The 227,984-nt window shown below is 38.4% G+C and overlaps 1 protein-coding gene across 8 annotated transcripts; it reads right to left on the bottom strand.

Moving 5' to 3' along the window:
* FAM184A (family with sequence similarity 184 member A) lies at window positions 56,358-166,236 on the bottom strand. 8 transcript variants are annotated; one of them, XR_002343141.1, is made up of 20 exons: window positions 165,605-165,869; window positions 124,432-125,286; window positions 122,894-123,029; window positions 121,258-121,439; window positions 117,061-117,258; window positions 111,268-111,390; window positions 101,698-101,859; window positions 99,352-99,473; window positions 98,737-98,887; window positions 86,409-86,450; window positions 77,643-77,855; window positions 76,392-76,545; window positions 72,105-72,232; window positions 70,590-70,774; window positions 69,732-69,878; window positions 63,263-63,380; window positions 61,289-61,393; window positions 58,296-58,498; window positions 57,342-57,436; window positions 56,580-56,711 (listed from the first exon to the last, which is right to left on the bottom strand). XR_002343141.1 is itself a non-coding variant. In XM_021088991.1 (19 exons), exons 1-19 carry the CDS (start codon window positions 165,770-165,772, stop codon window positions 57,427-57,429), a joined length of 3,402 nt encoding a protein of 1,133 aa, XP_020944650.1. In that variant the 5' UTR covers window positions 165,773-165,869; the 3' UTR covers window positions 56,358-57,426. The 8 variants fall into 8 exon arrangements, 7 of the variants coding, with proteins under 7 accessions (XP_020944650.1, XP_020944642.1, XP_020944646.1 ...); XM_021088991.1 differs by having other exon boundaries at window positions 56,358-57,436; XM_021088983.1 differs by lacking the exon at window positions 57,342-57,436 and having other exon boundaries at window positions 56,358-56,711.

Genomic DNA, 227,984 nt, shown 5'->3' with positions numbered 1-227,984 from the left:
ATTGTTTCTTAATGTTGAGTTTTAAGTTTATCAGATGTGTCTTACAAATATTTACAAATATTTCCTCCCTCAAATGTGACTTGTCTTCTCATTCTCTTGACATTTTTCTTTTACAGAGCAGATTTTTAATTTTAACTAGGTCTAGCTTATCAATTGTTTTTCTCATGAATTGTGCTTTCGGTGTTGTATTTCAAAAGTCATCACCTCAGGGCATCTAGATTTTCTCCTATATTCAAGGACTTTTATAGTTCTGTGATTTACATTATTTAGGTCAATTATCCACCTTGAGTTAATTTTTGTGAGGTTTGTAAAACATGTGTCTACACTTGTGTATGTGCAAACACATGTGGATGTCCATTTTTTTCAGTGCTGTAAGAGAGAAGAGAAAAACCTGACTCCATTGAATCTATTCCTTTAGTTCTAGGCTTTGCACTGTGTTTTCCATTTTTAGTCATGTGGGCTCTGCACCTTTTATAAAAGAATATTGTCTTTAGCCTGAAATATACAGGGTAGCCCATTTTCAAACCTCTGACCTTTGAAGGTAAACACTTTCCCTTTCATATATAGATAAAACTTTGCAGAACAGAGAATAACATTTTTTTAAAATTTAAGTTAATTTTTATTTTATATTGGAGTATGCTGGTTTGCAATGTTGTGTTAGTTTCAGGTATTCAGGAATGATTCAGTTATATATATATCCATTCTTTTTCAGATTCTTTTCCCATATAGGTTATCACAGAATATTGAGTAGAATTCCTAGTGCCATATAGCAGGTCTTTTTTATTATCTATTTTACATATAGAAGTGTGTATAGGTTAATCCCAACTCCTCATTTATCTCTTCTCCTACCTTTCCCTTTTGGTAGCCATAAGTTTGTTTTCGAAGTCTGTGAGTCTGTTTCTGTTTTGTAAATAAGTTCATTTATATCATTTTTTTAGATTCCATATATAATTGATATCATATGATATTTGTCTTCCTGTGACTCACTTAGTATGATAATCTCTAGGTTCATCCATGTTGCTGCAAATGGTATTATTTCATTCTTTTTTTATAGCTGAGTAATATTCCATTGTATATATGTACCATGTCTTCTTTATCCATGCCTCTGTCAGTGGACATTTAGGTTGTTTCCATGTCTTGGCTATTGTAAATAGTGCTGCAATGAACACTAGGGTGTATATCTTTTCAAATTATGGTTTTCTCTGTGTATATGCCCAGGATTGGAATTGCTGGATCATGTGGTAGTTCTATACTGTTTTCCATAGTGGTTGTACTAATTTACATTTCCACCATCAGTGTAGGAGGGTTCCCTTTTACCCACACTCTCTTCAGCATTTGTTATTTGTAGTGTTATTAATAGCAGCCATTCTGACCAGTGTGATGTGATACCTCACAGTAGTTTTGATTTGCATTTCTCTAATTTCTCTAGCAGTGTTGAGCATATCTTCATATGTGCTTTGACCATCTGTATGTCTTTACTGGAGAAATGTTTATTTAGATCTTCTGCCCATTTTTTGATTAGATTTTTTTGTCTTTTTTGACATCAAGCTGCATAAGCTGTTTGTATATTTGGGAGATTAATCCTTTGTTGATTACTTCATTTGAAAATATTTTCTCCCACTTTGTGGATTGTCTTTTCATTTTTTATGGCTTCCTTTGCTGTGCAAAGGCTGTTTAATTAGGTCCCATTTGTTTATTTTGTTTTTATTTTCATACTGTAGGAGGTGGATCAAAAAAATCTTGCTGCAATTTTTTCAGAGTGTGTTCTGCCTATGTTTTCATCTAAGAATTTTATAATATCCAGCCTTACATTTAGGTCTTCAATCCATTTTGAATTTATTTTTATGTATGGTTTTACAGAATGTTCTATTTCCATTCTTTTACATGTAGCTGTCCAGTTTTCTCAGGACCACTTATTGAAGAGATTATATATTGTATATTCTTGCCTCCTTTGTCATAGATTAATTTACCATAGGTGTATGGGTTTATTTCTGGGCTTTCTATACTGTTCCATTGATCTATATATCTGTTTTTGTGCCAGTACCATACTATTTTGATTACTGTAGCTTTGTAATGTACTCTGAAGCCAGGGAGACTAATTCCCCCAGTTCCAGTTTTCTTTCTCAGGATTGCTTTGGCTAAGAATAATTCTTGTTTTGTTTGAAGTTGATAGGAATATTGTGGCTGGATAGCTGCAAGAACGAAGTTTGTAACACTAGCAATACCCCCTCTCCTTTTAGTATAAAAGAAGCTTGAATTCTACTCAGGTAATATGGTTCTTTGGGATACTAGTCCAATAATAATTTAGATTCATCTATTTCTCTTTTGAGTTCCATCAATTTCTTTTCTCATTTATTTATTTATTTATTTGGCCTTTTAGGGCCGTGCCTGCAGCATATGCAAGTTTCTAGGCTAGGAGTCGAATTGGAGCCACAGCTGCCAGCCTATGCCACAGCCACAGCAATGTAGGTTCCAAGCTGCATTTGCAACCTATACCACAGCTCACCACAATGTGATATCCTTAACCTACTGAGTAAGGCCAGGAATGGAACCCACATCCTCATGGATACTAGTCAGACTCATTACCCCTGAGCCATGACAGGAACTCCTTGCCTCACGTATTCTGATGCTCACACGTATTAAGAATTTTATGCCTTCTTGGAGTACTGATTCCTTTATCATTGTGTTATGCCCCTCTCTGTCCCTGACAACTATTCTTATTTTGAAGTCTACTTTGTCTGAAATTAATATAGCTGCTGCTTTCTTTTGTTTAATGTTAGTAGAATATATCTTTTTCCCTCTCTTTATTTTTAAGCTGTATGTCTTCTAGAAGTTCCTGGGCCAGGGATTGGACTTATACCACAGCAGCGACCTAAGCCACAGCAGTGACAATGCCAGATTCATAACCACTAGGCCACCAATATGTCTTTATATTTAAAGTAGATTTCTTGGGAGTTACCATCGTGGCTCAGTGGAAACAAGTCTGACTAGTATCCGTGAGGATGCAGGTTCGATCCCTGGCCTTGCCTCAGTGGGTTAAGGATCTGGCACTGCCGTGAGTTGTGGTGTAGGTCGAAGACGCAGCTAGGATCTGGCTTCTCTATGGCTGTGGCATAGGCTGGCGGCTACAACTCTGATTCGACCCCTAGGCTGGGAACCTCCATATGCCATGGGTGTGGCCCTAAAAAAGCAAAAAAATTAAAAAAAAATTAAAAAGATAAAATAAAGTAGATTTCTTATAGAAAATATCTAGTTGGGCCTCTTTTTTTTTAAATCCATGTTGACAATCGCTAACTCTTTTTTTTTTAGGCTTCCTCCCTGCAGCACATGGAGCTCCTGGACCAGGGATCATCTTCGAGCCGCAATTGTGACCTACAATACAGATGGTGGCAATGCCAGATCTGTAATCCACTGTGCCAGGCCAGTGATCAAACCTGTGTCTCGGCGCTCCAGAGACACCACCGATCCTGTTGTACCATAGCAGACACTGCAACAATCTCTAATTTTTAACTGATTCATTAAGACTATTTGATATGCGAAGTATTAATATTGTCAGATTAATATCTCCTATATTTGTTAGTCTTTTCTACTTGTTGCCCTTGTTCTTTGTTCCCGTATTTGTCTTCCATACTTTTTCTGCTTTTTGTGATCTTAATTGAGCATTTTATGATTCCATTTTTGCTCCTTTCTTAGCATTCAGTTATGCTTCTTTTCTTAAACATTTGTATTGGTGGCCTAGAGTTTGCAATGTACATTACAACTATCTAAGTCCGCTTTCAAATAACACTGTACCACTTCAGGGGTAGTGCAAGTATTTTGTATCAGTAGAGTAATCCTGGAGTTTCCTTCATGCTCAGTGGTTAAGGAACCTGACTAGGATCCATGAGGTTATGGGTTTGATTCCTGGCCTTGCCCAGTAGGTTAAGGATCCGTTGTTGCTGTGAGCTGTGGTGTAGGTCACAGACGCAGCTCTTATCTGGCATTGCTGTGACTGTGGTGTAAGCCAGCAGCTGTAGATCAGATTATTATACCCCTAGCCTGGGAACTTCCATATGTCACAGGTGCTGCCCTAAAAAGCAAAAAAAAAAAAAAAAAAAAACCAAAAAACAAACAAACAAACAAAAAAAACAAAAACCAAACCATCCCTGCCATCCCTTGTATCATTGCTTTCATTCATTTTGCTTATATAAGTTTATAAGACTTAGATATACATAATGTGAATACATTGTTGCTATTATTATGTTGTACAAACTCTCATCAGCTCAGTTAAGAATAAGAAAAACAGAGGTTTTCATTTTATTTTCACTTAGTCTTCCTTAATTTATATAGATTTGAGTTTCTAACCTGTATTATCTTCCTCCTCTTCAAAGAACTTTTAACATTTCTTGTAAGGAAATCTGCTGACCAAAAAAAAATTCCCTCAATTTTTGTTTGAGAAAATCTTTATTTCTACTTCACTCTTGAAGGGTAATTTTGTAGAGTACAGAATTTTAGGTTGGTGGGGTTTTTCTCTCAACACTAAATATTTTATTCCACCCTTGTCTTGGTTGCATGGTTTCTGAGGGGAAGTTGAATATAATTTTTTATCTTTGTTCCCATAGAAGTGCTTTTTCCCATCTGACTTCTTTCAGGATTTTTTCCCTTTGATATTATTTGGGGAGAAGTTCTCAGTCATTATTACTTTAAATATTTCTCCTATTCCTTTTGCTTACTCCTTTTGGCATTCCCATTATGTGTATGTTAATCCTTTTGTAATTGTTCCACAGTTCTTTAATATTCTGGTGGGTTGTTTTTTTCTTTTGCTTTTCAGTTTTGGGTGTTTCTACTGACATATCCTCAAGCTCAGGGATTCTTTCCTCAGCTGTGTGTGGTCTACTAATGAGCTCATCAAAGGCATTCTTTATTTCTGTTAAGACTTTTTAATCTAGTGTTTTCTTTTTGATTCTTTCTTAGAATTTCTACCTCTCTGCATACACTACCCATCTGTTTTGATTGCTGTCTATTTTATCCATTAGAACTCTTAGCATATTAATCATATGCTAAGTTGTTTTAAATTTTCAACCTGATAATTTCAACATCCCTGCTATATCAGAGCCTGGTTTAGATGCTTGCTCTTTTTCTTCCAACTGTGGGTTTTTGTTTTTGTTTTTTCCTTTTAGTATATCTTATAATTTTTTGTTGCAAGTTGGACATGATGAACTGGGAGAAAGTGCTATAAATAGGCTTTAGTAATTTTGTAGTAAGTTGTGGAGGGAGACGCCTTCTATAGTCCTGTGATTAGATCTCAATCTTTCAGTGAGTCTTTGCCTCTGGATTGTGAATTTTTTTTTTTTTTTTTTTTTTTTTTGCTATTTCTTGGGCCACCCCTGCGGCATATGGAGGTTCCCAGGCTAGGGGTCGAATCGGAGCCATAGCCACCGGCCTAGGCCAGAGCCACAGCAACGCGGGATCTGAGCCGCGTCTGCAACCTACACCACAGCTCACAGCAACGCTGGATCGTTAACCCACTGAGCAAGGGCAGGGACCGAACCTGCAACCTCATGGTTCCTAGTCGGATTCGTTAACCACTGCGCCACAACGGGAACTCCTGGATTGTGAATTTTGCATGCTTTCTTCCCCTCTTAGGTGGGACAGGATGGTTAGAATGGGCTGGAACTGTATATTTTCCTTTTCTCATGTGGAAGGCAAAAGGAAGCCAGAGTTGTGTATTTCCCTTCCTCCATGTGGAAGGCTAGAGCCAGCTGGGGATGGGTAGTTCCCTTCCCCAAGATCAATTAGGCTCTGATAGATCCCAGCAGGTTAGGCTCTGGTTAAATAGTTTAAGCTGAGGTCAGGGCTTATTAAGAACAGAAAGCTCTGGCAGATTTCAAAATGGTTCCCCTTCCCCAGCCTCTACCAGAAGCATGAGGGGGGTTTTCTCTGATATTTACTCTAGGGACCTCCAAGCTCCTGGAGGTAAAACCCACAACAGTGTGAGTGGGTCCCTCTGGGGTTTTTAATTTTTCAGACTTGCCCACACTGAGCCTTCAGTAGTTTGTCAACTACAGTTCAAGTTTCCCTCCCCAGTTCCTGTGGAGGTTTTCAGCTCATGGGTTTCTGCTCTGGTAAGTTGTGGCTTTCTATATTCTCTGTCCAATTTGGGGGTCAGAGAGGGGACAGTTGTTTACCCTGTGACCTCTCAGGTCTAAGAAGACCCATTGACTTTTCAGTGTTTCGGGGTTTTTTACTTGTTAGAACTTAGTGTCATAGGTCTAAGAAGACCCGTTGATTTTTCAGTGTTTCAGGGTTTTTACTTGTTAGAATTTAGTGTCAATTTGCAGGTTTCTTACATGCTGGACCAGAGACTAGAAATCTCAGTCATGTTTTAAAGAGATTTAAATAACAAGAAAATAATTGTATATATTTACTCATGTGGTTATGATTTCCTGTGCTCTTTTGTTATTCAAGTATTTTTCTGTGCTTGTTCGCTTTGACTCTTTTGCACATTTTCTATTTATCACTAGGTTGAGCTATTTAGGATGTACTTTGATGTATTTTTCTTTATATTTCTTGTTAAAAATAAAAAACTCAGTTTTTTTCTTTCCTAAATTCCTTTCTCTATTGGGGGGCAAAATTTTTTTTGCCTACTATGCTTTTTTTCTCTGCGAGTTTCCTTTACTCCTCACACAAAACACTTCACTTCTGGACACCAAATGTGTGTGGGCTTTCCCCAACAAGCAAGTCTTAAAATGGGGTATTTTACAGTTTAACTCAATTCTGATATTATCTGCCCAGTGATAGTGTCAGATACCATAGGTTAAGGGCTCAGTCTCGCGAGGCTGACACTCCCCACCCTCCCCAACTCCTGACAGACAGACACACAGACACACACACACTTGTCCAGGTTATCACCTCTGCATCTGACCAATCTGCTATAGACCCCCTGTTGGGTTCAATTAATTTGCTAGAGGGTCTTACTAAGCTCAGGGAAATACTTATCTTTACACTTATTAAAGGGTATGATAAAGGGTACAGATGAGCACCAGGTAAAGAAATACATAGGATGAAGTCTGGGAAGATCCCTAAGTAGCTTCATTCCCATGGAGTTGGGGGGTATCATCCTCCCAGGGTGGATATGCTGACCAACCTGGAATCTCTCCAAATCCCATATTATTGGGATTTTATGGAGGCTTCACCACACAGGCATGATCTGTTATTAACTGTTTCCATCCTCTTTCCCTTCTCTGGAGAAGGAGGGGAGATGGACTAAAAATTCCAGGTTTCTAATCATGGCTTGGCTTTTTTGGTGGCCAGCCCTGATTCAGGAGCCCATTCAGAATTGCCTCAGTGGAGCAAAAGATGCTCTTAGTGCTCGTGTCATTTCAGAATTTACAAGGATTTTCAGAGCACTACGTCAGGGACAGGACCAAAGATAAATACTGGAAAAATTCCAAATATTAAGGGGAAAAGTGTTTTTATCACTTAGAAAATTACAAGAATTTCAGGAACAAATTGCAGGGATGCCAGAAACCAGAGGCAGAGACCAATACAGGTGATCCTTGAACAGTGAGGGTTAGGGCCATTGATCCCCACACTGCTGAAAAATTTAAGTGTAATTTTATGATTGGCCTTCCAGTACCTTCAGTCCACATCCAAGGATTCAACCAACCTCAGATCATGTAATACTATAGTATGTTTTTATTGAAAAAAATCCATCTGTAAGTGTACCTTCACTGTTCAGACCTATGTTGTTTAGGGTCAGCTGTACCTATCTTCTATCATCTTACACTTGTGTTTTGGATTTGTTGAGTTTCTTGGATCTGTGAGTTTTTTGGGTTTTTTTCAGGGCTGCACCTGCGGCTTATGGAAGTTCCCAGGTTAGGGGTTTAATCGGAGCTGTTGCTGCCAGCCTACGCCAGACCAACAACAACACAGGATCCGAGCCGAGTCTGTGACCTATACCACAGCTCACAGCAATGCTGGATCCTTAACCCACTGAGCGAGGCCAGGGATCGAACCCACAACCTCATGGTTCCTAGTGGGATTCGTTTCCACCGCACCATGACAGAAACTCCAGATCTGTGAGGTTTTAGTTTTCATCGAATTTGGAAAATATTTTTGGATTTTATTTCTTTTAATATTTTTCTCCTTCCCTCACCATGTCCTTTGGAGATTCCAATTTTACATATATTATGCTGCTTGACATTGTACTACAAAATTCACTGATACACTCTTGAATTTTTGGCACTCCTTTTTCTTTTTGATTTTGGATAGTTTCTATTGCTTTGTCTTTAAATTCACGAATCTTTTCTTCAGCAAAGCCTAATCTACTGTTAACTCTGTTCAATGTATGTTAACATCTTGGCTATTAAAGTTTTCATCTCTAGAAGTTAGATTTGGGTCATTTAAAAAATATTTTCTGTTATGTATCTATTTCTCTACCACTTATCTTTCATGTTGTCAGTTACGTAGTTTCGAATTGTTTATCTTGTTTAATTTCTATAAACTAGCTGTATAGTTAAAATTATACTGTCCTAAAGGAAATCATAATTTCTATTTTTTCCTATTTTTTATTTTCTTTTATTCTGCTTTATCTCACCATTTACATTCAGCTGAAATGAGAGCAGGAATTTTTGTTGGTTTTGAAGCTACTAAAACAGGGCTTTTCATAACATTGTTGAATTTTTGTCATATTACAGAAATGTTTGTTCTTATGACTTCGTTCTAGTCTCTAGGTTTTTAAGTTTTATAATCTTTCATCACTTTATTGCATATCCATTGCTCTCTTCCTTCGCTCACTCCAACACAGCAACAGTGCTGCTGCTCAGACATTCCTGCTTCTCTTAGCGCTTTGCATTTGCTGTTTCTCCTGCCTGGAATGCTCACATCCGTCCCCCACCCCAGTTAACCTACCTGGTTCAATCCCTTCATAGCCGCCTCCACATCCCCACTCCCTGCGTCATGCTCCTTGTCTTCTCTCCTTGGTTTTTCTTCATTGTACTTATCATTACCATCTTACAGGACACAGCAGTGCTGTTTATTGATCTTTTTATCTATTTTATGTATATATGTATACACACACACACACACACACACACACCAGTAAAAGCTCTAGAGCTTTTACTGGTGTGTGCAGAGTTCACAAAGCAGGGATTTTTGCATTTTTCCCCTACTGGTATACCCCTATTCCTAAATCAGTCTTTGGCATATTATAGGTGTGCGATAAATATTGCTGTCTTTACATGACTTTAATTTTTAAAAAATTTACTTCACCTTTTTGACTTTTGTTTTTACAGTTTTTCTGTGAGCCTAGATCCCAAAGTTCCCAGGATGTCCCTTCAATGTTTCCTGCTCTGTGAATTCAAACCATGCTCCCTAATATGTTTCAGCCCCCTCCTTAGAAAAGAATGGTTCTCTTTAAACTCAATTTGAACTCACAGGTTCATTCTGTCAAGATCTGGCTTCCTAACAAGGATGTTTAATACCTGTTTACACCTCTCCTTCCAGAGGGCATGCTTATTGTTTTGTTGCCTGCTCTCAGTTCAACCAACAACATACATACATATGACAAATACGTATTTGTCAACGTGCCTCTATAGATGATGATGTCGCTGAATCCTTCTTAGAATATAGATTGGAAGACTCTTTTCCCATGGATCACTCATCAGTGAATCAAAAGAGAAAATTTCAGGCTCCAGTAATTTATAATGTATTCTTTAGAAGAGCAAGGTATAGGAGAAAGTTTAGGTAGAGAAATTTTATCTGTGCTCTTAGGGAGCAGTGTTCAACCTCAGAGGTATGCAGGATGAAGCACTGTGATGAAGAGATAATTACTGGAATTTAGATTTTTTTCTACTTATTTTCAAATCTAAAAATAAGGTATGTAAGTATTTATTGTAAAAACTTGCCACAGGATCCTTATTCTATGTCAGATGCTTTTCAGGTAAAGTTTTTGAGTTCTTCTGAGGGGAGGAGGGAGGTCTATAATTGCAGGGTTGGATAGTAACCCTGTAACTCCAGTTCTTTGTTTTCTGTTGTGACTCTTTTGCAGTTTGTATATGTAGATTATATATTGTTCAGATATCTTATATTTAATATAATGACATTGATATATTACATGAATATATAGCAATGATTACTATATAACAATCTATAACAATGATATATTATTTAGGTTTATTGTCACCCTGCAGATTTATGTCTCTAAATTTACCTAATTAACATAGAAAAAACCTCAGATTGCATTATCCACTATCATTAGCCATGAACTATACATAAAGGGGCTTTGAAGTATAAATGCTATCACTATAGTGATCTTTCTTCTTTTATATAACGTGTATAACAGTAAAATAATATATGCATCTACATAAATTAGTTACTTCTTTGGGGCTGTGTGCTAACAAACATTTTACCACGAAAGCGTGATGAAAAAGCATTGCTCTAGGAACCAGGGTGAAGGTTTATGAAAAAGTTATCCTTACCTTTTTTTTTTTTTTTTTTTTTTACCATCTCTGTAGCTGACCATGTGACTCAGACTCCTTAATAAATGATGGTTCATTGACTCACCTGAGATTCATAGAATAAGAATTTCTGGAAGTGGGGCTCTGAAGTTGGTATTTTAAACAAGTAACTGAGGTGACTCATGCACACCAAAATGTAAGAACCACTGTGTTAGATGGTGATTAATTATTTCTCCTCAATCTTAATTTTCAAAATAACAACTCCTGAACCCATTGGTAAATATATTTGAAATAAGAGTATTTTAAAGAACTAAAATGAGGTCAGCTATCTAAAGATCTTTTTGAACATTCCCAATTTCCCATGAAAAAGTTTTCCTCATCTTCTACTAAAAAAATAGTGACAGAAAGAGAACAGTGGATTTGTCACCTGTGTGTGCAAAGAGAATATCACATTTTGTTTTAGCTTATGGTTTACCTAAGACTACGGGGAAGTACAGAGAGATTAGCTAAGGAGTTCTCTTGAGGGTTAAGGTTCTGGAGTTCACTGCAGCAGCTTGGGTCACCGCTGTGGCATGTGTAAGATCCCTGGCCTAGGAACTTCCACATGATGCAGAGATGGCAAAAAAAAAAAACCCAACCAAACAAACAGAAAACACCTGGGTAAGTCAGCAAGACAATATGTAAAACTGCCTTGATAGAGACAGTTCAGGAAGGTAAATTTAAATCTTAATGCAAACCTCTTAACTTCAAAATAACAAGTGAAATAATGTCATTAAGAGGGCACAGATTTGACAAGGTTAATAAATTTATAGATATTATTTCTCAGTGTATGTGTTTTTAAGGAGTTCTTGGCTGCAAGTAGCAGAAACTAACTCAAAATAGTTTAAGCCAAATTCCTGCAAAGATGCTAAGTACCTTATGTAGCCAAAGAGAAGGAATGCAGCTACATTTCAGGGAAGATAAGGACTAAGCCAAGAAGGGAATGCCCTCAGGAATCTCTGCATCTTCAGTCTCATTCATAATTATTTGCCCCATGGTTTTTCTTCTGTGGGTTGCTCCTCCCTATTTCTCAGTTTAATTGAACTTGGTTGCCTTGAAGCTCCAAGACTTACATGCTGCAGGTGCAGCTATATGATAAAACTAACTCAACTTCCTTTTTTGCTGAGTTTGAGATTCTTGGTGAGAGAATCGGGTTTGCCTAGTTAGAGCTTCAGTGAGCTACAGTAATTCTGGTCAGGTCATATAGATACCTGCTGGGGGGCCAGACCTCTGGATCAAGGAGTCATTTTAGGAATTCTTAGAGAAAACAGATGTTGATTCATTAACAGGGTGTATATCCCCAATAATTCTCAGAAGCCCTCAAATGCCTATAATTTTGTGGGGCCCAAATAACTACCCAACTAACCAATGCTGGGATTCAGAACCCCTCTTGCCATAAATAACTTTATTAAATATCTAAATTGAATAAATTACAGAGTGATGATCTTTCATTACTAGAACACTTTAAAGCTTAATCTGATTGCTAGATTATTTGGGGAGTTGGGTATCACCCTGAAGCATGTCTAGCTGTTACAGTCAAAAGGACAAATTTCCCCAACATAAGACTTTTTAAGAAACATGAATTGTGGTCCTATCTTTAACTTATGAGAAAAAAGTGGCTGAATATTAACTACAAATGTGTCTTGAACACTAACTAGCATGTAATGTTTATGCAACAAAGTTATTAAGTGAAAAATAAAATTAGCGGCTTTTCCACAGTATGTTATTTGTTTATAACATTGTCACACAGAAAATTGAAACTTTGTTTTCCGGAAGGACTTTTTTTTTTCCTTTCAGTTTTATGGCAATATAATTGATGTACAGCACAGTATAAGTTTAAGGTTTATAGCATAGGGATTTGACTTATATCATGAAACGGATACCACAATAAGTACAGTGAGCATCCGTTATCTAATATAGATAAAAATAAGAAGATGAGAACTCTTAGGATTTACTGTCTTAACAACATTCATATGTAATATACAGCAGTTAATCATGTTGCACATGGCATCCTGAGTACTTTTCTTATACTTGAATGTTGATACCATTCAACCACCTTCATCCAATTCTCCCTCCCCCTGGCCCCACCTCTGGTAACCATAAATCTTATCTAAGTTTATTTGTTTTTGAAGTGTGATTGAGCAACAACACTATGTTCCTGGTGCACAATATGGTGATTTGATTTCAAATTTCTATATATTACAAAACAACAATGAGTTTAGTTAACATCTGTCACCATACAGTGGTAATACATTATTATTAACTATATTCCCTGCTCTGTACCTTTCATACTGATGACTCATTTATTTTATAACTGGAAGTTTGCAGTTATAAAATCTCCCTCACCTATTTGTCTCCTCTGTTCTGGCAACCACCTGCTTATTCTCTATATCTGTGCTTCTATTTATGTTTCCTTATGGTTATTCATTTGTTTCATTTTTTTTTTTTTTTAGATTTCACATTTAAGTGAAATCATACAGTGTATTTAGTGTTCACTTGGCATAATATCCTGAATGTCCATCTATATTATTACAAATGGCAAGACTAAATTCTTTTTGATGGCTGAGTAATATTCATACCATATCTTCACCCATTCATCTATTGATGGACAAGAAGATTGCTTTCATATCCTGGCTATTGTAAATATTGCTGCAGTGAACATAGGAGTGCATATATGTTTTTGAATTAGTATTTTTGCTTTCTTTGGTTAAATACCCAGGAGTGGAATTGTTGGATCATATAGCACTTTTTTTTTTTTCACTTTTTGAGGAAGTTCCATACCGCTTTTCATAGCAGCTGCATTAATTTACATTCCCACCAGCAATGCATGGGGTTTCCGTTTTCTCCACATCCTTAACAACACTATTTGTGGTCTTTTTGATAATACCCATTCTGAAAAATTGCGGTGATAACTCCTGTGTTTTTGATTTGATTTTGCCGGATGATTAGTAATGCTGAACATCTTTTCATGTGCCTTTTGGCCATCTGTATGTCTTCTTTTGAAAAATGTCTATGCAGGTCTTCTCATTTTTGACTGGGTGGTTTGTTTTTTTTCAGTATTGACTTATTACCCATTGTCAGTCATATAATTTGCAAATATTTTCTCACATTTTGTAGGTTTTTTTTTCATTTTATCAGTGGTTTCCTTTGCTGTATAAATGATTTTAAGTTTAATTAGGTCCAATCTATTTTTCTTTTGCCTTAAGAGGCAGATACAAAAAAAAATTGCTATAACTTATATCAAAGACTGTTCTACCTATGTTCTCTTCTAGGAGTTTTATTTAGAGTTTCAAGTCTTTCTTAGGCTTTTAATCCATTTTGAGTTTATTTTTGTATATGGTATGAGGAAATGTTCTAATCTCACTGCTTTACATATACCTGTCAAGGTTTTCCAGTGATGTTTATTAAAGAAAATGTCTTATCTCCCTCATATATGCTTACCTCCTTTGTCATTGATTGATCAGAAGTGTGTGGCTTTATTTCTGTGCTCTCTATTCTGTTCTATTGTGCCAATATCATGCTGTTTTGATTACTGTAGCCTTGTAGTATAATCTGAAGTCTGAGAGGGTAATACCTCCAGATTTATTTTTCTCAAGATTGGGAAATTTGGGGTCACTACTGTTTCCATATTTTAAGATTATTTCATATTCATTCATTTTTTTCAGGACCACACCCACAGCATATAAAAGTTCTCAGGGTAGGGGTCAAATTGGAGCTGCATTTGCTGGCCAATACCACAGCTACAATTAAGCCAGATCTGAGCCATGTCTGCAAACTACACTGCAGCTCATGGTAATGCCAGGTCCTTAACACACTCAGCGAGGCCAGGGAGTGAACCCTTGTCCTCATGGACACTAGTCAGGTTTATTACTGATGAGCCACAAGTGGAACTCCTAGGATTTTTTTTTTTTTTTTTTTTTTTAGTTCTTTGAAAACAGTCATGGATATTTGATAGTGATGGTATTAAATCTGTAGATTATTCTGGGTGGTATGTCCATTTTAACAATATTCTTCCAATCCAAGAGTTCAGGATAGCTTTCCATTTGAATCATCTTTAGTTTTCTTTATCAGTGTTTTATACTTTATAGCTTTCAGGTCTTTCACTTCATTGGTTAAGTTTATTCCTAAGTATTTTATTATTTTTGATGTGATTTTTAAAGTGATTTTTAAAAACTCTATCATAGTTCATTATTAGCACAGATTTCTGGATATTAATCTTGTATCCTGCAAATTTGCTGAATTCATTATTAGTTCTAATAGTTTTTGGGTGAAGACTTTAGGGTTTTTAATATAAAGTATCATGTCATCTGCAAATATTGAGTTTTACTTCTTCCCTTGCAGTTTTTCTTAACTGGTTTCTGTGCCTAGGGCTTCCAATACTATATAAAATAGAAGTATCAACAGTGGGCATCCTTGTCCTATTCCTGAATTTAGAGGAAAGGTTTTCAGCTGTTAACCATTGACTGTGATATTAGCTGTGGGTTTCTCAAAATGGCTTTATTATGTTGAGATACATTCCCTCTACACCCACTTGAGTGAGGGTTTTTATCATGCATGGGTGTTGAAATTTTTCAAGTGTTTTTCTCATATAGTGATATGATCATATGATTTATCCCTCCTTTTAATGTGTATCATGTGCATTTGCAAATATTGAACGTCTTTGTGTCCTTGGAATAAATCTAACTTTAGTATAGTGTTTGATCCTTTTTGGGTACTGTTGGATTTGGTTTGCCAATATTTTGTTGAGGATTTTTGCTTTTGCAAATTTTGATATTAATCAAAGATATTGGCCTGTAATTTCCTTTTCATAGTGTCTTTGGTTTTTGTATGAGAGTAATGGTGGCCTCATACAGTGCAGTGTTCTATCCTCAATTTTGTACAATAGTTTGATAAGGCTATGTGTTACTTCTTCATATATTTGATAGAGTTTCCTTATGAAGCTCTCTGGCCCTGGACCTTTGTTTGCTAGAATTTTTATATTACAAATTCAGTGTCACTACTATTGATTGTTCTGTCCAAATTGTCAATTTCTTCTTGTTTCATTCTTGGCAGGTTGTATGTATGTTTCCAGAAATTAGTCCATTTTTTCAGATTGTTCAATTCATTAACACATAACTGTTCATAGTATTCTTTTATGATTTTCTGTGTCCTCCTGGCATCAGTTGTTACTTCTCCTCTTTCATTTCTTATTTTTTTGGGGTCCTCTCTCTGTCTTGGTGATTCTGGCTAATTGTTTATCAATTAAGTTTACCTTAAAAAAAAAACAGCTCTTGGCTTCATATTTTTATTGTTATCATTTTGTTTCTATTTATTTCCTCTCTGATCATTGTTATTTCCTTCCTTCTGTTGACTTTGGGCTTTGTTTTTTCTTTTTCTAATTCCTATAGGTGGCAGACTAGGTTGTTTAAGATTTTCCTGTTTCTTGAGGAACGACTGTATCACCATAGCTTCCCTTTTAAACTATTTTTTCTACATCTCATAGATTTTGGAATGTTGTGTTTCTGTTTTAATTTGTCTTAAGGTATTTTCTGATTTCCCCTTTTATTTTTTTCATTAAACTATTTTTTTTACTCTCATATTGTTTTTTCTCAGCATGTTCTTTTTTCATTTTTCTTTCTGTAATTGATTTCTGGTTTCATACTATTGAAGTAAAAAAAATGCTTGATATAATTTTTATCCTCTTAAAATTTTGAGACTTGTTTGGTGGCCTAGGATGATCTATCATGGAGAACATTCCATGTGCAATTGAAAACAGTTTGTATTGTGTTGATTTTGGACAGAATGTCCTGTAGATATCTATTTAGTCCAACTAGTCTATTGTGTCATTTAAAATCAAATTGTCTTAATGATTTTCTGTCTGGATGAGCTGTACATTGATATAAGTGGGCCATTAAAGTACCCTACTATTATGGTGTTATTGTCAATTTCTCCTTTTACATCCTGTTAATAATTTGCATTATGTATTTAGGTGCTCCTGTATTGGGTGTTTATATGTTGACAGGTATAATATCCCCTTCTTTTATTGAACTCTTTATCATTATATAATAACTATTTTTTGTCTTTTTTGTTTTCTTTGTCTTTTCTCCCTTTCTGTGGATTGTCTTTTTGTTTTCTTAATGGTTTCCTTTGCTGCATTTTATGTTAAAGAGTGTTCTACCTGTGTTTTCCTTTATTTGATTTATAGTAATCCAGTCTAACATGTAGGTGTTTAATCTTTTTTTTTTTTTTTGTCTTTTAGGTCCGCACCTACAGCATATGGAGGTTCCCAGGCTAGGGATCCAGAGCTGTAGCCACTTGCCTACACCACAGCCACAGCAGTGTAGGATCCGAGCTGTGTCTGTGACCTCCATCACAGCTCATAGCAACTCTGGATACTTAAGCCACTGAGCAAGGCCAGGGATCACACCCATATCCTCATGAATGCTAGTTGGGTTGTTAACTGCTGAGCCATGACAGGAGCTCCCTCTTTAATCCATTTTGAGATTATTTTTGTGTATGGTATTAGAAAGTGTTCTATTTTCATTCTTTTACATGTCCAGTTTTCCCAGTAGCCCTTAATGAAGAGACTGTCTTTTCTCCATTGCATATTCTTACCTCCTTTGTCATACATTAGTTGACCATAGGTGTGTGGGTTTATTTCCAGGTTTCTGTCCTCTTCTACTGATCTATATTTCTGTTTTTGTGCCAGTATCATACTGTTTTGATTACTGTAGCTTTCTAGTATAGTCTGGAGTCAGGGAGCCTGGTTCCTCCAGCTCCATTTTTCTTTCTCAAGATTGCTTAGCTATTTGGGGTCTTTTGAGTTTCCATACAAATTTAAGAATTTTTTTGTTCTAGTTCTGTGAAAAATGCCATTGGTAATTTGATAGAGATTGCATTGAATCTGTAGATTGCCTTGGGTAGTACAGTCATTTTTACAATATTGATTCTTTCAACCCAAGAACATGGTATAACTTTCTATTTGTTTCTTACATTTTCATTTTTCAATGCTGTCTTACAGTTTTCAGAGTATAGGTCTTTTCCCACCTTAGGTAGATTTATTCCTAAGTATTCTTTTTGATGCAATGGTAAATGTGTTTGTTTACTTAATTTCTCTCTATTTATTGATTGATTGATTGATTGATTGTCTTTTTAGGGCTGCACCAGAAGCATATGGAGGTTCCCAGGCTAGGGGTCGAATTGGAGCTACAGTTTCCAGCCTACGCCACTGCTCACAGCAACACCAGATTCCCAACCCACTGAGCAAGGCCAGGGGTTGAACCTGCGTACTCCTGGGTAACAGTTGGGTTTGTTAACTGCTGAGCCATGGCGGGAACGCCTCTCTTTTTTTGAACAGTGGCACTCACAGCATATGGCATTTCCTGGACCTGGGATTAAATCTGAGCCATAGCTGTGACTTACACTTCAGCTGCAGCAATGCCAGATCCTTTTTTTTTTTTTTTTGTCTTTTTGCCATTTCCCACAACATATGGAGGTTCCCAGGCTAGGAATCAGAGCTGTAGCCACCGGCCTACACCAGAGCCACAGCAACGTGGGATCCAAGCTGCATCTGCAACCTACACTTCAGCTCATGGCAATGCCAGATCCTTAACCCACTGAGCAAAGCCAGGGATCGAACCCTCAACCTCATGGTTCCTAGTCGGATTTGTTAACCACTGAGCCATGACGGGAACTCCATCAGATCTTTAACCCATTGCACCAAACCAGGGATCAAACCTGAGCCTCCCCAGCAGCTCAAGCCATTGCAGTCAGATTCTTAAACTACTGTGGCACAGCAAGAGCTCTGTTAATTTCTCTTTACAATCTTTCATTGTTAGTGTATAGGAATGCAAGTGATTTCTGTATATAAATTTTGTATTCTGGAAATTTATCAGACTCATTGATGAGGTCTATTTCTCTTTACAAACTTTCATTGTTAGTGTATAGGAATGCAAGTGATTCCTATATATTAATTTTGTATTCTGGAAATTTATCAAACTCATTAATGAGGTCTAAGGGCTTTATGGTAGCTTCTTTATGGTTTTCTATGTATAGTATCATGTCATCTATAAACAATGACAATCTTACCTCTTCTTTTCTAATTTGGATTTCTTTTATTTCTTTTTCTTCTCTGATTGCCATTGCTAGGACTTTCAAAACTATGTTGAATAAAACTGGTAAGAGTGGACATCCTTGTTTTGTTTCTGATCTTAGCAAAAATGCTTCTGTTTTTCACACTGAGAATGATGTTAGCTCTGGATTTGTCATATATGGCCTTGATTATGTTGAGATAGGTTCCCTGTCTACTTTCTCGAGAGTTTTTATCATAAATGGGTGTTGGATTTTGTCTAAAGATTTTTCACCATCTATTGAGATGATCACATAGTTTTTAATTCTGTTGATGGGTTTTTAATTCTGTTGATAGAGTGTATAACATTGATTTGTGTATAACATCAATTGATTTGTGAATATTGAAAAATATCTGCATTCCTGGGATAAATTTCTCTTGATTTTTGTGTATGTCATGTAATGTATTTTTGGAGTCAGTTTGCTAGTATTTTGTTGAGGATATTTGAATTTGTGTTCATCAATGATACTAGCCTGTAGTTTTCTCTTTTTTTGTGGCATCTCTGTCTGGTTTTGGCATCAGGGTAATGGTGTAATGGTGGCCTCCTGGTTTTTATTTCATATTTGTGTGTGAATGATTTCCCTACCTTTACATGTTTGCGAGCCTTCTCATTTATAGTTTTCTTGTTTGTTATTGTGGCCTTTTCTTTTCTGCTTAGAAGAATTCCTTTACCATTTGTTTAAAGCTGGTTAAACATTTCTTGTAATTTCTCAATCTTTGCCTCCAGGTTTTTTTTTTTTTTTTTTTTCCTGATACCGTGGATCATCCTTACTATCATTACTCTAAAGTCTTTTTCATGTAAATTGCTCATCTCCACTTCACTTAGCTGTTTTTCTGCATTTTGTCTTGTTCCTTCATCTGGATCATTTTTCTGCCTTTTCATTTCTTGTAAATTTCTGCATTTGTGGTCTCGTTTCTGTAGGCTGCAGGGTTGCAGCCTTTCTTGCTTCTGATGCCTGCTCCCTGGTGCTTGACATTGATACATAGGCTTATAGCAGGCTTCCTGATGGGAGGGACTGGTGTCTGCCCAGTGGTGGGTGGAGCTGAGTATTGTCCCTCTGGTGAGTGGGGCTTTGTCTCTGAGTGTCATTATTGACAACAGTGATCCTGGAAGGACTTTAAACAGCCTGTCTATTGATGGGTGGGGCTGTGTTTGTACTTTGTAGTTTGGCCTGGGGCTTCTTAGCCCTGATGCGTGGAGACAGATTTTTCCAAAATGGCAGACTTTAGAGGAGCTCATGCCAGTGGTCATTCCTGGGGACCTCCACCTCCAATGTCCTGCCCCCACAGTGAGCAACAACCTACCCTTCCTTCCTTTCCCAGGAGGCCCTCCAAGATCCCAGGTAGGACTGACCCAGATTCTTATGGCGTTCCTGCTTGCTCTGGGACCTAGTACATGTGAAACCCTGTGTGTGTTTTCCCAGAGTGGAGCCTTTGTTTTCCTCAGTCCTGTGGAGCTCTGGCACTCAAGGCCCACTGGCCTTCAACACTAATGCTCTGGGGGCTCCTATTCCCAATTCCAAACCCCAAGTCTTGGGAACCTGTCATGGGTTTCTGAACTTTCACTCCTTTGTGAGTGCTTCTGTGATACAGCTGTTTTTCATTTTTTGGGTTACTCACCTGACCAGTATGGGATTGCTTAAATCAGGAAAATTCCCCTCCTGCTGTCTCATTGTGTCTTCTTCTTTCTCTCTGGGTATAGGATATCTTTTTTTTTTTTTTTTTTTTTGATAGCTTCCAGTCTATTTTGTTGATGGTTTTTTTAGCAGTTAGCTGTTATTTTGGTGTTTTCATCAGAGTAGGTGAGCTCAACTACCATCTTGTCTCAAATCAAGCCCAAGTTTATATATATGTAAATATATAATATATAGTGTTAGATATATATAAAACTATATATAGATTATATATAGTGTTAGATAATTTTCTAGTTTCATTCTTTTGCATGTAGCTGTTTAGTTTTCATAGCACCACTTATTGAAAATCTTTGTTGTATATTCTTGCTGCTTTTGTAATAGATTCACTGACCAGAGATGCATGGATTTATTTCTGGCCTTTCTGTTCTGTTTTTGTGCCAGTACAATACTGTTTTGATTACTCTAGCTTTGTAGTAAAATTTTAGGCCAGTAGGGGTGATTCTTCTAGCTCTGTTCTTTCTCTTCAAAATTGTTTTGACTATTTGGGATCTTTTATATTTCTATATAAAATTTTCAATCATTCATTCTTAGGAAAATACTCAGTATTTTGATGTGGTTTATAAATCTATAGACAGATCTACTTCTTCCTTTACAATTTGAGTTGTTTTATTTCTTTTTCTTGGGTAACATGGTCATTGTAAGGATATTAATTATTCCAATTCTTGAGCATCATATGTCTTTCCATCTCTTTAGGTTATCTTCAGTTTCTTTCTTCAGTGTCTTAAAGTTTTTCAAATACATAACTTCTACCTCCTTAAGGTAGGTTTATTCCTAAGTATTTTATTCTCTTTGCTATGATTGCAAATGGGATTGTCTCCTTAATTTCTCTGATATTTTGTTGTTAGGGTATAGAAATGGAATAAATTTTTGTACATTTATTTTGTATCCTACAACTTTACTGAGTTCATTAATGTGTGCTGATAGTTGTCTGGAGGAAACTTTAGGATTTTCTATATGTAATAATATGTCATCTCTAAACAATGACAGTTTTTACTTCTTCCTTTCCAACTTGTTATTTCATTTTCTTGTCTGATTGCTGTGGCTAAGGTTTCCAATTCTGTGTTGAATAAGATTGGTGAGAGTGAGTATGCTTGTCCTGTTGCTGATCTTAGGGGAAATACTTGTAGCTGTTCATCATTAAGTATGATGTTAGCTGTGGACTTGTCATAAATGGCCTTTATTATGTTGAACTATGTTTCCTTTATGCCCACTTTCTGGAGGGTTTTTGTCTTTTTTAATCTTTTTTTTTTTTTTTTTTCCCCCTGTACTCATGGTATATGTATGTTCCCAGGCCAGGAACTGAACTCATGCCACCGCAGTGACTCAAGCCATTGTAGTGACAATGCCAGATCCTAATCCTGCTTTGCCACAAGGGAACCCCTGGAGTGTTTTATCTTAAATAAAACGGTTTTTAAATTTTTTCAAAGCCTTTTTCTACATCCTTTGAAATGATCATATTGTTTTTCTTCTTTGATTTGTTGGTGTGGTATATCGCATCAATTGATGTGCAGATCCAGAAAATCCTTGCATTCCTGGGATAAATTTTACTTGATCATGGTATATGATCCTTTCATTGTATTGTTGAATTCTGTTTGCTAATATTTAGTTAGGGGTTTTTGCATCTATGTTCATTAGTGTTATGGATCTTTTCCTGTGATATTTTTATCTGATTTTTGTATCAATGTAATGCTGGACTTGTAGAACTAGCTTGGTAGTCTTCCTTCCCCTGCATTTTTTTTGGAATAGCTTGAGAAGGATAAATGTTAACTCTCTTCTAAGTCTTTGGTGGGAATCACCTGCAAAGTCATCTGGTCCTATACTTATATTGTTAAGGAGGTGTTTTTTTTTTTTTTTTTTTTTTTTTTTTTTTTTTTCCTTCTTTCTAGGGCTGCACCCATGGCATATGGAGGTTCCCAGGCTAGGGGTCCAATTGGAGCTGTAGCCGCCAGCCTACACCACAACCACTGCAATGCCAGATCTGAGCTGCATCTGTGACCTACACCACAGCTCACAGCAACACCAGATCCTTAACCAACTGAGTGATGCCAGGGATCGAACCTGCAACCTTATGGTTCCTAGTCAGATTTGTTTCTGCTGAGCCACAATGGGAATGCCTGGGAGTTTTTTTTTTTAATTATTGATTTAATTTTATTATTGGTAATTGGTCTTATCACATTTTCTATTTCTTGCTGGTTCAGTATTGGGAGGTTTTACATTTCTGAGAATTTGACCATTTTTTCTAGATTGTCCATTATATTGGCACATAGTTGTTCATAGTAGTCTCTTATGAGCCTTTGTATCTCTGTGGTGTCAGCTGTAACTTCTGCTTTTCTTTTCTGATTTTATTTATTGGTCCCTCTCTCTTTTTCTTGATGAGTCTAGCTAAAGATTTATCAATTATGTTTACTTTTTCAATGAAACAACTTTTAGTTTAATCAATCTTTTCAGTTTTCTAAATATCTATTTCATTTATTTTTTCTTTGATGTTTGTGATTTGTTTCCTTCTCCTAACCTTAGATTTTATTTGTTCTTCTTTTTCTAGTTCTTTTAAAGTTTATGATTAGATTGTTTATTTGAGATTTTTCTTATTTCCTGAAACAGGCTTATATCACTATACACTTCTCTCTTAGAACTGCATTTGATTATCCCATTTTGGATTTTGTTTTCCTTTTCTTTTGTCTCTAGGTATTTTTGGACTTCCTCAGTGATCCTTTTCTTGTTGAGTAGTGTACTGCTTAGCCTCCACATGTTTATGTTTTTTGTAGTTTTTTCTTATACTTGATTTCTAATATCACAGCACTGTTGCCAGAAAAGATGCTTTTTATGATTATAGGTTATTCTTAAGTTTACCAAGAATTGTTTTGTGGCCTAGCATATGATCATTCCTAGAGAATGTTCTTTGTGCATTTGAAAGGAAATTGTATTCTGCTTCCTTCAGATGAATTCTTCTATATATATCTATTACTTCTGTCTAGTCTAATGTGTTTTAAGACCAGTGTTTCCTTATTGATTTTTCAGTTTGAATGATTTGTCCATCCATATAAATGGAGTATTAAAATTCCCTACTTGTAGTGCATTACTGTCAATTTCTGTTAATATTTATGTATTTAGGTGAAGTGAGTCTCTTGTAGGCAGCATATGTATAGCCTTTATTTTTTTATTTATTTATTTTTTTATAATAATTTTTTTTATTTTCCCACTGTACAGCAAGGGGGTCAGGTTATCCTTACATGTATACATTACAATTACATTTTTCCCCCACCCTTTCTTCTGTTGCAACATGAGTATCTAGACAAAGTTCTCAATAATATTCAGCAGGATCTCCTTGTAAATCTATTCTAAGTTGTGTCTGATAAGCCCAAGCTCCCAATCCCTCCCACTCCCTCCCTCTCCCATCAGGCAGCCATAAGTCTCTTCTCCAAGTCCATGATTTTTTCTGAGGAGATGTTCATTTGTGTTGGATATTAGATTCCAGTTATAAGTGATATCATATGGTATTTGTCTTTGTCTTTCTGGCTCATTTCACTCAGGATGAGAGTCTCTAGTTCCATCCACGTTGCTGCAAATGGCATTATGTCATTCTTTTTTTATGGCTGAGTAGTATTCCATTGTGTATATATACCACCTCTTCCGAATCCAATCCTCTGTCGATGGACATTTGGGTTGTTTCCATGTCCTGGCTATTGTGAATAGTGCTGCAATGAACATGCGGGTGCACGTGTCTCTTTTAAGTAGAGTTTTGTCCGGATAGATGCCCAAGAGTGGGATTGCGGGGTCATATGGAAGTTCTATGTATAGATTTCTAAGGTATCTCCAAACTGTTCTCCATAGTGGCTGTACCAGTTTACATTCCCACCAGCAGTGCAGGAGGGTTCCCTTTTCTCCACAGCCCCTCCAGCACTTGTTATTTGTGGATTTATTAATGATGGCCATTCTGACTGGTGTGAGGTGGTATCTCATGGTAGTTTTGATTTGCATTTCTCTTATAATCAGCGATGTTGAGCATTTTTTCATGTGTTTGCTGGCCATCTGTATATCTTCTTTGGAGAAATGTCTATTCAGGTCTTTTGCCAATTTTTCCATTGATTGATTGGTTTTTTTGCTGTTGGGTTGTATAAGTTGTTTATATATTCTAGAGATTAAGCACTTGTCAGTTGCATCATTTGAAACTATTTTCTCCCATTCTGTAAGTTGTCTTTTTGCTTTCTTTTGGGTTTCCTTTGCTGTGCAAAAGCTTTTCAGTTTGATGAGGTCCCATGGGTTTATTTTTGCTCTAATTTCTATTGCTTTGGGAGACTGCCCTGAGAAAATATTCATGATGTTTTTTGTTTTTGTTTTTTTTTTTTTTTTGTCTTTTTGCCATTTCTTGGCCGCTCCCGCAGCATATGGAGGTTCCCAGGCTAGGGTCTAATCGAGCTGTAGCTGCCAGCCTACGCCAGAGCCACAGCAACGCAGGATCCGAGCCGTGTCTGCGACCTACACCACAGCTCACGCAACGCCGGAACCTGACCCACTGACAAGGCAGGGATCGAACCCGCAACCTTATGGTTCCTAGTCGGATTCGTTAACCACTGCGCCACGACGGGAACTCCGATATTCATGATGTTGATGTCAGAGAGTGTTTTGCCTATGTTTTCTTCTAGGAGTTTGATGGTGTCCTGTCGTATATTTAAGTCTTTCAGCCATTTTGAGTTTATTTTTGTGCATGGTGTGAGGGTGTGTTCTAGTTTCATTGCTTTGCATGCAGCTGTCCAGGTTTCCCAGCAATGCTTGCTGAATAGACTTTCCTTTTCCCATTTTATGTTCTTGCCTCCCTTGTCAAAGATTAATTGACCATAGGTGTCAGGGTTTATTTCCGGATTCTCTATTCTGTTCCATTGGTCTGTCTGTCTGTTTTGGTACCAGTACCACACTGTTTTGATGACTGTGGCTTTGAAGTATTTCTTGAAGTCTGGGAGAGTGATGCCTCCTGCTTGGTTTTTGTTTCTCAGGATTGCTTTGGCGATTCTGGGTCTTTTGTGGTTCCATATAAATGTTTGGATTGTTTGTTCTAGTTCTGTGAAAAATGTCATGGGTCATTTGATAGGGATTGCATTGAATCTGTAGATTGCTTTGGGTAGTATGGCCATTTTTACAATATTGATTTTCCCAATCCAGGAACATGGAATATCTTTCCATTTCTTTACATCATCTTTGATTTCTTTGATTAAAGTTTTATAGTTCTCGGCATATAGGTCCTTTACCTCCTTGGTCAGGTGTATTCCGAGGTATTTGATTTTGTGAGGTGCAATTTTAAAAGGTATCGTATTTTTGTATTCCTTTTCTAATGTTTCATTGCTGGTATACAGAAATGCAACTGACTTCTGAATGTTGATCTTATATCCTGCTACTTTGCTGAATTTATGAATCAGTTCAAGTAGTTTTGGGGTTGAGTCCTTAGGGTTTTCTAGGTATAGTATCATGTCATCTGCATACAGTGACAGTTTTATCTCTTCTCTTCCTATATGGAGGCCTTTTATTTCTTTGGTTTGTCTAATTGCTGTGGCTAAGACTTCCAAAACGATGTTGAAGAGCAGTGGTGAGAGTGGGCATCCTTGTCTTGTTCCAGATTTGAGTGAGAAGGCTTTCAGTTTTTCCCCATTGAGGATTATATTTGCTGTGGGTTTATCATAAATGGCTTTGATTATATTCAGGAATGTTCCCTCTATACCCACTTTGGCGAGGGTCTTGATCATGAATGGATGTTGGACTTTGTCAAATGCTTTTTCTGCGTCTATTGAGATGATCATATGATTTTTGACTTTTTTTTTGTTAATTTGGTGTATGACATTGATTGATTTGCGTATGTTGAACCATCCTTGTGAACCTGGGATGAACCCAACCTGGTCATGGTGTATAATTCTTTTGATATGTTGTTGGATTCGGTTGGCTAAGATTTTGTTGAGAATTTTTGCATCTATATTCATCAATGATATTGGCCGATAGTTTTCTTTTTTGGTGGTATCTCTGTCTGGTTTTGGAATGAGGGTGATGGTTGGCCTTTATTTTTGTATTGGTTAAACCACTCTGTCTTTTGATTGAAGCATTTAGTGCATTTCCACTTAAGGTAATTATTGATAGTTTATTCTTATTGCAATTTCATGAATTGTTGTGGGGTTGTTTTTCTAGGCCTTTTTTGTTATCTCCTTTTATTCTCTTTTGCTTTGATGAGTAACTTTAGTGTTATATTTGGATTCATTTTTCTTTTTTCTTTGTTTTTCGTTTGTTTGCTTGCTTGCTTCTTAAGGCCACACCTGCAGCACATGGAGGTTCCTGGGCTAGCAGTCCAATCAGAGCTGTAGCTGCCAGCCTATGTCAGAGCCACAGCAATGCAGGATCCGAGCTGCATTGGAGATCTACACCACAGCTCATGGCAATGCTGGATCCTTGACCACTGAGCAAGGCCAGGGATTGAACCTGCAGCATCATGGTTCCTAGTTGGATTTGTTACTGCTGTGCCATGATGGGAGCTCCATATTCATTTTTCTTTTTGTGTGTATCTTGTATAGATTTTTGCTCTGTGGTTACCATGAGGTTTTTGTATAGCAGTCTTTATATATAATTATTGCTTTAAGTTAATGATCCCTTAATTTCAAATGCATTTTAACAACCCATATTTTTTCTCTCCTACCCTCACGATTCCTGTTTTTCTTGTCATATTTTACATCTAATTGTTTTTGTGTATCCCATAGTTTCTTATTATGGATGGAGGTGACTTTACTTTTGTCTTTTAACCAATTTACTGGCTTTGTCTGCAGATTATTTCTTACCTTAGGTGTAAGTTTGCTTTACCAATGATATTTTTCCCTTTTGTAATTTTCATGTCTCTGGTTTTGTCTTCTTCTTCTTCACTTAGAGATGTTCCTTTACTAATTCTTGTAAACCTGGTTTGTTATTTCTCTACACTTTTATCTTTTGCTTGTCTGTAAAGCTTATGATTTCTCCACTGAAATCTGAATGAGAGCCTTGCTAGATAGAGTATTCTTGTTTGTAGATTTTTTTCCTTTTTATCACTTTAAATATATCATGCCACTTCCTTCAGGTTTGCAAAGTTTCTGCTGAAAATTCAGCTGATAGCCTATGGGAGTTCCCTTATATTTTACTTGTTGCTTTTCCCTTTCTACTTTGAATGTTCTTTACCTTTAATTTTGGCTATTTTAATTATAGAATGTCTTGGTGTGTTCCCATTTGGGTTAATTCTGTATCAAGTCTCTCTGTGCTTCTGGGACTTGAATATCTCTTACCTCTTGCCAGTTTAGGGAAGTGTTTAGCTATTATGTCTCCAAATATGTTCCCAGCCCCTTTCTCTCTTATCCTTTTGGGAACCCTATAACAGTAATGTTCGTATACTTGGTGTGGTCTCTGAGGTCTCTTAAACAGTTCTCATTCTTTTTCATTCATTTTTCTGTTCAGTATCAGTGATTTTTCACTACTCTATCCTCTAGGTCACTGACATTCTTCCGTGACATTTATTCTGTTAATTCCTTCTAGTTTATTTTTCATTTCAGTTATTGTATAATTAACCTCTGTTTTGTTCTTTATATTTTCTCTTTGTTTAAAAACTTCTCTAACTTCTGAAGTTCCCATTGTGGCTTAGTGCGTTAAGGACCCAATGTTGTATCTGTGAGGATACAAGTTTGAGTCCTGGCCTTGCTCAGTGGGTTAAGGATCCAGCATTGCCATAAGCTGCAGCACAGGTCACAGATGCAGCTTGGAGCTGGTGTTGTGGCTGTGGTGGAGGCTGCACCTGCAGCTCCAGTTTAAACCCTTGCCTGGGAACTTTCATATGCCTCCTGTGTGGCTATAAAAAGAAAAGAAAAGTCTTCTATCTTCTCACTCTGCACATCCATTCTTCTCCCAAGTTCTTTGATTATCTTTACAATCACACTACTCTGAACTCTTTCTCAGGTAGATTGCCTACCTCCTGTTCACTTAGTTCTTCTGGGGTTTTATCTTGTTTCTTTGTTGGAATATGTCCCTCTGTCACCTCATTTTGCCCCATAATTGCTATTTTTATTTCTCCATATCTGGTAGGTTGATTATGTTTCTTGATTTGGAGAAGTGGCCTTTTTAGGATATGACTTATGCATCTCAGCAGTGCCCTCTCTTCTCATCACCTGAGCTATATACTCTAGGGATTCCCTCTATGAAAGCTGTGTGGATCCTTCTGTTGTAGTGGGCTATGTGGGCAATCTTGTATTGTTGGTTGCCAGGCCCTGCCTTGTGCAGAGACTGCCTGCCACTGGTTGGTGAGACTGTGTCATGAGGCAACTGACTTGGTCCCTAGGGAACCCTAGGACTAATGTTGGCTCACTGGTGGGTGGAATCAGCATCCAGGAGCCTTCATACCCACTATTGGATGAAGCCACCAGGTCCTGGGGCTAGTGCCATCTACTGACAGAGCTGGGTCCTGGAGTCTGGTTTTAGGGCCTAGGCATCCCTAAGCTGGTGTTGGGTTTCTGATGGATGGGGTTGGTTCCTGACATAATTGGCTCTCTCAGGCATCCAGGAGCTTGTGTTGGCCTGTTAGTAGGTGGGGGCTGTACCACAGGCTGAAAGACTGTGGTTTTCTTCTGGTTTCTGTCCCCTAATGGGTGAGATTGGTCCAGAGACTAGAGCAGGCTCCCTGGAGGGTGAGGCTGTGGCATAGGGCCTGGTGCCTGCTAACAGGTGAGTGCCCACTGAGTCCTGAGTCCTCTGGTGTCCAGAAGTAGCTCTGGGTTCAGGGGTCTTAAGGTAGCCTCTCTGTTGCGGGGTATGTCTGTGTCCCTGCCTTGTTGCTTAGCCTGAGGCTTCCCAGCACTGGTGACTACAGGCCTTTGGGCCAGGTCGTGGCTGTGTCCTGGGGCTAATAAGCTAGAGGGAAGATTACACAGTGGTGCTTTCTAGCACCAGTGTCCATGTGGTAGAATGAGCTCCTAAAAATGGCTGTTGCCAGTGTCTATGTCTCCAGGATGAACCACAGTTTTCTCCTATCTCCCTAGGCACTCTCCAAGGTCAGCCCTTAGGTCTGAACCAGGCTCCTAACAGATTAGTGCTTTTTTTGCCCTGGGTCCCCGAATGCGTGAGATGTTGTGTGTTCCCTTTAAGAGTGAAGTCTCTATCTCCTCTAGTCCTCTGGGACTTCTGAAAGTCAGCCTTGCTGGCTTTTCAAAGCCAAATGCTCTGGGGCTTCTCTTCCTGGTGCAGGATCTCAGGCTGGGAAGCCTGACATGGCGTTTGGACTCCCACTCCTTTGGAATAACCATTGCAATTGTAATTATTGTCCCATTTGTGGGTTGCCCACCCAAGGATATCGTGCTTGACTGTATAGTGACTCCGCATCTCATTGTGGTTCATTCGTTCTATCTACCTATCTACCGACCGATCTATCTATCTATCTATCTATCTATCTATCTATCTATCTATCTATCTATCTTAGGGCCGCACCCATGCCATATGGAGGTTCCCAGGCTAGGGGTCAAATGGGAGTTGTACCTGCTGGCCTACACTACAGCCACAGCAATGCTAGATCCAAACCGCATCTGTGACCTACACCTCAGCTCACAGAAATGCCAGATACTTAACCCACTGGGCAAGCCCAGGGATTGAACCTGAGTCCTCAAAGATGTTAGTCAGATTCGTTTCCATTGACCACAACAGGAACTCCAGTTCCTTCTTTTTATATCTTCAGTTGTAGAAGATCTTTCTGGTAGATTCTGGTCTTTTTTTAAATCAATGATTGTTCTGAAAATAGTTGTGGTTTTGGTGTGCCTGTGAAAGGAATTGAGCTTCCGATCTTTCTACTCTGCTATCTGGGCCAGTTTCCCATGATGTGGTCTTTAAGGTGATGAGGAAAAATCATAAATTTTTCTTCGACAGGGCAATCAAACTAAGAAAGAAAAATAGATAATATACTCCCTTTATGATAGGCTTTTCCAAATGTGCAATATCTTCTGCATTATACATGAACCAGACCTCAAATCAGGAGGATGTAATCAACCTTTGAGAAAAATTGTCCTTTTGTTGATGTGATAACAACATAATAAGGTTAATATTTATTTTTCATTCCATACAGGGGGTCATACCAAAAGCTCACTCTGAACATGCATGACTGACCAAAACATCTTTGATGAACTTTAAATACCATCCTAACCTGTCAATATGATACATACATTCTTTTTTACTTTAAAATGTATACAACTGCATTTCTAACTCCTCATCAATGGAACAATTCTCAAATCTTACGTGAGTGTACTTCCCAGGTTATAATCCTCTGTTTGGCTCAAACAAAATTCTCTCTTATTTTTTCTTAGCTTGATTATTCAGTTTTCTGTAGACAAAGGGGTGAACTTAGGTGGGAGTGTCCCTTTACAGACTGTGTGTGCTCAGTGCCCTTAGAGGGAGAGCTGGATTTGATGTGGCTGCAAGTCATGTTTTTCCTCAGGATGTGCTGGCCGCTTTCACCTAGAGAGAGGGTATAAAGGAAGCTGGAGGCGCTAGAGCTGATACTGGGTGTAAGGTGGGACTTCCCCTCTGCTTAGTGGCCATCACCACCCTATGGGGGGCCTGTTATTAGCAAAGTTGCTTGAGCAGAAGCCCTGTGGTTTAGACCTAACCTGGATCTGTTCCCTTTAAGTATGTGTACTTCCTTCTCCCTGCACTGGGACCCTTGCCCCAGAGATGAGGAATAGTGAAGCAAGTAGTGCCCTGTGGGCTGTCAGCTCACATTGGCTACTCCAATGCACTGCCTGTGGGGTTTTTTGCAGCTCTTCCCAAATGCAGCCTCCAGCTCAAGTCCCCTTTATTCTTCACAGATGATCACTGCCTCAATCCTCCGCTGTCCCCACTCGCTTGTGGATCTACTCTCAGTATGTATTGATCTTGAGCTGTGGCAGAGCAGCTGCTATCAGAGTTCTGGGCTGCTTCTGTGGCACTGCTTGAGTAAATGCCAATAACAGGCACTGCCACCCAACCCAGGCTCTGCCCTAGGACTAGGTGGCTTTGGCACTCCTCAGTGATGTCTTTTCCCTGATCTTGGCTACCTCAGATCCAGTGTCACACTGTGTTGGGGAGTGAATGCAGTTGGATTGCTCCTTTGGCTCAGGTTAGGGTGTATGGTGAGGTGGTTGAGGGAGTCACTGGCAGCTGCTAGAACAGACCTTTCTGTGCCCTGCCTCTGGGGCAAGCCTGTGTACTTGCACTCTTCATGGACCCTTCTGTTAGTCCCAGCGGTTCTCTAACCAACCAAGGAGGCAAGTGTCCTCTTCATAGGACCCTATGACTGGTGTGTCCAAACTGTGGCTTGAATTGCTCACTCCCCAGGGTGGGTGGCCACTCATGTAATCCCCCCTTTCCTTTGTGTCCCCTTCTAGGGGCACAGGTCCCCTGGGAGGATTGCCTTTCTTCCCTTGCCTCCCAATTATGTGTGTATCTTTCTTAAAGTCTTATACAGGAATCCTTCTACCAATTAGTTTTTAGTGAAGAATTTTCTATATGTATATGTGTTTGTGGGATTTGATGAATTCCATGTCGCCTTACTCCATCCTCTTGATCTGACTGTCCCTAGGTCAGTCCCTAGGTATTCTTTTCACGCAGTTGAAATGCGATTGTTTTCTTTTTTCTCAGATAGTTGGTTGTTAATGTACAGAAATAGAACACATTTTAGTATATTTATTTTATATCCTGCAATTTTACTGAACTCATTTATTCTATAGTATATTGGTGGAATCTAACAGGTTTTCTATATGTAGTATCTGCAAACAGTGATGGTTTTATGTCTCTCTTTTCAATTGATTCAATTCATTTATGCCTTTGATTTTCTTGTCTGATTTCTATGGCTAGGACTTCACATACTATGTTGAATAAAAATGGCGACAGTGGGCATCCTTGTCTTGTTACAGATCTTAGAGGAAATGCTTTTAGGTTTTCACCATTGAGTTTGATTTTGGCTGTAGGTTTGTCCTATATGGCCTTTATTATGTTGAGCTATGTTCCCTTTATATTTACTTTATTAAAAGTTTTTATCATAAATGGATGTTGAATTTTGTCAAAGGTATTCTTGCATCTTTTGAGTGATCATATGATTTTTTTCTTTTTTAAAAAATGAATTCTGTATTTTATTTATCATTGAAGAAAAAACACAGCAGCAAGTTCTGTGTTGGCTTCAATAAAACCAAATAGTAAATCTTTAACATAGCTACTACACTCCACAATTGAAGTCAACACAATCATTACCACAAATTACTTGCTGAAAGAATCTATCCTGAAGAGAAAGGAAAATTAGGAAAAAGAATTTAAACGATTCCTCCAAACCAGACATTTATAAATATTGCCATATTTAAAATGTTTGAAAGGCATGAATTCTCCATAAATGGAAACAGTTGAATATTGGTAACAGAAAAAAAAAAACAACAACTCAGCAACAGTTTACCAAATGCATTTAAAAGCTGTATCAGTTTTGGATTCACACTTGCGCAATATGGTCATTATAATGCTTTATACTCACCTACTCTTGAGTAAGATATACAGAAAACCCTGCTGTATCCCATGTGTGTAATGTTTACTGCACTTAAAGCCTATAAACTTTCCAAATTAGTAAATAGGAAATACTTCAAAATACCTAGAGATTATGTCTCAACCACTAATGGTGTGAAAATTGTTTCAGCTCCCTCTTTAGTCTTCAAATACATTTTCTATAATAGAACCTTACTTCATTCTAAATTAATATCAGATATTTCAAAATCAAAAGAAAAAAGATAAGTTCTATAACAAAGGCACAGGTGTTACTGAATACCTGAAGAATTCACATTTAAATTTATTTTTTAGTTTTTCTTTTTTGTAAACAAATGATTGATGAAATAATGCAATATCTTAAATCCCCCAAAATGGCATGGTTTCCAATCTTCTGTGGATAACAGTACATGATCAATCTACTATATAGGATTAATATAAGTTCATGCTTTTTGTGTTTTAGTAAGACAACATTAAAGAATCCAATTCAGATTGGTTGAAGCACAGGTATAATAATCCCTGAATGTCGTCAAACCTATGTAAGACATGAATTTGAATCTATTATCTTGAAGGTTAATGCCACACTATGGTCCACCCATCCTCATCAGTCTCATTTTTAGTACGATGGAGAGATTCCCTATCTTTGTCAGCTCTCCAGGAGGTCTTCTCTTTTTCACTGTCTCTTTCTAGGTCTCCATCTCTTTCTTGATCTCTTGAAAGAGCTGGGGGAGGAACTTAATGAGGGGCATCCTGCTCTTCTGCCTGGTCATCCTTTTCTTTTTTCTTTTTGGCTGCCACCACAGCATGTAGAAGTTCCCAGGCTAGGGGTCAAATAAGAACTGCAGCTGCTGGCGTATGCCACAGTCACAGCAACACTGGATCCAATTCACATCTGTGACCTATACCGCAGCTTGTGGGAATGCCAGATCCTTAACCCACTGAGCAAGGCCAGGGATTGAACCTGTGTCCTCATGGACACTATGTCAGATTCTTAATCCACTGAGCCAAAACAGGAACTCCTGATCATATTTTTATTCTTCTATTTGTTTATGTGGTGTATCCCATTGATTTTTGTGTATATTGAACCATTTGTGTGTCCCTGGGGATAAATTCTATTTGATCATGATGTATGATACTTTTCATGTATCGTTGGATTTTGTTGCTAATATTTTGTCAGGGATTTTTGCATTTATGTTCATCAGTGATATTGGCTTATGGTATCTGCCTGATTATGGATTCAGGTTAATGCTGGCCTCATAGAATTAGTTCAGAAGTGTTCTCTGCAATTTTAGGGACTACTTTGAGAAGGATAGATATTAATGCTTTTTTAAATGTTTGATAGAATTCACTTGTGAAGACTGGTCCTGGACTTGCGGATTTGAGGAGTTTAAAGTTACTGATTTAATTTCATTACTAGTAATCAGTCTGTTCATATTTTGCACTTCTTTCTTATTCATTTTGGGCAGATTTTATGTTTCTAGGAATTTCCCCTTTTTTCCTCAGTTGTCCATTTTATTGGTGTGTAGTTTTTCACATTCATCTCTTATGATTCTCTGTATTTCTGTAGTGTAGCCTGTACATTTTCCTTTTTCATTTCTGATTTTATTCATTTGGGTTCTCTTTTTCTCCTGGATGAATATGGCTAAAGATTTATCAGTTTTATCATCTCAAAGAATAAGTTGTTTCATTGATCTTTTCTGTTTTTTTTTTTTGTGTTTCATTTATTTCTGCTCTGATCTTTACAATTTCTTTCTTTCTACTAACTTTGGGCATTGTTTGTTCTTATTTTGTGGTTCCTTTATGTGTAAGACTAGGTTATTACTTGAGATTTTACTTGTTTTCTGAAATAGGATTGTATGTCTATAAACTTCCCTCTAAGAACTGCTTTTGTTGTGTCCTATACACTGTGGGTTGTATTTCCATTTTCATTTATTTCTAGGTATTTTTAAACAATTTTTTATTATAGTTGATTTATAATGTTCTGTCAATTTCTGCTGCACAGTAAAGTAACCCAGTTAAATATATATATATTTATATATAAATCCTTTTGGAGTTCCTGGTGTGGCTCAGCAGAAACAAATCGGACTAGTATCCATGAGGATGTAGGTTCTATGGCTGGCCCTGCTTAGTGGGTTGATGATCCAGCGTTGCTGTGCGCTGCGGTGTAGTTTGCAGACGTGGCTCAATCCTGCATTGCTGTAGCAGTGGCATAAACCAGAAGCTGCAGCTCCAATTCAACCCCTAGCCTGGGAACTTCCATGTGCTGGCCCTAAAAAAAAAAAAAAAGGCAAAAAAATTCTTTTTCTCACATTATTCTCCATCATGTTCTATCACAAGTGATTAGATATAGTTCCCTGTGCTATACAGCAGGATCTCGTTGCTTTTCCACTCCAAATGTTATAGTTTGCATCTACTAATCACAAACTCCTAGTCCATCCCAATCCCTCTCCCTCCTCCCTGGCAACCACAAGTATGTTCTCCATGTCCATGAGTTTTTTTCTTTTCTGTAGATAGGTTCATTTGTGCCATATATTAAATTGCAGATAATAAGTGATATCATATGGTATTTGCCTTTCTTTTTCTGACTGACTTCACTTGGCATGAGAATCTCTAGTTCTATCCATTTTGCTGAAAATGGTATTATTTTGTTCTTTTTATGGCTGAGTAGTATTCCTTTGTGTGTATGTACCATATCTTCTTAATCCATTCCTCTGTAATGGACACTTAGGATGTTTCCATGTCTTGGCTATTGTGAAATGGTGCTGCAATGAACATAGGGGTGCATGTACCTTTTTCAATGAAAATTTTGTCTGTATATATGCCCAGGAGTGGGATTGCTGGATCATACAGTAGTTGTATATCTAGTTTTCTGAGGAAACTTCATACAGTTTTCCATAGTGGTTGTAGCAATTTACATTCCCACCAACAGTGTAGGAGGGTTGCCTATTCTCCACACCTGCTCCAAATTTGTTATTGTAGACTTACTAAAGATGGCCACTCTGACTGGTGTGAAGTGGTACCTCATTGTAGTTTTGCTTTTCATTTCTCTCATAATTAGTGATGTCGAGCATTTTTTTTCATGTGTCTGTTGGCCCTCTGTATGTCTTCTTTGGAGAAATGTCTGTTCAGGTCTTCCACCCATTTTTTAATTGGGTTTTTCATTTTTGTTTTTGTTTTTTTGCTGTTGGGTTTTATGAATTGTATATTTTGGAGATTAAGCCCTTGTTGGTTGCATTGTTTGAAACTATTTTCTCCCACCCCATAGGCTTTTTTAAATTGTTTCCTTTGTTGTGCAAATGCTTGTCAATTTGATTAGGTCCCATTGGTTCATTTTTGTTTTTATTTCTATTGCAGTGGGAGACTGACCTAAGAAAACATTTGTACGGTTCATGTCAGAGAATGTTTTGCCTATATTCTCCTCTAGAAGTTTTGTGGTGTCTTGTCTTATGTTTAGGTCTTTAAGCCATTTTGAGTTTATTTTGGTGCATGGTGTGAGGATGTGTTCTAGTTTCATTCCTTTGCATATAGCTGTCCAGTTTTCCCAGCGCCACTTGCTGAAGATACTGTTTTTTTTCTCATTTATATTCTTGCTTCCTTTGTTGAAGATTAATTGATCATAGGAATCTGGGTTTATATTTAGGTTCTCTATTCTGTTCCATTGGTCTGTATGTCTTTTTTTTGTACCAGTACCACACTGTCTTGATTACTGCAGCTTTGTAATATTGCCTGAACTCTTTGGGAGTTACGCCTCCTGCTTGGTTTTTATTCCTCAGGATTGCTTTGGCAATTCTGAGTCTTTTTTGGTTTCATTTAAGTTTTTGGATGTTTGTTCTAGTTCTGTGAAAAATGTCATGGGTAATTTGATAGGGATTACACTGAATTAGTAGATTGCTTTAGGTAGTATGGCCATTTCAATGATATAAATTCTTCCAATCCAGGAGCATGGAGTAGCTTTCCATTTTTTTTTTTTTTGTATCCTCTTTAATTTCCTTGACTAATGTTTTCTATAGTTGTAAGTGTATATGTATTTTACCTCCTTGCTTAGGTTTGTTCTAGCCTATCACTATCTTTTGATTGGAGTGTTCAGTCCTTTGACATTTAAGATAATTATTGATAAATATGTATTTAACACCATTTTAAACCTTGTTTTCTCATTGATTCTGTTTTTCTTTGTTCCTTTTTTTTTTGGTTGGATGACTTCCTTTTATTTTATTATGTCCTCTTCTTTTTAGATTTTGTGAATGTATTATTTAGTTTTTATGTGTGGTTGCTCTGTTTCTCAGGTATGTTAACCCTCCCTATATCTTTTTTTTTGTAGAAAATAATTTATTTTTTTATTATTTTTTTAAAATTTTATTTTCCCACAGTACAGCAAGGGGATCAAGTTATCCTTACATGTGCACATTTTCCCCCCACCTTTTGTTCTGTTGCAACATGAGTATCTGGACATAGTTCTCAATGCTACTCAGCAGGATCTCCTTGTAAATCTATTCTAAGTTGTGTCTGATAACCCCAAGCTCCCGATCCCTCCCATAGCCCTCTCTATATCTACTTGCTTTAGCCTGATAATCATCATACAGGCTCAAAAACATTCTAAAAAAAAAAAAAAGAGCCTGGAATTTTCTTACTTTGCTCTCCCACATTTTATGATTATGGAGTACTTTTTGTTGTTGTTGTTGTTGTTGTTGTTGTTGCTATTTCTTGGGCCGCTCCCGCGGCATATGGAGGTTCCCAGGCTAGGGGTTGAATCGGAGCTGTAGCCACCGGCCTAGGCCAGAGCCACAGCAACGCAGGATCCGAGCCGTGTCTGCAACCTACACCACAGCTCACGGCAATGCCAGATCGTCAACCCACTGAGCAAGGGCAGGGACCGAACCCGCAACCTCATGGTTCCTAGTCGGATTCATTAACCACTGCGCCACGACGGGAACTCCCTGGGGTACTTTTTTAACATCTTCATGTTTATCCTTTTCCTGTTCCTTGTGTTTATCGTCACTTTTACAATAGTTTTTTTCTTTTTAGATCTATATACTGGCTTACTTAAGTGATTACAATTGTGATTTCCACTATCATATTTCTTCTTTTTTATTTTGAGGATCCCTTTCAATATTCCTTTTAGAATGCATTTAATATTGCTGTCTTCTTTTAGTTTTTGTTTGTCGGAGAAAGTCTTTATTTCTTTTTCTATTTTAAATGACATTCTTGTTGGGTAGAGTAATCTAGGCCTCAAATTTTTCACTTTTAGAACTTTGCATATATCTTGCCACTCTCTCCTGGCCTGTAGTGTTTCTGTAGAGAAATCTGTTGATCACCTTATGGTGGTTCCCTTGGAATTAACTCTTTGTTTTTCTCTTGCTGCCTTTAGCATCCTTTCTTTATCTTTAACTTTTTTTTATCATATATATATATATATATATTTTCCTACTGTACAGCATGGTGACCCAGTTACATGTACATGTATATATTCTTTTTTTCTCACATTACGTGTTCCATCATAAGTGACTACACAGAGTTCCCAGTGCTACACAGCAGGACCCCATTGCTAATCCATTCCAAAGGCAACATTCTGCATCTATTTACCCCAAGCTCCCAGTCCCTCCCACTATCTCCCCTTCCCCCTTGGCAACCACAAGTCTATTCTCTAAGTCCACGATCTTCTATTCTGTGGAAAGTTTCTTTTGTGCCATATGTTAGATTCCAGATATAAGCGGTATCATATGGTATTTGTCTTTATCTTTCTGACTTGCTTCTCTAGTTCCATCCATGTTGCTGCAAATGGCATTATTTTGTTCTTTTTATGACTGAGTAGTATTCCATTGTGTATATATATATCACAACTTCTTAATCCATTCATCTGTCAATGGACATTTAGGGTGTTGCCATGTCTTGGCTATTGTGAATAGTGCTGCAATGAATATGCAGGTGCATGTGTCTTTTTTAAGGAGAGTTTTGTCCAGATATATGCCCAAGAATGGGATTGCTGGGTCATATGGTAGTTGTATGTATAGTTTTCTAAGATACTTCCATACTGTTCTCCATAGTGGTTGTACCAGCTTACATTCCCACCAACAGTGCAGGAGGGTTCCCTTTTCTCCACACCCCCTCCAGCATTTGTTATTTGTGGACTCAATAATGATGGCCATTCTCTCTGCTGTAAGGTGGTATCTCATGGTAGTTTTGATTTGCATTTCTCTAATAATGGGGGATGTTGAGCATTGTTTCAAGTGCTCGTTGGCCATCTGTATATCTTCCTTGGAGAAATGTCTATTGAGGTCCTTTATCCATCTTTCAATTGGGTTGTTGGCTTTTTTGCTATTGAGCTATATAAGTTATTTCTTTATTTTAGAGATTACGCCCTTGTCAGTTGCATCATTTGAAACTATTTTCTCCCAATCTGTAAATTGTCTTTTTGTTTCCTTTGGGTTTCCTTTGCTATGCAAAAGCTTGTCCATTTGATTAGGTCCCATTGGTTTATTTTTGCTCTTATTTCTGTTGCCTTGGGAGATTGACCTGAGAAAACATTTGTAAGGTTGATATCAGAGAATGTTTTGCCTATGTTCTCTTTCAGGAGTTTGATGGTGTCTTGTCTTATATTTAAGTCTTTCAGCCATTTTGAGTTTATTTCGGTACATGGTGTGAGGATGTGTTGTAGTTTCATTGATTTTTCATGCAGCCCAGGTTTCCCAGCAATACTTGCTGAAAAGACTGTCTTTTCTCATTTTATATTCTCACCTCCTTTCTCAAACATTAACTGATCATAGGTGTCAGGGTTTATTTCTGGATTCTCTATTCTATTCCATTGGTCTATCTGTTTTGGTACCAGTGCCACACTGTTTTGATGACTGTGACTTTGTAATATTGCTTGAAGTCTGGAAAAGAGATGCCTCCTGCTTGGTTTTTGTTCTTCAGTATTGCTTTGGCAATTCTGGGTCTTTTGTGGTTCCATATAAATTTTTGGATTGTTTGTTCTAGTTCTGTGAAAAATGTCATGGGTAATTTGATAGGGATTGCATTGAATCTGTAGATTGCTTTGGGTTTCCACTTGCACAGACTATCTTCTTCCATCCTCCCATTTTCAGTGTATATGTGTCCCTAGGACTGAAGAGGGTCTCTGGTAGACAACATATATACAGGTTTTGTTTTTGTATCCATTAAGCCAGTCCATGTCTTTTGGTTGCAGCATTTAGTCCATTTACATTTAAGGTAATTATTATTATTTCTTTTGCTTTATGAAGGGCCACACATGTGGCATATGGAGGTTCCCAGGCTAGGGGTCAAATTGTAGCTACAGCTGCTGGTCTAGGCCACAGCCACAGCAATGCAGGATCCAAGCTGAATCTGTGAACTACACCACAAATCACGGCAAAACCAAATCCCTGACCCACTGTGCAAGGCCAGGGACCAAACCCACATCCTCATGGATGCTAGTCAGATTCATTTCCACTGTGACATAATGGGAACTCCATTTAAGGTAATTATTGATATGTATGTTCTTATTGACATTTTGGTAATTGTTTGTTTTTGTTGGTCTTTTTTCTTCCCTTCTTCTCTTGTGATTTAATGACTATCTTTAGTGTTGTGTTTTGATTCCTTTTTCTTATTTGTGTGTATCTACTGCAGATTTGTTTGTTCAGTTACCACGAGGCTTTGATATAGGAGTCTATATATACACAAGATTATTTTCGGTTGTTAGTCTCTTAACAGGAAATGCATTTCCCATATCCTGCATTTGTACCTTCCTCACAATTGCTGGTTTTGATAACATATTTTTCTGTGAGTCATTCCTACCTTTACTATGTTTGCCTTTACTGATGAGCCTTCTCATTTGTAATTTTCTTTTTTATAGTTGTTGCCTTTACTTTTCTACCTAGAGAAGTGCTTTATTTTATTTATTTTACTGGGCATAGCATGCAGATTTTTAAAAATTTTTTAGCGTGATTGATTTACAATATTCCATCAATTTCTACTGTACAGCAAAGTGACCCAGTTTTACATGTATGTGTATATATGTGTATATATACACACACATTCTTTTTCTCACATTATCCTCCATTGTATTCCATCACAAGTGATTAGATCTATATTTCCCTGTATTATACAGCAGGATCTCATTGCCCATTCACTCCAAATGCAACAGTTTTCATCTACTAACTCCAATCCATCCTACTCCATTTCCCTCACCCTAGCAAACATGAGTCTATCCTACATGTCCATGATCTTTCCTGTTTTGTGCCATATATTAGACTCCACATATAAGTGATGTCATATGGTGTCTTTCTGACATTTCAGTTCCATCCATGTTGCTGCAAATGACATTTTTGTCATTTTTATGGCTGAGTAGTATTCCATTGTATATATGTACCACATAGTCCTAATCCATTCATCTGTTGATGGGCATTTAGGTTTGTTTCCATGTCTTGGCTATTGTAAATGTGCTGTGGTGAACATACTAGTGTGTGTATCTCTTTCAATGAAAGTTTTGTCCAGATATATGCTCAGGAGTGGGATTACTGCATCACATGGTAGTTCTATATTTAGTTTTCTGTTTACCACAGTGGTTGTACCAATTTACATTCCCACCAAGAGCGTAGGAAGTTTCCCTTTTGTCCACATCCCTTGCAGCATTTGTTATTTGTTGACTTGTTAATGATGGCCACTCTGTGAAGTGGTTCCACATTGCAGTTATGATTTTCATTTCTTTAATAATTAGTAATGTTGAGAATTTTTTTCTTGTGTCTGTTGGCCATTTGTATGTCTTCTTTGGAGAAATGTCTATATTTTCTGCCATTTTTCAATTAGGTTGTTTGCTTTTTTGTTGTTGTTGAGTCATACGAGTTGTTTGTATATTTTGGAGATTAAACCTTTGTTGGTTGAGTCATTTGAAAAAATTATCTCCCATTTTATGTGTTGTCTTTTCATTTTTTTAATGGTTTCCTTTGCTCTGCAGAAGCTTTTGAGTTTAATTAGGTCCCATTGCTTTATGTGTGTCTTTATTATCTTTATTCTGGGAGGTGGATCAAAACAAGATATTGCTGTGATTTATGTCAAAGAGCATTCTGCCTGTGTTTTCCTCTAGGAGTTTTAGAGTATCTGGACTTATACTTAGGCCTTTATTCATTTTGAGTTTATTTTTGTGTATTGTATTAGAAAATGTTCTAACTTCATTCTCTTATATGCAGTTGTCCAGTTTTCCCAGCACCGTTTATTAAAGAGACTATCTTTCCTCCACTGTATGTTTTTGCTTCTTTGTCACATATTAATTGACCATTGGTGTTTGGGTTTATTTCTGGGCTTTCTAGCCTGTTCCATTAATGTATATTTCTGCTTTTTTTTTTTTTTTTTGCCAGTACCATACTTTTTAATGACTGTAGCTTTGTAGTAGAGTCTGAAGTCAGGGAACCTGAGTCCTTCAGTTCCATTTTTTCTGTTCCATATTGTTTTGGCTATTCAAGATCTTTTGTGTTTCCATACAAAATTTCTCTTTCTGATTTTTCATTTTTAGTATATAAAAATGCAGTTGAATTTTGTATGTTAACTTTGTATCCTATGACTTTACCAAATTCATTGATTTGTCCTTTTAAGGTTGTTAGCAGTTGCCTTATATACTGTGGTGAACCTATGTTGGGTGTGTAGATATTTAAAATTATTATATCCTCTTCTGAATTGATTCTTTGATCATTATGTGGTGACCTTCCTTGTCTCTTAAAATATTCTTCATTTTAAAATCTATTTTGTCTGATATGAGTATTGCTACTCCAGCTTTCCTTTGATTCCTGTTTGCATGAAATATTATCTTCCATCCTCTCACTTTCAATTTGTATGTGTCCCTCAAAGTGAAGTGAAGACAGAATATATGTGGATGTTGTTTTTGTATCCATTCAGCCAATCTATGTCTTTTGGTTAGGGCATTTAGTCGTTTTACATTTAAAGTAATTATTGATATGTATGTTCTTACCTCCATTTTATTAACTGTCTTGGATTTGTTTTTTGTTGCTCTTTTTTCTTCCCTTCTTCTCTTGTTCTCTCCTCTTGTGGTTTGATGACTATTGTTAGTGTTGTATTTGAGTTGATTTTTCTTGTTTGTGTGTGTATCAATTGTAGATTTTTGTTTTGCAGTTGCCCTGAAGTTTTGATATGAGCCTATATATATATATGAAATTGTTTTAAGTTGTTGGTCCCTTACTTGCATGTGCATCTCCAGTGTCCTGCATTTGTACCTTCCTCATCTCACAATTTCTGATTTTAGTAGCATATTTGTGTATGGATGATTTCCTACCTTTATTGTGTGTATCCCTTCAGTGGTGATCCTTGTCATTGTAGTATTTTCGTTTCTAGTTGTGGCCTTTTCTTTTCTGCCTAGAGAACTTCCTTTAGTATTTGTCATAAACCTGGTTTAGTGGTGCTGAATTCTCTTAGCTTTTGCTTATCTGTGAAGCTTTTGATTTCTCCTTCAAGTCTGAATGAGAGCCTTGCTGGGTAAAGTATCTTGGTTGGAGGTTTTTTCCTTTCATCACGTTAAGTATATCATGCCACTCCCTTCTGCCCTGCAGAGTTTCTGCTGGAAAATCTGCCAATAACCTTATTGGGGTTCCCTTGTATGTTATTTGTTTCTTTTCCTTAGCTGCTTTCAGTATTTTCCCTGTGTCTATAATTTTAGTCAGTTTGATTAATATGTGTCTCAGGGTGTTCCTCCTTAGGTTTATTTTATATGGTACTCATTGTGCTTCCTGGATTTGAGTGAGTGGTTCCCTTCCCATGTTAGGGAAGTTTTTGGCTATTATCTCTTTGAGTATCTTTTCTGTCCCTTTCTCTCTCTCTTCTCCTTCTGGGACCCCTATAATATGGATGTTGGTGCATTTAACATTGTCCCAGAGTTCTCAGAGACTCTCTTCATTTATTTTCAATCTTTTTTCTCTTTTTTGCTCCACATTTGTGATTTTTCACTAATCTGTCCTCCACCTCACTTATTCATTCTTCTGTTTCCTGTATTCTGCTATTGGCTGTTTCTAATGAATTTTTTAGTTCAGTTATTGTATTTTGCATCTTTTCTTGCTTAAGTTTTATATCTTGTATCTCTTTGATCAGTATTTCCTATAAGTTATCCATATTTGCCTCGTTTCTTTGCCATGTCTTGCATCATCTTCAGCATCAACCATCTAAAGTCTTTTTCCTGGAGGCTGAGAATCTTCTGATCACTTAGCTGTTTTTCTGTTTTTTTTTTTTTTTTCTTTATCCCTTATCTGAGTTATAGTTCTCTGTCTTTTCATTTTTATAGGTTTCTGGTGTGGTGACCTTTTTACAGATAATAGAGTTGTAGCCTCTCTTACTTCTGGTGTCTGCCCCCCTGTGGCTGAAGTTGGTTTGGGGGCTTGCTATAGGCTTCCTGATGGGAGGGACTGATGCCTGCCCACTGGTAGGTGGAGCTGATTCCTATCCCTCTGGTGGGTGGGGCTTTATCTCTGGGTGAGATTAGAGGAGGCTGTGTGTGTCGGGGGGTGTCTTTAGGCAGCCTGTTTACTGATGGGTGGGGCTGTGATCCCACCTGGATTGTTGCTTTGGCCTGGGGCTTCTCAGCACTGATAGGTGGGGCCAGATTTTCCCAAAATGTCCATCCCCAGAGAAATGTATGCTGATGAATATTCCCAAGAGCTTTGGTTCCAATGCCTTTCCCCCACAGCAAGCCACATGCATCCCATTTTCCCAGCAGGTTCTCCAAAAACTGCAGTCAAGTCTGACCCAGATTCCTATGGAGACTTTGCTTTGCCCTGGGACCCAGTGCACATGAAAGTCTGTGTGTGCCGTTTAAGAACGGGGTTTCTGTTTCCCCCAGTCCTGTGGACCTCCTGCACACAAGCCCCACTGGCCTTCAGTGCCAGATGATCTGGAGGCTCTTTCTCCCAATGCCAGATCCCCAGGCATTGGGACTTGACTTGGCGGGGGGCTCAGAACTCTCACTCCTGTAGGTGAATCTCTGTGACAGTTACTTTCCAGTCTGTGGGTCTCCCAACCCAGGAGGTATGGGGTTGCTTATATCACATAATTGCCCCCCCACCTCTTAATGTGGCCTCCTCTCTTTGTCTTCTGGAGTAGGATATCTTTTTGTAAGTTTCCGGTCCATTTGGTGTAGATTGCTCAGCATTTGGTTGTTTTTAGGAGAAAAGTTGAGCTCCAGTCCTTCTATTCTGCCATCTTATTAATCTCGTCTCCTCATGAAGCATTTGAGGACATCCTGGTCTTGTTCATGATCTTAGTGGGAATTCTTTCAGCTTTTCACTGTTGAGAATGATGTTAGCTGTGGGTTCGTCATAAATGGTTTTTTATTATATTAAGGTAGTTCCAGTCTATGCCCACTCCCTGGAGAGTTTTTATCAGGAATGGGTGTTGAATTTTGTCAAGTTTTTTTCTGCATCTATCAAGATAATCATATATGTTGATATGGCTTATCACATTGATAGATTTGCAGATATTGAAGAATCCTTGCATCCCTAGAATAAATCCTATTTGATCATGGTGTATGATCTTTTTAATATATATCTGTGTGTGGTTTGCTAATGTTCTTTTGAGCATTTTTGCATCTATGTTCATCAGTGATATTGGCCTGTAATTTTCTTTTTCTTTCTTTTTTTTTTGTGGTATCTTTGTCTGGTTTTGGTATCACGGTATTGGTGGCTTCATAGAATGAGCTTGGGAGTGTTCCTTCCTCTGCAATTTTCTGGAAAATTTTCAGAAGACGTGTTAACCCTTCTCTGAATATTTGGTACAACTCAGCTGTGAAGCCATTAGGTCCTGGACTTTCGATTTTTGGAAGTTTTTAAAGTCACATTTTCAATTTTAGCACTTGTAATTGGTCTATTCACATTTTCTTTTTCTTCCTGGTTCAGTCTTGGTAGGTTGTGCCTTTGTAAGAATCTGTCCATTTCTTCTAGGTTGTCCATTTCATTGACACACAGTTGCTCATAGTGGTCTCTCATGATGCTTTTTGTTTCTGCAGTGTCAGTTGTAACTTCTCCTTTTTCATTTCTAATTTTATTGATTTGAACCCTCTCCCTTTTTTTCTTCATGAGTCTGGCTCAAGGTTTGTCAATTTTGTTGGTCTTTTCAACGAACTAACTTTTGGTTTAATTGATTTCTCAATTTTTTTTGTCTCTATGTTATTAATTCCTGCTCTTAATCTTTATGATTTCTTTCCTTCTACTAATTTTGGGTTTTGTCTGTTCTTCCTTCTCTAGATGTTTAAGGTGTAATGTTAGGTTGTTTATTTGAGTTATTTTCTTTCCTTAGACAAGAGTGTACTGCTATAAACGTCCCTCTCAGAACTGCTTTTGCTGTGTCCCATAGGTTTTGGCTTGTTGTATCTTCATTGTCATTTGTCACATATACATTTTAATTTCCTCTTTGATTTCTTCAACAATCCATTGGTTGTTTAGTCTCATATTGTTTAGCTTCCAAGAGTTTGTTTTTCTTGCTTTTTTCTTGTAGTTGATTTCTAGTCTCATATAGCATTGTAATCAGAGAAAATGCTTGAAATAATTTCTATTTTTAAAAATTTACTATGGCTTGATCTGTGCCCAAGATGTGATCAATACTGGAGAATGTTCCATGTGCACTTGAGAAGAAACTATATTCTGCTGCTTTGGGGTGAAAAGTTCTATAGATAACAGTTAAGTCTGTTTGGTCTAGTGTGACATTTAAGGCCTGTGTTTCCTTTCCTTGTTGATTTTCTGTCTGGATGATCTGTCCTTTTCTGTAAGTGGGGTGTTAACATTCCCCACTATTATTGCATTACTGTCAATTTCCCCATTTAGGGCTGATAGTAGTTGCCTTATATATTGTGCTGCTACTATGTTGGGTGCATATATATTTACAATTGTTATTTCTTCCTCTTGTATTGATCATTTGATCATTATTTAATGTCCTTAATCTCTTGTGACCGTCTTTATTTTAAAATCTATTTTGTCTGATATGAGTATTGCTACTTCTCCTTTTATATAAATTCCATGCATGTAAATTTTCTTCTATCCCCTCACTTTAAGTCTCTGTGTGTCCTTAGATTTGAGGTGGATCTCCTGTAGACAGCATATATATGGGTCTTGCTTTTGAATCCATTCAGCTAGTTGTCTTCTTTTAGTTGGAGCATTTAATATATTTGCATTTAATGTAATTCTTTATAATGATTTTTATTTTTTCCATTGTAGCCAGTTTACAGTGTTCTTATGGATAAGTATGTACTTATTGTCATTTACTTAAAAAATTTTTTTTTTTGGATTGATAATTTGGGTCTTTTTCTTCCCTTCCTTATTTTGTTGTCTTCTCTTGTGATTTGCTAACCATGTTTGGTGTTTGGCCTGGTTTTTCTTTTTTATGTGTTTGACCATTATAGTTATTTGATTAGTGGTTCCCCTTATGTTTTGATATATCCATCTATATGATTATAGAATTGTTTCTGCCTGTTGGTCTCTTAATTTCAAATGCCTTTTCAATGCTCTGCATTTGTCCTCTCCTCTTTTCATGCTTGCTAGTTTAGATATCATATTTATCAATAGGTGGTTTCCTACTTTTAAATTATCTTTGCCTTTACCAGTGAGATTTTTCATTTTTAATATTCTTGTTGCTAATTGTGGTTTTTCCTTTTCTGCTTAGAGAAGTTCCTTTAGTAGTTAATGTAGAGATGGCTTGGAGGTGCGGAAGTCTCTTAGCTTTTGCTTGTCTGTGAAGCTTTTGATCTCTACATCAAATCTGAATGAGAGCTTTGCTGGGAAGAGTATTCTTGGTTCTAGGTTCCTCCTTTTCATCACGTCAAATATATTTTGCCACTCCCTTCTGGCTTGTAGAGGTTCTAATGAAAGATCAGCTGTTATCCTTATGGGAATTCCCTTATGTGTGATGTTGCTTTTCCCTTTTGGCTCTTAATATTTTTTCTTTGAAGTTAGGTATTGTTAATTTGATTAGTATGTGACTTGCTCTATTTCTTCTGGGGTTTATTTTGTATGGAATTCTCTGTGCTTCTTCCACGTGAGTGAGTGTTCCTTTCCCATATTGGTAAAATTTTCAGTTATAATCTCTTCCAATTTTTTCTCTGGCCTTTTTTTTCTCTCTCTCTTCTCCTTCTCAAACGCCTATGATATGAATGTTGGTACGTTTAATGTTGTCCCAGAGGTCTCTTAGACTGTCCTATGTTTGTTTTTATTCTTTTGTGTTTACTCTTTTTGGTAGCAGTGATGTCTACCATTCACTTATTTTTGTTCTTCTGCCTCTGTGACCTTGCTATTGGTTCCTTCTAGATTATTTTCTATTTCAGCTATTGCACCATTCATTTTACTCTTTAAATCCTTTAGCTCTTTGTTATAAACACTTCTTTTAGGTTCTCGATCTGTTTCTCCATTCTTTTTCCAAGATCTTGCATCATCTTTATAATCATCACTCTGAATTCTTTTTCTTGACAGTTTGTATGTAAATGTTGAAGCAGGTGCCCAGTCCTGGTGTTCTCAGGGGTAGGAGTGGTTCACATGTGCCTAGAGCATATGTTGGTAGTAATGGTATCACACCTCTTCTCCTATAGTTGGGTGGCTGCTAAGGATAGGGATAGGGTCTGTAAGGCAGGTGGCAGTATTTCATCATTCACAGGATTGCTTTTGTAGCTTCAGGGGTAGCAGTATCTCTTACAGGCCCTCCTGCTAGCAGGTAGCTTTGAGGGTTTTTTCAGATTTTTTTTTTAGCTTGCAATGCCAGCAGTTTCTCCTACCACCTCTCTCTTTGCTGGGTAGGCTCCAGGGACTGCTCTCTGTAGATATAGGAGCAGATGCTGCTGTTCTGCCAGCACTCCCCTTGCTTGGCCACTCTATGGATCTCTCTCTAAAATCTCAGGGGTGGGGGGGCTTCTCCCTAATTGTTACTCACAGGTTCTCTCTGCAGCTACAGGATGTGTGTTTCTGGTGGTCCCTTCCCCTGCCTTGCTGCTGGTAGGAGTGCTCTCTGTAGGCCTGCAGATCAGAATGTGGATTAATGGGCCTCCCCTTGCTGCCTTGGTGGGGAAAAAGTGCCCCTGATGTGAGCCTTGGCAGGGCCACTCCCTGTATTTTGTGCTTTTCTCCTGTTGGGCACCCCACAGCTCTGTTGGTAGGTGGGCCCTGGTGGCCTTCTGGTGGGAATGGACTCTGCTACCAGCAGCTCTTCTGGTGCTGCCCCACTGGTGTGAACCTCTGCAGATTCTCTAGGTAAAGCTGAGACACATGTGTTTTCCCTGCTCAAGCAGGTCACTGATTTTTCAGGGAGTGGGCACTCCCCCCAGCAGCTTTTCTGGTGCTGCCCCACTGGCATGACCCTCTGAAGATTCTCTGGGCAGAGCCAAGGCTCATGTGTTTTCCCTGATCTCTCTGGGGATGCATGCCACCACCACTGGCAGCTCTTCTGGCACATGCTGGGCTCCACTAGTGCAGCTCCAACAGCAGGAACTGGGAATTTGTATTATCCCCCCAGGCAGTTGCTTCACCTGGTCCAAGAAGTCTGTAGCCCCATGGGTGGGGCTGCTTCCCAGCCACTGATGGACAGCCGCTACAACCAAGTTGTCCCCCCTGCCCACCCTGTGTCCTGCAGTAAGTGTCCTGCTGGTTGAGAAAGCAGGTGTAGGGAAAAAGGCTGTACTGGTGGATCCCACCCTTTCCTTCTGGCACCCCCAAACAATGGTGTCTAGCCTCTAAACCCAACTTGGTTGCCTCTGCTTAGATGCTGTCCATTGTGGTTGCCCTATGCCCTAGTCCCTCCAGGCTGTTTCTGCACAGCCAACCCTGGTTTTTTCCCCCACGTAAAAACCCCAGCTCTCTCTTTGGGTCTGATCTCTGAGGCCAAAGTTTAATTCCCAACACCTGTTGGCACCCACCTACAGTTCCCATTGCCCGTAGCACTGACCATTTGTGGAAGATTGCCTCCTTTTTAACTGCTTCACGCCATTCGTCTAGAGCTCCTCCTCCATTTTTGGCTTATCTCTTCACTGGTGGGGGAAATTCCTGGGGTGCAGGAACTATTCTTTCAGCTCCCTCCTGGAGAGAAGGTCTTGTCTCGTTTCTTTTCACTTCTTTTTCTCTTGTTCTTGTTCTTTCCTCTTTCTTACATCCTATCTGGTTTTGTAATGTTTTTCTTGTTCTATAATAATCTTGAGGTCTTTTGTCAGTTTTCACAAATTTTCTGTGTGAATAGTTCTACATGTAGTTGTATTATTCTCAATGTATTTGTGGGAGGAGGTGAGACTTACATCCTGCTACTTTGCCATATTAGACCTCCATGTTCTAGAGAAGTTCTTTAATATTCTAAAGCTGGTTTGATGGTGCTGAATTCTCTTAGCTTTTGCTTGGCTGTAAAGCTTTTGATATCTCCTTCAAATATGAATGAGAGCCTGCTGGGTAGGGTATTCTTGGCTGGAGGTTTTTTCCTTTCATCACTTTAAGTATATTGTGCCATTCCCTTCTGGACTGCAGAGTTAACTGCTGAAAAATCAGCTCATAACCTTATTGGGGTTCTCTTATATGTTATTTGTTGCTTTTCCCCAGCTTCCTCAGTATTTCCTCTTTGTCTTTATTTTTGGTCAGGTCGATTAATGTGTCTTGGGGTGTTTCTCCTTAGGTTTATTTTATGTGGTATTCGTTGTGCTTCCTAGATTTGAGTGAGTGATTCCTTTCCCATGTCAGGGAAATTTTTGGCTATTATCTTTTCACATATTTTCTCTACCCCTTTCTCTCTCCTCTTTCTGGCATCCCTCTACGAATGTTGGTACATTTAATGTTGTCCCAGAGTTCTCTTAGACTATCATTTTTCTTTTCATTTTTTTCCTTTATTCTGTTCCATGTAAGTGAATTATACCTGTCTTCCACCTCACTTTCTCATTTTTTGCCTCCTCTATTCTATTTGTTCCCTCTAGTGAATTTTTTAATTTGTTATTGTATTTTTCGTCTTTACTTGTTTAATCTTTAAATCTTCTATTTGGTAAATGTTTCTTGTAATTTATCAGTCTTTGCCTCCAGTTTTTTTTCCCCCAAGATTTGGGATCATCCTTATAAAGTCTTTTTCATGTAGGTTGCTTCTGAACACTTCACTTAGCTGTTCTTCTGGAATTTTGTCTTGTTCCTTCATCTGGCTCATATTTCTCTGATATTTCATTTTGTCTAGCTTTTTGTGGGCTACAGGTTTGTAGCCTCTCTTGCTTCTGGTGTCTGCCCCCTTGTCAGGGAAGTTGATACAGATGCTTGTGGCAGGCTTCCTGATGAGAGGAACTAGTGCCTGCCCACTGGTAGGTGGACCTGAGTCTTATCCCTGTGGTGGGTGGGGCTTTGACTCTGGGTGTGATTAGAGGGAACTTTGTGCTTGGGAGGGCTTTAGGAAGCCTGTTTGCTGATGGGTGGTGGTGTGTTCCTACCCTATTTGCTGTTTGGCCTGGGGCTTCTCAGCACTCATGGTGGAGCCAGATTCTTCCACTATGGTGGCCTTTAGGGGAATTTGTGCTATGGTTATTCCCTGATGGTTATTCTATGCCTCCAATGTTCTGCCCCCACAGTGAGACACAGCAGACCCTTGTTTTCCCAGGAGACCTTCCAAGAACCAGAGGTAGGTCTGACTCAGATTCAGATGGAGTCCCTGCTTTGCCCTGGGACCTAGTGCACATTAAACCTAGCATACACCCTCCCAAGAGTGGGATCTCTGTCCCCCCCCCCCCCGCCCCGCATCCTGTGCAGCTCCTGTGCATAAGCTCCACTTTCAATCGGGGCTCCTCCTCCCAAGGCCAGACTCCCCAGGCTGGGGAACATGATGTGGGGTTCAGAACTCACACTCCTGTGGGGGAGCCTCTGCAATATAGTTACTTTCCAGTCCTGGATCATCCTCTCTGTGGGTGTGGGATTTCTTATATCATGAAGTTGCCCCTCCTACCATCTCAATGTGGCTTCTTGTTCTGGAGTGTAGGATATCTTCTTTGGTAGCTTCCAGTCTATTTTGTTGATGGTTGTTCAGATAGTTGTAGTCTTGGTGTTTTCATGAGAGGTGGTGAGCTTGAGTCCCTCTACTCTGCGATCATAAGTTTTGATCATACCTACATATGATTGGTTATGAAGATGACAGAATGAAGTAGGTCGAGATATTTAATTCTTAGTTCTTAACTGTAAAAATCAATTTGAAAACTGCTAAAGAATGATATTGCTGGAGTTCCTGTCATGGCTCAGTGGAAACAATCTGACTAGTATCCATGAGGATGCAGGTTCGATCCCTGGTCTTGCTCAGTGGGTTTAGGATCTGGAGTTGCCTTGAGCCGTGGTGTAGGTTGCAGACACAGCTTGGATCTGGCATTGCTGTAGTATAGGCCAGCGGCTACAGCTCCAATTCGACTCCTAGCCTGGGAACCTCCATATGCCATGGGTGTGGCCCTAAAAGACCAAAAAAAAAAAAAAAAAAAAAAAAGTAGAAGAATGATATTGTGATTATATGGTGTATGTCCTAGTTTCTGGCACAGAGCCCTTAAAATCATTGGCATTTCCTAAGTGATAAGAGCAAAAAAAAGGTGTCTTTTTTTTTTTTTTTTGTCTTTTTGCCATTTCTAGGGCTGCTCCTGTGGCATATGGAGGTTCCCAGGCTAGGGGTCCAATTGGAGCTGTAGCCACCGGCCTACACCAGAGCCACAGCAACATGGGATCCAAGCTGCGTCTGCAACCTACATCACAGCTCATGGCAACACCAGATCCTTAACCCACTGAGTAAGGCCAGGGATCGAACCTGCAACCTTATGGTTCCTAGCTGGATTTGTTAACCACTGAGCCACAATGGGAACTCCCAAAAGGTGTCTTTCTTATGTTAATAGGATGATATCTGGATTCCATCTAAGGATGGCTGCCAAGAGAACAAACCATGTGATTAAAGGGTTATAGCTCCTTTTTCTCTGGGGAGAGGAGCAGAGAGGGGCTGGAGACTGAGTTCAATCACCAATGGTCAATGAATTTAATTAATCTATTTAATGAAGCCTCCATAAAATTCAAAGGATGGGGTTTTGAGAGCTTCCAGGTTTTAGGCCACCCAAACACTTTTTTGTGCCACTATTCTGCATCCCCAAACTCGTAAGGACAGTAGTAGCTCTTTTGAGAATTAAGTCGAATTAGAGAACATCCCACTGGTGTCAGAGAATTGGATGTGTAGGGAAATTCCTGCAACGTAAATTGGAAATTATTGACCAATTTGTCTAAAAATTCTAGCATAAAAATAGTAATAATCCCTTCTCTGCAAACACTCTTGCTCCTTTGACTTCCTTCCTTCTGCTGTACTTACCTAACAAAATCCTAGTCCTGGTTACCTGTAATTACCCATTCATGTAAACCTGCATCCAAGCAGCTCAACATGGTCAAGGAACACAGTCATGCTGATGGGTGTCAATATAAACACATAGCCTCTGAGCTCAGTCAAGGCCTGACCTTTTTGTGCTTCTCTAGTACATGTGCCGTACTTGACAAGACAACTGTTTACTCACCTGTACTAATTTATACCTTTCTCAAACTCTCTCACTGTCTTTTTAGGAAGGTAGGGTAAAAAGTGTCCATTTTGCTACATAGCCCAGGAAACTGACTCACAGAGGTTAATATACTTGTTGGTGTCAGAGCCAGTACTAGGGAGCCTCAGAGGAGATAAACTTCCTATCACTGAAGTAGGACAGTATACCTGGGGATGTTACTTAGGAGATTCAAATATTCCATGGGAGATTAGAAGAGATGGCCTTTAAGCCTCTTCTAACTCCCCAAGATTGTAGGATTCCATGTTGCTTTCTATAATCTATCAAAAATGTCTTGCAGAAACTTTCTCTTCAATCACAGTGTTAACAATGTTACAGTACATCTTTAACCATCTCTTTAAAGTTATTACATTTAACCCAGTGACAGTTTAAGATTGTTACAAAATTATCCCTTTTCTCCTCTTTTTCCTGCTTTCCCTCCCCAGTATCACAATGTGATGAAACAAAACAAATGCCATCTGACTCCATATCACCTTCTCTTTCCCCTTAGCTGTGTAAGCCAAGTTTCTTTTATTCATTTCTTTTTAAAATTAAAAAATTTTTTTGTCTTTTTAGGGCCACACCCTGGCATTTGGAGGTTCCCAGGCTAGGGGTTGAATTGGAGCTGCAGTCACTGGCCTATACCACAGCCACAGAAACATGGGATCCAAGCCTTGTCTGTGACCTAGACCACAGCTCACGGCAACGCCGAATCCTTAACCCACTAAGGCCAGGGATCGAACTTCTGTCCTCATGGATGCTAGTCGGATTCATTTCTATGGAGCCACAATGAGAATTCTGAGCCAAGTTTCTTCAGAGGGGTTTTCACTTACTCTTAAGTTTCACCTCACTTCTCTGGAGTATAGCTTTTGCTGCTGCCATTTACCCTGACCCTGCTTTTGCTAAGACTGATTTCTAATTGTCAAAGCAAATGGACATTTTTCATTATTTCCCTTTTCTCATCTCTACAGCACTTGATCTTGTTGGATGCTGCTCTCTTTGAAATGCTCTTTTTCCACAACATCATGCTTTTTGGGACCTATAACTATAACTCTCATTCTCATTCAAGCCCTGCTTGCCCTTAAGTGTTGGTGTCCTCCAAGTCTGTGCACAACCCTATTCCTTGTTTTTATCTACATAGCCTCGGCTTTATTTTTCTCGTGTGCCATATACCAGACCCTTGTGTTTAATTGCCTTTATTATTCCAGAGAAACTTTAATTTCAGCCTGTCTGAAATCACAGGCATCTTTTGCCCACTCTTCATTTTCTTTCATGTTCCACACATATTTGTCACCAACTCCCACCAGTTCTGCATTTTCACTCTTTATTTCCTCATTTCCATTCCTCATCAGAACCAATTAAATAAGTCTCGAATTGGTCTTGTGGTTAGTCAGGTCTGTATCTTTTCTGAACAAATTGTGGCCAATATGCTGACTTTAAAAATTTGAAAACCTAATCATGCTATTTATTACCTGCTCCAAAGTCTAGAGGATCAAGCTGAATTTCTTATTAAGCATCCCAGGCTGTCTGTAGCATAAAAAGTATGGGTTTCAACATTTCCTGGTTATGTGTGTGTGTGGCTGGGGGAATCACAAAGAGGATACTTCAGGTTCTTCATCTGAGTGGCTGAAATTGGTTAAACATGTTAAAATTATACTACAAGGTAGGTGCACAAGAAATGACTGCTCTCTTATTATGCTCCATGATTCTACAGGATTACACTGAGCTCTCTGGATGCAGCTGATCTGCTCTTTCCTGAATGTTGTTTCAGCTTGTGCCTTACATAGCCTCACCTTGGGTCTGTCTAGTTAATTCCTACTCATCTTTCAATACTATACTTGGGTACCACTTTCATATCCTGCTTAGGTAGCTTGACACCTTGGGTAGGTAGTCACCACTTAGGCAGAAATCACTTCCTCCTCTCTGCTCCCACTGTACACTCCATAAATCTGACTTCTGGCCCTTCTGACATTGCTGTTTTTAAAAAAAGTTCAGTTCTGAACTATTTCTGCAAGTATATGATTAGCTCCTGGGGGACAGGCATTCATCATCTTTGTATGCCCCTTATCTAGGATGTCACCTGCAGGAGGTGTAATCATCAAATCCATGGTAACAAATGTCCAAGTTATGAGATAAGTATAAACTAGGGGCAAAAGTTAGCTTATAGCTATATTAAACATTAATCACTGATATAAACATTAATCACTTTTTGTTGGAAAATTCAGTCACTTAGTTGAAGAAAATATTCAAAGCAAGCACTTTATAAAAGCTTTTTTTTTTTCCCCAGGATAATTTCAAAAACACACTACCAGCTGTGCCTACTCATATGCAATGGTTTATTCCTTGAAGATTTTTGTGAGGATTAAATGAGACAGTCTTTCTACTGGCCCCTTAGCACAGTGCCTAACACACAACAATCATTTTTAAAAGTTGGCCTTTAACATTATTATAATCATTCATAGATCATGTATTTGCATTTTTATTGTTCACCAGGTTCTTCTAAAATTTGCATTACCGAATCAGCTAAATTTGGCACTCTTGGAAATTGATGCACTCTTTCAGGCCAAGGTGGGCTGAAAACTTGAAGGAACAAGGGTCTCGCCAACATAGGATAGTGGTAGGTTGAGTCCTTGTTCATGTATCAATATTAAATTGCCTACTTAGAAAACTAAGAAGCTGGGTTAATAATACTGAGCATAGATGCTGTACTAGAAATTCTAGGTCCTCAACTATCAGAATCATTTTTAAAGACACTATAAATAAGTTGCAGTGTTTTATACACTTGAAAGCCATCATTTCCACAAGTGTTTTCATTCTAGCCTTGTAAAATTAGAGAATGCAGTTCATAGTTATATACAGTAATGAAGCAAATGAATAGGTTATAACATTATTTCCCTATCTTGATTTTGTTATTATTGAAGTAAAATAATTTGATATTTTATGACTGTATGTAGTAAAACTTTTTCTGGCAAGTCTTACCTGGAATTTTAAAGTATTCAAAAATTAAAACTTGCTAGAAAAAAAGAAAAACATTGTTTGTTCTAACAAAATTTATTATGCAGTAATTACAAAGGTTAAAGACTTCCATCTCAAATAAAAATAACTGTTATAATTACACACATTATATAGTACCTTACTGAGTGATTCCAATAAATACCACAGGAAATACAGTGTACTTTCACTTGGAGAGACAAATACTTTCTCACTCACAGTGTGTGACACAGGAAAGCCCGTTCACATAATGATCTGTATAAGGTCATGCTCTCAGTAACAGTCCACACAGAGCTGTGCCAACACATTTCTTTCAGAATGTGAAGTACCGGGCAAACCACTCCTGGCGCTGGGGATCTGGAGAAGCCGCCGGGGAAGCTTCACTCTGAGGAGGACTGAATTCATAAAAAGAGAGACATGTAACCCAGCAATAAGCTGTTTTGCCAAATGAAGGGAAAAGCACATAAAACATCAGGGCAGGTGACCACGACTGGTACCCTACATAGGAAGATGCGTTTTAAAGATTTGCTACTTCCTCTATGCTAGACTGTGTTCTCCACTCCATGAGAGTGCAGCAGCAGCTGGGATGAAGTCCGTTAAGGAGGAGCCACATTACAACCATTACCAAAAAACAAAACAAAAAAAAAAATCAAACAGTTGAGGAAAATAACGTGACCTTCTTTGGATAAAAAAGTTCAGGAGGAACTGTGGGAAATAAGAGAGAACAAGATAACATTCTTCTCGTTCAGCACCTTTTCTTTTTTTAGTTAAAATTTTAGAATCCGACACAAGCATTTCTTACTGAATGTGTCCTTAAATATAACTAAGTTAGGTAACTACAGTATAGTTTTTTCCGTATGTATATTTATATTAAACTTTCATAATTCCGTAAGCAAATACTCTAGGGGAAAGGAGTGTATTAAAAAGCCAATTTCCCCTCCATCTTAATAGTTATATAATTTATATTTATCTTAATTCTAACTAAAGAGTCTTTGGGCTAGTTAAGAAAATAAAAGAATCCCTACCGTCTTTGGGGGAAATTACAAGGCACGCAACAATGTGTAATGGAAACTCCACTGGTCATGTTCCTTGAGCCCATGCACATGCATCTTACTGATACCTGAACATACCCATGCACAGGGGGAAATAAGCAACACAGAATATTTAGCAGGAGACACATTCAAAGGTGTATTTGACTACTTTTCATTCTTGCTATTTTTTTTTCTATTAAAAATAATGTCATTAACTGGTCATTAATCACTTAGCCTAGAAAAATAACCATCTGCTTGTAAGATTATTATTAGTGACACTGAGATTTAGTAAGAATAGTCAAAAAATTCTTAAACGGCACAAAATCAGTTATAGTAAAGTAAGCATAAGATGACAGTACTTCCTGACTTTATTTAATGGATAAACAACTGGATTGTATTCAAATCTTACTTGTTAATACATTTAGTCAAGAACTCTGAGATAACTTAAAATTGGAATGTTAATTATAGAAAATTATTTTTTCTTCTAAATTTCCTACTTACTTTTATCATTAAGTCCCCAGACCTTAAGTATTTTTTATTTTGGCAATAAGCACATATATTTATAAAAAAGGGAAAAATAAGCATATAAGAATAAGAAAGAAAAACAACTTAATAAATAAAAAAAATTCTGAAGTTCTGCAATAAGGATGGATGATTAATGAAAAATTGATAATTCTAAAAATGAAGCAAGTTTATAAATGTTAAAATTTTAAGCATATGAATTACATTAGCACCTCTGAAGCATTTAGAAAATTGACTGACAAGAAAATAGAAAAAATCTTTTTTAACAGTCAAAAAGTTCTCTAGAGAGGTAATAAATATATTTTGCAAATATTTCACAGTAAAATTTCTTTTCCTAGGCTGTTATTAAAGGAGTAGATGTCTGCAATAGAAGGTAAATTTCTCAAGTTAAAAAAGAAAAGAAATCACTGGTGAGACGGGGCTCACCTCAAAAATGTCTTGGGCTCTTTGGGTGGCACTGGCTGTGGAAGTGGTTTGCTGCTGTTGAACTCAATATCGTGGACTGGAGAATTAGGAATGGGATCCAGGCGGTTAGGATGTCCATTGCCCACTCCACCAGATTCCAGAGCACTTAGATTGGGAACACTCACAAACCTGTTTGTTGGTGATTTATCATTCTTCTTCTTTTGCTGCATTAAAAATAATACATGTGAGGATGGTCCCTGCATAAGGACGAATGAGAAAACAGGAACTGTAGCAGATATAAATTTGGCATGGGAAAATTTTGAAAGCTTGATGTTAAATTGGGATGTTAAAATGAAGCAGTGTTACCCAAAGTGTGGTCTGGGGATCTTTGGAGGTGCTCTTTAGCTACATGGAATCCTCAAAGACAGACATGCTGCTAGGACAGAAAGAATGAGGGAGAAAGGTTAAGGGATTGTTCACAGGGAGGGGAGAAGGGGATGGAAAGAAGGTCAAGGGTAGAGATACTGGAAGGGTAAGGGGGAAAGAGGAGATCTTGCGGATATCATGAGGGTAAATGGGTTTAGGCTAAAATTAGGAGAAGGTAAAAAGTTAACAATTTTAAAAGAGAGTTCCGTGAACTTTAGCCATCTGTCAAAGGGAGGCAGTCCTTGCCTGGAAAATAAAAGGAATGAGACAATGCTTGGCAAAGTAGTTTGAAACAAAGCTCACATTCCTACCTAAGACTTAGAGCCGACCTAAAGAAATAATTTGCTTTAAATTCATTGCACCACCTCTCTGAAAAGGGAAAATTAAATCTGCATACTTAAGTCTCATTTACCAGTTAGTTCACTATTGGCTCACAATCTTAAAAATTTTAAAGTTATAAAACAAAAGCAATCAACATTTTTATCTTTTAATTGGTATTTAGCATTAATAGATGAAAAGAGCAATACAAATGCAGAGTATTAAAATCTGTCTGCTTTCAAATCATTAACTTTAGTCTCTATTTTACTCACATCTGTGGAACCAACAAGCATCATCTTGCTACGTGGAACAAAAATGAATATGTATGATAATTTGAATATTCCTTGTACTAATGAAGTGCATGCTAATTTTATGAAATAATTTTTTTGCAAAACGATTCCAGAGTTTGAAAACAATTCTAAATGGAAAAGATGGTGCTTTTCCTCTATTTATAATGATCTATCTAGACATTGTTCTCTATATGATGTTTTCCCTGCATCACAAAGTCTCTGGAAAAAAAAGCCTATTTTGTATAATTGCAAAAAGGAACAATAATACCTTTTTCAAAACTATTTGTGAAAACTGGATCACTATTAAGGGTCAAAATTTACAAAGTTTATCTTTTGCATCTTCTTATTGTAGTCATGAGAGGGCATAATTAAACCTACTTCTGCTTTCTACTTAAGAAATCAAAATGATCACTGGTAAAGTTTACAGTAATAGTTTTGTGGCTAAAAATCTAATTCCAATAAAATAAGTAAAAAGAAAAGATTTCTAACCTTGTTTCAGCAAGTCTTATAATCTAGCTTTTATGACTCTTTTTTTTTTTTTTTTTTTTTTTTTTGCTATTTCTTGGGCCGCTCCCTTGGCACATGGAGGTTCCCAGGCTAGGGGTCTAATTGGAGCTGTACCCACCTGCCTACGCCAGAGCCACAGCAACGCGGGATCCGAGCCGCGTCTGCAACCTACACCACAGCTCACGGCAACGCCGGATCGTTAACCCACTGAGCAAGGGCAGGGACCGAACCTGCAACCTCATGGTTCCTAGTCGGATTCGCTAACCACTGCGCCACGACAGGAACTCCCTAGTTTTTAATTAAAAGCTTATTTCACCCTAAATAATGAACTGAAAAAATGTAATTAACTATACTCATTCATTCACCAATTATTTGGGAGGGTTCTATGTGTCAGGCACTATTTCAGGCTCTGGAGAGACAGCTATAGGCTTCCCTACTTTAGTCATTACATTTTACAAATAATTTAAGTCATTCTATTTAAAAAAAAATTAAGTTTAATGTTTGGAGCACTTTAACTTGTGAAGGAAGTATAGATTCCACCTTTATAACAGAGAGGTTTTGTGAGTGTTAAAAGCAGACATTTTTATGGCTAAGGGCCTAAGAGAAATTAGATGTGATGTTCAAATTAATTAAATTTGAATAAAAAAACCATTTTCACTTAGCACTTTTACTTCTACTACTGATTTCTGCTAAAAGATAGATATATAATCCCTACTAAGCAATATACGTAAACATTTTTTATTACCTTGTTCCCTAGAATAATCTGTAAAAGCTTACAGAAAACATAATTTTGCAAATGAACAAATATTTGTTGAATGCCCACTATACCCATAGCACTACGGTGGGAGCCACAGGAAGCTGGGATACAAAGCTGTATAAGACTGAGCCATGTCCATTTCATTTGTCTACAAGATTCCTCCATCTGTCCTAAGACAGCAACAAAGTGTAAGAATAGGTCATGTTCACTCTTAATCGTTAAGGAAGGTTAGGTAAGACAGAGAAGTAAGGCCTTTGTTTCTCTGAAGTTTAGTAGGCAACAAAATACATGTCCAGCCCAAGACCCATTAAAATGACAGGCCTTAACTCAGGGAGAGCTGTTAGATATACAGGGCTTGGAGCAGATTTTAGGACCCCCATAGGGGATAGTGAACACTAAGGAAATGACAAGAAATTATCTTGAGATTCAGAAGTTAAGTTTTTTGTTTAAGAGATATGAAAAACAAAAATGAAATAATCATGGTTTTATAATATTCATAAATATTGTTTTAAGGAATATGAATTTTCAACAAATGAGTATTATTAGCATCTTATTCTAAAAATGAGTACATAAAGAATTCAATTCATAGATTTTAGTGCTAAATTATTTAGGAAAACATTTTTAAGCTTTATATCCTATGCTGCTCTAAATATTTTATAAAAGTTTTAACCAAGTTTTAAACCATATTCCTATTTTACAATGTTTACAGCACATACCTTAGTCAGTGGATTAATAACACCAACAGTAGGACTTGAGTTAAACACTTTGTTGAAGTTAGTTTCTCGATTGATCAATTCCAGCTGATAAAATTTATTATCCTCCTATTTAAAAGAATTACAAACATTTCTTAAATATTTTCTCCTGGATATTTAAAAACTTAATTGTATAAATGCCATTTCATTCAAAATTTAATATGAAACTCGAGTGAAAATTTATGTACCTTATTCAAAGATTTGTAGATCCAATTGCTAAGGTCTTAAAAGTCTGCGGATGGGTAAATTTGCAACACCTTTCAGACCCTATGTTCCAGGATTCTTCTCTCCCTTTTCATAGCTTCTCCCTCCAAGACTGGATCTAAATGTTTTATTAGGACCATCTCTTTTTCAGAGGGTTGACCGTGTAGTTTGAGCAGGCTTAACTTGCATTCATGGAGCTGTGTGCATGGCTGAGTTGCATCTATATGTGAAGGTGACACTATGATGTATGATTATTCTTGAGTACTGGAAAAGTATTTGATCTTGCCTAATCTCCTCTCTGAGACATCGATGTATTACAGCAGTGGTAACCAGAGAACAGGGAAAAAGTGAACAGCCCATACAGAGATAAGCCCTTTCCTTTGGCTTCACCAACATGTGCTAATTGAACAACCAGACTGTAGGACGTAAACACATAAGTAAACCCCCTTATTCTTCCACCCCCTCCCAGTTACCACTGACTATCATTTGCATCATTAATCTCAGCCCACAGGATCAGGGTGTAGTGAAAAGAATGTCAACCAACCCCGTGTCTAGAACTGGAAAATCAATAGCTATTTCTACCATAGTCGAAACACATTAATATATTTGCTAATTTCACATGTGGAATATAAGGTAATTTTCCATGAATCTACTGCTGTCAGAGCAAGCTCTGAGGCCTGTTCTCATGTTCACAAAGCTGGGAAAACTGGGTGGTCAGTGAGATGAAGCAGTACATAACTCTGTCCTTCCAACACCTGCAACTGGGTTCCAGGTATGAACCTCCATCAACTACCTTTGTTTTTGGCAGGAACTTCTAGTCCCAGAAAACAGGATGACTTTCCTAAATGCTCAAAGAAAGGCTTAGGTAAAAGGACTTCAGAAATAATTCCTCTTAGGCTCTTTTTACATGCCAATGTCCAAAGTTTTTATCAAGAGATCAATGAGCAAACTAGATGTAGATTAGCATTCTATATCTAGTTTTACTATGATTTTTCCTTGTTAGCAGTAATAAAAAGCAGTATTTTAATTGATCAGGTCATATCATTTTTAGAAGACCCTGAAATGTTTTATGAATTTTAAAACACTTGTGTATTTTTTTATTCTTGAGGAATAATGACTTTTAATGAAGATGGTGCATTTATTGTTAATTCTGTATTTTCTTCCCCGATGGACTTCTCAGAGCCCCGAACATTTCAGTGTGGACTGAGACTCTCAAGAGAGAGCCTGTAGATCTTAGGCTGGAACCCTAAAAAAACAGAACCCTTTTTCCATGAAGTATGTCTTTGGATCAGGTTTTAGTGAAACACACGTTAGGAAGTTAGCATGACTAACAGAAGTGTACAATGCAGGCTAGTGTGTGAATGTGTTGACTGTTCTTTGCTATCCAATTCTACATGTACAATACACACACATTTCAATGGTATATTAACTCTGTACTGGCAATGACTTATTAGGCATTCTGTATGTATTAAAAAGACTTTCTTTTTAAAAATTACTAAAAAAAAAAGACACAGTCCACATACACTAATACCAAATTTAAATTATAAAGTTACTTTGTATTTCTTATCCTTATATAAACATTTTAATGTGTTCAATCACAATACATATATTTTTTACTTTCACATTTGTTTAGCATTATTTTAAAATGTTTTTTCATATTTTCCCAAGGAACAGTCTATCGATTAATAACATAGTTATATTACAACCCTCTCCCTCAAAACCAACACAACTTACAATTAGTTTCTTTATGACCTGGTCTCTTTCTGTAAGCATGGCTTTTAATTCTGCAATCATCTGTATATCTTCTGGTTTTGATTCTCTCATTAGATACTTTTCTTCCATTTCTTCTAGTCTAAAAACAAAACATTTAGTTCATTGATATGACTTGGACATACTCTCTTGTAATGTCTACATTTTCCAAATTAGTTCAGTTGACCACACAAAAATTTTAAAGTTTTTCATTAAAACTTGTAAGCATAATGACATGATTGCCTCAAGAGGTAGTGTTATTAAAGGCTTTCCATGGGTAGATGATGTTATTAAAGGCTTTGCAGGTTACATTTGGAAAAATTCACTCATTTTAAATCATTTAAGCATATATGTGAATGAGGTGAGGTATGCTCTGTAGAAGAAATAATATGCTGAATAATACTGACCTAGCAATGCAGATTTGATGCTGGGAATGTAGGCTTACTATTTTATTAGAACTTACCCACATATACATTATTATGTGATAACATAAGGGTTGGTAACATATATAAAAAGGACAGAAGATACAGAGGAAAGGAGAACAAAGGACACACACATAGGACATCATTTTTTCCTGGCATATAGGAAATGCAGTTTACAAATTATATTATCAGCTAATATATATAAAATGAAAAAAAGTTCATCAGATAAAGAGAAGAATTATATTTCCTTCTAGGCCTGTTCTGCCCTGAATGAAATGAGAAGGTGGTAGGACTAAACGCCGCTGAAGACTCAAGAAGCCATTTTTTATGAGCAGAGGTGCTTCGGACCCTGCATAATCTAAGAGTATAGGACAGGGCAGACTAAAGAGGTTGCAAATGGAAACTGCTACCTTTCAATTCTAGAAAATTAAAATAATTAGAACAATTTAAAAACATTGTTTTCAAAATACAAACAAAATTAAGCTCAATAAAAATTAGTGAAGATTCACAGAAAAACTGATTAACGCTACAAATAATTGAGTAATCTACAAATACTGAGTAACTTCTAAATGATCTATCTTCTAGGAATCAGTGATCCACTCCATTCCAGAGGGACACCAGACCTGTGCATTTTAGTACTTTTAGTAAACTCACTAACTCAGCTCAAGCCAAAGACTGAGAGAGAACATTTTTGGCTCCCTACGCACCCACAGGACTACTGTTCTAACCTGGGAGGATCGGAGGCTCGAGAGCAAGGAAGTGTGGGTTTAGGGATCAGTGTGAGGCTAGGTTCCTTATCTTCACTTTTGTTCTCCTGTGACAATTCACTGCGCTCACATAAAGTGACTTGCATTTTATCATGATGTGGCATCACATGGACAAAGGTTTATATATATTTTACAGCCAGCGGTTTTGAGAAGCTTGAGAAACAGTTTAATACTGGAGTAGCCACAAGGTGTCACTGGAGTACTTTCTTTATCAGTAAAAGCGAGGTAAGAGATTTTTGAACAAGATTACTTGGTAGTAAATGTAGCTAAAAAACACAATTAAAAAAAGCCTTATTTAAAATAATTACATCTAATTATTTTAAATAATGAGAAGTTAAACTGAGTCCAAAACAGTCAGTTACAATCCCTGAACTAAGTTCCAGTGTCCATTTTTGTTTAACATTCTTTACCTATAAAATTATCAGTTAATCTCCACAAAATATCTTTACAGCACCAAAAACTCTCTTAAAAGATACCTGGATATCAAAGGGGAAGAAATAATTGATTAAATTGAAGAAACATAATCCATATAAACACAAATAGGAAAGCATTAAAGGAGAGAACAGGTAATATGATATAGATTTAACTTATAAACACATTTGCAGAATTATTAGTCTTTTGAAATCCTGATGGGAAGAACACTTAGAGCTCTTCCAATACCCATTCAAACCAACACCAGTCAACAGTTTTTTTTTTTTTTTTGGTCTTTTCTAGGGCTGCTCCCACCACATATGGAGGTTCCCAGGCTAGGGGTCCAATCCGAGCTGTAGCCACCAGCCTACGCCAGAGCAACACAGGATCCAAGCTGAATCTGCGACCTACATTGCAGCTCACGGCAAAGCCGGATCCTTAACCTGCTGAGAAAGGCCAGGGATCGAACCCGAAACCTCATGGTTCCTAGTCCGGTTCGTTAACCACTACGCCATGACAGGAACGCCATGACAGGAACTCCAACAGTTCCTTTTTTCTTCAGTTGCCCCACGCAGCTCTCTAAGCAGCTGCTTCCCAAAGACTAAGTGTGAATGACTAGTGATGATACAGGGGATGATTTTTAGTTTGTTCTCCTTTAATCTTTCAGATCATGAGGAAGAAAGTCTGTTTGGTTCTGTGTACCTTGACTGGCCCTCATAACATACATGCTGATCACACTGTTTCCAAACATTCAGGCAGACCTTGAGCATCAGTGCTAGCCAGGATCTAATAACACTGGTATTTTCACAGAAGCTACATTTATGTAATTATAGCTTAGCTTTTATTTAGAACAGTGGTGATGATGGTTCTACTGCAGAGATAAAAATTTAATAGGAAAAGTTAAAATGAGTCTATTAAAAATATTGAGAAAATAATATCATGGTTAAGTCAGAAAAGACCAAATTCCCAAAGGCTGTATAGGAAGGATTAATGCCCAGGAAGCACTGCCTTGAGGGACCCACGCAAGTACACATACAGCCTTTAACTCAAGATACAGATTCCCAATAGAAGTAATACAAAGAGAGAACAGACAGAAGTAGAAGATATAAAATTACTAATTAGGGTCACTGTTGGATTCTCCCCAGGTACTCAGGCCCTGCTTTTATTTTTTGGCTCCGAGAATATATAGGTCAATGTCTACGGCTTACGAACAACACAAATCAAAAATATGAATGCCTAAAAGCTGTATGAAAAGTTTCCAAGTTGGCAGTTCTTCCATGCTTTTAAAACAAATAATTGATAAAAAAAAATCACTTAAGTTTGAGATTTAAGAGCCAAAAACAGTATTATTGGGCACATATTTAAAAATATTAATTGTAGAAGATGAAAGGAGTCTAATATTGTCCTTTTTTTCCTGCAGACACAAGGAAAGGACATACAGTAATTCAGGCAGTTTAACAACAAATTTCTCTTTTCAGATAAATTATTAGGCACTAGTGGCAGTAGGACAACTACATCCTCACCTCAAAAAGCTTATGAAAATAACCTGTATGGCAATTTAAAAATCAAACCACAACAACATAAAACCATGAGGGCATTACAGATTAAAAACACTCAACTCTTAAAGAGCAAGTAATTCTGGTGTGGTGGAGAGCTTCTTTTTAATTAGGGATTACTGACCTACTTAAAGTCCAAGTGCAAAAACTCAATGTTTCCCCCACGAAGAAATTATCTCTTGGTTTCAGCACACTATAGTGAAAAGTTCAGGTAAAAACAAACCTAAACAATCAGATTTCTTTCTCTGAACCAAACCACCTTTTTTGTATGATAAAGATCTGCCATGACTCCAAGTTCTGTATATATTTATATTGAGCTTAAACAAAGTTCTTTAAAATAGACCATTCTCTCATTCGTTTCTGAAGCAAAAACTATGCCATTTTTTGGATAGTGTTTTTACTAAGGTACTATACCACTCAAGAAAATAAAAATTTCTATAGAGTATCCGAAAATCTAAGTAGACTCTAACACCTAGCATCAGAAGAGGATTCTAGTAACCATAAGAGATACGGAACTCTTATTACCATTTCTACAATGGCTAGAGGGTATAGTTCCTCCTTTAAGTTTCTTGTCTCCATTTCATTTCCCTGGAGTCCAGCAGGGTCTGGGGCAGGAGGAACAGAAGCAAGCAGTTTCCAGATGCTCCAGAGGCTCCTTGGCTCCAGGCTTCTGTCTGACGGGCTAACCCGTTCCTACAGTCCCTCCACTACATCCACTTCCAAAAATCCACAGTACTTTTCTGATTTTGAAGCTTTAAAGTCAGTATGCAGTTGATTAGGAACTTTAATAGGCTACCGGTAGTCCTTTGAAATGGTCTGAGAACAGTTCAAAAGTTGTTCTCCCCAGTTCCTTAAATTGGAATGGACCTTCCCTGCTCTCGAAGGCTGTCTAAATCCAAACAATTCAGCAGATTCCAGCTGGCTGTGTTTGAGGATGAGGGCCAGAAATATCCAATTGTCTAAAACTGTGCTTTCCAGTATGGAAGCCACTAGCCCGTATGTGAGTATTTACATTTAAATTACTTAAAATTAAATGAAGTGAAAAATTCAGTTCCTTGGTTGCCTGAGCCACTGTTTAACTGCTTAAAAGCCTTTGTGGCTAGTAGTTACTGGACTGAACAGAGCATACATAAGACATTTTTGTTATTACAGAAAAATATATTGGACATTTCTGGTCTAAATATATTTGTGTATGTGTTTATTTTTAACTAAACAAGTAGATACCTAAAGCTCGAGGCTAATTACAAGATGACAGCAGGTGAAGAAAGAAAAATGATTGGTTAGCATAGACCTAGTTGAAATAGAAAACAAATGGTAGATCTAGAAAAGCATATAAATTTTTTGACTTATGAGTAATATTCTTTGATTTATTAAAAATGGATATAAAAATTATTTACTATCTACTGAAAATGTACAATGTGTAAAACTACAAAAAACAGAATAAAAATAAGGATATAATCTTACTCTTTGTAAATTAACATTCCTAAAGAGACAGGACACATGGACAGACAGAGGTGTTATTCTTTCTGTGAGCATGTTTTCTCAGATTATGAAGCAGGGTGGGGTGTCAGGATTTCAGCCTCTGCCTGACAGATAACACTGAGGCCAGGAGAGGGGAAAGTCCAGGCTCTGGGGTTTACTGGAGCTCATTCCTGCAAAAGGCCTGAGGTTATTAGCTCTTATACATGGCAGGTATCTGAGCTCTTACTGTGGCTCAAAAGGATTTAAAAATTACCTCTAATAAGAGCAAACACCAAAAATCACTGACTGGGGAAATAGTCATGAGTCTCCAGACCGTTTCAAGGGTAACTTTATGAAGTGGTAAATGTCAGAGGCCGTCCTCAAAAATTTTATTTGTGAAAAAGTCATTGAGTGCCTACGGATGTGAAAATTCTGTATGTGACCATTAGAAAGAGCACCTCACCTCTGAGGCCACTGAAGTAAATGCCAGGGACAGGGGGTCTGTTTTCTGTTTCAGCCTGAGTGAATGTGGGCCTATGTGTTACATATGCAACAACATTTACTATGAGGCTTAGTGGTATTAAATGGATGGAATGTGAGATGAGTTTTAGACTGGAAGAAGGCAAGAGACATAGGTGGCTATTCTAGACTGTAGAGGACAAGGCAGGGGACGCAAGGAAACCGAGGGGGTCAATGTGGCTGATGCAAAGGTAGCAGACAGGGAATATGGGTGGCTGTGGGGTGAGGCAGGATGAGGCACACTGGAGCTAGAGTCTAAGGTCAACTTTAAGACTGAGGGTAATGGGATCAGTCACTGTTTTGACTTTACTGAAGTATGCAGAAAGATTTATATTTTTTATGAAGCCTTTTTAACTGACTGGAAGAAGAGAGTCCAAGAGTGAATAAACCATTTGCAGGATTTTAAGAGTAGATTATTTCTGAAATAACAAGTTGGACCTTAGTTTAAAGCCACAGAGATGGAGGGAATGCTAGCTGCATTGGCTATGGAAGTTGATAAGTAAGTAGGTAGGAAAGAGTGGGGCTAGTAAATACTTTTTAAAAACATTAAGCAATAATCAGAATTTTGGGTTTTAACAATACTGGGGCTACTATGTATAAACAGTAAGTTTCATTTGTGATGTTTTACCTTTGTTGATTTTTAAAATAAAAAACCAAATGCTTGTTGTAGGAATTCAAACAATGTATGAGTATATAAAATAAAAAGGAAGTTTTTGCTATTCCCCATCTCCAGTACCTCTTAATTCAGTCCTCAGAGGGAATCACTACCACTAAAATTTGTATTTAAGATCTCTTGATATTTTTTTGTAAAATATGTTATTATTATTGTACGTATACAATCACAGTATTCCCACTGGTCACACTATGCTCTTTTTACTTGACATTATATAATGGCTATCTTTTTTTTTGGCCATGCTTGCGGCATGTGAAAGTTCCCAGGTCAGGGATAAAACCCATGCCACAGCAGCAACCCAAGCCACTGCAGTAACAATGTGGGATCCTTAACCCCCCGTGTCACAGGATAACTATAATGGCTCTCTTTTGAGGTTTTACCATGGCATGATAATGCATGATCCTGAAGGACAGTCTTTGGACAAATACTGTCTTAGCAGAATCAGAGCAGTAGCAGCTGATATAACAATCATTCAACTGCCTTCTGCTAATTAAAGAATATATCATATAGCAATAACCATCTATAATTATAGCAACTAAATTTTCTAGGTATCGTTTAACTCAAGACTAGCTAATCTGAGATTAGACACAATGCTGCTCAGTTTATTCTCCACATATGAATTTTCTTTAATATAACATGACTTACGACACTTGTAAAGCTGCATTTATTTCCTTGAGTAGCTCGTTAGTCTTATTAAAATCTGCCCGCATGATATTTTTCTCTCTGAGGTGGTCTGCTGTCATGACATCCAGCTCTTTTTCAAGTCTCTTGTTTAAATCTTGTTCATGCAACCTGTTTAATTTATTTTTAGTTAAGAAAATGTTATTCTGAAGTCAAGCGTTCAAAACTTTCTATAGTCTACCAGATTGGAAATGGTTTTAGGTATAATATACAGAAAATTTATGGAAACAGCCTAAAGTAAGGTACTTACTTTGCTCTAATCTTCTAAGTTGTTATAGTTGTCTCCTTTAATGCTTTTTAAAAATAACATTTTATTTTTGTCTTTTTGCCATTTCTTGGGCCACTCCCGTGGCATATGGAGTTTCCCAGGCTAGGGGTCGAATCGGAGCTGTAGCTGCCAGCCTACACCAGAGCCACAGCAATGCGGGATCCGAGACGCATCTGCAACCTACACCACAGCTCATGGCAACTCCGGATCCTTAACCCACTGAGCAAGGCCAGGGATTGAACCCGCAACCTCACAGTTCCTAGTCGGATTCGTTAACCACTGCGCCATGACGGGAACTCCTTAAATAACATTTTTAAAAGATTTTAGTTATTCATATACAATTTCCAAAGTTAGTGAATGTATGTATGTACATCATTCAAAATATAAAGATTTCTTTTACATTTCAATTATAACATAGTCAACAAATAAAAAGTGGCCTTTAGTATCTTACTAGAACGGAATCTAGTCATAAAATAGGCATGTATTGCTAAAAACCACTGTAACAGTCTTTCAGATAACACTGCAAATTCCTGCTGTGGTAATTAATGGCATACCTCATCTGTTGGTTGGATTCACTTCGTATTCTGAGAATTTCTTTTCCCTTAAATTCCAATTCTTTGGTTAGGGCACTTATATTTTCATGAAGGTGCTGTACCTCCTTATCCAAGTCTGAGATGTGATGCTCTCTGTGCCTTACTTCGTCTTGTAGATCTGTGATTCTACACATGTGCTCCTTACTCTGAAAAATACAAATAGTTCTTAAAAGTTTTCTACATTTTTACTTTCTGTGTTTCAGGGAAAGAAAGATGACATAATGGAATGTTGAATGTAATAAATCTGATATTGCTTCAAAAGCAAACAAACTGCTGAAATAAGGAAAGCTAAAGGCCCCTTCTACTTTCATATGTATAAGAAGTGCTTATATGGATGCAGCTTCAATAATAATTTCAGGGCCACAGGGAGCCCAAGAGACCATATAAGCAAATCTCCCTCTTTTACTGATGAAGAAACCAAGCAGATGATCTGTCCAAGGATGATTTATAATCAATGCAGAGCCAAGATTAGAACACAGGGCTCTTACATACTCAATAAGTTATATGGTCTTACAGTAAAATGCTCGTGCCACTGTCCTTTAATTTAAAAAGCACGCATCTATGGAGGCCATCACAATACACATACATCCCATGGCTTAAAAAGAAGGCTGTCTGCTTCATACTGGCCTAGCAGTTATCCTGTTTGTAGATGAGCTGCCTTCCATTTTTCCTAGAAGTCATTGTTTTCTGCACATTCTGTGGGCCTAGACATTGCCAATTTGACTGTCAGCCTAGCCAAAGAGAACGTAACTTCCCTTCATGGTTAAAAAGTAGCTCACTTAAAACTTCTAGTAATGAAGAAAAATTTGAGCTAAATATTTACATATTTGAGGACTAACCAAGTAAGTCACAAGTAATAAACTAATAAAGAAAAGCCTTTACAGTACTATACCTAGTACATCCAGACATACACTCAAGATCACAAACTATCAAATTAAAGGAAGTACACATGGCTAATAAGCAAAATTTAAAAAGCATGAATAGTAGAAGTGCTAGTGATATGGAAATAAAAACTTTTTTTCTTCTTGCGGACCTGCTACCTCTATAGGTGCGCTATTTAAATTAACTGAAATTAATTATAGATTAACTAAAAATTCAGGCCCTTGGTCACACCAGACATACATGGCTAATGACTTCTGTAGTGGATAGCACAGACATTGAACAGAGTTATCACGGAAAGTTCTACTGGATATTGCTGTTTTACAGTCTTCTGTTTTTACTCTGTGTTATTTATACTTCATTGTTCACTCTCAAGATGCAGGTAAAATTCAAAATATTCAATTAAAAGATCATCAACTGACCATTATGGTACAGAGTTGAATTACTTATTTCCCTTTAAAATAAAACTTAGTATAGATAGTAAATAATTACTAGTGAAAGTACTAGTTACTACAAAATAATTTTCATAAAATTGTGAACATTCATACTTTTTTCCCATTTATTTAAGAAGTCATAACAGAACAGAATGCTCTTTACCTGTCTTCTGCTGATGTCTATGCTTCTCTCTAATTCCATTTTAGCAGCTGCCAATTCTTGATGATGATTATGCCGTAACAAGTCAATTGCAGCTGCGTGTTGATGGTTTAGTTCTGAGCGTAAAGAAGCTGGAATCCAGGGGGAAAAAGAGATTCAGTGTATTTTTAAAATATTGGTATTTTAGATAAAAATTATAAAAGTTAGGAGCTCACACTATGGCTCAGTGGGTTAAGGATGTGGCATTCCTGCAGCTGTGGCTCAGATTCCATCTCTGGCCCAGGAACTTCCATATGCTGTGGATCCAGCCAAAAAAAGAAAAAAGAAAAAAAATTATAAAAGTTAAAGAGTATTATTTTCTAAAATTAAGACACATACATGCCAATTAAAATATCATGGAATTGTATGCTTCTTAAAATATTAGACTTATTGTAGAATATCCTAAGTTAAGAGGTCATCTAGCTTTGATGAGGATAAGAAAATTTTCAGCAGCTCAAATGGATCAAGGTATTTCTATACATGCTTTCAATTTGCAAGTAAGTGCTAATGCAGAATAAAGTTTTAAAACTTTTCCCATTCGCTATTAAAATAATCAATTTTAGGGTTGAATGGCACTATATCATATATTAGGAGGCAACTTCCCATCCAGTTAAGACTTCTTCCACAATATTTTTTTTTATTTTTTATTTTTCTGTTTATATTTTACGTATGTATGTTTTATTTTTCTTAGCTTTTTAGGCAACACCCGAGGCATATGGAGTTTCCCAGACTAGGGGTCCAATCAGAGCTACAGCTGCTGGTCTACGCCACAGCCACAGCAACGCCAGATCCGAGCCACGTCTGCAACCTACACCACAGCTCACGGCAATGCTGAATCCTTAACCCACTGAGCGAGGCCAGGGATCGAACCCTCAACCTCATGGTTCCTAGTCAGATTCATTTCCACTGTGCCATGATGGGAACTCCCACAATATTCTTGAAAGATGTTAAACACCGGCTGGTTAATATTCTCCGTCATCATTTTTACCTAAATTTGAGATTATTTCATACAATCCACACTCACTGAATGCCAGGTACTATAGTAAGGAAGAATAAAATATGACCTTGTTCTTATAACTGCACAGGCAAGAAGGAAAGGCATTACTGTCAAAGAATTAAGGGGGATATCAGAGATGAGCATTAGTTATAATGAAACCTGGGTGGTATAAGAACCCAGATTTCCCAGGAGAGGGAAACTGGGAATGCTATCACAAAGGAATTGTCACTAAAAGACTGAGTTAGGGTTCTCCAAGTGGAGAAACATAAATTAGGAAGAAGGATAATGTATGCAAAAGCAGAAAGAACCTATCCATCAGATAAACAATACTGCAGATACGAGTAAAATTCAAATTACAAATTTCAAAGCTAAAACATGAGACTTTAAAGAAATGCTGGGCTTTGTAGCAAGTCAATTTAGGCTCCTCCTGAGACCTTCATGTAGCGCTTAAGTTCAGTTTCTGCTAATGTTGAAGGCTGCTTCAGTGGGAAAACGTGACAGGTCATGGGGAAGGACATGAGGAATCACTGAAGGATTTAAAGCTGAGAAGTCACATGGTGAGATGTGAGTCTCCCAAATCCAACTGTGGAGTCTGGAGAAGGAACCATGGGAAGGGAGATCAGCGAGAGGGTCACAACAATAATCCAGCTAAGCAGTGATATGACTGTGAATTACACATGGCAGAAAGACTAAAGAAAAAACAGATATAGAGAATATTTAAGAGGAAGAACTAACAGGATGTGGAAGTGAAAGAAAAGTTTAATGCATCTCCCAAATTTGTGGCTTTGGCAACTTGGTAGACAGTGATACCATAAATTCAAGTGGGAGGTATAAGGATGACAACATATTTTGGACCCAAGGGTGATGGTGAGGTAATATTTAAAATGTAGAGTGTGAGCAAGAACATCTAACAGTATGATAGCAGTAAATATATATATATATATATATATATATATATATATATATATATATATATATTTGGTTCTCAAGGAAAGCAGTTTGGTCTGGAAATACATATTTGGAGTTACAAGCACAATAGATGATAGCTGAAGCCAAGGATATGTATAAAAATAGAAACAATCCAATTGGAAAGAAGATATACAAATGGCAAATGAGCACATGAAAAAAATGTTCAACATCATTAACCACTAGGGAAATGCAAAGTAAAATTCACAATGAGATATCACTATACTCCTATCAGAATGGCTATAATACAAAATGGTGACAGTATCAAATGCTGGTGAGGATGTGAAGAAATTGGGTCACTCATACATTGCTGTTGGGATGTAAAATGTTATAACCACTCTGGAAAATATTTTGGCAGTTTCTTAAAAAACTAAAATTTGATTACTATATGACCCAGCTGTTCAACTACTAGGCATTTAACCCAAGTAAATAAAAACTTAAATCTGTACAAAACTGACACTGTCTTGTGGTGCAGTGGGTTAAAGATCCAATGCTATCACTACAGTAGCTCAGGTCACTGCTGTGGTGCAGGTTCGATCCCTGGTCCAGGAACTTCCATATACTGCAGGCATAGCCCCTATTCCCGCCCCCCCCCAAAAAAAAAAACCCAACAAACAAAAACTTGCACAGAACTGAAAACACCCAGATGTCCTTCAGTGAGTGAAGGACAACAAATATGGTAGGTCAATACCATGGAATACTACTTAGCGATAAAATGGACAAACTATTGATACATACAATAATTGATAAGTCTCCACGGAATTACACTGAGTGCAGAAAGCCAATCTCAAAAGGGTTTATCCAATTCCATTATAACATTTTAAAAATGACATAACATTTTTAAAATGACATTATAGAAATGGAGAGGATTAATGGTTGCCAGGAGTTAAAGATGCGGAGGGAGCATCTTTCACGGAGGGAGTGAAGTACATGTGGCTGTAATCAGGCAGCAAGGATCCTCATCTTCTGTGTCTTGACAATATCAATGTCAATATCATGGCTGTGATATACACTTTAGTTTTGAAAATGTTATCAATGGGGAAACATTAAAGGATACAGAGGATCCTTATAGCCTCATATGAATCTACAATTATCTCAAAAAGTTTAAGAAATTACAAAAAGTCCTTTTCTTGACAAAGAGGTATCATGTTTCAGTGGACAAGAATTCCAACAATTGGCCCACTTTTACCTCTCTTCAGAAAGAGGGCAGGGCTCTAACAACTTGGCCTGGACCTCCCAGCAAGAGTAGAGATGATGAACTGGGTCGACTGGCTTTCCCCTTGAGGCCCCAAATATTGACAACACTTTGTTCCCAATTCTTACTTGGAAAGAGTGTGCCATTGAAGTGTGACAACATGTTAAAAACATTAGGAGAATTTGGGAAAAAGCCAAAGAGAAGGAAAATGAGAAGCTAGGAATAAAAAGTTACCAAATGACCAAAACCTAAAACCAAAAACCTTTAAATGCATGTTCAGTTTGTCTCTGAAATTCAACTGATCTCCTGTAAAAAGGGTGGTAATTTTAACAACTCAAAGATAAAAAAAATCCTATATATATATATATTTTTTTGTCTGTTTCTCCATATGCTGCGCACTCGCAGCTTATGGAGGTTCCCAGGCTAGGGGTCTAATTGGAGCTGTAGCCACCGGTCTATGCCGCAGCCACAGCAATGCCAGATCCGAGCTGTGTCTGCGACCTACACCACAGCTCATGGCAACGACGGATGCTTAACCCTCTGAGTGAGGCCAGGGATCGAACATACAACTTCAAGGTTCCTAGTCAGGTTTGTTAACCACTGCGCCACGACAGGAACTCCTAAAAATCCTATTTGATAAAAATCTGAAAAACACCCAAACAGAAATTCAGACCAAACATGACTTTTCACTTTAAAACAAAATCCTTAATTGGGAAGCACCAATATGACAATCTAATCTCAAGACATGTGGTTCCATGCTTATCTACTCCTTTCAGTCACTGGAGAGTGGGAAGCCCCAATGTCCTGACTCCATTTAGTCCCTTAGTGACAGATGGAAGCACCACTGGGTGTTGCTTACACAGCCAGAGCACAGAGAAGGCTGAGGTGCCCTCACTTTACCATTGGTTTTCTATCCATTCTACTTCACCTTACTCGCTCCTTCATCCAGTAACTTCAAATAAAATATGCACAACACTCACATATTCACTTTGCTGTTTCAAAAATTAAGAACAGAACTTTGTGATTTCTTGTTGAATTTTTTAAATTGGGATTTGAAAATAAATATGATAGGATTATAATCTTTTAAAAATACCAAGCATAGCCTTTCCTTCATCTTCTAATTCAAACCGAAGTGTCTGAAGTTCCTGTTCCATTTCTATCCGGAAGCCCTCCATGGACTCTCTGTGTGCATCTTTTAATGACTGAAGCTCTGCAGAATGTTTCTGTTGTAAATGATTTTCAAGAGCCTAAAACAAGAGAAATATAGTCAAGTTATTATGCTAGAATATAAGAAGGAAAATGCAAACAAAATAAATACTGAAAGTCATTATTTAAGGAAAATAAGGCAATTTTCACTCATTTTCAAGAAAATTAGATATGAGATGATCATCAGAAAATAAATTAGGGTCCCTTGAGTAGAATAATCAACATGAAACCAGTTTGAGTCAATATATAGTATTTGAACAGGGATGTGGACCCTTTACCTAAATCAGTGTTCGAACAAAGCTATTTTCTAAAGCTGCTAAGGGATGTAAACCATCTAAAATTAAGGAATAACTCCTCTATGTGCACAGACATAGACTTAGGAAAGAGGTGAAGGAGGCCAGATCAGAAAAGATCTTCTGATTGGGAAAAGAGAGATGAGGGCTCTTAACAATTCCAACCTTATAATTTTTGTAGCTCTTTTCTCCAGTCACTCTTTGTGCCTGCATTTGCGAACAGAAGCAAAAGCTCTGAGAGTAGGTAGCTGAAAGTGTACTAAAGCCTTTCATGTGATTAGTTTCAAAAGACTAGCCAGAGAGAACAGACTACACGTGGCTAAGACAAAGAGAATGTAGTCACAGGAGAAAAAAAAATAGACCTCAGGGTACAAGTTTTGAGACTGAACTGCTTACTATAATCTACAACATGAAAGGTTTCTGAGCAAGACACCACAAAAATAGGGCTGTATTTCTTTAATCATTAAAACGTATCTTTTGTAGATCTAGATGAAGAGAGAAAAATTAAAAATCTGATGAAAGGCTATTATAAGTTCACGATAGTATTAAGTGATTACAGTGGTTAAAACTATATTTAATCATTGCAAACATGACAGTGTATTTGTCCCATGATGAACTTGGCATTATGATGGGAAACAGAAATAAACGTTGTCTGCTATTGTGTACAATTATATGAGTATATGTTTGATCACTGTAACCCCTACCAGAAGTCATAGCCTAAAAACACCTTGAAATAAAGCAATACATAATTTTTTGGAGCAAAAAAATGAATTCTTTAGAATTAGAAGGCTAATAATTATTAGGTGGTTGGATTACATCTGAAAATATGTCACTTTAAAACTTACTCTTTGTTCTTTTTCCTTTTCTTCTTCCATGGTTTGAAATGCAAGGACATGTGCTTCTTTTAAAGATTTATGTCTTTGTTGATGTTGTTCCTCTAATTCTTCAAGCTCTTGGGTAAGTCGTTGCCGTTCTTGTGTAAACTGGGCTTGCAGTTGTTGCAAAGAGGTCTGAGACTGGGAAAGCTGCATCTCCAGATTCTGTTTCAGCAAGGAAATCTGTGCCACAGAACAATACACAAAGAAAAATCAACACAAGGAATAGTTTACGTATTGCCTTCCTAAGGAAAAAAGCATTTCAAAGATATTAACAATAGCAAAAGAACTGCTTTAACAAAGTGTCCACTTAAAATGTTTTACAATTTACCACAGATACCTCATCTTTAGATATTACCAATTTTATTCTGATTTTGGTAATTACCCTAAAAATAGACTTTCGTGGTATTGTTTGTAGACTCTCTAAAGAACACTGCAGCCCACATTTAGAAATATAATAAATACCTATGTTGCACTGCACTAAAAATTCATAATATGAAATAAAAATGGAAGACAACTAGTGTATTTAAGTTACAGTCACTTTATGGTATTGCGCTATCAAGTATGAAAAGTTAAGCTGCTTATTTTTGAGGCAGCAGAGTTGAGTGGTTAAGACTATATGGGCTGAGTGAGCGGGAAAAGGGTTATCACACGGTCCACTCAGAATAGTCCCTGCCGTGCAGTAAGTGCTCACTCAGAGCTAGCTAGGATTGAGGATTTAAAAACTACCTTTAAAAGATTTATCATTTTTTAATTTAGAATCCTTGTGTAAAAAAAAAAGGTATTGTTTTTAAATTTTGAATTACAGGACTTGCAAACCTTAAAGCTTTTAAAAAAATCACAAATCCCCCACATTTCTCTAACCCCAGCCTTATTATAATGACAGGTGCTTTTCTTAACACTATGGAAAACTGATTTTTTCCTCCTTTTGAAAACAGATAAATCACCCTTCCTATTTCTGTGTGACTTCTGTGTGCTTTAAAATACTTAAAATCAAGTCCGCCTTAACAATAAAAGCACAAAATACATACACCTGTATATATACATATATATGTGTGTGTGTGTGTGTGCATTCATATACACATTTGATGAAACCATTTGATTTGATTTCTCACATATAGGAAACTAAACTTGAAACCAGATAACTCAATCATATTCAGTAGAAGTCTGAGGCTAAGAGGAACTTAAAGGAGTTAAGATAAAAAGTTATCAAATGTGTCCCACAAAGTAACCTAAGATGCTGTGTTTAAATACAAGTAAAACAGTTCTGTGGCCAAGAAATCTAGTAGAAAGAGGAAACTTTAAAGTGAGTGTTTTGAAAAGAGTGTCTTTTGAAAGATGGAAGGCAGATATAGGCTGCCTCACATGTTCTACCAAGGAAGGTACCTGGGGGCGGGGAGCAAAAGGGTGGGGAATCATCAGAGATGCAAAATTAGAAGGAAAAATAAGAAAGAAGGATCTGGAAGACAGGAGAGGTCAGAGGTCAGCAGCAGAAAAGAGTTACAGACTGTACAGCGCTTAGGATGGATGACAGGTGACTGGAAGCGTTTTGGACAGTTATACCTCAGGATTAGTTGTAAAGTTTAGCATGTGCCTTTATGCAGAGGGTCAAGCACTGGTGAGAAATGATACAACTGACACATGTTCAGTCTGTTTTCTGTTTCCAAAGAAGTAACTCAACCTATTGAAAGTTATATGAATTCTACATATTAATTTCTATGCAAACCTAAGGTTTCAGAGGTTATTACATATGCTCCAAGTCAAGGTGAACTGCAACACTGACTCCAGGCAATGCAATTCCCTATACCTCTAAAAGGCAGCAGCACTCATGATTTACAGCTCAAATAAAGCCTGCAAGTGTGAAAACTGTAGGAGAAAGTCCACAGCAACAGTTAAGACCTGATTTGTGGAGCAGGAGGCCCAAAAAAGTATGCCATGTGATTTCTCACCATTTTATGCAAAGAAAATCAAGAGTATTTGACAACCCAGGAATAAAAACAAATCACAAAAGGGTAAAAGGCAATAAAAAGATGTGTTAGTGAACCCTGCTGTTTAATGGGGTAGGGCTACTTTCTTTCCAGCTAAGCTGGTTCTTGAAATTAAAAGGGCACCTATCCGCTCTTCCCAAATTCAAGCCTAGACACAGACCCCGCATATGGAACCACATGACTACTTTGTTTCTGGTGATAACTTGTTAGAATATATATGGGAACTTTAGAAAAAGACTATGTTACATGTACAAAAATGACTGATACTGTCAAAGCTATTATTTGCCCCCTAAACAAGTGAGGACCAACATAGTCAGTGAATGAACTGCTGGCCAAACCACCTGCCCTGGTACACATCTGTGTCCACTCCAAGAAAACAGGCATGATTTTCTGATTTGTGCACAAATGATAGGGGCTCGAAGTGGCTGATCCTGTCTTCCAATTAAGTGTGCACTTAGGTTAGTAAGAAGCCAATCAGTTCACAGCGGTGATCTTGTTTTCTGAAATATCTACTTCTAAAGTTTACTGCATCAAAAAGAGCTCCCACATGTTAATTTGACTATAATTTGACTTATACCTGAACCATTTAAGGATGAAATTTATGAAGAAATACAACAGTTAAAAATTAATGAAGTATCACACTAATAGTTATACATTTAAAATCTAAGCACACTTTCAAACCTCTCCAGCTTAAATAAGATACACAAATATTTTATATCATAATATACTTTACCTTGAAAGAACTCCAAAGTAATATTTTTCATTTTAGTATATATGATTAATCTTTGTATCTATACTCAAGAAAATATAAATACAGGCAAAAAGACATTATCACGTAATTTAGTGTTCAAGTATACTTAGTTTAGGTATTTTTTTAATTTTGAAAGCAAATCAAAATAATAATAAGGCTATCTTAAAATCTTTGGATTCATGCTCAAGACAGAATTATATGCAGAAAGCCTTTATCATGCAATGCAGCACCAAAATTTACTTAGTTCTTTTTATAAATTAAAAAATTAGTAGATTGCATTAAATGGACAGCCTTTATTCAGCATGAAAGTTACATGGCACTTTAAAGACAGAAATCAGGAGCAAAGCAATGTAAAATGAACTAATGTTTTATAGCTATAATTAGCAGAGTTTAGTATACTTTATGGAAATAATACCTATTAATATGAACTTAATTAGTAATAAAACAGAACAAAGATTTTGTGTTAAATAGTTTGGGCAACCTTGATCAATACTTTTATCACAGTGTTAAAGGCATTTGTTGAGTAAATGAGAAGCAGTAGTTGTTTCAAGTTATACATTTAAATTATATAGTATATGGTATTAGTTTCTATACATTTGTTACAATTTTAAATTTTAAGCCTTTTTATTTTGCTGATTTTAAGTAAACCAAAGAGAATCCTTACTTTAGAAAAAAAGTTAAAAAACTCTCACCACAGCAGTTTAGATGTGAACTATATAATACATTCTACTGACCAACATGTACCAGATACTTGGCAAACCATTTTAAGGCCAAACTTCGCTGATAGTAATTGCTGCCTTCTGATCTCTAGCACTTAAAAATACTATTGTCTTTTTGGAAATAGTAAGGCAAATTAAAATTAAAAACATATGGATAAGATACATTTTTTCTGAAGAAGGGAAAGCTTTACCTGTTTCCTACAGGGCATTTTCACAAAGATGCTGAACCTCCACCCTGGTGCTTGCAAAACTCCCTCAAAATAGACACTAAAACATCAGATCTTAGGTGCTGGACATGACAGGATGTCAACATGAGCTGTGTCATTAATTATGTACAGCCTATCTATAAATGTCGGTTTTGATGCACTATTTTTTCCCCTAAAAATTAGTCTTATTATAGAAATGAAAGAAAACAAAGTATACAAATAATTTATCCTAGAAACAAAGCACTTCTTGAGATAGCAAATGTAATCTGTGGTTCTCAAGCCTGGCTGTACATCAGAATCATCTCTGTAGAGTTTAATAAATGTACTTGCCTTTGACCTGATCCCTGGATATTCTGATTAAACAGGTCTGGAATTGAGCCCAGGCCACCTAACATATTTTTATTCCTAATTATCAAAGCAATAAGTGTTCACTGTGGGGGAAAAAAAAACTTTTAAGAGTTTATAAAATAAAAGCAGAAATTTCCTCCTTTCCCTTTCCTTGCCAAATCCCTGTCCCTAAGGTAAACAGTTTTAACACTTTGCTGTCTTCGCAGACTTATCTCTCTTGATATAATTTCCTGTTTTTTTTTTTTTTTAACCACATTATGTGTTAATGGCTGGATGATTTTCACCATGTAGAGAGTACATCTGCCGTGATCTAACAAAATGCTGGCTATGTCTTACACACAGAAGTTACTTGGGGACCCAAGGCCACACTTCAAGAGGCTAGTGCTTAATGTTCAGAGTAGCTGAAACAGAGACTTGTGGGCCTGCTGATTGAGACAGACATTCCCTGTGTCTCACACAGAGAAATAAACACTACTTCATTCTTCATTCGTGAAACCATGAGGGTGTCCAGACCTGCAGGCGTTGCTATGTGATGGAGTGCTTTTCACACACGCAACTCTAAGTAGCTCCCTTCAAGATGACTATACTCATGGATTTACTCAATGATGGTCAATGATTTCTCCACTGGGGAAGCCAATGAGTCTGTTTTTAAAGGACAGTTTTCCCTTTCATGCCAAAATTTCTAGGGTGCACAACCCATGACATGTAGGCATGCCCCATTCTTTTCAATGGCTACACCTGTTGGTTCTTGCCTCTCCAAATGCCCATCTCTCCCTGTCCTTTCTTCCCAGTTAGTTTGAACTCGAGTTTGTTTGGGGACGGAATGGAAATTCCTATCTTCAAGAAGGCAGGCCCCTCTCCCCACCCTAAGGAGTGAATTATGACTGGGATAAGAAAGTCACAGTAATCTAAGAGCATATCACCCCATTAACAAGCTAAAAGGAAATATGTGGGGGGGGCAGAGATTTCACTTCCTGATAAAAGCAAAAAGTGCTTCAGGAGGGTTTCCTGCATTAGCACAGTTGTCCAGGAGCATGCTTGCTGGAGCTGGAGCAGCCACATTGCAACTATGAAACGACAAACTTGAGGTCAAAAAAGTTAGCAAACTTTGTAAGGCAAAGCAGAAGAACAGAAAGTGCTTGAGCATGAATTGCCCTGACAGCCTAAGCCACTGTTAACTAGGTGTTCTGCTGCTTAATAGCCAATGTATCCTAATAGACATCATTCCAAAATATAAATATACTATAATTACTTTAATCCTTCAAGATGGAAATTCAGATCTTCTCACCTGGTTTTGCTATTACAAATACTGCACTAAACAACCCACCCACAACAAATAATTTAAACATTCACATGTGAGTCTATCAGAGGCCTCAACTCACTTGCTCTTTTAAGGTTCACAGATGACTTTAATGCACAGTCACAGTTGAGAACCACTGCCTTGGAATTCATAAAGTGAATGGCTTTGGCTGCTTCTTTAATGATAATCTTGAAACAATGTCTAGAGAAGTGTTTGAAGCCCTGGCCTTTTTCCTGACCTCCACTCTCGGTTCATTTTATGAGATAGGGAGGAAAACAAAATATTTTCCCCAAGTAATATTACTGATGGCCTTCTCTCCTGTAGTTTTGATCAATTTATCAATATATTGGTAAACTGTTTATCCTGTGCTTCTGTGTGTTTTTGAAGATGGCTGTTATATAAATCATGATTTTTCAAAAATGATTTGCTTTTTAGGAGTCCCTGTTGTGGCGCAGCAGAAACGAATCCAACTAGGAACCATGAGGTTGTGGGTTTGATCCCTGGCCTCGCTCAGTGGGTTAAGGATCTGGCATCGCCATGAGCTGTGGTGTAGGTCAAAGACACCACTCAGATCTCATGTTGCTGTGGCTGTGGCATTGGCTGGCAGCTGTAGCTCTGATTCAATCCCTAGCTTGGGAACCTCTGTAGGCTATGGGTGTGGCCCTAAAAAGCAAAAAAAAAAAAAAAAAAGAAAAAAAGATCTGCTTTTAGATTAGAGGTTTTGTGTGAGAGGTTCATTCATTTTTGTAAAAGCAGGAAAATTAGCAAGAAAAAACAATTTGAAAACCACGATGTGTCCATGTAATTTCATTTTTCAATAAATTATAGGCATGGAGTTGTGTTGAGTGAGAATACTTACTAATTTTGACAAGAAAGGTCAATATAAGCTATTAGAAAGTCTAAATCACATGCCATTAATATTCAATTCAGTACTTGCAAATACATAAAGCAACATTAAAAACTGCTGCCAAAGGCTTGGTAGAGGACAGTAAGGATAATTTATTGCTATGTCAACAACTTATACAAATGACCATGAATGTTTGAAGGTATTGAATATTTTAACTTTATGGTTTTTCCTTTTTTTTAACCTCTAGTTTGCTACTTTTGAAGAGTTTAGTTGAGAAAAAGTAAACATAAGCTTCTGAAATTATGACCATTATGAAAAATTCTGAATTGTTCACAATTTTTTGGTATTTTCCAAGAAGAGCTATAAACTGAATTTATTGATTAACAACTACAATAATGCCTACTTAATGTCCTTAAGACATTTCTGGAATATGTTTCCAATCATCCTCGTATTCTCACTTGAAAAAAATTAGAAAGCTTTTATAAAGGACAGAGGCGTCACTAATTGCTTGTTTTTTAGAACAAGATAGCATAGAGTGGAAAACTTCTCACATGGAAGGCTGACTACAGACACGGTTTGAAGGGGCGGGTACCTCACCCTCCTGAATGACAGGGTCACATCTCGTTTGGACAATGACAGAGTGAACAGGTCGTCTTGAGTGACTATGATGTTACAGAAGAGCATTAACTAATGCTGATTTCATTGTTACAAACCTGTTTTACTTATTTTGTAGGAGATGAGTTGAGGCATTCTCATTTCAATTACACACAGATTCAACCTCAGTAAGGTTGTTTTTATTTTAATGAATACTTTTTCATTTATAACTATTTTGGAAAAAGGGACTATGTTGTCACAAGGATTCCAAAGTACAATTCAACTAATTTTTGACCATAATCTTATTTGGGCTCAGGAACGTGCCACAGGCATGCCCCCCCGCACCCCCAAAAATCTTAAATAAACTTATCTTAAACCCAAATTATTACTAGGTTCTATGTGACTGTTAGAAAATTTTAAATGTAGCCTTATTTCACCAAAATTGAGACAAATAACTTTACTGCTTATTTCAAATTATATTAAAGAAAATGGCATTAAATGTATTCAGTTACTTTTTATATAGACAGTAAAGTTGAATATAAAGAGTAGATAAAATTTATTTTCTTGCTTAGTAGAAAGAAATTATGGAGGTATGAGAACATAGTTTTGCTCTAGAAGTATCAAAACTTCATAGGACATCTCTAGACCTCAAGATTTGATTCCTCTAGGTCAGGAACTGGCACATTACAGCCTGTTTCTGTAAATAAGGTTGTACTGGTACACACCCACACGGATTCATTCATGTACTGTCTATGGCCACTTTCACAAGAGCAGAGTCTGCTGCTGCCATGAAAACTACATGGCCTATGAAGCCAGAAATATTTACAGTCTGGCCCTTTACAGATTAAGTTTGCTGACCTCTGTCCTCGGATAGCAAGAAAAATATTCAGAGATGTTTAGCTGTCTGTTAAGTTATTTTGAAGAACAAGTTGGGTATGGGTTTGATGTGAAAATAAATCTCATCTTTTACTTTTCGTATGTAAAGAAAAATTTTTAATGAGTTCAAATAGAAAATTATCTTGAAGTTTTATTTCTGCATGTTATATGCACGTACATGAGTAAAAGAATAGCTTTGCCAATTCTTAAGTAAGGGATATACTCCATTTTGCTTCAAAATATTTTAAAAATTATAACATTAAAATGTAAAATATGTTCTGAATCCATGAACCTGCACAACTATCTAATACTTTTTTGGGGGTGCGGGGGGGGGGGCATGCCTGTGGCATGTTCCTGAGCCACGGACCAAACCTGCACTACGGCAGCAGCCCAAACCACTGCAGTGACAGTGCTAGATCCTTAACCCACTGCACCACAAGGGAATGCCTATCTAATACTGTTAATAAGTTAATTGCTACTACTTTTTCAAAAAGTAAACTAGTTTAACAAAACTAGAAAGACATTTACATTTTATTTCCACTTTTATGATGGTCAGTAAGTTAAAAGTTTTTCAAAAATATTACTCTTTCAAGGTAAACATCGAAATACTGAATTTTATATTTGAAAGATAAAATCTTGCCTGAGGAGTTCCCATCATGGCACAGAGGAAACAAATCCGACTAGGAACCATGAAGTTGCCAGTTCAATCCCTGGCCTTGCTCAGTGGGTTAAGGATCCAGCGTTGCCATGAGCTGTGGTATAGGTCGAAGACACGGCTCAGATCTGGTGTTGCTGTGGCTGTGGCGTAGGCCGGCAGGAACCTCCACATGCCATGGGTGTGGCCCTAAAAAAAGACATAAAATAAAAATCTTGCCTAGCTTTAAAATAAAATATGTTTATTAATAAATGTGGTTAGATGTATGCACATACACAAATGAATGGCTACAAGTTAGAAGCTTTGGTTACCCATATACAAAACATAGATTACTGAATGTCAAAGTGTATTTTTTATATCATAAGTTAAAGCTTTCAAGCAGCGATGATGTTTATGCAAAACCAAAAGTGCAACATGCCCTGGTATACAAGCTGTAAGTGCCGCTCACTTACATTGTTGATAGATTTATGCAAAGCTTCACCCAGACAGTGCCGCTAGGAAAAGATCACAGAAATAAAGGGAAATATTCAGAAACCAAATAAGTGAAAGCAAGAAAGAGAGAAACGGAGAGTAAGACACAGAACATTAATTATAATATGCTCAAGAAAGAATAAGTTGAAAACAGTTCTGAGAAAGAAATCAGACAAAAAGAAATTCATAACATACAGTCTAAATTATCTAGTCTCTTAAGAGACAGTGTCTGGTGTTTGTGGGCTGGCAGACTTACCTATGCAAGCTACCAAAGGCTAGTACATGGAAACCAGAGGTCAGTTTAAAAGATAATACTTATTGAAGCACCTAAAAGAAATATTACTATTCTGAATTCTTCCCAGAAGTCCATAATATAATGTTTCAAAGCATTACACTCAGCATTTAGAGTAGATTCTCAAAGGATTTATCTTATGAGAAATGAGCAGATGAGTACTGAAACGCCAACTTCATTGACTATATAATTTGGGGGCCAGAAATATATATGACATAGATTGAAAATGTACAGATGTAATAATAATCTGGTTTTATAGTTGGGGGAAAGGAAAAAGAGTTGCCTTCATATCTTTCCGACCCTATTTTCTAGGGTACATTTGGTAAAATTATGTCTGATCTGGGTTCTTTTTTTATAAATTCATTGAAATGTTGAGTGATAAACTGGAAAAACATACACTTTCCCTACCCTAAAAATGGAGAAAATGTGACTTATTTTCAACTGCTTCATTTTTTTGCCTTCCAAAAATACAAAATAGTATTTTAAATTTATATTACCGATTTAATAGAACAGTTACTCTAAAATGTTTTTTTTAGGAGTTTCCAGTTGTGGCTCAGCAGTAACAAACCCAACTAGGATCCATAAGATGCAGATTCCATCCCTGGCCTCACTCAGTGGGTTAAGGACTCGGCATTGCCGTGAGCTGTAGTGTAGGTCACAGACATGACTCGGATCTGGCATTGCTATGGCTGTGGCACAGGCTGGCAGCTGCAGCTCCGATTCAACCCCTAGCCTGGGAACTTCCATATGCTGCACATCGGGCCCTCAAAAGACAAATACATAAATAAATAAAATGGTAGTTTTACTTTGGACACTAATTAAATTTTCAGACAGTGCATAATTATCTTTTTTTCCCCATAATGTGGTTATCCTTTGGTATGTTATAAACTAGAGCTGGCAATTTGGTAAACAATTTTTTACTAATAACTTAAGACTAATACAGGATATAGTTTATAAAGTTGAAAAAAATAAGTTGAGAAAAAATGATTATTTGATTATTCCATAACTTCTCAGTTTAAACTCTTATGCTTCTATATATATATTAGTTCTATTAATTTTTTACTTCTTTATGTTTTCTCATACTCATAATATTTTTTGTATACCTATGAGACACTTATATAGACTTTATAAAACTTACAAAAATCTGGGGGATTTTTAAGTTATAGTTTTTTTTCAATCTCTTTGTATTTCTCTGAACTGATGTCCTGCTACTAGAAATTAATCCAAAATGTATGGCATTTACTTATGAAGTAGATTTTTTCACTCTTTAAGGTGTTATCAGACAAAAATATATGTTATTTAGGATTCCTGAACAAACTAATAAATTAGACCAATGACAGATCAAGGATTCTTTAGTAGGAATTTAGATTTTATGACAGAAGTATATTTGAATATTTAGAATCTAAACTCATATGGTCATTACCTCTGTCAACATACTGTTGCAGGCCATAGAAACACCTAAACCAAAAAGCATGGCCCCTAAATTGTGACCTAGGGTGACTTACATCACAAACCTGGCAGCAGCAACTGGAAAAGGCAAGCAGTGGTGCTGGATTGCAATACCCTCACTGGTGAATACATAAATAAAGTAAGATTTTTTAAAATTAAAAAACCTTTTTTTTTTTTGGCTCTTTAGGGCCACACATGCAGCCTATGAAAGTTCCCAGGTTGGGGGCCAAATCAGAGCTACAGCTACTGGCCTACACCACAGGTGGCCAGAGCCACACGGTATCCAAGCAGCATCTGTGACCTACACCACAGCTCACGGCAATGCTGGATCCCTGACCCACTGATCAAGGCCAGGGATCAAACCAGCATCCTCATGGATACTGGTTGGATTTGTTTCCGCTGCGTCATGACAGGAACTCCCTTACTAAAAAATCTTTTATTAGAGTTCTACTACAAGTACAGAGTGCCGCAGAGAAATGGATAAGATAGTAAAACATGCGCAAATTAAAAAATAAAAAGTTCATGATGAATGTTATGATAAAAAAGGTTGATGTGATAGGAAATGACTGGAGGTGATACTGGGTTGATGGTAATGAAAGACCTTTTGAAAGAAATGAAATTTAAACTTGGGATCAGTGAAGAAGCAAGCCACGAAATGAGATGGTTTTGGGGAAAGTGTGGACAAGCAAATAGATCAGCCAGCACAAAGACCCTCAGGTGGAAGTGAGCTGGAGTGGCTGGGTGTCGGTGGGTATTATGAAGCTGAAATGAGATGGGAGATATTAAAAACCTTAATTCAGTGGGGTACCTGAAAGAATTTTAAGCAGGAAAATGGCCTAATATGATTTACATCATAAAAGATTACTTCAAATTTGTGGGGAAAAAATAAGTGAAACTGGGGAGGCCAAACAGAAGGCTATTATAATGGTGGTGTGGACTAGCATTTTGTAAGGGCAATGGAAGCAGACTGGAGCTGGGGTATGTTTCAGAGGTGGATTAAACAGGACTGACAGATTACATGAGACCTAAAGGAAAGGCAGAAAGCAAGGTTGACTCTCCAGTTTTTGTTCTGAGCAACAAGCAGCTTCAAGAAGCGAAGATGATGGGATAGAGATTGAAAATCAACACTTCTGGGTCAGAAAAGCTAAGTTTGAGTTACCTATTAGACAACCAAGTGACTGTCAATTTGGGTGAAGACATCAAGGTTGGAGATTTAACTCTGGAAGTCACTGAGATATAGGTGGTATTTAAACCTAAAGCAGAAGACTGGATGAGATCCTCCAAGGAAATTTCTTCTTGAAAGGATAATGGATGAACTAAAAATCTATATGCAAAATTATTTTACAAGCATTCTATATGATACGGGTGAGATCCATGTTATAAAAATTGAGGCCCTATATATAGTCAATTTGTTTGAAAGCATCTTAAGCTACTTGTTAGTTTTTGAGGTCAATGAAAAGAGCCTCAAGAGATCCTCTTTAATGGACTGAGATCACTTGGATATTTCAACATAAAAGGTTCACCAATGTGTTTCAGGATTTCTAGTCTTGAAGGCTGAAGGTAATCAGACTCAGCTAAATGAGGAAGAAAATTGGAAAAAAAAAAAAACCAAAAAATTTGCTGCACTTAATTAGAAATTTATGGCTTTGTACATATGAAACTGTGCTCTTAGGAGTAATCTCATTGTTCTAAACCTTGGTTTATTCATTTAGAAAAATAACACAAGGCTTTTTACATGTTTGCCGTCTGCAAATGTATTGGTATATAAATATTGAAATCTACTGAATCACAAGCTTTTAGAAGACCCTGTTTCATTCATATTTTGTATCCAAAGTGCCAAACTTGGTACCTGGAAAAGAGTAAATAAATGAATAATGTGGGGACTAAATGAATGATACAGATTTTTATTACTGAGTTAGTTCTTGCTACTCTCCTCCTTTCCTCTTCCTCCATAGTAACAGGAGCAGCAATGAGAAAATTCTAGGTAACGAAAAAGAAGTTTACAAAAAATACATACATATCTTGCAGAAATCCTGTTGAAAAAAGCCAACAGAATCTAAGACATAGAAATGTATCCCCTTAAGAAATGAACTGAGTATACTAAATATACTAAATATCTGTTAGAAAATATTACTCTGAACAAAGAAGGCCTGCCAAGAGAGAAGCAGTGTACTCTGAGTGGCATCTATCTTGTCCCACTCTGTTCTCCACACTACAGTCAGAGTTCTGAAATTTTAATATTTGAATGTGTCACTCTCCTGATTAAAACCTTTCAGAAGCTCTTCACTGCACCTTAAGTCTCTACCTGGCAAACAAAGCCTCAGGTGACCCTGCCTCCCTGCTGCCCTCCTAGCTCTCTACTCTCCAGAACAAAGGGGTCCAGGGGCTGCCTGAGGGCCTGTGCACATGCTTTCCACTCCGCACAGAATGCTGTTCTCTTTCTCCTTTTGGCTTGATTTCTGCTTTGCTTCCAGGTCTCAGGTAAAAGTCTCCCACTGTGAGAAGCCTTCCCCACGTTTCCAGACCATGTTAGGTCCCCATGGCACACATGCTTGGGTACCATGGTTATAATGAATTTAAGTGTCACACTGTTACTTCTATTCACCTTCTTTTCTAGATAATAAGCACTGGGCAGGCAGAGATTGTTATGACCCATTACTGGTCTGGCACAGTGCCTGGCATATCAGAAGCACTCAATTTCTGACATATGTCAAAATGTCATCAAATGCCAAGATATAAAATTCTCATTACTGACAAAAGAAATGTCATTTGTTAAATTTCTAAATTCTTTGAATCAACAGCTACACTAATCTTACACAGCAATTCAAGCAAAATATGTTAGAGCTTAATATAATGTTCAACAATTCAATATTTAATAGAATATTTAATTTCTTAAAACAAATTATGTAAAGTTTTTTCTAATATTAATTTCCAGCATACTAATATCTAGACAAAAGCAACCAATAAATCTGAGATTTAGAAGTGGGAATCAAAACTTCAATAATTCTCTTGAAGCAAAGAATAGAAGAAAAAGTCCTGAACAATTGTTTAATATTTAAACTAAATTAGTAATAACAGTCATAGAAATGAAATTAAGGTGGAAATAAGATAATATGTTAGGTAAGTCTTTTTTTTTTTTTTTTTTTTGCTTCTTTTTAAGGCTGCACCTGCAGCATATGGAGGTTACCAGGCTAGGGGTCTAACTGGAGCTACAGCTGCCAGCCTACACCACAGCCACAGCAACATTAGATCCAAGCCACATCTGTGACCTGAACCACAGCTCACGGCAATGCCAGATCCTTAACCCACTGAGTGAGGCCAGGAATTGAACCCGCCATCTCATGGTTCCTAGTTGGATTTGTTTCTGTTGCACCATGACAGGAACTCCTGTTAGGTAATTATTAATACTTCTCAGAAACTAGGTCTTTAAATAACTTTATAATCATACATCCATTGAACCCTTTCAAACCCAAAATATTTTAATTCTCTTTAGTATCTTGTCACATGAAAGAGAAATAGATTAAATTGATTTATTACTATCTAAAAGCTCTTAAGTATTTTTCAGGTATGTTCTGTGCCCTAGTATCTCTAAAGGCACAAACTGCTTTGCATTTCATCATAGTCTTAACTGTTGTATTTTGCAGAATACACACACATACACACACACACGCACAAACAATACATTAAAACCATCTTTTAACATCCTTTTTTTTTTTTTTTTTTTTTTTTTATGGTCACACTTGCAGCACATGGAAATTCCTGGGCTAAGGGTCAAATTGGAGCTACAGCTGCCAGCCTGCACCACAGCCACAGCAACGTGGGTTTCCAGCTACATCTGGGACCTACAGCTTGTGGCAACACTGGATCTTTAACCCACTGAGTGAAGCCAGGGATCACCAGCATCCTTGCAGACACAATGTTGGGTTCTTAACCCACTGAGCCACAATGGGAACTCCTTGACACCTCTTTTAAAGCTAGGTATAGATACCATAGTTTCATCTTTTAATCTCTTTTCCTAAAGGTGCCAATATAAAAACTGGAGAAGGAGTTCCCTGGTGGCCTAGTGGTTAGGGACTTGGTATTGTCACTTCTGTGGCTCAGGTTACTTCTGTGGCTTGGGCTTGATCCCTGGCCTGGGAACTTCCACATGACAAGAGAGTGGCCAAAAAATAAAAACTGGATAGACTTAAATTCTAATGAGGGAGGTTTGGGCAGGGAAAAGAAAATATTTTTAGATTTGTAAATTAATTCAGAAAACAATTTAGTAGTATTTATTTTAGAAGAGAAAAAGTCTCAAGCAGAAAAACAATAGCCTGGGTCTGATAAAGATAGTATAATATAGTTGAAGAATGTCATTAAAAAAAAAGTTTGTTAATTTTTTTTAATATAATTTTTTATTTTCCCACTGTACAGCAAGGGGGTCAGATTATCCTTACATGTATACATTACAATTACACTTTTTTGAAGAAAAATTCAAAACAAACTTCCACATCTACTAAGGAAAATACTGCAAATTAACTTTGAATCCAGGAACTGAAGTAGGAAGAATGAGGTATAATGGATGTTGGCTGGTTTGGGTAGACTTTAATTCCATTCCACATTTTCTGAGAAAGCAAAACTGAGACTCGCCTGCTATTCTCATTCTCTGTTCTGGCTGGCTTTTCTCCTTTCTCCTTGTTACTTCCCCTTGTTTTCCTGCTGCCTCCTTTGACTTCCCTCTTCCTTATTCAAGTTGTCTCTTTTCCCAGGGTTCAGGCTAGATCTCTGTTGTTTGTTTTACAGTTTCTTTGAAAGAAAGAGAATTCTAATTTCTAGGAAGAGAACCTTAAACCTTCAGGGTCAGCATCTCTGATCTCCTGTCACTGCTCAGGGCTTCTGTCAGGGCCATTGCCCTGGTCAGCTGAGAAGAGACGACTATTCCAAATCCCTTACTGTTACTCACTCAGAATCTGCTTGCAGCTATTCTTCCATTGAAAGGTAGTACTGCAGGAGTTCCTATTGTGGCTCAGTGGTAATGACCCTGACTATTGTCCATGAGGACATGGGCTTAATCCCTGGCCTCGCTCAGTGGGTTAAGGATCCAGCATTGCTGTGAGCTGTGGTATAGGTTGCAAATGCGGCTCAGATCCTGCAATGCTGTGGCTGAGGTATAGGCTGGCAGCTGTAGCTCTAACTCGACCCCTAGCCTGGGAACTCCTTACGTTGCGGGTGTAGCCCTTTAAAAAAAAAAAAAAAAAAAAAAAGGTACCTTTGCTCATTTAAAGTGTGCATAAAACTGATGAAAATGTAATCTTTTTTCAATAGGCAGTAATATAATTTTGAAAGAAAGAGAATTCCTTTCTTCCTAACATAAAACTTTCTAAGAGTTAAGAGATGGAGCCAGCAGAATGAGTACTGAGCTTCTGGTGCCAATTATACTCAAAAGTTTTGTGTTCTAAATAGTCTAGACCAGAGCTGTCTCATAGAATTATAACGAGAGCCACATGTGTAATTTTAATTTTTCAGTAGTCACATTTTTAAAAAAGGGAAAATTATTTTTAGGCACAAATTTAAGCCAAATATTAGCATCTCAATATCTAATTATGGGGAAAAGTGAGACTTCCAAATCTTTTTTTATACTAACTTTCTAAAACCCAGTATAGGCCGACATCTCAGTTTGGATGAAGCTCATTTCAAGTGCTCAATAGTCATGTGTAGCCCGTAGCTACCATTTTACATAGCCGTCTGGAAATCAGAAAACAGCCTGCAACAGCCTTAAGAAACTGGCTTTTCAGATGCTCTCGATCAAGAGCACTTATTTGAACACTCTATTTCTTATTCATGTCATTGTTCTTTCCTACAGGGTGTGAAAAATGTCAAAATACCCTGTAATTGTAGAATCAATGCATCTAAAACGAAACTTGCCACCTCACCCCTTCAGTGAAGTAGCTTTTTGTGGTGACCTCCCCATCTCAGAGGATGATCTTCTTTTCACTATCCTGGTTTCAAAACCGGAGTCAGCTTTATCATTTCCTTCTCCTTTACCAAAGTATTCCATCAAACTGCATGACTCACTCCTTTACGATTTCTCTTGCAATTCTCAGTGAAATAAACTTAATTCGGGTCCTAATTGGGTAGAATTACTTGTATTTCACATATTTGACAACTTCCTCTTTGGATGTTGTGCCTTGGTTTTTCTTCACTCTATTCAGCAACTACTGAGGGCTTTCTATATGCCAGGCACAGTTTAAGCTGCTGGGGCTGCAGCGGTGAATGACACAGCTAAAGACCCAGCTCTTGTGCAACTATATTCTAATAGGAACGAGAATCAGTATGATGCGATGTAGTAGCAAACATTGTGAAGAGACAGCAAGCCAAGTAAGGAGAGAGATCGAGAGTGCTCTTTTAGAGAAAGTGGTCAAGGAAGATCTAGTTGAAGAGTTAAGATTTGACAGAGAATTGAACAAAGTGAAAGAAGAAGCCATGTAGATTTGGGAAGACCAGATTCCATGTGGAGGGACTGGCAGATGCAGAGGCCCTGACATGGATTATGCTTGGTGTGTGTGGTCCAGAAACTCCCAGTAGCCCCATATGGCTTGGACAGAAGGGGGAAAGTGACAGAAGATGACACTGGCAATGCAGCCAGAGGTCAAATCACAAGGCTACCGCAGGCCATAGTAAGAGTGTGGATTGTATTCTAAAGGTGTTGGGGAGCCACTGGTGGATTTGAAGCAGAAGAATAACATGATCCAGCTTAATATTTTAAGATCATCACTTTGGCTGGTTGGAAAATAATTTGTAGGCGGGCAAGAGGAAGAGCAGGGAGACCAAATGTAGGTCCCAGGTGCAGAAGAGAACTACAAATGGCTTGGACTAGGGTGGTAGAGTGGAGGAAGTGGTGCAAGACCCTGGATGCACTCTGAAGGCAGAACAGTGGGGAATGGTGACGGGTTGGCTGTACAGTGTGAGAAAGAGGAGGTAGAGATAGCTGAACAGTAAGGGATGACAGTGTGTAGGAGGAGCAGTCTGGCTTAGGCTGAGGTTATTGAGGAGTGCATGGTATGTATTCAAGTGTCCTGTTTCAGACATGGTAATTTAGATTTTCACCCTTGCTTCAATAGCACAGCCGTATTATACTTTCTAAAATACAACTTTCAGCATGTTATTCCTCTACCCATAAACCTTACGGAGTAAACGGTTGAACTCCTAAGCCAAAGTTTTTCACAGTCTCTCTCCCCCACCGTCCTCTTATTTTTCTGTATTTCTCATAGTGTCCAGGAAATAAGAGGATATGAAAATGTTTGGTAAATGAATAAAAATATTTGTGTTCATACTTCACCCTATTCAAACATCACACCAACAGTGACCTCCTTAATGAAATCTTCCCAATTACATTGGCTATATTATCTTTCTCTACCCTAGACCTATATTCCTATTCAGCTACCCAGTGGCATGTTGGTAAATGTTTAATACCTCTCTGAAGAACAAAGCCCGGATTTGTAGCATTTGCTGCATCTGTGGTGTAAATGCTTCCACCGTGGATGATTGCAACCTACTGCCAGGACAAACCTGAATCCAGAATTGAAAAGGCACACACACGCTCAGCTTTGTGAGCTGGTGGAGCTCCTACCCCAGTACTCCCACAGTACCAACTGTCCAGAGCATGTGCCCAGTCACTTACTGCACAGTGACTTTTCTGTAGGTACACAGATCTTTCCCCTATTAGACTGCAACCATGTGGAAAATAAACACTGTGTCATATATATCACCATAACCACATAACCATAAATGGCATTGGAGAAAATTCAAATTAGAGTCAGACGTAAACTATAAAATTCCCTAATTCTTTGTCTGAATGATCTGTGTGTCTCTCAAATTTATCAGTCCACTGATCTGAATGACGACTATTAGAATACAAAGTCATACTAGACCCAAAACAAAATATGCCTTGAAAAAGATGAAAATAAAGAAATAGATGATGACAGTTTAGGATCACAAATAGAAAATATGATTCCACAAGAATTATAGAGTCATTTTTCTTTAGATAGAGTTAAAGAATAAGAACACAGTTCTTTTGCCTTAAAGGAACTCAAGTGTATATACCACTTAGCCCAGAAAACAGAATTAGTTTTGGACTAAAGTGTAATCATTGGATAGGAAAAAAAGAATGCAGTATAAAAAGAAAACTAAAATATATAAAATTAGACTCTGATTGGAGCACACAATGAAAATAATAGCTTTTGAAGTTTTCATAAAGTAAGAAACATCTGATAAAGAAAAGTGAAATTCTTAAGCTTTTCTATGACCGTTGTCTGATATGTAGGCCATAAGGATTAGTTAAAATCAAATTTAACCCTTGAGAGTTTAAATTCATGTGAAAGACAAATTATTTTATTTCTTCTTTGCTCTAAGTAAGATGAAACACATGTATAAGCTAAGGCACAAAAACAGACTTGGGTTCAGTTCACTCAGAAATAGTTAAAACACATGAAAACACAGATCCTTTGAAATCTTTCAAAGCACATGCTTCTGCCTAAGCCCTAGCTGTTCCAATTCTATTCCCCACTCTCAGTCCCTTAATGTCCAAACCCCAGCCAGGTCTGCCTTCCCTACGTGTGGAGGGGTGTGGGCAGGGCTGGGGTGAGCGGAGTGAAGTGGCTGTAGCAGAGCTGAGCAGGAGTCAGGTAGAAAGCGTGGAGCAGGTCAGAGCACGAGCTCTAGGAAACCATCTGAAAGAATCAAGAGAACAAGAGCCAGAGGGCCAAGATGAGTTTTCTGTCCAGAACAAGTTCCATTAAAGGTTCTGTGGGTCCTGCTAGAATTTTCATCTCGTATGTCTCCAAGAGCAAAACCTCTAATATAATACCCACTCTCACTTTCATGTGAAATCCTTTGTTCGGTTGTTTTCTTAACTTTCTTCAGGTACAGACAATCTTGGAATGCAAAAGCCAGGTGCCAGTCTCTCTATGGTAGAGCGTATGCCCTGCATACTTTAGAGTGGGGAGAAAGGAAGATACTATAATTTGGGAAATGGTCTGGTGGCCTGAAGCAGCACAGAACAGTTTACTCTTTGGAGGGAATTAACTTTTGCTTATCTTTATGTTTAATCTGCTTTGAAAACTGATTGTAAAATTCTTCCTGTAAGGCTAGAATAAACTGGAGTCACATGTAATAAATTACTTTATAATACACAGAACTAGAACAAGATGGAAAGCATTATGTCCCTTCAGGAATGAACATCCAAATAGACATCCAAAAAAGAAAAGAATACCAGGAAATCAGAGAAGCATGGATGAAATGGGACAATTTAATACAAGGGAGATGAATAATGATCAAAATGAATAATGAATAAAATAATGTGATAGAAAACAGGTGGGAGAAGGGGTGGGCCCTCTTTACAGTGCCAAATTCAGCCAGAAAATGTCTATGTCCATAATACTTCATGACTGAAAAACAAGGCTGACTTTTCAGGATGATTTTATTTTTATCAGACAATTTAACTAATTAAATCTTCCTAAGTACAGAACATCATAGAGAAGTAGTACCACTCTATCCAGTAAAATTGATACTTCTAGATCCCTAAATAGGAATATAAAATAAGTATACAGAAGGTAACTAATAAACAATGCTATCAAGGTTAACTATTTTCTAGTGAGAGTTAGTGTTTTCTCATTTTTTGTCTGAGTTTCAAAGCTTTCAAATTTATTTGCAAAAGCTCATAAATATTCATGTATATACACGCCCCTTTTCAGAGTAACATGATAAGTTATTAGGAAATACTAGTCACAAACTGGCAGACTCAAAGCACTCTTGAAAGACACGACATGCATGTTCCTGTATAATAAATAAGCTTACAGAAAGCTCATCCTGTTTATTTTGAAATTCGTCATGATCACGAAATAAAGATAATAGAGGATTTCTGACATTAAATTATTGAGCTGCTTCTTGTCCAAGTCCTGGACTTGCTTATCAACTGGTGACTCATTAAGTCCTACTTAATTACTAGCTTTGCAGGAGAATATTAAGAATTCAGAAACTGAGAAGTTGTGTGAGTGAAAATGTGCAAATTCTTTTAATTACAGTTAACAAATGCTCTGGAAATAATGCTGACATAATACAGAAGAAGTACCACTACCTTCCATTTATGTCATTTTCAAACACAACAGGCAACAACATCCTGTTGGTGAGAAAGAAGTAAATTGCTCACTTCTGGTAAGTGGTTTCAGGAAATCAGGATAACATTTAATACATTTTACCTTCCATTGCCTAAATGGTATTTAATGGCTTGAAAAAAAGATGTTATACTTCCAAAAAATAAGTAACTTTTCCATTTAAAAATCTCTACTATGTTCTGTTCAAATATTAAATAAAAAACGTGTGCTTTTCAGTCTCTAGGACAGCAGATGTAACAAAATTATTTAGTATACTGTTTCATAAGTTTAAGAATATGCCTCCTTGATTTTATGCATCTAAAATTTTAAGTATGCCCTATGAAAATAACAAAATGCAGTGAATTAACACAGTATTTTATATTTCTCTAGAGAATGTCAAGGAAAAAGAACCTTTATAATACACAGGGTATTAAATACCTGGTTTAAGAGATCTTCTACTTTCTTCTGCCATGAATCCTTGGCTGCATTTTTCTCTCGCTCTTTTAACTGCAAAAGTTGAGACATTGCTGACTTTTTATCCTCTTCATGTTGAAGCCTTAACTCTTCGCGAAGTTTAGAACACTCTTGTCTAAAGTAAAGCAAATGCATTTAATTTGTAAAGAGAATTGTTCCTCTTAATAACTGTAGTATAGTTGTTTGCAGGTTTTCTAAGTATTTAATTAATCCTCCTCAAAAGTCAACTAGGAATAAGAGGTGATTATTTCATAGGTAAGGACCACAAGGTAAATTGGTAACTTACCCAAAATCATTGCCTTATCAATTTACCAATGGCAGAATAGGTACTAGAACAGTAAGTCCTCTGAGTTCAGGTTAGTACTCTGCCTATGTTATAGCCAAGGACATGACATCAAAAGTAATCTGTATTTAAGCAGGAAAAAAAGAATTCCAATTTCTGTGCATTTAAGCATGGCAAAAATACATTAAAATTGCTGGAACTACATCTTCAACAATAGACAATATAAGCCATATAACAGAAAATCACTTTTTGCACAACTATATAGATATGATTACATTACAGAGTAAAGAATGTACCTAAGATTTTCAGTCCATTTTATCTCTAAGTCATGAGCCATTTTGTCCACTCTGAGCTTCTCTTCTTCTTTCATGGCAGCAAGTATTTCTTCATGCTGTTGCCTTTCTTGTTCTAGCTCACCCTGAAGAGTAAAAACTTTTCAATGAAGACGGGTCTTCAAAAGCAAACTCACCGTTGCTTATTTCAAATAAGGAGAGTGTCTGGATTAAAACTTTTACATTCTCTCAGCACAATAATTGATACTGCCATCTATGAAAATTATTCGAGGTTTTCTGACAATAAAATTATGGTATGCCATTTTATATTTTAAATGTTCTTGTGCAAACTATTTTTTATCAAGGCTTATAAGTTTACATTATTTTAAATAGTTTAAAGTCAGCATTAAATTAATAATCTTAACTAGACTTTCCTTGTCATGGGTATGTGACAATTCAATTATCTTCACATGTATATACATTACATAAGCAGATGTTATTTAAATGTATTCATAATGCATATCAAAAGTATGCTATATATTCAAAGCTTAAATATTACAGTTGTACCTCTCTGACATGATTAAACTAATCATGAGAAATTTAGTCTTCCGATTATTTTTATTATGTCACTTCAAACCAGTGGTCCGTGGATTTAGTCTTACAGTATGACAAATGTATCATATATATTCCACATATATCATATATCATATGAAATCTCTGTAAAGTAGCATAAATCAAGAGGTTTTCTAGAGCTTAGGGCTGGACGTGACCTGTTTGAACAACACTGGCAATCACTGATCCCTACTATCAGCACAGCTGCTCTTAGGGTACCAAAGAAAAGGAACAGATGATGGTCCATCCTTCTATTATCATAGTGACCCTTTCTGAGCCACTTGCTCAGAGCCTGTGTTGCAGCATTGTTGAGAGGCATATCCAGGTTAATGGGAAAGCAGCAAGTCAGTGCTGAAATGCCACCCTACCTTGTTGAGCTGTCTATTAAGCAGAAAATACTAAAACTCCAATTTGGCAATCTTAGCCAACTGTCATTTTCACTAAGTACTCTGCCTCTAGAAATTATTTTTCTCTACCAAAGACAGCACATTAAAAGGAGCAGAATCACTTTAAAGTATTTCTTTTACTGAATGCAAAGCATTAGACATTTTTGGGATGGGGAAAGAGGTAAGAAAATGCTTGCTCTTAAGGAGCTTACCCGAGTTAATGGTAAACCAGGATATAACACCTATATTTTCTCAATTAAAGTTGTCCAGCAGAACAGAAAATGAACAGTTGATAAGGTTTTGCTTACAATTTTTATAATGTTCTAATATTTGACAGAAGAACAATGTAAATATGTGCAAAGACCTTAAAAGATGAAGCTGAATCCAATTCTAAGCGTAAAAAATTTGCAATCATACTAATAAAAGGCAACATTTACTGAGTGCTTACTATTCTGCTAAGCACTGTGCTGTAATGGTTTACCTCATTCAATTATGACAATAGCATAAAGTGTATTATTATCCCCCATCCCTACAGCATTGTGTGGATGAGAGAATTAAGGCTTAGCATAAATAACTTTACCAAAGTTAAACCCTAAGTGGTGGTCCAGAATTCACACCCAACTAGCCTACTTCAGAGCCCACACTAAATCATCTCTCTGAAAGAAAAAATAAATCTCTGGCTACTATCCCCCTAGTTGTATGGATTCATTTCTCTATCTTCTAAGGCAGTCTAAATACTTGCTCTGCTTGAAGGGGAGAGACAGATCCTTTCTGAAATCTATAGGTCATAGAGAATCACTCAGTTGCTATACACGAGAGTTTGAACTCTTACTAGGAAATTAATTGTCCATACTACTAATTGTTATGGGTTAAACTGTGTCTCTAAAAAGATACATAGAAGTCCTAACACCCCAGTTCCTCAGAATATGATGTTATTTGGCAATAGGGTCGGGAGGCAGATGTAATTAGTTAAGGCGGGGTTATGCTGGAGTAGGGTAAGCCCTTAATCCAATATGACTGGTATCTGTATAAGACGTGAGGATACAGGAAGAGATTGAAGTTGTGCTGCCGCAAGCCAAGGAAAGTCTGGGGCTACCGGGAGCTGGAAAAGGCAAGGAACGACTTCCCTTAGAGGCTTAAAAGGGAGAATGGCCCTGATAAAACTTTGATTTTGAACTTTAATCTTCAGACTGGTGAGATGAAAGAATAATTCCTGTTGGTTTGAGGCCACCTTAGTACTTTGTTATGGCAGTCCTAGGAAACAATACACTAATTATATATAATGTGATGTTTATCATAAACTTTAAGCAGATTAACTCAATTATATTTTTACCTTGCTGATATTTAGATTAGAGCAGGATAATGACATTACCTCAACATTTAACAGAGCATCCTTGGTCTCCCTCAGCCTGCCTTTAGTCAACTCCAGCTCATTTTGAAGCCTGTCTTGGGAGTCCTGAAGACTAGCAATGAGTCCTTCTGCAGAACCAAGACCTTGTTCACTTTTGCTTACTATATCTTGGAGGCGGCCAATCTGCAAGTAAATACAGTATTTTTAGTACACCTACTGTAATTGACTAGCAAAACAGTCATGTTTGTTTTCTTATATACTTTAGATATAATTTTACTGATGGATCTTCCTTGATGAATCTGGAAGAAGCACGCAATCATAACAGGCTTTTTTTTTTTTTTCAAAAGACCTCCATATTCATGATTTCCCTTTGTCACGACAACCCTGTGAATAAATGGATACCTCAAGCTCCTGTGAATTTCTAGTTCTATATAATCAAACACCTATAATAAGGAATTGATGTAAGATAAAGATTACATCCAAGATTGAGGAAAATGTATTTTTTAGATAAAAATATTATCTAAATATTATACACAGCTCTTTAAAATTGAATCCCTTCTATTTCATTTGTGCCCTGTTCTCCATCTATTTACAAAAGTGACAGATTTAAGTTAATATTGATAAGCTGGTAACTGTGTCTTAAATTAGGATAAGTTGTGATTTCTGTGTTTCCGTACAAAATCGATGTTACAAAATTTTTAAGAGTTGAATTTATACACTCACTCTGGGAATTAGGAGCTAATAGACAACTTGTTGATTAAGCAGATTCATACCCTCAAGTAGTGAAAACTAAAGTCAATAATGAAATGCTTTAAATTATCTAGAAAAATGCTATGAAGTAAAAACAAACAAACAAACAAAAAAAAACAAAAAACCTCTCATTTTTGTAAAACAGTCAAGCCTATCAAAACTCTACAGAAATGACAACTGGTAATTAAAAAATAATACCTGAATATTTCTCACTGCAAATACACACATCACAAAGAAAACTGAAATTCCTTCTTCAGTCCACCCCACCGCCCTGACCTGCAACCCCTGCTCCCAACTTCCTGTCTCCTTTCCATGCAGATATGTGTACATGCCAAACAATTCTGGTGAGGACAGCATTTTATCTTAGTATCCTTTAAGTGGTGCCAATCTCATAAAATGAGCTGGGAGCTTCCATTTTTTCTGGGCTCTGAAATGTTTTCATAGCTAACACTTGTATTTTGAAATTTTAGTGAAATCCATTCGTTAAAATCCTCTGGATCTAGTGCCTCTCCAGATGTTGGACTACTTGGTTTCTTTAATGGCTATAACTGGTTTGGTCAGGCTGTTCAACTACTTTGAGTCTTTTTAGAAATTTAAAGTTTCATTCAAAGACATCAGTTTTCTCTAAGTTTTAAAATTTACTAGCATATTTGTATATAAGTCATTTACAATGTTTTACAATTTTCTCTGTCACTGTATTTATGTCACATTTCCCTGGTCTATATAGCTTATTTTTATCTTCTCTACTTTTTGAGTTGATCTGGCTTGCCACGAATGTATTTTGCAGCAGTGAATAAATAAATGAGAGAAAAGTAACTGTAGCAGTGTCAAGAGTACTAAACTTAGCCGAAAATCTGGTTTCAAGTGCTGGGATTTCTGTCATGTGTCACAGAGATCAATATCACATTCTTCTTGATAATGTGCACACTGAGGAAATTACAGTAAGTAGAAACCACCTCCCCTGGAGCATCTATCCACATTTGTTCTCCTCTAACCCATTCTCCTTGAAACAGCAAAGTCAATTTGCTATAATTAAAAACATGAACATGAGTGTAAGCCCCACCCCGACACCAGCATCCACACATTTATACTTAGTATCTTCCAAATCCCTTCCATTTCCTTTAGGATAATATCCAAAATCTTTCAAGGGGCTTACAAGATTGTTGGGATAGCTCCTGCCTAACTCTCCAGCTTTGGCTTGGCAACACTCTTCTTTGGTCTTATCCCCATTGGGAAGAAGAGAGGCACTGGGTTAAGAACTGAGTTCTGGAGTTCCTGTTGTGGCTCAGCAGGTTAAGAACCTATATATAGCATTGAGAACTATGTCTAGATACTCATGTTACAACAGAAGAAAGGGTGGGGGAAAAACTGTAATTGTAATGTATACATGTAAGGATAACCTGACCCCCTTGCTGTACAGTGGGAAAATAAAAAAAATAAAAAAAATAAAAAAAAAAAGAACCTTACACAGGGTCCATGAAGATGCAAGTTCAATCCCCGGCCTTGCTCAGCAGGTGAAGGATCTGGCGTTGCCACAAGCTGTGCTGTAGGTTGCAGATGTGACTCGGATCCCACATTGCTGTGGCTGTGGCAGAGGCCAGCAACTGCAGCTCTGATTCAACCCCTGCCTGGGAATTTCCATATGCCACAGGTGTGGCCATACAAAGAAAAAGGAAAAAAAAAAAAAAAAAAAAGAAGAATTGAGTTCTGAAATCTCACCACCAGGATTGGAACTCTGGCTTTACCCAATTACTGTGTGACACGGGCCAGTTACATAACTTTTTGTGATTAGTAATTAATATCTACTGCATAGGGTTATTGTGAGAATTAAAGGAACAAACAGTATAAAGGAGCGACTATATAAAACAATCCTAGGACATAGTAAGAACCGAATAAATATTAATTATTATTGGAAGCACTCCATCTATACTGGTATCTCTCCAGTTCTGAAAATCTTCTCATGCCTCAGGGCCTTTGCATAAGCTTTCCTCGTTTATTTTTGGGGCAAACCCCTGTTAATCACTTACCACCATTTTGTAAGTTTTATCAAACATCCTCTACTATAATAGCGCTAAACAGTGCTAAAATTTTATCAATAATCTTTAAGTCCTTGCTTAGGTTAAATACATTTAAATGTATATTCCCATCTTTAAGGCCCTTATATGTGCAGCTAAGTTCCTTTCCAGTAAAATTGTATGATTTTATAGTCCCATCAGCAGCTTTTGAGGGCTTATTTATTTGTCCTTATCAATACATGATCTCACTTAATATTTTATCATTGCTAATTCTATGGTAATGAAATGGCATCTCACAGATTTCATTTCCAGTTTCTTAATTACAGTGATAATAAAATTGTTTTTCATGTTTTTTCTTTAGTCCATTAAAAAAAATTAGGGTGCCTGTATTTTCCTTACTCTTTTGTATACACTCTTACAATGTTAAATTTTGTTAACTTACACAATTTGTCGATCACTTATTCCACCCCCCAGTTCTTCCTCTCTCACGATTTAGCTTTCGCCATAAAAATATTGTTTTTAATTCATGACACTGCTATCATATTTCAAAAGGCTTCTTTGTCCTTGTATTTTTGTCACTTGTATCTTCCTATTTTATTTACATTCATGATTTGATATTACATTTCCATGCTTGGCCCATCTGGAGCTTTTTTGGAACAAAGTCGAAGAAGAAATCTAACTTCATTTTCCTCCTCTCTTCCATTTACACAGTCTTTAAAAAGTATTGTCATCCACTATGATTCAGATCACACCCATTAACTCCAGCTTCTGTCCTACTTTTCTACTGAAATTACAGACAGGTCCTCAGAGAACCCTTGACGGTACAGCCTTTTGGGGCCTCATGCTCTCACTCTAGTCACCGTTGACACTGTGAGGCACTTCCACTCTCTAGTGAGCATCTGCTTTTATGGTTTTCTGATATCCATTAATCCCGGTGATGGGGCTTCTGATTTCTCCTGTTCAGTCTCTTTCCCTGGCTCTGTCAACTCAACATTGGTGCTCCTCTTGTTACCAGCAATCTTCGCATCGGCTTCGCTTAGGTAAGCTCTTCTACTTCAGTGGCTTCAAGAAGGCCTGATCATTAGCTCCAAGCCTGTCCACTCTCCTTAGTTCCAGCCTAGATGTCTTTACAGCCACCTCAAAGTCAGCATATTCAAACAGTTCAATGTCTTGCCAATTCCAGGGAATTTCCCCTGTAATTCTTTTCTTCCAACAGAGACACCACTGTCTGTTCAAATACCTCAGCTAGATACCTGAGTCACATTCTACCACTCACCATGTCAAGTCCTATAAATGTTATTTTATTTAAAAATATATTTTTATTGAAATATAGTTGATTTACAATATTAATTTCAGGTATACAACATAGTGATTCTATAGTTTTATAGACTACTCCATTTTAAAGTTATTACAAAATAATGGCTGTATTTCTTCATGCTGCACAATACATCCTTGTAGCTTATGCATTGTATATATAGTAGTTTGTAACTCTTTTCTTGTTTTTTCAGGGTGGCACCCACAGCATATGGAGTTCCCAGGCTAAGGGTTGAAATGGAGCTGTAGCTGCCAGCCTACACCACAGCCATAGCAACCCCATATCTGAGCCGTGTCTGCAACCTACACCACAGCTCATAGCAACGCCGGATTCTAAACCCACTCAGTGAGGCCAGGGATTAAACCTGCGTCCCCACAGAAGCTTAGTCAGATTCATTTCCGCTGAGCCACAATGGGAACTCCTGGTTTGTAACTTAATTCCACAGCCCTATCTGTTCCCCCCACCCCAGTGATGACCACTAGTTTGTTCTCTGTATCTGTGAGTCTATTTCTGTAGTTTTTCTCTTTTTAGATTCCACATAAGAGCATTTTGTCTTTTTCTGACTTATTGCACTAAGCATAAAGTTCTCTGTGTCCATCCACATTGTTGCAAATGGCAGAATTTTATTCTTTTTTATGGCTAATATTCCACTGTTGTATATGTGTATATATGTATTCTGCATATATGTGAGATCTTGTTTTTGATTTTTTATTTCTCTATATATGCACACACACACATACACACCACATCTTTATCTATTCACCTGTAGATGGACACCTACGTTGCTTCCATATCTTGGCTACTATAAATACTGCTGCAATGAACATTGGGGTGCATGTATTGTTTTGAATTAATGTCTTTGTTTTCTTTGGCTATATACTCAGGAGTGGAGTTGATGAATCATATGGTAGTTCTTTTTTTTGGGGGGGGGCACATCCAACAGCATACGGAGGTCCCCAGGCTAGGGGTCTAATAGGAGCTACAGCTGTCAGACTATGCCATAGCCACAGAAATGCCAGATCCGAGCCGCCTTTGCAACCTACACCATAGCTCATAGCAACGCCAGATCCTCAACCCACTGAGCAAGGCCAGGGATTGAACCCGCAACCTCATGGTTCCTAGTTGGAATCATTTCCGATACACCATGATGGGAACTCCTGAATAATATGGTAGTTCTATATTTAGTTGTTTGATGTACCTCCATACTGTGTTCTACATTGGCTCTACCAGTTTACATTCCCATCAACACTGTAAAGGGGTTAAGGGGTTCCCTTTTCTCCACATCCGCATCATGACCAACATTTGTTATTTGCAGACCTTTTTTTTTTTTCTTTTGTCTTTTTAGGGCGATACCCGCAGCACATAGAGGTTCTCAGGCCAGGGGTCTAGCAGAGCTGCAGCTGCTGGCCTACACCACAGCCACAGCAACCCCAGATCTGACTGCGTCTGTGACCTACACCACAGCTCACGGCAATGCAAGATCCTTAACCCACTTAGCAACACCTGGGATTGAACCCATGTCTTCATGGATACCAGTCGGGTTCGTTAACCACTGAGCCGTGACAGGAACTCCTATTTGTAGATCTTTTGACTATAGCCATTCTGACAAATGAGAGGTGAGATCTTGTTTTTGATTTTTTTATTTCTCTAATAATTGGTGATTCTGAACATCTTTTCATGTACCTGTTAGCCATCTGTATGTCATCTTTGGAAAAATGTCTTTTTAGGCCTTCTCATTTTTTGATTGGGCTATTTTTTTTCAATATTAAGTTATATGAGCTGTTTATATATTTTGGATATTAGCTTCTTATCAGTCATATCATTTGCAAACATTTTCCCCCATTCAGTAGGCTTTCTTTTTTTTGTTGATGGTTTTTTTGCTGTACAAAAGCCTTTAATTTAAATCAGGTTCTACTTGCCCCCCCCCCCCTTTAGGGCCACACCAGCAGCATATGGAATTTCCCAGGTGAGGGGATGAATCAGAGCTACAGCTGCTGGCCTACACCACAGCCACAGCAATGGCTGATCCCAGCCGCATCTGCAACCTACACCACAGCTTGGGGCAATGTTGGATCCTTAACCCACTGTGCAAGGCCAGGGATTGAACCTGCATCTTCCTGGATACTAGTCAGGTTTGTTTCTGCAGTCACAACAGGAATTCCCCACTTGTTTATTTTTGTTTTATTTCTTTTGCCTTAGGACACAGATCCAAAAAATATTGCTATGATTTATGCCAAATATTTACTGATCTCTCACCATGTGTCAAGCAGCATAACAACTATAATAACACTTTATAATAAATCCAAATTATTTTCACTTTAGTAAAATATTGAAAAAACATATACACTTAAAAAGCCTACTTCTAGAAGAAAATCTACAACTTAAATATTATAAGAACATTAAAAAGGCCATAATGGCCAGATTTATTGATGATTCAGCTAGTATTCTGTCTTCAAAGGTAATCCCAAATAAATAGGATAATAGGGTTATCCTTCACCTGGGATTTTAAACTCATTAGCTTTCCTTAATATCCTATTATGATTCTGGCATTCATAAATTTATCATCTAAATCCATAGTTGAACTATTTATATTTTTAGGCTATTTCACTTACAAGGGTATGAAATCTAACAAGTTATGAAGATAGTACATTCTTTAATTTTTTCTAAAACAACTGCTTTCAGTTTTTATGAACTATGCCCTCTTTCCTCTTGTCTTTCCAGAGATGTATCTATTTTCCATCTATTAAATATAAGCAGAATAGTCCTTATTTAAAAGGCAGAACTTCTGACTAGATTTTTTTTTTAAATGCGACTATAGGTAGTTGGCAAGAGGCACATGTAAACACAAGGAAGCAGAAAAAATGAAAGAAAGATGTACCAGTCATACCAAATTAGAAGAAAGGTACTTATACAATATCAAATAACACAGGCTGAGCCAAAAAATATGATTAAGTAGCTAAAACAATTTTATATTTGTATGCATACAGCTAAGTCTCTAAATATATAAAGCAAAAATTGACAGAATGTGAGGAGAAACAAGCAAGTCCACTATCATAGTATCAATTTTTAGGAACTGATAAATTAAGAAGATAAAAGTCAAAAGGAATATAGAAGAGTTGAAGAAGATATCTTAAAAATCTTGATTTAATGGGACAGAATACAGACTACACTGCATTAAACAAGAGGATGCACTCAGGACATTAAGTTTTTCTCATACATTATTAGCCTTAACAAGTTTCAAAAATTGTTTTCATACATACCATGATGCAATTAAGGTTAAAAAAGCATGTCAGTCTCATACAGCTCTTCAAGAAAACAGAAAATGACATAAGTCCTACTTCATTTTATGAGGTTAGGAGAATTCCTTGATTCCAAAACCAGAAAAGGATGATATAAAAGAGGAAAAGTACAAAGCAATCTTATTCAAGCCTAGGCTCAAATATTCTAAAATGCACATGAGAAAAACTGAATCTAGTTCAGTATAAAAAGATACACAGTTCCCATTGTGGCTCAGTGGTAACAAACCCAACTAGTGTCCATGAGGATGTGGGTTCAATTCCTGATTCTGCTCAGTGGGTTAAGGAACTGGCATTGCTAAGGTTGAGGATCTGAGTTGCAGTGTAGGTTGCAGATGCAGCTCAAATCTGGTGTTGCTGTGGCTGTGGTGTAGGCCTGCAGCTTCAGCTGCAATTCGACCCCTAGCCTTGAAATTTCCATATGCCATGGGTGCAACCCTAAAAACGAAAAAAAAAAAAAAAAGATATAAATTATATATATAATCTGTTATGACTGATGAGGACTTATTCTAGAACTCTGAGGTTGACTTAAAATTATAAAATTGATTAACATAAGTACCATACTAATAAATTAAAGAAAAATGGGTATGATTCCAGTAGATGCAGAAAAATCAATATCAATTTGTGGGGGCTTTTTTTTTGAATTAAGGGAACTAGAATTACAAGAGAATTTTCTAAACCTGATAAAGAGCATTTACAAAATAAAACTCATGAGAAGCATCACAATTAACTGTGAAATGTTGACATCCTTCACTTTAAGAGCAGGAAACAAAAAACAGAATGCTTATTATCTTTGGAGATGCTAGGAGATGTCCTGGGTTGCAGGAAAGGCAGGTGCACATGACAGATGAGTCAGAGAGATTCTTGGGGAGCCATTCTGAAGCAGCACCATAATATTACTGAGGTGCTAAAACATAATTGAAAATGCATCCAGAAGGAAAATCAATTACATATTTATTAGAATTCTTCTCAGTGAGATTACATATGTAGGTTGAAGGAATACTTAACCCTCCTGCAATTGACAGCAGAACTCCAGGGGATCTGCTTGAGAAACTCAGATGGTCACGAAACTACCTTCTAGTGACAGTGGGACACCAGAATTACAAGGAACACAAATGGAGAATGGGGGTGCAGTGGACAATCTTGGACAATCAAGGAGGGACTGAGCTTCTACTAATAACAATCTTAATTTTCTATTACACCCAAATGTTGTGCTTGGTACCATCTCTGGATAAATGTTTAAAGATAACTAAAGAATACTGAGTTCAAATCATTAGCCTGCCCAGGGGCACTCATGTGTTTTGGTGTGGTTTCTGTGAGCAGAAGCAGAGTGATGAGAAAGCAGAACTTAGAGACTGCTGGGAAAGATAAGGCTAGTGAGGTAGGGACAGCTGAGAAGACGAAGATGGGTCAAAACGAGAACTTGTTTTAGGAAGACTAGATCTACAAGCACATGATGGGTGGACTGGAATGGAAGGAAAAGAGGACAAGAGAGGGATTGTTCTAGGACACAGGAGAACTAGGGCAAAAGAGAAAGGGACGGGACAAAATATTATGGCTTTTCAATTGTTTTTACATTTATTTTATTCATTGATTTCTTCATTTTTGATTCATAATATTTTATTATATCCTATTCTTAGATTTTTATTTTCCAAGCTAAATAATACTATTTTCATATAGAATTTAAAAATTATTTTAGATGTCACTGTCTAGAACTTGTAAAGTCTCCCCCCAACCCCTTTTTTTGGCCTTGCCCTTGGCTTGCACAAGTTCCCAGGCCAGGGATCGAACCTGAGCCACAGCACTGACAATGCCACGAGACCACTAGGAAACTCCAGTAAAGTCCCCTTTTTAAAAATGGAGATTCAAAAAAATAAAAATAAATAAATAAATAAAAATGGAGATCGAGTGTAGAGAAAACAAAGTCAATGTTTTGCAAAAGGGTAGAGAAACCTCTTTTGTTTTCTTTCCTATAGAGGATGGTATTGTTTGTTTTGCCCTCCCCCATTAAAGCACCTTGGTCCAATATTTTTTGTAGTAAAATTTTAACTGGTGAGATATAATCAATGCACATTAAAGAAAGGTTTTTTTAAAATTATTTTTTACTCTAGATATGTTACTTTCACTGAGGCTCACCTACTTATACTATGTCATCAAATAAGATACTATCAGTAAGACATAACATAGGGGATTGATTGGCCTAAAGAACTCTTACCTCTTGATTGGCTGAATTCAGCTTGTCTTCCATTTCTTCCTTCAGGTTTTCTAGCTCTTGTTGAAGCTGATTTTTATCCTCTTCCAGGTTTAGTTTCTCCTTTTTATATTGTTCCTCCAATTCCTTAAGAAAAAGAAATTTTTAAGAATTAACAGGAGTTCCCATTGTGGCTCAGTGGGTTAAGAACCTGACATAATCTCCTTGAGGATGCAGATTCCATCCCTGGTCTTGCTCAGTGGGTTAAGGGTCTGGTGTTGCTGCAAGTGGCAGTGTAGGTCACAGGGCAGCTTGGATCTGGTATTGCCATGGCTGTGGCATAGGCCTGCAGCTGCAGATCCAATTTGACCCCTAGCCTGGGAACTTCCACATGCCAAGGGTGTGGCCATAAAGAGGAAAGAAAAAAAATTAACAAAACTGCAAATATTGTATAGTTCAAAGACTGCAAGAAAAAGACTATTCTGTTTCATATTTCATGCTTTGCTTTTCAAATTAGCCTTACCCTTAACTATAGTCTGCAAGAAACCCAGCTCAAGCTTCTAAGAGTCCTCTCACACAGAACTTTCCAGCAAGTTGGGACAATATGTGTAAAAATGTTGTCATCTAGGAAAGCTCATGAAGGACTCAGCGCCAGGTTTCTTATTGGGCACTGGCCACATCGATACCCCTGACTAGCATGCACAAAAATCCCAAAGATCAATAAGGAAAGTATAGGTTCAGCATAAACCATATTGTTTGCCTACATAATTTAGGCCCAGTGAGCCACTCTTACCAGGGAATGGTGGGAACACTCCTGAAATTCAAGTTCCAGATACCAGCCAAGGGCCAGCCTTGCACAATGTTTTCTAAGGATGGCAGTTTCAGGTCTGATGTGTTATCTCTTTTATGCATGGGCTCTGTATATTCACATCCTTTTTGGTAACTAAGTAACAAGGAATGGTGAAGTTATCTTTAGCTAAATGTTCTTTAAAAGATAATTGACAGTGGAGAAAGACTATTTGGAAGGAGGCTAGTTTTAGCTTAGGCTCAGACATGAGCTATCTGGGCAAGAAAATCATGAAGGAGCAAGTGATAAGTGATTTTGAGAAAAGGCAAGTGTAGAGATGAGGCTATCACAGGAGGTTTTGTCTATGTTCACATAATGCAAATTCAAGTCATCTATCTCACGGCAACCAACAAGAGCTTGTAAGAAATGTAAACAGTGAAAGTAGATTTTCAAGGAACTCAGCAACTGAAATTTAATGGGTCAGGGGATGATTAGGAGTGTAGTAATGAGGCAAAAATTATATTGATGAAAGATGCCTTGATTCTAGCACTTAGAGCTTAGTATAAAGGGATAAAGAGAGGCAAAAGGCACCTGCAATTTAAATATTCTAATAAGAAAAGAGGAGCCTAAGGTGAAAATGGAATGTAGATATAAAAAAGAATAAGGAAGAATAGCTATAGGGGAGATTACTGAAGCTACAGTTACACTAAACACTTTACTATAAAACTTGGAACAGGAGTTCCCATTGTGGTGTGGTGGAAAGGAATCTGACTAGTAACCTTGAGGCTGGGGGTTTGATCTCTGGCCTTGCTCAGTGGGTTAAGGATCTGGCATTGCTGTGAGCTGTGGTGTAGGCCAGCAGCTATAGCTCCAAGCCTAGGAACTTCCATATGCCTATTCAGCCCTAAAAAGCAAAACAAAAACAAAAACAAAAGCCTGGAACTGAGTCGGTAAGCATGCACACGCACATGAAATCAAAGCTGGAGGGACTGGTCCTGGAATAGTGAGCTGGCATGGAGAAAACAACCACAACTTTGAGAAATAAAATCATTAAGTTTTGTCTTTAAACCCACAGCAAATATAACACTCAATGGTGAAAAGCTGAAAGCCTTCCCACTAAAATCTGGAACAAGGCAAGGATGCACACTCTCACTACTTCTATTCAACATAGTATTGGAAGTCCTAGCCACAACAATCAGACAAACAAAAGAAATTAAAGGTATCCAAACTGGAAGAGAAGAGGTAAACTATCACAGTAGGCAGATAACATGATACTATATATAGAAAACCCCAAGGACTTAACTAAAAAAACTACTTGAACTGATCAACAAATTCAGCAAAGTATCAGGATATAAGATTAACATTCAGAAGTCAGTCGCATTATTTCTGTATACCAGCAATGAAATATTAGAAAAGAAATACAAAAATACGATACCTTTTAAAATTGCACCCCCAAAAAACCAAATACCTGGGAATAAACCTGACCAAGAAGATGAAAGCTTATATGCTGAGAACTATAAAACATTCATCAAGAGGATTCAAAGAATGGAAAGATATTCCATGTTCCTGGGTAGGAAAAATTAATATTGTGAAAATGGTCATACTACCCAAGTAATCTACAGTTTCAATGCAATCCCTATCAAATTACCTATGACATTTTTCACAGAACTAGAACAAACAATCCAAAAATTTATATGGGACCACAAAAGACCTAGAATCGCCAAAACAATCCTGAAGAACAATAACCAAGCAGAAGGCATAACTCTCCCAGACTTCAGGCAATATTATGAAGCTATAATAATCAAGATAGTGTGGGACTGGTACCAAAGCAGACATACAGACCAATGGAACAGAATAGAGAACATAGAAATAAACCCAGACACCTATGGTCAATTAATCTTCAACAAAGGAGGTAAGACTATAAAATAGGAAAAAGACAGTCTTTTCAGCAAATGGTGCTGGGAAAACCAGATACCCGCATGTAAATCAATGAACCTGGAACACATTCTCACACCATGCACAAATATAAACTCAAAATGGCTTAAAGACTTAAACATAAAGACAAGATACCATCAAACTCCTGGAAGAGAACATAGGCAAAATATTCTCTGATATCAACCTTCCAAATGTTTTATCAGGTCAGTCTCCCAAAGTAACAGAAATAAAAACAAAAATAAAGAAATGGGACCTAATCGAACTGATAAACTTTTGCACAGCAAAAGAAACCATCAAAAAAACCAAAAAGACAACTTATAGAATAGGAGAAAATAGTTTCAAATGATGAAACTGACAAGGGCTTAATCTCTAAAACATACAAACAACTTATACAACTCAACAGTAAAAAAAAGCCAACAACCCAATTGAAAAATGGGCAAAAGACCTAAACAGACATTTCTCCAATGAAGATATACAGATGGCAACAAGTACATGAAAAAATGCTCAACATCACTGATTATTAGAGAAATGCAAATCAAAACTACCATGAGGTACCACCTCACACCAGTCAGGAAGGCCATCATTAATAAGTCCGCAAATAACAAATGGTGGAGAGAGTGTGGAGAAAAGGTAACCCTTCAGTACTATTGATGGGAATGTAAATTGGTACAACCACTATGGAAAACAGTAGGAGGTACCTCAGAAAACTAGACATACAACTACCATATGACCCAGCAATCCCACTCTTGGGCATACATCCGGACAAAACTTTCTTTGAAAAAGACACATGCACCCGTATGTTCACTGCAGCACTATTCACAATAGCCAAGATATAGAAACAACTTAAACGTCCATTGACAGATGATTGGATTAGGAAGATGTGGTACATACACACAAAGGAATACTACTCAGCCATCAAAAAGAACAAAATAATGCCATTTGCAGCAACATGGATGGAACTAGAGACTCTCATGCTAAGTTAAGTACATCAGAAAGAGAAAGACAAATACCATATGATATCACTTATATCTGGCATCTAATATCCAGCACAAATGAACCTTTCCACAGAAAAGAAACTCATGGACTTAGAGAACAGACTTGCGGTTGTCAAGAGGGAGGGGGAAGGAGTGAGAGGGACTGGGAATTTGGGATTAATAGATGCAAACTATTGCCTTTGGAATGGATAAGCAATGAGATCCTGCTGTATTGCGCTGGGAACTATGGTCACTTGTGATGGAGCATGATAATGTGAGAAAATAGAATGTATACACGTATGTGTGACTGGGTCACCATGCTGTGCAGTAGAAAATTGACAGAACACTGTAAATCAGCTATAATGGAAAAAATAAAAATCATTATAAAAAAATAAAATTGTGCAGGTCCACTTAAAAAAGGTTTTGTCTTTAGCTATATAAACATATAACAGTACGTTTAAATAGAAATATCATTCTAAAAGGAATTTTCATTTTAATTTTTTTTTTGGAGGGGGCCACCCCTGCAGCAACATGGAGGTTCCCAGGCTAGGGGTCCAATCCGAGCTGTAGCCTCTGGCCTAAGCCACAGCCACAGCCATGTCAGATCCGAGTCATGTCTGCGACCTACACCACAACTCACAGCAATGCTGTATCCTTAACCCAATGAGCGAGGCCCAGGATCAAATCTGCAACCTCATGGTTCCTAGATGGATTTGTTTCTGCTGTGCCATGATAAGAACTCCTCATTTGAATTTTTAATTAAGTTTGGGTGTTGAATATTTTCTCAACTAGTTCTCAGAAAAGGAAGTGACAACAAAGAGGCAGAAGATCTCAATTCACATCTCACCTCTTCTATTTATTAGGTTTGTGGTTCTGAGTAAATTACCTAGGTTTACTAAGTCTGTTTCACAATCTCTGTAATAAAAATGACAATCTCCGAGACATAAATAATAAAGAATACGTAGGAAAGCTTTTAGTAAACTATAAAGTGCTATTTGTATAACAACCATAATTAATACATGCCTACATGATGTGGTGGTTAAAAAATGCCTTCAGGTTTGATATCCAAGACCTGAATTCAAGGCCTGACAGATTCTTACTTATTGCATGTGTTTGAGCAAATGTTTAACCTCCCTCCTTTTTGTAAAATGAGTTACCAATCAAACCAATAGCAATGCTACAAGAATTAAATAAAGAAGTAAATGTACAACATCACCACAGTGGAAATACTAGGAGTAAGAAATACTAGTAAGAAAATACTAGGAGTTCCCATCATGGCGCAGTGGAAATGAATCTGACTAGCATCCATGACTACGCAGGTTTGATCCCTGGCCTCACTCAGTGGGTTAAGGATCCAGCATTGCTGTGAGCTATAATGTAGGTTGCAAAGGTGGCTCGGATCTGGCATTGCTGTGGCTGTGGCGTAGGCTGGCAGATACAGCTCTGATTGGACCCCTAGCCTGGGAACCTCCATATACCTCAGGTGCAGCCCTAAAAAGACCAAAGAAAAAATACTGATAACTAATATTTATTTATCACTATATGCTCAGACATGTCTGGGCTCCTAACACTTTATCTCACTTAACACTCACAGGGATATTATAACATGGATCTTCTCTTCATCTCTCAAATAAGGAGCCTGAGGCATAGCATTGCTGGCCCCAGATTAAGCAGCTAATAAGCTAAGAGCTCAGTGTAAAGCCCCAATCTGTCAGACACCTTGCTTTTTCTCCTATATAATTACTGTCTGTTATGCATTACTATTAGCAAGCTGATTACTTGATGATTGATGGTAAAACAAAACAAAACAAAACAAATCATCTTCCCAGAAAGAAAACTGTCTACAGGAGGTTAAGTGCTTTGGCTACTGAGGCTTCCTGAGGAGCACACCTATGTTGCTGCCTCACAAAAAGGCAGCTCAGGATCATGGGAGTGTTTCTGTTACATCTTACACAAAGTAGAAAGGGCTCATATTAATTTAACAAACTACATCGCATATAACTACTTTTATGTATGTTACTCTTTGAACCTAGATTTACAGAGTGATCACAGGACAGTAGCTGGATCGCTGTAGAAACCCCACCAATTTAGAATGCAATGCTAAGTTGAATTTTTACACACCATTTGCAGTTTTTTCTTATCCCGAATTACATTACTGTGGACAGCCTCAATTGCCATATGGTGCTTCCAAGCTAATTCTTCCAAAGTCTTAGAATGGGCCTCATTTAATTGAGCCATCTCCCCTTCCAGTCTATTTTGCAGGTCTTTTAGCTCCATCTCATAATATTCTTGCTGGGTTTTCTTTGCCTCATTTACTTTCTAAAATTGAAAAAAAATAAAGATAAATAATTGGCATCTGCTTTTTTTCCATTACTGCTATTAGTATTTTGAACACTCAGTAAAAAGGTAAACTTGCATGACCCAAGTGCTACAGGATTTAGACTATGGTACATGAGAATTCATCATTGGTGTTCTCAGAAAATCACATGGTAGCACAGGCAAAGTGAGAAATTTTAAGACAAATGATAAAATACACTATTATTAGGTTTGAACCAAGTGTGAGCAAGCACATCTGCAAGCTTTAGAGAAAAGGGCCTCCCATGTTTTTAAAGTTGCACACAAAACAGCTTACCAACTTACCCACTCAAATGATCTTATTAGTCACAATTTTACTGAACATCTTATATGCCTTTCATTTAAATTTATTTTTATTAAAGTATAGTTGATTTACAATGTTGTGCCAATTTCTGTGGTATAGCAAAGTGACCCAGTTACACACATACACACACACATATATATACATACATTCCCTTTCTTATATTATCTTCCATCATGGTCTATCCCAAGATTATATACCTTTTATGCATTCACAGTCTAAAGATAAAAAAGTCAAAACACAGTGGCAATATAATGTTTTAAGTTCTATGTTTTAAGCTCTATGAAGGTAGTATATATTGCATGTTGTGAGAGTGTACAGGAAAGGAGATGTGGAATGTTTGTGTATGAGAGAGAGCAAGAGAGAGTGAGAGAGAGAGCAAGAGAGGGGGAGGGAGATAAAATAAGGCTTTCCAGAAGAGAAAATGTCTGAGCTGATGATAGTGACACATTCTCATTTAATTCTCACAAGTCCATCAGGAAACCAGAGAGGAGAAAATTTCAAAACTAGATTTGATGTCAAAAGCCCGCCTGGATAAACACTTCCAGCATTTTGAAAGCTGAGAAGCAGTTGACCTGGCTGTGAAGTTAGGGAGGCGGGAAGCTCATGGGGCTGAGCAGTGTGGCTGGAACATAGGGATGCAAGGCTGGGAGTGGTGAGGGATGGGGCTCCAAGGCAGGCAGGGGTCAGATGATGACAAGGGCTCTTTCATGCTAAGGATGCTGGATTTTATTCTGATGAGGATGAGAAATCACTGAAATTTAAGTAACATATCTGTCTAAAACATGCTTGCTGTTTAAGCCATTCAGGCTATGTGGTTTTATTACAGCTGCCCTGGCAAACTAAGTCAACTTGTCACAGGGAAGATGTAGAAAAGAAAAAAAGAAAGGAAGAACTTTGGGAAGCACCTGAATGTAGGGAGGAGGAGGAGAAAGAGAGAGAGGCCGGTGAGGGACTGACAGATTTGGGGAGGAGGAGGGCCAGGAGCACCACGGAGGCCTGTGGGGAGAAGTGTTACAAGGAGGGAGGGCAATTGGTGTGAGTGCTGCTGAGAAAATGGGCACAGCTTTTGGGTGTGGTGGTTGTGTTGTCATGGGTGCCATCGAATCCAGTTCAACAGAGCAGGAGAGGGGAAGCCGGACTGAAAGGAGGAAAGCTCTAGAAGACTCTCAGAGGTCAACACACGTCCTCTGGGTCACTGATGCCTCCCAGGTGGGCAGGGCCATCCTGCTGTCTGGCCTCTACAACAGCTGCTGTCTGCCTGCCTGGCTCTGCCTGCAGGTTCCAAGAACTACCCATGTGGAGATGAAAGGTCCTCATGACGTAGGAAGCAGCACAGGGTGGAGGTGGAGGACACGGGTTTTGGAGTCTCACAAACCTGGGTTCAAGTTCCAGTTCTGCCATTTATTAGCCATGTGACTGTGACATTCATTAGCCATGTGACTGTGACATTTATTAGCCATGGGACATCCACAAGCCTCAGTTTCTCTATGTGAAATGGGAATGATAAGGCAGAATCCATTTTACAGAGTTGCTGAAGATGAGATAAGCTGCCCCAAAATATTTAGCAACATATCTGGCCCACAGTAAATATTTTACAGTTGTTAGAAATTATTTTACATAAGAGATTATAATTATTCCCAAGGCCCAATGAGGGAAGAAAAGCCCTAAGGAAGATTCTTGAATATAAGGTACTGGACTTTCTTTCCTTTCAAAGGCAGAGGTGTAGATAGAGAAAACAAACCCCTAGCCTCTCCCTTCTTCCCTGGGACAGCCTGGGTCTCAGCTCTTCCTTTCCAGCCTCCCCTACAGGTTTCAGGGGTGCTGGGGTTCAGGGCTCAGAGCAGTGTTCTAGGGCTGGATCCCAACCCTTCTTCTAGCTCTCTCTGACTTGGGGGCCCAGAATCCAGAGCCCCTACTTGAATACTTGAAATAAACATTTTTAAGGGTCTTTTAAAAAGACCATCACCTCCAGGTCTTTTCATTTCACAGCTCAGACATGACGTCCCTCTTCTCGTAGATCACAGCTTCCATCTATAACACTGCACGAGTTAGGGTTCAATCAGAAAAGCAAGGAAAGAAAGAAGGAAGCGGTGATGAGGAAGAGAGACGCCATTGGGCAGGGTGGGCAGGAATTCCTGGGCATGGCTGAAGCTGCTGCCCACGGTCAGAATTTCTTCAGTTTAAAAAGTAATTATCTTGGCAGTAGGCTAGTGAGCTGACTGAAGGCAGGGAGAGTGGAGGTGTCTAAATCTGGGATATGAAAATGGATAGGAAGAGGAGAGGATAGAATAAAAATACATTAAGGGAGCAGAACTAAAAGAACTTGGGAAAAGATAGGGGGTTAAGAAAAGGGTAATGGAGAATGACTCCTAGGTTTCTGATTTACCAAACTAGATAGACTATAGGGCTATTGGTTGAAAAAAGGACTAAAGGAAATATACTATTTTGTGGGGAGAAAGTTTCAGGCATGTTGATTTGACACGTTTGTGAGAAACAAAGATATCTAGGGGAGTGAGATACACAGGACTCAAGTTCAGGGAAGGACCTGGCCTAGAGGGACAGCTTGAGGAGCTCTCCTTGAACAAGCGACAGCTGATGTTACTGCAATGGAGGCACTTGTGGACTGAGATGAGAATTCGAGAGGAGCATCCAAGGTAAGGATGCAGGGCAGAGAAAGAAAGCTCCCAAACAAGACTGCAGGGTCAGGAGACAGGAGGAAAGTGTGCGAAACCAAAGAGAGAAGCTGAAAGCCAGAGAATAATCAGTACCACAGTAAGACCAGGGCCACCAAGTCCAGCAACCCAGATGTTACCGGAGGCTGAGCCCGATGCTGAGTCTATGGAGTGGTGACAAGGGAAACCAGCCCACACTGGGGTAGTGGGATGAATGGAAGGTGAGTAATGGCAGGGAGACCAGACATATTCAATACACTCAGCTTCAAGAGAAGGAGGAAGAGTGTCCCAAATTCCCACCTGGTATTGTAGATTGTAGATCTACACTGTATTGTAGATACGGGAAAACTCGAATAAATATTCAGTAATTACTCTACACATGACATGTCTTATTTTTTTAACTCAGAAATTGAGTACACTGGCATATGAATTTTCAGAGGTTGATTCTTGTCATCTTTTTTGGTTTTAGAGACATTTCCTAGGTGAATGTACAAGAACATTTCCTAGGTGAATGTTCCATCACTAGAAAAACAAACATATTGGCACAACACTGTACATCAATTATACTTTAATAAAAAATATACATAAAAAAAGAAAGCTTGATTTTATCAGTTAGTTGACAGCATCAAAGAAACTTTGCATATTTCATTTTGCTTAATAAAAAAAAAGAAAAAAAGAAAAAAAATATGCTTAACCATAACAGACATTTCATTGAAATACAGGTTTCTTCAGTTTTTGGCATGAAATAAGTTGAAATGTTCTAAGTTTTTATATTATAAATTATTATTGACAATATTTTGAACATATACACAATATGAAGTAGTCCAGCTTTGTACCTTTTCCCTTTAAAAGAAAACCAAAACATTACTAGACTGTTATTTGTGGAATAGAGGTAAACATTTAAATAAATCATATCTGAAAAAGAATAAAACTGAACTTTTCTTCCTTTCTTTGGTGGAGGCTGTGGCGTCCTCCACTGCTCCTTACCTTCTCCAGTTCCAAAATCTGCTGCTTCTGCTCTTCATCCAGACTCTGGGTTTTGCTTTGCAAAAAAGCTCTTTCTTCTTCAAGCTGAGATAATCTCTCATTGGCCTTCGATTTTTCTGATTCTAGATCTTTAATTGTAACCTCCTGGGTCATTTGAGTTGCTTGAAGCATTCCAATATGACCTACTCCCCCAAAATAAAACCCCAATTTAAAATCTGTTACATTGTGTATAAAACAGATTCTAGTTAATGATACAATGTACTTAATACCTAAGTAAAAGCAGTGGTCTACATGTACAAACAGTTCTTTGGTTTCTTCACTGTATAAAATAGAAATATTTACCACAAGAATACTTAACTATCTAAGAAGAATAACTTAAATTAGAAAGAAGTCCCTTCTCACATCACTGATGTTGCTCCCTGCACCTAGGACCACTCCAATCCTTTTTGAAGATTTCAAGTTATACAAGTTGGAGAAGCAGTTCCTCAAGGGTACATATGAAAGTCTTGGAAGTAAAACAAAGTAAGGAAAGATGCACTGACTGGCACTATGGCATTAAAATGAGTAATTTATTCTTTCTAATCTCTTTCCTCCCCCAAATTCTAAGATAAAAAGGGAGAAAATGTATTCAGGAAGTAAAGACAACAGGCAGCAGTTTGGTTGAAACTAAATTTGTTTTAGACAACAGAGTTCATAAAGAATTAAGGCAGAGTAATAAGAGACAGATAAGGACAGCAAGGTTATGAAAAACTAAAATAAATGACAACAGCAAAAAAGAAAAAAAAAAAAAAAAAAGGGAGGGGCTGTATGAACAGAGCCAGAGAGATGAAAAGTGAGTGTGAGAAAAAAGCCTCAGGAGGCATGCGTTAGGATAGTGGTCCTCCAAGTGCCCTGGACCAGCAGCACCAGCAGCACCTGGGCCACCAGTCAGCAGTGAAGCTCACCCCAGACCTATGGAACCAGAGACCTGGGGTTGGGCCCAGCAACTGTGGTTGCACAGCCCTCCACGTGGTTCTCACACAGGTTAAAGTTGCAAAGCTACTCCTTTCAGGGAAGGGGTATCTGGGATTCACCCATGAGCCAACCAATCAGATGACATCCTCATAGAACCTGTTCAAATGGCTTCCCCTTGGCTCACCAAACACCCGGGCAAAAATATCACTTCAGATTGGCATGGGTACCCCCAACACACACACTAGTAAGGGCTATCAAGTGAGTACATCAGCCATGGCAGGATGGGCAACCCAGCTTTAGCTTAAAATGAAATGAGGCTGCTGCTAATTTAAATATTTCCACTAATTTAAGTATTTTTAAATATTTTTAAAGTATTTTTGAATATTTAAAGTATTTTAAATGTTTCAAAAGGAAAAAGCCCCTCAGTGTTTTTCTTTTAATGACTGACTTTATTGGTTCTCTAAAACCTATAACTTAATTTTTCCTATAGAAATGTATTCCTAAAAATAAGTTATCATTTGTTTATTTTATGATTAATTAATACCATAATAGAATCCTTAAATATATTTAGAGTCTAAATATAATTTCAAAATATGAGAAGAGAAGGTTAATTTTATCTTGAATTAATATTTAAGTGTGGCTGTTAGCTGGGGAATACACCAAGAACTGTGGTCAGACATACTAGCTTTGAGGACAAGATCTGAAGCTTGCTGTTGTAAACGTTCTCTGGCTGCTGCCAGCTCACTTTCCACTTCCTTGTGCCTGCTTAATAAGGCCATTTCTCCCTCCTTGGCATCATCAAGCTGTTTCTGAAGAACCTAAGAAAGATTGAATAGCCATTATTAATATGCAAGAATGATACTAAGGTAATAATTCATTTAAACTACCAGCAGTAACTTTCTCTTATTCAAAAGTCACACTTAACAATACCTAGTTTTGAAGCTGTATTAGTGATAACCTGTTATCTTCATAAGGCATATGACTCAATCATGAAAGCCTATTCCACCCTCCCTAATATATTTAAATGCTCCATGATATTAAAAACACAGCTGTAAAATTTCATATGCCAATAAAACAAAGAGGCTTTCTGTAGAGAATTTTTGGCTTCTTTTCAGACTGGTGCCATACTCCTTTTTAATTCAGGTTTATAAAGCAATCTTAATTATTTGCTCAGTGTCTGGATATCAGCTGATGTGCAGACCATAATTAGTGAAGGAAAGGGAAAAGACATAATTAAACCCTAAGATCAATATTTCAACCTTCCCAAATCACTGTGAAAATATTCAAATATTCTTTAATATCCATAAACAACCTTTTCATGGAATTCCTGCTGTGGCTCAGGGGGTTTAAGAACCTGATTAATATCCATGAAGATGAGGGTTCAATCCCTAGCCTCACTCAGTGGGTTAAGGATCTGGTTTAGCCTTGAGATGCAACACAGATCCCAGATGCTGCTGGATCTGGCATTGCTGTGGCTGTGGCTGTGGCATAGGCTGGGAGCTGCAGCTCTGATTCCACCCCTATCTCTGGGAACTTCCATATGCTGTGGGTATGGCCCTAAAAAGAAAAACAAAAGAAGAAAAGGAAAAGAAAATCCTTTCATAAACAATCAACAAAGTTTTGAGCTTATCTCTTGGGGTCTTTAATACCTGAAATTGGGAGTTCCCATTGTGGCTCAGCAGGTTACAAACCCAACACAGGCTTTATGAGGATGTGGGTTTGAACCCTGTCCTTGCTCAATGGGTTACAGACCCAGGATTGCCCCAAAATGCAGCATAGGTCATAGATGTGGCTCAGATCTGGTGTTGATGGGCTGTGGCATAGGCCGCCAGTTGGAGCTCAGATTCAGCCCCTGGCATGGGAACCTCCATATGCCCTAGGTACAGCCATTAAAATACATGGTGCAGCCATTAAAATATATGTATATGTATATATACACATATATATATCACACATTGATATATATATATCACACATTGATATATATATATATATACACACATATATATATACACACACACACACACACACATATATATATACCATACATTGTAGGAAGTAACAGCTACAAGGTAGTAAAAATTATCTTTCCATTGATTTTCTCACAAAAGTAGAAAAAAAAGCAAAATGGATAAAAAAAAGTTAAAGTGGTCTAATCAGAAAGAAAAAGAGAAAACTGGAAAAAAAATCCATGTGTTGAATGTAATATTCTTTACTCACCTGAACATTGTTCTCTGCTGTAACAAGCGCTAGCTGAAGCTTTTGGCATTTGTCACGAAGACTTCCAGCTTCATCCTGTACCATTTGCAACTCTGTCTTTAATTTTCCTATGGTTTTTCGTAAAATTGCTTCTTGTCCCTGAAACTCTTTTCTAAGATCTGCTTCCTTTTCTTTGCTAGCCTGGAGGCTTTCAGCTGTGAAAAGCTGTGACCTTTTCAAAGTATCTAGCTCATGTTCATAAAAGGACTGAGCTTTATGCAGCTTGCCTTCATAATCTTCAATTAGCTTTTTCCGCTCAAGCCTTAGCTCTTCCAGTGTCTGGTTTAGGGCCTCCACCTCCATTCTGTGCAGCTCCTCTGCTTTCTCCTGCCCCTTATTGACTGAGGCACTGTGATCCTGCTGTGACTTCAGCAGCTCTTGGATCTCCCGTCTGTGAGCAGTTCTCAAATCTTCCAACGCCAACCGTTTGTCTTTTTCAAACTGTACTTGGAGTTGTCCAAAACTCCGTAACCTTTCCTCAAACTTTCTTCTAATCTCTTCGACCTCTCTAGACATGGTTACGATGCGTTGGACATGCTGGGCTTCTGCACAAAGCTGCATGTCCTCAATTCTGTGCTTATAAGCTTCAAATTCTGCCAAAGCCGCCTGCTTCATTTTTACATGATCTTCCAATGATGCTTCTAAAACTTGAATCTTTCTCTTAAGGTCTAACTCCTCTGTTACTCTGCTTTTATACTGCAATATTTTTTCTCTTGTCTCTGCAAGAATTTGTTGGATTTCCTCTTCATGAGCATCTTTGAGGGCTTGAATTGCAGATTCATGCTCATCGTTTTTAGTGTTCAAAGCATATATTACCTGCATGGTTTTAAGAAAAAAGGAGAAGAATTCAATAAACCATATTATTTTCTAGAGTTAATTCTTTCATTTCATTGATTTTTTTTCTATACACATAATATTGGCTACAGTAAATATCAAGGACTAAAACCTCATGCCTTCTTTTATACTCATAGATTTACTTTAATTTTACTTTTGTATTCATAGATTTAAGTACACATAGATTAACTTTACTAAGCACAATCTTAAAATTTGCATTTGAAGACTTTTTAAGTAGGATTAAAGCATTCAAAATTAAGTATGTTTTCCTAGAAATGAAACAGTGATGAGAAAGAGACAAAGGAGACTACCTGTTCTTTGAGAAGAGAGTTTGCTCTAGCCCAGTCCAGCTTCCTAGAGGCTGTGGTGGGATCAGGAGAAAAGCCTCATAGTAAGTCTCTGCCCTACCCAGGAGGCCTAGAGATGAAGGAGGCTTTGCATGAGCAGGAGATCCAGGCCCTGTGTCTTCCCAAAGGCCTCTTTCAACTGTTTTTAAAGATAATGCTTTTCTTTTCTTTTTTTTTAATTTTTTATTACATTTTCCTTTTTTTTTTTTTTTTACACTGTACAGCATGGGAACCCAGTTACACATACATGTATATGTAATTTTTAAACTGACAAGGTTTTGCACAGCAAAGGAAACCAAAAAGAAAACAAAAGGGCAACTTACAGAATGGGAGAAAATAGTTTCAAATGATGAAACTGACAAGGGCTTACTCTCTAGAATATACAAGCAACTTATACAACTCAACAGCAAAAAAGCCAATCAACCAATGGAAAAATGGGCAAAAGACCTGAATAGACATTTCTCCAAGGAAGATACACAGATGGCCAACAAGCACATGAAAAAATGCTCAACATCACTGATTATTAGAGAAATGCAAATCAAAACTACCATGAGACACCACCTCACACCACTCAGAATGGCCATCATTAATAAGCTAATGTTTTTCATTCCCAAATGGTCTTACAAAATCCGATTAGTACTTTTGTGCTCACCAATCAAATACTGTGATTTTACTCACTGCCTAATTTCCCCTCTGCCTCCAGGCAAGTCAGATTCCTAGAGCCAAAGGGTTCTGAGTACAGGTCTTTATTTTCATTTCAGTTCTGGAATTTTAAGGATTTCACTGAGATTTCCCCACCTTAATTCCAACAACAGCATCTTCTCTTTCCAGTAACACTCCCATTCCTTTTTTTTTTTTTTCTGCTTTTTAGGGCCATACCTGAGGCACATGGAGGTTCCCAGGCTAGGGGTCTAATTGGAGCTACAGCTGCTGGCCTATACCACAACCGCAGCAACGAAGATCCAAGCCACATCTACGACCTACACCACAGCTCAGAGAAACGCCAGATCCTTAACCCACTGAGAGAGGCCAGGAATCAAACCCACAACCTCAAGGTTCCTCACAGTTGGATTCGTTTCCATTGTGCCATGATGAGAACTCCACTCCATTATTGCATGATCCTTGAGGTCTTCCATAGCACCACCGTGGTCAACCAACAATCTTCCTAACTATTACTTAAGGCTTAGAGATGTGCCCTTGTCATTCTGAAGCAAAAAGAAGTGAATACTACATACTTCAACAATCTAGAAGCTAAAAATCAGTGTCCTAGAACTTTGCTCACTTTAATGTGATCTTACTCTGGCTTTAGAAATGAAGTTCGGCACCAAATGCTTTTGCAATTAAGATGCAAAGCTGTTGCCCTCTTGTAGAGAACTTGTTTATGCAGCCTGAGCAACCAAGACAGACTACCTGGCTCTCCACAGATCTGGTAACTGGAGTCCTGCTGCTAAATCTAGGCTGCCACTTGCTAGCCAAGTGGCTACACCTGCAGAAGGAAGAATTCACACTGGAGATACCCCCCACAGGGGCTTTACTCTCTCCAAAAGGGGCTTTGTCTTCCCCCTGTCCATATACTTCTAGGTCTGCCGCATCAGTTTTTTGTCTTTTGGGGCCTCACCATGGCATATGGAGGTTCCCAAGCTGGGGGTCGAATCAGAGCTGTAGCAACTGGCCTACACCACAGCCCACAGCTACAGCCACAGCCACAGCAATGCCAGATCCAAACCGTGTCTGCAGTCCACACCACAGCTCACGCCAGATCCTTAACCCACTGAGGGAGGCCAGGGATCAAACCTGTGTCCCCATAGATACTAGTCAGATTCATTTCCACTGAGCCACAATGGGAACCCCATGCTGTATGGATTTTATGAGAGCAGGTATGAGATGTAATCATATAAAGGAAAAAGGATTAAGAGATGGCAAGATTCCATCTGTCTTACCACAACTACCCCTTTTCCTAGTAGGTCCACAGGAAAATACATGCACAGAAGGGAAATGCTTGTTTAGTGTCTCTCTTTTTTGGTAAACCTAATTTCAAATTCTAAGTTCTGTGTCTAATAAGCTAACATAGATGCCCATGGAAGATTTTCATGTACACATTTAATTTTTTTCTTTTTCCAGTCACACTCATAGCATATAGAAGTTGCTGGGGCCAGGGACTGAATCCAAGCTGCAGCTGTGACCGATGTCACAGCTGCAGTAATTCTGGATCCTTCTTAACCCACTGCACGGCCAGGGATCAAACCTACACCACCACAGAGACAACACAGATCATTAACCCACTGCACTACAGCGGGACCTCCTGCACATTTAATCTTAAAAGTAGCCCATAAGCAAGAAAGTTGGTTGGCTTCCTATTCCATTCCCTCAGGGCCACACCTGTCCACCACATCAATGCCAGAAAAGAATGGAAAGGGCACTATGGGAAAACACACGAACCAGATGGAGAGAAGTCCATCTTCCAGAATGCCTAGAACAGAGCTGGTCTGGACCACAGGTTGCAGACCTCCCCAGGGCACATGTCTGCATGCATCCCCTTTTTATCTTCCTAAGCATGTGGAAGGAAAAGAGATAACCCCAAGAGATGGAATCCCCAAAGAAAATATCACACTGTTTGCACTTTGCTCTAGGAAGTGATCTTGAAAAGGACCAGGCCATGGTAGGGAAATTCCATATAATTAGGGATGAAAAGAGTGAGGGAAGCAAATATGAGCTTTCCCTTGTCAACACAATATTGAAATACTCTTTTCTTTTTTTGAATTTAATTTCCTTTCAGTCTTCAAGAGTCAGCTCAAGTCCTGTCTCTTTTAAAGTCTTCCAAGATCACCCATATTCATGGGATTCTAGCTTTTCTTTATATCCACCATCACCATTTCCTTAGGACCATTCATTCCTGAAACTCAGCAAATGTTGGATTGATTAAATTGGGGTCTTGACAGCAAGGCTGGAAAGCTGTGTGAGGATGTTAGAGAGCCTAGAAAAGTATATGAAGATATAAACGCTCAGGAGCACACAAAAATGTGAATTAAACAGTAAAGTTAAAGGGGACAGAGGTTAGAAATTAAAGTATTCATGTTTTAATTAATTAAATTCTAATTTAGAACGGAATTTAAGTAAACAAAACACCTGAGAAATAGTAGGGAAATATTATGGTAGGGAGTTCTATTTCATTTTATATTCTAGCAAACCAGAGCCTGCAGACCAAATGTGGCTGCTGCTTGTCTTCAGAAATAAAGCTTTATTGGAGCACAGCCCTGCCCATTCCTTCGTGGACTGCCCTACAACTGCCTTCCCACTATAACAGCAGAGTTGAGTAGTTGTGGAAAAGACTTTATCACCAACTTCTGTTCTAATACATACATAGTCCATCTTACAAGTCAAAATGGGCAGCTTATTAAAAAAAAAAATCTGAATTTGCATAATTTTGTTTACTTTATTCTAAATAGTATAGGCTTTGTACCACTACAGCTCACATGCTGAGTATGCCAATTATGTGATCCTTAACGTACATTATATAAAATAAATACAGTACTACACTGACCACATATATTTGTATCCTCCAGGAAATAAGTTTCTAAAACCTTAAAAATGAAAAATGAAAGGATGCCAAGTACAATAATAAATTAATAATGCCCTCATAAATGACCATTTAAAATATGCCACTATTTAATTATATTATTTTAAAAGCGAAAATGCTATATATGAATTTTCAAGTACCTTAAGTGTAAATAATATCCTCTAACAGTTCACTTTTCTAATAATTACAAAGGTAATCATTTATCAGTATCTTCTCTGATTAATTAGTATTTCTCAGCCAAAGGCAATATAAATGGTTCTTTGTTTTCTGAACACATAGAAGATACATGACCTGAAATAACGTAATAGACCCAGACTGAATTTTTGACCCTAAGTAAAATAACTTAATTGCTCCAAGCTTCAAGTTTCTCAATAGTAAATGAAGATTGTTTTTATCCTACCCCAGTGACATTGTTATAAGGTTAATTTATATTGACATTTTAAAAAATAATATTATATAAGTATTTTTTAGAAAATAAAGCAGTATAGGATACCAAGGATTAGATGTATCATTTATTTATGGAGGGAATGAGACTAATTTTGAAAGAAACTTCAGTAAGTGATTGTAATCATCCATAAAACTGACTAGCATTTTCCACATAAGAAAAGGAAAGTCTCTAATGTCTCCTTTCATAAACTATTTTAAAAAACATTAAGAGCCATTTGCATTTTTCTGGAACTATGAACGTTCATGGAATAGGATAGTACAATCATTTCAGCAATTTCATACAATTTCACACTTCCATTTTATGCCAGTAATGCATAATTTAACTATATATTCCACGATGAATAAGCAATTGTGAGTAATTTTTATTTTTTCTATGAAGATTTTCAGATAAAATAAGAACAATTCAAAATCCTAGTTTTAAAAGGCTACTTAGGTAAAAACAAGTTGATTCTGAAAGTTCTCATTGTTGATGCTATGAATTGAAATGGGTTCCCCCCAACCCTACAAAATTCACATGTTGAAGCCCAAACCCCCAACATGATGTTAGATGGAGATAATGGGAGATAATTAAGTTTAGAGAAGGTCACAAGGACAGGGTCCTCATGATGGGATTTAGTGCCTTTATGAGAAGAGACACCAGAGTGCTTACTTCCTCTCTCTCCCTCTGCCACATGAGGACACAGCAAAAAGGCCTACGGCATTTTTTATGGTAGACATAGCAAATATACTGGCAATATAAACATGTTCCCACTAAAATCTAACTCACTAGTGGAGTTCTCATCATGGCTCAGCAGTTAACAAACCCGACTAGCATCCATGAGGACACAGGTTGGATCCCTGGCCTCGCTCAGTGGGTTAAGGATCTGGCGTTGCCACGAGCTGTGGTGTAGGTTGCAGATGAGGCTCAGATCCCTTGTTGCTCTGGCTGTGGCAAAGGCCAGTGGCTACAGCTCTGATTCAACCCCTAGCCTGGGAACCTCTATATGCCACAGGTGTGGCCCTAAAAGGACAAAAAGACAAAAAACAAACAAAAAAAAACACAAACAAACAAGCAAAAAAACCAACTAACTCACTAGTAATAAAGTATGTTCACTGAAAAAGTATGGTATATTAGCTTGAAGTACTTTAAGTGGACCTTAATTGTTGCATATTATACCAACAGGTTTAACATTGTTAACATAAAGAACTCATTGAATTAATGATGGTACATCTATATAGTATAATACCATAAAACCATTAAAAAACACATCTCACTTAGGGAAATATTTCATAAGAAAAAGTCTGTTGTATAAGGTAAATACACATGCTACCATATACAGTAAGATCCAATTTTATACAGGGAAAAAAGCAAGTGTGTGTGTGTGTGCAGATATAGATTCAAAGGTGTATAAAGAAATTAACCAAATTGTAACCGAAGATAGTCAGTATTTCTAAGCTTTCTGTAATGAATTATGTTACTGTTATAATCAGAAAACATTAAACTATTTTAAAAGATTAACATTAACAGTGCTAAGAGAATGAATCAATACTCAAAATGCCTTAGCTGCAGAAAAATATAACAATGAAAACAAAATTAAAGGAATATCTGCCAACAGATACCCTTCAAATTTCCTTAAAAATCACTGACAAAACTGATTTATAAAAATTATCCTTTAACTTCTTTAAGATTATTGAATATTAATCATTATAAGAGAGAACATATTATTTTGAGGAAAATGTAAAAAAGTCAATTACCTACATAAAGTTTGATAGCTTACTAGCAAATCTTTAATGGTCAATTCCTACTTCATTCAGTCCTCCCTTCAATAAAAATTTACTGCACACCTGCTACGTGCCAAGACCCTCTAATTGGTACAGAAAGCACAGCAGTGAACTGGATGCATATATGTCTATTCTCATGCAACTCAGTGGAGACTGACCTTAAAGAACTATTTCCTCAATTAGTCAAAGTAAAATTCTGACCAGTCTTATAAAGGAGGAGAAATACAAAATAAATCTTTGCCAGGATGGGAGTGGGAGTGGTTACATACGAGTTTTCCCTTATTCTGAGTATAATGTTTACTTTATCATTACCAGAATCTCTTTTAGTCAAACTATTAAGAGGAAAGCTATAGAGATGGAATTATAGGCTGGAGAAACATAGATGGCAAAGCAGAGAACTCTGAGGGGGAAGGGGCTCTAAACTGGAAAGGTGAACATGGTCCACACGCAGACATACTCACAGCTGTTGCGCAGGACAGGATCCAGAAGGGAAAAGCTACTGGGGAAGAATGAAAAAGGCTGAGGACCAGGCGCTGGGTAAGGTTCAGATGCAGGAGGAGGGCGAGGACCACAGACTGAAATGAGCGAGGGTGGAACGGAAGCAGGGCGTCACCGTCTGAGGTGTGAGGGGACAGCGGCGGATCATGTCAAAGGGTGCACAAAAATTAGGAAAAGTAAGACTCAAAGCCCTTGCGTTCAGAATCTGAATCTCAGAGATAATCTGAGAGAGTACATGCAGAAGAACGGTGAGGGCAGAAGTGAGTGGACAAGTGGAAAACGTACATGAGTGGATGGTGAGTGAATGCAGTCAGTTGACAGAGGAAAAGCTCCAAGAAATAATTAGTAAAAGGAAGGAAATACATCTAGCATGATGGCTTAGGAGGCAGCAGAGTCCAGTCCAGGGAGACTTTTGTTTTGTTTTGTTTTGTTTTAAGAGGAATTGAAATGTAATCCAGGAAAGCGCAATTGTTGCACCAAAGTCATGCAGAAAGTTTGAGGTAAGCATTGCCTGAGACAGGCGGAGAGACTGACACTGACTGAAGGTAGGGAATAATTCCTCCCAAGAAAGCAAGGCTAAAGACTGGGATTTGAGGTGAAGAGGGAAGACAGACAACTCCTGCCTGTTTTTTTCACACTCCTTGTTAATAGGAGATGAGATCATGTTCTTAGAACGCAGAAGCTATCAGAAGCTTTTCTCTATTGGCCATAAATGATGCTACAAATTTGGTAAGGCCAGTCCCAGTTAGTCTTCCCAGTGTGTCTGCCTCAAGACAGACTCAACCACACAGCAACCATGAGCAGACCCTTCTCATCATTGCTCTCTCCAAGTGTTTTTCCTTTATTTTGTGCTTATTTGAAAATTCTGGATATTTGTTCAGTTTTCTCCTCTGATCAATGCCAGAGACAGATGGACCAACAGAAGAAGGAGAGAGAACTCATCCTCAGAGTATACAAGCACTATATGAGGCACAAGAGAACTTACAAAGAAAAAAAGGAGCAAATTCAGATTCAACTTTTTTTAAAATCTGATACAATTAATCTATGACAAAGAATATATAGTGGGGAAAAGACAGCCTCTTCAATAAATGGTGTTGGGAAAACTGGACAGCTACATTCAAAAGAATCAAACTGGACTACTTTCTCATACCATATATAAAAATAAACTTGAAATTAAGATCTGAAACCTTTATAAAACCCCTAGAATAAAATGTAGGCAGTACCTTTTTGAGATCAGTCTCAGTAATTTTTTTTTTTTGGATGTGTCTCCTCAGGCAAGGGAAATAAAAGCAAAAACAAACAAATGAGACTACATCAAACTAAAAAGCTTTTGCACAGTGAAGGAAACTCAACCAAACAAAAAAGGCAGCCTACTGAATGGGAGAAGACATTTGCAAACAACATGTCTGATAAGGGGATAATATGCAAAAGGTACAAAGAACTCATACAACTCAACATCAAACAACCCAATTAAAAAGTGGGCATAGGACTTGCACAGACATTTTTCCCAAGAAGACTTACAGATGGCCAAGAGACACATGAAAAGATGTTCAACATCACTACTCAACAAAATTAAAATAGAAATCACCAGATATCACCTCACATCTGTCATAATGGCTACTATCAAAAAGACAACAAATACAAGGGTTGATGAGAACGTGGAGAAAACAGAATCCTTGTGCACCCACTATTGGTGGGAATGTAAACTGGTGCAGCCACTATGCACCAATGCATAGTGAAAACAGAACCTCAAAGAATTAAAAATTTAACTACCATGCAATCCAGCAATTCTACTTCTAGGTATTTTCCAAGGAAAACAAAAGCACTAATTCAAAAAGATATATGCACCCCTATGTTCACTGCAGCGTTATTTACAATAGCTAAGATATGGAAGCAATCCAAGTGCTCATCAATATATGAATGGATAAAGATGTAGTATATACACATACTCCCTACCCCCCACATAAACACATTCAACAGGGTATTACTCAGCCATAAAAAGAATGAAATCTTGTCATCTGCGACAACATGAATGGACCTAAAGGGTACATGCTAAGTGAAATAAGTCAGACAGAGAAAGACAAATACCGTATCATTTCATTTATATGTGGAATCCCCCCCCAAAAAAAATTAGAATAATAAAACAGAAACAAACTCAGATACAGAGAACAAACAGGTGGTTGCCAGAAGGGAGGGGTAGGGGAGGAGTGAGATAGGTGAGAGAGAGTAAGAGGTACAAACATCCAGTTACAAAATAAAGGAGTCATGGGCATGAAATGTACAGCATGGGGAATATCATCTCTTCTATTATTTCACAGCAACAACACTGACCAGAGAATTCTGTACTTCAACTTATATTCAATGGCACTCCCAGACCAGCCTTACAAGTAAATGTTTCACAAATTATTAAATATTCCGGATGAGCTCTAAGTAGCTTACTTAGAGAATCTAAAGTTGCTATAAAATAGTTCACCTTTCTGTACCTGAATATTACTAGCATTCTTAAAGGCGTGTGAATAAAATAGGTCTAAAAGGTGTTTTAGACAAAATTACACAAATCCATTCATCCATATTTTCTTACCTATTCTTTGTGGTTTTTTTTTTTTTTTTTTTTTTTTTTTTTTTTTTGGTCTTTTGTCTTTATAGGGCCATACTAGTGGCACATGGAGGTTCCCAGGCTAGGGGTCTAATCAGAGCTACAGCCGCTGGCCTAGGCCACAGCCACAGCAATGTCAGATCAGAGCCACATCTGTGACCTACACAACAGCTAAGGGCAACACCGGATCCTTAACCCACTGAGTGAGACCAGGGATCGAACCCGCAACTTCATGGTTCCTGGTCAGATTTGTTTCCACTGCGCCACGATGGGAACTCCTTCTTACCTATTCTATTGATGAACAATATTAGTATATATTTATGCTACCTAGAGTACAGGATTAATCACTGCAGTGTAAGAAAAGAAACTTAGTTTATAAATATGGATTTATAGAACTGAATTCAAGAAGTAGTCCCAAGCAGCTCCATGCTATCAAAATGAGGTGGACAAAAGAAGAAAAATAAATAAGAAGGTCACAAATGAGCATTTATTCTAAAGAATAGGAAGAAGGAAAACCCACAGAACATGATTTAGTGTAAAATAAGTGTCAGGGAAAAAAAAAAAATCCCAAACTCATTCAGCAACAAGCACGTGCATAACGGTACACACACACACAGACACACAGACACACACACACACACACTTTCTTTTTGCTGAGCCAACTGAAAATAAGTTCTAGGTACTTGTCACCCTTACATACTTAGGTATATATTTCCTAAGATCAAAGACAATAGCACTATTACACCCAAGAAGTTTAGCCTAATGGAATATTATCTATTACACAGCCTGTAATCAAGTTTACCAAATTATCTCAATAGTGAAATTTATAGCACCTTTTCTCTATCAGTGCAGATCCAATCAAGGATCCCACACTGTACTGAGTCTTCAGTCTCCCTTATCTGAATATTGACATTTTTGAAGAGATCAGTCTGGTTGTCTTGTAGAATACATATGATAAACCCCCCCAAATTATGTCAGGTTCCTCTTGGTGGAAATTTTATGTTGGATTTTCTCAGTCCACTCTATTGGGTATTTAGAGTACTCAATACTACATCATGAAGGCACATTTATCAGTCTGCTTTTCAAATAATGCTCTTCCTCCACCTTCTTCCAACCCACTGCTTTTCTTTTATGATGTCCTCCTCAGTTTAAAAAAATGAGAAAAAAATTATGAAATGAATTTAATTTTGTTTAAAAAGGTTTAGTCTTTCTGAAAACCCATCCTACCTCTGTGTGACAAGCCCTCCAAGGGGGCTTGCCTGCATAGGAAGAGCTGCCCCTGTGGGCTACTTGATCAAAGGCCAGGCTTGAACTGCTTATAACTACAGAGGGCATTTTTCAAAGATGCTGTGAGTGTGGTAAAGAAATAAGGCAACTGACATGCTAGATATTTAAAGAGATTTTAACAGTCTTTTGGAATATGACATGAGATATAAATCTTTTAACACATATTTTTACAAAGTATTAAGCCACATGTTCATTTGCCGTGAATAACTATAGAACTGGATCAACCAGAAAGATGCACCTGAAGATCTGTGGTTCAAGGTGAGTGAAGGAGAACAGACACTACCCATACAGAGTAATTTAGTCCTGGCCATGAATTACTTCCATTTTCCTTCTTTTCTTGGTGCATTTTCTTTTGTTATAACTTAGAAAGAAAAAAACAGGAGCTTTATTTCATTATGTAATCAAATTAATTCCAACAATGGACTTTTGTCCAAATAAAACATTTATAAGGCAGTTAACCAAAAAAAAAGCTCATTTGGATTTATTTAAGCCAAGGGCACTATAAAACTCTAATTTAAAAAGAGCTTTAAAATCCAATTCTTTGGGAAAGAATTACCTTTAAAGATATGGTTGCCCTCTATGCATTTTATATAATTATTGTTAGAAAAGTCTTTTGGAAAAATGTAAAATATAATAACTTTGGAGGTATTTTCCTCAATGGCAATAGAGAATACATCTGTTTCCCCAGAAGATAACTTGACTTTTGAACAGCAAACAGAAGTCTTATTATAAGGCTTATTATTTAGTAAGATCCATGCAATGGGAACTGTGCTACCAAATCTTAACAATCAATCAACAAACTTTTAGCCAATGCCTTACTGTGGTTTCAGTACTTTTTTATATGCATTCTGGTAAAGAAAAGTATAAATGTCTAACTTAAATAGACCTGCCTAAAATAAAACACACACAAAATAGTGGCAGACAATTTTAGATAATACATGAAAGTGTCAAGCTGTCGAGTACAGAATACTGTATATAGCACGAGAAGTTTTCAGTAAAGGAACTGGATGAAGAATGCAGTAAACAGAAAGGCTTGAAAGGGCAAAGGCAGTGGAGACAACTTTGAGGAAAGCAACCTGAGTTGAGGCACAAGGCAGGAATGGTTTTGGTGGGTGGTTGATGTCTCGGATAACTCTGAACAGAGAAATGGGTGAGTGCCAGGGAAACCCGGTTAGAGTCAAAAAAGTCCTAAATCTTTCCTGGTGATTAATTTTGTCCCTGAAAATTAATTGGAAAATTAGTCTCTCTAGGAATCTTAGGAGATTCAGAATCTATACATCTTTTTCTGTTTGTATGTTCACAATGGTGCCGGAGAATGATTCTAAGACATATTTTTTTTTCAACATTTAAACATCTCTTAAGTCAGGAAGAATCTTATAATCAATTATGTATCATAGATGGACAGCATTCCTCCCCAAAATGGTACATAAAAATAATGATGCATCCTAAAAACCAACCACTATTATGAATCAGGAGTGCTGTGATGTCATTAGGAAGAGTGAATGAGTAAAGTGTTTAAAGTAAAACATAATCAATTCTCAACTCTACCAAAAACTGTCTGAACCTCCTACTCACAAGGAACATAAGAAACCTGATGGTGTACAGCAGGAAGGCATGGGAACAAGCCTAAATGGAGTCCTTACAGCAGTGAAGAGTTCAAGCCAGAGAAACCAGAGGATAGAAAGAAAATGCAGAAATAGTAAATTATTTGTCAGAGTGGAAGTAACCAGAGGCTGATGATAGAGAGGCTGTTTCCAAGTTTGTCAAGAGCAGTTGAGCCCCCAGGTCATCACTTGTATCAAGCAGACAGTTAACTCACCTCTATGCTGGCAAAACAACTATAAAAACAAAAACAAAACAACAAACAGAAGAGAAGTGAACTGGGGAAATGAGCTGGAGCTGCTCCAGCCTGGGGGACCAGAGGAGGGCAGGGATGAGGCATCGTACCAGGAGCAGAGGATTCAGTGAAAAACCACAGACTGTGAGATAGTAACTGAAAAAGACATCTGACAAAGAACTGTCGCCCCAAATATACAAAGAACTCTTAAAACTCAACAGGAAGAAAATGAATAACCCATTAAAAATGAGCAAAAAATCTGAACAGACACTTCACAAAAGAAGATATGCAAACAGTAAATGAGCATTTGAAAAAAATACTCAACATCACACATCCTTAGGATATTGCAAATTAAACAATGAGTTACCACTATACACCTGTCAGAACGGCGACATATATATGACATTCTCAAAAAGGCAAAACTCTGGAGACAGTAATATCAGTGGTTGCCAAAGAGGAGGGAGGGGTGAAAAGGCAGAGCACAGAGGATCTTTAAGTTGGTGAAAGTATTCTGTGCGATACTACAATAGTAGATACATGTCATTACAATCATTTTTCAAACTCTATAGAACGTACAGCACTAGGAGTGAACTCTAATGTAAACTGTGGATTTGGGGTAATTATGTGTCAACATAGGTTCATCAATGAACAATGAATCCCTCTAGCACAGGATGTTGATGGGGAAGGCTGTATACATTAGGGGAGAAGGATGTGCAGGAATTCTGTACTCCCCACTCAACTTTCCTGTGACTCAAAAATTGCTCTAATGTATAAAGTCTATGAAAAAAACCCTGCATCCTAAAGAGTGAGTCCTCAGTTTCCCTTCCCTCCCCACATTCCAAATGGCAGGAGTCAGGTTTATAACAGGTCCCTGACAGCAGACTAAACGGCCTTCTGGAGGAATTGAACCACCCAAAGAGCTGGTCATAATGATATGTGGGTGCATGTGCTCAATTTAAAAAGATCATCTGATGAGCTTCTAGTGTCTATGCAGGATATAGAAAGGTGGAAATAGCAATACTCCCCAGGAACAACAAAAATAGCAAACAACCTAGAAAATCATAAGTTTTCCTGAAACTATCAGAGAGACAAAATCATGACAATACCTCCCAGCTTTAAACCTAAGATACTCCTCCCAGGACCCACAAGACACAAATTCCGGGTCACCTACGGCAGAGCAAAGAAGGAAGAGGAGGCTCTCATACAAGTGGGTGAGAAGACTTCAGCTAAAATTTATAACATGTTGTTAAAGGTAGAGCATGGGTTTAGCTAAACTGCTCCACAGTATTGCCGCCTCGGCATCCAATTTGTGTGGCCGAGCAGCCTGCGGGCCTCAAACTGATATTATCCCCTCCACTGAGCACCATGCCCTAGAAAACAGCCCACAGACTCACAGACAAAGTAAGTTCCTCATATAACTCCCCAAGTGCCCTTGTGATCCTCAGCACCCCCCACCTCCCGGGGTCTTCCCCTCGATCCACAATGTATAAGTTCCTATAACATTTTAAACATCCCTGCTATGGTAGCTATTTAAAATGACATGATATATTCCATCCTCATAAAAATCTATTTTTTATCCCATATTTAGAGTCTTTGCAATAACTGGCCATATAAAGTATCTTATATGGGAGTTCCCATCGTGGTTCAGTGGAAACAAATCTGACTAGCATCCATGAGGATGCAGGTTCGATCCCTGGCTTCGCTCAGTGGGTTAAGGATCTGGCGTTGCCATGAGCTGTGGTGTAGGTCGTAGGTGCGGCTCGGATCTTGTGTTGCTGTGGCTGCGGTATAGGCTGGCAGATACAGCTCCGGTTCCTAGCCTGGGAACCTCCATATGCCATGGGTGCGGCCCTAAAAAAAAAGCACCTTATATGTAAATGTGTATTGGTTATTATTAGTGAATTATTAACCAACATTTTAGCACATGCCCTAAAAGGTTCTAACAAAATAGGAGGGTAATAATATTCCAAAGATCCTATGTGCTATGGAAACATAATGAAGAGTAAAGTGTCATCAACCAGGAAGAAGAAGATGAAGCCAAGGTTACGTTCCAACAGCTGACTGGTACCTTCTTTTAGAATGCCCAGGCAAGGAGCTGAATCTTCCACCACTTTTGTGCCTCTTCAAGCAGCACATCAAAAGCATGAATTCCTTGGGCCACATATCAAGAGAGTGAAGCCATATGACTGGCGTTCTCTGGTATTTGGGCAAGGCCACATCAGACCCCAGCCCTATTCTTAGGTACTCCAATAATATACCTCTGAATGGAGAACAGATAAGAATGCAGAAAGTGAATGTCACTACAAACATTACCTGGCACATCACAGGATCCAGAAGACTATAGAAGCCTTATTGGTAAGAACATCCTGACATTGGATTGAGAGATGGGGTTAAATGGAAGAGCTGTAAGGTGCTATCTTGTCTCACCACAGGACTCAAATAAATAGGCTTTTCAATAAGAGCTGAAATGTTGGTGAAATTCAATGAGATGAATCAGGTAGGACTGGGATAAGATTGTTCTATGCAAATATACCAAGCTCTGCAGAACTTCCGTGAATTTGGGGAGCTACCCTCCTTGAAAAGTCAGAGCCTTCAGAGCCAGTGGCCAGAGAGGCCCGGGTTCCCAGTACTAGTACTGAAGCACAGGACTCGGGCTCTGAGCTGGGGTGTGGACCTCCTTCCTCCTGAGGTATAATCACTGTCTTTCAGGCAGTGACCTCCACTACAACAGCCCCTGACTGGTCCTTATATCCTCCAGGTCACACATTCCCTTCCTAACACAAGTGTAATTCAAGACTTGAAATAATCCAGCTATACTGGATACTACACAATTGCATTGGATTGTACAATTGTATTGGATTGTACAGTATCCAACTACATTGTATTTTTCACATTTCCTCATTTTACACCTAAATATGTTATTAAAGAATGAAAAATACACAAATGTGTGACTTAAGAATTCTTCCTTCCACTGTTTTCCTTACCCCCCACATGAAGCCATTATTAGATCCTCTCAGTTATGCTTCCAGATATATCATGAATCTCTGTACTTCTCTCCATACCCATTGCAACTAACCTAGGGCAAGCCACCATCACCTCTGGCTCATGGGCCTGGACTACTGCAGTGGTCTCCTCAGTGACCTCCCTGCTCCCACTTAGGCTGCACTGCAATCCACCCTCATTCAACGTCAAGGTGTCCTCTCAAAATATGAAGCATAACCAACCCTTGCTTGCAACCCTCTAACAGTCTTCTATAACACACATACAGGAAAAAAAAAAAGGCCCAAATCCCTTTTTTTGTGGCCTTCAAAGTTGTACCTGATCTGGTCCTCAATCCTGATCTAACCCTAAAAGCCACTTTCACCAAATGAATCAACAAACATACCACCAGAGACTAAGTTTTCTTAAAGGAAGTACCCCAATATAATGGGTCAATCAAAAGTCAAGGTCCAGCACTTTTTACAGAATTCAATAACCATGCCTTTCTCTGCCTATAATGGAGAACCGGTAAAGGGTTTTAAGCAGACAAATAACTTGATCTGACTTGCATTTTAGAAATGAAAATTCTGGTTGCATTGTAGAGGACATTTTGGATGGGATGAGACAAAAGAACAGTCAAAACACATCAAAATAACTCAGGAAACCATCTGAGGTTCCTCACATAAACCCTGGCAGGGAGGTATGAGGCCTGATTGAAGTGCTCCCTGGGAAGTATACGCAGCAAGAAAATTTAGTGGTGGATTCAAAGTGGGAGGGAAGATACCCTCCCCCAGTTGCTCAGTCAGTCAAGGAGGTTATGGATCTCTGCAAGTTTCAACCCATCTTCAATCAGGGCTCACATCTTATGAGTTGTAGGGGACTTGTACAGCTAACTTGTACAGCTAATGTACACATTCTCCCCACACTGCCCATGACAGTGACCTGTGGCTTCAGATATATCTGGGCTGGAATGGGGTATAACTCAAGAGCCTCTGACTCCAGGTCCACAGTTCTGTTCTGAGCTTCTGTCTTCCCAGCAGAGCAGGCACTTCTAAAGACACATCGCCCCAAGTTTTTCTAGTCTTCTATAAGGCTAATTGTGTTTAACCCAACAACCAAAGGGATATCACGCTCCCATTAATAACTTCCGATCTCTACGGCAATCATTCTCAATTTGATGTAGGGGTAGGATGTAGTATGTGAATCACCAAGCAGCCTTTTAAAAACACTCATCCCTCTCCCCTTTCTGATGGCCATCCACACACCCACTGGGGGAGTGATGGACTTGAAAAAAGACCGAACCACCTACTGCTTTGCTAAATAAATACAAAGAAAAGGGCCTATACAATCAATTCAGTCATCAAAAAGAAGAAATACTATGCCAACCTATTTTATAAGAATAAATTCTGAATCTTAACAGTAGTATACTAAACTGAATTCTAAGAGAAGCTACTCTGTTTTTTGAAATATTTTTTCTGTTGTTTCTTACGGTGGTAAACATTTTCAGGTCTCAATCCATTTCTCAGCAGGAACTACATATAGTTTAATGAGACGAGTATTATGATGCTCTCCCTACTGAGAAAACCTCAGTGCCATTTGAAAGGATCTGAAAAAAGGTAATGAAATTCTAGAAAAGAGCTTTAAAATAGTCAATATTCAAATTTTCTGAAGAAAAAATTCATATTAAATTAATAACCAAAACCAAAAAACAAACAAACAAAAAAGCCCACATATTCTTCTTTTTACTATCCTGTCCCTGCTTTTATTTTAACAGAAAATTTAAAAGAAAATACAGGGTATGTAACCCTGAAAGGAAAGCTAAGGTACATGAATGAATTACAATAAAGTAAAGCATGCTGGCTTGGTAAGTACACACAATAATCCAGATTTTTCCAAAGTGTGGCACAGAAGATGGCTCAAGTGTTGTAGGCTTCAAGTCCCCCTTCGAGGAGATGAAGTCCAAAGTCTCTGGCCAAGGCTCATTGTAATGTCCCTTCCTCTACCTTGAGCAACCTGGGCTGCTCACTCCCTACTAGGGAAGGAATGTTGCCCATTCCTCGCCCAGCCTCCATATAACCTGTTCCCCAAGCAAATAAGGTGTCCTGCCCCAAACTAATCAGAAGATCAAATATGCCCACACAGAGATCAAACAACACTCAGCCCTTACACACAGGCGGATGGGCTGGGACAGGAGAAACTGGGTGTGCAGCAAGGGGATATAAAAACAATTGTAGAAGTGAGATGGGCCCCTCTTTTACACACACACACACACTCTCTCTCTCTCTGAAAAGTACTTTCACTTCAATAAATTTGTAAAATGCCCGCCTTTTCAATGTTTTGTTATGGCAGGGTGGGGACAAGGGAACTGCAATGTTATCATTCTGGAACAGACTCTATTGTGAGTAATAAACACATTTATATTAATGGCCCCTAGAAATAAGGGACTCCTCACACCTCTGAAGTCCTATATTATTGCTTAGGATAAAATGAAAGCAGACAGAAGAATTCACACAGATATTCTGTGTTACCGGCCCTACACTCAGGAAGGCTCTTGTTCTGAGCCTTGAGGAACCAACTATTGTGACAATAAGCTATAATTCACATACCATAAAATTCATCCTTTTAAAGTGTACAGTGGTTTTGAGTATATTCACAGGTTGTATAAACATTATCACTACCCAATCCCAGGATATCTTTGCCACCTAAAAAGAAACCCATAACCACTAGCAGTTACTCCCACTCACCCCTTCCCCCACTCCAGCTGCTGGCAACAGCTAATCTACCTTCTGTCCAGACAAATGGAATCATACAATATGTGGCTTTTTGTGTCAAGCTTCTTTCACTCACAGTGTGTCCAAGACTTAGCTGACACATGTTTTAGCATGTATTCAGTACTGCACTCCCTCCCCCTATTTTTCAGCACACGCCCATGGCATGTGGAAGTTCCTGGGCCAGGGACTGAACCCATGCCACAGCAATGACCCAAGCGGCTGAGTGACAAAGCCAATCCCTAACCTGCTGCACCACAAGGGAACTCCATCACTCCTTTTTTTAAATTCCATTGTATACCTCCTTCTGTTACTCATGCATGAGCTATTAGACATTTGGGTTGTTTCCACTTTCTAACTATTATAAGTAATGCTACTATGAATATTCAGGTACAAGTTTTTAATGAAGACACATTTTCAATTTTCCTGAGTACATACCCAAGACTAGAATTAATAGGTCTCGTGGTTACTCCATGTATGTTAACCCACTGAGAAACTGAACAACTATTTTCAACATGGCAGCATCATTTTACAATCACACCAGCAATGCACGAGGCTCCAATTTCTCCACCTCTTTGCCAACAATTTATTGTCCACTTTTAAAATGACAACCACCTTAGTTCCCATTGTGGCTTAGCAGGTTTCAAACCCGATTAGTATCCATGAGGATCTGGGTTTGATTCCTGGCCTGAGTCGGTTAAGGAGTCAGTTAAGTTGCTATGGCTGTAGTGTAGGGTGGCAGCTGCAGCTCCGATTTGACCCCTAGCCTAAAACTTCCATGTGCCACAGGTGCAGTCCTAAAAAGACCACACACACAAGAAAGACAATAAAATTATGGCCACCTTAGTGGGTATGAAGTGGTGTCTCACTGTGGCTCGATGTGCAGTTCCCAAGGACTAGTGATGGTAACCTAATTCCCTGAAAGTCCACATGGTACAAATAATACCCATCTCTGGTGTTGAGCCTCCACATGGCATTTCTTCCGGCATTACAACACACCTTTTTACCCACTACTGCTCTCTGCGGTGGATGTAGTTTATCAGCTCCTGTCTTGACTGCCTCCCCCAAAGCCACACCCCTGTCTAATACAGCTACTCTCTTCATCCTCCTCAGAGCCTGCAGTCTCCACTTTATCATTCTCCTGCTTCCAGCCCAGAACACATGGGCAGCTTTACCCTTACCCAGTGGCACTATCAGCCCTACCTCTGCAGACTTCAGCTTTTCCCATTCTTTCATGCCCTCTTCTGTTTCCCAATCTGACATTCCCCACTTCCAAGTCCGTCCTAATTTCTTCCCATTCCAAATCACTTCTCCCTTCCACTCCGGCCCTCTCAGCCCCTCTGGTCCTCTCCAGTCTCTCCCTCCTGATAGGCTCAGGCTGTAACCCCTGCGTCCTAGCCCTTCCCTGACGCTCTCTATCAAATGTTATCCCATTCTCTTTCTTTACTCCCCCTTTTCCACTATAGCCTGGACTCTGTCTGCTATATGAATTCTAAGTGACTAAAAGCAGTGATGGAAGAAAATCTTTTCCAGTGGAAGCGGTGTGAAGCGTTAATTTTATGTATCAACTTGACTAGATCGTGGGGCACCCAGACATTTGGTCCAACATTATTCTGAGCGTATCTGTGAGGTGTTCCTGCGTGAGACTAACACTTGAATTGGTAGACTGGGTAAAGCCTATTGCTCCCTAATGTGGGAGCCACATCCAATTAAGTGAGGACCTGACTAGGATAAACAATGAGTAAGAGGGAATGTCTTTGTCCCCTTTGAGTTGCAACACTTGTCCTCCCTGCCTGGACCTGGGCTCTCCTGGGTCTCCAGCTTGCTAACTATAGATGTTGGGACTTTTCAACCTCCATAATCATGTAAGCCAGTGCCTTATAATAAATCCTATTTATATATCCTATTATATGTTGCTAAAAGATAAACTGAGGGATATTTCAAATTTCAAGAGTTTGAGCAAAGATTGAGTCAAGCTGGGCAGTGCCAAAATGGAAGTGATGAGGAATGCTCCACTCCAGGAGGCCTGGAAAGGACTTTCACAGAGAAGAGGTGGAAGGAAAGCAAGGAAAATTACTTGGCTGGCTACGGCGCAAAGCCCAGTTATCTCTTTGTGACTGGTCGTTCTTAATTAGGTTTAGATTTCATAATCATGAGAACTTTAGTGGCTCAGCTTTGGGTTTGCTTACCTAGGCCATCACAGTCTCTTTGTTGAATTAACTGAACAATATATATCCTATTGGCTGTTTCTCTGGTCTAGTGAACAACAGAGAAAATGAGTAATGAAATGTATTAATTACATTTATTAGTAGTACCACAGCACTAAGAAGCAAGATGAATTGAAGTATGGAGAGCACAAAAATCTGGAGACTACCTTGATTCCTTACCTGGGGGAATGCAAATGAAAAGGAAAATCTAAAAGAAATACCAAAGAAAGAAACAAAAATACTTAAAAGAAAAATTTAATCCCAAATACCACTCTCAGAGAAGGGTAGAGGAGTCAGACAAAAATGCTAGAGTTGTGACAGGAAAGGAGGTTTTTTTGGCTTATTTCTTTACTCTCTGGCATGTGGGAGATGTCTGATGGAGAAGATTAATTCAATTTTGGACATGTGGTATTTGAGGTGATGGCAGACATCCAGGTTCAGATGACAGTCTTAAAAATGAAATGGACAGAAGCTTCTTAAAATTAATTTAGGCTCCACCATCCCACAGCACATTTCATTCTCCTATAGTGTATCTCTTGTCTTATTCAAGGGCATCACTTGACATTGGGCATTGAAGTAACTGGCGACTGAATCCTGGTTCTACCATGAGGTTAAGTTCATCTTCAAATATCTCCCAAACTAAAGTTATTCATACGATCTACTAAGAACTTCTTTCTTTTCCAAAGTGATGTAAATTCACATATGCTGAGCATTTACACTGCAATAAAATGAAGACAAGGACAAATACAAAGGAAAGGGCTATCATAAACATTTAGTATTCAAATCACAAGATCACAAATCTTAAATCCCCCTAGATGGGACTATGTCCTCGATCAGCCTGGCTTGGTGGGATTTCTTCCTTCCTAGCACAATACACTTATGTAGTACCACCATCTGCCCCTTTCTCAAAGAGGACAGAAATGAGAGCTTAATCAGACTGAAAAACTTCTCCCACAATATGGCTTAAAATTAATGGTGTGTAACTTGAAACCAATAAAAGCTGCTGCCCAAAGACTCACATATGTACTACTACCACTGGAGCAAAGATTCCCAAATCCTGCAAGTAATCTCCAAAATATTGAAAATCTAGTCTTCTTGCTTATTGTTCCAACAGGTAAGATTGGCAAGTGGCTAAGCAGTGACAACATCCAAAGTGTATTCCATTATATTTTCTAACTTTCTGCTATGCTTATAATAAAAAAGCTCTATTACCATAGATTACCATATATCTAATAATGCCTTTGTTAAATGTTGAGGGGCAGTGTCTCTGCTAATCTGGAGATTCTGTATGTGTGTTTAAAATGGCAGTAAAACACACAGAATGAGAGAAAATCTTTGCAAATGAAGCTACCGACAAGGGATTAATCTCAAAATATTCAAACATCTCACGCAGCTTTATATCAAAGAGACCCAAATAATGCAATCAAAAAAGGGTCATTCGATCTAAAGAAACATTTCTCCAAAGAATACAGATAGCCAAAAAGCACATGAAAAGACGCACAACATCACTGATTGTTGGAGAAATGCAATCAAAACTACAGTGAGGTACCACCTCACACCAATCAGAATGGCCATCATCGAAAAGTCTACAAACAGAAAGTTCCATGTGTCATGGCAGGTTAAGGATCCGACATTGCTGCAGCTGTGGCACAGGTTGCAACTGTAGCATGGGCCCGATCCCTGGCCTGGGAACTTCCACATGCCACAGGTGTGGCTGAAAACAAATGAACGAACAACAAAAAGTCTACAAACAATAAATGCTGAAGAGGTTGTGGAGGAAAGGGAAACCTCATACACTGTTGGTGGGAATATAAATTGGTATAGTGGAAGTTCCTTTAAAAAGTAAATACAGAATAACATATGACCCAGCAATTCCACTCCTGGTGATAAACCCAGGAACACCACAATTCAAAAAGATACAGGCAGGAGTTCCTGTTGTGGCTTAGTGAGTTACGAACTTGACAAGTATCCATGAGAAGGCGGGTTTGATCCCTGGCCTCACTCAGTGGGTTAAGGATCTGGCATTGCCATGTGCTGTGGTATAGGTCACAGACATGGCTCAGATCCCATGTTGCTGTGGCTGTGGTGTAGGCTGGCAGCCACATCGGAGCCTAGCCTGAGAGCCTATATATGTTGCAAGTGTGGCTCTACAAAGCCAAAAGAATAATTAAAAAAAAAAGCAAAAAAAAGGCACCCTGATGTTCATTGAAATGCTATTTACAATAGCCAAGATATGGAAACAACCTAAATGTCCATCAACATTTAAAGAAGATGTGGTACATACATACAATGGCCATGAAAAAGGATGAAGAATGTCATTTCCAGCAACATGGATGGACTCAGAGATTATCATACTAAGTAAGACAGAGAGAGACAAATACCACTTCCTATCACTTGTATATGGAATCTAATAAAAATGATAAAGAGGAACCTATTTATAGAACAGAAACAAACTCACAGATTTTGAAATCAAACTTAGGGTCACCATGGAGAAAACTGTGGTGGGAAGCAATAAACTGGGAGGTTGAGTCTGGCCCATACCCACTACTATATATAAAGTATATAACTAACAAGGACCTACTGTATAGCATGGGGAGATCTGCTTCAATGTTCTGTAATAACATATATGGGAAAAAAGAGTGGATATATGTATATGTACAGCTGATTCACTTTACTGCAAACCTGAAGCTAATACAACATTATAAATCAACTCTATCTCAACAAAATTTTTAAAATGGCAGTAAAAGATCTTTCTTATTAATGCATATTAGGTTACCATCTCTCTTTTTTTAATCCCTGAAAAGTCTGTGACTAATCACTGAAAAAGCTCTAAATGTGGGTTAAAATTTTTCCTATATTCCCAGAAAGTGTATGTTTTGGCAGACTGTATTTTCCAGAAATGGTCTCAACAGTTCCCATCCCACATGCTCTTCTGCAGTTTGACTTTGCAACTCCCCCTTTAAGAAGTAGTCCAACATTCCTCCTCTCAAATCTACACTGTTGGTCTTAATGATTCACTTGTAACCAACAGAATGTGGGAAAAGTGACACTGAGATTTCTGAGCCTAGTAGAAGCCTTGCAGCTTTCCTTCTGTCTCTGGAGGACTCAGTCTCCAGAAGCCACCATACTGGGAAAAGCCCCAGCTATATGGAGAGGACACGTAGGTCCTCTAGTCAACTGCCCCAGCTGAGCCAGGCACCACCTCAGTAAAGAAGTCATCCTACAAGTGGGTTCTCCAACCTCCACTGCTCCAGCTCCCCCCGATCAAGTCACAGCTAGCCATTCTAGTCTTCCCATCTGAAAATCCAGACCTTGTGAAGCAGACAAACCATCCCCACTGACTCTGTTCTGAGACTCTAACCCAAGAATATATGAGAATGAAATGATGGTTGTTTTAGATGAGTTTTTGTGTGGTGTGAAAGGCAGCAATAGATAACCAGAGTGTACACAGGTGACACAGCAATCTCCTCACTTTAATGACCATATTCCACATTTTTCTTCCCCTCTACTGAAACTTTCATTTCCAAATATTGTTTTTTCCAATAGATGTCTACTATTAATTTCCCCAATTTATTTTGACAGTTCATGTTTAGAAACCATCACATCCAATAAAACTATTTCCTAGGTCTTAGTTTCCAGCTTATTTGTTTTAAAAGCTTCTAACATCCTCTTCCCTTATTGGAATTATTTCAGTTTTTTTCACCCTTTTATTCCAATCTGTGTTTGAATTAGGTCACAACTAAAGACATAATTACTTGAACCAAATGCTGTGCACCCAACTATACCATGATAAGTAAATAGTCTGTCAGGCATAAGAATTATTCAGCGCTTCTTGTAAACAGAACACTATACTGACACTTCAGATATTTATCATTATAAATGCTTTATTAATGAGAATTGGCTATCTGAATTTTACATATTTACTCTCATCCACAAATATTATTTTGTAAAAAAGCACATTTTACTACTTTCAACCCCAAAACTTAATATTTGGTATACAGTCAATATAAACTCTGCAAACCATTGCATTTTTATTCATATAGCCTACTTTATAACTTGCTACTATGTTTAATAGGTATAACTTGGTCACTCACAAATCATAGCATAAAAAATCAAGCGCTTTATTTTCCTTATGGAACTTCATTTTCTTTATGAGTATTTAGTTGATGAAAAGTGTGAAAATGGATAGTGTGCACCTGCAGAGTAGCAGGAAAGGCAGTATCCTGGGGAGGGAGCCAGGTTTTCAATTAAAGTAAAGAGATGGGGTATTTTCTGAAGGGATGTGGCTGCAGAGAAGTTTGCTGAACGTGGAATAAGAGTTTCAGAGAGCAAGTATATAAACCCAAAACATGTCCAGGAAAAGAAAGTACAAGTGCCTGCGAGTAAGCCAGGTGACCCAGGGGGGCTGTATTGGGAGCAGGGAATTTTATATAAACAAACCAACAATCAAGTTAAAAAGATAACATGATCAAATAATTCACTTAAAAACATCACACTTTAAAAAAAATTCTAACCTCTTGTTTAACGTTTGTTGAATAGCTATAATTTTCTTTTCTTTCTTTCTTTCTTTTTTTTTTGCTTTTTAGGGCCCCACCTTCAGCATATGGAGGTTCCAAGACTAGGGGTCTAATCAGAGCTTCAGCTGTCAGCCTACACCACAGCCACAGCAAAGCAGGGTCCAAGATGCATCTGTGACCTATAATGCCAGATCCTTAACCCACTGAGTGAGGCCAGGGATTGAACCCACAATCTCATTTTTACTAGTTAGACTGGTTTCCAATGACCCATGACAGGAACTCCGAATATCTGTAATTTTCTAGTTGATACTAAAAAAAAAAAAACCAAAAAAAAAAAAAAACAACCCCACAAAAACAAAAACTTAAGCATAATAAGATTCTGTAAGACCATGTATCTCATCTTATTTAGATATATGACTGCAGAACATCTGCAAGTTAAATTCTAGTATCCATCCTCATGCCCTGGTTCCTTCACCACTACCCATCATACCCCTCCCCTTTACTGTATGCTCTGCATTCTCTGGGCTGGTATTTATATAGCAACATAGTAGTTCCCATTACCATGTTCAGCAGTAACGGACATAACTAGTATCTATGAGAACACAGGTTGCATCCCTGGCCTTGCTCAGTGAATTAGGAATCTGGCATTGCTGTTAGCTGTGGTGTAGGTTGCAGATGCAGCTCAGATCCCAAGTTGCTCTGGCTGGGCAGCTACAGCTCCAATTTGACCCCTAGCCTGGGAACTTCCATATGCCAAAGGCACAGCCCTAAAAAAAACCAAAGCAACAACAACAACAACAAAAAAAAAAAACCCAAAAAAAACCCAACAATAAATAGCAACACACACACACACACAATCACACATGATCACATACACTCTCTGCTCCCTAAATCCTCAGAACCCATTTCTGCTCCTCTCAGCCAAAGCAACAGATTCTCTTTCAACAGAAGCCAGACTTTATGTTGCACCTAACACAGCAAGGGATGTGGAAGTAATGTGGGCATTCACCTAGCTGCCTAACGCTGCTTTCTAAAAAGGGCAACATGGCAGTCAGACAAATTGAGGTTCAAATCCCAGCTCTTCCAGCAGCATAGTCTAGGGCAAGTGACTTAACCTGTGCAATACTCAACTTCCTCACAAAGTCTCATAGCAACCTCACATGGCATGGTAAGAATTAAGTATTATAAGAAAACAGAACATCACAACACTGTAAATTAACCATACTTCAATAAAACTTTAAAAATGAAAAAGAAAAAAAGAAAATAGCATGTAATGTTTGCTTAAAAATGGTATTTTTTGTTAACCATTCCAAATCATTATTCTTCCCCCATAATCAAAAACGCCTCTTGCCTTGTGATTCATCCTATGCTTAGCTTTATCACTCGATTTGTCTTATCATAGTAACAAAATAGGCTCCAAGTCACTGCCTACATTCAGAGTAAATTTAGGCATGGGACTCACAAATCTTCCTCCTATCCCCACTTGGCTGTTATCTTTGGAGATTTCAAAAATGCACATAGACTCCAAAAGACCAGACTTAAAGTTCTTTGGGATCCTAACTCTAAGAACCTTGCTCCCCTATAAACATTCTCAAGACTGTGCCCTGGATTTTGTTATAACTGATTCCATCTCAGAAGTCTTAATATAACCCCCTCTTATGCTACAACCACTTACATTATCCCCTGACCACTGGCCATTATCTACATTACACACTGATGGTCCTTTCAATTCCTAAATTGTCCTTTATCAGCACTCATTCCTTCCCTGTACAGCACACAATTAAGAGTAAATTGAACTACTTTCTACCGAAGCTCTTTAATTCTCTCTCTCTCACTTTTTCTTTTCTTTTCTTTTCTTTTTTTTTTTTTTTTTTTTGCTGTTTAGGGCCTCACCTGAGGCATATGGAAATTCCGAGGCTAGGGGACAAATCAAGCTGCCTCTGCAACCTACACCACAGCTCATGGCAATGCTGGATCCCCAACCCACTAAGCTAAGCCAGGGATTGAACCTGCAGCCTCATGAATGCTAGTCAGATTAGTTTCTGCAGTGCCATGATGGAACTCCTCTTTAATTCTCTTAAACCCCAACTCTACCATACCTCTCAGGCAAACTCTCAGACTCTGGATTAATCCTTTAACAATGTGCTTTCTCCCCTACATTTGGTAAACAATGGTCCTCTCCACAGGATGGCAGAGGACTTCGCAGCAAACTGTGAAGCATTCGAATTGATGCCAGACATCATGCCTAATTTCCTCTTGAGACAACCACACATCTCACACATCCTTTCGCTTGAATCTGATCAGCTATTTTCCCATAGCAACTATTCTAAATGTTTTCTATCCTGCTTAAGGCCCTAACAACTCATAATTTTAATAATCACCTGTATGCTAATGACTTTGAATGTTTTGCTTCTAGTATTGATCTATCCCTTTGGCTAAGACACATATCCAAATGTTTGCTAGATAGTTCTACCTAGATATACATAGCCATCTCAAATTTTCTGAACTCATTATATCTCTCCCCTCAATTCTGCTTCCCTCTTGTGGGGACTAACCTCCAAAATGGCCCCTAAATGACCTCTGTCTCCTGGTATTCAAATCTTTGTGTAGTCACCTCCTTCATTAACCAACAGAATACACCAGAAGGGATATGTCACTCTAAGTTTATATTATGAAAAGACTAAGTTCCATCTTGGTCTCTTTCTCCCCTCAACATCCCTGGACCCACTTGCTATGGAGAATCTCACATGGTGAAGTGCTAAAGTCCCCCACTAATAGCCATGAGTCAACGTGAAGATCACAGTCAAGTCTTCAGCTTGACTGCAGCCTCATGAGCAGCCCTGAGCCAGAACCACCCAGCTAAGTGACACGTGGATTCCCAAACCTTAGAAACTGAGAGGTAAGAAATGTTTGTTGTCTTAAGATGCTAAATATGGGGGTAATTTGTTATACAACAATAGATGTCCTTCCTATATTTCTGTCTCAGTTGACATCGACATCTGTCTAGTAGCTCATACATTTAACCAATATTTGAGTACTTAACTATATGACAGAGACCTGTTATCCTTAACCTTTCCTATAATAAACTGTCACAAAATCTAGACAAGTTTATCTCTAAATCGTTTCTCAAATCTTCCTCAGATTTGAGATTTCTCAAATCACCTTTATGTCACCATAGTCCTAATTCTGGTCCTCACAATTCCACCAGCCCTATATTAAAACTGACTCCCAATCTGCTTCCTTGATTCTCATCTGTCCCTGTTAAGAGTGATCTACTTAGGACATAGAGAAACAGCACATATATAAGAGTTAAGGTGGCACAACCAGGAGAAAGTTCTCGCAAAGAATAAATGACCCCATAATAACTGCCGACAGGTAATTTAAGCTTGACCATTTTCATGGTTTCAGTAAAATAGAAGGTAGCTTTCCTACCCAATGTGTATTCAGAAAGAGGAGAGGCTGTAAGTGTGGACAATTCAGAGATAGCACACAGCACAGGGCAGTAGTACTGAGTGATTCGACAGCCCTGGGCTACATGATGTTGCAGAGAGCCAGGCACCAGTGTCCTGTTGCTACTGGAACTGACCATAAAGTCAGTGACTTAAAGCAACACAAATTTATTGATAATTATGGAAGTAAGAAGTCTGAAAAGAGTTTGGGCTAAAATATGGAGGTTCTTGGGGAGTATTTGCTTCCCTGCTGTTTCTAGCTCCTAGAGGCCATGCATTCCTTGGCTCATGGTTCACTTCCACCCTCAGAGCCAGCAATGGCCAGTCAAGTCTTTCTCACATCCTATCACTCTGACACTGACTCTTCTGCCTCCCTCTTTCACTCAGAAGAAGCCTTGTGATTATACTGGCCCCGTCTAGATAATCAAGGATAATCTCTGCATTTCAAGATGCTTAATTCAATCATACCTGCAAATGTAAAGTAACATATTCACAGGTTACAGGGTTATGACACGGACATCTTGGAGGTGATGGGGAAGGGGTGGCATTAGTTTGCCATGCTCCAGTCCCATAATTTTCTCTAGCAATGTTCCACAATCCAGAAATAACAATAGAGAAAACAAACAGCAAGAGCAACTCACAAGTGAAGGTTAAAGATATGGAGAATCCTAAAGAGTAATATTAAAGTGACAGACTTGGCTTCAGATCAAATTCCTATTTTTTTCTACAGCTGTTTATTTTGCTAATTCCTTCATGACCACAGAATAGTCTTATCTGGGCTCCTTTTTCCCCAGTATTTTCTGAATAATCACCAGGTGATTGAGACAAGAAAGTGTGTACCCATTTGAACATAACCTACAACTAACAACATTGAAAGAGCACGTTCTTCTAGATCATTTAAGGAAGAAAGTATATGTCAGGACACCAGGAGGACTAATTATCTGCCAGAGATATTCCATATTTGAACAAATAGTTTTTAAAGAATTTTCTGCATGTTGCATAAAGTTTATCCAGAAACATCTGACCGAATGTGCTGTATCCTCGGGGGGAAGAGATTTCTGGTTATCTTTAGGTACCCAGACAAAAGCTTTTAACAAAACCAACTCCCACACTGACAGTTGTGCTGGGAAGGAAGTAACTGTAACTGCAAACATTTTAAGTAAATGATGACTATAAAAAATAAGACTTTGTTTTACTTAAAATAAGTCAACATATTTTCAAAGGGCTCACTTCATGCCATGAAATAATTTATACATTTTATTTCTTTCTCCGACCTAGGGCAAGGTGATAGATCCAAATTCAAATTATGAAAATTACAATTTACATTCAAGGACAGAATCTGACTGTAATTTTACCCCATGCTTATGATTGCAGGTGGCTGCTAGGCGATTAGCAACTCACACATAAGATGAGAATTCCCACCCCCACCATCCCTTCCAGCCTACTCATCTCAGAGTATTTAGGGAAATAATACTCACACTTGTGTGAGGGTATTTAGGATGGTAATAAGAGTCAGAGTCTCACAGGCCCATGACAAGATCTGACAAACCAGAGCAGGGCTAAGCAAACAGCAGATGCAAAGTCTACATCCATTTTTAGACAGAGCAGATCCTCATTATTCATGAACTCCTTATTTCCAAATTCACCTACATGCTAAAATGTATATGTAACCTCAAAATCAAACAGTCTATTAGATAAGCTTCATTTAGGCATGCTGTTTGCTGTAAGTTTGCTGTTAATGAATCAACAGTATGTATTAAATAAGGTGACATTGAACAGAAATACACCTAAAACAAGGTTATGTATATTGATGGCTTGATGAAAATGTGACCAGAGGGTGTCAGGAACATAAGCCCTTATTTCCTCCACGTAACTTGATAAAATGTAACTATCTCTAATAATGAGAATCAACTGTGTTTTATTTTCTGTTCGACCTTTACTTTAGATAGCCATGGTCCCTAATAATGTAAAATATATCTCCATCAGAGGAGAAAATATATACAAAAACATACTTGATTGTTAGAGGCAATGTCAACAAAGACCGAACCAAGGGGGAGGGGCCTCGGGACGTGGGTATAAACACTTAGTGACCTCCTCTCCCTACTCAAATTACCTCTTTTAATTTTTATAATAATGCTGTGAGATAGACTTTGTCATTCTTATTTTACAGATGAGGAGGCTGAGGCGCTGCAAGGTTAAAACACTCACTAAATGAGTGAAATTCAAACTGAGGTCTAAGCCACTGAACCACACCTCCAACCTGTATGGCAGTCCCTGCTACCTCACCGGGCCAGTGGCTCTGGGAATGTGGCTCTGGGCCACCCACGAGGGACCAAAACCTAATACATACCTATTAACTCCTAGGTTCAGAAGACTGAAATTTCCCTTATTCCCTTTACCCCTGGTCACTACACAGATTTGTAACCAGAGAATGCATCAACATTATTCTTAAAAGCCTTATTAAAGAAGTTGGAATGTACTAGTATAGCTTCTTTACCTAAGAAACTCAGATATAGATATAGACAGATTCAAAACAAATAAACCAACCAAACAAAAAAGCTGCCTATAATAAAGCATTAAAAATTTGTCAGAACAAATTAACCTCTTGATTAAAATGTTCATCTACTTTATTCTGGTCACAAAAGTCTATAGGAAACAAAACAAGGAAAATTTATAGTCTAAAAATGGAACACTTAATTAACAGGATTAATTAAGAGTGCCTAGCATAGTATCTTTCATGAACTATGTAGTCAACAAAAGTTTACCATCTATATGCATCAACAAGCTCTATCTGAGTCATATTTAAGTATACTTTTCTGTATTGCTCTGAGTGGACCATTACATTGAACACGCAACTTCCTCTAAAAATTACTGGTACTTAGTTTATATAGTGTTTCATGAGGCAAAAGATCTAACAATGGAATACTGTTTAGTGTTTTCTTTATGAAATGTTTTCTGAAAGAAATGAGATTCTGTTAAGACTGTGGTTAAGGATAAACAGGAAACTGTGCTTAAAGAAAAATGCAAATACCTGTGAACATACAGACACACATTTAGCAGAACAAACTAAATCTTTCTAACCAGAAAGCCCGATATCTAAAGTATGCAAATATTTAAACTTTGCACTTTGTATTTTAAGACAGGCATGGCAAATAAAAATGAAAGTAACAGAACTTACTCAGAAATAAAATTTCAGCATTTGGCACAGGATTAGTATATGTTTGGCCTAATCTCCTATAAATGCATTATCAATGAGGATCTGAAAGTGATAAAGGATCTCATGTAATTTATGAAAGGTAGGACTTAAATGTAAGCATATTATTTTAGAAGGTGGAAAATCATTAATCACTATAGTAATTTCTAGTTAACTAAAATAATTCATTCTCTAACAGTTTCGAATAGGGATTTATCCTAACATTTTACCAAAATTAGCAATTTTATTGATAATTTAAATATTAGCAATGTACTTTATGAACAAAGTTTTTATTTTCAAACCTTTGTAAAACCACAAAACAGAGATGGTACATATAAATAAATAGATTAGTAATTTTTATAAGTCATTAAAATACTATTTAAAATACTTATAATTAATAAGGAGGTACACAGTAGCTAGGTCTATTATTCAAATCCCAAGTATTATGGTTGATTACTAAGTCTTGTTTTTCCATCCACTACAGGTCCTTTGACAGCTTCTGCCTCTTTTTGTATCTCAAAATGACGATAGTAAAAGATATAGGAGAAGTTCCCACTGTGGCACAGTGGGTAAAGAACCTGACTGCAGCAGCTCAGGTGGCTGCAGAATCACAGGTTCCACCCCTGACAGTGCAGGATCCAGCACTACCACAGCTTAAGCTCAGATTTAGTCCTTGGCCCAGGAACTTCCATATGCTACAGGTGCAGCAGAAAAAAAAAAAAAAAAAGGATGTAGGACAAGAAATTTACATACTCAACCTCACTACTTTTTATACATTCTTGTCAAAGTTTTGGTAGAAAAGAAAGATGTAATTTAATGAAATAGTTTGAGGCCTACAAATGACAATACTCATTGCTATAGTTTAATTGAAAGCTAAAAATAAAAGGTTTCTTTTCTAAAATATTTGCTTTGGCCTCAAACATTAAGTACACCAAAATACTGACTACAATTGGAGATCCTCAACCTGCAATGATTGGTGTTTTCAAAATTCGTTTTTATATATTAATTGGCTGGCAGTCAGAGACTACCTTCCAATATATTTTAAAGGACTATTAAGTTACGATCAACCTAAAAAGATCACATCTGAAATATAAAATATAAACCTGATAGTAATATTTACCTCACATGTTTATAACATGGTTTTTATTTACAAAAAAAAAAAAAAATCCTGGGATTATTGTGGCACAGTGGAAATGAATCCAACTAGTATCTAATGAGGATGTGGGCTCAATCCCTGGCCTCATTTAATGGGTCGGAGATCTGGTGTTGCTGTGAGCTGTGGGTGAAGGTCACAGATGTAGCTCAAGATCCCACGTTGCTGTGGCTGTGGTGTAGGCTGGCAGCTGTAGCTCTGATTTGACCCTTAGCCCAGGAACTTCCATATGCCACTGGTGCGGCCCTTAAAAAAAAAAAAAAATCTTGAATTCAGGTAGCAATTTTTTCCATCTTTCCTCAGGTGCTCATCTTCCAAAAGGGATGGGGGACACCAATTCCAAGAGACTTTATATACTTTTTATTCATAAAGAGCCTGTAGGATAGAAAGTTTCTGTGGTATAAAAAAAATAGTATGGCATTAAGAATTTCTATTAGTCACACTAATCCCATTTCACTGCATAATATTCAAGCTTATTTGAATGCTCACAGGTTAAAATTTTTTTAATCTCACGAGATAAATGCTGTACAAGAACAGTATCTTATCACTCCTCACTCCACCCCCATCACCTTCTGGCATCCTGGAAGCTAACTGGCTTTACAGACCCAGGTTACTCTTCATTCTCATCTCAAATTTAAGAGACACAAAATTTTCAGAAATACTCATAATTTTAAGAAAGTATAGAAATTACTTATTAGTTAAAATAAATACACTGCTTCAATCACATTTTGCTGAACCCTTATCTTTCATACTATTTTTTAAGAAGCTGGCAACAGCAAAGATTTTCATGAACACACAAAACACAGGTGGGTGGCGGAGAAAAGTTGAAAAACTTCCAACTCACTGCCCTCAGGAATGGGACCAAAGCAATAATCCAATTAAGAAAGCAAACAGTCAAAGGCAAATCATTTAAAATAACCACACAGTAGTAACTTGGACACCAAGTATGACGATATTTAAATCAACATAATTAAAGAATTTTTAAAGTCTGGAATGACTAAAGCTGTTAATAAAAACATGAAAATATTATGACATTTATCTGAGAATACAACAAAATAGCTAATTTACCAAAGCCATAGTTACAAACTCTACAACCTACACACCCAGAAGTTGTGCAGTGCATGGGAGAGGCATGTTGGTCTCAGTCTCATCAAGTCTGTGATTCAGATGGTAAGCAAAGCATGGTTCCAATATGGGGAAAAACAACTCCGTGGCCTTTAGGAATTGAGTGGGTAGTATTATTTAGAAGGAAAGGCATACACTGCAAAAGGAGGCCAGCTAGTTTAGTTCCCTCTCTCCTGGGCCATTCCAGAGACCTGGGTTTGAGTCCAAGGTCTGCCAGGGACAAACTGTATAATCTTCAAATGACTTAAGGACCTCAACTTCCACACCTAATGGGCCGGTAAGAATCTGTGGTTTCTTCTAACTCTAAACCTTTTGACTCTAAAGGCAGCCCCTTTAAAAGTTTTTAGACAATTGATTAATAGCATATCATCCTTTTGTGCCCATTAGTAAAATACATGAAATTAATTCAAATCACTCAACTATGACTAAAAGATTTCATCCAAGCTACTGCAAAATAGAATGGCAAAGCTGCAATATAACAAGGGAGGGAGAAGATGATACATTTGGCATATGCCAAACTAAAATAACCCAAGTCATAACCAAAACTGAATATGATGGAATACTATCTAGTAATTCTAACAAAGCAACTAGTGAGAAATTGGGTGCATTTAACACAGAAAAAACAGACCTGTTTGAAAATTTCATTGGTTTGGTTTTGAATACAGTAAAGGCAGAATAGGTATTAAATGACTGATTAAAAGACTATTTTTCTGTATTTGCTAAGAATCTGGTCTATCAATTACCTTCTTTTTGAAATGATAAAGAATATTTACTTTTTTTTTGGTCTTTTTAGGGCTGCACCCACGGCATAGGGGTTGAATCAGAGCTACAGCTGCCGGCCTACACCACAGCCATGGCAATGCCAGATCCAAGCCACATCTGCAACCTACACCACAGCTCTGGGCAACGCCAGATCCTTAACCTACTGTGCAAGGTCAGGGATCGAACCCACAACCTCATGGTTCCTAGTCAGATTCGTTTCCGCTGTGCCACAATGAATTCCATGAATATTTACATTTTAGACAGTGTTTTATATTTTTATTTTTGCATCAAAAATAATAAATATATTATGAAACAATATAGATTTTTGAAGCATCTTAAAGGGGAAGTCAATAAATATTTAAATATTTAAGAGTAATTTAACACAGCTGAAATGATCTAGCATTAATCCTGAAGGATACCAGATACAACTCCATAAAAATATTTACTATCTCTATTACATAGCGAAAGTACTTAGTACATCATCACATTCAATAAATATTTATTAAGTTTTTATACTTTGTGCAAAGCATTCATATTAAGGTTACATGAAAGATACAGTCTTTACACTCAAATTACAAACAAAGTATATTTATAAACACAATAAACAGTGTTTGCAAATCTGTATTATAAAGTATAAAATAAGAAGCACAGACGAAGGTTAGAGTAATTCAGAGTAAGGCAAACCCAAAAAGGCCTAGGTTGGTTAGAGCAATTCTCAGGAGGAGACACACAAGTTGGGTATTAAAAGACCACTTTTAAGATGCTAAGCCAAAGAGAACACAAGGACCTGTTCCTGCTCTTTTTCCCTACCTTATAGTAGTCATGTCCATAGGTGATAACTGAACTATACTGACAGTGCAATCAATTAAAGAGGTGTTGGGGGAACAGCTAACATAACAGGATATTAAAAGGGAAGTTTCCAATGAGAACCAAAGACAACAGACATCTCATAGCAAGTGCTAGACTATTCTCAAAATTTTCAAAGGAGGCAGTTGAGAGTGTTGAGGTGCGTAGTTACCTCCTACCCCCAAGAGAAGAGGCTTGAATGAGATTAAAGAGGTGGGTTTTGAAGAAGGCTTCCTCGGGGAGAGCAACAGGAACAGCTGTCCTTACCTTCCAGGCAAGGGCAGAGGTGGATGCCTGCCCTTCACCTAAAGCCTAGAGGAAAAGGTTCTGATGGGACCACTTGAAGAGCCTGATATGTCTCAAGCACTTTGAAGAACTTACTGCACTGGTATCTGATTCACCTCTGGAAATTCTAAAGGATAAGAAGCTGGATGAAGAGGCATATGAGAGCAAAAGCAAGATGAGTGAACTGGGACCACCTCCAGAATCTGTCTGGACAAAGAACGAGTGATCTTTATGGACCAATGTAGGCCCTATAAGAGAGAGAGCAAGGTGGGGTGACAGCATCCTCCATCTCAAAGGGTTATCTGGGGCTTGAACAGACCTCAGCAAAATGAACATGCAGGCCCTGCCAGGGCCAAGAGACTGAGGAAGACATAAACAACCAGCCAGAATATAGACACAATTTCACTGTCAAGCAACGTTAAGGTGAGCAACTGAGGTGGGAGGTGGGGAATCCACAGGTGAAAGAACTTTAAACATCTGCCAAGTCTACAACTGCATAGAAGCTGGATCACCAGGCACTAATCAAGTGTTAGTTAGCTGCTGCTCTTCTTTCCTCTCTTCCTTGTCCAACTTTGGAGGTGTCAGAAAACAGGATTGGTGAGCAAAGAAGGAGGAACAGAAAAGCCCAGTCAGAAGAAAAAGTCAGTGATGGCCTCCTTCCCTGATTACTGGCTTCTCCCTTTGTAATAGGCAATGCTAAAGGAAGTGTTGGGGAGAAGCTTCATCCTTAATTCAGGTTTGCTCTGGGGTTTTTATCTATTGGTATGAGACATTTCAATAATCAAATTGAGTCTTCAGTGACTTAGTTACTGAAGGGCAGTTTGCATTATCTAAAAGAAAAGTCAGTTTTATCCCAGTGCACAGAATGAGCCAGTCTCACAGAGTAAATTGAAAGGGAGAGTGAGTGACAAAAGTAAAGCTGTTTTATAATTTCATCCCACTATCCTGCTTTTCAACCAAATGCACTGGAGTCAACACATCCCTGGTACATTCAATGGTAACGAATCTGACTAGTATCCATGAGAACTTGGGTTCAATCCCTGGCCTCGCTCAGTAGGTTAAGGATCCAGCATTGATATGAGCTGCAGTGTAGACAGCAGGTAAGGTTTAGATCTGGAGTTGCTGTGACTGTGGCAAGCAGCCACAGCTCCAATTCAACCCCTAGTTCGGGAACTTTCATATGCCTCGGATGCGGTCCTATTAAAAAAAAAAATCAACACAGTGGAGAGTAGAGAAGTACACAATGTGATCTTATAAAACATAGTTCAACCCATCCAAGCTTCTCTGCTTATCTTGAGATAGTTCAGTCATTAAAAATTCCAGAAATCTGCCTGACATGAGTCAGGAATCTAATAGCAATTCTTAAAATATAAGTAACTGAAATACAATAAACTCACTTTAAAAGGCAGAGATTGCCTTGTTCCTTGATATATCTCAAACACCTAGCAAAGCACCCCTTTCAAAAAAAGATGTTTAAAGAACTATGTCCCTTCCATGAGATGGCTGCTATGTTAAGTTCTTAGAAAACAGAATCTGAACAAATATGCCTGCAGCTGAGAACGCTTTTTAGTTAGCTAAAAATATCTTACTATGTGTAAAGTTATAGTAGATTACTTTCATCCTTGTCCTTTTATTGTCAGCCAAATGTCTAAAAAGGGCATATTGTATTTTCAGTACTATACTATGAAAACACAGAGCAAATGTGAAAGATATAGGTCTGATATTCAAATACAAGAAAAATTACTATATACATTTTTAAAGAATTTAGCAGAAAACCCTCACAATAATAGTGTCACATAACTCTTTTAATGCAGAATGGCTTATTTTAAAAATAAAGGAGCAATTTAAAAACATATTATCCAGTATTTTACTAATACTCTGTTGGCATATATCTCTTTTCAGTGAAGACTGAATTAAGAGCTTACTATCTTAGAGTCATGATATCATCATCTCTTTTTAAAGATAAGGAAACTGAGGCCCAGACGTTAATGACATGTTCAAGGTTATACTACTAGTAAGTGGTAGAGAGGGAGTTTTAACTCAAGACAGTGTGTCAGGTTCCCAAGCCATGCTGACTGTAATGCTGAAGAGCTGAGTTCTGTTGACTCATTTCCAAAAGAAAAAATCCTACCTTAATGCCTACATTTATAATGCCTAATTTTGAAATACAAGCTATTGCCAAGTTCTAACCATAGTTCTATTAACATATCTCTACTGATGTGAATTTATTAATGAGTGAAAATTTTATGTAGCAGGTACCAGTAAAGTTTATAACAGTTGATGTTTTACTCATGATATCATTCTTATGGCATAGTATTTACAATAAATACATGTGACTATAAAATTGATACATAAGGGAAGTAGGTCTTATTGTATGTTTAAGCAACGTTCAGGTGTTGGCTGAAACAGAGTCCTATTATCAGACTGTTTCATTCTCCTGCCTTGTCTTAGTAAGAGACAGAGGTGGGATTTTTCAGTGTAAATCAGTGGTTCTCCATTTAGGGTGATCCTTAACCCCCCCCCTCCCTCTGCCCCAGAACATCTGATAACAACTGGAGACATTTTAGTTGTCACAGCTGTGCACGCAAGTGGGGGTGCTATCAGAACCCACTAGGTAGCACCAAGGAGGGTGATAAAAATTACATCCTATGATGCATAGGATAGCCCTGACCACTCCCAACAAGGAATTATCTAGCTAAAACATCAGCAGTGCCAAGGCTGAGAAACTACATTATAAGGGGTTAAATGTGTGAGGCACTTAGCAGAGGGGTGGCATGAGTGTTTAGAGACTGTAACTACAAACACTAATGGGAGTCCAGGTAATACACAGTAAAGATTAGATGTAGTTCTCAAGCCATGAGGAGAGCACGGTATGAGGGTGGCTTCCCGCTTTATTGGATCTGAGATGGGCAGTGAGAGAAAGTGATTGCAACTTCTATTAATACTTCCACCTTGAAGGGCTGGACTGAAATTTTTTTTTTTTCCCAATAAGAGACAGGAAATTGAAAAAGCCTAAGTAAAATGAAAAGCAGTTTACTGGCAAGAAAAGACTTCTTTCTTCTTTCTTTCTCTCTTAAACTGCACACAGTTCCACTACCAACCTATTGAGCATTTCTATAGCAGGGCCCTACAGAGTTACAATCTAAAATAAGAATAATGGATGTTTGGGACACACTATAAGAGAAAATCAAAATGAATATCCATATGCTTCATTCTGGACATCAGTATTCTGAAGACCAAACGTGATTTCAGGAAGCCTGGCTTTTAGCTCCCAAATGAGTAAACACTCTGATGCTAGACTATTGTTCCTCCTTGGGCCTTCCTTGCCCTGAATTTGAGGACCCTCTGTCACGACAGGAAACAGTAAAAACCAGACATGCAGCATCCTCTGGGCCAGTGCCGACATAAAACAAAACCCAAACACCAACAAATGAAATTTCCCACAATGTTGCCTTGCTCTTTGCATGGATGAGATTCACTGTTATGTACTTGCATCTTTTCCTTTGCTCTTCCATTTGATTCCTCATGCTTTAATCCTTTAAGTTATTTTCCTTTTATTCTTAATCACATTTCTTCACCAAAATATTTTTACTTTCTTGTCATCTCTTTTCACTCCCATTTCTTTCTTTTCCTCTCTTCCAACTCTGCCTTACTACTTTACCCTTTCAAAAGTGCCAGCTAGCAATGGAAGTATGTAAGTAAGAGTTTGGGAATTGAAAGAGTCAGACTTTAGAGGTTATCTAGTAGCTAACCCCTGGCTTTCTTCAAGTACCAACATTCCTAACAAGTGGTGAGTCGACTCAGTTTAAACACATTAAGGTCTATCACCTCTACTAACTTTCAGAAACCACGAATCACTTCTTCTCACTTAATGGGTATTGAAAGATTGCTCCCAAGATCTAAACAGAGCAATATAATGGAACTAAACTGCTCCAGCTCCACAGACACCAATTCTTTCTCATTAGCAACACTTACTAAACTAGAAAAAAGCTCACCATCCAAGGAAGATCCTAAACTACAGGTGGCCAAATCTGCAGGCTATTTGCTCTTTCAAAATTATCTTCTGTTAGATTGAAGCACTTAACTAAATACACACACATGATTCATCTAAAAAGCCTTGTTGAACGTTTTGAAAGGATAAGGAATGACTCATTAAGTCCCAAAATGGGATGCAAGGTATGTTTCACCCTCCTACATCTCCTAGAAGATTTATTTTTCCCTTAACTACATAACCAATAAAAGACACTGATGATTTCTGAAGATTCCAGGTCATGTTGGGTAAAACAGTACTGTACTTCATACAGTACTAGAGTATAAAGCCTCGTGGAGCCTTGACAGATGTACCAGAGCAAAACTAATGTGACTTATTTACTGTTCAATAAAAGAAGATCCTAATTTACTGTGTACTGGCTCAACCCTAAAGGGTAGCGGGGTACAAGTCCCAAAAACGCAGCCGTGCCTTGGAGCTGTTTAGTTTAACTTAACGTCACTGGTGTTGCACCGAAGTTTTAAAGGTTAAGAGGTAAGTCTCTGGCTGTTGATTTCCCAGAACAGCCCCCTTCAACTCGCCCGGGGCGCAGGGGGCATAGCCTCCCAGCCCGGCGGGTGGGCCCGGAGTGGCCCGTATGGGGTCTCCGCGGTGCCCACCTCGCAGTCACGCCCTTACCTTGGTGAGCTGGGCGATTTTCTTGCTCATTTTCAGGTGCAGGTCCTGGCTATAATCCATGCTGTGCCCCGCCTGATGCGCGGCGGCCGGTGAGGGCGGGAATTTGGCCGCCCCGGCCGCCGAGCCGCCGTAATAGTGCTGCTGCCAGCTCATGCCCGGGGTCGCCATCTTCCCGGCAGACCCCGGCCGGGGCACCGGTCCCCACGCTCGGGGGGCGGCCCGCCGAGCAACGGTGACTGGGAGGCGGGAGGCGGGGCGGCCGCTTCTGGACCCCACACCCGGCGCCGGGCTGCGGGGGCCACCCGTACCCACCCACCCGCGATCCCCGGGTCACCGCCGTCCAGGGATGGGGCAGCCCCACCGGCCCGAAGCTGCGGGCTACACCGGCGCGGGGCAGATGCCAGGGGTCCGGCAGCGGCCGCGAAAGCGGCGGCCCGGAGCTGGATCAGCTCTCACCCGCTCTTCAGCTCGCGCCTGCGGGGGCGTCGTGACCGGCGTGGCCCGGCAGGTCCCACTCCCACCGGGCACCCGGGACCCAGCGAGGCAGCCGCCACCGGGGCTGCGGAGGGAGGAGGAGGAGCGGGGCGGGCAGCTGCGGGGGGAGGCGGGGACATAGAAGAGGACGCGGGAGTCGCGGAGCCGCCGTTACCAGGGCGTGCGGCCCGCGGAGCGCGCGGGGACCGCCACGTCATTTCCCCGCAGCCAAGCTCCGCCTCGCGCCGCCGTTGGGGCAGCCGACCTCGCAGCCTGGCAGCCCCGCGGCCCGTGCGGGTCCTTCTCAAGGGGCCCGTCACCAAGGGCTTCCTCTGCGGAGGGGACCCCCGAGCTCAGTCCGGGCGATGGTAAGCCCTGTGTGCCACGCGAGCCAGAGAAGATGGGACCGTGGTCACCTTCGATCTGCAGAACGCGTGCCAATGTACTGAGCCTTTCCACGTGCATCATCGCGTGCGCTGGGCCCAGGCGGCTCTTCCCCGGAAAGAGCGGCAAACTCACATCCAGCTCAGTCTCAACCAAGACCTTTGCACCTGAGACACGCGGAATGACGTCGCCGGGAATCCGGCAACTCCTACCCAGGCCCTTTTTTCCAAACTTACACATAACATTTAGTCCGACCTACTATGTGCCAGGCACTGCCCCTCATTTAATGCCAAATATCTATGTGTGGAAAGAACACACGTAATCAGTGGATTGGTATAGCATTGCACCACTGCTTTTTCCTAGTCTAATGGAACTCTGGACAATTATAGATGAAGTCTGAAAGTAAAGGGGAAAACTGGAGCTGGAAAGAGAGGTCAGCACCTTGTGTCATTACTTGTGCGTTTTCACCTTACAAAATATGTTATCGCCTACTAATTTTCTCCTAACATCTCTACTCCTGCAAGTCAAATGATTTTCTTTTTTAAACAAATGACCTGTATTTAAGTAAATCCGTTGTTTTAGGGCTGCACCTGCGGCAAATGGAAGTTCCCAGGCTAGGGAGTCAATTCAAGCTGCAGATACTTGGCCTATGCCAAAGCCAGGGAAACTTGGGGTCCTAGCTGCATCTGTGACCTAGCCCGCACTTGTGGCAACAACAGATCCATAAACCACTGAGGAGGGCCAGCATCCTCATAGAAACAACGTCTGGTCCTTAACCCGCTGAGCCACAATAGAGACTCCTGTTTTAGAGCTTTCTTCACACAAACTTTAAAAATACAGAATTATTGAGTTCCCTGGCTCCTCAGTGGTTAAGGTTCCGGCATTGTCACTGCTGTGGCTTTGGTTGCTGCTGTCTCATGGGTTCTAGCCCTGGCCCCAGAACTTCAGCATGCCCCAGGCATGGTAAAAAAAAAAAAAAGTAGAATTATGCCTATTCTTTAAAAATCCGTTCTCCTTCAGTTTTGCAGGACTGAATCCCCTTATGTTATAATGTGTAATTTCTACTTAGCATGCAACTAACCATCATATAAATCCGAGATTATTAGCAAATCCAAATGTGGGCCATATTAATGTAAAGTACTTGATTAGAACAAAATCTAAGCCAGCAAGATGAAGATTCCCAGGGCAGGGATCCAATCTGAGCTACAACTCCAGCAACACCAGATTCTTAACCCACTATACCACCTCAGGAACTCCCAAATAGTCTCTTGACATACTTCTACAACTGTTGGAATTCCAGAAAAGAAGCTTGGCTGCCTCTTTTCCCAGGTGCTAGGTACTCAGCCTTCCCTCTAATAGAACTTCCAGAAAGTAAGTTGTCTAGTTCCAAGGTTCTGAATGGAGCAGATGGCCAGAAACAAATATGCAAATTTTGCTCCCTTCTTAAGTGCTAATGATTAAATGAAATTAAAGAGAATTAGGAACTAAAGTTCATCAAATTTAGGCATGGAAGATTCACAATCATTTTAGAACTCACATCCTTTACATTCTAAGCAGAAGTGTAGGCTCAAAATGCTCCCAAAGTTTCCTTAAGTTTTATAGCTAAGTCTTGCAAGAACAAAGAAAGTGTTTTGTTTTTTGTTCCTACAATATAGTGGAAAGAATACAGGACTGGAGTGTTCCCGTGGTGGCGCAGGGGAAATGAACCCGACTAGAAACAATGAGGTTGCAGGTTTGATCCCTGGCCTTGCTCAGTGGTTAAAGATCCGTGAGCTGTGGTGTTGGTCTCAGATGTGACTCGGATCCCATGTTGCTGTGGCTGAGGCATGGGCTGAAAAAAAGAATGTAGGACTGGAAATAAGACCAATGTGTAGCCTCAGCTGAGTCGCTGATCCTGTTCATCTCTCTTCTGGAAAGACAGTGTTATCAGATCCTTCCAGCTCTAACTTGGGAGATAGGGGTTGCAACTCTGGTCCACTGGTAGTTCATTCTGAAACCCATCACATTCATTCCTGCCATTGCTATATGACATGGCCCTAGAGGAGCTTTTTCCTAAATACTCAGCTCAATAGAACCCAGTGTAATTCTGAGAATTTAATAGTTTTACTTGACCACAATGTGATAAACCAGGTCATCTGATATAAAATGCTATTTAATTATAAATAAATACATAGAAACATAAAAACCAATATACTCATAATTCTATTACCCAGAATCTCAATTTTTAAAAATCTAATAAAGGAGTTGTGTAATAGGAGAGAAAACAGGAAAAGCTAGCTAGGCAAGAAATCTTTATTTAGCACCTGTTTCTCTCATGAGATGGTTTCTGTAGAAATATTTCTCAAAAGCCCATTGTGTGCCAGGTGCTGCATTAGGTGCCGAGGTAGCAGTGATGACTAAGAATAAGTCTCTGTTCTCAGGAAGTTAGCAGTCCAGTAAGAAAGACAGGCAAGTAATAAGGTGCAGCACAGTGTGGTGTCAGTTAAAGGAATTCCTGAGAGAGGCCCTTTGGAGTGTCAGAGAAGACTTCACACACGTGGAAAGGTCATGTCTGAACGGACTCCTGAAGGATGAGTTCTGCAGATAAAGACAGTAGATGTGCGCTGCGGGCTCTGAGGACGCAGGGGCAAAGCTGGGGGGGGCAGTGAGAGAGCACAACCCGCTTAGGGAACAGCAAGTGGCACAATGTGGCTGGAGCAGAGGGTTGGATGGGATGTCAAAATATGAGGCAGAACAGGGAGTTCCCATGGTGGCTCAGCAGTTAGCTAGCATCCATAAGGACGCAGGTTCAATCCCTGGCTCTTGCTCGGTGGGTTAAGGTTCTGGCATTGCCGTGAGCTGTGGTGTGGGTCACAGACACGGCTTGGATCCTGCATTGCTGTGGTTCTGGCATAGGGTGGCAGCTACAGCTCCAATTGGACCCCTAGCCTGGGAACCTCCATGTGCTGCAAGTAAGGCCCTAAAAAGACAAAAAGACACACACACACACACACACACACACACACACACACACACACACACAGACGACTATATGAGGCAGAACATGCAGAAAGATTATGTGGGAGGGAGAATTTACAAGCCTTGATGAGGAGGTTGGGACTTGAAAGGCAATGAAGAGCCACTGAAGGGCATTAAGCAGGTGAATGAAATAATCGGGTTTGTACTTTAGTAATGTAATCCTTGTGACTGTGGAAAACGGATTACATGGGCAACTTTGTAGACATGGAGACTAATGAGGAGAGTATTGCACTTATTCAAGTGAGAGAGGATGGACCATGTCCTAAAACAGGGCAATGAAAATAAAAGAAAGGGATGGATCTGAGACATCCATATGGTAAAACAGACAGGACATGGAGACTGAGGAGGAAAGAGTAGTTAAGAACTCCTCCTGAGACAGGAATTAGAAAAGGAGGGAGAGAGGGGGACGGTAATAAATTCAGGGTAGAACATGTTATTTTTGAGATATCTGTAGAGCATCTAAGTGGAGGATTAAGTTGCAATTGAATACAGAATAGGAGAAGTGATGAGAATAATCAAATTTGAATACAACAGGAGAAGGGAACTATTGCTTTCAAGTGTAGGCCAGAAGCCATTGGTATGTACAAAGGAGCATCTTATCCTTGAGAAGGGACTCATAACCTATGGATGGAAGCATTAGGCCCAAGGGAATGATACCTGAGAAGTGGGCTCATAGTAATGCAGACTTTGGGCACAGCAAGGGTAGAGGCTGATGGAGAGGAACAGTCACTGAAAGCAAGTAGAGGAATGAGCTGGAAGTAAAAGTAATTGTGAGAGTTAAAACTGGAAGAGAGCTTCAGTTCCAAGCCTCTTATTTTGTACGTATTGAAGATCAGAAAGATTGAATTGCACAGATTTAAAAAAACCAATTAGAGCTAGATTATGACTTAACTACATTAAACCCCAGTTCTCCCTGGTTTACCAAATATAGTTTAAAGCTATTTATTAGAGAATCTCTGTTCTGATATATTTTCTTTTCTTTTTGGGGCCACACCTGAGGCATATGGAGGTTCCCAGGTTAGGGGTTGAATTGGAGCTATAGCCGCTGGCCTACAGACACTGCCACAGCAATGTCAGATCCTAGCACTGTCTGCAACCTACACCACAGCTCACAGCAATGCCGGATCCTTAACCCACTGAGCAAGCCCAGGTCTCAGACCTGCGTCCTCATGGATACTAGTCAGATTCATTTCTGCTGAGCCACAACAGGAACTCCTCCTATTCTGACATTCTTTAACTAGATATTTCTTATTAGAATATTTCTATACACTGATGTTTCAATTATGATTAATATTTGCAGTGATTTCTTATAGGCTTGAGAATCCCCTATACATTTTCCCAATTGTTAGAAATGGTGAGGGGAGAGGAAAAGAAAGCAGTAACAGAGGCTGTAAAGACCAATTAATGATTAAGCTAATGAGACCCACATGATTTCTCCAGGAGGCGTCCTCACAAGTGATAACGTGGCTATAAAATCTAGTAAAAATTTATAAAAATAACATTTTAAAAATATTTTCCCTTTGAGCTTCCCAAATTGTACATACTTCAGGCTCCAGAAAAACTAGATTAACCCCAGGCAGCAGTACCTAAACTTAAGAGTTAAAATGAGGAATGGAACAGACTACTCTCTCTTTTTTTTTTTTTTAAAGAAAGTAGGCTATTGTTTGCCAGGACAGAAAGGAGAGTAGTAGGAATGGGGAGTTATTATTTAATAGGCACAGAATTTCAGGCTGGGAAGTTGAAAAAGTTCTAGAGGTGATTGCATAGCAATGTAAATATATTTATTGCACTTAATCATACCCTTTCTGTTTGTTTTTGGAGGGTTTTTTTTGCCATGCTTGAGCATATGGAAGTTTCCAGGCCAGAAACCGAACCCACACCACAGCAGCAACCAGAGCCACTGCACTGACAATGCCAGGTCCTTAACCGGCTCTGCCACAAGGGAACTCCTGAATAGTACTCTTAAAAGGGTTAAAATAGTAAATTTTATGTTAAATGTGTTTTACCACAATAGAAAAGAAAAGGACACTGATTTCTTCAATGAAAGATATCCTTGCTACTCATGGGAAATCCATTTCAGCCAACAACCAGAGAATGCTGTTCTATCAACCAAGAAGTGCTTTTTGAATGCTTCCATTGTGGAGGTGAAATGGTCATGTTCTACCTGAGGTCATGGTTAACTATAGGGAACATCTGGATTTGAAGTTCGAAAGAAGAAAGAAGTGGGGAAATATTCTTTTTTCTTTTCCTTCTCACTTAGGCCAGAAGAATCATAGAGATCAAATCAGTCAATTAGGAATTGTTATCAAATAGCTACAGAAATGTATGACAAGTGGGGTTAGCCACATAATCTCCAAGGAACCTTCTAGTTCTCTTCTCTTTTGCATCATATTGTTTAAACCTCTTAGGAACATTCAGTACTTGAATGGGTCTTAATCTAAGATCATGGACCAAGGCTTAATTGCATAAAGGATTCAGAATCAATGCTGTATACAGCAGCTGAACTCCAGTGGAGTCAATAAACACACTTGATCTGTGTAAGACTTCACACAAATACAGAAAGTATTTTGCATTAAGTATTTTTCATATGTCAACAATTCTCTTGATGAAAGGCTCCAAGTATAACGGAAAGAGTATTATAATCCTGATATTCCAGGCTGACTGTGTCCCTAAGCCCCCTCTTTTTCTTCATCTTTAAAACAAAGACATTGACCAAATGATCTAGACGGTTTCTTATATTTCTCACATATTACATGATGAATCATCTCATACTTTTAGGACATGATTTAGTTATAATAATATGGATATGAAACAAGCCAATCAGGTCCCAACCCTCACTTTCATCTTCAAACACATTCCAAAGTATGGTATACAGTATAATCCTAAATCAGGTTGGGAATATGTCCAGATAAATCCAGAAGCTGGTGGACATCACAATAAAAGAGTTTTGACTGTTCATTAATTTCTTGCCATATGCTTCTTTATCTTTTAACCTTTTTATTTACTTTTTTGTTCCTTCCCCATGAGTTCAAAATACTCATCTCTGTCATAACAATCCATGGAGAATGGTACTGAATACCTTCTAAAATGCATAATAAATGCTTAATGACTGTTTATGAATTTTAGTTGACTTTACTTCCTCCACCAAACTATTATTAACTTTTCCTTTATTAACAAAGCCAAGTTTTCCTATAAATACCATGATCATCCAGCAGCTAACTGGTTTATCAATCTACTTTGAGTTTTTCTGAAAGCAGAGACTGAATCAGGGAGTTTACTTGGTAGGTTAACATGGGAGCCAGAGAAACCAACAGAGATAAGAAGATATGTTATTAATTCAACTACCACTTTGATCAATTGGGACTCAATCTCACTAAGGACTCTCTGAGGAACTGTGTAGAATGCATGTCAAAACCCCACCCCCCTGCCACCACCAGAACAAAGGCTGACCGACACGTTTATCCACTGTCTCCTTTCATTCATTGGTTGAGGGTGGCTTCCAGGGGAAGTTCCCTGTGTGTCTGGTCATTCTGTGTGGGTTTAGCTCCTGGAGCTTTGGAGAGAGCTGTGAGTTAGGAGATAGATGGATGCAGCAGGCATCTTAAGGGGTACTGTTGCGTACACAGGAACTGTCCAGCATCTCTGCAGCTGAAATCAAAGGAAGTTTTACAGGATACCAAAAGTATCTGTTGCAGTCCATCACTTGCACCTTTCAGATCTATTTTTTGGCCTATATAAAATCCATTCTTTCACCAATTCTTTAATGTCATGGCCAGCTGCTAATTTTCAAAAGGAGTTAAGGCAAGAAATTAGTATAGCGAGCAGAGGTTCCTTGCTGCAAATGGTCCAAATGCCGTAAGATATTCATCAGGTTCCTGCTAGTCTAAGTTATTTGTTGGTGTGTGTGGGGGAACCCAGGCTTTCATCCCTGAGGAGTTTAAGCCTTTCTCCTGTCAGGCTTAGGTCGCCACAATTCTTTCATTCAACGCTTTTGCCAGGCATGGAAGAATAAGATGAATCCCAATGAATCTGTTGAGATCTAGAAAGTCTCTTCCTTGCCTCCATCTTAAGCGCTCATGATAATTGGATTAACCACTCTGCTAGTATAAAAAGTGCCTTTATTTAACTATTCTGGAGTGAAGAGCCAAAGTGAGCAGGTGGTAGTCATAGTTATAGGTTTTGTGAGACTCTTACTGTGTCTTCTATTAGAAGTGATTCTCTTCTTCCCACCCTTAATGGTAACCAAGACCTATAACATAATACAACCTAAGGATGTGGGAATAGGAAGCAAAAATTCTGCAAGTATTTCTGTTACAGAGCGTGATGGTGAGAGGAGACATTCCTACTTCTCATTTTAGCTGTTGAATACACAGCCCCATATATCAGTCATTGCCTATATCAGTCATTGTCCCACATCCTGTGGGACAACTCTCAACCATGCAGGATGTTGTCCCCAAACTAACCTGAGCTCTTAGATGATAATCCTGAAAGATATACTATGAGCAAGGAATCCAAGCACATGTCTATAATGGGGGATGCTTGCTTTAAGGATGGGGTGGGGGCAGGGAGATCTGATGTAGTCAGTCTGCCACTAAGTGCCTGGCTATGTCCTTGATGATTGATATCCTATGCTCAGTACTGGTCTTTGCCACTGACATGTCAGAACTTCCCCAGAGGCAGTAGCTATGTCAGTTTTTGGCAAGAAGGAGCCAGTACTGCTGGGGCCATGCATGGGCTCCACATTGCCAACAAAGCTACTATGTTCATGGGTCCATTGTGCTAACATCGAGGTGTCAAGAATGGGGGCTGACTGATATTTACCTGAGGAGAATCCTATCTATCTGGATTTTAAGAGCCTCCTCAGTGACAGATGCTGTCTGATAGATGTTAGTTTTAGATATAAAGATGTGCAAATTTATTTCTGCTCCTTTAGATAGTCACATATGCCCCTTCCTCAAATCTCTTTATACTAGATGTTCTAATCTTGCTTATTCTAGGCTCTTGATGAATCAGCCAAATAATTCACCACTGCATAGGAGAGATATATGTCCTTATGTCAGACTACTTCTTCCTCCATACCCCAAGTGCTTGTGCTAAGCTCTGAGAACTGTGGGAGTTTCTCTTCACCACTGTGTCACTCCCACTCCCTGTGACTTGGATATCATGCAACAACAGACCATTGGCACCTGTACCAACATATTGAGACAAGCCATCTTTAAATAGGCTCTGATTTTTTTCCTCCTCTATCATTTGGTCACAGGGAACATCCCATGAGGCCACAGATGTGGACTGATAGAGACTCACTGATGCCACAGAGGGGTAGTGACTTGGTAATCTGGCCACCTCTTTATGAAATTTACTTGTGCCTTCCAGACTTTCTCAGGCCCGATCCTATATGTATCATTTCTATCATATGATGAATTGCTATGCAAGAAGATAATTTGACCTTTCCAGCTTCAATCACTTGATATCCCCTGGCCATGTTTTCAGTCTCTAGAAGGACCCTGGAGTATATCAGAAACTGTTTTTCAAACAGCAGGTGGTTTCCTGTAGCACAAAGCATGCCTTGCCTCAGAATCTCAGCGCTCTGAGTTGCCATTCTTTGGTGGGGTATCTCTAGTACCACTGAATCTGTTGGGTCACATAGTCCTAGATACAGGGAAGTTTGCACTGTTGCCTGAATATGCTGGCTGTAGGATCTTTTCTTGCTCTGGGCCTTACTTGAAACTGGAAAATTCCTGAGTCAATAAATGGTTTGGAGAAGTATACTTCATGGGATACCCGATGCCTCCAAAAAATTAAAAGAGACCAAACTTGTGCTGTACTTCTTTCAAAGCATTAGGAATGCAAAGTTCAATAACTGAGTATATTCATCTTAGTTATGCACTGGGGTATTGGGAGAGTGACCATAAGCTGGCCTGCGGGCTCACTGGAGGTACCTTGTACCAGGTACTCCATGTATCCCCTGGCCTTAAGCTTCCACTTTAAACTGATGGGACTGTAATGGCATTTTGGTTCCCCATTATCAGTGTCACCTTAGATTCTGTGTCTAACAGCCCTTGAAAGTTCTAGGTAAATGGTCATATGTTTCTTTGGGGAAGAACTGAAGAGTTTATATATATAGATACACATACACATATATATGTATGTACATATATACATACATATACACATGCATACATATACACACATACATAACGAAGTTGCAGGGTCTTTCCTGAAGGGGGATTAGGCTTCCCCTTTGGTCAGTGTGCCCTGGGTCTGAGAACTATCTCAGATATGGAAACTCAACAAAGGATTATGATTTTATACTGTGGTTGCTGATCCTAGCCTGCTGCTCACCTGCTTTTAATTTTTTTCTCAATATGAAAGTCAAGTAATACTCTTACAGGCTGCCTATCTGTCTTATCCCTAGGAACACAAAGGTCTATTAGCAATTATTCCAAATCCCTGGGTCCAGGCGCCCTGGTTACCCTTCTAATCTTATTGCCTATTATATAATTATGCCTTTGATGTTTAAGTACAGCTACTTGGCCTCTAATATCATGGAATTCTTTCATTCCCATTGACTCTAGGGAACCCAATTATGTGGCAGCACTTTATTCTATGAGCCCTGGTTCACAGACAACAATGTCACTGGGCTTTTTTAAAATGCTAGTGAATTTCTTATTGCCCTAGCGAAGGGAGTACCGTAGGAAACATAGTCAACAGTGGGACTTGCATAAAAACCTCATTTTAATATGCTTGCCACCTTGAGCCTTCTGCCCTGTTCTTTAATACTCTGATGGCAGTTCTGGCATCTCCTCATCATTGTCTTCTCCAAACTTCAAAGCACCATCTTAGCAGTGTTTTGGGACAAGCTCCAGGTGCTATCGAGAGGATGTCAAACCCCATGTCATGTTATATATTCTAATAAACTCTCCCCTATTTATTCTTATATCCTGCTCACTATTCAATTTAACACCTTCTAATCTATTCCCATAGATCTTCCCCTCACTCCTGTCAGTACATACTAATCAAGTTCTGTAATTCAGTTCAGTAAATGATTTCTTACCATAGTGGAGATTAGCCCTCCACTTATGGTATGCTAGGTCCTAACTCACATTATCAATCTGAAAGCAACTGGAGTAGTCAGTGGAAGGGGTTCCAAGGAGGAGAGCACCATCTTGCAAGGTCTTCATCTCAGGGAGGTGTTTATCCTCTCAAGGAAGGGAAGACAGCTGTCCTCTAGTGAGGGGGGAGAGCTGGCCTCTAGAGCCTCCATGACTCGAGAGCATCCAGGGTTTAAGGTCTGCATACATTTCCTCCCAGATGCCTACATTCCAAGTGTTGGGGTCCTGGTCTTTATCTGTCAAATCTGTCACTTAAGCAGAGACCTTTAACATAGGAGAACTGCATGTTCAGTCTTCTTTGCCATTCTGTCACTCCTAAGATTATTTCTGAACCTGGCTTTTAGCATAGTCTGCCCTTTCGCCTCAGGGTCTCTTTACTGTTTGTCATGGAGTACTCTGCTTTTCACAGAATGCCTTGAGTTGAACTTATCTCTCTTCCTTTAAAGCTTGCTTCAAAATTCCTAAGGCAGTTTCATTCCACTTCATATGTAATTGCCATTATCCCTTTTCATTCCAAGATTAGAGATACTGGATAAGCAGAGTTCCCTCTGCATGTACATCCTATCCACTATAGTTGAGAGCTTGGTATCTTGCCACAGAAACCACCAGCAATGGGGTTTTTGTTTACATCTGAGTGGTGAATGAACCATTTTCAGAATACTAAACTGAGGTCTGCTTTACAGGTTATATCTGGTATTATTGCCTTAGTTTGGGGTCCTTCAAAAGCAGAGCCTGAAGTAAGGATTTGAGTTTGGAAAATAAATTTGCTGGAGAGGGAAGTGAGCTTACTGAGAGAAAGAAGATGAAAAAGTCAGTGAACGGGAGAAAATATTTCCAAATCATATGTCTGATAATGGGTTAATATCCAAAATATATTAAAAATTTTTACAACTCAAAAGTAAAACCAAACCAAACCAAACCAATCCAATCTAAAAAATAGGCAGAGGATCTGAATAGATATTTCTACAAATAAGACATACAGATGGCTGACAGGAACATGAAAAGTTGCTCAACATTACTAATCACTGGGAAAATGCAAATTCAAACCACAATGAGATATCACCTTATACCCTTTAGGATGGCTATTTTCAGAAAGGCAAGAGATAACAAATGCTGACCAGGTACTAGATAAAAGGGAGCCCTCATGTACTCTTGGTGGGAATGTAAACTGGTTCAGCCACTGTGGAAGACAGCATGGAGTGTCCTCAAAAAATTAAAAATAGAACTACCATATAATCCCGCAATTCCACTTCTGAGTATTTATCCAATGAAAAACAAAAACTAGCTTGAAAAGATATATGCACCCCTATGTTGCAGTATTATTTACAATAGCCAAGACATGGAAATAGCCTAAGTGGCCATCAAAAGATGAATAGAAAAAGAAAATGTAACATAATACTATTCAGCCATAAAAAATAAAATCTTACCATTCACAACAACATAGACCTTGAGAGCTTTATAAGTGAAATAAGTTAGACAGTGAAAGACAAATACCATATGATTTCACTTATGCTTAGAATCTAAAAAATAAATAAAAAACAAGCTAATGGATACAGAGTAGAGATTGGTGATTGCCAGAGGAAATTGGGTGATGTGGACAAAACGGGTAAAGGGGGTGAAAAGGTACAAACTTCCAGTTATAAAATAAATAAGTCATGGAAATGTAATGTATAGCTTGGCAACTGGAGTTAATAATACTGTATTACATGTTTGAAAGTTGCTAAAAGAGAAATGAAGTAGAACAAATTATTGATTCATGAGACAACATGAATGAATCACAAAATAATTAATCTGAGTTAAAGAAGCCAAACAAAGTGTGTACTATAGGACTCCATTTACATAAAATTCTAGGAAATGAAAGGTAATATATAGGGATAGAAAATAGATCAAAGTAGCCTGGAGAGGAGATGGGGGTGTGATGGGGAGACGCACGAGTAGGGAACGGATTATAAATGAGCAAGAAAGAGCTTTTAGGAGTGATAGGGGCTGTGTTCATTCTGTTGACTGAGGTGATGGTTCCACATGTAGACACACATATCAAAACTTAGATTCTATACTTTAAATATGCGCAATTTATTGTTGGTCAATTATAACCCAAATGAAGGAAAGAAAGAAAGAAAGAAAGAAAGAAAGAAAGAAAGAAAGAAAGAAAGGAAGAAAGAAAGAAAGAAAAAGGACTAGTACTTATTTTTAACCACACACAATTATCAATTAATTTATTGTTTATTACTCACTTCCGATCAGTGTGCCTGGTCAATCTAACCATCAGCTTGCATACCTCTTCGGAGCTAGACTGTGTGTTTTTAACAAATGAAATTGGCTTCTCAAATCCATGTTTCTCCAAGATCTCTGACACACTAGAATTGAAGGAAGTGTTTTAAAATCTTGCTACCAAACCGAAAACCACCTAAGAATCTTAAACATATAAGTAGTAGTTAAATGTTAAGTATTTTTTTAAAAAGGCACATAGAATGTCCCAATTTTACGTATTACATTGTCAGCAAAAAGCTAATAATTATATATCAAAACTTATTTCCCCTATTGACTTTTATTGTCATACACTTAGAATAAGTTAACATACTTTTTTAAAAGCATGGCGTATTCTTTATCTCATTTTTTTTTTTTACAATATTCCTGCACTCTAAAAGGATCAAGTCAGTAAAATAAGCCAAATTTATCATTTAAATAGCCAGCTTGAACTCTTAACTCTGGTAAGTATTTTGTTATAGGCAAGGCTGCTAGAAAAGCAATAAGAATTTGAGAGGTTGGAGAACCATAGAAACATAAAGCTCAATAACCTTCAAGAATCCATTCTGTAAACATATAAGATATGTTACAAATTTTATTGGCTTCATGTTAATCTTCTTGAGATACCCTGTTCCATAATCATCAGCACTGTATGTACATTTCATATATCTCAACAATTCTCACATTTAAGAATTAACTACTACTGGGCTTAAAAAGAGGCTGGATAGAATTCAATAATTCCTCATAAGGACAAGTTTTTACGGGTCATGTCACCTGACATTATATACATTAAAACATTTATCAACTATTAATGGCTATGAGGTGGAACAGAAATAAAAAGTTCTCATTTTAAAAGGTCAGTAAATTATAAGCTGAACAGTGAAAGCCCTGGGTATCACCCAGAAATTTACTGATTCCTTGAATTATTAAGAGCCTAGTGCAAGCATCAGGACAGCCCATGGTTATACCCAGTAACATATGGTGAAATAAATGATGTTGATTATGAAATAAATCATAATGTTACACTGTATAACAAAAGAAAGTTGCTAAGAGAGTAATTTGTAAAAAATTCTTATCACAAGAACAAAATTTGTAGCTACGTATTGTGACAGATGTTAACTAGACTTATTGCAGCAATCATGTTGCAGTATATACAAATATGGAATCAGGTTGCACACTTGAAACTAATATAACGTGTATGTCAATTATACCTCCACAAGAGTAAACAAATAAATAAAGTGGGGCTGGGTAAAGAAAAGTCAGTGAAGTTACGATACTGAGCTAACTAACACTGAGGGCAACAGGGCTCAAGCCTCTGAGGATCCTCTGAGGAACCATGCAGAATACAGTTCAGAATTTCCTTCCAATGGATGGGAAGTGAAGCATGTATCCCATGGTTTCCATGCCCTATTGGTTGAAGCATGCCTCTTGGGGCAGGGGCATTTCTTCTTTACACTTTGAGCCTGTCCTGGACACAGCTGTATAAACTCCCAGAGCTTCAGAGAAAGACTTGAGAAAGTCAGAGAGATGAAGAGGTCTCTTGGGATGAGACTCTGCCAGCACGCATGGGAAAGTGCAGTAAAAATCAAAGGTGGGCTGAGTGTATGTAGCTCAGATTACTAAGAGCATCTGCTTCATTACCAAAGCCAACCCTGTATACCCATAAGTGGTCTCCTAGTCTTCTTTGGTTCATATTCCCATTTTATAAGCCCTTCCACTCTTACAAGAATAACCTTTGTCTCCTTGAAGGTACTAGGAGAGAGAAGAAACAATCTTTGGACGTTTTATAAAGTTAATGTTGAGGTCAGGAAAGACCATAGCTCCTAGGAGTTGTGCGATTACGTGATTTCCTGTCAGGGTTTTGTGTGTGTGTGTGTGTGTGTGTGTGTGTGTGTGTTAACCTGTGTTAAGGCATTGGAGGAAGAACTATAAGCAAATTATCAATTGTCCAATCACTTGCTACAGGCTCAAAAATCCGGTGTCCAGGAGATAGAACTTTGCTTTACCTGTCATGGCAGTCTCTTAGAGGGTCCCTTCCAGAGAAGATATTAAAGTTTTCTATTCTTTGGTGAACTTTCTGGCCCATCTTCCATCCTTCCAGAAAATGGGAAGAATAGTAAGAAAGAAAAGGGTGGTCCTTAAGAGTATCATTAGTATTGTGTCTGAATCAAGGCTGAGATTCAGCAGGGAGAGACAGCACTTAGGGTAAATGTTTGGAGACATGTTTATCTCCCCGCCCCCGCCTTGTTCCTCTCAGGTCCTGGCCTGTCCTTGGCATTGGTAGATGTGGGCTGATTTCCAGGCAGCCCATTCAAGTTCAGAACTTGGAAACAAAGGAGTACATTTGGCATGTACTACTCAAAGCTCCCTCTCTTTTCTCATTTGAAGATTTGATGGGTCACCCTGAGTGGGGGGTGAGAAGGAAGAATGAAGGGAATACAAAGCATAGAAGCCAGAAGAGTCCAGATTTAGGAAAATTATATTTAAAGGAATACTGGGGTCAGAACAATGACGACATTATCTTCCCTCCTTTCCATCTAGTGGTTCACACTGTTCTCTCTCACCTCTGCCTCATGACTGGTTTTATTCACAACTTGAAAAGTGCTACTTCCTTTTTCAAAAATGCTTATTCATGTAAGTAAAAGAGCTTAGCTTTCAATTCTCCACCTCTTTTCCTCTTTCTTCTTCCTGTCCTACTCTCCAATTTCTCAGGCTACCTTTATAAAAAGAGTGATGAAAACTAAAGCCTGAAACAAAATGAGAGCCCTTACAAACCAACACCTGAGAAACAGGGTTCACACATCCACAATGAATATAGAAAATGGAAAACTGAGATGTCTTCCTTTGAGTGTCACCCCAAAGTAGATTCTGCAACAAGGCTTTGGGTACAAGTGGTTTATCTGGGAAATGATTGCAGGAAGCAGGATGAGGGAGAGGGGAAGTGAGACAGAAAACAGAAGGAGATGGGCCAAAAAAAGGGGCATTGTTTTTGCAAAGGTGACTGCGGTGAGCAACTGGCATCACTTCCCCTGTGGTCCCTCTGGGAGACTATGTAAAACACAGCTGAAATCGTCTCAAAAAAGGACAAGGAAGTGGGAGATTTTACCTATCAATATCCACTCATTGATGGTTGAAGTTTGCTCCTGAGGCATTGACTCTCCACAAGCCCTAAGGTAGGAAAATGCTTAAAATAAGAAATCACTGGAGGTAAGCAAATTGTCTCCCAAATACAGCCGACCTGTAGGGTAGGCTGAGGGGATTTGAGCAGGACATTGATGTCAGAGGTGTGTATTTTTGTCTTTAAAAGTCATTTGCTTATTTATCTCTCTGTATTGACCAATTGTTTTAGGTTTCTTAAAAGAGTAAAATTTATTTTTTCTAAGAGTTTCCATTGTGCTGAGTGGTAACAAACCTGACAAAATCCATGAGGACACGGGTTTGATCCCTGGCTTCACTCAGTGCATTAAGGATCTGGCATTGCCCTGAGCTGTAGTATGGGTCACAGACTCAGCTCAGACCTGGTATTGCTGTGGCTGTGGCGTAGGCCAGCCGCTGCAGCTTCAATTCGACCCCTAGCCCAGGAATTTCCACAGGCCACAGGTGTGACCCTAAAAGACAAAAAAAAAAAAAAAATAAATAAATAAAAATTTTCTTTTCCATATCCTTGTTCTGTATTTTGTATTTCTAGGCTCTATGATAATGGTCATCCCCCAGAATGTCTCATGTTTCTCACAATGTACTTTCATATCAATGATATTATTTAATCTCAAAACAGTCTTTGAGACGAATATTTTTAGCCTCACTTTACTATAAAATAATTATGGCTAAGATAAGTTAAATAGCTTCCCTTGAGGTCATAAAACAAGTAAGTTGCTGGCTTAAACTTGGCTCTTTAGACTAATTTTGGTTACCCTACTCCCATTGTCTCCAATAATATCACACATTTGTTTTTGAGCAAAAGTATGGGATGTAGTGTACTAATAGCACTTATTTAATATTAAGTACAAATCATGTGAATCTCTCATACTCATTTCCTTTGCTGTTGTATCTGAGACTCATAATAGAAGACAAGGGACCATGATAAAAATATAAAGTTAAAGAATAAAGGAAATCCATTACAAATAGAGAAATATTAGGAAGAAAATGAGCAATATTCCAACAGGGTACAGGGTCAAGGCAGGGAACAAGAAGGAAGCATCAGATCATTTTACTTCCCACATCAGAAGATCTGGAGAGTAATTTTCATGAAAAGAGCAAATTTGATCATAAACGTAAGATATTGGTCACTTAGAATTTGCTGTAGGAAAACGGTTAGTAGAATTCTTAATTTCTCCCAAGTTTAATGGACAAGTGAAAGAGAGAATTGCTGGGGTAAGAATTACTGATGACAAGTAGACTTAATAGGTGACAGTGCCATTTCTATGTTCTCAAGATGCCTGTGGCTTGCCTATGCTGAATGTCCAAGGCAATGTGAAGGAAGTATATAATAAGAATGTATACATAGTATATAACATAAAGTGTACAATATAAAGGATTTTATGTTTCACTGTTGATAATCTAAAAACCTCTTTCACTCCAGATTGGAAACACTCAGTGCCTCTTTATATATTAACTCTGAACATATCCGTGGACTCTAGGAAAGCAAAACAGAGGGTAGGCAGCTACTTCCAGGGTAAAGAGCTACTTCCTTAGGGTAAGAAGTAGGTGCTATTTTTGAGCTGAGGTGGAGGGGAAAAATTATCTAAGAAATTATCATAAACCAAAGACCAAGAAGGCATTAGAAAGGAATTCTGTGCGTAAAATAACCTCTAATTAGAATCAGGCTTACAAAGGAAAATAAATTACAGCAAAAATGTGCTTCAATTTTATCAGGGAAGCAGAGAGAAAGTGCCCTATAGAAAATCTTGATTTTGCAAATATTAAGAAAAGGTGGATTGTTTGTGTTGTGTGAAAAATGTTATGGGTAGTTTGATAGTGATTGCATTAAATCTGAAGATTGTTTTGGGTATTATGGCCATTTTTATGATGTTAATTCTTCGAGCCCAGGAGCATGGAATATCTTTCCATTTCTTTGAATCCTCTTTAATTTCCTCGATTGATGTTTTGTAGGTCTCAACATAAAAGTCTTTCACCTCCTTGGTCAGACTTATTCCTAGGTATTTAATTTTTTTGGGGGGGTGTGATTTTAAAAGGCATTTTAATATAACTTTTCTAATATTTCATTGTTAATATACAGAAATGCAACCAATTTCTGAATGTTAATCTTGTATCCTGCTACTCTGCTGAATTCATTGACCAGTTTGAGTAGTTTTTGTGTGGAGTCCTAGGGTTTTCTACATATAATCATCTAGTATCATGTCATCTGCATAGAGTGACAATTTTACAAAAATTTATATGGAACCATAAAAGACCCAGAATTGCCAAAGCAATCCTAAGGAATGAAAACCAAGCAGGAGGCATAACTCTCCCAGACTTCAGGCAATAGTACAAAGCTATAGTAATCAAGACAGTGTGGTATTGGTACAAAAACAGACATACAGACCAATGAAACAAAATAGAGAACTCTTAGAGCTCATACATGAATTTGGTGAAGTCACAGGATACAAAATTAATCCACAGAAATCGACGGCATTTCTATATGCTAACAATGAAAGATCAGAAAGAGAAATTAGGGAAGCAATCCCATCCAAAAGAATAAAATACCTTGGAGTAAACCTACCTAAAGAGACAAAAGACCTGTGCTCTGAAAACTCTAAGACACCGATGAAAGAAATCAAAGATGCCACAAATAGATGGAAAGATATACCATGCTTCTGGATTGGAAGAGTTAATATTATCAAAATGACTATACTACCTAAGGCAATCTACAGATTCAATGCAATCCCTATCAAATCACCAAGGACATTTTTCACAGAACTCAAACAAAATATTTTAAAGTGTGTTTGGAAGCACAAAAGACCCAGAATAGCCAAATACATCCTGAAAAAGAAAAATGGACCTGGAGGAATCAGGCTCCCGGACTTCAGACTGTGCTACAAAGCAACAACCATCATAACTGTATGGTACTGGAACAAAGACAGAAATATAGATCAGTGGAACAGGATAGAAAGCCCAGAATTAAACCCACACACCTACAGTCAAATCAACTATGAGAAAGGAGGCAAGAATATACAATGGAGAAAGGACAGCTTGTTCAATAAGTGGTGCTGGGAAAACTGGACAGCCACATGGAAAAGAATGAAATTAGAACACTCCCTAACACCATACACAAAAATAAACTCAACATGGATTAAAGACCTAGATAGAAGACCAGACACTATCAAACTCTTAGAGGAAAACGTAGGCCAAACACTCCCCAACATAAACAACAGCAACATCTTCTCAGATCCACCTCTGAGTGGATCGACAACAAAAACAAAAATAAACAAAGGGGACCTAATCAAACTGAAAAGTTTCTGCACAGCAAAGGAAACCCTAAACAACACAAAAAGACAACCCACAGAAGGGGAGAAAATCTTTGCAAGTGAATCAACTGACAAGGGATTCATCTCCAAAACTGATAAACACCTTCTGCAGCTCCATACCAAAAAAAAACAAACAACCCCATCAAAAAATGGGCAGAAGATCTAAACAGACAGTTCTCCAAAGAAGACATATAGATGGCCAAAAAACACATGAAAAGATGTTCAACATCACTCATTATTAGAGAAATGCAAATCAAACCCACTATGAGGTACCACCTGACACCAGCCAGAATGGCCATCTTCCAAAAGTCGACAAACAATAAGTGCTGGAGAGGGTGTGGAGAAAAAGGAACCCTGTTAAAAACTGTTGGTGGGATTGTAAATTGGTGCAACCACTGTGGAAAACAGGATGGAGATTCCTCAGAAAACTAAACATAGAACTACCATTTGATCCAGCAATCCCACTCCTGGGCATCTATCCAGAGAAAACCATGACTCACAAAGACGCATGTACTCTGATGTTCACTGTAGCACTATTTGCAATAGCCAAGACATGGAAACAACCTAAATGTCCATCGACAGAGGAGTGGATCAAGAAGAGGTGGTACATATACACAATGGAATATTACTCAGCCATTAAAGGGGACAAAACAATGGCATTTTTAGCAACATGGGTGGACCTAGAAATTATCATGCTAAGTGAAGTCAGCCATACAATGAGACACCAATATCAAATGCTTTCACTGACATATGGAATCTGAAAAAGGACAGACGGAACTTCTTTGCAGAACAGATGCTGACTCACAGACATTGAAAAACTTATGGTCTCCGGAGGAGACAGTTTGGGGGGTGGGGGGATGTGCTTGGGCTGTGGGATGGAAATCCTGTGAAATCAGATTGTTATGATCATTATACAACTACAGATGTGATAAATTCATTTGAGTAATAAAAAAAAAGAGGGAAAAAAACCACTCTGAGGTACCACCAGCCAGAATGGCCATCATCAAAAAGTCTACAAACAATAAATGCTGGAGAGGGTGTGGAGAAAAGAGAACCCTATTACACTGTTGGTGGGAATGTAAATTGGTTCAACCACTGTGGAAGACAGGATGGAGATTCCTCAGAAAATTATAAATAGAATTACCATTTGATTCAGCAATCCTACTCCTGAGCATCTATCCAGAGAAAACCATGACTTGAAAAGATACATGTACTCCAATGTTCATTGCCACACTATAAATATACAATAGCCAAGACATGGAAACAACCTAAATGTCCATTGACAGAGGAGTGGATAAAGATGTGGTACATATTCACAATGGAATATTAATCAGACATTAGAAGGAAAGAAATAACGGCATTTGGAGCAATATGGGCGGACCTAGAAATTGTCATGCTAAGTGAAGCTAGTCAGGACAGTGAGACACCAACATCATATACTATCACTTACATCTGGAATCAAAAAAAAAAAAAGGGACACAATGAACTTCTTTGCAGAACAGATCCTGACTCACAGACTTTGAAAAACTTATGGTTTCCTAAGGTGACAGGTTGGCGGTGGAGGGGATGGGCTGGGGGTTTGGGATGGAAATGCTTTAAAATTGGTTGTGATGATCATTGTACAGCTATAAATGTAATAAAATTCATTTTTAAAAAGGGAAAAAAAGACCTTAGTCATGAACAGCCAAGTGTAAGTTACCAATTCTATACTTTAAAAAATTACATCACTATCCAATTTCAGAGAATTACCTTGGAATTTTGCCATGCTTTTTAATTGATTAATTTATTTTTGGCAACATCCAAGCATGTGGAAGCCCCTGGGCCAGGGATTGAACCCATGCCACACCAGTGGCCCAAGCCACTGCAGTGACAATGCCAGATCCTTAATCAGCTTCACCACAAGAAAAATCCTTGGCATGCTTATTATAAACTATCATTTGTGAACTGCATATTACCAAGAAGAGAAATGCTATTAAAAAATCAAACTGACTTATTTAAAAAGATAATGTATTGAACAATAGTTTCTGCAATTATTATCCAGAATGTAATCTTTTGTCGTCTCATCTGTTTCCACAATTTTATGATTTTGAAAAATATTAAGCCAAGTACTGACAAGGCCACTAGGTTATTTTTACTAATTCAACTATTACAACTAGAGGTTACATGAACTATTCAGAGTAAACTCAATATAGCTACTTAATTGCTTGGCTCTCACCTTAGCTTTAAAAGTAATTAACTAGACGAACTTTAGTAAATTACTTAATCTTTTTATGTCTCAGTTTCTCTTCTCTAAAAGTGATGGCTAGTAATTAGCTCATACGACACAAAGTTGTTATGATAATAAGTAAAGTAATAAAGCATAAAGTATATGGTAGGTAAGTTATCTTCCAGAATACTAAAAGTTCTCTGTAAATACAAACATTCACTGAAAAAAATCTCTGAGAAGTTATGGTGAATGGGAAATATTCTATAAGAAGAGATTGGCAATTGGGAGTAACTTTTTTCCAAAAATGGGGAAAAAACCCATTTACATCTGTCATACTGATTTATCCACGTTATTCACTTTATGAAGTAGGCATATATTCCTTTCATAGCTCTCAAAGGAAAATCAAAATTTGAGGGTAAATCTGTTATCCTAAATCTGTAACAAAAGATAATTGAAAATACCACTTAAACATTAACTGTATAAACTGCATAGGAAAAAATAATTTTTGCATGATCTCAATTTTTCAAAGCCTTCTCTCACAGACACGTATGTTCATACTGCTTTCCTAGGTTGTCATGGTTTGTTAATATTACCCTGAATGTGAACTCAAGGTTTCTGAAGCAGATCAGAGTTTTATTTGCTTACAGCAAATAACTGTGCCAGTTCTCCTTTGTCCCAATTCTTAACCACACTGTAATGTGAGGAGCAGTAGATCTGCTATTATTCCACACATATCAGAATTTACAATATGGTTAAGAACCCTTAAAATATAAATCTAGGTGTTTATATATAAAGGGACTGCTGTCTCCCCTCCTCTCCTGAAAAGTGGGAACAAAAATCTTTGTTTCTTGAGAAGGATCCTAGCTTCTTACTCTTACCCTTTGAAATATAAATAAATCTCTCCAGGGAAAGATAAGACTAGCACCTCCATGAAGGATTTTATAGCAATTTTATAGCTGCTTCCAAAGAGTTGGGCTAACATGTGAAATGATGTGCACTTCATCACTGCAGGCTACAGGATAAATTTGATGGACTATTTTTTTGTTGTCGTTGTTTTGTTTTGTTCTGTTTTGGTTTTTTCGGCTGTGCCTGTGGCATGTGCAGGTTCCCCCAGCCAGGGACTGAACCTGTACTATAGTAGTGACCTGAGTCACTGCAGTGACAAAGCCAGATCCTTAACCCACTGCACCCCAAGAGAAATCTGGGTGGGTATATTTTTGAAAAGGATGTCATAGATGGAATTTCTATATTAAGAAGGATATGGGATAGAGAATCTCCAAACTTTCTTTTTTTGAGTTTTTGATATACATTTTTAAAAAAGCATTGATATTGGAATTCCTGTCATGGCTCAGTGGGATCAAATCTGACTAGTATCCATGAGGAGGCAGGTTTGATCCCTGGCCTCAGTGGGTTAAGTATCCAGTGTCATTGCTGTGAGCTGTGGTATAAGTTATAAACTCAGTTCGGGTCTGGCATGGCTGTGGCTGTGGCATAGGCCAGTGGCTACAGATCTGATTTGACCCCTAGCCTGGGAACTTCCATGTGCCGTGGGTGTGGCCCTAAAAAGACCAAAAAAAAAAAAAAAGTTGATATTTCCTGTTATTTATTGTTTGAGGAAATGTAAGATATATTTACCAGGTAGCAACATTCTTTACAAATATCAACTGACTTGGAATAAAAGGTCAGTCAGGCAAGGTTCTCCAGAGAGCAGAGTCAGGATTTCTGTGGGTGAGGTCCAGAATCTGTTTTAATGAACTCTCCATATAATTCTATGTATTCTAAAGTTTGAGAAATACTAAGGATAATGATGCTGCTGATGATAATTTTTCATGCAGAGTTCTTCCATGATTGCTATAATGTTCCTTTTCTTTCTATTTGTAGTTAGCATAGGTAGCTTATCCAGAGCTTTTGTTGCCTTGATATAGAATGGGTGAATTCTCTTTGACACTCTTACCAAATAGTTATTTTTTGTTGAATGAGGATGTGGAAGCGGGAAGAACTGGAGAATTTGCTTAGAGCAGAGTAGAAACACAGCCAGGGACCGAGGGTCTCTTCTCTCTTCTGAAACACTGTTTAAGGTCCTATACCCCATCCTGGCTGTACTCTTGAGAACCTTTTTCTTGAAATTTTTTAGGACTCTCTAGCTACCCTTTCAAATTGTACACTTCTCTTCCAATTGCAGAAACCACCTGGTTTCCTAGCCCCTCATCACGGATTAGAAATGACAATGCCCTCCGGAGGTTGGGTTGGCTTCTGTTTTGGAAGGAGTCAACCAGGCTTCGATGGATGGTTTGATGGAGTGAAGAGAGCTCTTGGTCCATGAACTGAGACTCAGACAAACTTGAGTCTGTTTGGCAGAAAACTTGGCACCCTGAGATGCTCCTATGTTTTCTAGTGCTCGAGGGTTTGAACGAAGCTAGGAATGCTGGAACCAATAACCTTTATTCTCTAGGAAATAGCATTGACTTCTGGTCAGCATCAAGGTTTTTCTTCTTAGTTTGTGAGGGCACCCATGAGTTGACCCAACACTGCAAACCTAAATCTATTTATTCCTCACTGTTTTCCAAAACAAGTTTCCCTCTCCATCCCATAAAGAAGTTGATTGTGCTCATACCTACTTGCCTTTCCGTCCTTTCTATTTGGAAAGTTCTTTTCTTTCTTTCTTAAACTTCTCCCTTCATAAATTCCTCCTATTCCCATCTCCTCCAGGAAACTTTTTTCAAATATTCTTGGCCTAATATTCTCAATTTCTGTAGCGCTTAGTCTCTGAGCCATATAATTTAGCCATTAATTACAAATTGTGCCACACTGTTGGCTCTATTGTTAACAACTCTTAGGTTTTTTTTTTAATTCGTAAACAAAATTATAAGTGTCATGGGACATTTCACATCTCTCACTTTACAAATGCAAAAACCTGCTTTTAGTGTAGAAAATAAAGTCACAGATTTAGAAGTGGTTTTAGCACTTGAGCCTCTGCCCCGCCTTCTATTTAGTTTTGTTCTACCATGTGGCCTGATTCTGGAATATTTTCTCTAAACTCTCTTATTTTTCTTTTTAAAATAAATCCTTATCTTTCTCTCTTGGATATTGATAAATGTTCATTTCACAGGATGCATATCAGCTATGTATACAGACCATAAAATGCTCTCATAAAATAGAACAGAATATGGCTGGGAACAGCATTATCTTGACCTTGTGGCATTTCACAAATGAGATATTATAGCATGTGGTAAAATCTGATAAACTGAACTCTTTAATGAATAAGGATTCCCACATTCATGAGGATTTTTTAATGAGAAATATTAAGAAACTCAACTCTACTTTTATTATTTAGAAGTCATTCTTTTCTGCTATTTCCACTCCTAAATGCCACTCCTTTGTTTATCTAAAGGCCTACTAACTTGCTACTTGTAATGCTGCACAATGTCTACCTTCCTGAATTATTTCTAGGGGCACATTGGATTAAAATGTAACTCTGCACTATATTTTAAGCACCTTTTTTCAATTAAAAAAAAAAGTACATTTATTAATCCTGTCTCTAAACATAGGAGTCACCTATCCATCTCAGAATGTCCATCCATCTGACTTAGAGATTGGGTCTGCCTGACTGACATAAACCCAACTAAAGTGATTTAAGCAAAGAGGAGAATATTTTTCTCCCATTACAGGAAATAGGAAGTCCTACTGAAAATTAAGTAATCCAGCTACACATGGGGGCCCAGGGACGGCCAGCTCCTCACCTGGGTCATCTTCTCCAGGCTCCTTTATCTACTGCGCAATGTTGAACACATGCCTTTTATTTTCCTGGTTGTCTCATGGTTACCATACAGCTGCCTTACATTTCATTCCCCATCCAAGTTTTAGGTAGGAGGCAAACAAATCAAACAAACAAACAAAAAAGAAAACCACAAAAACAACAAGGGAGGAGGAGAGCCTATATCAAGAATATAAAACTCTTGATCTGCAGCAGTCTTGAACTTACATGTCAAGGACAGAACTGTGTCGTGTGGTATCCTCTGGCAGCAGTGAAGGTGAGGAAATGCAGCTTTTTTTTTTTTTTAATTTTGGTACACGGTTGGCCTAATAAAAATTGAGTTTTTATTATTACGGAAGATGGTGAGAAGGATATTGGATAAACAACTAGCAGTGTCTATCACAGAAAAGCCAGAGGCAAGTCATTCAGGGACGATTTAACCTACTTTCACAGTTTCAAGATGTGGCAAGACAATCACAGTCTGTGTGTGGTTGGTTGAGACATTTCAGGCAAGACCGTTGCAAGCTCTGAGCAGAATTTCAAACCCTTGGATACTGCTTCCACTGAATCATTAGTCTTTTATATTTCTCAGTTAAAATATTCCTTTTTAGCTAACCCTCGAATAAATGCTTCAAGAGTTTCTTATATTGAATGTAGGTGATGTAGAGAAAAATATTGATTCTACTCTGTTTGAAGGGCCAAAAATAAACGTAGGTAAAAACAGGTTTTTGTCAAGCATTATGCCTAGTTTATTGATATTTGCTGCCACCTGCAGTTTAAACTTGATACTTATTCTGGTACCTGTAAATGCACCATGACTCAGGAAGTGAAAAGAAAATTGCAATGAGTATCTTTGCTACTGCTGCAGCCATGTGCTTACTAAAAACTAAATTTCCTGTTTGCACACCATGTTCATAGCAGCATTACATACAAGAGCCAAGAGGTATCAGCAACCCAGGTGTCCACCAGCAGATGAATGTGGTATGTACAGATTATAGCATATTATTCAGCCTTAAAAAGGAAGGAAATTTTGACACATGCTGCATCATGATGAATGTCTTTGAAGACATTATCCTAAGTGAAATAAGCCAGTCGCAAAAGGACAAATACTGTGTGGTTTCACTTATCTGAGGTTCCTAGAGACAGAAATACAAGGATGGTTGCCAGGGATTGGAGGAATAAGGGAAAGGGGAGTTAGTATTTAATTAGTGCAGAGTTTCAGTTGGGGGAAGATAAAAAAGTTCTGGATATGGAGAGTAGTGATGGTTGCACAACAATGTGAATGTACTTAATGCCACGGAACAGTACACTTTAAAATGGTAAAATTTATCTTGTGTATATCTTACCACAATAAAAACAAATTTTAAAATATTGAATTTCCAGGGAAGCGAGCAGGCTTGTTCTATAGCATATAAAACCTGGGCATACTCTAATTTATATTACCAGGTAGTAACAAATTGATACTAAGTCTTTTGAGTTTCTTCTAGCCCTGAAGAAGTAAGTCCCTTGCCTGTTGATATAGAGACTGTCAGGTTCCAATCACTATGCAAATTGTTTCGGCAATTTGATGTATTACAAAAATACTATGTATCAGATTCAACTTCTGGGAAGAAGGCAAATAAGGGTAAATTGGGGGCAATTCATACTTCTCTAAAAAAGAAATTTCTTGGTATATGGAGCTGAATATTTTCATTACCAGAAATAGTTTTTGGACTGCTTAACGGCTGTAGAAAATTTTTTAAATTCTATGGTCTCTAGGTAGGTTTAGAATATAGCAAACTAACAAGACCACAACTCTGTATATGTTATTTTAAATGCTAAAAATTGAATAATCACCAAATTTTATTTATTCTGGAAAAAAAGCAGGTGGGGACCTCCTGGGTCCATGAAATGGCCTGTTACATAGGGTTTCTGAATTGTCACATTTCAAATTGAACATGTCATATGTAACGTTATATTTAAATCATTAAAAAAAACTTTTAGGACAATATTTCTAGATTTCTGGTCATTGAAATTTTAACGGGTTTTACATAAAGCAGTCTCCCCTTTTTTCCCTTCTTTCAGTTAAATGGGTTTCCATTCCAACAATTGTGATTCAGATTGTCATCAGCTGTTGCCTCTTATACCTCTGAAGAGTGGCCCACCTGACAGGTGTCATATTAATTTTATTATTTTGGGAATAAAATGAAATTATACTCTTCTAGGAATAAATGAAAGAGGGTGGTAGTCACTTACCATCCTTTTTCATTACTTGAGATAGTCACACTTTTTTTTTTATTTAAAGAAAACACATGTAGAAAAGATACGCTCTGAATTGAGAAAGATATTTGAAATATCAGAAAAGATGAAAAAGGATAGATGCAGAATCCAGGATATCATGGAAGATTTATTTCTGTGGGACAGAGGGAGAAGAATCTCTGCAAAGAACAGCAACAAAATCACTAACTCCTGTAAAAGCCACTTAAAATACGTATTTCCTGGTTTGGTATGCTAAGTGGAGCTGTTTGGGAGAAAAGAAGGGGGAATTTTATTACTCCTCTATCATGGCCGAGGGGGTCGCTGACAGCTCGTGACACTTGCCCAGGGCTGTTCCAGCTGACAAGGCACCTGGCAGCCTGCAGACAGGGCCCTGCTCTCAAAGGCAGCTCTGGTGAGTGGGTTCCCCTCCAGCCTGGGGACATTTTCTTAGAACTGGACTACAGTCTGAGACTCCTACACAGTTCTAATTCTTTCCCCCTCTTTGTTCACAGGTGCTGGACCTGAAGTGCAGGCTAAAGCCTCTCTCCTCCTACTTCTGCTTTCTCCCTATTATCCTTTACAAGCACTTCCTTTAATTAATATCTTGGACTTCTATCTAATCTGTCTTTGCATCAGCTTCTCAGAAGTCCTGTTTATACACAAATGAACACGTCAATTGACCAAGCTAAGTATTCAGGACAGTAATTCTTGAGCCCACCTTCCTCTGATAGGATAGTAGACACATGATGACTATCAGGCTTCACTTCCCCATTCATCTCAGGCAGCCTCAGAAGCCCCACTCCCAAAATCACTCGTTTTCAGTTTATTTCATCCATCTATTCCCTTTTACACAATCTCATGGGATTCTTTGAACACCTAGAACTATGATCAACCATCACATAACATTCAACCTGCCATAAAATCTCCCAAATCTCTGAATTATCAACATCCTTTCCTGTCATTGCTATAATGAGACCTGACTGAATCCTGAGGTCTCTGCATCCTTCCCGAGATCCCACTAGGCCTCAGTGCCAGGGTGTGGGGTAAGAATCCTCCTCGTTCCCAGTTGCACTTCAGAAACCATTTTCCTTCCTTTCCACCTCCCGCTCCTAGTCATGGTCCTTCAGAGCTTGTGCCATGTAGCTTTAATACCTTTGCTATCATCTCTTATTTATAGAAAACTTCAGTTTCCAGCTCAGAATTTCTCTCTACCTAGGGCTGTCAGATTCAGCAAATGAAAATACAGGATGCCTATTAAATTTGATTTTCCGACAAATAACACGTAATTTTTTATTTGGCAAACTTCTCTCCTCCCTTCCCTCATCAACTTCAATGTTTCAACATCCATGTCTGCGAACACCAGCCTCTAGTTACTAGCCTCCTAACCTCTAGCAATCTTTCCTTCTACTACACTTTTTTTTTTTCTTTTGGCTGCACCCATGGCAGGTGGAAGTTCCCTAGCCAAAGAATGAATCCACACCACAGCAGTAGCCCTAGCCACAGCAGAGACAACACCGGATCCCCAACCCACTGGGCCACCAGGTAACTCCCTCCTCCTTCTACACATCCACAGCCATTTCCATAGTCACACTTAGAAACTTGACCCCCTCCAAATCTCAGTTTAAAACATGCACTTTCTGCCTTCTACCTTATAATCTTCTAGCTTATATGCTCTAGAACAGGAATGGGAGTTGGCCAACTATGGCTCAAGGCCCACATGTGGCCCGGCCCAAGGTCAGCTTGCAAGTTAAGAATTTTTAAAGAGTATTAAAATTCAAAAATAAAGAAGAAATGTGACAGAGACTGCATGTGGATCACAAGGCTTAAAACATTTACTATCTAGTACTCTATAGAAAAAGTTTGATGACCTCTACTCTAGAACCTTCTCTGTTACAATTTTTGACCTTATCGAGACCACGTGTACACCTATCTCACTTTTTTCTCCATATCTGTTAGACCTCACCTGGCTTTACTCTCCTCTTTGTTCACTTTAGATTTCCTGCCTTGCTTCCTTTATCATTGTTATTTATCCCTTACTTGACCAAGTGGAACCTAACTACTCTTTGTGCTTGTACCCCAGCAGCTGAGGTTTGCTCAAGAAAAAAAATCGGAAAACTAGGCCGCCAAGGACAGTGTGATAATAAACCTCATAGGACTATTCAACATGCCCATTAATTGTGCCACTTTTCCCACAGAAGTGGACCTCACTACATTGTGAGGTCACCACCACATACCTACTTCTCTCTTGTTAGTGCTCCTCTCAATGTCGCCCTGTCACTTTCTACAAAAACGTCTCAAAAATAGTTGTCTACACTCACTCCAACATGATTCTTGAATTTTGTTCACAAACCTATTATCCTCATTTTCGTCAGAATTCACGGGAAGCAGTGCAAAGTGGTGTGCTATTGCTCAGGCCACGGTGACATGCTTGACCATGTGGAGTTCTTTGGGCAGGCCCGATGGAGAAACCAGGCCTGGGAAGAGGCCATCATTAGGGGAGGGGTAATTTATCAGACCCGTCCCTCCCTTTCGGGTTTCCCACTGTCAGAGTGCCAGGAGCAGACAGACCCTCTGGGTGTGTGGCTGGTTGGTCCACCTCAGTGGTAAAACAGCACAGAATAGTGTCAACCCACAGTGGTGGCTGAGGCAGGACAATGTCAGAAGCTCCAGGAGACAGGCAAGGCTGAGGGGATTTATGCCCACGTCTTCATCACTTCCGGATGCTGCTGTGCAATACCATAGACTGGTGACTTAAAAACAAACTTTTTTTCTCATAGTCTGGAGGCCAGGAATTTGAAGATCAAGGCACCGGCAGATCTGGTGAGAGAAGATGGTCATTTTCTCCTTGGGTCCTGACATGGTGCAGAACAGAGAAAGAGGTGTCATGCTCTCATGTTTCTTGGAAGGGCAACTAAGCCATTCACGAGGGCTCCACCCTCATGACCTAATCACCTTTCTAAGGCCCCACCTCCTAATACATCACATTGGGGTTAGACTTCAACATATGGATTCTGAGGAGACATAAACCTTCAGTCCGTGGCAGCCCATTCACTCTCTCAGTTTTCCTTTTTCAGTATATCCATACCTCTTCCAATACATCTTTTTTTTCCAGCCAGAAACCTTAGACTTTTTCTTGATTCTCTCCATTCTTTCACTAAGCTCCATCAATAAAGGAGCAAGGACTGTCAGCTCTGGCTTCAAAACATACATTGACTCCATTTCCCATCTCCACTGACAGCACATCACCTGCACGCCTGCAATAACCACCTAACTTGCCTTTTTTTTTTTCTGTTTTATAGCCCACTCACCACATAGCACCCAAAGTCGTATTTTAAATAGTAAATCAGATCATATCAATTGCCCACTTACAATACTTGATGACTTTAATTTCATTTAGAATATAATCCAAATACTTCACCTTGTGTCATGATTCTAAAACTGCTTATTGAGCCTATATTATATGGTAGATATGGTTCCTAAACACTTGGGGCACAAAAGTAAATAGAACAAGAAATAATCCCCACCCCAGGCAACTTACATTTTGGTTAATGAGCAATAAGTTTAATACTAGGGTCAATGGCATAAATGGTATAAATAAAAAGTAGAGTAGGATGGGGGGGTTGGGGTGCTGGGGAGGTGAGTGTCAACTTTAAATGTTATTACGTGGGGAAGAAGGTGGCATTAGATTAATGAGTTAAAGGAGGTGAGGCAGTTTACTGTATTGAAATCCGGAGAAGCATCTGGGAAGTTCAAATGTTCTAAAGCCAAAAATGTATGTATGTTTTTAAGACCCAGCAAGGAGGCCATTGAAGTGAGCAATGTCGGTGAGTAACTGGAGGCCAGGTCATCTAAGGCTAAGAAGACCAATACAGGGAATTTGGCCTTTTCTCCGATGAGGTGGAAAGCCATTTTAGTGATTCAAACAGATGGGTATCTTGCTCTAAGTTATGTTTAAAAGTCTCATTGCAAGAAGCAAGTATAAAAGCCGGGGGGACCTATGAGGAAGCTATTGCAGTGATCCAGGTGGGAATCACCTTGAGAGTGGTGAGACGTGTCAGATTCTGGATGAAATATTTGAAGGCAGAAGTAACAGCATCTCTTGGTGGATTGAGGGAGAAGGGTCAGTGATGACATCAAGGATTTCAGCTGTAAAAGAATGGAGTTGCTGTTGACTGAGACGGGTAAGGACACAAGCAGACTAGATGTGGGCAAGATTGAGTGACAATGAACCACAACCACCGAAAAACAGGAGGAATGAGCCAGAGGTTGATAGATGACAGCTACAATGACAGGTAGTGGATAATGTGATCGGATGACATGAGATTCAAAGTCTGGGGGGCTTTAGGCAGAGGGAAGGCACATTGGACCAATATGAATTCCTGCCCCACCTCCAGGTCCTGTGGTCCATGGGGTGTAGAAGAAAAGAGTCACTGCTTGGAAGGGCTTCAGGAAAGCGGAGTCTTCACAGGAGGGCTGCCTTTCCAAGAGAGCAAGGAAAGGAAGAGAAGTAAGCAGAGAAGAGCTTGAGCAAATGAGATGTTGTTGTTGAGGGACTAGAAATCCCAGAGGACAGTAGAAGAATTTGGGGAACTGGGGAGGAGTAGGGGAAAGGAGCAGAAGGGGAGACACAGAGAGACTGTGGGGAGTGGAGAGGGTAGGACATAAGGGGGGAGGGGAGGCATGGGCTTCTGATGGATGAATGATAGATGCAAACAGAGATAATTGCTATAATGATGGGTTCAAGGACCAGAGAGCTGAGGAATAGGGAAGTCTGGGGGATTGGGGTCTTGGGGGTAGTGAACAGACCCCCTTCATCCTCATGTCTAATGTAATGTGACCTTGAGCTCAGCACAGCCACCTGTGGCCCCTGCCCACCTCATTTACCTCCTTCTGTGCCAATCTCCTCTTCACCCCTGTGCAGTAGCCATTCTACCTTTCTGGTAGTTCCCAGAACCAAGCAGGTTGCAGACTCAGGGCCTTTGCACTGGCAGTTTCCTCCACCTGATATACTCTCCTCTCAGCTCACTGCACGGTGGGCTCTTCTCCTTCTGCATTCACCTGAAATACAACTTCCTCAGGGAGGCCAAAGTAAACGCCTCTTGCTATTCTTTATCATAAAAGCCTTTACATTTTTATCATAACATTTATTGCACCAGCTGTCCTTTTAGTTTATGTATTTGGTTTAAGTGTTTATTCAAATTAAAGATCCATGGGGACACTTGGCTATGTCTGTTATGTTCCCTGTTGTATTCCCATAGGCTAGTACAGTGATTGGTATAGTGGATGCTCAGTAAACGATCATGAACAAATGAAATTCAACCAGGATAACAAAACCCTGGAGGTGGAAGGGGTATTTCTAAAGAGGGAGAAAATAATTCACTGCCTGTGTTTTGAGGGCTGTACCAGTGGCATATGGACATTCCCAGGCTAGGGATCAAATTGGAGCTGAAGCTGCTCGCCTATGCCACCGCCATAGCGACTTCAGATCCGAGCCATGTCTGCAACCCACACCACAGCTCATGGCAACACCCGATCCCTAACCCACTTTAGCAAGGCCAGGGATCGAACCTGCAACCTCATGGCTCTGAGTCAGATTCGTTTCCACTGTGCCACAACAGGAACTCCTCATTTGCCTGCTTACCATACCAGCTCTGTAAATATTAAAATTAAACCTGCCAACTTTGGGAGGAAGGAGCAGTAAACCAGACAAGGAAGTAGCTTATCACCAGGCTGGTTCCTTGGTTCCTCTTGCTGTCGGCTGGAAAGGCCTTTTGGAAATGGTGGCTTTGCTCTTCAGAACGTCACAGAAAAGAAGGTGACAGCTGTCATGAGAGCACCATCGTTTGCTCATTGCCTCCCTGGCTTCCTTTTCCTTATGGGCTACAGGGAGGGCTTGGTGGTGGATGCAATGAATTATAGGTGTGACACTTACTATGGATTGGCTCTGAGACTATTAGTGTGGTGATTCTTGGTTCTAATCTGAATAATTAGAAGCTAAGAGGAAGAAGACAAGATTTCCCACTTTGCTTAAACGTACTTCTGGGCTGAGGGGTCTCGTTCATAAAAACCGTGCAATAAAATAAAAGCAAAAACAAAATAAAATAAATAATATAAATCCTTTCCCATCCCCACCCTTCAAAAAATTGTTTAACCTTAGAAAAGGAGAGATGAATATAATGGAATATTACAAATCTCTTAAAATTATAAACCTATGGATTATATATAGAAATGGACCAATTCTTATGATCCAATATGTGAAAATAATAGAATATGTAGGAGTTCCTGTCGTGGCGCAGTGGTTAACGAATCCGACTAGGAACCATGAGGTTGCGGGTTCGGTCCCTGCCCTTGCTCAGTGGGTTAACGATCCGGCGTTGCCGTGAGCTGTGGTGTAGGTTGCAGACACAGCTCAGATCCCGCGTTGCTGTGGCTCTGGCGTAGGCTGGTGACTACAGCTCCGATTCGACCCCTAGCCTGGGAACCTCCATATGCCGTGGGAGCGGCCCAAAGAAATAGCAAAAAGACAAAAAAAAAAAAAAAAGAATATGTAATTAACATAATGTATATGTTATAATTTAATATGTAATTAAATGTACATTTAAATTTATAAAATGAAAATATATATGAATAACGATTTAAAGTTACATGCAAATGAAGAGTAATGGCGGATAAATTAATTTCACCTTGGTTTCTTCGTATTTGAAATAGTTTCTCTGTGAGAATAAAATCTCTTACTTCATAAGGTTGTTGTCAGTATTAAATCAGATAATGTATATAAAGGGCTTAGAATAATGCTTAGCTCATATTAAGCACTCAATAATACCTTTATTATTATAGTAAATTATCCTGATAGAATATTGTAAGGCATTAAAATTATGTTTCTGATGAGTCTGTAAAAGAGGGCACAATTTTAGAAGTATATGTGAACACAGTATAATCACAAATACAAAAGACAAGGAAAAAAGAGCCTGGAAGGGAATTCCCACTGAGGCTCAGTGGGTTAAGCACCTGACATAGTCTCTCCGTGAGAATGTGGGTTCAATCCCTGGCCTCATTCAAATGGTCCTAAAAAGAAGAAAAAAAGGGGGCCAGAGAAACTTCTCTAATATGTCATCAATGTCTTTTTCTTTTTAAAAAATTTCTATTTATTTATTTTTTATGGCTGCACCCGTGGCATTCTGAAGTTCCCAGGCCAGGGATTGAATCCGAACTGCAACTGCGAACTATGCTGCAGCTGTGGCGATGCTGGATCCTTAACCCACTGCTCTAGGTCTGGGATGTTACCTGCACCTCCACCTGCATGAGTTGATGTGGTCGGAGTCTTAATTCACTGTGCCAGAGAGGGAACTCCTTTTTTTTTTTAATATTTAAGTTTATTTTGATTTACAAGTCTATCCATGGCTCCCCTACCAGCTTTATTGAGTTATAATTAACAAATCAATTGTAATCTATTTAAAGTACACAGCCTAATGACTTGATATATGTTTACCTCTACAACTTCACAAATTTAGGGTTTTGTTCTTTGTTTTGGTGAGAACACAAATTCTCTCAGTAAATTTCAATTATACAGTATTATAATTACATATAAAATTATGCAATATAACTACACAATTATACAATATAATTGTATTAATTTTGTATTATCAACTCCTGGCACCACATTATAGATTAGATTCTCAGAATTTATTCATCCTATAAATGAAAATTTATACCCTTTCCCCAGTCTCCTTCTCTTTCCCCCATTCCACAGGCCCTGGTAACCAATTTTCTGCTCTCAGTTTCTATGAGTTCCACTTTTTTTTTTTTAATTTTTTAGGGCTGCATCTGCTAGTTCCCAGGCTAGGGGTCGAATCTGAGCTATAGCCGCCAGCTTATGCCACAGCCACAGCAACACCAGATCTGAGCTGTGTCTGCAATGTACACCACAGCTCACGGCATTGCTGGATCCTTAACCCACTGAGCAAAGCCAGGGATTGAACCTGCATCCTCATGGTTACTGGTCAGTTTTGTTTCTACTGAGCCATGACGGGATGAGTTCTACTTTTTTTAAAAAAGCATTCCACATATAAGTGATAATATGTACTATTTGACTTTCTCTATTTAACTGAGGCTTACTTCACTGAGCATAATGCTCTCTAGGTTCATCCATATTGTTGTAAATGGCAAGACTCCCATCTTTTTAAAGGCTGAATAATATTTCATTGTATATTATATTTATAATATGTATATTATCTAATTATAATTTAATATATAATTGACAACCACATCTTCTTTATCCATTCACTTACTAATGGGCACTTATATTGTTACATATCTTGGCTATTGTAAATAATGCTGCAATGAATTTAGAAGTAAAGATATCTCATTGAGGTTATAATTTTGTTTTCTTTGGATGTACTCCAGAACTGAAATTGCTGGATCATATGGTAGTTTAAAATCAGGAAGTGTGAACCTCCAGCTTTGTTCTTTCTCAAGATTGCTTTGGCTATTTAGGATCTTTTTGTGGTTCCACATGAATTTTAGGACTTTTTCTATTTCTGTGAAAAATGGCATTGGAATTTTGATAGGGGTTGCATTGAATCTATAGATCACTTTGGGTAGTATCAACATTTTAACAGTATTAACTTTTCCAACCCAGGAACACAGAAGATCTTTCCATTTATTTGTGTCTTCAGTTTTTTTCACCAATGTTTTATAGTTTTCAGTGTGTAGATATTTTATGTCCTTGGTTAAGTTTATTCCTAAGTATTTTATTCTTTTTAATTCTATCATAAATGGGATGTTTTCTTAATTTATCTTTCTGGTAATTCATTGTTTTGTATAGAAATGCAATGATTTTTGCATATTGATTTTGTATCCTGTAACTTTCCTGAATTTTCTTATTAGTTCTAATAGTTTTTTTGATGGAGTTATTTAAAATAAATAACAGCTTTATTGATATATAATTCTCATACTCTAAAATCCATACTTTCAATATGTACAGTGCAGTGGTTTTCTGTATATACACAGAGCTATGTAAGCATCACAACTATCTAATCCTAGAATATCTCATCACCACAAGAATTGTGGTACCCATTAATTGTCACTCCCTATCCCTTGCTTGCCCCAGACCCTGGCAACCATTAATGTACTTTTTGTCTGTATTAATTTGCCTACTCTTGATATTTCATGGAACTCAAGTTATATATTGTGTGGTCTTCTGTGTCTGGCTTCTTTTGCTTAATAGTGTTTTGCTCAAAATAGGTTCATGCCTGTTTTATATGTATCAGTACTTCACTTTTTATAGTCAAGTGGTATTTCATTGTATGAATTTACAACAATGTTTATCCATTCACTAGTTGATGAACATTTGGGTTGTTTCCATTTTTTTTTTTTGGCTATTATGCAGCTATTAACATTACTGTTCAAGTGTGTGAAAATATGCTCTTAACTCTCTTGGGTATATACAAGTAGTAGAATAGCTGTGTTGTATGATAACTCTATGTTTAAAGATTTTAGGAACTTCCAAACAATTTTCTAAATTGTTTGTGCTGTTTTATAATCCCAGCAATGAGCATTCAAATTTCTCAGAATTGGTCCTTACCAACTATTGTTACTGTCTGTTTATTATAATTATTATAGCCATCCCATTGGGTGTGATGTAGAATCTCACAGCAGAGCTATTGCTATTTGAGTGGAGAAATGTGTAACATTTTTAATGGATAATTATTTTTTTTTAAAGCTTAAATATATAAGCAATATGTGAGTTTCAGTTTGAGTGCCATTTATGTTCATTTTAAAAAGTCTCTGAAATTGCTTGGTGCACAATTTTCAAAACTCAATGATAGAATATCTGAAGTGGCATCTAGACTTCTTTATAAATGTTTTAGCTGCACCAACTTTCTAGGGCAGACCTTGAAGATATTTGCTCCTAGTTGAGTGATTATTTGATATCTAAGTGTAAATTAGCTCATCAGCTGTATCACACCTGGCTTCATGCTAAATATATTTGAAGGCTAAGTGGAGCAAGAATAAGGCAAAGCGATTCCTCAAAAAGGCATGATCATGTGAACAGTCAATAAAACTCGAGTGATAAACTCTGCTTTGCTAAGAAAGTGATGCAGTCCCTAACAAAATTTGGCTCAATTTATTATCTTTTCTAAGTAGAATGTCACTTTTTAGAGCAACTTTTTTTCTTTGAAAGTTAATTAATTGACTCACCCCCTGGTAGGACTACTGCTCTTCTGTGTAGGATTCTGGATCTTTATAGAAGCAGCAGATGGACAGAGAGAAGTGGGGAAAGGTCTTTGAAGGGCATGGCCTGCGTAACGAGGGTTTCTAGGGGAATTCAGGTATTGCTGGTCTAACAAGATCTAGCTCCTTTGTTAAACCTCTGCTGTTTATGTTGACAGCCTGATTGCTGTTCATGCTATTTGCAGTATGTATAGAGCTGTTTTGGTCACAGAATCTATGGTGAGAGATAAGTATTTAGGAAATAAATCTAGGCAGTTATTTTTTAAAACTGTAGAGAAATACATCTAGAAACACTTGTTTCCTTCCTGTTCTGTCACCCATTTTTCATGGGTCTACCTTACAGAAACATTTTTTTTTTTTTTTTTGTCTTTTGTTGTTGTTGTTGTTGCTATTTCTTGGGCCGCTCCCTCGGCATATGGAGGTTCCCAGGCTAGGGGTTGAATCTGAGCTGTAGCCACCGGCCTACGCCAGAGCCACAGCAACGCGGGATCCGAGCTGCGTCTGCAACCTACACCACAGCTCACAGCAATGCCGGATCGTTAACCCACTGAGCAAGGGCAGGGACCGAACCCGCAACCTCATGGTTCCTAGTCGGATTCGTTAACCACTGCGCCACGACGGGAACTCCCAGAGACATATTTTTAAACACATTTACAAAGCACACCCCCAAAACATATTCACTATCAATTACTATTTATGGAACCCCATGTTACTGATTATAAGTATAATTGGCCTTGAAAATTTTTATTTTATTTCTTTTATAAATTTAAAATGTTCTCGGCTATTCAGAGCCTTAGCTATTCAGTGTTTATGAAGTTAAAGATGACAGTCAAATAAATTTTTTAATTCAAAGGATTCTTGTTTTTTCAAGAACTCACCTATAAACAACTCAAATTCTGGCAGGGTTTCTATTATTCCAGTTCTTAGCCCCTGCCTTGAAGACATTATGTATATGTTAATGATGTAAAGAGCTTTACAATGTTAAAGTTCATCATACAAGTTCAATAACTTTTATTGACTGGCAACATTTTATGTAATTTTTCAGTTAATTTATGTTGAAACTTATGATAGCATCTCTTGAAATTTTAAATCAAGGCAATAATGATTATAGCTAGTCCATTGGCTTTAATTGTATACCAGTAATAGTAATTATAACCAAAAAAACCCTACATTTATTTATGAAACTTTACCTGGGGGTGTAACAAACTTCTCATACTCTATTAAAAAGATGATAGTTTTATGTGCTATTAAAATGATTCATGCTGAAATCATTGCTAACAAGGGGTCCATCTAAATGATAATGGGTACAAAAAGGAGGTTATGCTCTGGTAGTAGAGGTCTTTTTTTTCCATCTGGCAAATCTAATGATACTTGAAAAGATATTAAGTCACGAACAAACTAATAGCCCAATTAGAATATCAAATAAACCATGACCTTAATGGTTTATTTTATTTTACATGTTTAGAGTAGTTTTGGTAACAATTACTAACCTGTATATTCCAGATAGATCCAACCTCAGAACCTCTACAGTACCATAGTTATTTTTAGCTTTTTTTGAGGTTATGTATCTGAGGAAAGTGATGTATCCTTTGGCCCAGGAAAATGCATATGTGCATACCTAATTTTGCGCAAAGATTCCTGGGATCCATAGACCTCTAGAAATCCTGTCCTCCCATGAGGTTGCGGGTTCGGTCCCTGCCCTTGCTCAGTGGGTTAACGATCCGGCGTTGCCGTGAGCTGTGGTGTAGGTTGCAGATGCGGCTCGGATCCCGCGTTGCTGTGGCTCTGGCGTAGGCCAGTGGCTACAGGAGCGGCCCAAAGAAATGGCAAAAAGACCAAAAAAAAAAGAAATCCTGTTCTCTTAGTCTCAGAGAAAATATTAATTGTAATGAAGCTAATTTTACTAATGCTTTGAAAGGTATTATTTATAAATTATTCTTTATAAACAGTGTTGTGGCTTGATACTCAGAAATTTTAACTCATATACAGGCCATACTATTTTTTTTTTTTTTTTTTTGTCTTTTTGCCATTTCTTGGGCCACTCCTGCGGCATATGGAGGTTCCCAGGCTAGGGGTCGAATCAGAGTTGTAGCCACCAGCCTACACCAGAGCCACAGCAGCGTGGGATCTGAGCCGCGTCTGCGACCTACACCACAGCTCATGGCAATGCAGGATCCTTAACCCACTGAACAAGCCCAGGGATCGAATCCGCAACCTCATGGTTCCTAGTCGGATTCGTTAACCACTGAGTCACGACGGGAACTCCAGGCCATACTATTTTTTTAATGTTTTCTTAGGATGAGCTTTCAGAAAGTTTGCATTCAAGTCTGGTCTCAGACCTGAACCAGCTTTATTAATCATTAACCCATCAATCAACAAATGTATGGCTAACAATGACTGTTGTGGCCATATTTAAGCAAATAAAGTAACATGAACTATTATTACCTTTTTCTTTAGGTTAATTCCCTTGAAGAGCTAGTTATAACCCTAGATGGATATACCAATTTGCTTATCAGTGTTGGAGATTTTGCATTTCTAGCATATAAATTACATCTATAACTTTACACTCGCAACTAGCAAACTCCTTTTGAATTCTCAAAGAGTTGGTCCAATTCTGCAGGGAACAGGTCAACATCCGTGGGGAGGAGTGTTTAGATTTTTGCTCCATAGTGTGTGCCTCAGGGAAGTGGCAAGTAGCAAGCCAGCAAGTGGGAGATTTTTCCCAGTAGCATGCCAGCCAGGGGGAAGTTTGACAGTAGACATTATGATGCTACCTTGAAGAAGGAGTTAGTTTTCTTTCTTTCTGTCTGTCTGTCTTTTTTTAGGGCCACAATCGAGGGATATGGAGTTTCCCAGGCTAGGGGTCCAATCAGAGCTGTAGCTGCTAGCCTATGCCACAGCCATGGCACGAGAGATCTAAGCTTCATCTGTGACCCATGCCTACAGTGCTAGATGCTTTAACCACTGAGTGAGGCCAGGGATAGAACCTGTGTCCTGGATGCTAGCAGGTTTTGTTATTGCTGAGCCACAACAAGAACTCCCTTAAAACTTTTAAAATTAGACTCTGAGGATACAAAGACTAAACCCTTAATTTTTTATGTTCCAACAGACCAAAGCTGAACTATGAGCCATACTCAAAGATTTTCTCAAAGCAACTGAGGATCCCAAGGATTTGTGAGGAATTTAATATAGTCGTTTAAACTTATCAAATTGGTTTCTCCGACTTACATCAGTTAGTTTCATATGCTTGTCTGTGAAGGCCAGGCCCAACAGTGCATGAAAACTGCTAATTGGGATGATTCTGAGAAGTCTTTAGAATTACAGCCTGGAGACAAAGAAGTCTCTGCTGCCTTATTATATGATCAAGCTTGGGAAATGGCTAGGCAACTCCATTTGGCAATTTAGGACTTTCCCTGAGCCAGTCAATTGGAATAAAATTCAGGCTTGTACCCAGAAGCCCAATGAGCTCATGCATAATTATTACAGCCAGCTCTAAATTGCCTTTAAAGAAAATTCTGGTCTGATTTGAATGTTGAATCCACTTGGGAAGCTTTTAACTCTATGTTCATTGACAGGCTGAACCAGGATCTTTTTTCTTCTAGTTAAAAGGACCAGGATGGAATAGGAAATTATGTCTAGTCCAGACTTAGTTAATTTAGCAAACCAGCTCACATGGATCCTAGATGATTTGACCAAAAGAAAGATCACTAAAGTCCTTAGTTTTCGACTCCGATAAATGGAGGTTCCTAAACAAAACCAAACTCCCTTAGTCTCTGACATCACTGCAAAAAAAAAAAAAAAAAATCCAGAAAGACTATTATAAGCTTAAGTGCTCCAGGCACCCCCAAAATTTTCAATGCCTCTTGACCCCCAATGGGACTCAGGAATGACAGGGTTTTCCTAGTCTTTCTCCTTCATCAGTTTTGAGAAACCACTCTCCCGATGGGGAATGGATCTTTCTCTGTCTTTTACTGACACCGCAGCTATACTCCTGGTGCTCAATGTCATTAAACAGCTCCCGCCTTGGAGTTCTAAAACGGTTCAAATATTAGGGGTGAACCTCAACAAGTTCCTATTTCCAAATCCATCTCCTTTAATTTAGGCCCTTTAAGAGGTAGCCATCCTTTTCTCCTCAGTTCCTCCACCTCTATTCATTGATGGAGCAGAGATTTCTTAGAAAAGCATCATGCTGGAATGTCTTTCTCCCCAAATTTGACAGCAGAATCAAAAGAGCCAAATAGGCAAATCAAACAATGCTTCAACACCTTGCATTTGCTCTGCCTGTGATGGCACTAGAGCTAATTTTAGGGATACTAATCATTTGTTCCTATTAGACCAGCTATCACCTTCTTTGAGGACAAAATCCTTAGTAGATATTGGTAGCGTGCACCTGCTATTAAGGTCTGAATCCCTCAAGCATCTCCCTAGAGTTAATCATACCTCATAAGAAAAGAATGCCTGCAGAGCCTTAAGCTGAAAATGGAAGACTCTAAGGCTCATTATCCCCTTCACTAGTCCCTGCATTACCTCTATACCTCTATTTTACCTGTAAAGTAACCCAATGGCTAAGGATGGAGGTTTGTCTAAGTCCTCTGAACCATAAACAATATTGCTATATTTCATCAACCTGTTTGTTCCCTATCCCCATGCTTGATTAAGCCTTCATCCCCACTGAAAGCAATTTTTTTCACCATGATTGATTTACATAGTGCCTTTTTTAGCATCCCTGTGCATAAAGCTAGTCAATATTTCTTTTGCCTTCCTTTGGGAAGGGCAACAATACACCTGGACAATGATGTCCCAGGGCTTGACCAAAAGCTTCTCACTTCTTACCTTAAAAGTTGATTTAGAGAATATAAAATTTCTTGAAGACCCCATTTTATTACAATATGTAAATGACTCACTTCTCTGCTCCCCTTATAGGAAGGTCTCCTTCCAGGAAGACAGCATCTACCTGTGAAAGCTTTTAGCTGGCAAAGGAACATAAAATTTCTAAGGAGAAATTGCAGTTTGTTCAAACCCAAGTCTGTTGTTTGGGGCGCCTGATCTCAGAAAAGGGCTGCACCTAGATCCAGATAGGCTTCATGGCATCCGGAATCTCCAAAAACTCAAAACGTAGCACACCAGTGAGGTTTTCTTGTGTTGGCTGGATATTGTCAAACTGGATTCTAAACCTTAATCTCATAGCCTAGCCATTAAGTGCCTACTAAGTAACACCAAGACATGATTCTATTACTTGGAAAGTTCAGGATGACCTAGGTTAATACCCTTAAAGGAAAGTTTGATAAATTGTATACTCCAATTATCAACTTCCCCTTTTCCTCTTCATTTACAGGAATACTCTTAGAGTACTTACCCTAAAACTCAGGATGACTATTGCCCCATAGGATATCACTCTGTGGCACAAAGATACCTCACTTGCCTCAAAGCCATTACTGTCACTGTCCTTTAGTTTAGGCCAATGAAAAAATAGTCACAGGATCCTTTCTAATCATTTTTGTACCCCATGCAGAAGTTCTCCCAAAGTCTCATCATTCTCAACACATTTTGGCCAGTTGTCTCACCACCTATGATATCTCCTGTAACTGCTCCTCTTGTAATTCTTTCACTTTGTAATAAGCTTGACCCTGTCACCCCTCTTGCCTCCTCTACTGACGATACTCCTCATGACTCTGGCAAGTGACCTTTTGACCCCTTGTGATGATTTATAGGAAACTTTCCTAACCATTCCTGAGTTTTTGTGCTTTATCCATGGTTTTTATTTAAAGGTTGGACATGCATTGCAACTTTATTTGAAGCCATCAAGGTGTCTCTTTTGCCCTCTGTCTACCTCAGACCAATGAGCTGAATTATCCTCTCTTACTCAGGCTTGTGCTTTGGCCACAGGCAAAAACTATTAAACATTTATACTGATAGTCACCGTGCCTTTGGGGGAGCCCATGACTTTGGAATGCTATGAGAACTGTAAGGTTCTTTACCTCTAGTGGGGTGGGATGAAATTAAAAATGGTTCTTATGTTCAAAATTTATTAGACGCCATAACACCCACCAGCCATTTTGGCTATTTTCAAGATTGCTGAGCATTCCAAATTTAACTCCCTGGAGGCTAAAGGAAATTACCTCCCTGATGTTTTCACCAAGAATGCTGCTCTCAAAGGAACCAAAACTTTTGTCATACTCCCAGAGAGATGATCCCCCAAATTAATGATCTAGAGAAAATGACTACAGTGCCCAACAATGACCCTAGAAAAGGAAAAATACTGGAAACCCAATAACTGTTGGTTCAATAAAAAGAGAGAACTTTGGTATGGGCTAAATAAAATCCGGCCCTGCCGGAGAACCTAAAATCCCATTACTGACTACTGTACATACATCAAACCATTGGTCTGCAGACAAAATAATAATGTCTATGAATCAGTACTGGTAGAGAAATATTAGTAAGGCTGCAAGAAGAGCCTATTTTGCTTGCCTCACCTGTTCACATTATAACCCAGGGAAACCTGTCTGAATTGATCCTGGACTCTTTAAATTACCCAGTGAATGGTTCAAGTTTTGTCAAGTAAAATTTATTCAGCTTCCTCATCCCATGGATTATAAATAGGTTTTGGTCATGGTTTGTATGTTTTCCCACTGGATCGAGGCCTTTCCATGTAATAAGCGACCGCCTCTATGGTGGTTAAAATACTATTAAAAACAATTATCCCTACTAGCGAACCCCTTTTGAGCTCCATAGCAACTGGGGAATCCATTTATTGGTCAAATACTAGAGCAAATCTGTGCTGTTTGGACACTCCTATGGCATTTTCATGTGCTTATCATCCTCAGTCTTCAGGACTAGTTGAACAGATTAACAGTGTCATCAAAACCCAATTGGCAATATTGGTGGAAACCCTTCAAATACCTTGGCCAAAAGCATTTAATCTCATATATACTTGTTTGAAATTCATAACTCTTACCTTTTGAAATAATTGCTGGGTTCCATGCATCTAGCTTCCACCTCTTTTGATCCTCAACAAATGTATACTTCAGTGTTGTAAAGGTTTAATTATGACTACTTGAAAATAACCATGTTGCAGTAGAGCAGTCTTTTCACAGAGTATTCCCAGAAGATGAAGACCTCAAATCCCACATGTTGTAGCCTGAAGATGTTGTCTATTAGAAAAGATATCTCTAGAAAGACTCTCTTCAAACCTATTGAAGGCCCCTACCAGGTTCTGTTAACCAACCCGTGTGCCACCAAACTCCAAGGAGTAAACCTCTGGATTCGTGTGTTATATCTAAAGAAAGTACCAAGTCCTGACTGAAACTTGTATACCAGCTGATGACATGAAAATAAGATTTCCAGGAATTGAAACAGATAAACAGCGAAGGAGAGAGACCGAGATAACTGTGGGAGCCAAGAAAATGCAGGATCAAAAAAGGACTGCTGATGGCAGAAACCTGAGGCATTCTTAACCAAAAAGCCACCTAACGGTACAAGCCGAATGGCTTTTCGGATAAAAAGCTGCCTGCAGGGTATAGGCTAGGCAGGCTCAGTACACAGCTCTCATTTGATGTTGATGGGGAAATTGGGCTTCCTGGGAAAACAATTTCCATGTTTGCACTGGAGAACATGGATTGTTTCTCAGGTGACCTAGTCTTTCCTGTTGTTTTATTTGTTATTTAGTTTTCCTCAGTCTTTCCTGATTATTACTTATTATTCTTATTTTCATTCTTATTTTCCTGTGGTATTGTGATTTAACAAGTTACAACATAATATAATAAGAATTTTCATCCTGAAGGACTTTCCCCTATTTAAATCCAAATAGTTAAAACATAGTGTTTTATCTATTAACTAGTTATACAGTAAACTTTAGAGTTGGATTTTAATGAGGTCCATAGAAGTTAGCCATATCTTATCAAAAAACCTAGCTGTGAGTTTTGTCTTTGATTTGAAAGCTTTTTAGTGATAGCTAGTTTAATAAGTTGGTTATATTTACTTACACTGTCTCCCTGCATAACGCTTTGAAGATAAGCACCAGTCTACAAAAAGAGTTTGTAAATGCTAAATTCTTGTGTTTTATGGCCTCTTCAAAGTACTCACTAAGTTTAGTTAAGATAGAGATCTTAAAACAGGATGCACAGCTGCTATACCATGTAATAGTTAACCAATGCACTTTTAACACTGTAATGTAATCTGTAGTGAAGAACTGTCTATATAATCAACCACTATTGCCAATAAAGTTTGAGCAGTCCAGCCCCTGAAAGAAGGGACAAAAGGCTGTCTCCGTATGTACATTTGCGACGCGCGTCCTCTCCGATTGGGAAGTGCACACTCCCTGGCCACCGGAGCTGGCCTCCGGCATGACTGGACCAGACCTCTATACCTTCTTTTCCCTCTGTTACTTCTTACTTTATTTTCTCCTTCTCTTTTTTGGAAAGACAATGACATTATCCACTTTCCCAGACTATTACAAAAGGGGAAAACTTTTTGAACTTTGGATCTATTAGAGGAAACTTCAATCTGTCCATGATGTTGGAGACCCCTTGTTCTTACTTGTAATCAATTTCCCTTTAATCTCAAATGCGCCAGCTGATTATACACACAAACCTATGGATATTACCTATCAAGTTAGGCTGTTATGACCAGGTATTCCCATACTTTTTTCAACCTTTCCTCAGTCATAACTGTACTAGCTCAACTAAATACTTTCATCTTTGCTAATTATATAACTTTTGCTCTCCAACATTCTTTTCTTTATTTACATAGGATTCGTCCCCCTGCACCCAAGGAAAATACAAACAGGCTAACTTCTCTTTGCAAGGCTTTTAGGAAAGACTTTTTAAAGGATGATATGGTACCTCTCAAAATGTAATTCCAATCCTCTGATCACTGGCTTGAAAAAGTCAATTAGGAAATTCTATTTAATGGATCTATCAATAACCAGACCTTAGCTGGAGTCCTCTGCACTCCACTGGTTACATTTTATCTGTGGTGGGTGAAATTTCCTGTGGTCATTTAGACAGTTAATGAACTGGAGGTCAAAGTTTATTGGACATGCAACTGTTCCTGTTAACATCCATAACAATCAGAAGCCTTGGTCCACCCCATTAAGCCTCCATGTCCACCTTAAGTGAGAACTTTGAGGAGGCATATATGATTGTGAGTTTGCCTCTCAAGGGTGAATCTTTCTTCCTTATGTTGGAGTAAATGCCAAAAAATATATGATCAGAAATCTCTCCCAAACGTTAGGAGAGCTAGCCAATTCTGCAGCCAAAGCACTCACATTGATCATTTGACTCATTGGGTAAAGTAGTTTTGGACAATTGCATAGCCTTGATTACATATTTGCTGAACAAGGAGGCATTTGGTGATAGCAAATGTGAATTGTTGCACATGAATAAATGCCTCTGAGAGGTAGAAACTCAATTACACAAGATTAAGGAATAAGCAAACTAGTTACAACAAATTCACTTGACTCTCCATGTTTCTTTTTTTGAATTGTTTTTTCCCCAATACATTTTTTTTTCTACTGTACAGCATGGTGACCCAGTTACAAATACATGGGTTTTTGACTTGTTAAGTTGGCTACCTTCAAATATAGGGTCCTGGTTTAGGAACATCATACAAATTGGATTTGTCATATTATTTTAAAAAACCTTGTTTTGCATAATTATTTTTAAGCTTTGTACCTATTGCCTATCAAATTTTTGCATAAATGCCATACCCAACAGAGTAACATTAGCACAACATTTTGAAATGATCTCCAATGCTTATGACCTTAATAAGACATAGACTTAGATGGGAAATGTCTGAAAGTTCTCCTTCCTACCCTTCCTTGTTACTCAAGTGGGCCTCAATAGTTTCCAATCTGTATGCTTTCCCTCTGATGTGGGACACGACAACAGGGAAAAGTTTGTGGTATCAAGGGATGAAACCACAAGATACAGAAAATCTGATTTTTGATAAGTGATGTTTTTAAGGAAAGTGCTTGATCAAAAGGGGAAAATGTGAAGCAAATAAAGGGAAACGTCATTCGAAATGGAGTCAAGAAGACTGAAGGGGGATCTCTCACCCACATACTACACATTGCAATTTATATTACATACCCCTGCAGAAAGATGGAAGATTTCTCCTTTCCCAGCAACAACTCAGCCAATGAAAAACTGTTGCAACTCAACCAAGGAGAAGCCACCACAGCCTTGAACTCTCACTCTCCTCCAATAAACTTTCATTAAAACAACCTCTCCTCTTTTCCTCTGTAAAAGAATATTCCTCTCCTTTGTTCTACAGACTTGTTTATAGCTCACCATTGTTTGCATGTTCTGAATTGCAACTGTTCTACTTTTCAGAAATAAACTTAATTTTGCTGGCTCAACTGCTTATATTTTTGTTTTAAAGGTTGACATTATGTCTGACTACCAACTGTACCAGACCAAGACAGAGACAATTCTTTTTCATTCCTATCTTTACACAATGGCACTTAGCACAATGCATGGAACATGGTAAATGATAAGTAAGTTTTTTTCTGTTGAAAAAAAGAAAAAAGTTATATGAATTAATTTTAAATTATTCACTGAAGTCAGAATATGTCACTCCCAAATATGCCTGTTTGACATAAAAATTATTTTGAACTAAAGACGATTAAGGAACAATAAACACAGAAAAAGTCTTCCCTTTTCTGTCCAAAAGCAGGATATAATTCTCCTTTCCCTGGAGACAGACTCTTATCAGTTCAGGGAAGGCACTAGAGAAATCTATAAACAAACCTTAACTCCGTTATATCTCTCCCCCATTTATTCACCTTCCCACAATTTGCCATCCTTGGAAGCCTAAAACTGCTTAACTTTTTTGGTTATTTATTGTTCCAAAGAAATTTACTGGTCTTTGTTGAAGATGCTATATAAGCTGAAATTCTAAGCCACCACTTTGAGTTACCTTTGATTTAGGTTTCTCCTGTGTGATATGTGCTGTACTTGTTAATAAACTGTTTTTCTCTTGTTAATCTGTCTTTTTGTTAGAGTCTGTTGAAAAACCTGAGTCAGGTAAAAGTAGAATTTTGCCTCCCTATGCCATTCATTAGGTAGACCAGGTAATAATAGTATTTTTTTATTGTTAATTACATATCAATCCTGATTTTAATCACCTAACATAAATCTCATGTAATTATTTTTTAACTTCTTTTTCTGCCACACCCATGGCATATGGAAGTTCCTGGACTGAATCTGAGCCTCAGCTCCAATCTAAGCCACTGCTGCAGCAATGCTGGATTTTAACCACTGTGCCACAGGGAAACTCTTCATTTAATCTTTTTTAACACATTTTAAAAATATAGTTGATTTACAATGTTGTGCCAATTTATGCTGTACAGCCAGTGACCCAGTCATACATATATATACATTCCTTTCCTTATATTATAATCTTTATACATTCTATGAGATAGTATAGTTCATTTATAGTTAAGAAACTAGCACAAATAGGTATGGACTTTTCAACTAGTAAGTAGTAGCCATTATCTAGGTGTCTTTTTAAGGCTGGGCACTAAATTACATACTGTATTGCCTACAGAATTTCCTGATGTGATCTGTGCATTTTAGTGCAGAGGATATAGTTCTAGCTATATAGCAAGTTGCTGCAAACGTAAGACTTAAAAGAACAATAATTTATTAGCTCATAGTTCTATAGATCAGAAGTCTGGGCATGCCAAGGCTGGGTTCTCTGCTCAGCATCTCCAAGACTGAATTAGGGTTTCAGCCAGGGCTATGTTTCTCATCTGAGGCTTGAGTCATCTTCCAAGCCTATTCAGGCTGTTGGCAGAATATAGTTGCTTGTGGTTGCAGGTCTGAAGTTGCCATCTTTTGCTGGTGGCACTGCTCTCAGCTCCAGAGACTGTCCAGATTCCTACCACATGGCTCCTCCATTGTCAAAGTTGGCCTTGGGGACTCTCCTTTGTATCATATCTCCCTCATGCTTTGAATCTCTTTCCAGGAAGAGTCATCCTTTAATGATTCTCTGATTAGGTCAAGCTCACTGAGGATAATGTCCCTGTCCAAAAATCTCTTATTTGGGACTAAATCACATCTTCAAAATCCATTCGCAGCAGCACATAGGTTAGGGTTATATTGAATAATGGAAAAGATATGTGCACCTGATGATGGTGGGGTACATGGGGAGGGTGTAACGATGCAAAGACAGGATCTAGAGTCTGACAAGGGAAACTGGTAGCTCAGGCTATTCTCTGCTCTTTAGAAAAAATATCTGAGTGCATGTGGACCATGAGAAGTTGTGTTCTGGTGTCTAGCAATGTCGCTGAAATTGACAGAAGAGGACTTAGCCCAGGAATTAGGAGACCTACCTGTGTCCCTAAGTAGCCACCTGATCTTGGTCAGATCATTTAACTTTTCCGGTCTGGAACTGAGGAGGCTGAACAGATCAGCAAAGTTTCCAACCCGGTAGTAGAGCAGGAGTGAGGCAGCTACTCCGAAGTCACCCTGGGGGGCTTTTTCAAACCACGCATTTTCCCTCCTTTCCCAAGATGTCACATTCTGGAGGTGGAAGAAAAAGGTTGACAAGAAAGGGAGAAGAGCATGCACAGTGTGGAATGGCTCCTTAGTCATTCAGTCATCTACCCATTCATTCCACACATATTCATTTAAGACCATTACTTTGTGCTAAACACACAAGGAAGTTAGAATAAAGCAGACAGGCTCTCTGCTTGCCATCCAGCCAGGGAGACAGAGAAGTGAGAGGGACCACAGGGAGCTAAGGGGCTTGACTGTAAGGGTCCTTTTTGAAGAAGTGATGCTTATGAAGTAGGCATTAGCTAAGAGAAGAGGGTGGGAAAGCAACAATGTGGGGAAAGTGGAAACCTTTCCTTTTTCAGGCAAGGAAAAAGCATTTTATGAAGGATGGAAGCTTAAAGGACTAAGGCACATTTGAGGAACTATTATTAGCCTACTATGACCTGAATTGTCATATGTTTTAGCCAGCCTTACAAATCATGCTAATGAGTTTTGATTTGTATGCTAAGCACAATGGGAAGATACTGAAAGATTTTAAGTAAGAGTGACTTGAAGAGATTGGCACTTAAAAAATAGCACCCAGCCAGTTCACACTCTGGCACAGTGGATTAAGGATCTGGCATTGCCACAGCTGTGATGTAGGTTGCAGCTGCAGCTCAGATTTGCTCCCTGGCCCAGGAATTTCCATATGTCATATATTATTTATATTTTATATATTAAAAATATATATATTAAAATATAATATATAATATATATATAATATTTTTATATATATATCACTGGGCTGTATTTTGAAAAATATGGTGAGGAGGGTGGCTCTAGTAGATTCAGAGAGACCTCTGCAGACACCTAGGACCAGGATGATGTCTGTAGGCAGGGAGAGAAGAAGGCTTACTTGAAAGAGATGCAGAACAGCTGGTTGGAATTGAGGGATGATTTCATATCACCAATTATAGGAGTCATAGGATTAAATGTGACTGCATGTATGTTACTCACAGTTGCCCCTTTCTACGACCCAGGCTATGTCTTCTCCACAAGACATTAGGTTGCAGCAAGACAGTGCTCTTCTGTGTCCTTTTGGAATACTTATTCCATTGGTTTGGACTATTCCATTGGAAATAAGCTTTTAAGCAGGATTTAGAAAAATCTGGATTCCAATGCCTAGTTTCCTTATCTGCTCAGTGAGAGGACTGAATTGCAAATCTCTAAGACTGATTCCAGGGCGACCCTCCTAAATGCAGAGAAACTAATTGGAGGCTCTGGGCTCACTTTGGTTTCTCCCCAGGCTGGCCCAAATTGCTGGCAGCAGTAACAGAGGAACTGGCAGTACCTGGAGTGCCACGCACATGTGGCTCAAGGACCAACTCAAAAGGAAGCACTTTTGTTCTCCTCCAGTCCAGGAGTGATGCAAAGGTAGCCGCTAGAGACAGACATGCCTGTAAATTCAGCTTCATAGCTGAATATCTCTGGAAGTTGCCCAACATATCACATGAAAGGGTTATCTACCTTGAGCACATGGGGGTATTTAATCACAGTCAATTTTCCTTTCAGTTCTCCTCTCTCAGTGGAGGAAGATGCATTGAGTACAGTGAATGATATGAATTCAACATAAAATGTACCACATTTCTAAGCTTCATTTTGCTCTGTCCTCAGAGATTCCAATCAGCAGTGGAGCTCTGTGCCTGGACGGAGATGCCTGAATGCAATCTGCTGGGGATGGCAATGGGAAGGTTCTATTTGTGGCTCACCTACTCAGTGCCAACCTGGCTCCACCCCTGAGTAAAACCAGCCATGAAGCTGATATGATAGAGATTTTTTCTGCCCTTTTAAGACCCAGATTCAATTCACTGGATCTATATTGCCTTTTTGTGAATGCATCTCATAATGTGCCTTTATGTGCATTTTATTCTAATTTTCATTCTGGTAATTAAATTGTAGAAAGTGCATTTTATTTTAATCCACTAGAGGGAGTCAAAGGGATTAGACATTGAAGTAAAAAAGCTTAACTGTTAAGGTTCTTAATGTTTAAGTTTAGAGAAACTTTCAGGGGTTTTTAAAGTGGGCTTACTGTCAGAATCACCGGGGGAGGGGGAGGGATTTTGTTTTTTGTTTTTTGTTTTTGTTTTTTAACTCATTTTCATTAAAAATAGACTTTTAAAGAGCAATTTTAGATTCACAACAAAACTGCTGAAGGGGAATTTTAAAAATAAGTAGCTTTCCAGACCCTGCCCTGATTCATAAAATCAGAAGCTTTAGGGGTGGGAAATCTCTGTTGAAAGGGTTGGTGGAATACTTGACTTTGTAAAAAATATACTTAACAAACTTAAAACCAAGAACAGGGACAGGAATACACTGAACTCTATGCATATACCCAGCACAATGTAGGAACAGTGGCTCATAAGCATTTAAATATTTAAACAATATATAGAGATTAAATACTTGGAAACTGTCAATATTGAGACTATGAGTCATATTTCTCCAAATAAACAACTTAAATTTTTTTTTCTTTTTTAGGGCCACACCCATGGCATATGGAAGCTCCTAGGCTAGGGGTTGAATCAGAGCTGCAGCTGCCGGCCTATGCAACAGGCACAGCAATGCCAGATCTGAGCTGCACCTGCTACCTACTACTTGCAGCATGCTGGATCCTTAATCCACTGAGCAAGGCCAGGGATTGAACATGCACGCTCATGGATCCTAATCGGGTTCTTAACCTGCTGAGGCACAATGGGAAACAAACTAAACTGTTAAATAGAATATATATGATTTACATAGAGTCAGAGAAAAATCTGAGAACTACCATTAGAGTAAGACTTTCAAGCTCCAGAAATGAGATTTTAGGGAACCCCAAATCAGGAAAGAGTATATTGATTCTGAAATAAGAACTTCATGAAAGACCGCCAGATTCCTGTGGATCTTACACAGGGAATAGAAATAAATGCCCTAGATCCGATTGACGTCAGGCCCAGATGTTTCCATAGTATCCAATACAATCTGGCACACTGGCCCAAAGACACAAGCAGCTTAAAAAATTAGAGAAAGAAAAGAGGGCATGTGGATCGTCCTAGGAGAGAATTTAATAAATTCTTTCCCCATAAAAAGCAGTTTAAAATAAAATCAAAGTATTCAGATTCATTTAATCACATTGGAAAATGTGTTAGAAAACCCAAATGGTAGGAAGAAAACAAGCCATCTCGCCCTGTTGGAGGCTATTGGCCCTATGGAATTTTACAAATTTATTGTTTAAATCAACATCAAATAACCAGAATCCTTGTGATAAGAGCTCGTCTTTATAACAGGTCTCTGAAAGCTAAATTGAATGTCAAATAAAAAACTCAGAACAATGCTCAACCCCACCCACCAAGGTCTACCCTAACTGGGTACTTGCTACCATCTCAGGTTCAGAGTTGTATTTCCAGATGCTGATATATTTCCTAAGCCAAAGGAGAAAGGGCAGGCCACTTTTTGACTCCATCTAAAGACATAAAGATTCCTAGCATAGTCAAACTTGACATTTTTTCCTTGAAGATTGTTCTGGATGAATTACATAAAACAACAATTTAAAAAGTTGCAAGACTGGAGTTGCCCTCATGGCTCAGTGGTTAACAAACCCAGCTAGTATCCATGAGGATGCGGGTTTGATCCTTGGCCTCGCTCAGTGGGTTAAGGATTCGACATTGCCGTGAGCTGTAGTGTAGGTCACAGATGTGTCTCAGATCCCACGTTGCTGTGGTTGTGTCGTAGGCCAGCAGCTGTAACTCTGATTTGACTTCCAGCCTGGGAACTTCTGTATGCTGTGAGTGTGGCCCTAGAAAGCAAATAAAAGAAAATAAAATGCTGCAAGACCCAGTTGGCCTAACAAACCCTGATAAGGGTGGAAACAAGATTTTCCCCTTAAACTTCTGAGAAATTTAGACAGGTTGGCTGCAGTCTCAGAGATCTTCATGATTCTTTCTTCAAAGGTTTGTTTCCTGTGTAACTGGGCCCTCCTACTCTACTCAATCATAATATACAACCTGTATTATGTTTTATGTTATAGATGTATTCCAACACAGAAAAACAGTAGAGGAGTGGGAGACGAGGTGGGGGGAGTTATAGGAGTAAGTTCATTCCTCTTTAATTTATTCTCAAACTAGTATTTGGAAGGGAGGTTATGTGAGGTAGGACAGTTTAGTAATTTACGCTTGACTCACGTAAGCAAAGCATGCAAAGGAATAACATTCCGTTTATAGCTAACTGGATTATGTATCCTTCCTTCCATAATCATGTCCCATTTTGAGAATAAAACTTTGTTTTTTTCCCATAAAAATATTCTTTTTTTCCGCTTTAAAATAACAAATGCCAAGTTCCCTATGGCTTTTAGTGCTACTGAACATCACACAATGTGCCATTTTTCTCATTATAAAGAATACATTTGCACTATTAGCCACTCTTGACTGCAGAGTCAATTTCACTCCCTTGTTTGTCTCTACCTGCTAAATATTTTTCTCCTATCAGCCTCTGGTTGCAAGTGCAATACAATTTACAATGAGTTAGTTGGTTGCAAACCCTGGCAATTCCTACTAGGTTGGCTTGGCTAGAGAACAAGAGCTCTTGTCCGAGGTTCTGATACAGCTCCAACCCCATGAGATCATTCATATTGTCAGCTGGTCGGCAAAAGCTGCCTAGATCCAGGTTCAATAACTCATGTCCTCCAAACCTACATTTTTGAAGAGAAAGGGAATTCCAATCGTAAATGCCACTTCTCCTTCTTTTACAAATTTCTTATTATTCAATCTGATCTTTTAAAAATGTTAACCACTTCCACTTCTGTCCTGCTATCCCTCCTCTGAGAAGCGGCTCTAATGGACTACAGCTCTCTTTTTCTTGGAATGGGGAGAAGGGGGACACAGTCCTGTAATCTTTCCAGCACAGTAATCCAAATAGTTCCTACCAGTTGTTGGAAGTTGGCACTTAAGGTGAAATCTCTTTACTGCCTTGGCTTTAAGTTATACCTCTCAGGAATATTAGGTTCCAATTAGCTTTCCCCTTGGTAGTCAGGAGCTGAAAGGATGGGCTGAACTGGGACCCAAATGCTCACATAATGCTCCCTTCATTTTAACCAACACTTAGTGTTGAAAATACCAGGGGACAAAGAGCCAAACCAAGCAATAAAGATAGACCTTTATTCATAAATATCACTGGCTTGAGACATCTTACTGATTTGAGAAACTGGGTGACATAAATCTTGTTTGATTTGTGTTTGTTTATGCTCAGTTGTAGATATTTTTGTGTGACCAATAAACAATCATCTCATCAGAGATTTGGGAATTGGTGCATTCTCAGGAGGGAGCATTTGTTCAGAGGAAGAATTCTCAGCAAGTGCTTGGCACATAAGTAAACACTAAGAAGTAAGTCAGAAAAAGAAAGACAATTATAATATGATATCACTTAGCTGTAGAATCTAAAACATGATACAATGAACATACCTACCAAATGGAAATTGACACACAGACATAGAGAACAGACATGTGGTTGCCAAGGGGGAGGGGGAAGGGGGAAGGAAGGATTGGGAATTCGGGATTAGCAGATGCAAACTATTATATATAGGATGGGTAAACAACAAGGCTATACTGTACCTCACAGGGAGTTATATTCAATATCCATTTGATAAACCATAATGGAAAAGAATTTTAAAAAAGAATATATCAATATATAGCTGAGTCACTTTGCAGTACAGTAGAAATAAACACATTGTAAATCAACTATATGTCAATAAAATTTTTAAAAAGTGCTAATTGGTTGTTGCCAATTGCATTCTTCAGCTTAGTTCCTATATAGGCTTTTTCATATGAGTTTAACTTATTCTGGATTGTTTTACTTATTTATTTGGAACTCTCCAAACTGATTAAAAATGTTAGCAAGATAATGTGGTTGATTAGCTATTCAGAATGACTTTCCCATGTGAAACAGTCACATCTTAGATTGTTTTTTAGTCTCCCTTCCATCACTTCCTTCCCACCTGCATTGCTAAACTGACATGAAAGCAAGAAAAGCAAGGACCTCCCGAACAGAAGAGAAAAAAGAATTCTGGAGCATAAGCAAGTTCAAACCAAAGTTCACTTTGAGGGTTTTTGCCAAACTGTGGAGACCTTGAGGTCCATTTGATGGATGGGAAGTAGGGGTAGAAGAGCAAACCTAAGCTCTAAGGAAAGAGTCAATGGGAGGCATTGACTAAAACTGAGACCCAAAAGAGCTGCACCCGCTGTCTCGGGGTAAATAGAAGTAAACCCCCTGCTTTGAAGGTGGAAGTAAGCAAACCTGTCTGTCTCTTCCTTGCACTAAAGGAAGGGCCAGGAACAACTGTGTCAGAGAATTCATAACCCTATGCTGGTCTCAAGTGGCTGTGCGTTCTAAATTTGTGGTGCCCATGTGGCCGCACAGAGCCTGTGTGTAGAATGTAATTTGAAGTTTCTCAGGTTGGTGGTGCCCAGGATGACTGCAGAGGCAAACAAAAATCCCACCTGGAGAGACTCAGACTTCAAACAAACAAACAACAACAACAAAATGGAAAGTTGACAAGAAATGATCCTCATTAGAGGAAATTCTAAATTCTCCCTGTACCTTGAAGAAAAGGAAAATCTGAGACACAAGAAGGGATGGAGAGCAAAACATACTGCTAAATATGTGGGTAAATATAAACACATATTGTGTAAAACAATAATAATGTTTTATTTGTGGGAAACATAAGGTAAACTAAAAGACTAGACAGCAATAGCTTATAAGATGTAGAGAGGTAAGGAGCCAAAAGATTTTTTTTTTAAGATTCTTACATTATTCAGGAGGGGAATGAAGGTATTAACAGTAGTTTTTAGGTATTTGTATTACAGTAGCTTGGGTTGCCATACAAAGGCTAGAAGTAGTATAACTCCCAAAGAAATAGAGAAGGAAAATGGGATGGGAAAAACTAAATAATTTTCATCAATCAAATAGAACACAAGAAAGCTAGGGGGATAAAAGAAACAGAGAAAGTTAAGACAAACAGAAAGTACATAATACAGTGCTAGAAATAAATCCAAATATATAAATACCCATGACTCTCTAGTTAAAGGTAAGTTTTGTCAGAATAAATAAAATCCTGCTATATGTTCTCTATAAGAGATACACATAAACATTAAAACAGAAAGATCAAAAGTCAAAGGATTGGAAAAATATTTAGGCAACACCTAAATGAAAACTGGTATGGTGAAATTAGTACTAGACAAAATATAATCAAAGGTCAAATACGAAGTCACTTTATGATGGAAAAAGTTAAATTCATCAGTGTGGTATAACAAGTCAAAACTTGTATGCACTTAATGATGTCTCAAAATATACATACCTGGGAGTTCCCATCGTGGCACAGTGGAAATGAATCCGACTAGGAACCATGAGATTGTAGGTTCAATCTCTGCCCTTGCTCAGTGAGTTAAGTATCTAGTGTTGCTGTGAGTTGTGGTGTAGGTCGCAGACACAGCTCAGATCTGGCATTGCTGTGGCTCTGGCATAGACTGGCAGCAACCCCTACGATTATACCCCTAGCCTGGGAATGAACTTCCATATGCTGCAGGTACAGCCCTCAAAAGACAAAAGACAAAACCAAAAAAAACCCCCCAAATATATATACCAAAAATAGAACTATATGAGTTCCCTCGTAGCTCAGTGGGTTAAGGAGCCAGCATTGTCACTGTTGTAGCTCTGGTTACAGCTGTGGCGTGGGTTCTATCCCTCACTTGGGAAATTCTACATGCCAAAAAAAAAAAAAAGAACTACAAAGATAAATAGATTAATCTATAGGCATAGTGGGAAATACTAAGTCTCTCTCATAGTACATAAATAACTCTCACAGTAAATGATAGATAAGACAGACAAAAACCTGTAAGGATAAAGAAGATCTAGAGAGCAAAATCAACAAACTTAATCCCCCAAATTGGAGTCTACACATTTTTTGGAAGCACACATGAAATATTTTAAAAATTGGCATCGTGAAAATTGACATTGAGCTTTCACACCCACTCTGTGTAAAGCCTCAAGTCAAAGGACTGGTATCGGTCAGGTAGATTACTTCTCTGATACAATGCGACCAAGTTAGAGATCATTAAACAAACATAACACTAAGGTCCTGATTCAGATACTTGAAAAACCACACATGAATAAGTGTCAAAGAAAAAATTAGAAATTAGAAAATGTTAAAATCTAAACGATAAAATCACTCCCCATCACATTTGTGGGCATTCAAATAAAGTGGCACTTATGGAAATGTATTAATGTAAAATATGAAAATATAAAAAGAATAAAGGCTCAAATTAATGAGTTAAATCTCTAATTAATTTAGAAGAAGAATTATAGGAGATTAAACACAAAAAAGTAGATGAAAAAAAGTAATAAAATTTTAGAAGAAATAATGAAAAACCTACAACAGAGAAGATTAACACAGTCCAAAGTTGATTCTTGGAAAAGACTAAAAAAAGAGGAAACCTATAGAAAATTAAGGGAAAAAGGGAGATTTTTCTCAAATAAACAATATCATGAACTAAAACAGTGATATCACTAAAGATATCAATGTCAATTATTTCAAAATCTAGATGAAATGAATACCTTCTTTTTTTGTCCTTTTTTTTTTTTTTTTTTTTTGGGTATTTCTTGGGCCGCTCCCGGGGCATATGAAGGTTCCCAGGCTAGGGGTTGAATTGGAGCTGCAGCCACCGGCCTACGCCAGAGCCACAGCAACGCTGGATCCCAGCGGCGTCTGCAACCTACACCACAGCTCACAGCAACGCTGGATCCTTAACCCACTGAGCAAGGGCAGGGACCGAACCCGCAACCTCATGGTTCCTAGTCGGATTCGTTAACCACTGCGACATGACGGGAACTCCCTGAATACCTTCTTATAAAAATATAACTTGATAAATCTATCTCAAGAAGAAACAGAGAATCTGAATAGTCATATAACCATTAAAGAAATGAAAAAGTTAAAAATCTTTGCACAGGGAAATTTTGATCTTTCAGGAGTTCCTGTTGTGGCTCAGTAGTGAACAAGTCTGACTGGCATCAATGAGGATGGGGGTTTAATCCCTGGCCTTGCTCAGTGGGTTGAGGATATGGCATTGCTGTGAGCTGTGGTGTAGGCTGGTGGTTATAGTTCCAATTCGACCCCTAGCCTGGTAATCTCCATATGCTGCAAGCGTGGCCCTAAAAAGCAAAAAATAAATAAATAAATAAATAAATAAATAAATTGATATTTGGATAACTCCAGTTGTACACAAACCCTTCCAGAGACTAGAAATGGAGGGAAATCCTCCACAATTTATTTTACGACACTAGCATTACTCTGATGTCAAATCTGGACAAAAACATCACAAATGAAACCAAAACCCCCAAATCCCTAAAATACGTCAATCTCAATTATGACCACAGATACTAATACTAGAAAAAAACATTATAAACAAAACCAACCCCCTCAAACCCAAATAATCCAATCTCAATTATGACCATAGATAGAAATTCTAAACAAAATTTATATTTACAGCTGGAGTCTGAAAATGCACAAGAGGATAGTACATTCTAATCAAATTGCCTTCATTCCACAAAGGTGCTATAGGTTTACTATTAAATTGTCTACCACCTTATAAACCATTAGAGAAAAATCCTGTAATTATTCCAACAGATGCAGAGAAAAAACATTAGAAAAACTCAATGTTCATTTAGATTAGAAAAATTCTTGGTAAACTGGAAACAGTCATTGTCATAGCTTGAGTTCCTCAGGAAATAGAGTCTGAGATGGAGGTTAACATGCAGGAGTTGATTAGGAAGTGTTCTAGGTGTTTGTACCTATGGAAGAGAAAGGAAGGAAGTAGGACTGGGCAGAGGAGGAGAAGTCAGCCTGCAGCATAGCTTCAGAGAAAGCCTCAGCCAGCCCTAAAGGGAGAGATGAAGTGAGGGTGTGCCTTTGGAGTTTGCTTGACTTGAGGTAAGTAGGTTGGCCTTTATACCTTACCAGTCACCAGTTTTTCGAGTCACTCAGTCACCCAAGGTGAGCTTCCCCAAGAAGTGGGTATGAGAAGGACAGGTTGACCGTCTTAAGCTGAAGAAGGCTAAACGGTTAAGGGCTGCCTGCCAGCAGCACTCATAGCTGCTGGAGGAATTTCTTCAGCTGGGAAGGGGGACCTCAGAAATAATAGTGTATATTACAAGCAAATACAAAAAGCCTACAGCAGATGTCACAGTCATGATTAAAGGGAATGCTTTCAACATCTTAACATTAATATTAGAAACAGACAAGGAAGCCCATTATCACCACTTCTGTTCAGCATTGTGTGGTGAGATACGAAAAACAAAAGGTTTAAGGACTAAAGTGGAAACAAAATGAGCAGGTGAGATTGCGATGGTGGAGGAGTAAGATGCAGCGCTCACCTTTTCCCACAAACACATCAAAAAAGAAAAAAAAAAAAACCCTTCATGTAGGACAATTCACACATAACATCTGCTGAAACAGAAGCCCAGGGACCAGATGGCTTCACAGGCGAATTCTACCAAACATGCAAAGAAGAACTTACCCATCCTTCTTAAACTTTCCCAAAAGGTTGAAGAAGAAGGAACACTCCCAAAGACATTCTATGAAGCCACTATCACCCTAATGCCAAAACCAGACAAAGATACTACAAAAAAGAAACTTATAAGCCAATATCTTTGATGAATATAGACGCAAAAATTCTCAACAAAATTTTATCCAAAGGAATCCAACAACACATAAAAAAGATCATACATCACGACCAAGTGAGATTCATCCCAAGTTCATAAGGATGGTTTGACATACACCAATCAACGTCATATACCACATTATCAAAAGGCAAGTCAAAAGCCACATTGATCATCTGACTAGATGCAGAAAAAGCATTTGACAAAATCCAACATCCATTCATGATAAAAACCCTTACCAAAGTGGGTGTAAAGGATTTATGACAAACCCACAGCCAAATAATACTCAACGGAGAAAAGCTGAAAGCTTTCCCACTAAAATCTGGAACAAGACAAGGAAGCCCACTCTCACCACTTATATGCAACATAGTATTGGAAGTCCTAGCCACAGTAATCAGACAAACAAAAGAAATAAAAGGTACAAATTGGCAGAGAAGAGGTAAAATTGTTACTCTATGCAGATAACATGATACTATACATAGAAAACCCTAAGGACTCCACACAAAAACTTTTGGAACAGATCAACGAATTCAGCAAAGTAGCAGGATACAAAATTAACATTCAGAAATCAGTGGCATTTCTGTATATTAACAATGAAATATTAGAAAAGGAATATCAAGCTACAATTATCTTTTAAAAACACACCCCCAAAGAATTAAGTACCTGGGACTAAACCTGCCTAAAAAAGTGAAAGACTTATACATTGAGAACTATAAAACATTAATCAAGGAAATTAAAGAGGATTCAAAGAAACGGAAAGATATTCTATGCCCCTGGACTGGAAGAATCAATATCATTAAAATGGCCATACTGCATAAAGCAATCTACTGATTCAATGCAATCCCTATCAAATTACCCATGACATTTTTCACAGAACTAGAACAATCCAGAAATTTACCTGGAACCATAAAAGACCCAGAATTGCCAAAGCAATCCTGAGGAAAAAGAAATAAGCAGGAAGCATAACCCTCCCAGACTTCAGACAATATCATAAAGGTAATTAAGACAATGCGGTACTGGTTAAAAAAAAAAAA

This window comes from Sus scrofa, chromosome 1, assembly GCF_000003025.6.
Source record: "Sus scrofa isolate TJ Tabasco breed Duroc chromosome 1, Sscrofa11.1, whole genome shotgun sequence".
In the NCBI taxonomy this organism is placed as follows: Eukaryota; Metazoa; Chordata; class Mammalia; order Artiodactyla; family Suidae; genus Sus; species Sus scrofa.
This window is presented reverse-complemented; position numbering and strand designations above follow the sequence as displayed.

What these genes read in the sequence shown, in the direction of transcription:
- FAM184A (XM_021088983.1), bottom strand. Translation starts at nt 165,772, where the DNA reads ATGGCGACCCCGGGCATGAGCTGGCAGCAGCACTATTACGGCGGCTCG. An exon ending in TAGACATCAGCAGAAGACAG is followed by an intron (nt 70,775 to 72,104) that starts GTAAAGAGCATT and finishes TGTATTTTTCAG; the next exon opens with AGTAAGGAGCACATGTGTAG. An exon ending in GAGCCCAAGACATTTTTGAG is followed by an intron (nt 56,712 to 58,295) that starts GTGAGCCCCGTC and finishes TTATGAATTCAG; the next exon opens with TCCTCCTCAGAGTGAAGCTT.